Raw genomic sequence first — 288358 nt, 5'->3', positions numbered from 1 at the left:
TTCAGCTGATATTGGTGTACTGAAGGAAGGCTTCACCTTAGCACCATCTTTGTCAGTCATGGTGTGAATCAGTAGGTGCTAGACAGAGTGAAATCTGATTGGGATAGGTAAGATTTTTATTGATGACCAAGTACGAAGCTGTTATTTTCCTGAAGTAATCAGGAAGTTATGTTTCTCTTACAAGGTGATGGTATGCATAAATCAAAATTTCCATAGATGTGCATGTTTTATTCGCATGTATGCCAAATACTGACAGTATATTTGTGGAAATCTATTTGCACAATCTATATGCAATTGAATTGAGCTATGGGAACATGTCTTGAAGTAAGATTTATGTCACTCTGTAGCTTCCTGCAAATTTAATGTATTTTACAAGGAAATGTCACCTAAGCCATAAATATTGAAACTTAGTGCCCTAGGGATCTGTCCATAAAATATTTTGGCTGTATAATTTTAAAAAATGAATCTACACAAATTAAAAAAAGAAGAATTTTACCTGTGTTTGAGGACATAGTCTTCAAATATTAGAACTGAAGAGATCAATTTTCTTACTAGAAATCTGTGGTTATCATTTTGTTTGGCTTTAAAAACAAAAATTATAGTGTGAAATTCATACTTCCATGTACAGGTTCCATGCAGGAAGGCATGAACTACAGGAAAACTATAACGACCTCCTGGCATAAGGAAATAGCTTCATGATAGTTGTCACCTGATCGGAATAGAAATCATGCAGGAGATGGAGTGTCATTGGTTTCACGTGGAAATTACTTGGTAGATTTTACTATTCTTGATGGCAGCTCCCATGGTTTTTTACTCATTGGTGTTCCTATAGGTCTGGCTGTGGGTACCTGACCTTGCAGATGGTACCAGTTATTGCCTTCAATAGAAATTCTTTGACTGGAAAAAAACCAGATTTCCTGTGAAATAGTAAAAAAATTTGCCCTGTCTATGCTAACAAATGCAGCTATCCCAATAACAACCTTACAAGACCTAGGTAAAGACACTGTGTGTTCTGAGTCTGATTTGCAGTGAATTTTGGATCATAAGTTGTTTGGAAACTGGGGCTATACTTAGAACTGCATTTGGCAGTAGCTGAGTGGTACACAGATTCCATATTTGATCTGGGAGAGGGAGACTGAGTAATTTCAGGTAATGAATATGTTTGAGAAAGTCGGGGTGTGAATGCAAACATTTGTCAACACATTAAGACAGTTTGAAAGGATACATTTGCTTAGCTTTAGCAGGTCATGACTTTGAGCACCAGAAAGCAGACTGAAGCCCTGGCTTCAGTACAGGGCGTAAAAACCAACATTACGCAGAGGAAAGGATGATTGGTAATAACATAATCAGACTATCACAGGATAATTCAAAGTGATAATACAGTTACTATGTAAGAAAAAGTTTACTTAATTACTTCCTTAGCTATCTTAACTGCAGAAGGAGGAGAGGATTTTGTTCTTCCAAGGAAGCATTTAACTGCCTTTGCTGCTACGTATTTTTCCATTCCTGCAGTGTCCTGCATATCTTATTCACTGCATACCTTCCAGCTTATGCAACAAATTATGTAATACTGGTACAAATGCTCTCTTCTTGTGTTTGCGCATTCCCCAGTTCAGTACATCTTGACTTGGTCCATTCTATAAAAAAAGAGTAATCACCACTTAAGTTGACATAATGTCAGAATCTATCTTCCTTGTGAGGGTACCTGAAAAGTCGATAATTGGCTAGGGATGATTAAGGAGATGCAATTTCTGCTGTTGAAACTGAATGTCTAGATTGCAGATGAGAGAGGTAGGCAGTGATTCAGAGCATTTAAGAGACATGCCTCTTGTCCTGTAGATCATATGTGAATCATAGCAGTGTCCTTGTGAGTCTATATCTCACAAGAACAAGTGTGGGATTGAGCTAATTCTGAAAGAGGAAGAGAGTACATCTAAACAGATGATTGGAGGTCTTCAGAGTTGTTTGCTTGGCATCCTAACCTTTGTTTAGTTGGCATCAGAAAGCTGAATTTCCTTTTCAAAGACCAAGTGAAGACTGTGCTCTGAAACAAAAGATGTAATTGAATGTAAGCATGATGTATATGCATGATACTTGAAGACAGATTGTTTCAGTTGTTCTGGGAGGTTTGCCTGAGCTGAGAGGATGCAGTTGAGTGGTCAGAACCTGACCCAGTGTCTGTGTCAACACACAGTATGACTGAATTGAGACTGTACACACAACTTGCACAAACTGGAGCATAAGCAGGCCCACTGCACTAAAGCATTGTTTTCTGAAAATATGCAGAGACAGCTTAATTACGTTAAAATTTGCATTGGTCTGTTGTAGCATGTCACAGTGACTGGATGTTATTTGTACATTTAATAGCAGCATTCTCAGTCCCTAGCACTGTAGCCAGAGAAGACAATGACTTATCAGTGGAGATAGCTGGGATGCTAAACAAGTATCACCTAGCCTCAGAGTGAATCTGTTTTTTCTTCAACAGAACTGTTTGTACTAGAGGGGTTTTATCCCCTTTGTTTGTATTGAGTTCTTTCCGTCATGTGAATGTTCATGTAAACGTGATCTACTGTATCATCCTGAAAATCATTCTGTGCTATGCTACTTACTTTAGAAACAAATAGTATATGTCTATTTATATTGTTTGAGGTAAGTGCATGCAACTGTCATCAGCACTTGCCTCTCCATGATTCAGACTATGATGGAACTTCTGTGACAGTTTCTGCTTGTTCTGGTTGATAATTCTGCAGCAAGGAAAACATTCATACTGTGGTCTGATTGGAAATGTAATTTAATTGCCTTTGAGAAAGCTGGTTCCTTAAAACATCTCTTGTGCTTTTGTCTCTTCACCTCCACAGCAGACTCAGAGATTGGTCCCTCAATATATATATACAGTAATAGCATAACTAGAGGCATTTATGCTCATCTTGCCTCTCTGCCCTCACTGTTTTGTAGTTGTGGTTATATATATGGCTGTAATTACAATACGCTAATTCTAATTTAAGAGTTTCATACTTGGAGTATTGAGGAATATCTCCTAGCAAAATATTGAGGTCCTGTTCTGCTTCAGATGCATCACTCTGCACTATTTAGAAAAAACAGAACCTGTGTTCCTTGTAACAGACATTTCCTATACATTACAATGTGCTCTAATCATTAGTTAGATAATATATATTTAATATATATGCACTTACTTATGTACTGTCTTTATATTATATACTATACATACCTATGTATATATAAATTAGAATTATACAATATAATCAGCTTCTAGCATACAAGAAATTATGATTATGAAATAAGTATTTTATGCCTGAGGCAAAAGAAATATTAGGTATTTTATCTTAATATTTGACATACTGCTGTTTGAACCTTGGGAACATAGAAAAATTTTGTGGTTTAGAATTTTGTGGTTCTATCAAATTGTAACTGGGTAATTTGCCATCTGATAGTCTTCTATGTCAAACCTTTAGACTGATGAGAAACAAATAAGTGGTAACATCAGAAATACCTGAATTCAGTGCCATTCATCTCTCTGATTCTTTGTAAACTGCACAGAAGAGAATGTGCAGTTTCTTACTTTGTACTTGGACTGTGCAGTCTACTTTTAGGTTGGACTAAACTGTGGTATTCTCTTGAAACATTTCTGGATAAATTAAGGAATTATCTTTGTAAATTCCATTTCACTAAAATAAATAGAAGCAGTAGGAAGCCACTTAAAAGTAACAGTTGGACTTTCTATTGCTTATGTAATGAAAAAGTTGAAATAAGATTTTAATGTTTATTAATTAAATAATCCTCTTTAATAATGAGAAAAGCTGTTTATAGTGGTGGGAGTTTTTTAAATGTTTTCATTTACCCTTTGGTTCAAGCATTCTATGCATTAAGGTTCATGAATGCCAGTGAAAGGAATAACCTGACTAGTGACTGAAAAAGCCAAAGACATGGAACTTGTTTGCATCCGGAGACCCTGATGTCCAGTGTCAAAACTGCCACCCCTACCCTAAGAAAGGTAACGGTTTAGGCCTTTTTGCAGAGTTCACTCTACATGGTTAGGTATTTAGGCTGTGATGATAGATTGAGCGTGGTTACAGTTTTTCATCTCATACATGAAGTCTTTGCTTCTAACCATGAGAAGAGACATTTGTAACCTGGTAGTCTGGTAGGTAGTAGGATGATGTCTCTGAAAATAAAAAATCCTGGTAAGAAAACAATTTATGAAATTCTACGGGAATTTAAAAAATAGATCAAGACACTTTTATTTTACTTACCTCACCATCAAAATCTCAACATCTTAGAAGATAGTGTGTTTAAGACCCAGATAAGCAATAAAACCCTCTGTAACTGAGTTGCTATGCTTTAAGCATGTCACTTTTTAAGCAAAAGTTTATGTTTTGTTGTTTTATTCCTTCAGGAATGAGAAGTGGATATTCAAAACCTCTGGGAAGCCTCAGTGAATCTGGTCTTCTTGGCAGCAGAGAACTTTCATTTTTAACCTTGCAGGATTACAGCATAACAGATTGGAAGTCTGTGATCTGTGTCTGGCTTTGTCTTTTGGTTTTCAGTTGGTGAACTGGGAACTAACTAGAAGAGATTATAACTACCCAGCAGCTTGGTTGGGATGCACTGAGATGGTAGCCCACAGTGCAGCTGTGCTTCACAGCTGCAGAGGCTGCTGCTGATCTGTGGTGCAAGCTGGGATTTCTTCATCTTTGGCTTTGTGCTTAGACAGAGGGGAAAAACTGTAAATCTTAAGAGAAAGAGATAAAATGATCTCTTTAGAAATGTGGTGATCTGCAGAGAGGGAGGGTGATGTCTCTGTGAAAGTTAGTATTGCTAAGCATACAGTAGAAGACTAGACAGGATGCATGGGCAGTTGTAATGCTGTCATTTTCTAGCTTCTGAGTGTTTTTATAACTTTGTAATTTCTTGCACAGTTCTGAAAAGGTGATTTTTGAAAACTTTCAAACAAAACCGTAAAGAGAAGGATATTCCTTTACTCAGAAGTGATTGATTCCTGTGTGAATCATTATGAAAATTTGGAATCACAATTCCAATTACTTGACCAATTGGAGTTGCTGATAGCACTGAATTACAGTCTCTTTTGTAGACTAGCCAGTTAGGAGAGGAAAGGATGTAGTTGTTAGTAGATGTCACAGAAACTGGTTGAAAACAAAAGAGTGCAGGCATCTGTGAAATCTTGGTTCTATTCTACAGTCTGGAGACAGTGTTTGTATATTTAACACAGTGGGTCATTATGCCCTGCCTATGTTGCATCTGTCTCTTGAAGTCTGCTCTGCTTTCTATTTCTTTCTTGTTAGCCCAAGCTCTTCGGCTTGTTTCCAAGATAATGAGCTTCCTCAGTGTCCTGCATGGGCACCATCAATGAGTAATGATGGAACCACAGGCAGGATTTCTCAGCTCTCAGTTCTGGTGCCACAGCAGCTTCTGGGGGCCAGTACCATAAATTGCATGAAAAGACCCAAAATGCTCTATAAATCCTTTTGTAATGGTGGAGTCACTCAGTTCATCTGTGGGAAGGACATGCATTTAGTCTGGTGATGGAGGAAGTGTATGAGGCAAAGTAGTAATCTGTTTTAGTAGAGTATTCAGAAAATAATTTTGCTTCTCTCTAGGAGACTTGCATGAAACATGGGTAAACCATAGTGTTTAGAACCTGGCCAAAATTTGGCATGTTTTCAGAAGGCTATTACTGGGCATGATTACTTGCAGTGAGGTAACCCCTTTTGCCACCCACAGTATCTCTCCCCAAACATGCAAACAAAACAGATTCTCAGTGAAATGGCTGTAGAAAAAACATGAGGGAAAGTGAGATTGATCCCCTTTATTCCCTCTTCAGAACAGCTGTTTTAGTTGAAACTTAGGAGAAAAAATTTAGCCTGATGGAGACATGCAGCAGGAAGAATTTCAACTTGAGCACTTAGTTTGACAAAGTTATGAACAACTGAATTAGGGTCATCTAACAGAAAGTTATGCAAACTTCATTGGTGGAAGTATCACCAATGTGTATGATATGAATATAGATGTACGTTTGTTTGCATAAGCAGATAGTATCAATGGCTCAGTTGCTCAGTTGTGTGATGGTATTACTGATCAGGTACAAGGCAATAGAAGAGGCACAGGAGTCAGTCTATAAGCACCTTTGCTTGTCCTATTTAAGCTTTGCAGGGGCAGTTCAACAGTGGTGCTACAATTGTAATGCAGGAGAACTCCTTACCTGTTGAAGACAGCAAAGCTACTTCTTTGAGTCCAGCATAAAGGAAATATTTAAGAAGAGGAGCTGCTGAGCAGGAGTCTGCCTGCTGTCTCATTGTTTAAGTGTCTCATTGTTTAAGAAATCATTTGGTGTAAGGCTGTGAAGAATTAAGCTTAGGAGAGGGTATTGAAGCTATGGAGTAACAGCTGTGGAAGAGTTTGCCCTTTACCTTTTCTGTGTGTAGTTTGTTCCCAACAGCCATACAGTATAGTTCCTCTGCTTAGGAGAGGAAAGAGTGTGAGTTTTTAATATGTAATAAACTTATCTTCCTGGTTTACTTCTTTTTATAATTATAATGTAAAATAATATTTGAAGCACTCAGTGATTTTAGCTTAACTAAACAAGTAGTGACAGGACCAACACTAGTCTCTAGGAAAATTGTGGGAAGGACTTCTCATCTCCCTGTGCAGTAAAAATAGCTTTAATATGTTTGCATCAGCAGTTTCTCCTCTTGAAAGTATTTAGATGGCACAGGCTTTTTGCTATTTCTCTTTGGCATGGTATACACATACTTGTAGTAATCCATTTTTTTCATCAGTGTGTTACTAATAATGAGCCACCTAAGCTCTGAAAACCTCCCTCTGCTCTTAGCTGTAAAAGAATGCTTAAAGGATTTAGGGATGTCAGTCATCATCTGGTTTTTTAGCAGGGGTGTGTGTATGTGTGCACAGGGACGAGGGGAAGAGAGCCCAAGCCAGAGGTCGGAAATTACACTGTGTGTGTGGTCTGAGGTTATTTCTCATTTCATGAAATGCATGCTTCATTCCTGGCTCAGACAAACTTGCATGTCACTGAATAAGTCCCTTATCCAGTTTCCAAAACACTGAAGAGATTTGAAAGGGCTCCATGGGTGGACTGCTACTATCAGCAAAAGCAAATAAGCTAGCCTATTTAGTTAAGCATTTTTTAATACTTAAGCAGAATAACCGATAGCAACACTTGAACAGCTGTGGCCAGCCAAGGGAAGAGAAGGAAGAGAAAAAACCACAGAAGTTTAAGCAGTCATACATTAATTAACATTAAAGGCTGCATTATAGTTCCTGGTGGGTGAAGGTGCTGTCTGATCAGTCCAGGAAGAACACTAGGGAATGATTAAATGAACTGCCTGTGCTTCTAACAATCCCCGGTGGTCTGCTGGTCACAGTTTATTCAGCATTTCACCTTCCTTTAATCAAAAGTTGTGTAAAATTATTATTGTAAGCCCCAGAAAGATCAATCTAAAGAATCCTCGTATCAAGCTGGTTTGCTGTCCAAAATACATAAATGGCTCTACCCTGGAATACTACAAATGTCTAGCAACAAAGCATTATTGTAGCAAATTTTAGCTCTGTAATAAATCTCAGTATCCAAAATAAATCATGGTTCATTTAGTGGCAGAAAGAAAATACAACAAACAAACAAAATATTACTATTCATTAAATTTGAAATTGTTTGGCCAGAATGTGGTTGAGTACTCCAAATCCTATTTTCAATCCAGTATTCAATAATCAGAATATCTCTAATCTTGATACATTGACTCCAAACAAGCAGTGTAATTGCCAGATCCATGTATTTAAAGATTAACTCCATTATAGCTCTGAACTAAATCAAAACAAAAGAATCTCTTTTAAAGTGACTCTCAGACACAAGTCTTGTATCCTGAGAGATCAGGATCTGTGAAAACCTAGGCAGGGCAAAATGTGGTAACATAATTTGATGAAAACATCCTGTGACAGATATGCAACAATGGTCTCCTTACCTTGGGTGGCACAGTCTGGGTCCACACCTCTCAGAGGTCTAGCAGGGTGCATGGCTAGAGGCTTTTCCCCAAGGATTGAGGTTCCTGCTTCCTTGTGGCATGAGAGAGGAAATCATCAGGTTGTGGATAGGGGGTTTTGCTGAAACCTTTGCAACCCAGAATGCAACTTCAAATACTTCTCACCTCCCATTACCAATGTTAAATTAGGAACCAAGGGTCTCATGCTCTGAATAAACAGTTGAGAAATGAATGTTGCCAAGCACCTGTTGAATCGTAGGGAAGAGGCTAGAGGTATTTGATGGTTTTGTTTCTTTTGTGACATTAGCAACTCTTACTTGCCTAGTGTGGGCCAAAGACAGATGAATTGCCAAGCCATGTTGCGTGTTGTCTTTTCAGGATGCATGGATCCAGAAAGAACTGGTGACTGTGTAGCTCTTGTCTGTGTTCACAGGCTATTGCCACAGGTTGCCTCCATCACATCTCCCGTGTGGGAAATAAGGGGCAGGTTTACCCTTCCTTTGATGGCATATTTGCCTCTGTGCGTCGTTTCCCCCTCCCCACAGGGAAAGTGAAGCACAAGGCAAGCAAACTGCATGTGCAAAAACTCTGTGATGGACACCCGGGTTGACACAGACCTTACCTGTGAAACTGTTCTTCCTTTCTTAGATTGTGTAATGTGTGATCTGCCTGCAGGAGATTTCCTGCTGTGCTGCTTGACAGATCTGATGAACAGTAGGCACTGAAGAGAGTTGTGGCATGGGCCACATTCAAGGATGAATGGCATGAAAATCCCTAAAGCTTGTGCAGTTACTCTCTGGTTGGGTTGGAGACAATACAGACCATGAAAATAAATGTTTTAGGGCATCTGTAATGAAAGTTAAGGGTAAACAAATCTGGACAGTGAAACAAGTTAGCTGATGGGGAAAGGTGGCATTTGAAGAAATTTTTTAGGGTGTACTAGGGATCTATCACAAAAGATATCACAAAAGGTTCAGAGAGATTTGAATAATAAAATACTAATTTACTGCAAGCCATTTTATGTTTTCCCTGCCCTTGAATGACAGCAATTTCTGATGAATATTTTCACATTTTCACCAGCTCCAAAGCTGAAGATTGTTGTATTGTTGTTTATTTAGTCTGACTTATTCTGGACAAGGTGTTAGTCTTTCATTCCTTTGTGCTTAAAGCACACCAGTGTGTCCAGCTGCGGAATATAGGGCTTTTCTCAGCAGTTGTCTACATTAGTGTCTGGCTACTAAGACCAAGCTGTCCTGCCAGACTTCAACAACACTGTCCAGACAAGGCTTTCCCAGAGTTGGATGAGCCTAGGAAATAAACCCAACAAACCCAAAACCAGCTTAGAGAAATCTATGCCAGTTTCAAATACCATACTTTAAAGAGCTTCTGCTTCTGAAGCTAGCAATCAGAAAACCTCTCTCTGTCTGGAAAAGGTTTCTGAACCAACCCCTGTTATAGGACCTGACGCTGAGTTCTTGGTGGTAAATGACCACATTACTCTTTGGGGCCTGTGGGTGTCAAGGAAAAGATGCATGTGAGGAAAGTTGCCAGCTGAAAGCATGGATATGTTTTGAACACTGGAGGTAGTTTAGTAGCCTGAGCCTGTTTCTGATTAAAATAAGAGTCCTTCAGATGAATGGAATGTAAACCACATACCAATTATTGGAATCCCATAAAGGAAACTCCCTTTTCCGTCTGTCTATTCATCCATCTGCCCACCCACAAAAGTACAGTGTCTCAGAAATATCCCTCAGCAGAAATGATGGAAAAATTCAGTGCTTGTTTCCGTTTTCCTTACCTCCCAGGTGCTGGATGACAACTAAAGAGATGGAATTGCAGTGAAGCCACTTAAACAGTTATCAAAGAAATGAGCCTACTAATTTAAAGGATAGTATTTCCTGGCACAAGAGAAAACAAACTAAGTCAAATCTTGAGGCTTTCCTCAAGCAAACTTCTGTGGCAATGTGACTGTGAGGGCTGTAGGAACAGGTCTTAGAGTAAGACCCACTCTAAGTGAAAGCATTAGATCAGTGCACTCATTAGAGCAAAATACTAAGGCATGCATTTACCTGTTTCATTTGGCAAATCTCTCACTCCTTTGTGTTCCCATAGCACTTTTCATTGAGGCTTTTCCATGTAATTGATTGCAGTAATTAATGTTCCCATTGCTTACTTTTGTGAGGCGGAAGGCATTGCTCCCAGGTCAGCTTTGCATTTTATGTGTTACAGTGTCTGTTTTACAGATGGTAAAACTAAGACAGAAAGTTCAGAAAAAGCAAATCAGTACTGGAGTATGTTAGAGTCCCATTCCTGTCTCTGACCACAATAAACACTGCTTCTCCTAAGTATGCTCTAATCTCAAACACACTGCTTAAATGAGATCTTCCTTACATGAGTGAAGGCAATAGATCTGCTTTCATGAGCACTCTCTAACATCTGTGACACCACATTAAGGAATCTAGATCTGTGGAAGAGGCAATGCTATGAAATGCTTTTTCCATTGCTACTGTAATTGCAGGACAGTTCAGTCTCATTGCAAAAGGCAGCCCTTGGACAGCTGGAAGAACTTTTAAATGTTAATGGTTTGGGCAAGATTTGGGTCTACAGTAGTATTATGATCTAGTTCATGGTAATTGGTTTTTGATACTCTGCTGGCCTCTAGAGGGATAATTTATACAGGCTGAAGCAGTAACCACGGGATTTTAAGCAAGACTGCCTGCTCTTCAATCTTCTTGCCAGGTAGTTCTTTCCTGTTTGGCAAGGCCTTTAAGAAATGAGGCTTTGTAGCTCTTTGGAAACACTTTCTCTTTTAACCTCCATGATTTTCTTCTCTCTGGGCAATACATGTAAGGTATGTTTCTTCTGCTTGAATAAATAAGGGTAGAAGATCCTGGTAATAAACACTGCTCAACCACTGAAGAGAGAAGCTCTGAGGAAAATGTGCCAAAGGCAAGTGAGAGAGAAAAATGCAGAAAAGCCAAAACAGCATTTTGTGCATAAGATTCATCCATAATTTAAAATCTCTTAAATGCTAAGTATTCTTCCTATGAATCCTGTCATATTTACTGAAAGTAATGACTGCATTGTAAAAAAAATAAGATCATGACTTTGAAATTCCCAAAAACCAGTAGGACTTTCTTGGCTTTTTCTGCTTTCTTCTTTACACTCTGTAAGGATTTTTTGTATTCTCCAACTCATTCCCAGACTATATCTTCATGTTTTTCAGGATATGTGTATTAAATCTGAAAAACATTAAACAGAAAAGGTGACAATTTACTGCAGAGAGCAAATAATGATCTGTAAGCAGTAACTGCTTTCAGGAAATGTTGTTAACATTAGTTGATATATCCTTTATGCTTAAAGTGTACCTCTCTGTAACTTCAGAGGACAATAGGCATCTTGGTGCATCTATGTGAAGGCCTGAGTTACTGTTTCAAAGTCATTTATATGCTTTATCCAACAGCATACATCCCTCAGGTCCTCAGCTCTGTCCTGGCCCTTTGCCTCCAGTCGCTGTGGCCACTCTCACCCAGCTGAAGTGTTTCTTGTCTCTTCAGGATGTTCCCATTACCAGCTTATTGGCAGTTGTCCACTTGGAGTGAGGTTGGCTTGCTAAACCCCAATGCAAAGTAATTTTTTTAACTCATCTGTGCCTAGTGATACTACAATTGAAGGATATATTTCTGTTAACTTCTCCTTTTCTCTTTGAGGTGACAATCAGAAACTTTCAGTGTAGAACCTTGTCTAGAGATCATCCTGATGTCAAAAGCCATTTTAATGTTAGGCTAACATAGGCGTTGACCAGTTTCCCTGACAAAGTCCTTTGCACCATTTAAACATGTATGGCAAATATTACTGGCAGTAAAATGTTGAGTAACGCCTTTGTGGCCTTACTCTGGTAGGATACATATCTGTCATGGGATTTTCTGCTTGCCGTATTCTAATAATTTTCTTGTGTGGAAAAAGAAAAGATTGTACACTGGTGTACCTGTCCTCTCTAGCAAGATTTCTTCTAATTCCTTCCTGGAGTTGTTGCTCTGCAGCTATGTCATCAAAGTTCAACAAACTGAGTTAGTTATAAAAATTTACATATATTCTTCAATGTATACAGGAAGCTAAGACATCAGAAGACTGCAGTGTACTGGAGTGACAGGTAAATGTTTGGTGTAAACTTGTAAAATTATCTGAATAAGTACTGATGGTTGCTGTGTGCCACTTGAGAAGCCAGTTGAGACTAGTTAGTCATTATAAATCTGATCTTCATATGGCTTTGCATTAACTACTGTCACAGTTTATGGTGAATCTGAGTAGTTCATATGTGCTGTTAGTAAAAATGTGTTTCCAAATGGAGAACAAAAGAAACAAAGGAAATTCTGGCTGTTTGATCCAATTAAGAATGTCAAGAGCTGTGTAGAACTGCAGAGTTTCAATGTTTTGTACCCTTGGTTAATGTGTGGTATAGGAAAGAAGGCAACCATAAAACAGTGATTGGCTGACGTGGCCCTAAAATGTATACTAGAAATTACTGGATTAGTGGTGATGGTAACTACAGGCAGGGAGCTGCCACAATGACATTTCATCTCTGCAGCAAATAATGGGTCAAAGAGAATGCAAAAAGACCGCATTCAGGAACTCTGTCCTTTTGTTGTGGGAAACTGCCTCAAATGCAAATGCTTATTGGTTTGAACAGACCTTGAAAAAAATGCTGGAAATTTAAACATATTAAAAAAATACACTGGTTTGTGTGAGCCTTTCAGAAATAAAATGCCATGGTGTTCTGAATTCATGAGATTATAGATAACAATACAGAACTGGTTGAAAATGTTGCAATTCTGCAGCTGCTGTGTGACATAACAATAATCAACATGTTAAATGAGAGTTAAAACAGAGCTTGATATAACCTCCATGCTTCCTTCAGCTTCACAGCAAGACTCTGAAGGATGACCTAAAGGAGTGAATATGCAAAAAATCTAGATGCTATGAGCAACTTAAACAGAAGAAATCCCTCACTTTCTCTTGGGTGTTATTACAGTGAAGTTCTTTTAGTGTCAGCTTTTTAGTTGTAAAAAGCTGACACTAAAAGTCTGTCTTGTGAAGTACAGGAGTGTTGAGTTCTTTGGCAGAGAGCAGAAAAAGAATATTCATCTGATCTGCAGAAGTGCAGAATATCCAGGCAGCTTACAATGAAACCTGTATTATGTACCGAATCTTACCACCTTCCTTCACTCAAGCTTTGGTCTGAATGACTCATTATGCTCCTGAATTTGTAGGCTGTAGCAGGCATGTAGTGTTAGTGAATATGGCCAAAGTGCCTGAGGACACAGAAAGAAGGAGGGGGGAAAAATGATTCCTGCCTAAATAAAAATGGAGCTTCAGTTTTATTTGTGTCGGTGTTGGATCAAAACTTCTGGGAAGTCTGAGAAGCCCATTGTAGGTTTATCCACATGGATTCAATTCGTACCATGTGCAGGAAGGTCCTTCCACTCCTTTCATTTCAGTCTTCCACATCAGCAAAATGTCACAGTGCTTGACAGAGGAACTTAGCGGTTATTAATGGCTGCTGGGTAGGAAACTATTTTCTTGTATTGCAAATAACCAATTTCTAAACCTTACTGTAGGAGTACATGTGAAGGTCTTATGAGAATGACAGAAAAAAATATGGTAATTTATGGTACCAGCTATTAGGATAGTAATTTCAAGCTATCAGTCAAGTTACAAGTTGTTTTTTTGCCAGTGGAAGAAGGAAGTAGCAGTGGTGACAAGGAACCGGCAACAATTATTTTGTGTCATAGTCTGATATGATGGGGTAAGATCTAATATAGTCCCACAATGTCTAAACAGTTATGGCAAAAGGATTGACTCATATACTGGAACAACTACTTGTAGCATTCTTTAGTTGAAAGCAAGTTAGAGTAGTTAATTTGTTTTTTCAGGTGCTTGTTGCCATGAATTGTGGGTCTTGTATGCTTCAAGTAGCATCAGGTTCTTGGGAAGCTGCTGAATCAGAACTCTCTGAAAGATGAGAGCACAACCTTCATTGTGCTTTATACAGTGTATAAATATATAGTCTGTATGAAGGTCAGCCAGAACAATATGTGCATAAGTAGCCTTCAGATGTTCATTATTATCAGCAAATCTTAGTATTTGAAACCCAACCAATATTTCCACGTTATTTTGCTGAATCAAGAAGGTATGTGTAGAGCCGTCCCATCAGTCATTTTTATTCATCAGTCTGCGGTGTCAAAACAAAAAAAACCTGACTTCCAGTAAATCAGTAAATTTTTAGTTGTTTTGGTTTTGGGAAACAGGAGTAGAGGAATCCATGATGGGTTTGTATTTTCCAAACTCCATACCACTGCCTTGCTTGGGTTTGAAATTGCCAAATAGCATTTCCAATGGGAACTCTAACATGGAGTACACCTTTAATGACTGGATACTTTTTCCTCTGTGAGATTTTAGAAATTTTTCAAGAAAGTGAAGAAATTTGTTGGAATATTAGGGGAAAACTGCTACTTTCAGTTTGCATTGGAGACTTTTTCTGGCAACCATCTGAGTGGGCCAGTTCAGCACACTGAATGCAATGCACAAGGGGCTGGAGTCATTCACAGAATACTTTGTTGTCTGGAGGGGTTTTTTAGCCCTTTGGGGAAACTGGAAGAGGTTTACTGACTCAGGGAGAGTGAGATGATAAAATTCTGTCACTGACAACTGAATTCTCTCTCTCTTAACACCTTTTATGTGCATCATAAAAGACCATCATGTCAAGAATTTAGCAGCTTATTGCTTTCTGTAGAACTGCGGAGCGCTCACAAGAGCTGTGAAAGTCAATGGAAGGGTCATCTGGAAATTCCTGCTAATTCCAAAAAATTGAAAAAAAACAATCTGAGAACCTCACTTTAGACACCCACTTTAGATCCTGATCCTCTTGGACATTAATCTGCTGTGCTTCAGTTTCCATATTATAATAGTAGTTCCCCTCTTCATAGGTTTGGTATAAATGCAGTCTGTGAAGCACCCCAGTATTATAATGAGAAGGAAAACAGAGAGACATGCAAGAAACTCAGTGCTTATGTCTTCAAAGTTGTCTCTGAATTATGCAGAAGACACATGCTGAACATTGGGAATGGGACACAGTGATGAGTAGCAGCCCTTGCCATATCTTAAGGCACATACACAAGTGACCCCATGTTCTGGTATTCTTTATTTTAAAGAATTGAATCTGTAACTTCATTGTGGATTTTTAGCCCTACAAAATAATGCACACCTAATAACTTTTCTTTTCGTCATCTTTGTAATCCTAACTCTAATCTGAGATTTTTAAAATATTCCTTATATTTCTATACTTCTCTGTTACTAGAAAACTGCTTGTGTTTGGGTTTTTTTTTTTTTACATCATGACATCTTTTATGTCTAAATCAGAGGAACAAGTATTTGTTGACAACAACACACTTACCCTCCCTCCAGAATTGAAAAGAAAATCTAGGTCTTTGCATCCCATAGTATTATCCTGTCCTTACATGCTCTAGTTCTCACTTCTGTAAGCCTTTATGGAAAAGGGCTTTTCAACCTGGAAAAGGGTTGAAAACCTTGGGCACTGGAACAGGCTCCCCAGAGAAGTGAGGCCACCAGCCTGACAGAGCTCAAGAAGAGTTTGGACAATACTGTCATGCACATGGTGTGACCCTTGGGGATGGTGCTGTGCAGAGCCAGGGGTTGGACTCAGTGATCCTTGTGAGTCCCTTCCAATGCAGTTTATTCCACGATCCAGCTGACAGCTATTTGTCATCTGCTTTGGTTCCACTTCCGTACTCCCTGCACTATCCTTCTTTCTGAGGATGTCCTGTCTGGAGTTTCAGTGAAGATATTTCTCTGATAATATTAGTATTCACAAAAATTGCCTCATACAAAGTGCAGGACAGTACATTCGTTCCCTAATTCAGTGTGACTTGCATTCTCATTTTTTTCATGTATGTGGTACTTAAATTTGCCTTGTGTCTCACTTTAGGTCTATCAAATACTACAGGTCTTTGTCCTCTACCAGTAAAGGAAGCCTCATAAAATTTTAATGGCTATCTTTCAGTATATTTCTTGCTTCAAAGACATCATTATGACCTTATTGGAATTTCCCTTCTTGAAGATGTATCTGTTAAAATTTTTGTTACATATAACCACATGGCAAAAAATAAGAGGCTGTCTAGATACAGTATGCCTTTACAGTAACTGTAGGGATGTGGCTGAAAGATCACTCTTAACCATGTCAGGCTCAGGGTGTGAGATCCTCTTCCAAATGTCTCTCCATAAAACAAAGGAATTTTGCAATGTGCTGCTCTCACAGCCCAAGTCACTAGGACATTTCTCATTGACTACATAGAAAACAGATTAATTAAGCCAACAAATATCTTGCTCATGCATGTGCTGTATTTGACATTCTAAAATTTGTTTTGTACCTGTTCTTTATCTAGTTAATAGAAACCAAATATGGTGTCTTTGGGTGAAACATTAGACCAGGGCGCTGCTGGGCTCTTCAGGATTTGCAGCTTCCAGATGTTTTTACACAACTGTTCAAAACTGAGTTTTTGAGTGTATGGCTTTCATTTTGTTTTTCTACAGTACGCTCTATTGCTCCTTTGTCTCCCTTCCTTTGTGTGGTATTTGAGATGGTTTAAGGTAACGGTGTATATTGGCAATCCATTTTTATTGGGGCTCTGGATCCAATCAGTGCTGCTAGTCATTGAATGAACTTCTCCATCTACTAGTTTTTTATAAGCTTCTTTACATTGTCTGAGTAGTTGTGTCTTTTTTTGGCAGAAATATATGACAGTCGCTAGATTGAATGAAACAGAAATTTTCAAATTAATTTGTGAACTCTGCTAATGAAAAGAAGTAATGTGAAAAAATAAATCACTGCTTTGAAAAGACCTCTATGTCGTGTCTCATAAAAAAGCCTTCAGATGTTCTTTAGTACAAACGTATTTATTTTTATTTGTCTTCCTAATATCTAATAATGAAGCCTTTTATTTATGTGCCCCATCTTCAAAGTGGTTTGAAAACATGTTATCTGAACATCTGCACGATGGGATGTCCATCTGCTACACAAAGTAATCTTAAATTAATGCAGCACAACTACCATATGCCAGATTTTGAGAGGATGATTTTGCTTCAGCCTTATCTACCATTTGCCCAAAGGTTTACAGCATATTTTAGATGTTCTTGGCTGTAGATTCAAACATGCTATAGCAAAATAATACATCTCTCTATGACACAAAAATTGAATTTGTTTCTTTTGTGTCTGGATTTTTCTAATATGTGCTACTTGGTTGCCTTAATCTCAGAATCCTGTGAAATTCTAATGCAACACAAATATATTCCATCTGAGTTTATTTACCATGTTCTTCCTTCACTATGTTAAATTTGCATTTTTACTGTTGTTTTAATTTTTCCATCACACTCCAGTTACAATAATTTAAGGTGTTTTCTGTTGTGTGACCTGGTGAAATTCATGTCTTCTACAAGAGTCAGACTTTGCCCATATTGTTTTGAAGGGGAATTTCAAAGAAGATAAGTGAGCACAACTTGTTGACGTTGTTTAAAATGCTCCCTCCCTGGACCAAGACTGGACTGGTGCCTACAGCTGCGGTGGAAATGTTTATTATCTAACAGGGCTACTCCCTGCTGCCGTTGTGATTAGCCTGTGATTATCACCTCCCAGCCCCAGAGACAGAATGGTAACAGAGTTCTCCTGTTGGCAGAAGCTATTGATGTGAGGAGCTGGCTGTAACCTAGCGGTGAATTCGGGTGATTTTCTGTAATTTGCAGCTAATAGGAGAGTCTTGTTAGGAAGCAAAGCAGCTCAAGAAGTCTATAGCCTTCTCCACAGCATCTCCCATAGATCTCTGCACAGCAGTGGAGCTCAGGAGTAGCCTTCTGTATCGATGAGATCACACTGCTAAAAAAAAGAATTAATTGAACTGGTAAGCAAGTGAACGCTTGCTCTTGGACTTAGTATTCATTGGAATCTCACGTTAATCTTATATGGGTGTGAGTCTAGTTTGTTCAGTGAAACTAACAAAGAAAAAACCCCTCCAAAACCTCAATTTTACACAGACTTTTTAAAAAAGAATATAATAATTCATCAAACTGAAATTTGGAGCTGAACTTTCATCTTCTGTCACTAAACAGTCATTTAGAGCCTGTTTGCCTGGCTTGAACCTATTTCATTTTTCTTCTTTCACTTCAATAGTTTGGTAGTTGAGATTGAGAAATGGCAGATGAATGTGTTTTATGGGAAAGTTTAAAGGAAGGAGTTCATGTGCAGCATGTTATCAATCATGTCCTGTAAATATGATTACAGCATTTACACTGCTTCACATCAAAAGCCAAATGTTTGGTGATGTCTCCACCGTTGTAAACTTGAAGGAAACTTTTTTAAATTGTAGTGATCCCTCTCTGAAACTGGATGCCTGCTGTCAGCAGTGAAAGCAGTAGCACTCTGATCTGAGAAAACTGGTAGCAGAGGGTGCAAATGCCAAGCTGCTGGTCAGTGCTGTGGCTGCCTAGGGAAGAACCAGAGATTTTCCATCATCTGCTCCAGCTGCAGTGAGGAAGTTGGCATTTTTCCACCTGTGCTTGTAATGGAATCAATATGGGTGTCTTGCTACAGCATCTGTAGAGCCATCTGTCTTTAACCACTGACCTCCATTATCCTAGTGGGGCTAACTTTGATTAATCTCCTTGGGTGTTTTGTTTACAGAACCTGATTTCATTTTACTCAAATACAATTTACTCAAATACAGCTATTGCTTTTTTTCTTTTTTGTATTTGTATCAGAACAGAGCAAAAGTAAGTTTTTCACATTGTGCCTGGGGACATGGATGTGAGCAGAAAGACTCACATCTGGGTCTGAATTTTTCACTTGTTATTGAGATGAATTTAAGTGCAACTATTTCTGGTTTACATTTTTATCTAGTGTCATTAACACCCATTGTGTGTACCTGGCCAGTAGTTTTTTATGCAAGAAAAAGATCCTGAGGAACACAGGAACTGAGCATGATTTATTTTTCCCTCATTAACCTACTCATCAACTCCCCTGTCTCAGATTGTGCGTAATGTAGTTCACAGGGACTCTCCTTGGGATAAACGGTTCTAGATGTTTAATGTTTGTGCTGCAAGAGATTATTTGAAAAAAGCCCTAGGCAGAAGAACCTAACACAATAAAATTGCTTTCCAAAGAGTGAGTCGTGGGCCCGTGCTGTCTGCAGAGGCTGTTTCTCAAAAAGAGAGCCTGTGAGACCCTACATAGCAGGACTTGTGATCATGGGGAGGTGGAACAAGGACATATACTGGAAAAGAAGTTTAGCCTCTGGGTGCTGGGATCTGGGATGCAGGAACAATGGGAACAAAAATGGTTGGTAACTAGGATTTCTCTCTAAAGGAAATTCCAATGGTTTCAGACAAAGCTTATTCCAAAACAGAATAAAATGCTAGCATGTTCCCATTAAACAAAAGCCTGACAGAGTTTGATTACTGTGGTAGTATTTTAAAATTGTTTCAATATTAGTGTTGTAGTTTTGTGGAACTTTGAAAATTAAATTCACCTATATTATACATAATGTTCATAGTATGTAACTATTTAGCATTTTCTCTATGTAGATTACATACTTTGTCACAGTCTGAGCAACTAAATCTTAACCAAAGTGGAGAAAAGCTGTGTATTTCAAACGCTTCCTGATGAATTTGTGGAAGCCAACCTATTCCTGTAAACTTTTTCATACTGACAAACTGGATATTTTTAACTCATCTAAGTGGGCACATCAGCAGTTATGCTGCAGTTGTGACCTAATGGAATCAGTTCCTTTGCTCCCATCTGTAGGCGGTCAAGAGCTGTTCCAACTGCCTCATCCATCACTGCTGTGCTAAGTCCAGATATTCAAATCTATAGATTAGGATTTAGAATATTAGCAGGTTTTGTATTAATTTCTTTCTTCAGTCTGCAAAACCCAAGTCATGAGTTATAGGCAGTTTCTGTGGTATTGCTGGCTGATCAGACATCTGCTTCAGCCCTTCATCACTTCAGGGAGCAGGGGTCTTTTCTATTCTTCCTGTTCCCCTGTACAACCAGTATTAGACTTGTTGTAGGTAGGACCAACATTGTCACAGGTAAAACAAAGCTATTGTAGCTGTTAAATTTTGAAAATTTTCTGGAATAGCAAATTTTGTTGTACAATTCATGATGAGAATTTCCTGTAAAGCATAGTTCTTTCTTGATTTGCTATGCGGCACCTTGTTGCATCAGTTTGGGAACCAGCACCTGGATTCAGCAATTAGAAGACTGTGCAAACTCTTATTTGTGGGGCCATGATGCTTTGGCCTACTGAATTTTAGCAAATCATATATTTTGCACTCCTACAGGCAGTAGTGAGAGATCAATGCATCTGTCCTAACTTTTGGTTAGAACTAAACAGAAAGGGCAGAGATGGGGATGAACAATTGAAATGGCTTTTAGCTTGGTCTCTGTTACAAATTAAGATAGTAAATCAGGACTAAAGTGATTTTATCAACCACATGTGATGAAGAAAAGGGAAGATAGCCTGGATCTGCAATCAAAGTTCATATTTGTGGTGGTAATTGCAAACTTGATGTCTTTTTTAAATGAGGTTGTTGAAGATTGCAATGCAAGGTGTTTTCCATTACCATCTGTATGGCAGATTACCTTTGTCAAGTGGGCAGTTTGCTTTATCTCTCTCTCTGAGTGACCGCATTCACATCTCCCTGGGGAGGGGACATTGCTGATAACAGATTAGTGTATGTCACTGCATGGCTGATAAGAACTATAACATCCCATTGTGAGATGCTCTGCCCAGAGGGAGGAGCCAAGCATTGCTGCCCAGATATAATCCAGAAGATTTTGAGACACCAGCCTGGCTTTCTCTATGGGATTCCCCAGAGGAACAGCAGCTGTCTCTTCTTCCAGAGGAAGAATACATCCTTCTCTACAGATCCCCCTCGCTCCAATAGAACCACATCTGATACTTCAGGAGGACTGCAGCCACATTTCCAATTGGACTGCCATCAACACCCTGACCCACAGGGTGTCAGGTTGGGTTCTGACTCTGTCAGTATTGTTCTAGTGTACTGCATTGTTTATTTTATCTTTTTTTTTTTTTCCATATTAAAGAACTGTTATTTCCCACATTTTTGCCTGAGAGCCCCTTAATTTAAAATTTATAGCAATTCGGAGGGGTGGGGAGGGTTTACATTCTCCATTTCAGGGGAGGCTCCTGCCTTCCTTAGCAGACTCCTGTCTTTCCAAACCGAGACAGGGGTATATGCTAAAAGTGGCTGTGATCTCACACAAAAGGTATCATTGAAATCTGTGCATCTGAAAAAATTGTCCAATGTGTCTTCCTCCATAGAAGTAAACTGTTTGCATTTGTATGTATACACCAACAAGCATAGAACTCTTTACATGCATATTTCAACCTGGGACATTTTATCAGGTCAGCAGGAGCAAAGGCTGTGCCTTGCCATCAGGAAGGGCAAGTGTCTTCCCTACTACAAGCACACCTGACCCCAGCATACGTACTGACAGCAGTGAACAGCTGTCCTCCTGGGAAGAGGAAGCCATGCTGGTGAACTTTGACCTAGCTGGCAGCCTATGAAATGCAGTCCAACAGAAGAGGCAAAGATTTCTCCATTAACAAAATGTATCAATTGCCAGAGTGCTTTACACCATGTCTGATCATGTCCCCTGCTCCATGTCTGTCCAGCAACTTTGAGACACATCAGACCACCAAGGGTCAGACTTTCTATCTCTCTCATCACTCAACTACTCAATATATAGCCAATGACCAACAAAATGAGGCTAAAGCTGAGGTCGGGATAATGGCACAAGAGACCTTTTCAAGAGGTTCAGCATCTTTAGCTGCTAGAAGATACACAGGGCATTTTGCAGCTTGCGAATTCCTCTAGATTTGTCACTGCTTCATTGTGGTCAGGAACAATGGCTGAAGTATAGTATCATTCCAGTTCCTTGGGTTATAGTGGTTTTTTTTGTTTAAACCCTCTTTTTGCTTTTGTTTGACTGTATGAGAAATTCAGCTGCTCAAATATGGATGTCTAGAGTAATTTCATGTGGTATGGTGAACCATGCCTAACCATCAGCTGTGGTCTTCAAGGGCTACAGAGCTCCCACAAGCACTGCATGAGGGTTTCAGGAGTCCACAGTAGCCTCCTGCCTCGATGCAGCTGCAGTTGGTGCTGCAGTTGGTCGATGTCTCCCATAAGGTACCTTGATAAAACACTGCTACTGTGCTATGGATAGTTCTGACTTTTTACCAGTTCCAAGCTACTAAGAGGAAATTGCACAGGGTGAAAAGACCAACAAAGACAAGTCATATAATTCCTTGTGCTTTTAGCTGATATTTTGGGAAGAAATTACTTCAAAACATTTCACATGAAGTTTGTTCAGCTTTGAGCTCCAAGTATTTATTGTTCACCTTTCTGAGGTCCAGAGTGCTTAATCCCACTGTAAACTTTATCTGCTGCCTCACTAAAAGCCCCCTCTACTCTTTGGTGGAGAAGGGGCCCATGGAAGTGGCAGCCCTCTGCAGATCCATTGAGGTCTGCAGGGCTAGGACCCAGCCTACAGCACACCCACACTGCCCAGTGCTATCAGCTCTGATTTTCTGCTAGCCAGAAATTGCCATGAATCAGGTCTGGGAGGCTGCCACCAGCCAGCTTCCTGTGTAGCCAGATTTGTACTGCTGTTGACTCTCCCCATACTTCCTGTGAAATCAGCTCGGCACTGTGGTCACGACTCCTCTCAGTGCTTGGCATGGGCTCTCCCTGTTGAGAAGCGAAGCCAAACAAAGCAAAGCCCTCTGCCACCCCTGGCTGAGCTTTTTAACTTTGTTACTGTACCAAAAGCTGTCACTTGTAAATTCAGTGTCCTTTTGTAAGTCTACTTAGAAGAATAATCTATTAACCATCAAAACATAAGTTTTAATCAAACTTCCAAAACTCTGCGAGAGAGCTTATCAGTGAGCATGTAAATGAAGACTTCCAGAGAAGTATTTTGCCCTTCACAGGGAATTAAAACTCTCCTGCACCTGAAAGGAGACCTTTACTTCATGTTCTCTCTCTAGTCCCTTTATACCCATTGCTTCAGACAATATTTACCCTTTTCTCACCACATCTGTCTTGGAAAGTTGTCCTCTGCCATGCCTTCTGTTTGTCATGCCTGATTTAGACCTGAATTTTTTGGGACAGGGAAAATATCTGTATTTGTAAAATGCCCAGTAAATTTATGGTGCTCTATAATTTATGATTGCAAATGCAGGACGTATTTCAGTTTGACATTCCAACTTATATTTTCAAAGCCATAAATAAAGTATTTATGAGCCAGATCTTGAACATTTAATTTTTAACATGTCATATTTAAATGTTTAATTCAAGGATGGATAAATATTGGAGTTATGTGGACAGGACATAGTCCTTACTTTCTCCTTCTTCAGGCAATATTGAGGGGCCAATATCCCTTTTCTGACCTTCATTGCCAGAAAAGGGATACTATACTCTGTTTATGAGGATCCAGTGTACTATGTGTCACCAGGAAGAGTCAGCAATGATGGCTCCAGCTAAAAATGGCTCTGGAAAGGACAAACAATGATCCCCTTTCAAAAGCACTTGTGAACTAAGCTGATATACAGAAATGTTATTTTGATATGGCACAGAGTGAGTATGAATGTCCATTTCTTAAGAAAATGTTTGAGTCCTGCTGTTGCTCTCTCATCCCATATGGTTGTGCTTTTCAGCATGGTTTGAACTGGAAGCATTTTCAATTTATAAAAAATAATCCCTTAAAAAGATCTTTTTTCAAAAAAGTATTCAATTCCTTTTGCAATTCACATGTGAGTCTCTGCTTCTGGTATTTTTCTAATCAGTTAATCTCTTGTTCTCAGTTCCCTTGCCCCCTTCCTCTGTTCTATGTGCATTTTATACCCATTGCTCTGAAATCTTCTTAACTGGTTTGAGAGTGTGGAAAGGTTAGACTGCCTTGCTGTTGCTCCAGAGGATCTTGAGTTACCTGCTATGACAGTGTGTGAAGTCTCACAGACCAGAGTTAATGTGCTCAGCTCACTGACAGTTTCCTGCTGCTTTTGCCTCTGTGAGACTGTCCTACGTGCAGTCCTGGGCTGAGGATGGACATTGAGGCTATGTATAACATCATTTTGAGAAAGAAAGGTCCGTTTAAGCATTGGAATGTGTTCATGCAAGGTTCTCTGGGCCACCATCCAGCTGAGGTTGGATGCTGGGAGCTCGGCTCACTCCTGCACCAGCACTGGAAGCACAGCTGTAGACAGATCATCTTCTTCTGGAGTTCCTGCAGGGCAGGTTAAAAAGACACCCTTTCCAGCAGCCTGCAGATGGAGGCAAAAGTGTGCTGAGCCTTCTGGAAAGACAGGTAGACTTAAAGTCTCACTGTCACAGCCGTAGACAAGGGTGCTAGTTTATTAAATGTCTTTTTTGAACATCACATTATTTTAATCATAGTAATGAAAATATAAGCAGTTTGTCTTTCCACATATGTAACCTATTACTGGCTGAACCATAAAGAGACATTCTCATTCTACATCTACTTCTCTGGTGAATTTTTGTAAGGGAGATGAGAACATAACAATCTATTAATCTGTTTCCTGTTACTGAGAAAATTATGTGGCTGTGATACATAGCTGATAAATGAATATATATTGGACAATTTCTGCTGTGCAAGCAGCACATCCATGCTGTAATTAGGTACTAGATTCTGTTGTCCCCTGAACATCCTGTATGGATTATCTGTGGTGGTTTAATAAACCAAATTAGTAGATCTGTAGCCTGTCACCATCCACTCTTAACCTTTGCATTCCATGTATGACCTTGAGAGATAGTGGCACTTGGAGTGTCATGATAACATTTCTCCTTTACAGCACTTCAGCATAAAATCGCTGGCTAATGCAAATTACTGGGGGGTTTTGTTTGGAGTTTTTGTTTTGGCTTAGGTTTTGTTGTTGTTGTTTGTTTAAGGAGGTTTTTTTTTGTTTTGTTTTGTTTGAGGTTTTGGTTGTTTTGTTGTTTTTTTTTCCTTTTACAAATGCTCACTACATTGTTTAACACTGGTTAATTCACCTATGCATGTGCATTAAGACACCACCTTTTCCCCTATAGCTTCTATTGCTCGCTTGACAGAGGTAGGAGGTGGCATTCAGTACCCAGCTTGAAAGCTACCTGGAGAACAAATGCTTAATATCAGCAAAAAGTCTCTATTTGATGTTTTTTAGAATGATTAGTTAGGGACTACTTAAGACTAATATTTCTGAGGACTAGACAACAGCAGTGTAAGGAACAAATGATGGGTTTTGACAGTTCCAAAAATCAAATTATAATGGATTGTGCCTTGTAAGTTTTTGAAACTGCCATGAATCAACAGTTTGAAATTATATGAAAATGAAAGTCACATTATTTTTCTTTTTCTTTCTTTAAGATTTGTGGCTGCACCTCAATTTTCAAAGTCTTATTTAAGTAGTCCAGGCACAAGTCATATCAGTTGATTAAGCAACTTAGATTCTCAAGGCTTTAAGAAAGAGATTCCATATATGCTGAGGATCTGGATAAAATATTGCAACAATCAATAATGCAATCAACAACTCTAGAAAGATAAAAAAGCAAGCCTTAAAATGAAAAACCTGAAAATACATCAGTAATCTAATTCATTTGATAAAAGTCATGCAGTCTTCACATAATTATCTTAAAAAAAGAACAAAGTTTCTGTTCTTACCAGTCTTTATGTGTGTTCCAGCACCTTCTGGAATCGTTGGAACAACAGGACATGGATTTCCCTCAGCCTCAGAACAGCTTTCAATAAAGTCTTAAACAAGGAAGATGAGAAGGCTAGAGCACAGCCAGGGAAGTTACAGAACCTGAGGGAAATACAGGGTGCTTAGGGTAATTTCTGTGTATGTTTTTCCTATTCTTAGCCATCCTACAACTGATTAACAGGTGATGTTGAGCTAGAGAAGTGAGCTCTTGTTTCAAATCTGGCACCATTTAGAAGAAAGCATTTCACCATGCTTTATTCAAAGGGAGAGTAAATGTTTGAAGGATTTAGTATTAATTTGCCTTCAAACACTAAGTGCAAAATAAAGGCATGTGAAATACATCTCCAACTGAAAAACTACATCATTGAAGGCTGAAAATAAGTGTCAGCTAGATTTATAACAATGAAGATTCAGAAACATACATGACTGAAAAATAAAATAATGCAAAGTAGATATGAATGTGAACCTCCAGCATTCAGTTCTGCATGATAAAGGTCCAGTGACAGGGTTTTATCCTAGAAATTCCACTCTCACTGATTAATGGCAGAGTTCTGTGCGCACCTTAACCTCCCAAATGGTTCCTTCAGCTTCCTTGGGACTAAGCAGGTGTTAAAGCTTCTTCATATGCTTGAGGACTTTATTGAGTTTACACCAAGACAGGCTGTTCTCTACCACTGTCAGATGGACTAAGACCCCACTGACTTATCTAAGCACTGCTCAGTTTGTAGATTACCAATATCTGCTTCTTGCCTCTGCACAAGATTTTTTTGCTTGACTAGCTGGCAGGACAAATATTGGCCAGAGTGTCCAGGCTGTTTCAGATGTAGCTACCCACACATATTCCAGTCTCATCTAAGTGTACCATTTTCTTCCCACCAGTTGTCATGAGAAGGAAGCTCATGAAACTGATGTTTAACTCCTGGTCTTGAAAATTCTAAATTTCTGAACTCCAAATCACAGCAGACCTGTGATAAAATCCAGTGGATATGATCAAAGTTTCTGTAAGAGCTAGGAATATTTAATCATGGTCTAGAGACCACCAGAAGTTTCTTTAGCTTTCCAAACCCCATGGTCTGATATTACACCAGTATAGCTTCCTGCTAATCCTAATTTTGATTAGTGTTGGGAACAGTGATTACATATAACTTCAAATCTGTTTAAAAAGTCTCAGAGTTGCTTCATAGTCAACAGAAGTCAAAGGTATTCAGTGCCTTGATGTTGAGCATAGAAAGGTGTGTGAGTGAAGACCTGCCCAATATTGCCATCCCCTCGCTCCCTGTAAATGCCTGTACAGAGACACCAGGGCTGGGTGAGCCCAGACCACAGCTCTGTCCACAAAGGCTTTACACTGAGTTCTGGAAGAACCAAGAAACATAGGCAAAGTCATCAGGGATTCCCTCAACCCCACTTCCCTCCTCTCTTTGTGATTCCTTCCAGGCCTTCCAGGTATAACAGCAACCATAAAAAATTAGGCTTCTTAAATGAGAGGAAAGGTCACAGACTTGGATTCTTCTGTGTGTTTGCCCAACAACAGACATCGTCTGGCTAAACATCACCATGCAATAACTCAGATCAAAAAGAGAGTTTTATTTACTGTTGTCTCACATAAATGCAGACTAAGAAAGAACTATTTATGTACCACCAAAGCTGAAGCAGTACAAAGATAATTTAATCTAACATCAGAAAAAAATTTCCACTCTCGGGAAAGGCTTATTATAATTCTCCCCAGTTCAAAGTCCAGGAATCCTAATTCAGCAGCTAATAAAATTACTCTTTGGGATTTTTAAAATTTTCAATTCATTGTGTTTATATATTCCAGGGATTAAAAGGACAAATGCATCAATGCTCTGAAAAAAATCCTGTCTAAAATAGCATCATTCCTCCTGAAAACAAATTGACTGTAATATTACCAATACCTAGCTGTGATACAGTAGACCCTGAAGTGGTTCACAAAGAAGTCATTGTACAGGTGTGGCAATTGCAGCACAGTCTTGGTGAATGTCACTGAGCACAAACCTACTTTCAGAGCAGCAAGGAAGTGTGCCCAGCAATGCACACAGTTACCAGGCTGTTTTATGTGTTCAAGTCTGTTTTGTTGCACAAAGAGATGAACAGGAAGCAATACCTTAGCATCTGGGTGTTGCTTTGTGTTCGGGTTTCTAAGACTGGCAGTGATAGGCTAATGAAAAATACAAGATTAAATCCAAGTGTCCTGAGCCTATCATGTCCATCAGCATATAATCTGCACCCCTCTTCTCAGTGAATCCACTGATCATGTAGTGGAAAAGAGCACACATTATTTACTTTGCAAGAAAAATGTGATTGAACTTCTGAGATAACACATGATCTTCTGGTGTGGAATTCTTGCTAAAATGGTAAATAAACTTCGCAGGCTAGGGATAGAAGAGGAAGAGGCATACTGAAACAGGAAGGCAGGACACTAAGGTACACTTTCTGGAATAGTGACCTAAAAACACCAGTGGTTCTAGAGCATGCCTGTGTTTGCTAAGCTGCTTGCTAAGCTGCCCAAAGTAGGCAGGTGACAATTTGTGGGATGCCGCTTGGATCAGAGGAAGGCAGGAAGTCTTTTATTTCTTGTTTATTTTTTGTGCACCTTGTTTGAGATTTCCAGATGGCATGGCTCAGGGATCTCAGTAGCTGCTGTCCTAGCAGACCAGGAGTATGGAAGTGATGGGGAGTCTCCAATTTCTTTTTAACTGATGTCTTGGTAGCGTGGCCTCCTTTCTGTACCTAACTCCTGTTTGCCCCTGTTTTTTACTCCTACATTCATTCATGTTGACCCAGTGTAGGATATCTAGAGATAGGGACTCACCTCTCAGGAGTTCTGTTTCACCTTGACACATAACTATTGCTCCTGCAGTTGTCATCACCTCCCCCTTCTGCTGTACTGAACAACAAATAACAAGCACTAGGGAGAAGAAAGGACCCTCTTACAGCTACATATTTTGGCCACACTGTAATGAGATGAACAGGAGAAATGTCTGACTACTGACCACCCTGCAGGTGTTATGCTGGAGGGTGGATGCTGTTGTTTCTCTTAGTGTTGCTACAGCTGCTGTTCCCCAACAGGGCTATGTTGATAATTTTTTGACTCCATCTGTTACACAGGTCTTACTTCCTCTGTAAAATATACATTAGTGTATATACACACATAATTATATCATTCCCACAGTTTATCTTTCTTCGTGCCCCTCCTCAAATCCTGTGGTACTTTACCTGGCTAAAGCTTGTTTTGTTGGTCCCCAGCTTAGCAATAGCATTTGCAGTGGCCAGATTTCTGGTTGGCCTGGGGAGAAGCTGCCATTCTCACGCTGGATAAACTGGTTGTGCTGCCCTCCTCCTGTGCCCACTCACTAGACTTGAGCTCCAGTTCCTCTGCAAAGGGGAGATGGAAACTGCTTAGGGGAAAGAGGACAATGAGCAGCACAGCTTTCATGTCTAGTTAACTTGTGAAATACAGCTGTGTGCAATGAACACTAAGGAAACACTGAGAACCAAAATTCAGCAGCGGCAATGCGAATGTAGCACAACTTCCAACAAATCAAGAGGAAAATACACCACCAAAACACCCCAAATATTTTTTGTTGTTGTTGCTTAATTACATTGTGGTTTACAATTTTTTGCAGAGACCTTTAATATGGAGTCTCTACATGGATTATTGTTAGTGTGAGAATAACAGCACTTTGTTAATTACTAAGATTGGTACAGTAATGCTTCTTTTGCTTGCTATTTTTTAAGACTTTTAGAGTTTTGCTACCTATTATGTTTTGGGGGCTTTTTTTGTATGAATAGCACCACATAAATACACGACAACCAGCCTGGCAAGAGCTGCAATTTGCTAATTGAATGTAAAATCATATTCAAATTGATAGCAGTCTCCCTCCCTTTAGCTTGCCTCTGCATGCTCACTGGAATTTTGCTTTGACTGTGAACCAGAGTTTGATGAAAAAATCTTCACTTCTCATGTTTGTGTCCTGCAAATGTTATGTCTTAAATCCCTCTTTTTTTCCACATGACTTCATGTGCTAGCAATTTGACTTAATGAGCAGCTACAATAAATGTACAGTATGGAAATATTGTTGTAAGTCTGCTAGAACATTCCCATACTTAAACAAAGTGTTGCGTTGAAAGATATGTAAAATATATAATTACACTGAAGCCTTGAACAAAATCCTTCTTCTTATTTCGTTCTTACTCTTTTTTGGACAATGTCAGTAGTCCTCTTTTATGCCTTCTTTTTGAACAATATTGCTGAGCTTTCAAGCATCAGAGCTTTTCTCTGCCTATCATCATCTGTAGATGCTACTAAAATAACTAGGTTTCCTTGTGTATTGTTTGTTTTATTTGAAGGTCTGCCAGGTTCCTTATGTACTGAAGTTATTTTAAAAAGTCTCAGATATGCCCATTGGTAATTTTATCTGGGAATTTAATTTACTAGAGGCAACAAACAAGCAAAGTCTAGAATTAAATCAATGAGATTTCCTCTCTGGTATATTTACAAATATTAAACAAGTTAAACCTGCCTTCTCCTCTGCTTCAGTACCATCCTGCTCTGTTTTTCTTGCCTACAAATGCATGTCATGAATGCAAATGTACATTCCATGTTTAAGGATTGATATTTGTATTTTAATGTGTTTTAGTACCTTTGCAAGCCACATCTTTCAAAGATTAAAGAAATAAGTTGGTGCTGACTTATAAACTAAAGAGATTCTGGTTCCCAGCCTCCAGGCTTTGGAGCGTGTTTGCTGCATTTCAAGGAGTACCTGAGTGTCATTTGCAGGTCTCTACCTGAGGTTTAGTGACCTGCCATGCTTATGCTCTGCATTTTCCACTGATCTGCTAATGCTAGCAAGGATTTCTTTCCTGACCATGGGCTCTCTCTGTGAGCTGTGTTTTCTCTCCTGCATCCCAGCCTTCTCTTCCAAAACACAGTGTAAGCCCTAAAAATCTCCCTGGTGGTGGTGTGTCACAGGGGACTGAACATGGCATGATCCTGCCTCATGAGCCATGACACAACTGCCATTCAGAGTTCATGCTGTCAACAGCATTACCAAAATGGGAATACTTCCTGTTGACCCACATGTTTTGGTTTGTCAGGCAGACATTTCCATTATTTCCAATGGAAATTTAACATTTTCTGCCTCAAGCAGACATTTTTTTGGTTGAGACTTCATTTTTCCTCCAAGAAGGCTTTGATTAGAAGTCCTCTGAGCTATCATTGCTCTAGTCCCCCACCTAGTTAGTTTTAGATGTTTCTCTTGAGGTTTATGCTCAACTACCTTTTTTATCTCTGGGCTAGGGAGCTTATGTTTGCTTTTATCATTGTTTGCATCTTACTGTGCTTCAGGAAAATGTTTCCTTTCAGCATTAATGTTGCAGGGAGGCCTGGGCAGCCTACAAAAGGCAAGATGGGACATTTTGCATCAGTAATCAAAAACAGTTAAAAGGTCCTTACTCTTGACACCCTAGTTCATTTTTTAAAAAATTGAGATAACAATTATTCTTGTAAAATGTCTGTTATGCCAAGGGATGAGAAAGGATTGAAAATCCCACAGGAAATGCCGGCAAGCCCCATCCTGAACCTGGTCAGGCCTTCAACGAGGAAGGCAGCATTGCACTGGGTCCTGGCTCATGAATACCTTTCCTGAGCAGACACACATGCTCTGAGGTTTCCTGCTTGCTTTACATGACTTGGCATCACAGAGTCTCTCCTGAGCAGCTCCTGAGAATATTTTGAAAAACTTCTTCAAAACACTATTTTAAGCAGTTTGTAACACTTGCAAAATAATAGCACTATCACACTGTTTTACAAGGCCATAATTTGGTTCCCTCCCTGGCATAAACCAGGAGAACTTTATTCTGGTAGTTCCTCCACTTGGTGACTGGCTTACTGCCTTGTAAAACAGCACGATGGGACTATTACTGCTGGAGGAAGGGACCGGCATCAGGAGAGCCGATTGGTTGACACCTCTTTTTCATTTAGCATAATATTTTTCTTCTTGGAAGTAACATATAAACCAAAATGTTTGCAACTGTAACACCTCATAACTTATTTTACCCCCACAATCCAAAATCAATTTTAATGTAACTTGCTTAATTTATAACCAACCCACCTATACTATTATTCATTGTTTATACACCACTGTAAACAAGGAGGACGTGGCCACCACACACAGCAGGGGAGGACAAGGTGGCCATGCCACCTGACTGGGAGCAGGAGCATTTGCATCAGATGGAGCAGTGGCTCCAGGAGGGCTTGCAGCCCCCTGGCTTCCTGCAAGTCTGCTCTGGCTAGAAAGGCACGTGACATTTCATAACACTGGCAGTGTTTTTCTAATACCCTCATGGGTCCTTCTGAAAAATTTGTTCACTTACACCTGCAAGACTTCTACATGATAGGGAAATACTACTGTCCCTGTTTGACAGTCATTTTGGGCAGAGAGGGGCAAAGGCTAGCATTTGGCCACCAGCAACAGTAAAGATTCTGTGTACCAGCCCTTTCCTGTGAATTCTGCTTTGTCCCCATCCCAGACAGCATAAGCGTTCCTCTCCTAGTGATGTTCTACATGCCAGAGGGAACCCAGGATGCTGCAAACAGCTCTGAGCATTAAAAGAGTTCAGCTGTAATGCCTAGGCAAGGCTGTGCTGCCACTGCATCACAAATACTTTCACAACACCTTTACTTCCTTTTAAACTAGATATATTTTGTGATAAAATGCCTCTTAAAAAAAAAAAAGAAAAAAGAAATTGCTTTCAGGAACTCCGTACCAGTGCTTCTGTGTGTGTAAAATTTCTCATTATTCTCTTCCTTTCACTGTTTAACACATTTAGCTTAGACCAATGAATTGTCAACCCAAAGCTGTGTGTAGGAAAAAGAACTCTTACCCAGAATAATTGCCACCTAGGCTTAGTTCCTGGCTAATATGATCCTGATTAGCTTTGTCTCCTCATAACAAATCAGACCCAGTCTCTGTTGAGGACATAAGAACAGCACCATTGCCAAGAACAAATTTTGATAAACTACTACTTGACAACTCTTTCTTTTCTTTTCTTTTCTTTTCTTTTCTTTTCTTTTCTTTTCTTTTCTTTTCTTTTCTTTTCTTTTCTTTTCTTTTCTTTTCTTTTCTTTTCTTTTCTTTTCTTTTCTTTTCTTTTCTTTTCTTTTCTTTTCTTTGCTTTTCTTTGCTTTGCTTTGCTTTGCTTTGCTTTGCTTTGCTTTGCTTTGCTTTGCTTTGCTTTGCTTTGCCTTCCCTTCCCTTCCCTTCCCTTCCCTTCCCTTCCCTTCCCTTCCCTTCCCTTCCCTTCCCTTCCCTTCCCTTCCCTTCCCTTCCCTTCCTATCTTTCCTTTTCCTTTTCCTTTTCCTTTTCCTTTTCCTTTTCCTTTTCCTTTTCCTTTTCCTTTTCCTTTTCCTTTTCCTTTTCCTTTTCCTTTTCCTTTTCCTTTTTCCTTTCCATCCCAGTTGAGTTTTCTTCAATCCAAATTCTGAGAGCATCTGCCCAGCACAAAGTCAGGGTACTGCTTCCACTGCTCAGATAGTGGCAGTCTTTGTCAAGAGCTTTCCCAGGAATCTAGATGGTGTGGAAATCCCCTGCAGATGTGAAGGTTGTTTTAAGTTTCATTTTCTTCTTTCATGCATCCTCTGACACAAGGGACCTTTAGGGGATGGGTCAATATTACTGTAACACAAGGCATACTCCAGCAGTACCTGGCTGGTGTGGGACCCAGAAGGCTACAGGGAACAGTAACAAAACAGAAGGTCTGCAGCCTGATACAAGCCTTGCTAGGACTAAGCCAAAACAGGTAATTAGGTTCTTTCTTTTCCCACCCTTAAAATGGCCTTGTACAGTTAATAAACAATACTTCTAAACGTCATACATCCTGATGAACAGCATTTGCTCTTCTACTGTGCACATCTCCTTGCAAATTTGCCAAATTTCTTGCTAGCTGCACTTGCCCCCTAAACTACTCTCAAATGATTCCTTTCAACTCCACTGAGCTGCCTAAAAGTTGCCTCGAAGGCACATTCAATCACACATGTGAAGGCCTGTCACGAGAGTGGGATTGATCTTGTCAGTTCTCTTTTTAGCATTGACATTTCTGGTTTGAGCTGCTCATAAGTGTTATTGCACTGATCAGCAACTGCCTTTGAGACAGCCCTGCCGATCCCTGCTGTGCCCTGGTGACAGTCCCTTGCCTGATTTTGCAGTGGCAGGACGTGTCTCACCTGCCTGCTGCAGTACCTGCTGTAGCAGAGCAGAGTGAGCTGTGTGAGCCACTGTGGTTCACATCCCACTGTGTCCCTGCAAACCCATTTAAAGAGGTTATTGCAGTGAGCACGAACAGCTGGACTGCGAATGGTGGTGCCTGAGAAGCAGGTCAGATCATCCCGACCATCTCAGCTGCAGGGGTAATAACCTGAAGAGTCGAGCATTAACCAGAGCTAATTCCCATATAGGTTTGAGGCAGATGCCTTTAAGGGACAGTGTGCCAATGTGCTTCCTGCAGACCAAGACAAGTGTATCAGAAAAAACACGTGTGCATTCAATCTTGAAAATGGCCTGGTAGCTGTACAGCAGTAATTTAAATCCTTTCCAAATCCCACCAGTCAGTTTCCCGGTTAAATCTGACCCTCTCGTCATCTCTGCGCTGTGACCCTGCTGAAGACATGCAAAATGCGATCCACTCTGTGGGCCTTGGGGTGGCAAGGCAGGGCTCCAGGCTGTGCTGTTCCCATCCCGTGGCAGCAGACCGGGAGTCTGGGGTGCCTCCGTGCAGCCAGTGTCCCACTGCCCCCGGGGTGCTGCCAGGCTCTGGCCGCAGCAATGCCACTCCCACAGGGCAGCCAGAGGGGGCTTGTGGGAGGATTCTGGGTTGTGTTGTCAATGTCAATATTTTTACAAGAAAATGGAACGTTTTTATTCAAATTGTGGAATTCTTCTCTCTAAGGAAAGCATGGAAAAAATTACATGAGCTCACAGATTAAAATCTAAGAAGTTTATTCAAATTTCAGATCACTTCTTTTACTACTTTTTTTTCTTTTCAGTTGAAGAAAACATTTTGTACTGAAGGGACAGTCTAGTTCCCACTTGTTAATGTTCCCAGTGCACTGCATGCATCTTGGCTGTATCTCAGAGAGACTCTTCAGAGTGCTGCTGACAGGAGTTAAAGCTCACCAGTGCTGCTGGGCTGAGTTTAAAGCTCGGGCTTTAAAGCCAGAAGCCGTGGGGGCTGTCTGTGTTTGCATGCATAGTTAATCAGACATCGATTAACATCCCTAGCACAACAAATCCCTGTGGATCACAATTTAATGGATCCGTTCTGGGTCACAGGCATAGTGCAGTCCACTCGAGCTCACAGAAAACTGGCTTCTGACAGTGAAGTGGGGTTGTTTCTTGTCATATCATCAGCACTTCATACAAGTTTCCTGATTTTGTAAACACATTTGAGAGAGGGACTTTTTATGTATCAACCACTTTCTCTGCCATTCCCCCTCTATGATGCAAATGTTATTAACAACTTTTTTCCTTCTCTTCAGAGCTTTCAGTTAAATCCATAACTGATTATTTCGTTGGCCCAGTGTTCCTACTCTGCAAGATTGCACACCTGGAGATTTTTACAGGAGTTTCGTTTTAGTCTAATTCCCACGGGGTTTTGTACCCCTCTCTTAACAAAAATCAGAATAGCTTACATTCCTGCACCATGCTTTTCCTCCCAAAGGACCCTAAAACCATTTACAAACTATAAAAGCTGCTTTTTCTCTAAACAAAAATCACTTTACCCATCAGTAAAGTGCAGCCACCTGGAGGGGAGGGAGAGTGGAGAGCAGCAGCTGCTTAAAAACCCCCAATATTGTTGCATTTTAAGCTGAAAAGTGGTAAGTACTAATATCCAGCTGAATGTATGGCTGGCATTTCAGAAAGTAGGATGTAATTTTTCAAACTGTAATTTGACCTAGAGAGCATACCCAGCTCTTGCCCCAAGTACAAAGAGACATTTAATTTTAGCACACAGTCAAACAAGCAGCTTATGACTTATTATAAAGAAAACCAGGACCTCTGGCAGGAAATTATCCTAAAGTTATGCAGAAAGAAAGAAAAGAATGAAGTGGATAATCACCTCCCAAGCACAACTGTGTAGTATTATTTCGTGAAGGACTATGTGCTGAGCAATCTCAGGCTGTTTGTTTTTTAAGTCTCAGATAATTGCAGCCCAAGGGGATAGGCTGCAACAATGATCTAGATGGCACGCAGAAAAATCGTCTGTCTCATCATTGTCTGAATATACAAAAAATTACTGTAATAATGATGATGACGACGACAATGATGATGATAATGGCAGCAACAATAACAACAATAATAATAAAACCCCAACAACAACCATTGATGATACAAATTAAACCAAGTTCATGTGAACATGCTTGAGGCTGGTTTTCTTTGTTTTCAGAGATTACTTTTTGATGACTCAGAAGTGCTGAGCTCGACTATGGCAGGTTGTGTACTTGGGAACATGTACATGAAACATACAGAAAAAACAGTGTGTCTGGAGTTATCATGTGCACGTTACCCAGTTGCAGGTGATGTGCCAAGGGAGAAATCTATATGCATTTTAAAATGCTGTGACAAGAGTAAAGGTTTTCAATGAGCACCCTACTGAGAAGGAGTTTCACAGAAGACATTTACCACTATGGAGGCCACAGAGATGTATGGCTGTCATAGCAAGAGTTTATTTTTTATTTAGCTATCCTCATCTGGGCATTCCCAGGGATCCTGAGGGACTACAAGAGAGACATATGTCTCTTACACCCATTAAAGTGATAAAAAGGCACCATTCCTCTTTTAATGGAAAACCTCAGATTTTTTAAAATCATAAGACACTGGACAGGCTGTCACGGACCAGGCAATTCCCAAAAGTTGCTCCCTTTGCTGAGGCTGGTGCTTGGACTGGCTCTAAAAGAAACATTACTTTCTGAGACTGTAGGAAATAAAGGACATTACACCTCTTAATAATATTTTCTTTATTTTACTAAAACGCAAAGGTGTTAAAGCACTGTCATCTAGTGAATGACAAAATAAACTGAAAGCATGAGGGAGGAAATGAAGTAGGACTGAGATGGCATATGGGCAAAAGGAAGTGATCTGACCCCAAAATAACAGAATGAACCTGGGTTGTTCCCTCTGCTTTTGTCCCAGAAATATCTGGACTCCATATATGATTACTGTGTCCTGCCACAAATCAAACCAGCATCTTCATCTACTGTCTTCTGTACTATCCATTTGAAATGCCAGTGTTAATACACTTTGACTAGAGTGCTCACTGCTGTTCTGGAGTGCTCTTGTTAGGGTTTGAAGAAAATTACATTCTTTTAACAGATAGAAGAGTTTCATGGGTGAAATAAAGCAGAATATATTCATTTTGAATATCTAAATATATAATATATTGCAGAAGTGAAAAGAATTTTAAAAATAGTAAGTTTGCCTTGTAGCTAATTTTTCTTTTTCTCGTGCTGATGAAATCCACACTGAGGTCTGAGTAGTACCATCATAACAGAACACCATTACCCAAACAGGTTTTCTGAAGTTTCATTCTTCTTGATCTAGATTTTGTTGCTTAATTAATATCTTCTCTATAAATTTATACTTTTGTTCAAAGGTAAACTATGTTTTTTCTAACTACTATGACTTCTTCAAAAGAAGGCATGCTAGATTGATAAAGTTACACTTAAGGCAGGTTGACTAAAGTGATTGGAGTATTTTTCTTTTATTAGCATTAATTGAAGATAAATCTTTTTATTCAGTTTGCTTCCCATATGCTGTTTCCATGTTAGAAGGTCATTCACAAAGTAGAAGCCATAATCAGGTTCACTTAATGGAAAGACAGAGCATGTAATTCCTGCAAGTAGATCAACTGATATTTCATCCCTCAGAGATAAGGGTCCACCACAGAATGAAGATAACATCACAGTCATTGAGGGAATGAGTAACTGTACCTGAAAAATACATGATGATCAAACCTGGAAAATATGTCTCTAAGAAACCTTAGAAGGTCTTGATGTTTTTATCAACTCTATCTTTTTAAGTACTGATGTGACATAAAAGCAGGGGGAAATGATTATAGAATTTCAATTCCTTTACAGTATTTATTTCAAAGGCCATGGGTCAAGTAAAAATACAACAGAAATAACCCTGGTCAAATTTATTTGAAAAGCTACCAAAGCTTGGGAAGCTTTGGAGACCCATTATTTTAAGTATGAAGTGTAAGTTTCTAATCCAACAAACATTTATACACCATCTGATTTTGGGAGTCTCCCATCAAGTTCAACAAGCCTAATAGATTTTATAATTTTAAACATTGTTCAGTATTTAAAGATATTTTTTATCTCTATTCAGCTCTATTCAGTAGATCATACTTTTTGTATACACAGAGAAGCTCATGCTTTGAGAAACCTACCTAAAAGTTTTGTTAATTTCTATAATGGAGAATAATGAATTTGTACCTTGGACGCCTGAGTGAAATGTGTGTATAAGGTGTACTCTATTATGAGGAGAATCACATTCTTGTATGCCAGGAATTAAAGTCTCATGATGAATTTATTGTTAGCCTGCAGATTTTGTGAACTAGGTAGAGGAAACACTTGGGCAGTTAATGTTCGTATTATCAAAGCTGTTTTCTGAATGTATTTGAAAAATTACCTTTTGGCAACCATATAACCCTGATTAAATTACGGTATTAGCATAGATAATTCTGGCATGGATAAAGTATGGCAATGGACAGAGTTTGTAAATGTGCATCTAATTCTATAGCTTGGGGGTAAAAACAGCCAAGGTGAGTTGTTTTCCTAGGAAGAGATCTCTGGCATCTGCCACTAACTTTTTTCTGCTAAATACGAAAGAAGATTTGTGGATATGATAAAAAGCTTTGGCTTTGTTGGAAATCTTGCTCAAAGAATAATGATAACAAGTATTTAACTTAAAATTTTGGTAAGTACCATTTTTTCTCCAAGCATATAATGTCTCTGTAATAATTTTAATATGTCTCTGTGATTGTTCAGTGGGATGTACCAAATGAAAGGGATATTTAACAGGTCTGTTTTTATCATTGTATCTGCCTAATGATCTACGACATGTGCATATCATGTGGATATGGGCACATGGGCAGAAAATAGACAGACTTGGAGTTGGTACAGGACTATATTTTAGGCAAAATTGGAGCTTTAATTTGGAGGGAGTCTGAAGGTCAGCCTGAAATCACCTTTTCTGCTCTTGTAAGATTTCACATTGGCGTGATAGGCAAAAGGCATTAGAGGACTGGTTTTGCCACTAATAATAAAATTTCACTTGCTAGCTGTTGTGCTTGTGTCTGTTTGCTGCTTGTCTTCAAAATTTCAGAAGTAAAGGTATCTTCAGGAAATTTTCCTTGCATTTTTGCTCTATTCAGAAGAAGAAGCACTTCTAGGTTTCACATGTTCTCCAAACCTGTGGAGGAGTTCCTGCTCTGAGAAATCACCCAACTCTTTCACCTAATCCTCATGACAGAAATGATTTGTTGTGCTGAGTGTGACCTTGGTTCTGTAGTAATGTGATATGATTGCAAGGAAAGCAATAATAGCCTTCAAAGACTCCTGCCTCTTCCTATTTTGTAACAAGAATATTATTCCCTATTACTGCAGGTTAATCCAGAAAAGCCTCTGTTGCATTTTGTGGGACTTTTTGATGAAGATGTGTTTTCTTTCCTCTTTTCCCTGACAGAAATGCAGTGTGATTTCAAATTGAGTCCATCCCTCAAACCATTAAAAATGAACTGGATGAACTACATGACATGCATGCTATATGGTACCTTTTTTAAAAACTGGAGGAAATATCCAGCCTTTCCCAAAATGAAAGCTTTTCTCATAGTCGTCACAGGGCTTTAAAAAGGTTTAAATCCTCATCAGAGATGACTAGTGCCATTTACAGCAACAGATGAATCCCTTTTTCATTTGGGTAAATGGCAGCTCTTGGGAAAGTGTAAGGCTTGAACACTACTTCTAGTACTGTTGCTTTCATGTTAAATTCCAGGTAGTCACACTAATAAAGGAATCGCCAGTATTCATGCTGTATTCTACACAACAGGCCAGCTCCCACACCTATTTATAAGTTTTATCCATCCGTGAACCACTTCCAGGCACATGAAAAAGAAGTTTTCTTTTTATTTTTCTGATCTCTAACACATAAGCTGTGATTTAAATTTGATGATGTAGAGGCAATACAGTTACTGAATTTCCCTACCTCTTTTTATGGAACAAAATTGCTATTTTCCAGGGGAAATTGTTGCTGTTTATTCTTCTTCTTAGGAACCCAAGTGTGTATTTTTCATGCTTTATTTGTCCTTTGCATAATTTTAAGTAGATCTGAGTTTACAGAACTCTGTGAAGTCTACATCAGATTTTCCAATGATTAGAGGAAAGGTATCAGGGCAAATTTGACTGTGATCATTGTCAACCAAACCCAGACCTCAGAATTGAATATGCAGACCTACAAAGATTGCTTAAATGCCAACATGGTTTTTGGGTGGTATTGAGTTGGCTTGGAGGCTCTTCTCAGATTCTACTTCTCTGCTGTTTGCAGCAGGAAAAAAGGGCTAGGCAGGATCTGTCCTTTACCAGTTTGTGGGTATGGTTTTAATTCCTCAGGGCTGAGAACTGTGGCTGGCATTAGGTTTCTCTGAGTACAAGAACTCAGAATGTATCTGAAAGAGGAAAGGGATTAGAAGGATGGAAAAAAGGGAAGGGAGAGAACCACAACTCTAAAACAGTTCCTACTGCGCGCAATTCAACCCATGCCTATTGTGTTTAGCTGCCTTTTCCCATGCACTTGTTTTTGATCTACAACATACGCGACAGTGGTAACTACTAAAACCTAGGGAACATTTGCAAGCTATCAAAGGAGGTGGAGTCACTCAGGCAACTGGAAAGGGAAACTCTGCTATTTCTCAGGATATTTATAGAAGGGTACCCCCACTGCCATTTGTGCTTCAGGGAGGTCCTTCCCTTGATTACTGATAGTGTGTACTTTAGCCATGTGTGGTGTAGCAGATTGGGCTCAGCACTGTGAGCCACAGTTCCCCTTTCCCAGAGATTCCTTTGAACTTTGCAGCCCTATGCAATAAACTTATGTGTGGTGTTAGGCTGGCCCACCCAGAAGTGAGATATTTCTTGGAAGCTGTCTTGCACTTCCCTATGGCAAGCTACTGTGAAAATGCTATGGTAAGAGCTCTGTGTCAACACTGCTTCTCCCTCCCGTCCTTGCTCCAGCCTGCCCACTGGAGGCAGACCAGGACTATCCCAGCCCACTGTAGGCAGACCAGGACTATCCCAGCAGGAGCAGTACCTTTTGCTCAGCACTGTTTCTGATTTGAGATCTTTCATTACTGTCCCACTCCATGTGGACTGCTGGAAAAGCAGGATGTTCACTGACAACATCACATTTGCCCAAAGCTATTGTTTCAGCTTTTGTTTTTAATTGCAGCATTCTCAATAGCTGGCTTCTTTTCTGCTTTTTTGATTATGAAACAGGGCTATGTTCCATGTGTTTTGTTATTGATGGTGCTGTTCCAATCTCTAACCCATTCTCAAAACAACAGTTAGAAAATACTTTTCAGGTCTCTCTCCCCAGTAACAGCTGGTGCATTTTCAAAGACTTTGGTTTAAGATGAGAGAAGGGAAGGGAGTACCAGAAGGGCTAAGCGAGCCTGACAGCTCTCTTATCCAAACACACTGTCATTCCCATGATTGATGGAGTCCTTGGCCAAACTCTGGAAGGCTTTCAAACACACTGTTCTGGGTTGGTGTGAGTTTCAGAGGGTCATTCTGGCAGGTGTGACTAAACGCAAATTAAGTGTTAGCTCCCCAAATAAATGCTAACTCCAGGAAGACAACTAGTACAATTTTCACAACTCACTACCTTTTAGCAAAGCATATTGTCTCAGAACTTAGAGATATTAATGAAAAATGCTGAGAATCCTACAGTTGATTAGGCACTGAGCATTATGTTAAAAAAGTTAATACTTCTGCCAACAAATGCATATTTCAAAACCAAAACTGCGAATATATGTTTTTAGTCAGTGGCTTTAAAAAATTACAAAAACAATTAAAAATACAAAGAACTAACCAACCAACCAACCAAAAAAAAAAAAAAGGGGAAGTGCAACAACAACAAACCAATAAAAATAAAAACCCCAAACTAACAAACCAAACAGAAAAAAACCCAAAACCCACCACCAACCACCCCATTCTCCTCAAACTTCCCAACCCTCACCATATATTTAAAGTAAAATTTTATTCTAGCATCCAGAAAAGTGTCCCGTTCACTCAAAACATGTTCACGGACTAGCTTATCAGCATGAAGAGGCCTGTGATAGAGCTGTCTTTTCTCTGAGAAGTAAAAAACCCTACATTCAAATGCCTCTAAAGAATCCCAGTCTGGAAGGGAAGCAGTTTTATATCCTTATATGTATTGTTCATATCCTTGTGATATGATAGGTTGATATATATGTAACATATTGTTGATACAAGAAAAGTATTTAATACACTACAAAGCTATATACAAATGTGACTCAACTTGACAATTTCAAATGCACTGTCTAAACAGGAAGGTCAAATAAATATGCACATCATTTGAGTGGAACTCAGTTTTAATGTCCCTATACTAGAAAATTTTTCTAGTGTTTTCTTCTACTGTGAGTTATGACTAAGAATGTCTATCAGCCTATAAATGCCTTGCCCCGACAATGTTTCAATGTCATAAAAAAGGACTTTGGCTTGCAGTAAATGAATCACCACATTTTTTCTTTTATAAATATTACTTTGCACATAGAACACCTTCCACTAAATTTCCAGGAGTTGGAAAAGTCTCCCTATGCCTTTGGGAGACTGGAATGTGTGAAGTGAGGATGAGAGAATGTGTTAGGTTCCCAGTGATGTAAAAGCCGAAGCAGATGTAAGGAATCAATTCCAGTTCATCCCTCTGCTAATGGGTTGCTGTAACTATTAAACCTTACCCTCATTATATTTATAACAGTAAGTCAGTGGAGTTACCTGCCAGCACATGGATCTACTTTCCTGTGTTTTCTCAGGGTTCTCCAGAGAACCAGAGATTCAGTTTTTCTTTGGGTTGGCATACACAGGTTAAAAGATGACACCCTTGAAACTGTGTAATATTCATGTGTCTATACAGTTGGTGAGGCTCTTAGTTTTCCCAGCAAATGGGTAGAAAGCAAAGACTCTATTCCATCACAGTATGAGCTTTGTGGCTGCTTCTGGATGAAATAATCCTGGAATTTGACTTTAAACTGGAAAATGCTGGAATTAATTTTGCTTTTACAATTGCACTAACTATGGTCAGTGTTTCATCCTCTGTCACTGAAGGACAAGAGAAGCTTTCTGCCATGGATGCATCAGATTCGTTCATGTGCAAAAATTTTCCTCTTGGCGGGTATCCACAATCATTGATGCTGCTGTGCTGTTTTCTCTCTTTGCCAACTGCCTCAGATCCCTGTGCCTTTGTAAGTCCCAGCTAACCGGTCTCTAGGGCTCAAACTCCTGTACATGTCAAACACTGCATTTAAGCACTTTGCATCCCACTCAGATTGGGTCAGTTTGCATGTGCCTTCCAGTGTGCCCTGGCGTATGAGTCTCCCCTTAAAGGAGAAATCTTATTTACCATTACACCACTTAAATAGTGTAATGGCAACTAGACATTTCATTTACAACTGGGTTCTGAATACTGGCCTAGAGGATTTCATTCTGGTTTTAATTTCTTGGATGCTTTTGTTTTGAATATATTGTCAGTGATTGAAAGCTTATACAGGGTGGGAAGGGGAAAGAGAGCAGATGAGTCACATTACATAGCTTATGAAAGGCTGGAACAGAATGGCTGCTGCAGAACAATGCACATTTAGAAAGACACAGAGGCTATGCTGGCAACTTTAGGCAGCTTTAAAGTAATGTGGATATAATACATCCCCAGCATGAGGCTGCATAACTCTGCCAGAGTACTGCAATGAGAAGTACTGCCGAACAGTAAGTGCAGAGAAGTTCCCAGTATCTCACAGAATAGAGAAGCTGTGGAAAGACATCATAGAAGATGCTTTGTTATTGCAAGTACAGGTGGGGTAGGGTTCCCCCATATATGTCAAAATTGTCTCTTCAGTCCTTTTTCAGATAAGGGAGGTAAATCAGCCCTCTGCAGGTAATATTAGGCTACCGACTTGATGGCAATTGGCTATAAAGAGACTGGAGTGACTGGATCCTAGAGTTATTATAAGCTTTACCTGACTGTAGTTGGACAGACACAATCCCACACAAAACAACTTAGTGCTTCAAGGACATCTTCCAGTATTGCTTCACATACCGCTTAATCTTCCCGAGTCTTTTTGTGGAGAGAGCCTTAGGTGACAGCATAGCAAGTAGTATTTGTATTGCTTGATTGCTTGAGATCTTTGAGCTGGCCTTCCCATAGGTCTTCATGAACAGATACTCCAGTACCAGATATTGAATGAGAGAAATATTTTATAGAACACACACACACTCACAAACACATACACACACATGCATCTACAGATATGTAGACAAAAATTCAGAGTTTTGTTCTGAGTTTGGAAACAAGAATGTAAATGTGTAGGCACGTGGTTTATAAGGACTCATTTAACTCTTACTAGTCCTTTTTGCTGTCATTACCTGGGGTAGGTAGCACAGTGATAGCGCTGCATGATGTCACGTGGACCCCGTGTGAGTCAAGGGTCACAAAAGGCAAGAAGAGCAGACTCACACTGTGTGTCATACATGCAAAATTGATAAAACTGAAGAGCTGTTTCTTCTCACTTTACATACATGACTACTGATTTCCTGCTAAACTATTTCCTCATGTGAAACATAATGCTGTCTGGCACTGGAAATTGTTTGATCATGAGTTACCATTCTAGAGTTCATCATGCTGTATTTTACGTGCTTGTTAATTCACCTTAAAGCTCTAATTATGTTATACTCCTAGTTTATTAAAAAAAAAAAAAACCACAAACAAAAAGAACCACCAACCAAACAAAAACATCAATTTAAAACAAAACAGAAAAAATCATCCCCTGCCCCCCAAAAAACCCCAAGCAGGAATGTGCAAATTCAATTGATTAGTTATAAAAAAAATTTTAAAAATCAATTCAGTGACAGCAGTGCTATGGATATTATTTTCTTAGGTGTTGATAATTTAACTGCCAGATTGGACTGCTCTGAAGGTTGTTTCCAAATATTGGTTTTGATCTGTTGCAGAAAAACAAACTGAACTTACATGTGTTTCTAGTAATGTATTACTACAGTGATTACTTAAATTAGGGAGATATGGTACCTAAACTTGCTATGCAATCCAAAGCTAAGATGAAGTCTACAGAAGATAATAGCAGTCAAGCCTCCATTAATTTCCTTCCACACTCCATTTAATTTTCTTCATCAGAGTAGACTCTCAACGTAGTAGAAGTAGAGTGGTTATTTTTCATAAAATGGGGTATTATTTTAGATATTTTATTCACCAAAGTGCACAAGGAAAGGTGACAAAGCAAACAACAGTTTCTGAGGAGAAAATCCTACAGAGAATTGACCTTAGAATTAATGAAGTTAGGTGGAGAAACATTTGCCAACATTCCCATAGTAGACCAAAATATCTGAGCCTCAAGGAGAGGTGTGAGAAGCAAAGGGGACACAGAGGAAGGAAAACACTTAAGCAGGAGAAACAGGCTGTTTGGGAGGTTGTTATTTTTAAATGGCCTCAATACTATGCTTTAAAGAACAATTTGATCTTCACACAGAATGAGAAATTACAGTGAGAATACTTTCTTCTTTCTCTTCTTACTCATTTTCTTCAGTGAAAACACCTACCTTCTGCTCTATTTAGAAATGAATGTCTGGCCTGAGAAGCATGTAACAATGAATTTGTTCTTAAGCCTAGGCAGGGATTTTAATAGATGTTAATAATTTTTATGGCTTTAGTGAAAACTCTTACTGTTTAGATCCCATACAAATAAAAGCCTTTCTATCACCTGTCATAATACCCTATATTGTTGTAGTTTAAGATAAAAGTCCATTAGAGTGATTGGCTGACTCACTGCAAAGATTCAAAGGCTGTTTATCTCGATTAATTAAAGACCTGTAATTACACCGGTTTGACCTCGAGGACAGGAATTACTCCACAAAAGCTCTCTACAGGAAACCAGACATTAGCCTTGGCTAATTAGCTTGACATTCACAAGCTGCCTGTATCAGAATGCAGATGGTTTGGCAACACCAGCATGCAAACAGCACCTACAAATGCTGCATGAACTGCCCCCAGAAAAGCAACTGCCTGTCAGTGATGGCTAAGAGTAAAATTATTTTCTTGATTGCTTTTACAATTTGTGTTTAGAAAAATCCTTTTTCCCTGAGACAATTTCCCATGGAGACAAATGGAAGAAGGGCATGGCAGCCTAGGAGATTGACTCAATTTATTATGGGAAAAAGTAGAGGAGTCTGGTTCTGTAGCTTTTCCTGGTCCTCCTGACAGTGATTAGTCTTCTCATGCCTCTTGGCACATTCCTTCCCCTTGTCAAACCCTTGTCTATAAGGTTTATATTTAGAATGCGGTAGGATCCCTACATATGGTCCGAATACAGCAGCATATGAAGTAAAAAAATTGTCATTCAATTTATGCTAAAACTTGCATCATTTGCGCACAAACTAAAGTGGAGTTTTGGGTTGGATTTACAGTTCCAACTTCCATAGACGTTTAAATAAAGATTCTATTAGTCCTATAAAGATATTTTAACATATGCTTAGTATGTAGCTCAAAATAAGCTGTGAGTTCACACTTTTTGAGAAAAGAGAATTTAGAATTATTTCTTTTCTTATGTCCTTCCCAAGTGACAGTCAGATTCTAACTTATGTTTCAATCTTTTTCTTCAACATAGCTTTCTACTGTGTGTTTTCAACATTATAGGTTTGGAGTCATAGTACAATGAAAGAAAAGATTTGATATTTGTCAGCATGACAATATATGGTGGGCCTAGACACTGAAATGCCAAACTTCTTTGTATTTTTTTTAGAAACTACAGTATGAGGGGTTTATCTGTTATGAATCAGTGTTTCAGCAAATGATCAAGCTGTGAATTTGGATTGTGGCCCAATAATACACATCAGACCAGATGCCTTGGCCCTTCTCTGAAGGCCTGATTATGAGAGATTCACTTGCTTCTCTCCATATTCAGTGTGCCTACCACAATTTTGGGGTGTCCACCTGGGGTGGCAACAGATCCTGCCAAACAGAGATCACAGCAGCACAAGGGCTGGCACAGAACAGACATATTCTTACATCGTGTCTCAAAATTACACCATGGCAGGTATCCTGGTGAGAAGCAAGATAATAGCTACATATAAATAAGAGAGATACGGCTGCTTTTTCTTTTTAATTGTTCATACCAAGAATGTTTTAAGTAAAGTCAGAATATTTTACTATCTCAAATGCAAATTCAAATAAAAATGTTAAGATGTCATTTTGTTCTTTCTGTCACAGACATTTTTTTATAAGAACATCCTTTGCAAATAAAGAAAAGAACCAAAAGGAGGATGAATCAGAAAAATTGAGTTGTTGAAGTGCTGGTAAATGAATATTCATGGTTGCTGCCAGCAAACATTTCCACCCGCTCTGAAAATTACAGTGATCAGCTTTCAATCAGCTAAACCACTTCTGCTATGCCTTCTGGAATTTTCTGTAAACTTAATAGAAGAAAGGACTAGATTATGAGACTTTTATGAGATGCTTACGAAATGGAGAACACGGAAGAAGAAACCCCCTCTGTGGACTTAAGTATGTTTGTAGTCCTTTCTTGTAACTAGCTTTTTGCCCTCTGGAAGATGTGAGATGGATAGGGAATGTTGGAATTTATATTAACAATTATGCTTCTCATAAGTTTGTCATTTTTTTATTTTCCAGTCTAAGCGGCATAAGCAGTGTTTCATTGCTCAACTGAGTAACATCTATATTTGTCAAGTGATGTTTGATTCTTCTTGAAAGTAAAAAAAATGGGAAAAAACCATATACAAAAGACATTTTTATTACAGTGAAAAATATCAACTAGCCCCATGGAACCATGTGCTAATCAAAGATTTGTCGATATGTAGGGAATCATTTTACAGTTAGAATGAATGTTCTTCCTTTCACTATTTCCAACATCTACTCTTGCCCTCTGTGACATCGAGGAACCTTTAGAAATGTCATTAAATTGTCCATTATTTTTACAGACATTCACGGCATATCTGAAATTTAATGCTTTTGCAGACCCGGTATCTGCAGAAGCACATTTACATTGTTTCATGTCAAGCTATGGAAATGCAGTCAAGAATCTGGTCCTTGTCTCAGGCCCTATCAGTTTTCTGCTGAAATAATTCATCATCACTGGACGTGGTTCTGATGGTGTTGCACTGTCAGCACTATCAGAGCTAGCTGGTGTAAACCTGCTTCAGGTTTGTGTCATGATGTTCAAACTAATTTTCTGGTATAGCACATATCAATCTCAAAGAAAGAGTAATAATTGTAAAATGGTTAAATTTTGATGAAAACCTGACTTGTTCACAATTCCTCTCAATCTCTCCTTTTGGGGGGATAGGAGAGGAAAGATGGAGTAGGCCTTCAAACGCCAAGTGGTGCATTCTTCCTAGCATGAAGCACTTCAGGAAAGTGAAGATGCAACAGAATCTATGGAGCCTCAAGGCTACAAAGGACAATCTTGTATGGATTCCTGATTGTATAGGTAGGACTGCCACCTCTCATACTTCTTTCAGTTGGCCTTCAAATCACATGGTTCATGACATATCCAGAATCACAAGTGACACCATTGCAAACAGGCAGATGCCAATCTAGTGCATGGCATTGAAAATTTACAGCTCAGAATTTGTGAGTTACAGTGTGTGCCAACACTGAAAATGAACATACTCATGAAGGTACCTTTTCCAGTTTCTGTGTTTTGTTCCATACCATGACATTTCACAGGGCTGAGCACAACTCAAACTGCCTCTAAGACCTTAGGGACTGTACTACAACAAAGTGAGAAAAAGATACACATCTACTTTCCCTATCTGTGCAGGCATGTCTGTTTTCTAGATGTGTCAGCCCATGAAAAGGAGGAGGAAAAAGAAGCTGATTTTTGCAAACCCCTTCAGCCCTTATTCCCAAGAATCTTTGCCAAAAAGGCTATCAAATACAGTGGTGGGGTATGGGGGGCTTAGGAATGGGAGAGAAAAGTTGTATATACCTATTTTTCCCTCATGAAATATATTAAATCTCAACAAAGAGACACTGAAGCCAAACCAGTGACCCTGAATGTGCCTCCCAAGTCAGCCTTTGGAAAGGTAGCTTGTTATGCATATGGGATAAAAAACTATATCCTGGAAAAACACAGAATGTAAATATTTAAAGAAAAAGAAACAAAATGAAACAAATGCCTTGTGTTCATATTTCCATGGACCAGTGCCATGTATCTCTCAGCCTGTTACCCAGCTAATGTTTACTGTACCAAATGTTTTATAAACCAGTGGATTACTCTCCTCCATGGTTGTGAAAAACATTGATGTATTTGTCCTGGACTTCCTTTTCCTGCCTTTGTCATTAATTTATGAGTTTCTCACATCCCTCTGACAATTTTTGTCTGTCTGTTTACATGTTTTAGATTTCTAATGGAATGTATACATTGCTCTTACAACCACTCAGGATCTGTTGCCCATTATCCCCCGGAACAAAAAATGTCTTTCAGCCATTTTTAGTGGACATTTGAGAACACAGGCCAGGAGTATCTCAGGTGTCTTTATGTTCCTATCATGTTCCTTGAAACCTGCTCGAAGCACCACCTCTCTGCAAGGAGAAAAGACTGTCAGGTCTCAACCTCTGTGCAAATCTCTCGAAAGGTCTTAATCCAAATTATTTGAATTTTGGAGAATGAAAACCACAGACTCCTAGTTCTAACTTATCCTCTCTCACAGCTATGTTATACTTCACTTTGTGACATTTGATGGTGAATCATGAGGTCAGAAACCAGCTAGGGAGCTGTATTTTTGCACATTGTGATTTTGCACATCTCTGTGTAGCAGACACACCTCTAGTCAGCATGAGAAGCTCAGCCCTGGAAGACATAACCAGCAATTCCACCGATTTTCCCTCATTGCAGGTCTCTGATCAAGGCCTAGAGAACTTGGTATGAAGCAAAAGCCTTCTTCTTTATGGTTTCATCTTTCCTGGGAAAGTTATCAGAAAATAGCAAGCAGAGACAGAAATAAATATAAAATAAATATGAAAAGAACATCAGGCTCATCAAACACCACAAATTTTCAGCTCTGGGAACATGCATGGAAGGGATCTGGTCAAGAGCAGTGACTTCCATCCCCAGGCGAGCACCCTTGCCCACACATTTCTTATGCAGTTGCATGTGTACAGCACTCAGATGGATGTTTGATCACTTTCACTCACAGATGTGGCTGGACACCTCATGATGGAGCAGAGTCCCTGTTAGCCCAAGGGGTGCCAGGAACGCATTCCTTAACCCTGGGAAAAACAACAAAGCTGTTGCTTTAAGCCACAGCAGCAATCTTGTTCAGTGTTAGACCATGGGCAAGAGCTCACTTCATATGTGAGGACAAGCAGGGAGTTATGTCTAAATATTCTGAAAATGTATTAATTTACTTGAAAATAAAAGCTCTGGCTCAGTTTATGCAACGTGATAAATGGTTGGTTGTCATTTTACCTAGGCTGAAAAAATCTGCATCTCTTTCTGGGAAAGCAATGGGAAAAATGTCAAAAATTTAATGTTTCAAGTACAAAAACAAGTCAAAACCTTCTCACAGATTGTGGTTGGGAAGCATGTTAACTGGTGGTCCTCAGTTGTAAGTGCTTTACTTGTAAGTTCTTAGTGCCAAACTTCCATTAACTTCAATGATATGACTGTTTCCTGTGGGAATTGGACTTCTGGTTTTTGTTTTTCGGGGTTTTTTTTGAGGGGTTGGCCTATATTTCTTGTAGTTTTTGGTCTGGGTGTTATTGCTGCTGCCTACCAGAAGTAGCTGGGAGTATTTCTCCAACTTTAGTAAAAATCAAAAGTTGAAAATGACTGAGAAGTCTCAGTGATATGTCAGGGCCTAGTTCCCATTGCTTTCCAGAGGAAACAGCAGGTCACATGCCTTTGTTGATTTTTTATGCTTAGCCTATGCTGTTGCTTTTTATTAGATAGATGAGAATCATGGAGGAAACCATCCTGCTCAGAAAACATCAAGTTCAAAGGCCAGTATCAGCTGATTTAAGCTTTCTTTTCTTATATTTTTTTTTATCCCATTTGCGTGCCTTCTGTCATTGAAAATTACAGCAGCACAGATCCTTTTTTGGAGAAGAGTCTGAAGGTAAGGCCAACCCTTACTCTGCACTCCAAAGTGGTGAAAAACATCTTGGTGATCACTGAATGCAGCAGTTTTAGAGCAGATTCATCATCATAGCATTTAGTAGGACAAGGTTTCCATTCAGTGTGACATCATTCTTCTAAATAATCTGCTTTTTTGTCCATCACAGATGGGACACAAGTGGGTACAAATCATTGCAAGAGAGATTTGTACCTGATTTTAAGAAAACATTTGCAATGGTGTAGTTGGTGATGCACTGGCATGGATTGTTGGGCGGGGTGGTGGTGGAAATTCCCAGCCCTGAAGGGTTTTAAAAATGAGTTTGTCTAAGGCCAGTGAGGAATAATATAATTTTGTGAGTTATGTGAGTCTTACCAGCCATCTCCTCTTATTAGTGAGCTTTTCAGAAATAAGCCAAGTGGTCTGTGCAACTATGCAAGGAAGGATCCAGGAACTTTGAGGGAGGATGAGCAATCTCTAATCACCAGACAACAAATCCTGCCAGCCTCAAACCCTTCCAGCATCTTCCAGCATCTTCAGAGCCCAGCTCCCAGTGCTGCAGGAGCAGGCACAGAAGCCAGACTGCTGTAGTTTGTGCAGAGTGCCCAGGGATCTGCCCCCTGCACCCCACGTGTGTTCACAGCACCCTGCTGGAGTTCTCACTGGGTCCAGACCCACCAATGTCCCTGTCTTAACAGTAATGCATGTATTTTGTGCACTTAAGGAACAAAAACGGACTTTCAGTCTAGACAGTGCCCACAGCTTCCTAACATCCTCCTCTCACGTTGGGTCTGGACTCACTCCTAAGAGGAAGAGTCTGGAGACTACAACTTCCTATCTCAGTCCAAGCACGTGTACACAAACATGCTCAAAGGAAGTTTGCAGCTGGACTATTGGACTAACCCTGACTTCAAGCCTATGGCATTGGGTCCCTAGGCAGGAAAATTGCTGAGAGGTTGCAAGTGGAGTGTGTTTATGTGGTAGGAAGGGACTCATTGTGTGCTCCTGCAGAGAAATACAGGATATGTCCTGAGAACACAAGTGTTGCCATCTTCTTTACAAAACAGCCCCAGGAATGTAAAAGTTGTTCAAAAAGTAGATAGGCAATGTCTGGTCATAGTGCTGTCTAGAGGAATGGCAGGTGTTTGTTCTTATGGGACCTCTTCATGTCTCAGGGCATCTGAATATTTAAAGGGATCATTTGTATGTGAGGGGGTAAAGAAGGGTCAGGCCACATTGTTCTTTGCTCTCTTTGTTTGTTAGAACAAAGCAAGGAGTCAAATTTGAATTCACAGTGGAGGAACAGCCAAACTTCGTGCTTGGAAACCTGTTTGCATTTGTAACTAGCATAGTGTTAATTAAGTTAAAATGGATTCACAAGCATATTTTCAGTGCTGGTTTGTTTTTCTCTAAAACTTTGTTTCAAGGACAGGAGGGAAAGACAGTCCTTTTGTTGTGCATGTGTCAATTTAAGCACAGTTACTTAACACTCCAGTCTTCCCTGTGTGCGTGGTGCAAATCACAGAAAGACAATTTGCTGAGTATTGCTATAGTTCTCATAGTAACCATACTTTGGCCTTGATTTTTCACAAGAAATTGTAGAAGGGGGAAAATAGGATAGTTACAATGTCAGTTCAATCTGGGGTTTAGCTAATTTAAAATGTGTGATTCCTATGAACAATAGCTCCAAATGGCAACTGAGCCTAAATTACGTGTTATCTCATTTGTATTCAGCATCACCACTACAGCTCTCAATTGCAGCTTCTCATATAAACTCCCATGTGAACAAAGCATTTTACAGTCTCTGTATTTCTGGGTCAATCTGTATCAAGTCAGTTCAGTGATACACACACAGAACAGATTTTCTGCCTTGTTCTTTGCTAGCAGTCTGTTGCTTGCAAGGCCAAGAGATACACGAAGCACGTTTGAATTCAATCTGGGAGAAGCACAATAAGTTCATTTCCATTGTAAAGTCATTTTCCAAAGCAGAGCTGAACCTGATAAAAAGACCCCCAAACATATAGTTACTGAAAAAGAAGGAGGAGGAGGGCTATGTATCATCACAGGACTTGTACTGCTCTGAAGTGTTTGCAACAAAAGCCAAGGCTCACACAGCAGGTCAGAGAGGGGAGGTCTGGAGACATTGTCCTGTTTGTCACTAAAGCTGCAGGACCTGGACTGAGGGAAGGGACAGCGGCTTCTGCCCCTTGCCGAGTCTCCAAATCAGGTGAAGAAGGGATGTCCCCATGCTTGATCAGGAGAGAAAGTCCCCTGTGCCACGAATGCAAGGGCCAAGAGCAGGGATTGTGAGCATTTGCCATTTCTACAGTAAGGACCTGGCTTCTGGGAGCAGCAGTGTCTTCCTGCTCTGAAGGGGCTGAGGAATGGGTGGCAACCACCAGCTGTACCCTGCTACTCCCAGGCTCACTGTCTGCTGAAGTAAAAAAAGATGTCTGGAAAATATATTGAATCCAGTTATCTGTAATCATAGTTGTGGAAGCGTGACTCCTGTAGCCATTATGATTTTGAAAGCTTTCAATTGTTTTAGGACATATTATTTGGTATGTTTCATTATTTACTCTCTTTTAATTATGCCAGTGGCTTAATCTATCACCTGGTGATGTTTTCTTGCATGACAGAATCTGACCATTAAGATTTTCTTTGTGCCTATTATTACAGCTTTGAAGTTCTGAATTAAATGACCTTTTTGTTTTCCTAGAGGATCTCTTTTGGTTGTTTTCTGTTTGGTTGGTTTTGTTTTGTTTGCTTCTTTCAGTCCAAGTGAATGTAACTGAAAAATTAAACTTTGACTTGGAGAAAAGAAGGCAGGAGAAATGAGATCTCATGTAACCCATTTATTTCTCTGTGAAAGCAAGGCAATATTTCTTCCTATGATTTTGAAGCTTGCCTAAAAATTTGAAGAAATCTTTGTCAAATAAAGGATGTTCTTTGGTCTCCAAATAGAATATGCAGCTATGATTTTCCAAAGTTGGAGGCAGGCCCCCACAAACTGCAAAATGTGATGGTATCAAGTACTATGACTCTGCTGTCACTTTCTGTGTTTACTCACAGTGTGCCCTAAATTTGGCATTAGACCAGTTTTCTTTTGTATTGCCTATTTGTAGAAGTGAAAACCACCTCATGGTGACAAGACCCCCTGTTGAGGACTGTGTGAAAATAAAGAGGTTGAATGGAAGACTAGAAATGAATCTTGCTTCTAAGGGCTGGGGTTTGGGGATTAAATTTTTTTGAATTTTGTATGAGTTTCAGATGCAAACTGATGGAGTTCATGTGGTGGCAAACACTGCTGAATCAGGAGAAATTTAGATATAGAAATATCCCTTTAAGTTTTGGATCTTTGTCCTTATGGGAACAGGAGACACAAGTAGTACGATGAGACACAAGTAGTATGGTGAAGCACAGTGTGATTTGCTGTGGGTTCAGAGATCTTTCCAGTAACCTGTCTGTGCTCAGTGGTGCCTCTCCTGAGAAGTTTCAGAGGCTATGGGCGTGGCTCTGTTGCCCCACCTGTCTAATGGAGAGGGGCTAATAACTGTGAAAAATGTCTTTTAAAATTATTTATGAAGAAGTGTACTGAGAGACTAGGGAAATCAAGGATGATCACCACATGACTCACTGTCTGTGACATTTTCACTGAACGAAACACTTCTGAAAGCCAGTTTTACTAGGCACCCTACAAAAACGTTCAGTTTGGCCATTCTGCATTTGCAGGGTGCTTCTAGTGCTGAGGTTCTTCTATGCCTTAACTCTTAATGTGGTTGATATAATCAATCCAGTCTGAAAATAGGTGAAGGTGTTTGTAGAGGAAAGCAGAACCATTAGAGAAAATTCTTAGGATCTGTCACCATTCTGTATGTCTCTCTTAATTAACCTTTTTTTGCAAGCAGTTTTTCCAGAAGCAATATTTCAGTGACAACTCTGTTCCCAGGAAGCATATAGGCACAATTACCAAAGTGTGAAGAAATTATTTCATTTATTCAATTGCTTGCATTTGGTAGAGTAGCACCAGAGAGGCAGTGCAGAAGAGGAAGACAGAAGAAAATCATGCAAAGGTTGATTTCAAAGAGAAGTTACTAGAATTATTCTGATTTGACCTGGGCTTTTTTCTCATTGACTGCCTATGGAATTAAGGGTGGAAGCCCAGATTATTTAATGAAGTTTCTGCATTTGGCTAATGTGAATACCCAGCAGGAGAAGAATATGAAAAACTGCATGCTGCTTCAGCCAATATGGAAAGTTCCTATTAACCCTAAAGACAATCTGTATTGTAACAGACATCTCTTTTCCCTATTGTAGCTTAACATCAAGATTGAAAAAAGGGGCAGTGGAGATGCAGTAAAACACAAATTAAGCCTGTTTGCAATCATGCTTGAGCATCTTTGACAAAACAGAGGCAGATTCATGATCTTGCATCTCCCTTCTACATCACATACATTCTATAGCCAAGGAAGGAGGCAAGCTGACAATGGGGCTTCAAAAATTATTATTTTAGTTTTGCAGGAGGTGACCACTGACTTGGAAGTTGAAATGTGTATTTGAAAGAAACAATGAAAACTAAAGTTTCCTTTGATAGCCATTTCCCTGAAATTTTTCTGAAAGAGAAAGGAAACATGGTTTTGAAATCACCTCCATCATGGATTTCCATTGAAAGGCTAAGTGCTGACAGGATGTTGGGGCCTCTAATGACACCATTTGGTCACTGATTATTTGTAGGTTGGGGCTTAGTGGGTGGCATCGAGCTCTCTGTGAACTTTTTCATCTTCTTGTTGCTTTTGGCTGTTTTCTTCTTTTTTTCTTTTCTTCTTTCTTTTTTTTTTCTCCTGTCCCCTGGAGTGGCCGGGAAAGGGTGGTGGTGGGAGGACACAGCATTCACAGCTAGCCTGAGACACAAGCCAGTTTATTTACTTAAACAACAAACATCCAGCATGCCAGGAGAGCAGTGACAGAGGGCAGTTCCTGAATGGGATGAGACAGTATGTCTTCTAAAGCGCCCACCCACGTTGCCTGAAAGGGTTTAGCAGTGCTGTCTCCTTGTGAGGAAATAACAGCTTGTGTGTTCAGAAACGTCACAGGCAACCCAGCAATGTGTGTGATGTGAGGATCTCACAAGCTGTCTGAAAATGACCAGAGGCAAAACTCTGCTCATTTTCCCTTTATTTCCTTCACAGCTCTGCATACCCCTCCCCTGGCCCTCTTTTTGGGGCTGTCATTCTTCTCATCATCCTGCATGCAGCTGGCATTTAGCAGCAGAGCACATTCTCCATCAGATGGACAGAGAAGGGGGTTATATAAACAAACAGAACAACAAGAACATTTCTAGGAGCAACATCAAACCTGACCTTTTGTTTTATGGCAAAAAGTAACGAAGATGTTCTTGGGAAAACAGCTTAGCTGAGAGAGAAAAAACACGAACCCTTGAACTGTTGTGCGTGTGAGGACCTGACCAAGCAGTGATTTGCTTTCTTACCAGGGCTCTGAACTCTGCTGGACTATAAAAATGTACATGGTTGCTGTCATTCTATAAAGCTTGGTAACCTCAGAACTCAGCTGAAATGAAGCAAAACAAACCTTTTGCTATCTGTTGTTTTTTCTAGCAGTCCTGGAGTTGGATTTTTGCTGACAACTCCTCAGCATGGCAATATGTGACACCAGTGCTCTGTGATCACTGCTGCTCTCCTGCTGCTTTTCCAGATTGAGGCAAAGGTGTTGACTTTGACCTACAAAGCCCTTGATGGCTTTGGACTTTCCTACTAGATTTTCTCTCTCTGAAAGCTTTGACCAACAGAGGGGCCCCAGATGCTGTATTTAAAAGAGAGCTATGAGACAGGTTTCTCTTTAAGGATGCCTTGTGGATGGCATAAACTCTTCCATATGCACTCCAAAATATTCTCATGTGAAAGGTTTGCATCAGAGCAAGTAATTTCCTCTGGCTTTTGTCAAAATTCTAATGTACCCTTGAAAGACTACCAGGGAATCCCAAGATTTCAACCTTGATCTTCTAAATCCCAGCTCAGAAACTCTGTTATAGGGTTTTTAAAATACTTGGACACTGGTACTGCACTACTTTCCTTCAGTTTTGATGCCATTTGAGAAGTTCCTTACTTCAGTTAAAGGGAATAAAATTAATTTCATTTTAATTCAGGTGCTTAAAATTTTATTTCAATATTTATTATCTAATTAATGAGCACTTACCACTTAATACTCCTGCACCTAGGCTTCAGTTAACATGAACTATTAGACTGGACTTCTTTAGCAGTCAGTGGTGAAGATTTTTTTAGCTCTCTAGACACTGCCATGGGATTAAAGGACCCATGTTTTAGAACTTCCCTTCCTCTTCACTGATTAGAGAAAGTCAGTGAATACTCATATGCAACTGAAACTCAGTTACCTAAACACACTTAAATAGGTAAATGTCAGATGGTGGTCACATCAAAACTGGGGTTTTTTCATTCCCTTTAACTAAAATTACAATTCTGTAATGCATATTCCTTCCCAAACTGTTTATGACTTCTTACTAGCACTGAGTTCTTTTCATCCACAACTCTTAGGCTGGGATCAACAACAGTGGTTAGCTCTACCCACATGGCATCTAGATAGCTTTCTGGATTTGGACTTTACTATCCTAAATTACAGTTTATCTCATCCACTCTTGCCTGGCTACCATTAGCATTATACAAAATCATATGCAGACATCCCCTTCTAAAAAACTAAAGCTCATCCTCAAAATATACACAGAAGCAGCACGCATTTGCACTCCACCTTTTTAGGTGATTTGTGAAATCATGTTCTAAAGTAGTCTAAGAGTACACCTCACTAACTTCTCTGAGAAGGGCAGTTCTCTCCCTGCTTTTCCCGCAAAACACTGTAGCAAGCTTGTAAATACTTGGCATATCTGCAACAAACTTCACAGATAATTCATGCAACACTCACAGTTTATTGGCGGAAGAATGATGCATTTGGCCAGATTTCTGTGCCTATGCACACCTGCAGTTGTGGACCTGTGTCCTTACATGTGAGAAGGACAACTCTGAACAAATTAGATTAGATTATTTAAATAAATAGGAAAGCTAATCTCTGGAACTAGGCACAGACAGAGGTGATTTTCAGCACTCTGATAAGGCCATCAAATCACATAAGCATATGATAATTTGCGAAACCACATGGTGCCTTATCACATCCACAGAAGCCTCTGGCTGAATGAAACTGGTCAAAAAACTATTCTGCTTCTTCCATCTAGCTCTTCCAGAAGACAACTCAAAATTGTCCTTCTTTTCCATGTGAGCCATAAAAGGTCTCTTCTGGTAAAACTGAGGTTTATCAGCAGACAGAATCTCACTTGGCCATGTCACTAAACACCATTTCATAGATTGTTACCTGTGCTAGAGCTCATAGCTCATGCCTGGTTTTACCATTAATCAACTTTCCTGTTAGCAGTCTCCATGCTGATCATACGCATAACAAAACTATCTGCCTAAGAGGTGTAACCCTGCCTTCCTCCCTACACATACCCCTATGTATTGAGAGGTGCAACCTCAACTAATTTTTAATTTGTGCTTCCTCTGTTGCTGTTTGCTGTGTGTGGATACAGTCTCACACAGCACCACTGACGCACCAAGTTATTGCTAAATGCAGTTTGAATAAAAGGGCAAGAGGATTTATAAACATTGCTACATTGTTTGGGGTCTCTCAAAACATTTGCCCTGCCATTACACCATGCAGGCAGTCATATGCTTAATGGTCATGCTTGAATGCTCGATGGCTATGCTTGAACTTGGACTACAGTAAATACGTGCTTCAGTGTTTTGTTAATAAACTGTAGCACAGCCAATCCCTGGTGTAATTTTAATTGGAGAATCACACTGTCCCTGAAAAAGGAAGAAGGAGAGGCTAGTCCAGGTTTTTAAACAGACCTTTCTACTGTACTGTACTGCACCCAAGGGAGAAGAAACAGTCCCATAATGACCAAAACTGAACAATTACCTTTGGGCATATGTTTTAATTAGCAAACTATGGCTCATTTTGAAGTGACCAGTAGGAATCACTTTTTCTTACAAGCTTCAAGTGAACAGCAAACCTCTAAGCTCGTGCCAGCAGTGGCACAAGCTTTTGTTGTGCCAAGAGTGCTGACCCTTCATCAACACCTGTCCTCCAGGAGGAAAGAGGTAGGAAGCCTGTGTGAGTTAGTGGGCATGGGTGTTTTGTCAAAGGCTGATCTTGGAGGTTTTTTCCAACCATGGAAAAGACTCTATAGTTCTGACACTCAAAATTTGTTTACAGTTCATTAAACATCTGCCTCCTGCCCACACTGAGACAGAGCTTTATGGAAAATGTTTTGTGAACTAGCATTTGTCTCCAAAGTTTCTCTGAGTGTTTTTTGGTACAGGTCCACAGTGGACCTCTGTGTTTCATCGCAGTTTGTGAGATAATATTTTACCTAAATATTATTATTATCAGCCCAAATTACCTAAACCAGATGATGTGTTTTGGAGCTAGCAGGGAAAATCTTGACTTCAAAACAGTAGAGTAGATACAGACATAAATGATGAACAGCTCCCCCACATAGTAAGGATACTCCTAATACCTTAATCCTAAAATATATAGAAGAAAATGAAGAAACATGATAATAATATATACAAACTGTCACTCAAGCATGCAAATATATGAATGTAATTATGACCCACCAGCTCTCGTTCTGAATATTTTAGTGTGGTGGGAAGTCTGCTGAAATCTTTGTGGAATGCAGATACATTCCAGTCATCCAAGTAGCTCCAGGACAGTCCAAGAGTTGTGATTTCAAATAAATTCATGTAGTCCCTGAGTTTTAGAACTGAAGGATGTGTCTGACATGTGGATAATCTGAAATTTGTTTGTGCAAAAGCTGACTCATCTGAGATTACCAGAATCCTGTGTTTGGACTACCTCTATTATGGATTTCCAGTGTTATCAAATCAGACTCTCCAAGTCAGAGATGCAATCCACTCATACCAACTATTTGCCAGAAGAGAAAGAGACAGTTTTCTGCTGAGAAATGTACCACTTGTATTGATTTTGCATCTGGATTGCAAGTTTTGGGCAGACATTGGCTATCATTGGCTTCACTGCAATTCTCAGAGCAATTATTACAAATATGAAAATTCTCCAAACAGGGGACCACAGAATTGTAAGTGATGCAGGATTTTTTTTTTCCCCCCAGGGAATTATTACATAAAAGAAATAAATCAATTGTAAGAATATATTCACATAGCCTAAAAAGCATTAAATCTAAATAATCTAGAAACAAGTGCAGTTAGAGAGAGAGGAACTGTGCTTTATTAGTTTGGACTTAGTTTTGATAATATTTCCTTTGTAAAAGTGAGCTGGAATTCATGTTGAACACATTGATTTGTTTTAGTCATACAGAGAAAAGCAAAAGTTTTATTTGGCATCCTAAATAAAAAATTGAGAACTTTGGTCTCTCATTTTGAAGTGACATGCTGTTTAGACCTGTATCCATCTTTATTTTACAAGACAGAAAAATCTCAGAATGAAACTCTGCATTGCAGGTTAAACAAAATGCCTCATACATTCTCTCCAACAACTGTTTTACAACTTCCTGGTTTGTCCGTGGTTGAAAATGCAACTTATCCTCCCTGCAAAGTTTAGGGAGACGCAGTTTTTTAATGGAATCTGAAATTTGTTCTCAGGGACACATCCTTTCACAGCGCTGCAGCAGTGATGAATGCAAAGCACAGCAGGATGGCAATGAACCTCCAACAGCACTCTTGGCAAGACACTAGAGCCTGTGGTACCCAATCCAGGGCAGATGCCCTTTCAATTGGAGAAAGCAAGGCAACTGATGAACTTGAGCTACATGAAGAGTAAATGTGTTCAGTCTCCACTGTATTTCTAATTTATTGACCTGTAGATAAAGAGAACAGAATTGGGACTAAAAGAATTTATATTGTTTTTATTTTCTGGTGAAACAAGCACAAGAAATTCAATAGGCTGTGTTTTAATTTGTCATAGTGTTCATGAGATAAATAAATGTCACTGACATTAATCAACACCTGAAAAACACTTGTCAAGCTCAGATAGTCCTCTTTTATATTGCTAATTTACTGCAAAACCATTTACAGGTTTAATAAGTTGGACTTCTGTCTACATCTCAATTAAAAAATACTGTAAAAGGCAATGCCTCCCCCCACAAACTGCTTTAAAAAAATTATCTCTTATGTGTCCTGTCTAATAGACACAATAGCAGAAATTGTGGCAAAACTGTACACCAGAACAGAACATATTGAACAGCTGCTAAACCTATAGAAGTCACACTCTTTCCTGCGCTGGCTGTTTGAGCATCTGATCTTATTGGAGCCAAGAAGATTTGGAACAGCTTAGAGAGGAACTATTGACTGAAGAGACCTTTATATGGAAAACCATTGTTCAGTTAAATTTTATGACTTCACAGCTATTAAACTAGAGAAATTTAATAGAGAAAATTTCCTTCGAGGTTTCTTTATGAAGTGAGTATGCTGAGTTCCCCATTTCTTCACAGATTAGGCTCTGTTCTCAGAAGCTCTCTCATCTTTCATCTACTGGAAAAAACAAAAAGCATGGCCTGGGTTTAGCGGTAGAAGCCCCTCATTATGAATGAACTTCACCCACCTGGAAGGAGGAGCAAGAATTGTCAACAATTCTACTGTTAATGTTGTGATGGATTTTAGAGAAGCCTGCTGGAGGTGACCAGAGTTTCTCCTTTGGCTAGTAATTATTATCAGGAATGCCCTCCCTATTGTCTGCAACATTTGCCATCAAGAAGTTTCCCTTTACCTAAGTGTCATTCCAATGGCAACACGGAAGGAGCAGCTAATGACTACCATGCCACCTAAAGTCTTGTCCTGCATGGCACTCAGTTGTTCAGAGGTGAAGGATCTTTCACCAGGAGCAAAAAAGGGGAGAAGATATGGCCTATCAAAACACATTGTCACACATGTGCATGTGTTCTTGTGACTCACCCCTCTGCTGAAGAAAGGTTACAATCTGTGGCAGGGCTTTCTTCAGTGGCTCGCTCCCAGGGGACAATCCAGCAGTTAAATCTGCACAATACCACGTGCATAATAGCACTCATTCAGTTTTTCTGATGCAGCCATGCTAGACCTGGAGTACATGGAGGGAGAAGCAGATACCAAAATATGTAGACTTCAAAAGAACCCTTACATGACATTCCAAAGTCATATTAAAATCCACTGTAATCCTCCTTGCCAGGACTTTTCTGCCAGACCATCACTCATGGTCTTTATTACCCATTCTTGTAAACCTGGAGAATTATGATTCATTTCTTGCTAGATGTTAAATGTCATTTCTAAAATGCTGATGTATGTCAGGACCCACCCAGGACACCATCTCATAAGAAACTGCAGTGTAACATTTTATTATACCTTCAAAATATATCTGAATTGAGAACAAAGCTATTATGCTTCTACGAGCATAAGTGTATTCTGAACTACCATGTTCCAGTGTCACTGATTGTTCTTAGTCCTTTCCTGATACCACAGGCTTTGGCCTGATTATATGTCCTTTATGCTTCACTCTGTTCCTTTGGTTTTTTCTTTGACTCAAGGAAACACCATATTAATTAGAGCAAGTCAAGTTCAATGCAGAGGACATGAGTGAACCCAACAAAGTGAAGACCATTTTCATAACATTTTAATATCCTAAAGCTTCACACTTTGTAAATTGTGTCATTGGAGGATTTATTCTTCCCATCTTTTCCAGTGTTTGGACTTGATAGCAAAAGCTATCAAAAGAAAAAAGCTGCATCTTGAAAGGCAGCTATTGCTCTGTATGGGGCAGTGCACTCTCACAAGTACAAATTTATGTCAGTGCACCACACAGACTGCTGGGGATAGGGGGAGCACAGCTAGAAACACACCTTGGGATAAATGCCATTTAGCTGTTTTGAAGATAAATGCCATTATTCTGTTTTGAAGCACCATGCAGAGTCTTGTCTTGACAAGATTGCAGAGAAATGGCAGGTCCATTAGCTTTTATTTTTGCTTTTTTTTTTTTTTTTTAAGATCATACATGTATTTAGAGTAACACCATAGGAAATATAAGAAAAAGCCATGAGCTGTTTTCCTTTTCCTGGCATTTGAAGTTCTGTTTCTCTACCAGCAAAGTGGAAATCTCAGAGCAATCCACCTGCAAAGCCCTGGCATTGTGCTGCGTGGGGAAACTCCCTAACACTGCTGAGTGGGGAGCAGTGGCAGCTAGAGAATCTTTCCTGCACACTTGCACTAGATCTGCAGTTGCAGCTCATGTCAGTTTGAATCTTGATTGTGAAAGTGTGATAGGTACTGCCACAGTTATTGTGCTTGGTGTGTCTAAAAAGAAAAAGGCATTTCCTTGGGGGACAGCAGCACTGTGCCACGTGCTTCAAGCAGACAACTTGGGGCTGCTGCAGTGTCATCTCACTTTTGTAAACAGAGGAAAGCTCTTTATTTTGATCATTTATTACTTCATTCTTCCCATTTAAAGACTTTGTTTCTCTTGTGACTGCCTTTAAAAGAGAGTATGAGTTTTACAACTTAACAGAGTGCTGGAAACATTAATGGTGCCACAGACATAAGAGAGGTATATTGGCCCTGCAGCTTGTATGAAATCAAAAGTATTATTACAGCAGCAGTGAATAGATGACTTCCAAAGATTAGCAGTCCAGCTTGCCCTTCAGTGTTGTTGTCTAAGGGCTCAACACATATTTGATGAGCATGTATTTTACCCAGCAATATTTCTTTAATCAGACTAAAATAATTGTCACAATTCTAAAGCTGTACGGACCAATACTGAACTTTTAAAATAAGTGATGGGAGAAAGGGAAATGTGTAAGAATTGCAGCACCACTATGTCCAGGTGCATGAGAATATTTATTACTTTAAAACAGCTGAAAAGAATAGTGAATATGCAAGTTGTGTACATGAAAAATACTGTGTCTACTTGGTAATAAAAACAAAAGAGCATTATAAATGACCCGATAGCCTCAGAGCATTTGTGTCATGCATGTGTGTCTGTGTGGAGAGATACAACGTATGTTTCACACATACTTTATTTACATGAATGTTGAAATGTCCAGTGCCTCCAGAAGAGGAAAAGGACTAATATGGCCCAGAGAGTGCTTGGGGTTATCCCAGTGTAACTCTGACCTCCAAGCTTAGGTGTAGCTTTCCCTACATGGATGCTCCACGGGGTGCTGCTGGAACATTAGGAAGTCACCCCAGCAGGGTGAAGGCAGCTTACCAGCACCTAGAGGAACTCTGCTTGCCTCCTGAATTATATTGCCACATTCAACATGGAAAGTAGCTTCTGAAGGTGAAATTAGCTGAATTCCACTTTTGTGTACACAGGCTATGCTTCTCTGGCCAGGTAGCTGGCTAAATAACTTGATGATTGGTGGAACTAGAGGCAACACCTCATCCCTAGAGGAGCTGACCTGATGTGTCACCTCACATCAAATTACGTGGCACACTTTCACATCGCTCAAGGCCAGGTTCAGCAGCACAGCTGTTGAGTACCAGAGGCAAAGAGCAATCCTGTAAGAAAGAGGATGAGTGATGCTCCACACAGTTGCTGTTCCCAGAGAGCGGCAGGCAGCCATGCTCAGATCAGAAGGGAAGAATCTCTAATCCTTTAAGAGGCTGTGCTCTGCACTGCTTCGCTGGGGAGGTAATAAACATCCTACAACAGAAATTAAGATTTCATGAGAAGATGGTTGATGGAGAAAAATGAGAAAGCCAAATGCATGTGGAGGAACAGCTTTAAAGCAGGAAATTGCCATCTCCAGCATAGATATGGATGCACTAGCTGGATGTGCTACAGCATCAAATAGCATATGAAAATGCACTGAAAAGGCAATTGTCACTTTCTTGCTGTGTTTGTGAGCACTTCCAACATATCAGATGTATCAGACAGTGCTGGGTGGCCCTTCTCTTGTGGAAAAGGTAGAAAATTACTCCACATTTAAGTGGGATTTAGAATATGCCCACTGCTGGAATTACATGGCACCTGGGGAGCCAAAGGCTGTCTCTATAGAGTTGTTAAGCAGCTGTTAAGAAAAGAGAACCTGTTGCTGACATTAAGCAGAAGTTTGCAACTAGATTAGAGAATATATAAAAGTATTATATCTAAAAATTAAAACAAAATTTTAAAAATACATTGATTTTCATTTTTACTGTGAAGTCTGTTACATTACAGAATGTAAAAAAAAGTGAGATGGCTGTGAATGTGTCCTCAAAAACTCCAAAAGCAACATCTGAAATTTTCAAATAAGAACCAAGTATCTGTGATTGTTGCTCACAAGGATATGAATGTTGTGTTGACGTAGCTGTGATACAAGGTACAAGGATAAAAGTAGACGGTGTTTTTGAGGAGAGGCAATATTTTTTGTTACATTAGAACCTGAAGGAGGGCATATGTGTCTGTAAGATTTCCTGGTTTATCCAAGTATGAAACTCAATCTAACAAAGGACTATCTTTCCTGACAAATCTTGATTTACTCTTATTAAATCATGAAGTTTACTTTCTTTTTGCCAGACTTGCTTATACTTAGGAAAAAGAAAATTAAAAAGTTGTTTGTGTGCAACATCAATACTCTCTCAACAGGCAGGGGGGAGGGAAGGCATCAAGGAAAGAGGATATTCTTCTGCTGTGACATATTTTTCTCCTAACAAACCATCACAAGTAATTTACTAGCAATGGATTTTTCTGGGCTGAAACTGCTAGAAACAAACTAAAACAATAGGTTCAGAGTATAGCATGTTGTTCATGTGCTTGCCATATGCCTATGTTGCAAGCACAGCCAGACCCACACAGTTATTCAATATTGAAAGAATATTATTCAACTTTTACTGAAATTCTCTGTGATTTCATCAGTAAAATTGGTTTCTGTAATCCAGACAGGATCAGTGACACAGTTTAGTAATAGAGGCAACTCTGAAAATTAAGGTGATTATCAATGCATGGGCCACCCACTCTGTGCCATTCATTGGAATCCAATCCATTGGAAGCCAAACAGAACAGGAAGAGAAACTGGCATCTACTGTGTATCAGCAGCAGAGATATTTTGTTACTTTATTTATTGATCTATTTATTGATTTATGACGTGGGTGGAGCTTTGGGAGAAGAAAGCTGCCTTTTAAAGCCTGGATCTATAAAATCAGCATGTGTGGATAGTTAGACAATGTTCTGCAAGCATCTGCAAGAGCTTCTGCTGGTTTGGTTTTTCTTTTGGTAGGGAATTAATCCTTAAACATTCTTGTTTTCAAAACTATTCCTGCACTGAAGAAAAGGGCAGAGTGTGCTTTGCTTATCCATTCTGAGCAATTCATTGGGTGCAAGTGGTTCAGTGTGATATACATACAACCTCATATAATATACATATAATCCTCAGAAGCTTTTAGTCATTGCAGTCTGGAGGACTTCCTTACAAAAAATTCTCAGGCTTTAATTAAAACTGTGGGCTGTGGGCTGTACTACATTATCTTGCTGGAAAATAGCCCCAGAAGATAAACTGAAATAAATAAATTTAAAATTGAAGCACAGCAGGGGCCACATAACCCCCAGCTCATTCCCATTATGTGACTGAAGTCATATTCACTTCACACTCCAATATTATAGAGAAGGAGGGAGAAAAAATGGGATTGGTGTTGGTTTTGCCCCCTGATGGGCACACATTTCAAGCCAGGTAGCAGCAAGGAGTTTTAGGACCCTTAGGAATAAGAGTGAGCTGCTAGAACGACTCCACAAGCCTGCAGACTTGTGGAGAAGCAATGGGACAGGCAGAATCAGACATATTGGGAAGGTTTATAGATTTTCATTGCTTTTATAGCACAGAAGGCAAAACGAAATTACTTACCTGTTGCTGCTTTCTCAATTTCCCCTCTACAGAAACTCCTTCCACTTGGCTTTGGGCATTAGACATTTGCGTCACAAGCTGATTTCCATCTTCATGGACATCTTTTGCTCTCCTAGGTCTTTGTTCTAGTACCTCAGCTGTGACACATTCCTAGTCTTTCAGTCTGCAGCTGTCCTCCTTTGGTTGTCTCACTCGAGGTTATGTCTAGAACCTACACCTTGCAGACATTTCTCCAAGCTTCTTTTGCCACCAGGGCCATTTCTCCTGTAAATCTCACATCCCTTTCCCTAAACAGCTCATCTCTAGGTTTCTTTCTTCTCCACTTCCCAGCATGCACATCTTTATTCATCAAAAGGTTTTCTTTCCAGGTGACCCAGACATTCTGCCTCTGTAAAATACAGTAGAGAAGAGAGAAACAAGGTAAAGAATGGCCCTTGATTAAAGTCACAAAGTATTCAACTCTTGCTAGCAAAACTGGTTTCATTAATTTTCATCTTAAAGAGGCTTTAGTTTTCACAGATATTGGTCCCATCTAAGGAAGAAAACAAATTAAAGTCAAGAAACAAATTCACTGCATGACCTATCTAGGTACCAGAGATCAGTGAAAGAATCAGACACAGGCCAAGCTGCAACAAGCCCTGGAGGAGCCCACTGAGATGAGCTGCTTTATTTGTTTAAGCTGAGTTGTGGTCTCCACTTTAAAATATCAGGGAATCAATATTTATTTGTTTAAAACTATGCATTCAGATGAATTGAAAAAGCTGAAGTTACAAGTTATACTTGTCTCATAACTTTCACATAGGCTCAGAACTTCATTTACATTTTTAGAAAGTCAGCTCTGAACTCTACAATTCAAGGTGATTTAGATTTAAGAATGCTTTAAAATGGTGCTGTGAAGTCTGTGTGACTGTCTGGCTGTGCTGTTGAGGGTGTCATGAAGCCTGGCTCCACAGCCTCTGTGGTTCCTGACCATGCCCAAAAAGCCTCCAGGCAACTTGCAGCTGCCAGTCTGCCAGAGAACACCACTGTCTGGCTGCCAATGCTTAAATTCAGTTCCTTTTACAGCCTTCTTCTTTTTCTCCCACTCTTGCATGCACACTCAAGTCCCTCTGTCACTGTGTGTGAGGGAGAATACCATTCTGATGATATCTGAAATATTTCCATCCTGTTTACTATAATCTTAAATCATCAGTGCTGCTCAGCACAGGCTGGAAAGTAGGGGGTGGAATGGATTAGAAAGAAGATGCAGGTGAAAACCTAAGCTGGAATAAAAAGGGGGCATAAATAAGTTATACTTTCTCACTAAGCCTTATTGTTCAAAGCTGAGACAAAACCAAAGGCAGACAAACTATGAAATCTGAGTGACAGATTAAAGCAGCCTTACATGCTGTAAACATTAGACAAATACAACAATCTGTGTGTTTAACAAAAAGGGCAATATAAAACCTTTGATCAGCAAGAAGATATATAACATTCTTTTGTGTTCTTCAAAGGCAAAAAGATGTTTTATTTACCTAATGTCACTTATATAATTGTTTACTCTACCAGAGCAAGATCCAGAAGTATTTCTGCTTGTGTGCAGCACAGTGAAAGATAAGAGCCCATAAAGCAGTTTGATGATCTGACTCCCAGCCATATGTTAGCCTGTGGGTAGGAACGGAACAACACAGGGGATTTAGACCAAACTCTGCAAGCAGAGCAGACATAAACCAGAACCAGGTGTGCCCCATGGGCTGATCTCCTGTAGTGTTGATCCTTCTTCAATGCTGTGTTGACATCAGTGGGCTTTTGGTGTGAGCATGCCCAGTCAGGTGTTTCGGAAGTTATTAATGTGGATGGCATGCTGTTGAGAGGTGTACAGAAGGCAGGACTTTCTGCTGGATTGTCAGACCTTCCAGCTAAGAGTGGAGCTGAAACATGCTGTGGTCTGTGTATGGCTGAGGCAGAACAGAGATCACTGATGCCTTTATCTGGGTTTCACTGTGCTCTGTCTCAAGAAAAACTCCCTCAAAATCAGCATTTCATTTTTCTTTCATTTCTCCTTTAAAAAACCCCATGCAAACAAAAACCCCTCAGTATATATCTTGGAGAGTGCAGCTGAATGAATGTACGAAGCCTGCAATGCCATTAGAAGAAAAAAAACAGGGGAATAAAATTGCAGCCAAATTTTCCAGGGTTTCATTTTGTGGTCATAGTGCCCCCCAGAGGTACCTGCTCAGATAGCTGCGTGGCTCCCTCTAACTTTACTGCTTTATTTAAACAGCAGTGTACATAAACCCTAAAGGTCTAATTTGTTCTCTCAGGCCTGAGTTGTTCTGCTTTTCGTACAATTTGGAGTGCTCCTAACAACGCACCATTGCCGTTCTCCATGCACAAGCTGGGGTTGCACTGCTGACTGTGTTTTGGTTACACACTCTCACAGCATGTCTCAGGGGTGAGGTCAACTCTTGGTTTGCTACTTCCCAGGAGACAGTTTCAGGTGCCAGGTAGTGCTTCCGTTTTCCAGTATGACATAAGAAGGATAGTTCCTTATGTCAGCAGTACAAAGGCATCTCCCTCAACCTGCTCGCTTCCCTGCAGAGCACATCCTTGCTGTGCCTGTTCCAGGAGTGAGGCCAAGCTACGCCTCCTTCCCAGGCACTAGCTCGGCCATCCTACATAAGCATTTAAAATCTGGTATTTTGCTCTCATAGTTTCAATAATAGCACTTCAATATTCAGTAAGAATTGTCAGTTGATCTGATTAACTCAGTGGGGTCACTTCCCTGCAAGAAATTTGTGCTTTGTAAAAAAACCCTATTAGAACTGAATGTAGACAGATTAAAATACTATAGTTTTCCTTGAAACACAATATCTGCTTTCAGCAGAAGATGTCTTGCTTCCTGCAGGTTCATTCTTTCTCAATAGGGATTGAGCCAAAGCCCACTGAGGTCACTGGAAGCCTTTCTCCTGCTTACTTTCCGCGCAGACAGATCAGTACTGTCTGAAGCATACTTAGAAGTTAACCTACCCTGGACAGGAAGCAGCTATAATCCTAATATAGGCTGCATCTATTTTCTTGCAGAAGCCACTTAGGCTGTCCAATCTGTAGGGAAAGAACTACGTTTCCCAATACTCACAGTATTATCATATTCTAAGCCATTAAACAGCAGTAATACTAACTAGCCTCCCTATGTCTGCAATAAGTCTTCCAAAAAGGTGGCTTCACATCTTAGTATCTTTGATGTGGGACAAATGTTCTTGTCTTCATGGAGAGACACTTTGATCCAGAGGTCTTAATAATCACAGACCCCCTCCTGAGCCCTGTATCTGCATCAGTCCTCAGCCTAGATCACCCCTTTTCTATTGATCCAAGTCAGGCACTGGGGCCAGACACCTCCTCCTCTCTCCTGCACCCAAAATAGGCTTTAATCTACATCAAAATGGCTGCTTTTGACTTCTTCCTTTCCTTTGCCAAATATTTCTGCTCAAATACGTTTTTGTCATTGTTTCTTCCCACTATTTATTTCTACAGCAAATTTTAGGTGAATGTCTCTTTGAACACGGTGAAAAGAACTTTGATCTCAATTTAATTTTCATTGACCTCTTCAGTGAAGGTATTTCCCCAGCACAGACTCACACTGTGCTCACAACACAGCAAAGCCTGGTGGCAGGAGGACATCTCCTCCCAGGTCACAGTTTCAACAAAGTCTCTTGTTGTATTGAAACCGGCCTTTAGCATTTTGAACAGTAGCAACAATTGTTTTGCCCCACAGATTTTCCAAAAAGTTCCCTGGGAATACCCTATATATTCTTAATTTGTTCCTAGGGAGTAAAAATCCTAGCTGCCTGGACAATTCAAGGCGATGCAAAATGCAACAGATCATCCTCCAGTAGATTTTATACTCTTCCCTTGAGCTAGCAAAGCTATCATGATGTGATTTCATTGTGTAAAGCTGTGTTTGACCTTGCTCCCCACCCACTCACTCCTGAACCATTCAACTCAGAAGTTTGTAGAGTAGCGGAGGAAAGAGAAGGGGAGAGAAGAATGTAATAATAACCCTCTTGGGCCAGCTTCCTTTTTTGTGTATTTCTTCACCAAACAAGTTGCCAGGAACACTAACCAGCCTTTTGTTTTTTCATGTATCCTTCTTTTTGGCAGCAACAACAACAACAACAAAAACTCACAACCAGTCAACCCCCTAAAAACACTCAAAGCCAAACCAAACAGGAAAAAAACCCAAACCAAAGCAAAAAAAAAAAAAAAAAAAACAAAAAAACCAAACCAAAAAACCCAACCAAACCCACTAAAATCAAAACCCCAAAACACTGTGGAGAGGAGAGAACCGTTTTACAGGTGGTCTCCTTTTCAGTGTGTCTGCCTCAGTTTTTCATGACAAATGCCCAGATTCAGCTAGATTTGAAACATTGAAAAAGTTTAGATAGCTTTAGTTCAAAATATGCTTTATGTAACATTTCAGTCACTCTTGATTTTAATAATTTCTGAAAGGTTAAAATACACTAAAATCAATGTAGGGGACTTAAGTTAAAAGTGTATTTTGCTATCTCTCTCTCAATTCTCTCAGTAAGCTGGACAGCAATTTCAATGTAGATCACACAGACTGTTCTAAAATGTGTAAGTGTGGATGCTGGTATTCAGCTTTAATATCCAAGACTGAAAATGGGATTTAGAAAGCTCTCATTGTCCTACAGTTGTCTCAGGAGATGCTAGGGGCTGTCAAGGGGCAGTTTATACCAGATGTCTGCCATGCTCCTGCTGCAGCTGCCGACAGTGACTGATGGTGTGTCTCACTTTGGAAAACTCTGGGTTGTAATGTTGAGCTCTCCCTCCACCTCCAGAAACCCAAATGCACCAGGATATGTGCTACTGTGGCTTAAAGACCATGCAGAAGGTCTGCAAGTAGGCTCTTAATCAAGAAGGCTCTTTAAAAGGAAAGGGGGCAGGAGGAAAGACAACTGTCCCTTTACACATGTTATGATTAATTTGGGATTCTTGAAATGCCATAATACTGGAAAGACCAAAGGACAGAGTAGAATAGTCAAGGGGCTGTTTGAAGACTCCCTGTCTTTATTCTGTGTTTTAGGAGGACTGACATTTCTGAAGTGCATGCTGCAGTCACTGTCAAGGCCAATCCCATCAGCTGCTCCCTCAGCAAAGCACTCCCCACTCGTACAGCTCTTTCATGCAGCTACCACATACTGGGATATCATAAATAAATTTTTCAGGCAAGTTGCCATATCAAATTCTTTCTCTTGTGGGTGGTCCTTGAAAAAAGTAGAGCTCTGTCTGTACTACCAGTCTTGATAACAGACTGTTTACAACATTAGGATTCAGTGGTTTAGATTTTTCCCCTTGCTGTAAATTACTTGTCTAGACAGACTTGAAGCTCCAATCTTCATGCAAGTAAGGCTTTGACTCAACTGCTGATGTAATTCCCTGATTGAATACAACGTATTTTTAAAAGCAATCCTGCACTGCATAGTTCCTCTCTTCCTTAATCTAGTAGTCTTGAGCTAACTGGAGAGATTTTTTTCCTAGAGTGATTTTCTGCTTTGCCTGAGCATGTGACTAATGTAATAACTAAAATCTGTGTGAATCAAAGATTTGAAGTTTGCATCCCACAGCTGTAAATTGTTTTATCTTTACTCCAAAAAGAGGGATTTTGGGGGAAATAAACACAATGAAACCAACAGAAAAATAGCCAAAAGTAAAAAACAAAAAAACCAACAAAACAACAACAAAACCAAACCAAGCCAAACCAAAAAAACAAAAACAACCCCTCAAAACCCCCAAACTGAAACAACAATAAAACCACAAACAAACAAAAAACACCAAAAAACAAAACACAAAAGTAAGCAAATAAACAAACAAAAAACCAAACCAACCAAACAAACAAAAAACCAAACCAAACAAAAAAAACCTCTACAGCCCCAGAAGACCGAAAAACCAACCAAACAAAAAACCCAACAAATCAGCAAAACCCTCACTCAACTCTAGATTGGCCTGTACACAATGCATTCATAAAAGTGCAAGTGTTCATTCGGGGATTGGCCTGCACACAATGCATTCAAAACCCCGAATGAACACTTGCACTTTTATACCTGAAAGGAGCCTCAAGGACAAAGAGGTCTGACTTTCTCCAATTTTTTTTATTTTTTTCTGGCCCTTATTGAAGACCAACTTCAAGGTAACTCAGGCCACCAACACTATGGCATCACACATATGTGACTATGCACATGCATGCTCACAGGGAAAAGCTGGGGAATGGAACCAGTGTGAGTGTGTGAAAGAAGGAGAGAGCCTTTAAATATTTTGCTTTGTGCACTACCCAGTATTTCTGACCCAATTTCTTTTTTCCACAGATCCAGTGCTCTTCTATCTCTTTTCTATTCTGTCACCACTCAGAAAAATAGGCTGGGTTTCCTGAAGGTGCCTCTGCCTGTGGCAGAGATTTTGTAGTAGATGATCTTTGAAGTTTTTTCCCAACGTAAACCATTCTGTAATTCCCTGATCCAGGGACCCTGGGAAAAGGAGGCATAACTACCCATTAAGGCATGGATGGCAACTTTTCACCAAACTCCCAGGTACGGTGGGGTCAGGATATAAGCACATAAGCCCAGCAGGGTTTGGCTCTAGGTGGATAGCCATTATTTTTTTTTTCTTAATTTTAAGGCATTTGACTTTCTGAGTTGTGAGTCTCCTTAGAAGTCAAAGGCTCCTTGGAGAATGAAGCCGAGAAGAGGTGAACAATGTTTGTCTTGAGGGAATCCTCCTTCCTCCAGGTGGCTTGGGCAGGGGCTTCAGCTCTCCACACTTCTTTCCACTCCATAAAAAGGGATAATACTGAATCCTTCCATGATGAGCCACTGCTCCAGTGTGCAGTTTTGTGGTTATTAGCAATGTTTTATCACAAAAGAGGAAATTCCATGCTATGGGTTCTGTGGGAGAAGCAGAAGGTCTGACTTGCTGGTCTGTTCCTTCACGTTCTCCCTAGGTAGGGAGTACTGGGAAGAATTGGCATTCTCCCTTCTGTTTCCATTTCCCCATGAACCATGTCGGAGTGCAAGGGCAGATAATGTAACTTAGAGCAAGAGCAGATACTTTAACTTTTGTGTTGTTTGTTCAGCACTCAGAGAGAACACGTGGTGTACAAAATGAAGAGGAAGGTATGATTGCTTCTCCTCCAAGCTTACACATTGGTGGCTGATCCACTCACTAACCTCTCTGAGATGTCAAAGGAAGAGAAACCTCTTTTTTATGTTAATTTATCATTAGAGAGAGTATTTCTAATTTATCATCAGAAGATTGGAAGTCAGCAAGATCCGGACTAACATTGTGCAAATAGAAAAACAAAATTATAGATTCCTAGAGTATGCTGAGTTGGACAGGACTGATGAGGATTATCCAGTCCAACTCCTGGCCCTGCTCAGGACACCCCATGAATCACACCATCTGCCTGAGCTGAAAGGTCAAACAAGGATGCTCCACAGTCTGACCATGCAAGAGCAGCAAGTAACAGTATCCTTATGTTCATCAAGAGAAACAAATCAACACTGAGCTGGTTACTCAGCTCTCTACTCAACAGGCTGCAAGACTCACACAGAATGCACAGCCATAAACCGGTGTGAGACAAGAAACATGGAATTGTCATCTGTCACAGATGACAGGACTTGCGAACCTTGGAAACCAAGTCTCTTGCTCACTAACCCATGCCTGTACCAATGGTACTTCTGTGTTACTAGGGTCCTTGTACGTTGGATAAACATTTGTTTCCAGTGACAAAACATTGTCATTGTAGGAACAGTGAAAATGTATCTTCTAACATGAGTTAGGTAAATGGTGTGAAAGTCAGAAGGAAAATAAAGGAGTTTGTAGCTGTATTGTTGGGATTATGACAAGCAGCAGGCATGGGAGTGCTCAGGTTTGCTGCTGCTGTGACTGAATCCCTGAGTGACTGCCACTGACTCAGCCAGAGCAGGAGCAGTGCCTGCTCCTTGTGAGCTGCTTCACCCTGCAGGACCTACCAATACATGCAAATCAAACCTGCAGAGAGCGGCCTGGGGACAAGGCCTCTGGATGTGCTCAGAGTGGATGAACTGGGAAAGACGCACATACTGCATCCATGCAGTATCTGAGGATGTATTGACTGAGCACATACATATGTACAGAAATAGGCACTTCTACAAACACAAACCCTACATTCCACACTTGGGCCTCCTATTCAATGCACACTTCCCCCAGGAACTTCAACAGCTTTTGGTGTACATGCAATATGTAACATATCTTGTATTCTGTACTTATTTGCTGCACAGCTGCACAAATATAACACTTCGAAGAATACAGTTTAATCACTTGAGAACATAGTCTTTATGGAGTGATGAACAAACAGTTTCTATTCCTTGCTTTTCAAACCAGCAATGCTGAAATATCCAGCATAGATGTCTCATATCCAGATGTTTTCTACATCGGGTGATAATATTCAAGTAATAGTTTTATTTCCACTTCTGACATGAAAGAACATAAGTGTATCAGCACTTTCACTGAATTCAGTGGCAGAACCAACTGATAGGAGCCCATGTGAGTAAAGTGATTTTTTTACAACTGTTTGCAGATCTGGGCTAAATCTGATTATACTGCAGGAAAGATACATATCATTTTGTGTATTGCAATTTTCATTATTTCAGTTCAGATATCTCAGCTCAGTCCTTTGTTGTTTTTGGGTTTTTTTGAGATTTATAACAACAAATTTAGGAGACTTGCAGAAAGCTGGGACCTAAATGGTGCTATAATATATGTCTATGGTGTGTTGTCTATAGGTGTCATTAAATTCAGTGCAGCAGATAGGTATTTCTGGAGCCAGCAGGATACATTTTGTGATTTCTCTTCCATCTACATGGCAAAAATTACAGAGACTGTCCCTCACATTTGGCAAAAAATCTCATTTATTAATAGAGTCCTTGCTATCTTCATACAAGTGTTTTACAAATACTTTTTGATATGCAGAAGTTAAATAAACATGCAAAATTAAAAGACACATGAAAATTACTGATTTTTAATTAACAGAGATATATCTGATTAAATAGCAGAAACAAACCTAGCCCAGGATAAAGTAGTTGGAAAGGACTTAAAGAGATTGTGTAGTTTAGCTGCCTGACCACTTCAGGGCCGACGAGCAGTTAAAGCCCAATGTGAATGGCACTGTCCAGGTGCACTGACAGGCACAGGACATCCACCACCTTTCTGGGAAGACTGTGACAGTGTTTCACCATTTTCTCAGTAGGGAGGTGCTTCCTAATGCCCAGAGCAGGGAGAAGAGATCAGTGCCTCCCTCTCTAGGTCCCCTGCCCAGGGAGCTGTACAGAGCAATGAGGTCACCCCTGAGCCTCCTTCTCTCCAACCCAGACAGACCCAGAGCCCTCAGCCCCTCCTCACAGGATGTGCCTTCCAGCCCTGCCACCAGCTCTGTTGTCCTCCTCTGGACCATTCCAGGACCTTCTTCCCACCCTTCTCAGAGTGTGGGGCCCAGCACTGCACACAGGACTCGGGGTGAGGCGCAGCAGGGCTGGATCCAGCGGGATGATCCCAATCCCAGCTGGTGATGCTGTGTCTGCTGCACCCCGGGATGGGGTTTGCCCTCCTGGCTGCCCGGGCACACACTGCTGGCTCACCCTGAGCTGCTGCCCACCAGCACCCCCAGATCCCTTTTGCAGGGCTGCTCTACACACACTCCTCTCCCAGCTTATACTGGTGCCCAGCTTTACTGCATCCCAGGGGCAGAATCTGGATTTGTTCTTGTTTAATTTCTTGCCACTGATAATTACCCAGCGCTCCAATCTATTTCAGATCCCTCTGCAAGGCTCTTGTGCCTTGCAGAGGGATCTGAGAGAGTCAGCAGCACCTCTCAGTTTGGTATCATTGGCACACTTGCTAATGGTGCATTCAAGTCCTGCATCCAGATCATTGATAAGGTTGTTGACCAGAACTGGTCCTACAGTGAATTCCTGAGGAATACCACTGGTGATTGCTCACCAGGCAGATGCAGCCCCACACACTAAAACCCCTGAAGCTCTGACATTCAGCCGGTTTTTCATCCAGTACACTGTGAACCTGATCATCACAACAGCTTGTCCAGAAGAACACTTTGAGAGACAGCATCAAAAATCTTACCAAAATCATAATAAATATTACTAAATTCAAGAAAAGCCTTACCCACCACATTCCTTTCATCCACTAGGCAAGTAACCCTATTCTAGATGGGTATCAAATTAATTAGGCAGGACTTTCCTTTTATGATCCCACAATGACTATGCCTGGTGATTTCATTGTCCTTGAAATACCTTTTAATAGCACCCAGTTTGATTTGACAGCCATCCAGTCAAAACACTTGTCCTCTGGATTAATTCAGCAGTGTAGAATTACTGTGCATCCCTGTTGCTGCCTCTTACATCCCATATTGGATATTGCAGAGCTGCTCACAGGCTCTGGAAAGAAGTAATTTTTTTTATCATTGCGGGCTTCCCAAAGCCCAGCGTGTACTTTACATTCTGAGATTTCTTTTTATCTTCTTGCAAATTCCCAAAGAAACCAAAGACACAAAACACTCACTGAAAGCATGAAAATACACTGTGAACAAGATGGAAATAAAGCAAATTATCATTTTATTCATAAATATCAAATGAGTATAATTATTGGTGACCTTTAAGATTATGTTAAAATGGTAATATAAATTTCTTAGAGCCTATATAAGGCCCACAAAAGCTTTTACTTCAGGCTTTCAGTAACCACATTTCTCTTAGAGGAAAATGTTAATTCCTCTGCTTTCAGCAAATCTGTTGCCTTTCTTATACTTTCATTTAATGCTCATCATTAACAGCTGTTGTGTATAAATATTTGCTCTATTTTGTTAGCATGGTATCCAAGAAAATGATGTCTTTGTGATAGTACATTCAGGTTTTATGTCTTTCCTCTCCCCCACTAAAAACTTTTGAAATTGCTGGCCAATTTTTCTGAAGGAGTAGATGTCTTGGAAAATTCCTTAGCAAGGTCATGAAAACAGGCAGCTGGAGAGAGGATAAAGACTAACCAGACATGAAACTGAGCTCACTCAAGGCTCATAAGCAGAGAAAATCATACTATGCTGTAACCACTATGCTTTGCTTGTGTATTCCTCTCTTCATATTTTACTGGTGCCATATTAGCTGCAGCAACCCATTGCCACTTTCTCATTTGATATCTGAGGTCTACGAAAAAGTGAAAAGAGCAGGCTGAGCCCAGACGGACTCGGCTGGAGTCTTTGGAAGACATTTACACACAACAAAATTCAATCAAAATTTCACGGGTGAAACATCCAAAAATCTCATCTCCAAAGGTGACATACTCCAGTGATTCACTAAGAAACTCTTCTGCTGTCTTTGTAATAACACCGGGGTTTTGGTACATTGTCATTGGAGCAGAAACACCATAAGGAATCACTATCTAAAATAAAAAAAAAAAAATTATGACAACAGTGTAATACCATATAATACTTACATAAGGCACTCTGCAGATTCCCATAGCATCTGACATATTTTGACCGATGTTTGCAATGGATTAGGGCACTATATGGAATCAGTGACAGCACTATGGTGAAATAAGGAAAAAAGCTGCCTATAGAGGGAGACAGAAATTTTGCAGAGTCACCCAGCAGTTCACTGAGGACAGCTACACAACACAGATTTAGACATCTCAAATATTCTTGAAGAATTTGCTAAAATGAAGGCTAATATGGCAAGATGCAGCAACGCCTGTATGCTATTTACCTTTGCCTTATACTCTGCTTGCAGTGGTTGTAGAATAATAAAAGCCTAGATAGAATATAACCAAACCAATAAAAGCCTAGATAGAATATAACTAAACCAAACAAAACAAACCATTAGTATAGGAAGCTCAGTGCTTTCACTATCCTCAGAAGTGTAAACATGTCCTTAACACAAATGGCCTAACATTGTACAATCTAAGGCCCAGGGCATTGGTGGAAAACACAAAAATGAAGTTTCCAAGATACAGTTTCTGCTGGTGCACCTGGGCGAGGCTGACTCTTTCTCTGCACCAGAAAAGATGGAGCCTGGCACTGTCCTGAGCTGGACATCCAACAGGTGTTACTGCAGACTGCACTGGAAGCTTTGACACTTTTATGAGAAAGTAGAGTCCCACTTATTCTAGCTATTGTTTTATGTGGCTCTGTCCTCTGGATGATCCCTACTGTGCCAGTCAGACACTTGCACTTGTTGTTTCTTTTGCAATGAAAAGTGGAACAAAATGAAACTCGTGCCTTCAGTATTTACCTAGTAGCATAACCTGCAGGTAAATGTTTCAAAGTCAAGTGTTTCTGAATTTGAAGAAAAGTTTTAACTTCAATATTTTAGATTTATTTAAGTTTTTCTCCACAGCATGAAGAGTATGCACATACTAACTGTGCAAATTTGAGTTTCTTTCAAGCGAGATTTTAGGAGTTAGATCTTTGAGAAATAATCAGACACTTGATGAGGTTGAATTGCTCCTCTGTAATGAAAAATATAAAAGTCCTAGTAAAGAAAAAAAAAAAAAGACTGTTTTCCAAACCCATCATTCGATAGTCTTAAAATTGTAACACCAACACTGTCATGATATTGCATGATATAATGCTGACAAGTAAAATAATTTCCCTCCAGAGGACTAAAAAAAAATGTTACAAATGAGCTAACGAAAACAAACACCAAGCCAAAACAAAAGAAACCCCAAAGTTAAAAGATACTTGAGAATGAAAAAAGACAAGTCGACAACATAACATTACTAATGTACCATATCATTTGGAAATCATGTTAAGTAAACATTTTTAAGGATCTAAAATTATCTGGTTTGAATGAAGTTCAAATTTTGAGCAATGAGGGATTTATATAAAAGGAGAAAAAGGAAATAGAAAACTATATTTTCTTACCAAGAATAGCTCTTTTTTTTTGGCCAATCTAAACTTTAGCTACATTTAAGAAAATATCATTAGAATTTTTCATTTGAAGGAAATCTGAGTTGATCAAGTTACTTTTGGAGTTTTACTCAAAATCATTCATTCCTCACTTCTGTGAGTTCATGAATTCAAATTCAGAGCAAATATTTAGGTGAAATCTATGAAGTTAGGCAACTCACCAGTCACCTACCAGAAATTTTATTCTTGGTTCCATAAGCAAAACCTAGCACTTTTGTGTATCTACAATTTAAAATAAACTAGATAAATGAGCGTAGTAAAATTCATCACTTTCCAGAATGAAGACAAATTGTGAGCACTGGTTTAATACTATTTAATCAAAGGCAAAATCATTCCAAGGATCAGACATACTCTGAGCTGACTTCATTTACAGTGTTTCACTCATTTTTGGTTGTCAGGTATTGCTAATTTACATTACTTCATTATTTCAATGGAGCAATGCTATTTATATTCTGATCATTTTTTATACTGATATAATGCTTTGATAAACACTTAATGGGGATTTCTTCATAAAGCAATGTGAAAGATTTACCTTAGTAGCTGAGTACATTGTATATAATGGACAAGGGAAAGTACTCGAACCAGAGGACAGATTCAAAATTAGAACTTTCTGACTGAAATTTAATTTAAACAGTTACATTCTGTTTACAGGATTATAGTAAAAGTATAGTAGTATATTTCTGCATGAGCAGAAAACATTTTTTCCCCAGAAGGCATAGGTCTCCTATTATACTGTCAAATGTGCCTTCAAAAGACCCCCTTTTTACAGTTTAGTTTGGTTTAAACCAGACAGGAGTAATGTCATAAGTGAAAATTGAATGCCTGCCACAATCAGGAACATGGGAACATTGTACATGCACTTGTACATCTAACAGAGAGAAAAGTCTGTCATCAGAGGAAAGATTTCATTCTCCTAAGTAATTGGCAGATCCCCTTTGCTCTTTAGCCAGCACATTCTTTTTCCTGCTGCATGGATCTGTTGGTTTAGCTTCCCCATTCACAACTCCCTGTACACATCACTAAAACCGAATGCATTCAGCAACAACAAGGAAAAACAAAACAAAACAAAATGAAAATTAAACAAGAATTTTATTTTTTTTTTGCCAAAACTAAAAGCATGTACTGGCCTCTAAAGTGCAGTATTTAACAATATTTTCTAGAAAATCCACCCAAAAAGCCAAACTTCTAGTTTAAGGACCCCAAGTCTAAAATACACATAGTACAAAAAGAGGACAGAGATCCTTAATCGCAGAGCTGAATTGATGTCTCTGATTAGTAATATGGGTATTTCCAGAGCTTGAAAAGCATTATTCCAACCCAAACTACCATTCTTAGAAGAATAGATAATATATTCAAATGCTGTTTCTTGCTTTATTAGGCCCATCACATCCTATTCTATTTCTGCCACACATTTTTAACTGGGGACAGATACATATTTGGTTTTCTGCTCTGTTCTACAATTGACTGACAATTTGTGGGAGTTCCTATACATATAATCATAGAGCAATAACAGAAGTAGAAGATATCTTACTGATTGATTGACTGTGAAGTTCAGAAGTTAATGAAAAAGCCTAACTACCACTAAAGGCATTGAAGGTAGAAGCTTAACACAGTTCAAAGTTATAGAAAAAATACCTTGCTTGCATTTGTTTCAAAACAATTCTTGTCAACTATATGACAAGTATTTTAAGAATTCTTTCCATTCCCCATCTTCCTGACAGCATTTTTGAACTGATTTTATTTTAATAACAAGTTTTTTCACTTGATCAAGCTATATATGTACAGCTCAAATAGCTAAAATATGGCACATTCAACATTTTGGAAAATATTTTAGAAATGCTTGTGGCCTGAAAATCATCTGAGTTGTCAAAAAATTCCAAAAGTTAGCCTTCTAAGCAGTGAGAGTCTTATGTTTGTCCAAAGCTTTTTAACAGTTTCTGAATTTCATAATTCTTCAACATGGAATCATAACTGCAAGGAGAAAGTCAGCTCCATGTTCTTTTTGCATTTTCAGTTCTGCCTCTAGCTGGATCAGAAATTGCAGAAAATCAGGAAAATATATAATTTTCTTCCTGGAACCAGAAAGAGCTTTAGGATCTTTTTTAGTGCTAATTATTTTATTATTTTTTCATTCTTATTTTAGCAATAGACTTAATCATGAATCTGATTTTTAAAGTGAAATTAGATGCATTTTTCAGATAAGAAATCAGCTTTTCTTTGTGCTTTTGAAGGGTATTATTGATAGGAAACCTAAGTACCAGGAAGAAGTCATACTTACATTATGAATTGTGTCAGGACAGCAGTGTGACCTAACTTGTAAAGGGTTGTAGTGAAAAGTAGTGCAAGTTAATGGCGCAGTTTAATTGAATATTTGTTATTTCCTGATATTTTGTTCAATAGGGTCATTGTGCTCAAGAGGATAGTAGGAGCAGTGTGGGGTTGACAAAGTCTGAAAATACAGTCAGTCACATCAGCTTGGATGAAGAGGAATTTCCAAATAAATATGGGAAAATGTCCTTCCTTTGCAGTGCTGAAAATCCCACTGACATCTGTGGGAGCCAGGATACATGGACCTCAGGCATTACACTGCAAGAAATGGTGAACGGGATCTAGCAGGAATCCAGACAGGGAGGAGAAAGGAAATCCAAAAAGATTTAAAGATTATTTGGACCTAACCATGAGGAATGTTAGTTAGGAGAATACTTTCTTCCCTGTAATTTGGAGGAAAGTGAATATTCATGGAACACTGAAAAGGATGTGGTTGCAGCAGTGGGGTAAGCAATGCCCAGGCACTGCAAAAACAAAAGAGGTTGATTCTGAGATATAGGTAACGTGGGAAATGACAAAAAGAAAAACCTCCTGTATCCAGATCAAGAGGGCACAGAATGGCACATATATATAGCATTCAGATATTGCAGATATTTCTGTTCTTTTGACACAGAAATAGAATATATCCTATATCCTGGGAGCAGAAATGTCACAAAGCTACTTATAGAATTTGCTCCCACTGACTGGTATTACATGATTTATTATCTTAAGTCATTAGGCAGCAGTACAAATTTGGGATGTAAATTTTGAAAGCCAGAGAGGGACAAACATCTGCTGTTAATTTTCATGTCATTTTTAGAAAGACATGAAAGGCATGAAAGTCAAGGTTGAGATCTTCTGCTCATGTTCATGTTAACATGCTGCTTGCAAACAGCAGAGCAATACAAATCTTAATCAGAGTTGAAAAGCATGAAATACTAAATGTTCTTGGAGGGGAAGGAGCCAACCAAAATTAGCACTAAGGGATAACAATACAGAATCAGGAGACAGTTTCTGGAGTTTCTGTCCTGCATTGATACAAAAACATGTTGGCAAAAGATAATTGTGACCAAAAAAATGTACAGTGCTAAAATTCAAACTACAGATTTACCTGCCTTGAAGATTTTAATTCTGATGGAAATCTCCCTGCATACCAAAACAAAAATGATTTGTGAAATGTTTTAGCTGTTTCAGCTGTAGTGCAAGGATGTGTTTCAACTGAGAAATTGTGTTAAGAATTTTCCAGTCAGTTCTGATCAATATATTTCACAGGTAATAGAAACAGGTGCGTTCCTTAAATTAACACTGACTGTCCTGCTGAAAATCACTGATGAATTAAATTATAATACATAGAAAAGCTACGAATGTACTTTTTAATGAAATACATTACAGCCCCAGAACAGATAGGAAGGAGTCATATATCTACCTGGAACAGAAATAATATTGCAGTTGACAAGGTCCAGCAGGAAGAAACAAAACAGTAAACTCCTTAAGCAAGAGTTTGACGGAAGCAGCCTGCCTGAAATTCTCTGATTTGGAAGAGAAGATGACACAAAAACTGAATGAATCCTGAGAGAGGTGCTAGGAAGATACACACTTAGAAATTCTGGCCTTTTCACTGCAAGTGATATAGAGGCAAATAACAATAAGGCAATGGAATACTTGATCACATCCTTAATCCTGTCACTCAATTCAACCGCCGTAAATTAATTCCCCCACAAAGTAAACAGCATTTAAATGAGGTTTCTTTTTTCTTTCTTTTTTTTTCTTTCTTTTCTTTTTTTAATTTTGTTTGTTTGTTTGTCTATTTCCACATACTTAAGCAATGTGTCTCAAAGAAACTAAGTTTTAATAACGCTAACAAGAACCCAATATTTTCAGCTGTGGCTGTGAATGGACTGGACCCCATTACACTACAAGCCAGCAGGGAGTCAGGGGGTTTGCTAATCCCTGTTCCAACCAGGTCAGCTGCACTCTCCCCTCTATCACTGTATGCTTCCTGCAGTTTAGCTGAAAACTACCATTCTTCTTCTCTTTCAAGCTCTTCCAAGCATTAAACCCAAATCAAAATATGCTTCTTCAGGCCCAGCTCATTTCCAACCCAACTGAACAGTTAATACTTGCTTGTAGCAGGGGCAAATCTGTGCCTTGTTCAATGAATTGCCATTCCTCATTGTTACATTTGAAGATGAAATCTACAGAATAATCCTAATTCTTCTATGTTTGGCCCAGTAAGAAAATGGCATGGAAGAGGATTGTGAAGCATTCCAACATTGCTAATTAGTCAGGGAAAATACAATGTTAAGAATCAAATCTAGACAAATTGCATAGTTAATCTAATTAAACAAAGTGCTTCTCTTCAAGACCCAGAAGATTGTCAACTACATGTGAGGAGAAACACTGTTTAGTGTTAAGTCCTGTTTTCACTGAGGTCACTGATACTGAGGAATGCTGTCTCTGGGAAACAGAAAAACAGACTGTTGCTAAAGCTGTTTGTGTATTGTTGCTGTTGTTTCATTTCTTTCACTATTAAAAGGTTGACTTTCTTTAAAATATAAAAATACCTACCAAAACCCCATCTTTTCACTGTTGCTTCATGAGTCATACCAGATAATGAGCCACAGACTCATTATGTATATTTGATTTTAATCATTGGCTAACAAGTTGTTACAACACATCATTTATACAATGGTCTGTTAAATACACCACAGCCATAAAATACTTGTCAATTAACAGACCTTAATGACTGATCCAGAACAGCAGTATCCAAGTCCTTCAGATCTTTTCAATGTTCTTGTACACTGAATTTTTAGTGAAATCAGCTTGTATAACCTTCACCTTTTGATCTGTGGCCAGTTCTTTAACTAAAGAAAAACCCAAAACCAAAGACCAACCAGACAAGAAAACCTCAGTTCTCATCTATGGAGAAAGAGAGGGGAGCTGTAATAAGTAATGAGAGAAACAACCAGATGTCTTGCTAAGTAATGTCCATCATACATCAAGCAATTGTTTCAACATTCTTACTCTAAGAAATAATACAACACAAGCATAACACTCTCACTCTACCCAGCTGTTTTCAGGAAAATGGCCTGGCAAATATAGGAAGGATTCAATCAATGGAGCTTTTCTTACATGACCTAAACAACATTAGGTCTTCTAAGAAGATCTTTAGTCCTTCAGTAAGGTAAAACAAAACAAATTCAGAAATAAGACACACAGGACTTCTTCCCCTTGTTATCATAATATTTATAGATGAACACTGTCAGCATACGTTAAACAAATGAATGTGGATGCCAGATCCCCTACACAAGCACAGCTTTGCAGAACAGTTTGAAATAATTTTGATGGATAAGATAAGCATTTTAACAAGTGGAACTTATCTTTTTACACAAGAGGAGGGGTAAACAAGGATGGATGGGATGCAGGATTTTCTGTATTATTTTTTTTTAATTCCTTGACTATTTTAACATTTGCCCTCTCATAGTCTGAACCTTTCTTGGGATTTTGCAGCACTGAAAGGCATTTTAGGGAGGCTATAGCTTAAATTTTACAAGGTCAATTAGAAGGGAAAGGGAAATGTGTGTGATTTTTCCGATGTAATTTCTATGCAGGAGGGGAGCCCAGCTCTACATTGCCATTTTTTTCAGCAGTTGATTTATTGCTGTTCATATTTTCAATGTAGTTTCATGAGGAAAAGAAGTAGAAACTCTTTATTTACTCATTTTTAAAGGCAAGGCTCTCCTTTAAAAGGGCTCAATAAGGTCTCCTCTAACTAGATGTTCACATTGTAAATTTTTGCTACTAAACCTGCTTTCAAGTTTTACGGGCAACCTGAAATCCAGATGAAGTTTGCTGAAAAAGTGACAGGCAAAGCTTGGAAATGTCAATAGAGTATCAGATTGCAGGCTCTCTGCAAGTGGCAGGAATTCAGGTGCACACTCATGGCAAAAATTGTGCATGGTTTTTGGCAAAATGTCTCTTGCTGGCCTGTATTCTGATTTTATCATACAGAAGACAGAGAGCATTGCCTTGAATAGGAATCAGATTTGCTGAATTATTACCCAGAAATTTTGTCTCATCCATTGGTGCTCATTCACTAAGAAGAGGCCTTGCGCCAGCGCCTGTGGGAGAGCAAGGATGCAGAAAGCTGGCTTTGGGTCCAGCAGATCAATTTGCAACAAATCAGAACACCTGTTTGAGTGGAGGATGAGATAAACTTGCTCCCTTCCAGTTGTTCCTCTTTGCCCCTCAAAGCTCTTTGCAAACTCCAAGTTTTGACCACCTTACACTACTCAAGTAATGAAGTCTGAGGAAACAGTAAGCACACTGACAGCAGACCTGAAATGTGTGCTGCATCTTGTGTGCAGTTTTAGAGGACATCTGTCTCCATGACAGAAGAAAGGAGGAAGGACTGCCCTTTTTCTTGCCCTCTTTCTAAGCTGCAGTTCTGTGTATGAAAGGGACAAAACATCCTTTGAACCTTCAACCTATAAAAGCAACTCTAGTGGCAAATGACCCCGTCATGGTCCCAGGCTGGGAGAATGGTGAAACTATAAATAAAAGGATATTGTGAGTGTAAATGCAGTGAGTGGGAAAGAACAGAGCAACAGCTGGAGCAGACACCTACAGTGACCTTCTGTTTGAAGAGCTCTATAAACAAAACGAGATGGTCTTAAAAAGTATAGTGATGTTGTGGCCATCCTTCTCGTGGGCAATCAGAAGGGCAGCCAAAACTAGAGCAACATAAAAATGAGGATCAAACAAGCCATTTGGACTTTCTCTGCAACTCCTTGTCTGTACAGAACTGTATGGCTGCAACCAGCACTGTCAGCCAACAAACAAGTACTCCAGATGGCTTTCCTCCATCTCTTATAAGAATAAACCAATATATTAAAAAACAATAAAACTCTCATGCTGACAAATGAATTACCCAGGGATAGCTCTTCAGAAAATTATAGCAATTCTGCAAAGGAGAGAGCCAAAAAACAATTTCCAATGTTTCTTATGTCTCTCCCTCCCTGTGACAGATTTATTATAGTCTTTGAAGATTCAAGGCATTACATCTCTGTTTAAAAGTCCTAAGTGTCCTAGAGTAAAAAGCCTAGCTTTTCAAACACCAGGACAGTTTATTGTCTTTTTTCTTTTTTCTTTTTTTTTTTTTTTAAATAATGGAGTAAAAGCTAATTCAAGGAAAATTAAAAGTGGAACCAAGTTGGCCAGTTCAATATGTTATAAGATGTATTTTTAAGACTTTTACATCTAACTTCTTCTGGCCTAGACCACTTGGGAATCTGCTGTTAGATAGGATAATGTGCTGCTTTTTGAAATTTACCGAAAAGATAATAAATCAGAATGAAGTATGAAGTTGTTTAGGATATACAATATTCCAGAATTACTCCCCTCCTATTTAGATAGTTTAGAGAGTTACAAAGATGTTCTGAAAATCAGTGTAGCAAAATGAATGCCCAAGTGGCACAAGAACTGATCTTGAAAGGCCTTCTTGAAGTACTACAGCAACATTTGAATATAAAGAGAGAAGCACTAAATCTTAGGTGGGTGTTCATATTCAGTGGAAATTTACAGATAGGAGAGTAAATTGAAGAGTTTACCTTAAGGGACCAGCAAGACACAACAGACAGTTTTAAATGTCCTTTTAGTATGCAGAAAGGCTTGGGAGATGAGTTGTTTTATGCTAGTCGGTGAACTCACTAGGTTACCTGCTTATTTCTTGGAGCAGGCAGAGGACACAGCAGAGCAGATTGGAAACTCAGCCTATGGCAGGGAGGACAGCTGAATGAATTAGCATCTTAACAGGTCTTTGTGGGAGTAAGGTATATTTTGTCCTGGGCTGTGTGGGTTCCTTTTTTATTCACTACTTAATTCTATATTAGCAGACATAATTTCTGTATAGTTTCCTGCATCACCAAATCCAAATTCATTAACCGTGTTCTCTGCTAATCTAAAGTGCTACCAGCTGTATTTTTATTGTATCTGAGGACAACATACCTTATTTTTCATTTAAAAAATACTTGTTTCTACTAAAAAAACCACAAAAGCAAACAAACAAAAAACCAACAACAACAGCAAAAAAACCCACAAACCAACCCCAAAACAACCAATCAGAACAAATAAAAAAATAAAATCCCTACCAAACTCGACAAACCCCAACCACGCTTGTGCTGAGGAATTTTCTATCTTGCAGAAGTGGATTTTTTTTGTTTGTTTGTTTATTTGGCTTTAACAATAGTATGATACAGATCCTGAACATATGAATGGATCCTAAGGGAGTATTTTGCAAACAGGACCTAGCTCTGCCTGTACAGCTTGCTCAGGAAATACAAGCAGAAGAAATGAAACAGGACTGCAGTTAGTAGCATTCCATAATTTCTAATCCCCTGGTATTGTGGCTTGATCAATGTTTCACAACCACAGTACTGAACGTGTTAAATGAGCAGTATACCTGTGCTACGATTCTGTCTGCCCTCTATAACACCTCCTTTGGTATTTTTTTATCTCATTTTAAAAGAGCTTTCCAGTCTGAATGAGTGGAAATCTGGTTTTCAATTCCAGTGTGTCTTTGGAGAAATGTTTTTCTTACTGTGGATTTCTGCCGGCTCCAGCTCTGAGTGCTGAGGCACACCTGTGGCCCACAGAACTTGGAAAGCCAAACATTGAGATGTCTGTAATTACCCACAGTTTAGACTCCTTTAATTTATAGCACTCAGTATCCAAACAGAAGTGGCAGTATAATTAGGCAAATAATACAATCAGTTTGAAAATGGAGCAAGTCTTTTCAACATAATGTCCAATGGACTGCAAAAAGGTATTGTGTAGATATTTAAAAAAAAGGAAACAAGAGTAATGTGTCCAGAGTTCCCTGCTGGTTTTAGTGCCTCCACATCAGATACTCTATACTTTTCATTGCTGTATTTTTCTCTCTTTCCTTTATTTGTGCCATCTATCTGTTATTAAGATACTAATTTCCAACCTGACACAATAAATAACAGATGACTCACTTTGGACTTCAGCTAAAACCTTCTGAAAACAATTGAAATACTTCACTGGGATTTGTCACCTATTTCAGCAAGTTGTGGGAAAGGCTATGACCACAACTAGGTGGAACAGTGCGTAAACCTCATCAGTGTAGCCTGACTTCTGGGGTCACACAACACACCTTCCCACACCTTGGATTACATGGATAACACTGCTGCTGTCAGTGAAGCTTGGAGCTGTCACTGAGCAATTGAAAAGCCATGGATGTGTGCAGAAGGTGTAGGAGTGTTTGCAGAACAGGCAAGTCCTTCATTGCATGCTGCTACACAATGCAGTGCAGTATGGCCTCAGTCAGGAAGGTGTCCAGTGGGTGGCCTTGTACTCAGTCAAAGTGTCAAAGTGTGGAAGAATTTACAGCTTTCCTCGTCAGATACCCCTTGCTTTCCAAGGGAAAACAAGCCTATCCCGCCCCACAAAAAAAAAAAAAAAAAAAAAAAAAAAAAAAAAAAAAGAAAAAAAAAGAAAAAAAAAAGAGAGAGAGAGAGAGGCATGTTGAATAGAAAATTTCTGGGTCCATTCCTTGATTTTGGTAGCTGCAGGAGTCTGCCACATCCCTGACAGATGTGCTGCTCTCTTAGTTAAGTACCTGGACCTGATGATACTCTGCTGGACTCAGCTGCTAAGCCTTCTTAAGGGAAAGTCTTTCCAACTTGTATGGATATAGTCTTGGGTTGACACATACTTTTAAACATGTAAATCAAGGAATCTGCTGGATAGAAGCCATGTATAGAAAAAGAGACAGTGGAAAGAATGATTTTCATTCTAGCAATCTGTAAAGTTAATGGAGAATAAAAACTCATTTGACTCCTAAATAAATTCTAACTGTCAATCTTAAAGTATTTATACAAGACATTCACCAGGATTAATGGTTAATTTCCTTTGAAGAAAAGAAAGGGAACATTAATTCTAAAGGCACTCTATTTAACTGTTTTATCAAGAGCCAAATGTAATTTGAAAGCCTCAAAAAACCAACCAACCAACACACCAACCAACTTAAAAACAAACCTGGTACTTTGATTTTGTTTTTAGTCCTCCTCTGCACTGTTCCAAGAACTACTTTAAAGGTAACCTATTTATCTGTATTTACAGATTTTTGAGGGCAGATAAAGGCAGTAAAGAACACACATTCACTTTTTTTTAGCCCATTACACTCTTTGAAAGAAAGCATATATTTTTAGAGTGACCCATGTCTAGAAGAGCTCAAGGGACAGAGTAATATAAAAATGCTCTTAGTATTGGAGAAATACTTGGAGGTACAGCTGTAGCAATATCCAGCACCCTGCTGTGCTAGATAACAAAGGAAAAGACTTGCAGATCCCTGTAAAGCCAGCCTGGTAAATGGGAGGATAATTTTGAGACAAATGCTTACCATTCAGTTTTTCAAAAGTTCTCCTTATCATCACTATAGTTAATCCACTTCTTGCCAGGTACAAGAGAGGAATATAAAATTGTTAAGAAATAGCAAGGCGACAAGGATCTTTCCATTTTTTACAGTTTTGCAAAAACAGTAATAATGAATTTTGAAATTGTTTTCATTCACCTGTCACTTGCCTAATGGATAAACAAGAGAAGTTAAAACCAGGCCAAAAAATAATCAGTCTTCTAGAGACTTCCAGAATATTTCCTTCACTGCATAATTTTGGACCTTTACAAGAAAATTATACTGGACAACAATCAAATCCCAATAACATGAAAAAATAAAAATAATGTGAGTCAACTTCAAATAAATGAAAGTCTACAGGGAGTGAAAATCATATGGAATTTCTCAGAAATATATTTTTATTTTTATTTTTATTTTTATTTTTATTTTTATTTTTATTTTTATTTTTATTTTTATTTTTATTTTTATTTTTATTTTGGAGCCTAGTCATGTTGCTGGCTTTCCAGTCATTTCATAGCATCACCTTCCATCATTATATTTTTTTCCTGAGGAACTACATTAAGCCTATTGAATTGAAGGCCCAACAGCTAGAAAAGATTTGGACTTTAATAATTTTCACTGAATATAAATAAGATCTGATCCAGGTTTGATGGATAAATTTTAACTGTTTTTTTTCTTATTTTTTAATTAGATGCAAATTTAAAAGAACTAAATATTCAAAAATCAAAGGAAAAAAGGTGAATTATAGACATAAATACTCAAAATAGAGTCACAAAAATGTACATCCACAAAGACGTTTGCAATAGCTGTAATTCTATAGCTGCAAACACTACTTAATGTAACGATCCATTTATGATCAGTTTCATGTAACCATGTGCAGAACAAACACAGAATGGTTTTCTCCTGATTTTCTGAGGCCCCCCATTCCCATCAGATTTTTAGGCAAAGTCAGAGAAAGGGCCATGGCCTCATTTTTGGAAATTAAGTTATTAACAATTGTCAGCTGAGCTGAGTGTATAAAGAAAGATAAAACTAAAACTAGAAAAATGCCTGTGAGAGAAAGGAGAAAGAGAGCTAAATTAGCCATCACAAAACATAAAGCTTGTATTATCTGAAAGAACCTTCTGATTTGCTTAGAAGAAGAAATGATTGCCAAGGACCATCCACTGGAGATCAGTTCATTTCTATAGCTGACTCACTGCAACACTTTCTTCTTAAACTATTTGAGGAAACAGTTTGTCCCGTTGGGTTATGATGAGACAATGCAGAGAATGTTAAGAAATAAGGACCTTTGCTCAAAAATTTTCTCCATCAAGAGTACAAGGGGATATTGCCCTGCTAAAGGCATCAGCCACAACCATTTGCATTTTCAGCCTTTCTCACAATTCTGTATTGTGTAGATCCTCTAACATAATTGATCAGGGCTCCAAAAGCACCTGCACCTTGGGTGTTTGGGTTTTCAGAAGTCTGCTTTAAGTACTCCACTTGAAGCTCTCAAGTAGAGAACTATAATTGCCTACATATTGGTAGATTTTCCATTGTCTGTAAGGAATTTGACTCAAGGCATTTTCAGTCAGAGATATGGTCTCTGTTTCCAGTGTCCCTCCAGTTGCTCCTTTCTGTCATTTGGGGGTGTTTGCACAGGGATTGTTTAGACTTTTGCATCTTCAGACCCAAGACAAATTGCCAGTCATGTAATACACAAAATAAAAAAAGTTCTGCTTCACTGGGCTTCTCAGTATCACACATTTTTCACTGTATGTCATTTGACAGAAAATCCCCTCCTAAAATCTAACTATAAAATGATTCTTACTGCTAAGGTTGCATTGTATTTCACCTAAAAGCTCATATTTAGAGCAACCTTATGAAAGTGTTACCTATCAGGTGAGAGGAACCTCTCTTGTTGCTGGGCACCATTCTAACCAGAAGTCAAGGCAAAGGAGTCTCTAGTCTCTTTTGATTAGTCTCTGACTAGTCTCTTTTGCTTCCTCATCCACATAGAAAATGTGTATCCTTTCCAGAAACAGGTTTTGTAGGACACTGTAATTACCATGAGATACAAACAGACCCTCGAGCAAACAAAACTAATTGTGGTTAGAATTCCCTGGCCATCTGCAGGAAAGGTTAATCCTGGCTTAATATTTCAAATGATGGTAACTTTTAGTGTTGATGTCTTTAGCACAAAGAATTTTCTTAATATACAAAGGCTTTGACGTTAAAGAATGGTGTTTCCCTTCACAGTAAAGAATTAGCACTGGCTCCCAGCCAGTGTGTAATGGGAAGCTACATATGTTAGGAAATCCTGACTCCCAGTGGCAAAGGACTAAAATGATTCTGAGACTCGGTCTGCCTAAATGTAAGAACATTATTAACAACACCAGCCATAAAGAATTATGACAACTAAGCATTTAGAAATAGGGCTAATGATAAAGAAAATTCAAGCACACTGGGATCTCAAAAATGCATGATTAAAAGTTCAAATCTACATTAAACAATTATTACATCCCTCTGCATTTTCTAGCATGTGTTTACAGCTCAGTCTGAATTGATTTTTTAAACAATAAAGCTCTGTGAAAGGCGAGATAGGTTTTAAATTCAAACCATGACTGCTTCTGCATGTGACTGCTACATTTACCTTGACAAATTCCTTATATTCTACATGAGTTATTAGATATAATAATTTAAAATCCTTATTAATGCTTTGTGGAATCTGTAGTTGCCTACAGTAATCTTCAACTTCCTAGAGAAGAGGCTCTTCTCTAGGACGGTACTGATATGATCCATGTTTCACCTTTTGTCTTTCTTTAACTGGGATTCAGAACTGTAGGGTCCCTACGAATCAAAAAGTCATTCATTCTGATTCAAAAATTTCAACCCTGGTTTTGTTCCAGCAGACCAGAACTGAGATGACAGAGTAGGATGATCTAGCAATTCTTCTGCTAGCTCTGCATGATCTGTGTAATGCAAGGACAATAGCAGTACTTCCAGGAATAAATCCAAGATCTAGTGGAGAAAATAGAATACTTTGCAACCAGGACAGGAAAACTCAGATCATATTTAAGAGGTATTATACTGCTGGTAATACTACACAGAATTTCAGGACAAGAAACAAATATTTAAGATTTAAGGAGCTGTTAAATCAGGAAATGAATGAATTTTAAATGAATATGGTCTGTCTCAAAATGGTCTTCTGAAACACCAGTTGAACACAAGCACTGGCCTAACTTATAAGAGAATGATGAACTATTAACAGTAGCAAGAATGGTGACCACATGAGCCAAAACACACCCTGCTTATGCCCTGACATCACATGAGAAGTGTAAAGAGGTCAAGCCATAAATCTCAGAATATGCCATGGCCTTGTCCATAAACCCAGTATGTCTGAGGTGCTACGTCAGTAACAGGTGATAAAGCACATCTGTAGTTACTACACCACAAAAGCAGAACAAACAATACTACATCAGTACCTGAAATGCTAATCCTTGAGTAGAGATGTGACAGACTAGCAGCAGACTCACAGATGACTTACTTTTGTTTCTTCTTGGAAATCTGGAGAGTTTAAACCTTACTAGCCCAAGAACTCATGGACCAAGTGTAACAGAAGCCTGGCTTTTCAAGTACATACAGCAAACTAGATCCAAAATTACAGTATTCTGACATCACAGCAGTCTGTTAAAAGGTTGGGATCTTCATCTTCAAGAAGATCAGTCATTCAAAACAACTGATCTACTCAAAATACATGTAGAGCCTTCAGGGAAGCCTGGATATTCATTCTTAAGAGGATAAACTTGAGTTTCACATCTGCTTGCCTCTCAAACAAGCTTGTGAAACAAAAGATCTGTGTCCTGGCATCAACAATGTAGTGTTCTGAGACCTCACGGCTGCCAGGTTCTTCATACAGCCCCAGGCAGCTTTTGAGCTTAAGAGACTTTGTAGAGTCCTGTATCTAGGCATAAATCCTGGAAAGAGGAGTATGGAACCTGTAGATACTGTAATCTCTCTCTGGACGTCTGCCTGCTGAGTTTTATCCAATGAACCACCCACTGGGATCTCTCTACATAAAACTAAACACAGGAAACCACATTCCACTAGCCTTCCAAAACACAAAGCCAGCTCTCCTAAGAATCCTGTAGCATATGCTACCAAGTCCTTAAATTAGTTGTGACCCATGCCTGAGCTGAGGGCATCAGAAAGAAATTCATCACTTGACATCAGAACTCAAACTCTATAAGACTGTGCCTTCACATCAGCAACAAGGCTTGCCTTCACATCAGCACACAATGCCAGAGGAACCTACACCAGAATAATATCAGAGAATTTTGTATCCTGACATCAGAGCAGCAAGGCAGCAGCGCTGAGCCAGAGCCTCTGAAGACGCACAAATATTAAAACAGCAGGATCAGATTTATTTATCTACAAGCCACACACAAGTGTGTGCTTCCACTTCAGCCAGCAAGATGATGTGCCAAACTATGAGTTCATGTGGTGTGGGCTTGGGATCTATCCCACAGAGCAGTAGCTGAGCACAGCTTCAATCAAAGGGACCACCTGGAGAGGATGGTACATCTCAGCATGGAGAAAGATGACTTTCAGTCATCCCACAAATGCCAAAAATAATGAACAAATGTTCCACAGAATCTATCCAGCTCTAGCCAAGTTTAAAAAAAGGACAGCGGTGGGTTTACTTTTTCTTATGGCATAATGCAGCCATTCACATGTTATAGCTGGCCATTTAATGGGATTTATTCTTGCATAACCCATACGGCCCAAACAAAGCAGAACAGTGACAAGCTCCAATCTAGACATTCACAGGTTCTTGCAGCCTTCACATGGATAAAATATCACACAGAAAATTAGTTCAGCTGCATAAACAGAGGACTTAACCCAGAGACATGATAAAAATGTTTAGGCATTTTTGATATCTGCTCTCCCTGTATTGATCCCATCCCATTCCCCTTGACCTATGTATTCATCAGACCCATCCCATTTACTAATTAATACTGCAACTTAGTGAGTAGACAGGAAATAGCATTTTCCCTTCTCTCATATGGGTTTTTTCACAACTATGCCAAATGTTAAACTCTAATACCTGCTATTTGTCTCTAATATCTGGTATTTGTCTTTGAGTGTTCTACATTCAATGCTCTTTCAAAAGTAGTTATTGTATTGCCACTCCCAGCAATGGCAGTCATAAGGTATCTAGGTGTTTAAACAATGCATAATGAAAAGACTAGCACAGAAATCTTCTAAATCAATTCAAATTTTTTCTTTTCCTGTGAAATACATTTTATAATCTATGAGCAGAAGGCATCACATCTAAGCTCTTGCATGTTACAGGATGTTCTTTGCCACCCAGTCACCTCAGCCCTGAAGACAGCAACTCTTGATTCGTTGCTGTTTAGCTTCTAGAAAGGGAGACACTTTAGAAAGAAGACACCAAGGAGAAAATGTACTGCTCAGTCACAATCAATAATAGCAGGGCTGGTACAACACAATACAAGGCCAGCCTGCCCTCAGTGCTGACCACCATGGGTGGTACTGCTGCAGTGACTCTGCACAGCAGCAGCTACAGGGACAGCACAAAGACCGTCTTCCTCCTGCAGCCTCCTAGAGCTCCTGATTCTGAATTAAACCATTAGGATTACTTATATTTTCCAGAACTTGTAGTTTATATTAATTTATACAAGTTTCTCCCTTATTGGATATTTCAGATAAAACTTTCAATATGTGTTTGCAAGTGTAAAGGCTACAAAATTACATTTTGTGTGTTAAGACTGGACCAGCTCATTGCAGATTAGCTGTGAAACTGGGAGAAAAGGGACAATTTAGGAGACATCCTTTTCTGGACAGACAATAGGCCCTCTTTTGAATCACTCATTTTAGTTCCCTGGTTTGATGAGACCACTGAGGCGCAAATGACCTTCCTCTGAAATGCACCACTGGTTTCCTTTCAGAATCTGATTAAAGCTATTCTGGTTATACATGAGAGAAAGATTAGGACCATGTTTGTCACAGTAGCTTTGAATTCTAGAATAATTTTACTATTTTGAAGACACTGATGGAGGGATAGCAATTGTAATTTTGTTAAGGTAAAATGAAAGGTAGGTAATCTATTTTACCCAAAGGAATATGCTTTTCCAATCCCATCTCTTGCTCCTGTGACCACTGGAGAAAGCAAAAATGATACAGATTACATTTGGATCTCTGAATTTGTGAATTCTTCAATCTTCATCATCTGCATTTCCTGAATGATACAACCTAAATGTCTCAACTGAAGAATAGAACCAGTCTTCTAGTATTTTTTCCTTGTGACCAATGCATCTCTTAGTTTATTTAGCACTTTCTGTCATTAAAGCAAATCTCTCCCCAAGGTAGTCCATGTGGTACAGGAGGTAGCTATTACTCTCATTTTCAGTGATGTCCATAAGCAACAAGTCAGTTGTTGAAGAGCTGGCAGAATTTTCTTCCATGTATGTATTTTCACAAGTTCTGTTTTGCAAGCTTTGAATTTATATGCTGGTGGCAGAATAGTAGGAGATAAAGACCACCTGAAACTGATACAACAATTTCTCACACAAGATTTCTGTCTGTAAGGAAAGATCACATCAAACTTGCCACCACCTATAAAATGCTCTTCCTTCAGAGCTGTACTACTCAGTTTACTTTTGGATTTAGTCTTAGTATGAAAATAAACAAATCCTGGCATTTGTAAAGTACCCTGAACTTTAAACACTATGCATATAAATAAAAAGAGGAACTATAAACATAGAGAAGAAATAACCAAAGCAGTTCCAAGGTAAACCTGGTAAGTTTTAGAGCAAATGAAAAACTAGTCAATATAAAAAAATGTGGATTAAGGACTTTTGTGTTGACAGAGACACAGAAAGCAAAGTGGTTTTGAATGGTTAGGTATTGCCAACAGAAGAACAATTACTCTCTGATTTCGCAGGGAAATGAGATCCCAGTAAAGAAGCGGTGGGTATTAAGTTTCCTAACAGACCTGTAGATGAAAAGTGAAGAGTCTGTTGAGAAACAAGCTTCCACATGCCAACTTTAATTTTCATGATTATCAGAATCTCAGGTGCCACATGACAACACTAATTATCTGAGCCTTATGAATTTTACTGGGGCCAGAAGACTTTGTTTATAGAAACACAGCATAAAGGTTCATTGAAAGAAACAAGTCTTCCAACCCTAAGTGAAAAGAAAGATTCTACACAGCAAATTCCACATGCTGTTCCTCATCTCATACACAGAAGGGAGGTCTTTGCCTCACTTAAGTCAAAATGAGACCTATGCACTGCCATAGAAGTGTGTGGTATTCAGGCAGGTCTTCTACAGGAATGGATTTATTTTATTAATCCACTAGAAGATGTGGTAGTTAAACATATATTTAATAGTTAATTATATATTTAATTGATGTATTTTATATATTTAATAATTTTGTATATTTTGTCCCATCAATTCTAATGCAGGAAAAAGGAATCAAACACAAGTCTACTGTTCAGGTAATTTTTTAACAACAAGCTGCCATCAGCAACATTGGCAGCCAAGGAACTCAGGAGCTGTTCATCCCTGCTTTATACTGATCGTCTAACGAGCTTAAGAAACACATGAATAATCAATAGGAAGAAGCAGATGCTTGTTAAACTCTGTGTTATTCTACAAGAAAGCATACTATCTTAGAAAACACTGCCAACATGCAGCTTTGGAAGATTTTAGACTAAAGTAAATTTAGTTCATTAATGGTATCATTAAGGATAGGTCAGCAATTTGGAAAAGAATACACTGGAACAACAGGAACAAGGAACAAAAGGAACAACATCAGCAGGAACAAGAAAAGTTGCTTTGAAAACTGGAGCACATATGCTAGACATAAACTAGCATCTTCACATACCAGAAAACTGAGGATCTGGGCAATGCCACTAAAATAAAAGCATTTGCAGCAGAGAGAAAACAGCAGAAGTAGCAACAGGGAAAGAATTCACATTTACACACCAGGATGTGAGCTGTTACCAGTTTGACCAGTTTTCTATTCTCCCCAAGTACACAAAACCTTCAAGTTCATAAACCCAAAGCAAACCATACATATCAGAAACTGTATTTCATTCTGAAGGAACAGGGTAACGAAATACAAGGAAAACCATTCCTGATTAGCGATGTAACAATCCACCACCCAATTACAAGCGGAAAGTGAAGCAATTTCCTTTACCTGCCCATTCTCCCATTGACTGAAAGAAAATCTAAGGCAAAGAACTTCAGACATATGGAAAAAGGTCTCACATGAATCTGATGCATTTTATCAGAGTACAGAAACAGATCAGAGCCCCAACAAGACTGAGTAGCTGATGCTGGAACACTTCCATGGTGAGAGAAGGTAGTGAGCTTGTATGAATCAGACATTCTCTGCATGGAAAATGCCTCCTTCCAGCCCATTGTTAGTCTCTGAGCCTTGGAAGAGAATTTAGAGGACGAATCAAGTCACATGATTTCATTTTCCAGGAAATGTCCAGGATTTAGATTAGCATAACATCACTACATTACACCCACATTTGTAAACTATTGAGAAAATCCAAAGTAAACAATGATTTCTGATGTTGGCCTCAGGAGAAAGGTTTCACTTCTTTTCTGGAAACTACATAAACCCAAAAAATTAATTTTATTGTCATTGTTTACCATTCATAGAGACCAGAGATGTATCTAAACCAAACCCTTAAAAAAGAATACCCCAAACAGAGATCAACACTACTTCTTACACTGAAGAGTTAAATTGCGGTCCAGACATTTCCAGGACAAATTCACACTAGAACCAGAAAAAAAGATTTACCATGTTACATTACTGACACCTTCAGATAGAAACACACAATTGTGCAGATGCTTTACAAGACAATGTCTGAATCACAAGGAAGGTAATACTAGCTTATCTGTAACAAGATAAAAAATCATTACTGTCTTAGCTTAACAACAACCCAGTTTCCTCACACTAAAGCAGTCTTAATTTTCCTCTCAGGGCTCACCTCATAAGTAAGCCAGACCAAACAAATAAAAAAGGTTTGAATATAACATTTACAAAAGTATTTACAATCAATCACAAATAACCCAAAAAATTACTCTGTGTGTAATTTTCAAGTAATTTTCAACTGTTCAAGGAATACTTTAAATTTGAAGAGGTATCACTATTTTCTACATGTAAAAAATAATGCTGAATACCTCTTTTAAATTAATGCCCCCAAAATTTAAAAGAATTCCTTCTGTTTAATGATGGAATCAAAACACAATCTTCCACAGCTGTCACTCTTCTGTTCTGGACTTCCATGTTTCCATTTTCTTTTCCTGTGGTTGGTAATGAGTCTCAGATAGGTCTACAAGTCATGGGCCCAATATAAGTAAATTAGGGCAAGATAATGAGAAGAAAATTAATAAATTCTTAAGTATGTGAAGAATTGCTCGGTCTAAGTGTTTTTTTCCTGAGGTAAGGTCCTTTTTTCCTCTCTGACTTCCACAGGAATCACTGCAAAAAATTTACACAGTGAATAGGTAGGAAGTCGCTTGGGTGATCACATTTCTTCACTGCTAAAAAAGCCCCACAAAATTTAGAGCATGAACAGATTAATGCACAGGACAACATTTTTTTGGTCCAGTAATGATTTTTCTTTTTATGTTTCCTTGTAAATATACCCTGGCACCTATAATGGTATGAATGTCATATTTAAAACCTTAAGTTCATTAATATGAAATCTGTAGAAAAGTAAGCAGCTGTAATCTAAAAAATCAGTTTTAAGTTTCTATCTTAGTAACTGAAAGACACAATTATTGATGATCTGGGTGAAACACCCATACAATTTCCTAAATTCTAACATGATAGTTGTCTCTGGTTGAGCCCCTATTGCCAGAATTTTAATCAGCAAATTTACTGAAATCAACAGTATCTCAGACACAGAGGAAAAAAGAAAGTGACTGAAGCTGAATTTCTTTGTGAAAGTATACAAGCAATTGCAAGTACTTCTAGATAGTACCTATTTCTTGTTATTCCTAGATTTATTTTTTAAATTATTCTGAGTAACACTGTCATAAAGACTATAACTATCAGGTCTGTATTTCAGGTGAAAAATCTAAGTCTGAAGCACTTCAAAAACATTCTATGAACAAGAAATTAAAATCACTTCACTATGGTACAGAATGACCTAAAGAAACTACTTGAAGTACACTAGAGGAGTTAATCATATAAAAAGCAAATAGTAGTGTTGTTCATGTGCTTGGTACAATTGAATATGTCCATCCACAAAAAAAAAAAAAGTAACCCAAACAAAACACCTGTGAAAACTGTAATCTGTATCGTTTTATTTATAAAAGGTAGAGCAAAATATTAATTAATTATATGCAAATGTTAAGTGTTCTTTTGTGGGAATTACATCTTATTTAGCAGATGCCTTTGTGTGTTCTTCAGTATTGCAATCAAATGGCACTCATACTAATTTCACAAGAAATGAAAACTTTCCAATACCTTGTCTCATGGAAGAGAGTTAAGGTTCAGTAATTGAAATTGTGGAGGTAGAGATGTTCTGAAGAAAGAGGAGACTTATAAAAGAATACACTCAAAAATATTGAAGGTTTTTAAGCATATAGGAAATTTTTAAAAACAGATGATGATGGAAAAATATTTCCAGCAATGCTTTCCCTCCACAGGTCTTCAACAGATAGAAAATGAAAGTCACATTCTTCGCCAGCTGTGAGAAAATTGATAGCTCAGATTTCTCTTTTCACTTTGACCATATCTTTAAATGCCACTTCTAGTACCTGCAGTCACTGGTCCTCTTGCCATTCAAATCCATGCAGGCAGTCACTCCCTGAATCTTCTGGTGTTACCCATATGTTTCTTAGATCTAATTCAGACTGGTCATTGATGTGCTACACACAGAGTAACATTTTCTGATTTTCTGTATTTTCAGATTAGCTGTATTTTAATTGAAGTGATCAAACAAGTCATTAGACCACCCTGGTTCCATGTCAAAGTCTTTCCAAATCTTCTTTTGATTTGATTATTTTCAAAAATTTTGGCTCATGCTCACAGGGAATTGAGAACTTCAACAAGATTAATTTCTCTGCTGTCTTCCAGCACTTCAGTGTGCCTATCACATTTTCAAAGGTTAACAGTTTCTCCTCAGAGAAACAGGTAAGCATTGTCAAATATTTTCAAAGAAGGAATACAGATACAGGTGTTATTGAAATATAGATATAGGTCTTATTGTCCCAGATGATCACTAAGACCGTCAGTCTGGGCCTCTTAACCACTGTACCAGCTGAGCCTACTGTAGTTATCCCCAGGCTCATTCCTTGCTTAGAACTGAAAGCATAAATGAGTACCAGATAAGCTTTTACTGTATATATAAGACACAACAGGACACTAGCATTTCTCCTTGTTTAAAGACAAGTCAGTCTTCCACATATCTATGTTTCTCTTTCCTACTATGTTTGTACATAGTAGCACACTTCTCTGCAGCAAGGTGGTGGCAGATAAAAGGTGAGAGGAGAGGAATGTGATATAAAAAGAAAAATGTACCTTAACAAAAATAGATTTGTCAGTACTGGCTCACAGACACATACACACAAAAAATCTTCAAATATTAAAATATCCCCTGTCATTTCCCTACTCTCCTTGATCTGCTGCAAAGTTATGAGGGTTCATTTATAACAACAGTGACAATTTATGCAGAACACCATAGTGTGATTGAGGATGAGAAAAACACAGAGAGAGAATGCCTACACAATGTACATACATGGACATAGGCTGAATTTTTTAGTTGACACTTACACAGGGAACAATCTGGGGGCAAATACCCTCTTTGCTCCATACTTTCTATATCACTTACCCAAGAGCACATGCATGCGTGAAATCAATCTGAAACACTAGGATCTTTCATCTCCCCAGTGATATCTAGGTTTGCATATGGCATAAGGCAATGGTGAATCAAGCCTCATGATCTTTACAGGGAATTTTGCCTCAAGAGACTACAGGCAGTCACTGAAACAAAGCTCAAAGATCTTGTTGAAATAGCACCAAGTACAGTATGGTAAATGCAGAAATCTACAACTTAAGATTGGCTCATAGCATTCCTCCCTACAAAATGGCTTTCAGATTAAGAAGAAAAAGCTAAAATCAAACTAGCTTGCATGTAAAAAAAAATGGTGAGCAAGAATATTTCTGAGCCAGTGAATTGTGTGCATCTGTGACAACTGAGGTAGATTTTTTTGTTGTTGTTCCAAATATGTTCCAGCATACACTTATTTAACGTCTTGGCAATGCTAAACAAACTTGTATCTTCAGTCTCTTTCAAGGCAGGCATTTTGTCTAAGTCTTTGACACTGTAAGTGCATTCTCTTCATCCCCAGGTTGTGCAGGCTTGCTGTTTCCTCTTAATGTTAAAAATGAGTATCTCAGGCCTCCTGCCATGCTAAACAAAAGAGAATGAACAGTGGTGTCAAAGATGTCTGATGTTACAGATGTCATTTCATAGGTACATAACTTTCCTTCTGAAGAGCTAAAGAACACCAGCTATCATAAACTAGGAGCACCTAAGAGCTATGTAACCCATCTGAGAAAGCAGCCCCAAGCAGACAAAGATCAATTACCAGTTGCTCACACAGATTCACATACACAGGGCATCATCTAAGCACAGAAAGTAACCACTCACAAGTTAGAGCTTATATAATGGGCACAACTCATTCAGTCAGTTTTCTCACTTCCCAGCTGACTTGTACTTGGAAGCCTCACAGCTCAGAACTGCTGCTCATAAAAAATAAATAATTCCACACAGTAAAACTGCAGGCATATTTCCACAATTAGGCCTTACCACAGCAATATTTAATGTCTGAAAACAGACATGAAAAGACATAACTAACTGTAATGACATGCTGAGGCAGTGCTTTGTCAGGCCAGTAGTTTCAAAACTGCATCACCGAATGAGTCCAATCAAACAAAATATAAAACTAGAACTCACTAAGAAATTTTCAGCTTTAATAAATAAAGGCTATTCAAGTTTCACTTACCAAATATTTAGCCCTACAAAGTTTAACATGGAGAATATGTAATCTCCACCAATCAACATTCCGATGTAAGCAATGGATATATTCTGAAAGGAAACAAAATTAATGCATTTATTTAAGTCAGATTTCATCTCCATGAATACAAACAATATCAACTAATTCACTTTTCTAAGGAAATAGTCATACTGTGTTGCTGACCACTCTAAAATCAGCCTTTAAACTAATTTCATGGATGTCAGCCTTATGGATAATGTAGCAATGAAAAGAATAATAAAATCAATATGTTTTCTAAATGTATACAATGCACAGTAACTTTCTAGGGAAAAAAAAGGCTATTTGATATTAGGTAAAATGGACCTAAGGTCACCTTTTGATATTTATTTCTTTATTATCTTTGGAATTCAAATCTCATTTCTTAAAAGTGGGTTTTGGGTTCTCCAGCATAAAAAGGATGCCTTAAAGCCACAGTAAAAGTTCTTCATTATTACCTTAAGAGGGTTATCTGCTTACTTTTCCAACTAAATGTGCTCTGAAATCACTTGGTACAGGTTCAAGACAGGCACAGCTTAAAGTTAAAAATTCTACCTCTCACCCACCTGCTTCAAGTTTTGGAAAAATAGACCCCTAAAGACACAAGGAAAAATGTAAAAGTGTGTGATCATTTTACCAACACTTTGTTGCTTTCAATTGTTTTAGCAGCTAGTCTGCATAATGACATCTGTCTCTACAAGTCTCTAATGGAGACTGCTGCATCATAACCTGCTTCTCAACTTTAAGGCTGTTCAAAGAGTGTCAAACACTATTACAGCTAAGAAAACAGAAATAGTCTTGCCCTGACTTAATGGTTTGATGCAGACATAGAAAATTTAGAAGAATGTTTTCAGGGCCACAGAATGAAAACTACTAGATTAATCTTGCAGCTTTCAAAAAGGAAAAGGATGTAGAAAGAGAAGTACTGCCCTCCTTTTGCAGATTTTGTTATGGTGAATTTATTGTTTTCCTTAGTCATGGAAGGGAGCACTTTCAGTACTGTTATTCCTGTTAAGGTAAGTTGAATTCTGAAAATCTTTTGCCCACAGCTGCATAAGTTTTGTCTTTTCTCTTTCAGCTTTATAATTCTATGTTTCTCTCCAAACTGGCCTACCTAAAAGTGCAGAGGCAGTCAGGGATGTTCCTAGACATGTTGTCCTCATCAATACAAAGCAAGATGCACAGTTTTAAGTTAAACTGAGTTAAAGAAAACAGACTCTAAGGACACCAGGTTCAATTTTTAAGATATGCATGTTTTGGTGTTGGTTAAATTGACCAGAATTTGTACGAACCAAAATTAATTAGTCTGTTCAGCTAGAACACAGGTTCTCACACAGAGGCTGAGGCACTTAACCATAAAGCACACTCTGTACTTCAGCTTAGTCATTATTCTGTATCTATAAAAGCCTTACATATCAGCTGCTAAGGAAATTAGTTTAATCCAAAGTAAAAGTTCACCTGGATTTGCATCAGGGCATCTTGACTAACACACAATAACCTAACAAACAACAGAGGCACAGGATACTCCCTGATGAAATGTGGCTAAATGTACACCTTTTAATTAAAATTGTTCCAGTTTCTCTTGTAGAAGAAATAAAAACAGATCAATACTAACAATGTTTTCTGGAGCATACCTGACTTTGAAGGCAAGAGAATAGGGTCACTTTGTGGTGTGACCTTGCTTGGCACAAGCAGTGTCTCAGTATTAGCCCTCATTTTGAGTTTCCATCTCAAAGCAGAATAAAGATCACTGCTGAGCCAATGCTCTTTCCTGTCTATTTGAGCATTTCTATTTCCCTCTTCTGGTCCATAACTCACCTTGATTGCACCAACTACTGTTGTTGTGAGTGCAGAATTGTAATGACTGCACAGAACAGTAGAATACATCAAGAGAAACCTAAACAAAGGAGAAAATTTTATAAATTCCTCCCAGGGAGCTAAGTTTAACATTACTTCAAGATATTAAACATTATCTGGAATAGTAATTTTCTGGAATCTATAATCCCACCTGTTTCAAACCCTTGTAAAAGAATTTCTGTGAATCTCTAATTTAAGTTAATGATGTGCACTTACAGAATATTCAAAATACATGTTAAAATATGCTACTTGAGCTCTAGCAGAGTCAACTCTTTTCTCTGTGCTTTTTAAATGTCAGTGCTTGAAGTTAGTTTGACCCCTTGGATATGACATGGAAGAGAAGAACAGGATGCAATTCCTTCTTCCTTTGACTCTGCAGTTTCAACAGGAACAAAGCATTGTTTCATTACTTTTAAGTCTCCCACACTTTTCCAGCTGCTTTGAAGAACAAACACACTGAAACAGTTCTTATACTCTTATACATGCTATTAACTGCAAAGTTAGATTATTGGAAAAGACAGATCGTACAGAAAATACAAAGCTAAATGTCATGTTGCTCAGCACTGTACTGTGAGGTCAAAAATCCAGATAGCACTGAACAGTTATTTACACCATCAGAAATAGTTAAAAGTCAAGACATAACCCTGGGGGAAAACCCATTTTCTCTGAACTTTAATGTAACTTATTAGTGAGTCTTACGTTTGAGATTTTCAATTTGAAACACTGACATGAAAAAAACCTGCTTTATTCCCCCATATCCTTACCCCAACAAACAGGAAAGAATAAATTGAAAGACAAATAAAAAATTTGTCCAGTGCTGGAAATGTGTTGCCTATTAAAAAGAGAGAGAGAATTATGTGCTATATAATCAACTGTAAACACATATAAAATGTACTTAATATGAAAATATGTAAATTCACAAAATACATTTAATTCATACCAAAATTATGAACCACTTATATTACTTCTGGAAACAATTTAATACATCTAACTTGACAGACAGCAGGATGACAGCATCCCTGATACGTAGACAAGTACTTGTAACATGTAGAGCAGTGCAAATACACAAGTGCACACTGTAAGCAGTGAACATGAACACAATACCGAAAATTGTGTTTTGCTATTTACTGACAGATACTAACACTGTGAATAATAACACATAATAAATAGTGTTGATGTGAGATGGACAGAAACAGCAAATACATAAGTAATTTCCTCTAAATCTCTTCCACACCACAGATTCATTCATGAACAACTTTCAGGGTCCAGGCCTGTGTTTTTGAGCATTACTAAGGTCTCTCAATAACGAATATCAATGAAAAGGCTCAATTGCTTTGAAGTATCCTCCCTAGTGAAGTGCAGCTAACAAACACACAGTGCCAACCAGCCACTAAGAAACATGTCAGAGATTCTTTTCCATCTCTAGCCACTCCTGGATATGCCTCATTTTAATCTGGTTAGTTTACACTTGCTACATAAACAACAAATTCAGCTAAGGCTGAACACATCCCTGAGAAACAGAATAAAGGCCGTTAGTTCATGCTAACGGCCAGCTGAGTCTCCACCATGTGAGGTAATAGGTAAAAAGGATCTTGAGCAGCTCTGCCCTACTAGAATTTTGCTGGTGTGCAACAACAAGCTGCCAAGTATAACCATTCTGGGGCTTCCTTCCTCTTACATTGCATCATGTTTTCCTGTCCTTACAGTGAGCCATCTGGGGGAGGAGAAATTAGTAACTTAGACATTCATTTACAAACTGCAATCTCTCCAAGATTACAGAACTAGCTAGAGGAGTAGAAGCATGTCCCTATCACATGGGGGTAGGGACAGACATGGTACTGTTGCTTTGACTTCACAGCAGAAGACGTATGCTGTGATGGGTCAAGGCAAGAAGTTCTGCCAGGGTAAAAACTGGTCTGAAAATCTGCTCAGTAAAATGGTTATCTACAATCATTTGCTGACTTATCATCAGTATCTTTCCATTTTCTCTGTTTTCTCTGTAATTTGATTTCTGTGTGTCACAGTGACACTAGTTATCTGCAACATTTAACAGTACTTCTATTTTTAAGTGACCAAACCAATGAGATGCACAGCAACCAAAATGTATTTCCTTAATAGATATTTATTCTCTTCAGGTAACTGAGCATTAAGATGTTTACAGCAAATCAGCCAGTGGGCACAACACACTCCTTATTTTCCCCTGAAGTAAACATAGCAACAAGGTAAACTCCTCTGACCAGGTCTACCAAAATATTTCAAACCCTTTGTTCTGGAAAAGTAATTGAAATCTTACAGCTATAAAAACTTGGGCTCCTTTTCCAGGATAGGCAGCGGCTGCATTGTCCTAACCTGGCACAAGGTCATGCTGGACTGATGACATAAAGAAATTTCACATTCACTGCAGACCTAATTCTAGCACTTTCAGGGAATCATAATTTTTCTGCTTAAAGCAGAATTCTAAAAACACAGTGACAAAATTGTATGAGTTCAGGGCACAACAACATACAACAAAGAACATTACAATGATTTATTACATCCTCCAAAGAATTTTCTGTGGCAAATGTAAAACATTTCTAGAAAGGAATATGAATGACTAGACTCATTTAACTATTACCAAAAAGGCAACTCAGCAAGTCTGAGGGAGCCAGGAAAGCCTTCTGGTCTGATATTTTATGTTTAAGGACATACTGCCTATAGATACTGTATTAGGATTATCTGGGGAGACTCTTGCTCTCATTCTATGACAAACCACAATGTAGGTTACTAAACTAGACTGAGACTAAACAGAAATCTGCCCTGGACATCAGAATGACAGAAAGATTCAAAGAGAAAGATTGAAAATTGTTTGTATAGTTGCAATCTTGTTTTAGAGCATGTGGCAAATCACACAGTGCAGGTGGATTCTCAACCTTTTGTTCAAGCTGGGTGTACCTGAACATACCTTAGTTCCTAGAGAAAGACTCAAATAAGGACTATCACACAAATTAGCTTCTCCTTAAGCGAATACTCACAAGTTCTTACATGTGAAGGACAAGTCTAACTCACACTTTTCAAACTAATAAAACAAATCAATTGAGGGAGAATTACTTCTTCAGAAAAAACCAAAAAGCCCCTCTCACTCCCCAAATGAAATATGAACAAAATAATATTATCAGTCTGAGATATGCAATATTGCTACTTACCTGCTGAAAATCTCCAGTAGAAAAGCTAATAATAACTGTTGGAATCACCATGAAACAAGCATTATAAAACAGGACACCATATTTTCCCAACTCCTGTGAAAAACAAACATGGCATTTGGCATTAAAAGCCACTTGGGAGCAAAATACTACATATTTCTCTGGTAATTCTTCTGACATTATTGTCAGCGAGTAAACAGATAGAATACATCTCAAATTAAAATACAAACTTAACTTGCAATCCTTTTATTCAGTGTTTCATACTAAGCTGAAATTCCACTTCACTCACTCTGTCTGTGCACTCAGCAGAGTGTTACTGCTCTGTTATACCTTGGACACTTCCTATACAACTTTAGGAACTTTCAAAAGCCCTGGTCCAGAAGGGCTTTGTGTTGACTTCACAAAAGTCTCTCCCTGGGCAAGCAATCACCTAGTCATTCTACTACAAATCAACCACAAAAACATATAACAGGAAAATTAATGAAGTTTGACTCATAGATAGAGCTCTGTAATCACTGGTAATTGATGTAACTTTATGCAACTTAAGGGTTGCCATATAACCTGTGGGTTAACTTGCTTGGCACAAAGGCAGGAAATTAGGATAATGAAAAAATAACCTTCCCTTCCTACAGATTCAGCCATGCTGCTTAGAAAATCTCTGCAGCCTATCTCTTCTCCTGTATTTTGCAGAAAATTGTGAGGCTGTTAAGCGCTGCTTATAAATAAAAATGCAATCTGGAATCGACAAAGATTTCTAAGATTTTTAAAAGACATATATTTCTGCTATACAGAGTGAACCACAGAAGTCAGAAACCAAACCTCTATCCAAGACTGCTCTTTGCTATGGCTTAGTATGTTTCATGGCACTGCATTTGAAGAGCAGCCTGCCCAACATTTACATGAGTAATGTATATCAAGACATCAACTAATACCTTGTCACACCTGCTTTTGCTGAAGACTTGCTTTTAGATAACTGAGAAAGTCTACAGTTACTGTGGTTATGACTTAGGCTGGACAGTTCTCTGTTTATTCTACATAAACCTCACATAACATGTGTTTCTAGTCAAAAAAAGTCATCCCTATATATATACATATCAAATTTAGAGGTAAACTGTTTGCTTTATGGTTTGATTTTTTTTTATAACTACAAACTCTGCTTAAAAGCCTTGGGAGAAAAGAAAATATAGTTTGCTTACCAAAGCCTAGCCAGAGATAGAAATAACAACTTTTTCTAGGCTGTTCTCTATTAAGAATGCATGTATCAACTGGAATGTGAAAGTAAATAAAGTTATTTATGAGTTCATAATGGTAAGTACATAAAAGCCATATAATAAGTTGGTGTCCTAGGGTGACTAATGGGGTGACTTTATGATGCTGAATTTTATCCCCATTTGTCTGTTTAGCCTATAAATAAGTTTTGTGCCTTTAAAACTAGATCCAAGAGTGAAGAGGGGGAAAAGGAGAAGCGGTGGAATGTCTGAGGCAGCTGTATTCAAGAACCTAGAGATAAGAGCTTCACCTCTCTCTCTCGGTGTGTGTTGTCTGCAGCAAGGACAGTGGGAGAGAGCTCTCCTTTGCTTTTAGTTAGTTTTCAGCTAGCTGAGGCAGAGAAGTTCCCTGGACTGTAGTTATTCTTTTTCTTGGAACTATTCAAACCTGCTCTGGACTGAAAACCCAGGAAAACATCAGGTGCTCATGCCTGTGCCCCACCAGGGTCCAGGACACAGCATTTTCTAGCACCAGAGGGATTGATAAGAGACTGAGCAAGCCAAGCTACACTCCATGACAAGGACTCTCTCTCTGAATTTGCCATCTCTTCAGAACAGTGTGAGGTTCCAATGCTTAATATTATTCTTTTTTTTTTCATGTTTGTGACTACCTTGCTTGTTAAATAAATATTTTTTTCCACTTTTCTCCAAGGAAGTTTATCTCCTGATCAGGTAGGGAGAAGGGCCACTTGAATTTGCTTTCTAGAGGGACCCCTCCCTAAATTTGCCCTAAAACAAGACAGTAGCTCACTGCTAAATTCAAATCAATCACCCCAAGTTACCTTTGGATCAATTTTCTGCTTTGTATAAACTCCATTTGCTGCTGTGAAGATATCATTTAGCAACACAAAGATATAGCCCTCCAGATTGAAAGACAGATCAGACCTGGGAAAGAAAGAAAGAAATACTATATTGTAAATAAGCAAAAAATATGCAATCCATTGCATTACCTTGTTTACCAAGACAAATATTGTGAATGAGGATATGCAAATCCCATGAACTCCAGCCAGTCACAGGTTAGGCTTCAAGCCTTCTTTGTAAGTCAAAGTACTTTACATTTCTCCAGTCACAGGACCATCACAAATGAAACATCAGAGTTCCTAATGCTCAGTGTGAAAGTGGCAGGAAATGTTCAGTTTTCATTCAGAGAAAAATTCCACCCATCTCAACCCTGACAACCAGTCCAATTATAATTGAATTTACTTACCTATTTCTTTTACTACAGAGAGAAAGCAGCTAGGGAATAAAATCCAGCTGGTTTGTATGTTTTTCAGACATATTGTCATCCTTTTTGTTTTGACTAGTTATCTCATCAATACAGGGTAATTCATTTGATAGGACATGGCTCTATCTCTGTCACATCACATGGAAATTATTTACCCTTGTTCATAGCAAAGCCAGGAAACAAACAAGCAAAACATTAACTTTCCAGGTAGGTAAAGGAATGTTCAAACATAAAACAGAGGACAACAGCATACGGGTGCATTGTAGCAATTATCTCACAATAGAAGTTAAAAAAAAAAAAAAAAGGGGGGGGGTTATGATTAAAAAAATATATAATGTGTAACTCCATATTTCACTACCAAAATATCATTATATCATTCTTTCTATCCAGAACAAGAATATACTTTTCCAAGATTATTAAAATACACTGATACCATGATATAAAAACATGATTCCTCACACAGTTTTAACTTGCTTCACTTATGATCCTGCAAACATGGAAAACCTAGAGGTGGAAAAAGACACACCCAAAGACTGTCAGCAGGAATTAGATTTTTTCCTTTGTATAACTGCACCTCCTAGAGATGTCACTAGAGAGATTTTCCAAATCAAAACTTTATCCAAAATAACTTATCTCTACTTAGGTTTACTCAGAATTAAACAAGGAAAAAGTCCTCCTGCTGTCCCTCCCCTCATAATATGGCTTTGTATGAGAAATTAAAACCTTACCCAGCGGCTATGAAAGCCCCAAGAATGATGGCAAATATGCTGACTATAATATTCAGTGGGTACCGTTTCCTGCAGGCAAAAATTGAAACAGTTCACATTTTCATTATTTGAAGCAGAGATTAAATGGCTGTCTGCCTGAAAAGTTTCAAAGCAATTAACAATCACAGAACATTTAATATGAGAGCAAAGTCTTGACAACCTTACAGAAAAAATGTGATTGCTCATGTGCCATGCTGTCAGACCTTGGCCCTGAGAACAGATATTGAAAAAGCACTCTGAGCACTCTCTTACTAGACAATTATAAAAGTAAAGGTTAAAGGTTCAAAGTAACAGCACTGAACCAAACAAATTTAATGTGTATTGATATTCATAATAGACATATTTCAGAGTCGTCCAGCAGTCCAGTACATCTCTCATGCAGTTTTTCATACCACCCCTGTTGAGGAAGATGCTATACAGCACACTGTCTGGATTATTTTCAAATAGATACTTATTTTGAACTCAAACTGAAACTTTTTACTTGAAAGGGAAAACATGGAGCTTATAACATTCTTCACCACCACATCAGTGCTGCCACAGAGTAGTAAAAGGCATACTGTAAACCTGTTAAAAGGTTTTTATATCTACACCACTTTATTTGAAAATATCTTAAGCACTCATTTTTGCATCATACTCTAACATGCCTTACAGATATTCCCCTAGTCCTTATTCTGTCAAGATAAGACTGAGAGAGAAGATCCTCAAAACAGAATGTACAATTCTCTTTGAAGAAATACTCTTGGAGAAATCCTGTGTGTAAAGGACTACACCTGTGGACCACTGTCCCAAGAATAATGTGCTGAGCAGACTCTAGTTAAATTAGGCTTTGATCATAATGACTCTCAAGAGTAACAAGCCAAATCTTGATTGTTTCAAAAATCCTGACATAAGCCTGCACAGACTCTCTAGAGTCCTTTCATTTTCAGCCCTGACGAAATCCACTGTGTCAGTCTGCACCTACACAGCATTCTCCTCCCAAGCTTTCCACTGGTTAGGATGTTGCTTGCACTCACAGGCCACATTGCTGTTCTCCAGCTGAGCATTTATGTGCATCTCACTGACTCATATTTTTTTTTCACTTGCTTGTGGGAGTCTTCAGGCCAACAGAAGACAGCAAGTTTTGCTTTCCCTGGGAGAAGTTAAAACTAGAAAAGAATTCCAGAGCATCTCCAAATATGAATCACATTGATCAATTAACTGCTGCTTCAGCCAAAAGCAGATGACGGTTTAGTTGGGGGCTTTTTGCAGTTTTAGCTTTCCCCTGATCATCACTCTCACGCTGCCTGGGTTCAGATTCAGCAAGCTGGTTTTCTCCTTGTGAGTTCATCTTGTGAGCTCAGCATCAGTCATGTGGATAGAACTGTGAAGTTCTGGACAAAGTATGATTTATTTCTACTCCTGTTCCTCCAACTCAGTACTACTGAAATTAGAGATCCTAAGCAGCTAGCATATCCTTCTTAATTTCTCATGAAAAATAACATAGGTGTCTGTAAGTAAGGAATTCTCTGATCTAAGAACTGGTAAATACCATTTTGCTTCATTAACCTGGTATGTTTTCAGACTTGACCCAGACAGTTACTCTACATAAGCAGACTGCCATGCTATCAGCACTCTTTGGAGACATAAGGATCTGTCTGTTTGAAGCAGTTCACAGTTTAGAAGACAAGACACAAACATAAACACTGAAAGTACTGAGTTGTGTCTGCTGACCTGAAACCCAAGTAACAGTCTAGAGAATGAGATATGAAAATGGAGGCAAGTTGATTTTTTCCCTCTCTTCACTAAAATGTCTATATCTATGCCTTCAAAAAAGCTACATAAATCACTTTCTTTGCTTTTCTCTATTTGTAAGTAAAAATCACTCATTCAAGTTTCTGATGAGATGACACAAGTAATCCATTTGATGTGATCTAAAGTAAAGGAATCTTAAATGGAAAAAAAAAAAAAAAAAACAACAAAAACACAACCCCAAAAACAAACAAAAAGGATCACCCAAGTATGATGATTTCCAGCAGTAAAGTAAGTGGAATGGTAAACTTCCTGAGCACTGTAAACATCGGCAAACTGTCAAAAAAAACAAAATAAAAATCCAAGCATAGTATCAGATTAATAGCATTCTTATATTCTAACTCTTATTTTACTAACCCAGGAGATGGAACAATTAGTCCAGGAATAAGAAACCAAACCAAATAGCAATTTGTACATATATTTAGTATTTAGTACATATATATGAATGTCAGTCTGAAATGCACATTAGACAACCAAATAATTGAAAGATAGCAAGCTTTGCCAGCTAGTAAATTTGTGCAACTGGCTATGTTTGAAGGTCACTCTGCATTACTGAAATGGAATATAGTAGGTATTTTTTACCTAGCATAACCCTTATAAAATAATTCTTTCTCCAAAATTCATAGGCATAGTTAAATAAAAACTATTTCTATTGAAACTTAAGAGGAGAGACACTAAACTTTTCTCTGAAAACATGTAACAGAAATAAAATACAAAGAAAACATGCTTAGTAAACAAGTTGTACTTTGAAAAAGTAAAATAAATCCATGACCAAAAAATTAGAGGAAATACAAGAAACATAAAAGGTGGGGCCACAGCTGCAACTACGAAACAAACTTCTATTTTTAGCAAGATATTGTTGATCTGCATGAAGTAATGCAGTTGGAAACCTTTCTGGGTGAGAAAACACTTGCATCTGACACTGTAAATGTGACAGCATGGCCATATGGACCAATTAATCCCCTGCTAAAGATAATAATTAACAATTGCATTAGTAAATGATACAATTCCTAACACAATGTTTAAAAACTTTACAACAGATATTTTGAATTTATGCATGGGATCATCTGCACCTTCCAGACAACCTAAACAAGGCGGAGAATTCAGTGATGTAAATAAGTATCATACATTGTACCAAAATGTAATGTAACAAAATGTTAATGGTAGGAACACTGCAGGCATTTTAAAGTTTCTGTTATAAAAATTAGTTAAAACTGGTAAATCTAAAATAGGTATACCAGCCACAGGAGAGGGAGAAGGTGCACTTACATACCCTACTAAGCATTTAAATTTACTACAGGGAATCAGGGAAAAGGGAAAGTAAAACCCAATTTTTACAGTTTTGAAACTTCTTTCATATTCACAATGGCTGAAGTGCTACCAGGCACAGTACTGCCTGTCTTAATGTCTGTTTCAGTGGAACAGCTCGTGAATACATTCAACAAGGAGTTGCAGAACCAGGCATCTAGTGTTCATAGCTGGAGAACATTAATTCTATAAATAAAAAGAAATGTATCACGGACATATTTTATGAAAAATCCTTTTGCTAGGATTTTTTGTCCTGAGAAGCTGAGAGGCCTCAGAAATGAAATGTAAACCATAATTATTTGCTGCTGTAGAATGCAACAGGTGCATCTTTGATTGGTCTCATGCAGTTGTTTTTAATGAATGGCCAATCACAGTCCAGCTGTCTTGGACTCTCTGGTCAATCACAAGATTTTATTATCATTCCTTTCCTGGCTAGCCTTCTGATGAAATCCTTTCTTCTATTATTTTAGTATAGTTTCAATATATAATTTTCTTTTAATATAATATATATAATAAAATAATTAATCAGCCTTCCGAAACATAGAATCAAAATTCTTGTCTCTTCCCTCATCCTGAGACCCCTGCGAACACCACCACAGAAATGCAAACAAATTAAAAGTAATACACTGGGGGACCTCATCACTCTCTACAACTCCCTGCAAGAAGGGTGCAGTGAAGTGAGGGTAGGTCTCTTCTACTGTGCCTACAGTGAGAGCACCAGAACATATGGCCTTCAGATGAGGCAGGGGAGATTCAGACTAGATATTAGAAAAAAATTGTCACTGTTAGGGTGATCAAGCATTAGAATGGGTTGCCCAGGGAGGTGATGGAGTCACCATCCCTGAGGGCGCTTGGATCTGGCATTGGGTGATAAGATTACTAGTTCAGGGTTACAGTGGTAGTAGTGCTGTGTTTACAGTTGCACTGGATGATCTTACAGGTCTTTTCCAACCTTGATGATTCTATGATTCTGTGGTTCTACTTTCTTTCCTAGCATCTGTCTAATAGTTATGAATTGCACAGAAACCTGCAAAATTCTGTTTTGGTTTAGCTTAGTACCAAACCTTCAGAAGCCTGCAACAACATAAAAAAACCACCACAATGTTAGTGGTGTATCCTGCTGTATCCTCTAGCTGTATCCTCCAGTCCTGGTGCAGCCATCATGCTTCTATGCTTGTCTTCCACAGAAAATACAGTCATTCATTCTATCTGCATTGCTTACACCTCTTTAGCACTAGCATGGAAGCAACTCTCATGAGTCTAAGCTTACAGGCACATGGGAGTCAAGGCACTCTTCAGCAGCGCTCCCTGACAACCGCCACCTCCCCAAGCATCACCACCACCCCACTACACAGTAGTTTTTCATCTCTTGGTGATTCCTAAATATCTGCCATGACACCATGATACAAACATTTTCCTTATGCTTCTTCCTTCTAGAAACACAGTTTTCCAACTCTCTGGTTAAGACACCCAGGAAAAGCTAGATGCTTGGGTGTGAGGCAGAAGTGTAAGCACTTTCATGGTTACATAGCAGTATTGTGATTTTATGTCAGTACAGGACTGGCTAAGCTCCCCTTAAAGGAAGTAGACAACTTGTAAACTGGTCAAATGTTTGTGTAAAAATTTAATAACAGGACCAGGGGTTTAGACAGACAGGCAGACAGACAGATAGCACATGGATTTAAGACTCCAGACAATGCTCTTCTTTAGTGTTTCTTTTTTACCCCACAAGAGAAAAGGGTAAAATCCAAAGAGTCTACTTATAACTTCTACTTACTGTACCTGAGTTTGCTGGTACTTGATAATCCACTTAAGTGGTTTCCAACATAAATCAGAGGCAGAGGAAATAACTGTGATAAAATTAAAAGCATAACTCAGATTATTTTGTTTAGAAGTACTGTTGAGGAACTTTACTTGATAGAATTTAATACCTGTCATATCAGATGTACTTTTACGAAGAAAGAGGGGTTTTTCAACAGGAAAAAAGGTAACTAAGCTGCAAGCTCATCTGCAGCTCCTATTTATGTGACTGGTCATGACCACAGCTTCATTTATGTCATTAGAAGAGTTGCAATTTACCACTAATGAGACTTAGAATCCATTTAGAGTAAATGTTAATCACTCTTATTCTAATTACTATAATCCTCAGATAAATATCCATTTTAACATTTAATTTTAGATATAAAGGTAATAATAACAACAGTATCTAAATAATCAACTGAAGAGGTAGAATAAAAAAGTTAATAAACTATAAGTATGCTGTGCTCTTCTACATATTCCACACATATTAATACAGCTGGAAGTTGCAACATTTTAGATTAACCCAAAAAATTTGCTTTGTAAGATACTAGAAAGGAAAGTTAAGTAATTATGAGTAAATTAAACTTTGAGTAATTATGAGTAAATTTAACTATGAGTAAATTAAACCAGCAAAGAGACTGACTTGCACAGAAATCTATAGTCCATAACACAATATAGAGAAAAAATAATGGAACTTATGAGCCTTAAGAAAATGTACAAGAATACATTAATCCCTACAATTATCAGCTGCAATTCAAAGTCATTAATTTTCCTTTTACAGAAAAAATTACATTATCACAGAATGGATAAGGTTGGAATTTGCAGAAGATTTAAGCCAGCCAAGGTAATCAATGGGGACAAAGGCAGTGTGTACATTTGGTCCCATTCACTATCAGTCAAGAGGGGCTGAGATGGCAGAAAGACATAACAGATCCTCTATCCTAATGTGTAATAGTTGCTCTTGTTTCTAAACAGGGACACTTTGGAGGACACTAAAGTCAAAGGCTATTCATTTTTAAACCCTGCTGGAAAAGCATACAGAGGAGTAGGGTGTATTTAATCTATGTTAAAAATGCTGTGTTTCTTTCACAGCAAGAGAGAAAAAAGTGAAGTAAAAGTTAATTGATAGTCAACGGAAGTTAACTTTTAAGTGAAAGTCACAGTAAAAGTAAACAGGAGTATAAAGAAAGCAGGAGTATGAGTAACAATAAATATTCAGCCTGTTGGCCTAAGTTTGCAAAAATTTTGTAAAGCACAGTCTCATCTGCAGACTTTTATTTAGAACATTTTGGTTCATTTAATTTATAGGCTGAAAACAGAGCAGACATTATATTATCTTTCCTCTGAAATTCATTCCATTGTAAAGACAAAGTTACAACATCCAGCATAACAGCAGAGATCAGTGAATCATTTATTTAAAAGGGGTCAGGAACTTCAAAGTTTCATCAGTAAAATAAGCATTTCACTACTTTAAAACTCTAGCTGAATGCACTGAAGACATTTACCAGTTGAGGAGTGAAAAGTAATGGTTATCTTAGTGCCATAGCAAAAGTTGACAAAAGGATAAGGAGTTGGACTAAGGGTTCCTTAAAAAGTAGAGAAATCAACAATGGGCAATCCTGATTCAAAAAAAAAAGCTGATTCACTATGACTAGTCAAATCCAACACCACAAACAGTGTACATGTCCTAGAAGCTAAAATGCTGACTCCTCCCAGCCTATCCAGCAAAATCTTCCAAACAACAGATATTATTAGGATAAAGAAAATACATGCTGTATTTTTTAATGCCTTTGTATATAAGTTAAAGCGAAGACAACAGCAGAGAGGGAGCACAGCAGGACTTGTGGGGATGGAGGGAAAAAACTTCTCAAGGTCTCAATAAGTTGTTTATACATGGAACTCAAAGCTACCCACGGGGAAACTTTCTTTCTTATTCTGGAATAATAAGCAAGGATTGTCCATTTTATGAATAATACCATGGATTCTCCTCCAAGACTTGTACATGTAGAAATGCCAATGATTTCAACATGCATTAAGAATAAACATATCTGTGAGACATCCATTGTAAACCTCACACTGACAGGAAGACAAGACATTCTGCAGTAAAGATGTGGGCTTGAAAAACTATGCTATCTGATCCCTGTAGCAGGGCTGGGAACATTCCTTGTGTCCTGGAGCAAACACAACTGATAACCTGCAACAAGACATAAACACACAGGCTAATGCATCGAAGAAACATTCCAACAACATTGCATAGATGCAAAAATCTTTGAGGATTGTTGCTGTACTAATTTCACATTCTAGTTCCCAAACTGAGGTAAGAGGAGGTCCTGTCACATTTGTTCTATCCTGCCTCTTTAGACCATATACATTTAAGGTCTGTATAATGCAGCTAGTCGCCACCATCAGTATTTTCAGTGGGCATTATTTTAGCCCCTCCTATGGAACGTAAATGTTGTACTGGGAGTCAGCTATTGTTCTGGTTTCTCATCTACCACATTACTTTTCTACTATTTTTTCTACTATCACATGCTTCATTCATATTTCCAAGCAGCCTTCCTCTTTTTATGCTGTGTTCAAAAGTCTTTCACAAACACCTATCTCCCATTGATCCCACAGAGAGCTATATCCAGAAAAACCTTTCAGAAATGTGGAAGATTTCATCCTGCTATATAAAGGTAAAGCAACCTTCCCATGTGCTGCATAACTAAATTGCAATGATTTCTCTGCAAACAGAGTTTATATCTATTGCCCAAACTAGAATATTACAGAGAAATTAAAATTATCAAATCAATTTTTAAATGAAACAATGATGCAAAGAATCCCATTTGAAAAAGAAATGCAAATGTTTTTCTTGTCTCCATAAGAAAGAATGCTACTATAAGAAGTAACTCTTTCCTATTAATACTATGACATATGTGATCCTTACCTTCACAGGTATACTTTTGTCAAAATCAGGGAAGTGAACAATCTTATTTAGTTTTGACACATACAAGATAAGTATAGTGGCGGCCATCTAAACAAAAAGAAAAAATGAGAAGTCATGCAAGAGCAAAATTGTAATGTATGAATGAAAAAACTGCTTCAAAGACAAAATCTTTATATGAATTTGACAAATGCTAGGTTTTATGTATTTCTTTAAAAGAACAGCACAGAATGAAATTAACAAATTGAAATAATTTTGCTCTTATTGAAACAATTTTGCCAGCTATTTATTTAAAAGTAAAATACACAAATATACTTTACTATCCTGAAGAAAATTAGTGGCATTCTGTGAAACAATGCATGCTGAGAAGGAGTTGAGAAAATAAAATAGGACACAATCCCAGATAAACCATGAAATTTTTACTCAGAAAATAGTTTAGTCTGCAGAACCACTCCCAAAACTTTTTTTTGGTAATGCAACATGGAAGTTGGGCATTGATCAATCTGTTGTCAACATGAGGAAGAAATAGTAAAGATGCAGACAGAATGAAGAAGAGTATCTGAGCAATCATATATCACAGGTGTTAATGCTGCCCCAAGGAGTCAAAACAAAAGGTCAAATTTTCCTAATATGAAAATACAGCAATCAAGTATCTAGAGGATGAGGTGGAGTCATGTTCTGCAGACTAAAGCATTATACCGTATCATATGTACTTTATATAGTGTTCAGAAAAATCTTGGAAGGATCTGTCAACAAAAAAATGGAAATGTCATTAAGTCTTTGATTCTGCAAAGACTCTTTTTCTTTTTTTTTACAAAGAAAAAAGCCACATCAAGACATGAAGTATTGCCACATTTTCAAGCCTTTCACTGAAACATGTTCTATGGTTCTTTGAGCAGTCTGGGTATGTAAAACTCTCTATCACATCACAAAGTCTTTACAAGACATTTCACTCTCTCTAGCACCTAACAGCAGAGATGTCAGACTTACGGTACCCTGTTTTCAATACTTCCTCACTACCCCCTGCTGTGCAGCCTTGGCAGAAAGCAAATTCCCTATAAAATGTATTTGCCTAAATAACACTTGCTTCAAGGCTCAGTCTTTATTAGTGATCCCTCTGCAGTGACACATTCTTCTTTATGGACCCAGTCCACAAGCATTTGAACTTTGGTTTTATTACAATGTCGCCCAACAACAAACATTTCTGCTGCCATACTCCAACTTACCCATGGGCAAATAAAGCAAGAAAGAATCAAAATTTTGCACTGGTCCTACTGGAAAACTGCTGGGAAATGGGGAGAAATTTATGAGGAAATTAATGGTTTGGCTACAAACAGGGGCAATATCTCTGCATGCAGTCCACAAAGGCTCAAGGACCCTCACAGAATGTATGCATGCAGAATGTATGCATTTGCTAGAACAAAGCTGGACAGTTTTGAAGGCCAGATTCCTTAATTACTGAACTTTACAAGGAGAATTAAATAGCATTCCAGTCTTTCCAGGCAATAATTTTTACTCAAGCTCAAAGTTGCCTGTTTTCAATGAAACAAATTACAGTTCCTTAAAGTGTATCTAATCCAGAAGACAAGCAGTTCACTGTAACTGTGATTTTGCCCCCTAAAATCTACCTCTATTATCATTAGTTTAACTTAAAAATAATGAATACTTTTAGTATGCTTTACTTGTGAACATACCTGTCCAATTCCAAGAAACATTGGTGACGGGAAGCTGAAAAGCATGAACAGATATTTAGTACTGAGGAATGGAAATAAGTAATTAGGAAAAATAAAAAAGTTACATTTTAAAACCAAATTCAACAATTGAACATGAGGATGACTGCCCTGTGTTTAAGAAGAGTTCAAGACTACACTTAATGTAATAGAAATATTTTATTTCTGAAGCCCAAATGATACAGCCCATGCATGTACAGTTGATCAATTCTGAACTGCTAGCTGTTTGGGGACTACTCGTAACTGAAGGTAACACACTTAGAGAACTCTTAATGCATCATTTCTTGAGTAGCTTCACATATACATTTTAAATCCTGAGATGGGATAGTAACTAAAACATCTTGCATTTGCTCTAACATGGAAGCTTATCTCTACAATCCAAACGTACTAGCAATATGCTTTTGTCAAAATCAAGTTCTTAGGTAAATGTTGTAGAAACATCTATTGTCTACTAAACTAGCTACATTCCTACTATAACCCTTCAGTTGGCTTTACCTGAAAGCGTAGATAGAGTCACAGAAAGGTTTAGGTTGGAAGGGACCTTAAAGATCATCTAGCTCCAAACCTTCTGCCATGAGCAGGGACACTTTCCACTACTCCATGTTGCTCAAAGCCCCATCCAGACTGCTCTTGATGATTGGTCATCTCTAGGGATGAGGAGCCCACAGCCTCTCTGGACAACTTCCTCCAGTGCCTCACCCCTCTCACAGTAAAGAATTTCTTCCTAGTGTCAATCTAGACCTCCCCTCTTTCAGCTTATGTCCACTTCCCTTTGCATTATCACTACATGGCCTTCTCAAAAGTCCTTCTTGAGCTCTTCCCTTTAGGTACTGGAAAGCCACAATAAGGTCTTCCTGGAACCTTCTCCAGGCTGAACAACCCTGTCTCTCTCAGCCTGTCTTCACAGGAGAGGTGCTGCCATCCTGCGATCAGAGCCACTGTGATTAGTGGCCTCCTCTGGACTAGTTCCAACAGGTCCATGTCTTCTTTGAGTTGGGGGGTCCAAGACCTGGATGCATTATTACAGGTAGGGTCTCACCGGAGCAGGGGCACAGAATCCCCTTCCTTCCCCTGCTGGCCTCACCTCTTCTGATGCAGCCCAGGTGGTTGAGTTTCTGAGCTGCAAACACACGGTGCTGGTTCATATTCAGCTTTTTACCACAAGCACCCCCAAGTCCTTCTCCCCAGGGCTAGTCTTGACCCATTCTCCATGCACACTATATTTGTGCCTAGGATTGCCTCAATCCAGGTGCAGGACCTTGTACTTGGCCTTGTTGAACTTCATGACATTTGCAGAAGCTGCAGTTCTCCTACTTAGTGTGGCGAGAAATGTACATCTAATATTAACATAATTGAAATGGGAACAAAGCATTGACAAAAGAAACAAACACGCTGACTCACAGCAAAAAGGCCATAAGAGCCCTACAGTCCTAAAACAGAGTTAGGAGCAATTGATAGCAAAAGAGATCAGGGAAACAGAAATATTGGGGGCAGGAAAAACATAAAAAATAGCAGGACTTCCATTTATAATCATGTGACACTTAAACTGCCTTTTGTTTAGTATTTACAGCTCCCCCATATAAAGATGGAGAGTTTGCCCATCTGTACTACAGATTTCTGCAGACATTTGTGATTTGCAGAGGTCTAAATACTTCCAGCAATGCTGTAAGGTCTTAATACAAAACTTAGGCTTACTGATGGACACACTGTACTCGATTATCTCATGCAGATGTGCTAGATGTATGCTAGGGACTTTCAGGGAGCTGCAGTCCATAGGATAAAAAGCACTATAAAATAAAATCTCAACTTGCACCATGTACAATTTATGAGACATATTAAATACAGCTGCTATATGTTCAAATAGCACTGAATGTTAGAAAATGACATTTGGCTTTTAACTTTCTTCTTATTTTGGTTTTTCTTTTTCTTATTTTGATTCAAGATGAGCTAAACCATAGCAAAAACAGAGCAAAGATTTCAAGTAAAATACGTTACTGGTGACAAAAATGACAGTCACAGGACAATATAGAATCATAGAATATCCTGAGTCAGAAGGGACCCACAAGGATGATTGAAGTCCAACAAGTATATACATCTAGATGGGAAAAGTATGACTTGGAGATGAATGCCCAAGTTCCTATTTCCGTCAGCTGCAAGACTAAGAGTAAAGTGCAGTGTAAGAGGGGTGCAGTTAATGCTGTTGCTTTACAGTGGTAGAAGGTTCTAATTATCACCAGGATTCCATATGGGAATTAGCACCATCAAGTCAAGGACGGAATCTCTCAGTGTTTTTACGATCAAGCCATTTTACGAGGTTCACTTTTCGTTTTTGGCTGCCTCAGAAAGGAAAGATGCTGGAAGAAAGATACTGTTCAGCAGGAACAGTTAGAGGATACGCTGTTTCCCTCACGGGTGTCTCAGGTAGTGCGATCCTCTGGGAATAGTGAAAAGACCCGCAGGAAAAGACGGGTGTAGTCGGGCGGTGCTGCAGAACTGGTACATACTGGGCACGGGTAGGGTCCCAGATTGGAGAAACCAGCCCTGCTTCCAGCACATTACCCACCAGCTGGCTCGGGATCCCGAGCTGCACGGACGCCCAAGGGTCACGCCACCGGGAAGGGGAACAGGAACGGGAAGGCTTCTCCGCCGGGCAGGGACAGAGCCCGGCATCGCCCGGCACCGGCCGTACAGGCACCCGCGGCTGGGGGCCGCCCGCTCCGCCCCGGCGCTCACCTGTAGGCGCTGAGGAGCGCCTTGTTGACCAGCACGGTGAGGAAAGAGCACGTCCCGTAGAAGAGCGCCGAGAGCACCCTGGGAAGTGTCGGGGAAGCGGCGACGGCGTCCGCCTCCTCCCCCGCGGCCTGCCCGGCGCTCATGGCGGCGACGAGCGGCGGCGAGCAGGGCCGCACCGCGGGTTTGCACCAGGGTGGCCGTGGGGACGCCGCTCCTCCTCCTGCTCCCCGGCCCGTCCCCAGACGGCGGCGGCGGCCCCGGGTCCGGGCGCGGCGGCCCCGCGGGCGGGTCTGGAGCGGCGCCGCACCTCGCCTCGCCTGCCGGGGGCGCTGCCGCCGCCACGGCCGGGGAGCCCCGCCAGAGCGGCCCACGGGACTCGGCGGCGGCGGGGCGGGCACCGCGCGGGGCCTCCGGCGGGCCGGGGCCGCGGCAGCCCGGCCCCCAGAGCGCCCGGCCGTGCTGTTAAACCAGGCCGGCGGCAAAGCGGGGCCTCTGGAGCCCGCCCGCGGAAGGGAGACGGCCGAACCCCGCGGGGACCCTGCTGCAGCCAGCCCTCAGCACCCCCAGAGCTCGGCCTGGGCTCCGCGCGGAGGGACGGATTCTCACAAGTTCCTGAAACTAAAAAACAATTTGCCTCGGGTGGTTTAACTTGTGTCAGATTTCAAGGGACAGGGAAAATAAACACCTTAAACCTTCTCTGCAACAAGCCGGGCTGTCAGAAACAAGGAAGAGGCTGAGTATTTAATAATTACCAAACAGCACACATTAAACCTGAAAATTAAATCAAGTTTTTATTCAAAGCATCTATTAGAATGACAGCACATCAACTCTTCTGCTTTTAACTCACGCGAAACTACAACTTAAATCTTTCAAAGAACCAAACAATTTCTTGTATGTAATCACTTAATAAAACAAAAAGCAGTCTTCCACAACCCATCTTTCTTTTTTAACTTGGTATTTTACCCTAAACTTGTCATGATCGAAAACTGCTTCAGCTGTCTGAATTTCGTCTATGGCAAAGTACAATCCAGTGTACTTGTCATACTTCAAAGACCTGAGGAAATATTCTGGCTGACTGAAAAAAGAAATTTGAAGAACTCAAACCCAGCAACAACAACAACAAAAAAACCCCACCAAAAAATCCACAACCAAACCTGATGAAGTAATATTCCAGTCTGCAAGTGGCTGGTAATTACAGTCTTCTGCCCTGTGAAATACTGCTCGGGAGCAATTCTGAGTTATGATTCAGAATTACAACAGATGTATGTTCAGGGCTCATTTTGGGATCAGACTATTCACATGAAGCCAGATGAACAGTCAGAAGCACTTAATATTTTTTAGAAACCCAAAACCTACATACACGAATGAATTACCAGTTTTACATAGGCAAAGAAGCCTTGTATGACTAGTGTTTCCTATTCTTTTCAGAAGCTGAAACAAAAGTTAAACCGTATCACTGGTGCAAAATTATTTACAATCAATGAAAGACACTTTCTTTTTTTAAATTATTCAATTACTTTTTAGTTAAGTGCATCGACACAGGATTTAAACAAACTGGATTAATGAGATTTTCAACCACAAAAGGTTATCAGAGAACATACTTCAACAGCTGCAGTTTCAGATATGAAACCACTCTACTTTTCTGGAACAGCTGTATGCATCTGGTCAGCCTACATCAAGTGATTGACAAAATGTTTTCTTCCTTTTCAGTTCAAGCGAGAGGGAAAGAGACTTCCCTTCTCATCTGAATTTCCTGACTTCCAACGAGGGGAAGAAGTTAAAGCAAGCAGGTCAGTAAATACACATTATTAATATCCCCATAAGCAGTAGCTTAACAACAACAACAACTGACAACAAAACCACACACAAAAAATCCCATCTGAAAACAAAGTTTTGTTAGTATATTAGGAATCTCTGGCTGCCTTCAAAGCAAAATATGGTAAAAGATCACCATGAGACAATGCTACTGAAAGTACATAACATTCACAAAGTGACAAGATACCCTGTTAAACATTTTATATCAGCATCTGAGTACTAGGCAGCATTCTGCAACTTCATTTATTTGGGAAATATATGAAATCACACTGTTAACACACTTGTAACTACCTTTGGAAGCCTATTTTCTATTTGTATAGTGAATACTTTTCTGCAGTGTTTACTTTATAGCTGTGCTATGGTTAGTGAACAAAAAATTGGCATGTTATGCTGGACTAAAGCAGTAAGGTGGCTTTATGCACAGTAAGTATTGAGGCTTCTATTTGCTAATCATTATAAAAGCAATGCTTTAAAACTTAGTGTTTGCTAATAGAAGACCTAGAATAGTTTACTACAAATTCATACCACCCTGTAAATAACCCCTTTATTAACAAAATCAAGTGCCAAATCACTAAAGGGCCCAAATACCTGAAAAAAATATTACCAGTTCTTTACCTTTTTCTAGACTTTGCAAGACTAATCATTTTCAGAAAAAACAATGTGCAAAACTTCCCAACTACACATGTTAGGAATAACAAGTGCTACCAAGAGATTCTGCTGAAATCAAATCAAAAAAATGTGAAGCAGCAAAGTCAAGCCTCATACCTTGGGCAGTCACAGTGAAGATATTCCCTGCATGAAGCATTTTCTTTCCCTGTACAAGCTGAGATAACTAAACTCTGCCCTTCGCCTTGGAGATGCTAGGTATAGATATACTGACATTAGAAAAACATGGTTTCATTGCTGTTTTGACAATATCCCCAGACTCATCACTTTGCTAGATAGTCAGATAAATACTTTTTTGTCAGCCATCTTTGGCCACATGTACCATCCTGCTAATTGTGAACACTTTATTCAGAAAGTGTTTCCTGTGAAATCTGCTTCAGATAAATGAGTTAACCTTGCAAAAATCTAGCTTTCCATGACACATAAATTTATCAACCCTGCCTTATGCAGTCCCATATTTACAAAATACTTAGAAATTTTACATCTGTCTTCTACCCTATCAAAAGTGCAATTCTCTCACCCCATGTTATGGGGCAACAACATTCTTCATAAATTCTACAGAATAGCAGCCTATTATAAGCAAATAAGGTGCTTAGCTTATGCTTGGGATCTAACTGGTTAAGTAACACCAGAAAGTACATTTTTTATGGGCAGAGACTGCTCCTCCTATCTACTGTCGCAGGGGTGCCACAGCTAAGTTTGCCAGCTCAATGAGCGCCAGCGCGCCATGCATGCGTTCACGCTGCTCCTGGAGGCGACGGTGGCGGGCAGCTGAATGAGCACTGTTTTTCTCTTCATCGTCCTCTTCATCAGACTGAAGATACTCCATTGGGTCCTGCTGTTCCTGATCTGTTTTCTGGATTGCTTTGGTCTTCAAAGCAGGAGCACGCTGCTCTCTAGTCTCCCAGTATCTATAACATCAAACATGAGGAATACTTGTAAAATACACACAACAATTGACTCGCACACCACCAATTCAAAATGGGCAAAAACCTCCCAAGTACTAGCTTGCATTGAACTGGGCATTGCACTTGGCTTTACCTTTCAGCCCTTATATGGTAGTATTTAAGCTGTCAGAAAGCTTCTTTACTCAGTATTTTCAATGTGAAGTGCCCAAGTGAACATCTGTGACAGATTTCTTGTCTCCATGGTATTCTCAGCAGGCATTTCTTCCTAGACATACAGTACCCCTCATACAAATGCAAATTCAGCAAAACTGTAGCACTAGCTAATAAAGTATTAGCAGGTGTTGATCAAGCAAAAAAAAAGGTATTTAAGCAAACACAAAACAAAACTGTAAGAAAAAAGTCTCAAGAACTTGGTCTTGACCAGGAGTTCATAATTCTTTAAGCAGAGGCAAGGCTGTGCTGATGTGTACTAGAAGAACATCTAGTTTTGCTTTCTTGGGGTTTAACTATCCCAAAGAATGAATGCTGTGTTAGACCACTCTTTTAAGTATTTTGAGAAAGATGAGGAAACTTACTTCGCTAGCCACTCGGCCACAGCTTTATTGTCAGCTGTCTCCTTCTTACTCAGCCTGTCTGTGAGTTCTTCCCTCTTCAGTCGGGCATAGGGATGTTTGGGACAATGACGGTTTGCATGTGTGAATCTGCTTAAGCAGCCTTAAAAAAACACAGAGTGACAATGAAGAACGTGTTACAGAAAGCAGCCAACCAAAGAAAGAGTAGCATCTGTGGGATGGAAATGCCACTGAATCCACCCTTCCTCATTCACAAAAACCCCTAGGTTTTGTTGAAAACCAAAGGCTCTAGGTTCGTAACATGGCCCGGTCATTATTTTATACATTAGTATCCACTGACAGAGAATGTATGCAATCCGTAGATACATACTTGCAGAATTAGGCAGATTCTGCAGGGCTCTTCCCTTCCCTAAAAGTTCCACCAAATTTAAACTCCAAAGCTTTTGCCATGTTAACACGCATACATTCCCAATATTAGTCTGACCCCAGAAAGCTGCAAATCGTTCTCTGATGACTTACCATTCTCTGAGCAGACAAAAGGCTTCTCTCCTGTGTGGAGACGCTGGTGAGTTTTGAGCTGCCCACTCTGTACAAAGGCTTTCCCACAATCTGGGTAATCACATAAATAAGGCCTTTCACCTAAAAGTAGTAACAGAAGAGATTTATGAAAGATGACTAGAAGTGTCATAGTACCCAGCAGTGGTCCCTGGCTTCAGAAACTTGCATCTACTTAAAAAATCCTAGAAGTGCATGCTCTATGCTACTGAACAATACACTTATTTCTGAAGAGAAAAAAAAATTGTACTTTTCCTTGTCATATTTCCTGATTTAAGACTGCTAGATAGCACTACATAAGTTTTGTGAAACTGTGCAGATATAAAGCAAGAAATATGGACAAGTAATTGGATTCAGTAATACAAGGATTGTATTGGATTAAGGTTGTAACCAGAAACATTTTATCCTTACCATAGCCTGAACAAGGGTAAAATAACCTGAGGTCAACATCACTACAAGGTTATAGAATTATCTCATTAGGAGAAATAGCTCATGTTTAAGAAAAGTTATAATGATGAAGGCTGCATGAGAAACTTATTCCAGATTTAAGTTTTCTTAAATCAGTGATCAAGGAAGAGTTCTCCATGCAAACTGCAACCAGGAGAACAAAGGTAGCAGGTGTCTCCTTCCTCAAGTGGACCTGACTGCACACACTACACAAAGATATGCCATGCCACCGCCCTCAGGAAGGCAACAAAATGAGGGTGAGTATGGCTCACTAATTCAGAGGAATGACAGGGTAAGCTCTACTCAGTTAAGAAGTTCTTACAAGTTCAACACATTGCAGGATCGAGTGAAATAGTTTATTTTGACCAAAAAATGAGGAATGATGCTGTTTAATATCATTATTTAGATTAGTCATAGTGACCTGAGTCAGAAGGAGATGGTGACAGCCAGGACTTTTGTGGGATTTTGTTTGGTTGGTTTGAGGAGAGTGCTGGTGGTTGTGTCTGTATTGTGAGCTACATTTTTTCATGTTCTATGGCAAACAGTGTTCTGTTGAAGAAATAAAATGTATTTGCTTGGTTTAAAAAAAAAACCCAAACATCATCTTCAGTTTAAGCTCAGTTGAGTATTGAGTGAGTTCATCATACATTTAAACTTAAATGCAAATCACCTTCTAAATACTGTTCAGTAAATTAGCCTGATCTCCTCCACCCCAGAAAATTAATTTTAGGTGGTGGGAAAAAACGACTGGGTGGTGATTTTAAGCATGTAGACTCTTCTCTCAATATTTAAGCCCACTTCCTGGGACAATCCTGAAGTTGCCACTTTTTAAGTTACTCTAACCTCTTACAGCAAAACTTCAATTGTGATGTGAAAAATACATCAGCAAGGAGGAAACAAATCACAAAGAGGCAATCAGGATAGAAAGTGCTACGAGGCTCAAGTACAGAGTACCAAGCCCAAGACTACAGTCTTTCTTAAAAAGTGAGTCTGTGACAGATAAAATGTTTACACAATTTGGCTATACTATTATAGCCCAAATTGCTGCTACACTTCCCCACTACAAATATGGTTACAAAGACTTTGATTGACTAACAAGCACTGGGAGCAAAATATGTTAATTTAGCAGTTACAATAAAATCATAACGGGTTAAGTTCTTTGGGGTTCCTTTATGTTTGTTTGGGGGGGATTTAATTCCTTCATTTGTGCTTCCTAAGTGGCTCTCCCCAGCTATTCACACTTTCCTTTTACTCACCGGTGTGAGTTCGTTTATGGGCTTGCAGTGACTTCTCTCGTGGAAAGACCCTGTTGCAAATATTGCAGCGTATCCTGCTGGAAGAGTGCTCTCCTTCACTGATCAGGTCTCGGACGGTGTCTGCTCTTGGACGGCCGCGTCTTATTCCATCCTGGGTGTAAATAACGAGGCAACTAAACTCAGGCACTTCCTCCCCCCTGCAGTTTGGCCAACTGGTACAGCATGCCCTGGAGCGAAGGCATGACCAAGGATGGTGTTGTGACAGCACAGAGCCACACCAGACTGTGCCCAGCCCATTCCTAAGGGCCCGGTGCAGGAGGGGAGATGACAGGCACCACCATGAGCTCAGGAGCACGGGGGAAACCGACAATAGGACCACAGAATGGGTCAGGCTGAAAGGGACCACAGCGGGTCATCTGCTCCAACCTCCCTGCTCAAACAGTCATTCTAGAGCACATGGCACAGGATTGTGTCTAGGCAGTTCTTGAGTATCTCCAGGGACAGAGACTCCAAAACCTCTCTGGGCAACCTGTGCTATGCTTGGCCACCAACACATAAAAAAATTCCTCCTCATATTGAGGTGGAACTTCCTGTGTATCACTTTTTGCCTACTGCCTTTTTTTCCTCCAGCTTGTTACAAGCAAATCCTAGCTCCATCCTCTTGGCACCGTGGTAAGATACTCATATCCGTTATTAAAATCATCTCAGTCATCTCTTCTTGAGGCTGAACAGGTACAGCTCCCCCAGCCTTTCCTCACAGAATAAATGCTCCGGTCCCTAAATAATCTTTGTTGTCCTACACTGGACTCACTCCTGGAGCGCCATGCCTCTCTTGTACCGAGGAGCCCAGAACGGGACAAACCGCTCCAGACACGAGGAGAGAAGACAAGAGTTTTTTTCGGCGGCGAGGTTGGTTTTTTTATGGTCATTTTTTTACTTTTTAAAGGAGGGAGGACGGGCAGCCGCTCCATCCCCCGCTCTTCCCCGCGGCGCGCGCGCCGTTGCCGGAAGTGACTTCACTTTAAATGCCCGGGCGGAAGCGCAGGAGGGGCGCGCGCCGCGGAGTCACCCCGCAGGCGCGCGGCCCGCCCGCCCCCGCCCGCCGCGCACTCACCTTCAGGTGCCGGTGCCGCCCGCTGCTCCCCGGGCTCCCCGCCTTCTCCTCGTCTCCGCCAGGGACTCTGCCCGCTCCCCCGCGGGGCGGCGGCAGGGCTGACGGGCCGGCGGTGCTGTCGCTGCCGCCGGGGCTGAGGGTCACGTTGTGCGCGTTCTCGCCCCAGCGCCAGGGGTAGACCATGAAGTCGCTGAAGCCGGGGCTGGTGGGGACGGGCGGGACGGGCATCGGCTCCTCGGCCCCACTCCCCGCCGAGGAGGGCTTGATCGGGGTGGTTTTGATAACGGAGACCAGGACGCGCTTCGGGGAGTCCTGGCAAAAAATCACCGGGGGGGGGCCCGGCGGGAGCCGCTCCGCCATCGCCGAACCCTCGCGGGCAGCGGCGAAGGGAGGGAAAGAAAGCGAAAGGAGGGCGCTCCGCGGCGGCAGGGCCCCGCAGTCCGCACCCGTGTCCCGGAATGGGCCGTGCAGCTGCACGGAGGTCCCGCGGCCGTCGGCACCTGTCGCCGCTCAGGCTCGCCTCAGCCGCTCATCACTGAGGACGGCGGCTCCCTGTGGTCTCGGCGGCTTGCCCTCCGCACCCCTCCGCCTCCGCGGCCACCCCCGAGCGGGTCCGCCAAGTCAGCGGCGGCCCCCGGCCATGGCAGCGCCCGGAGCGAAGCAGTCACAGCGTCCCCGCACCTTTCTGAAGCGAAGCCGGCCCCGCTGGCAGCCCCGGTCCCGGCGATGCCCGAGGAGGAGCCGCCGCCGCCGCCGCGATACCTCCGCGCTCGCAGCCCGGGCCGAGCCCCAGGTTTTCCCGCGTTACGTTTCGCGCCCGAGCGCAGCCAATCACCCGGCCTAGCGCGGGTGTCACGGGGAGTCTGTTCCCGCCGGCCAACCGCTGGGCGGGAAAGTCGGCGGCCGCACCCCTGGGGGCGGGGCCTGAGGGCGAGGCCGTGCGGCTGCTGCCATTCTATTGGGCAGAAGCCGGGCCCACGGCCCCGCCGGAGGCGCTGATTGGCCTGCCGAGGCGGGGGCGGGGGGAGGCAGGGGCGGTGCGCCCGGGCAGGTTTGGCGCGCTGCGGCTGTGGGCGGGCTGCGCGGGCCAATCCCGTGGCGCCGCAGCGGAGTTGGCGCGCCCGGCGGCTTAAAGGGGTCGCCTGGCGTTGGGACAGCGGGTCGTGGCTTCCCTTCCCTGGGGAAGGGGGAAACTCTTTCCTTTTGCCTGCTGGAGCTCTGCCCTCAGCGGCGGACAGAGCTGGGAGCGATCTTACAGGCTGGGAGGGTACCGCAGTGAGCTGCCCCCGCGGGGATCGCAGGGCGGGTGGGGTCGGGCCGGTGCGGCCGTTATGGCGCTGGCGGGGCCGCCGGGGGAGACGCCCCGTCTAGCAACGGTGCCTGTGGCAATAGGGCACTCGTAGCTGTACAGCTACGTGCACCGGTCCCGGGGCTGTGAGAAGTGTGCAGAAGACGTTGTCATGACACTCGACTCGGGAATTTTAGGAGGTTCTTAAGGCAGGTGTTATTTTAAGAGGATGGTGCCAGACTTTATTCAGTGGTTCCCAGCGACAGGACGAGGGCCAGTGGCTCTAAACTGAGACATAAGAAGCTTCACTTCAACATAAGTGTCAGCTTCTTTACGGTGAGTGTGGTAGAGAACTAAAACATAAGAAGTTTCCCTTCAGCACGAGGCTGCTCCAGTCTGAGAACATAGCTTACATTTATTACATTAGTAGCTAAATTTTGAGGCCAGTATCAGGAGCATAGAGATGCCACGAAGCTCCAAAAATTGTGAGGTTTTTTCCCCCAGATCTATTTTGTTCGCAGTTTGTATGCTGCTGACTGCTGCCTTGTAAGAGTGTTGGCAAACTTCATGACTGACAGGAACAGGAAAGTGCAGGGAAGAGCAGGTTTGCAGTGTATGACTACTAAGTAACTCCCTTTTGGATAATGGGAAAAGCCTACCAATTCTTCCAACACAGAGGCTGTAATACGGGGCTTCAGCATTCCTTATCCATCCTGAGATCAGCAGCCCTTTCATTCTGAATTATAGTTGAGTTTGCTTCAACTGCTCTTTTAAACTAACTGAAAATCCTCAAATGTTTGCTTAGGCAAATTCTTGTCCATTGCTATGCTATCCCAGCTTCTCAAAGTCAGTGTAACATGTCAAAGTCCTACCATTACTATGCCAGGTTAGGCCTTCCTTACCAGGCCAGAAAGAAAATGCTGCAGCTTGTAACATTTGTTTCCAAAATGAGCAAATAGGTTTCCACATGCTTGGATCTGACCCCCTTAAAACCTTTGGCCCTGAAAATAGCCCATGGTAAATACTTCTGGTAATGTAATGATGTTGTAGAGGAATAGTAATACAAAAAATATGTTAAAATCTACTTTAAAATTAAAAAAAAAAGGAAAATAATATTCATGTTAAAATAATTGCACCCCAAAACCAAGCTGCAAATATTCTTCATAACTTTCCAAAACTACATGCCTAATGCTTCAGGTAGTACATGTAGCTGCTAAAGAACTCCAGTGATGGATGGAATTAACATAGTGACCTGGTGTACAGCACTGTAGATTCTGGGAATGGTGCAGTGCATTGTGAGCAACAGAGTATCTCCATATTTAACCTATGCTGCCCCAATGTACACGTTATGTTTTGTGATGGATTTCAAGGGCCTGACAGCAGATTAACTTTTATATGTGGGTCTTGTAAATTTTTCTAATGCCAACTAATAGAATTTTGTTAATAGAGGCAACGCAAGAGAAGGGAGAAGTTAGTTGATGCCACATCTGATATTTTAACTGTTCTGAACAATGGTGTTTTATGTTGTAATAGCCATAACCAAAGAGAACTGAACTTTTTCTCCAGATCCTGCCACTGGAAGAGAAAATGGGCATATAGAATGTACCTGGCCTAGAGGGCTTAAAACACACTGCTTTTCAGTACACAGTCATAGGTATTATGATGTGTTATTAAAATAGTTCATGTTACATGTAAAACCTGTTCTAAAGTAATCATCTGAACTGAAGTGTCTTAGCAATATTAAATATTTCCTTTTCATAGTATTTTGATGCTATGCTACTAGCTTAATATGTGTTTTGGTTTGACTGTGGCTAGATTCCAAAGTCTCTATAACTTCTCTCTGCAGCTGGACAGAGGAAAGAAATTTTAACAAAAGGTTAATGGGCTTAGATAAGGACTGGGAGACATCACTCACCAAATACCATCATGAGCAAAACAGGCTCAACTTAGAGATATGAAGTGAATTTATTACTGACAAAATCAGAGGAGGATAATGAGAAGTAAAATAACCCTTAAAAACAGCTTCCTGCCACCCCTCCTTCCTTCCAGCTCTGCTCCTACCACAGCAGCACAGGGAGACAGGGAATGGGGTTATGGCCCGTTCATCACCCAAGGCTTTTCCCACTGCTCAGGAAGAGGAGTCACTCCCCTGCTGCACCATGGGGTCCATCCCATAGGAGACAGTTCTCCATGAACTTCTCCAACATGGATCCATCTCATGAGCAGCAGCTCTCAGTGACCTGCTGCAATGAGAGTCCCTCCCATGGACACACAGTCCTCCCAAAACTGCTGCAGTGTGTGTCACTCTTTTACAGGGTACAAGTCCTTCAAGGACAAGCTGCTCCAGCATGGGGCCTCCCTTGGATTCACAGACTCCTTTGCGCATCCACCTGCTCCGTTGTATTGCACTAAATAGTGTATTTAGTTGTTGTTTTGGACTGGGTGATGGGAAATACTTACTGAATATGTTAGGTCATGTGGATGGGTTTTTCCCCTCCCCCATCACATGGTCTGTCCCTCACACACCCCCCCTGTTATACACACCTGGTGGTCTGTCCCATGGGTACCCCTCCCCTCGCCCCTCCCCACTGGTATCCCATTGGCCGCGGTCCTCTTTCCCTACCCCCATTCCCTCGGGTATAAAATTCCACTGCAGGAGTTCTTTCTTATGGACTCTTTTCTACTTGGCTGGTTGCTGCGACCAGCAGTGTCCTGTCCCAAGCCAATAAACAGGATACTCGTCCCCACGTGGAGAAGAGCGCTTCTCATATTTTATTTCTGTCTATGCAAGTCCGTGTGGGCCAGAGTCTGAGCTAGCTGGGTCGGACTAATAGAATAGCCCAGAGAGCCACGGATTATTGCCCTGCTCCAGTGTGAGTCTCCTCCACCAGCTGCAGGTGGATCTCTGCATCCCCATGGACCTCCATGGGCTGCAGGGCACAGCTGCCTCGCCATGGTTTGCACCAGGGGCTGCAGCAGAACCTCAGCTCTGGTGCCTGGAGCACCTCCCCCTCCGCCTCCTCCTCCTCCTTCTCCACTGACCCTGGTGTCTGCAGAGTTGTTCCTCTCATGTGTTCTCACCCTACTCTTCTCTGGTCGCAATTACATCTGCATAATAACTTTTTTCCCTTTCATCTTAAATCTGTTATCACAGCTGTGTTATCACCATTTCTGACTGGCCCAGCCTAGGCCAGTGACACATCTGCATTGGAGCCACCAGGGATTGGCTCTGCTGGACATGGAGGAAACTTCCAGCAGCTTCTCACAGAAACCAGTCCTGTAGCTCTCCCCCCTCCAAAGCTTGCCCTTGCAAACTCAATTCAATGCATTAAAGCATTAATATTTCAGTGTAGAAACAAGAAAAAGTTCTCTATGTGAGTTAAAGGACGAAAATAATGAAACATGATACAGTCAGATCAAATCCTGCTTATTACAACAAAGCACACCTTTTATCACACATGACATAAGACTGGAATTGTAAAAGGATACGGAGCAAGGATTCAAGAGAAAGCCGGAAAATCTAGCTTGTTAGACTCAAGATGGAAATGACAATTATGGAGTTTGAAGATAGTGAACTTTCAGAGATAAAAACAACTAACTCTGAAACAGAACAAAACATGACAAATAAAGATGAAAAGATGTATTCTACCTCTTTAAAGCATGTACTTTATATTATGGCCTTTAGGCAGATAATAGCAAACGATCACACTGCATGTAACTTTATTGTTATTATGTTATAATATGGATTTATGTAAAACCTTAGCAATGGTAATAATATCTTTTATCCAAGTCTTTGTTATTATATTTTTAAAGTTTCCAGATTTCCTGTCTGAGCATTCAGATTCCACTCTGGGAATCACATTCCCAACCTGTGAGACTTTCACTGCTGGGACTGAGACCCCTTTGCAGTGGGTGGCTCCAGTCACCTTACAGGTGCCCCATTTGAATCCCTACACTCACCATACTCACACTGCCAGACAAGCTTCCTTTGCCATCTTGACCCCACGTTTCCCATAGCAGTGTCCCAGATGCTGGGTTCCTGGAAGTATTTTGATCCTGATGTGGCAACTCAGTAGCAGCATGTGCTGTTTCTAAGGAATTCCTGGGCTTTTACACCCTTACAACCTATGTGCCCACCCTTCATGCCCCTTGCACTTGCCTCTTGGTCCAATGGTGATATTTTGGCTGAGGTCCTCTCCTTGTTCACTGGGTCCTGCAGAGTCTCTACGTAACTGGCCACCCCCACCCCCACCAGCTAGCACCAAGGTCCCTGTGCCCTTTGTTAGCAGAAGGTCAGTGCCTGTTCCTGGCCCATTTGATGGGGCTCCAACCATTTGCTGCCAGCCAGGGCACAACGTCCAGCTTGTGCACAAAGCTCTCAGCATTAGGGTACTCCTCTATAAGCATGTCCGTCTTCGGTGATGGAGCTCTCTTTTTGGCTTAAGACTTCATGTAGTCAATTTTGCTTAGTAGAATTGTGTTGCTGGAAAATGTATGAGATAGCTAGATTCTCTAAGTGACACAGTGTTACCCTCTCTACCTGTTTCCCTCTCTACCCTGCCCCAGAATGGCACCTTGAGCCATGTGATGTGTTCAGGATGTGTCTCCCTCAGGCAGGAGAGATGTGGGCATAGAAAATGAAATGTCCAGGGATGAGAAAGTGTCTGTACAAAAGGTCAAGGACAGGATGACCCTTGCTGCTGATTAGATACTTAGCTGCAAACATCAGAGAAACACCAGTCAGCATTCTCAATTCTGTCTTTTGTAATTAGGCACTTTTGCATCTTAAAAAAAAAAAAAAGAAGAAAAAAAAAGTGAGGGCTGTTTTGGTAAAGATGCCATATTCTATATCTACACCTGCTAGGTAACCTTGCATAGGGTGCTGTTCTGTGCATGTGAAAAATCCACTTGTGGAGGGAATGTGGACGGGACAGCCACTTAGGCAGGCAGCCCTCATCTTCACTTAACAAGAGTTACCTGTTGTCAGAAAGATTAGGCACCTGTGCCTTGTATTACAACTAGGAGATTCAGGCTTTGCATGCAAATACGTAATCATGCCAAAGCCATCGCTATTACTTTTTGGTATAAAATTCCAGACAGAGCATTTGGTTAAAATGTAAAATTCAAGTTTTCCTTGTCTGTCTCCATTGTTTGTGTAAGTATATAACTCGACAATCACACACTGATTGCACATAGTGAAAAGCTGTGAAAGGAATGAGAGGAAGGTGTTTTTACCAACAAACTGTGGGCCTGCTGGTAGATAGAGCCAGATACTGATAGGAGAAAGAAGCAATGGTAGGAACCATAAATTCCAGAGGAATTCCACTAATTGACACAGACTGTTACTCACTCAAGGCTGCACTAAATTCCTGGAGTTAGAAAGAAATAACAAGAGACACAAAGAAAAGGGAAGGGGGGGAGGATGCACATTGGAAGAGGGTCTGTATTAGGCGATTTGGGAAGTCTGTACCTCTCAAGTACCTAAAACAATGGGAAAAGAGAGAAGGAAATGGGGCTTAGAAATTAGGATAAAAAGGAGGATGCATCCCCCAGCAATTTGAGAGATCCTGTGGGAAATTGTCCCATGACCTCTCCTTTTATTCATGAATAAAGCTATGGGACTCCACTCCACTCCACTCTTTTTATGGGACTCCATTCTGTTTCTTTTTTGGACATAAAAACCTCTGGTATTTTGGATTAATTTTCCTGACAGCTGCAAGCAAAAAAGAGATTCCAAATTAATTTCATTTGTCATGCAAGACTTTTAATCAGTTTGGAGGTTGGAATCTCTTACAGAAATTTTGTTTTGATTGACAGCGCAGAGCATCAGAAAACTAAGGATTTTTCTAAATCTTTGCATTAATTTTAGGAAACAGAATTGTACAGATAAAGATAAGATATATTTATAGCCAACACTGGTTTTGGCTGTCATTGTGGAATCTCTCTGAGCAATTAGATTTTTTTTTTCTTTTGAGGCTTCACGAAAAAAAAAGCAAATCCCATGGAACACCAAATCTCTAATCTTACTGCTGAAATATATCTGAATTCCTCATATTCATCCCTCTCCAAAGATACTGTGACCTTCAAAGTACCTATTAAAGCTGTAAGGACATTACAGTCAGTGATGGCACTGACCAATGATAGTCGTCTGTCATCTTTCATACACAGCATAACCTAGATTCAAACTTATAGAATATTTAAATAAAAATATTTCTAAAATTTCTAAAAGAATTTTTGGATACAATGTGTGCTGAGTAAATCTAGTGTAGATGCTGCAATTGATACCAAAAGGCTCCAAAAAGATCTGCAAATATTTGGCGAGATTTTTGATATGCTGTAGTAATGTGATGTTGTTAATGTCTTTCTCCAGATTAGTACAGGACAATGTACCTTTCCAGTTTCTTCTTTGCACTGAAAACACACGAGGTTTCATCTTTCTACAAAATAAACCAACAATTCAGAGGAAAGGACAGTTGATCTAAGTGAACATTTCTTATAAAGTATTTTTTTCATATATAAAATGTATATATTATATCATATATATTTTTTTCATATTATAATATATATATTATATCATAAATTGAAAATTTCATCAGGAATTTTTGTTAATTATGGCTAGCTACGTTTTACAACATAAGAACTGTGCAGAAATAATGATATTTTTCTTTTGTTGACTTATATTTTTCTGCTTTTAATTTGAAGTATAGATCCTGAGAGATTTGACTCAACAACCAGGATTTTGTAAAGCTGTTTTGCAAGCAGATAATTGCCTGAAGTTTCTGTCATTAATTCCATGCAAAACAGTTCGTGTTCTCTTAAATGAAATTGAAACTTGAAAGGGCACTAAGTCCAATTAAATTAGTTTTTTAATTCTGCATGCCCTAAGCATGCAAAAGTGGGTCTAGATGACAGCCAGGAGAGATGCAATGACTATGTTCAAGGCTTGGAATAATCTGTAGAGGATAAACCTCATTTTGCTTTACAGTGGTGTCTACAGACTTATCAGAATCCCAAAATTAAGATAGAAAAGGGCTGTCTTTAATCCTGCCTTTTGAAACACAGCATGATTTCTGATACTGTTTCAAGTTACTGAAATAAGGATAAAATTAATTTCAAAAGCAGGTGGTATATGCAGTTAAATTATCATGACAGAGGAAGCGTTAGTTTCATGGAGTAAAGACAGCCTCACCACAGAAATCAAGACTGCAATCACCATTCTTTGGGCAATTGTGGCTGAAGGGCTAAGATTTTGTTGTTACTGTGGCTGATGAAAGAGGCACTGATATTTTGCCCGCCCAGGTGCCTGTCCCCTGCGGAAAAAAGCCTTGATGAGTTTCCTGGCATGTCACTGTTGGTCATATTTGTTGAGACAGCAAAAGTACTCGCAGCTGGGTCCAGCTAAGGCCTCTACAGGCGTGCTGCACCAAAATCTGTCACCGTGGCGGCTCGGTGGCGGCCGGGGAGCCCCGTCCTGGCTTTGGCTGCCCGGAGCAGCTCTCCGAGCCGCGCTGCGAGCGGGTGGCGGTGCCGCGGCGGAGCTCGCTGCCCCGCTCGGGCACCCCGCGCCAACACCACGCTACCTTATCCAAGAGTGCCGGCAGCAGAGCTACCCTGCGGAACGCCCAGTGTAAGGGGGCGCCTCTTTCCTTGGCGTTGCGGAAAATGCGTGTTTTATGATTGGCTTTTCGCAAATATCGAAATGGATATTATATGTGTTGTGTTAGAAAGTTACGCTGTATTAATTCTCTTAAGTAGTGTGCTAAATATAGCTTTAGGTTATAACAAAATGTTGAAATAGAAACTATGCTAAGTAAGATACTTTTTTTAAAGAAAGGACTCTAAGCGAGATAGCAGCCACAGGACACCTAAATCTTTCAGAGAAAAAGAATTTATTGCCCTCTTATGAGAAGAAACTAACTTCTTCCCGCCTTGCTCAGGCTTGAAGGCACCGTCAAGATTCAGAGGAAGAAGTTGACGATGACCAGAGAGAATCCTGTGTTTGAATGGAATTTATGCATTATGTATGAGGTGTATGACTATGCAACAGGCTATTGTTTTTAAATGTTGATCCTCTGTTAACGGGTGTCCTTTTCCGGGTTTATGCTGCCCAGAAAAAGGTACCCGGACGTCCGTAGCTCCTTGTTTCTATTGTCTCATATTGTCCTAATTCAAATTGTCCAAATTATTATTACTCTAATTGTATTACTACTTTCATAACCATTTTAATAGTAATAAACTTCTAAAATTTAAAAAAAATAAGTTATTGGCGTTTTTCACAATGTCACTTGTTGGAAGATGTAGGTTGTACCCAAAGACCCGCGGCGACACCGTTGTGTGACAGCGCCACCTTCGAAGCGCTGTCGCCAAACACCGTCCCCAGACGGGGCGGGGCTGTAGCGCTGCCGGGCTGGCGGGGCCCACACCTGATGAATAATAGAGCAGCGCACCGCATTGGTTAGCGGGCGTGATTGACAGTTCCGGTCCTGCACAGTAATTGGCCGCAGCTGGGCACCGGGGGCGGGGCGGAGCCTGGCGCCGGGATTGGCTGCTCTGTTACTCACCAGTCGCGCGTGCAGGCGGTGGGCGGGCTCGGCCGCGCTGAAAGGCGGCGGGGATGGCGGTGGGGGGTGTGCTGTGGGGCTCCATTGGCTGCTGTGGCCGGGGCGGGGCTGCGGAAGGTGCGGCGGACCGCGGGCGGTGGGGCGGCGCGTAGGCCGGGCCGCTGCTGCTCTCACCCGGCGTGTGCCTTGCTTCGGCCCCGCGCAGCGGCGGCAGCCTCCTGCGGGGGCCCGGCGGCCGCCGGGGTGCACGCAGGGGGCGGTCGGGGAGGCGAGGTGGCCGCGCGGATGATGACGGGGCTGGTGGGCAGCCCGGTGGGTGCCGTCATGCAGGAGAACTTCGGGTGCTCCGTCGCCAATCGCTTCTGCCAGCTCCTGGACGACGAGTCAGACCCGTTCGATGTCCTGCGCGAGGCCGAGCGCCGCCAGCAGCAGAGGAAGAAGCGAGATGAGGCGGCGGCCGTCGCTAGGAGAGCCGTGCCCGGCGGCCGGGCAGGCGGCGGCAAGAGGGAGAACCAGAAGGAGCGCCGGCAGCCGGAGAGCTCCCCTGCACCCTCCCTTGCGGCGCCGCCGCAGCCAGGTACGCGGGCAGCACCCCGGCGGGTCGGGGGCGGGCCGGACCGGAGGCCGGTTTTGGGAAGGAGGGAAGGCGGTGCCCGGCGCTGCGGTGCCTGGTGCGGGCCCCGCGGCGCGGCGTGGGTGGCTGCGGGCTCCGCGCTCCGCCGACTTCTCGGCAGCTGTGGCGTGGCGGGGGTAGCGCTGTCATAGCGAGGCTGAAAAATCCTGGTTCCCGGTGGGGTCGTCGTGGTGAACACACCTGAAAGTCCCCTCAGAGAAAGCAGTGACGCTTGGGCACGGTTCCAACACGATGTTGCCGAGCACTCTCAGCCGAGGAGGCCTTGGAATATGTAAATGAAAACTTCAGCAATATCCCCAAGAGACAAGTGCAAGAGCATAAACTCCTACGCTGCGGCATCTACAGCTTTCATGGTGGTTTAGCAGCCCTGTTGCTGCGTTTCATTGCTTGTCACCCTGGACAGTATCCTTCAGTGTCTGAAGTTTCCAGGCTTGATTTCTCGATATCTGTGAGTTTTTCTGGCCTTTCAGTGTCTTCAGAGTTCTGTCGTCTCCAGGGTTCTGTGCTTATTTTCCTTGAGCTTGCATTGGTGAGCCAGCCTTTGAATAAAACCTTATTTCCTGGGGCAACTCTTCAGCCGATGTTCAGGAGTGGTCATCTTCTAGCTAGGCTTTGATGCGTAGTACTGCTTGGGGAAAGAGGGAGTCAGTTGGCTTTTGTACTAAAATGTCCGTCACAGTCCTCTTGGCAGCTGGAGGCTTTGTGGGCTATAGCTTCCTGCATTTGGAGCTGATTGCTAGTCTTAGTGAGTCTGATTGATTGTTACTACTTACCCAGTATTGAGCTTCAGGTTGTTGGATTCAGTATCCAAAGTATCTGAGCAAACTGGTGGATGGTTTCCAAATATTGAGAATCTTTGCACAGAAGATTCTGGTTTCACACTTTCACTCTGGTTTCAGGTTTTACACTCTGTTGTAAGTTCCCATTCTCCTGCAGGAAGCAACGAAGCCTAACATATAATCTTCTATTAAGATATTTTCTTCCTGTAGTAAAAGCTCCTGTTAAACTCACAGTAATGGTACTATGTGTTTTAATGCCCTAGGAAAAGGCTTTTGAATTAGGTTGTTGCTCCATCAAGTTGTTGCCAGTGCTACCAATTCTATTGCTTAGGCTTACACTCTTACATTCTTCCCAACAGCAGTTAGTAGATGCATTTTTAGCAGTTTGTGGAGCAGAGAATCTTCGATGCTAAATATGCACTGGATAATGAGCACCTTTGTAAAGGAAGATAAGTTTTCACTGTCTTCATGGGCAGTTATATGAAACTAGTCTGAGATTTCTCTGCTATTATGTGACTTAGTCTCCTAAGACCAGTACTCAGACTATAACAGCTTATTTTATTTAAAAGTTACTTTACTGGAATTGTAGTTGTCAACTAGAAGTTGAAGGAGTCTGCTCAGTGAACATCAGAGTCTCAAGTTTTGATGAAAAAGTTCTTGAACAAGATCTGGTGGTTATCAGTAACTTACCATATTAGTATGTGAAGACCATCCTTTACCTCCCGCTTGCCCATAGGTGTCACCGTTCTTGGCAATACACAGTGGCTCTGTGGCTTGGTTGCAGAAATTTCTTGTTAATGCAGAGATTTCTTGTTAAGAAATCTCTTTTCTCATACAGAGACAACAGGCATGTGCACCTTGTTTCAATTTCCTGCTGATTTAAAATGGAGAAAAGACTGCTGACTATAGTACCCTTAGCGAAAGGGCATTAAGATCTATTTTAGGAGAGTTATTTCTCTTCTATATTTAAAACACACACTTTCTTCTTTTAGCATAGCATCTGTTTGGGAATTTGTGTGTTTGTCTTGGGCTTATTAGGAAGTAAGGACTATAAAAGTACAGTGCTTAAGATGCTAAACCAGTGTGGATAGTCACGACTTGGTCTTGACTGTGTTCCTCCTTTGAATGTGCTGTGTTAGTGAGTCTGCTTTGAATGGCAGAGAACCCTCTGAGTTAGGGTAAATACACAAATGATGATGTAGCTGACAAATGTTATGCAAGTGTCATGTTGAGAGAAAAATCTTGAGGTTTTTTGGAAGGGAGTAGGTCAGCTCTTTATTGGTGCCATACAAAGTTGGTTTGTTACGTAGGGTTCAAAACTTCTATATTTTATATAAGATTCAGGGGGCTATCAACTTGACAGTTGAGAATGACCAACCTCCTTTTACTCCCACAGTTTGGCATAAAGCTTCTAATAACAGATGGATTGTCAGAAGAGTGCACCTCTGTTTGGGGAAATAAATAATATTGATTAAAATTACTAAATTGTTAAACTAATTGCTAAACTTTAATTTAAAAAAAAAAGAAAAACATAACAGTCTTAAGACTTTATTTCTAGACTTTCTTAGTAATTTTTTTTTCCTCTGATTTTGGGCATAACTACCCCTAACTTCATTCTACTTATTAGTAATTAAAACACCAAAACAATAGCATCTAGACCCATCTGAACAGCAAAATCAGAGTCTAGTGGTATTACAGTTGAAATGATGGAATTCAGTGTCTTGTACTAGTGTTTTTGGAATCATCACAGAATAGGGTTGAGAGGCTATGTTGGAAGGATGGTCTGGTCCAAGCTTTCCTAAGAAAGATAGCCTTGAAGACCTCATCTGCTACCTTGTCGAGTTGCATTTTGAAAGCCTTCTTTGATGGGAGTTTAACTCTGAAAAAGTTGTTTCAACATAAGGTAGCACCAGAAAGAAATTCTTAACACAGATGAAATATCTTCTTGTGCAGCTTGTCCCCACTATAGCCACTCACTTACATGGGGCTCCTTGTGAAAAGAGCCTTCATCATTGTAGCCTTTCTAATACCTGGGTACTGTGATGTGGCTTATATGAAGCCTTGTCCTGGGAAGAAGACAGTCTTTTCTCAGAAGGCAGACTCACCAACCTTTTCATAACCTTCACAGCCTTCTTTTGGATATTCTGCAGCCTGATCGTCTTCATAACCCTATTTTGGACCCCTCCAGACTGTTTTATCTAATTGCTAGGGTATTTGCTTGTTTGGACTACAAAAAGTCTTGCTAAGTTTCATGATTTTTGTTTTATTCTAGTATTATTTCTTAAGCATATTGAATCTGTGAAAAAGGGTCTTTCTAAAGACTCAAAGCACATCTAGTCTTCTATCTTGCAATATAAGAAGTTTTACAGTACTCAGAGATTTTTTGTGGTATTATGTTTTAGTGTTTGAGTGGAAGGTTTAGTCACAAAGTTCTGTAAGGTAGGTTTGTGGGGTTTTTTTTATGTAATTCTTCACTGAGTTTTTCAAAGCAGGTTTTACTAAATTTCTGGAGATATTTTCAATTTGAAGCAAACGTCCTGAGAGGACTTTGCCAGAGAATGCAATACTTTGAACTCTAGAATCCAGTATTTATTATGAAATGGCACAACTCTAAGGAGACAACTTTTTAAGCTTTGTTTTTTATGGAGAAAATGGACTTCTATTTTACTGTCTACCAAAACCTATACTTTTGACCTTAAAGGTGCATTTTTTCTCTTCTCTGGACTGTTGTTTTGTGATTTTTAGACTGTATTAGCTGAGGATTTGGGTAAAGGCTGGTTGTAAGTATTGCAGCTCTTGTAATTGCACCACTTGATGTTAACTCAGTTCATTCTTACCACAGTGACCAAACTGCATTTGCCAGCTCTTTATGCAAAAGGCCGAGTTGCAGAGCTTGCATTCTTTACCAGTCCAGGAAAATTAAATTTGTTGATCATGCAGTAATACTCTCTGTTCTTTTGAAATCTCTAAACCGTTGGGCTAATACTTCTAAAAGGTTTTCTTCTTTCCTATACATATGATGACTCTGGTAACATTTATATATAGTTCCTAAATACTGTGCTTTTGAGTTTTTAGCTGTGGTTTTAAAATGGCGTGGAATTTTCTATGGAGTTTTATCTTAGACTGACTGTGATTTTCTTATTTTTTAATAGTTTATCCTGGTAGCATTCTTTCAACTACAGTGCCATAAGGATTGTCTAAAGGAAAGCTATGGTAGGCAGTTCTGTAATTCAGCAAGTACTGGCACACATGTAAACAAAGTGGCCCAGGATAGAGTCTAACTCTCTGTGTCTCTTTGGTGTGTTGCTTGCAATAGCTGAAGCTATTGTTTGAAGTTTGGTATGAGAATCACACACATTTAAAGGGGAGAAAGTGAAATTGTTTTCGGAGTCTTAATTCTTTTACTCTCTAAAATATAGCAAAATAAGAGTTTGAATGAGAATAAATTTCCTTTTACTATTACCAGTTATGAAGTTTTGTTGTAAAGAAAGATTAGTTGCCTGTGTATAAGTTGTTAAACAAGTTTATTCACCCTAGGGTTCCCACAGCTGGCATCCAGTTTCAGGAGAAAAAACATTAATAATTTTGTGGTATTGCAACAGGTACAGCTCAAGCTAGGTGCCTCACCAGAGGGATTTAGGGTACAAAATCCCAGGTATTTCTTTGTTCTTACAACCAATGCTCCTATTCTTTGCATGCTTCACACACCTTGCATGCACATCTTGCTCCAAAGGTGATTTTTGTTTTGGAGTCTTCTTGTTCATATCACTTTTTTTTTTTTCTGTAGCTGTCCTTATCTGGATGGGTTGCAGCTTTTGATGATAGCCATGACTTCTTAATCTTTTAGTTTGCACTGGTCTCAGAGGCTCCTTTCACTGTAGCTGAACAATAGCACAAGACTCATTCAGCATTTCAAGGTAAAAGTTTGCAGCTTGTGGCCTAAAACTTCAGCACTTTGCTTGTGCTAAGCAAAACAACTTAGGTAAAAGAATTCAGCTAACTAAGCTCAGTATATAACAGTCCCCCCTTTGTTTTTATTAAGCTTTCCCACTATTATCAGAAAGAACTCATGAAGTTTTTCAAAGCATTTAACTGCTATTCATAATGTCACATGCGGTGTTATTACAAGTAACAGGCATAATATCCTAAAGCTTTAACAGCAAAGTAAGTACATAGTAGGGTGATATGTGACCACTTCCATTTAGATTCTAATTTGGATTTCTGTGAAAATACTTTAATTAATACTTCAGTGATACCATTGAGCATACTTTTTTTTTTCCTCAAAGCTTTTTTGCATTTATTTAGCATACTGAGTCAACCACTGATCTCCAAGAGGTTGATCCTAGGTGTAATTGTTTGCCAAACACTAATCCTGTTGATGTCAACCTTAGATATTGGGAAGGGCTGTTTCCCAACATTGCATAGTATCCCAAAGTATACTGCTCATAAGCTTCAGGCCATTATAAACCTATCTGACTACAAGTTTGAGTTTGTTTTGGTTTTTTTTTTTTCATTTTGTTGGAGCCTTTTGTATGAGCTCAGGAGTGTACTACAGGAATATTGTTGGCAGAAATATTATTTTCTGCTGAAGCAAGGGACTCTCATTTTTTCCCTAGCATACCTATTGCATGACACACTCCAAAAGCTTACTTAGACTCAATATAAATAGTGGCACTTGCTGATCATGTCACCACAAGGCTGCTTTTGCTAATACAATTAGTCTGGCCTCTTGGGTCATCAGCAAGGGTTGTAGAGGTTCAGTTTCAAGCGCCTCAAAGTTTCTCACTAATGCATAGCCTCTGTGTTGTTTTCCATTTACATAGTATGGAGATCCATTGGTCAACAGTATCAGATCTAAGGTTTGCAGAGGCTAATTTTACAGATCTGTCCATAAGTGGCTGGAGTGAAACACCTCATAGCAATCATGATACAGCTCACTGTTGGAAAGAACAAATAGTAGAGCTGCTGAATTCAGCATCCTTTTAAAGTAGTGATAATTAAATTAATGATTTAAAATTCATAACAGTTCATGTTTTAACTGCCGTAGCCCTGGTGGTTAAGTTCTTCAGTACCCTACTGTGCCTAAAAAATTCCTCACAATTGTTTTCTTTGCTACTTTGTTTGGTCAAGATATTTGTACCATAGCCTTGGACCTATTTTGGGTCTACTTTGTCCTTTTGAGGTATACTGGGAAGAAGGATAGTCTTCTTTCAAAGCTGGAAGGGGTTTCCTCCCTTTTTTTTTTTTTTTTTTTCAGGGCGTGGTGGGAATTGGTTTTTTGTGTTCTGATTTTTTTGGTTCGGGTGGGTTTTGCTACTTGTTTATTTGTTTTTTGTTTTATTTATAGATTAAGCCCAAGCATCAGTTCTGCATTAATGCTGATTTTTCTCCACAGCTGTGTGACTGTGGTTTTCAACAATTCTGGTATTTTTAGCTCCTTCTGTATGTTTTTGGTGATCACACTCCTTCCCATAATGATTAGATCTATCCATTCAGGTAACAAATGTAATTCTGTATCTCACGTCTGTAAGAGGTCTTTTTTTATGTGGGGAAATCTTCTGTCAATGTGACCCTTCCACAAACACTCTTTTTCCAATTTGTTCTTTGTAAGCAGTTACCTCTCTCAGCTTGTGAATTGCATGCCAGCTACCACTGTCACATCCTTACATTAGGAAGTGGGAGAAACAGCAGGGTTTCTGCTTTAGTTTATAGTCTCTGATAGCAGTTGCAAGCTGGGCTCCTTGAGGTGTTTGTCTGAAGTCAAGGCTTTCTAAAAAAAATGTTTAAAACGAAAAATTTAAAAAAGGTGAAAGCTCACTCTCTCAGTACAGGCCAGTGAAGAACCACAAAACCTAGGGATACCTCTTTCCAAGCAAAAGTCTCACTTTTTGAGGATGGATTATATAGATGGAGGAACTTGCTGAGAGCTAGACAGCAACACTGGAAAGGCAGCTAGATTTTGCTGCATTATTTTATATCCATCTGTTAATACATAGATATCCAGTGTCTGGGAAACCAAACTATGCAGATTATAAAAGTATAAGTTCTGCTTTTCCAGTAGCAAGTTCTGTATACATACTTATTAAAAACATTTCTCTAGAAAGTCTTTTTATCTAAGTGCTGCAGTGTTAGCAAAAGTAATACTAATAGTGAAGTATTATTGTGGGGAAAGTGAAAACTACTGAAGTATGTCTGCTCTGTATGATTTAGAGTTTTAACAATATCTCTCATACAACTGAGCTTTTTTTCTTTAGCACTGTCTAGTTCTAGTACCTGGTAATTTTAGTATTTACAGATTCTTTCCTGCTAATAATAGCTCAGCTGCTTCTTCTGGGGAAAAAAATGCTAGGTCTGTTGAAACACAGATCTCTGTTCTGATTCCTCAGTTTAGAAAGTAAAGTGATAGGCAGCTTAGCCAACAGACCGGGCTGATGCAGTAACAGTCCAGGAAAGCTGTGGTGAAGTGGGGAATGGTGGGACACGTATTCAGGTGAATACAGATGTAATTTTAAGACACAGAAAAACCACTTTAAAGAGAGGCTAAACTAAGTAACTAGGAAAGAGTGATCTTCAGTTTTCAGAATTGTGTTTGTAAGGCCTCAAGTAGATGATCCACAGAACTCCAAAGCTTTTTTTTTTGTGTGGTTTTGAAGAAAACCTGCATACCAGATTATATAGACAAGCAAGCAGACAAAATTGGGGTCTATTTGGAGAGGTAGTTATTAGGAAGCATTCAAAATCCTCCTCAACCCCAACAATGGCTGAACAAAACTCTAAAAAGCAACAGTTTTAATCCTCTGCTATCACTGCTGTCAAGCTCCAGTCTGGTTTTACTTACATGCAGAGCTGAAAGCTGGGCTGTCTTTTTGAACTGATTCACAAGCAGGTCACATGAACTTTTGCCCCAAGGGTGACTTGTCCTACTAGAGAGATACAGGTGTTGCATACTGCCTTAATCCACTACTTCATGTCTGTCAAACCAATTAAAGATGTTTTTGTGGCACTTACTTCCTGTAAGTGCTAGATGATGTATTTTTACAAAATATCTTTATAAAGATGTATTTTCTAGTGTTTAAAATACATCTGCAGTAAATGAAGCCACCTGTTAAAATCAAAGTGAAATAGCCTGACACTCAAATTGGAAGTAGAACAGACAACTCCATCCAGTACTCTCAGTGCTGCTGACATGTAATATACTGACATGTCTGGCAAGAAGACTCGTTTTGAAGTTGTTTTGAAGTGCTTATAAGCAGTACTGGGTAATAAAATGAGACACTATCTTTTTAAAATGACTTCTGCATCTTCTTTTTTTGTCATTGTTTTGCTAGTTTAAAGGAGCTCTTTGAATCTCAAGGTGAAATTGAGGTTAATACTAAATATGTAGGGATTGGTGCCTCTGACTACTGCATTCTTGCCAAAGGAATCTTTATAGAATAATTGATGCTTCAGATAGCCAATGAGAGAGGATCAAAAATAAATAACATCATAGTCTTCTATGCATTTTTGTGCATTCAGATCCAAACAAAATAACTAAAATGAGGCCAGAAATTAGTAGTAATTTTCCCAAGCAAGATTCCAATTTAGAATTAACCCTTGCGTAGCTGGTAGTATAGTTGAAATGTGTGTAGAGCAGATGTTTCCCAACAGCATGTACTGTTCTGTATCATCTGTAATTTTGCTTTGTGTTAAACTGTCCCGATTTGAAAAGCTTACTCAGAAACTGATTTCAAAAGTTGTCCTGTATGCAGAGATTACATCGTAATTTGAGTAATGCAAATATGCTCAGTGGTCTGAGGGTCGAGTAACTTCAAACCTGAGAAGAGAGAATTACTGGAATGTATTATGTCAAGTGGTTTGTAGTTTAAAGAAAAGCAGAGCTGGAGTTGCTTCTGTACCACATATAAAACTATCTTCTCTGTGCAAATATGACTGTTCTTACTGCATAACAAAAAGCTTTATTTACTACATTCACCAAGTGGATAGTTCTGGGAAGCCTTCTCTTTACAAATGGTATTAGATTTCATCCTTACCACCTAAGCTTTGATCAAAAATCTTCTGATGTGGGCATTTCTCTGGGGCTAAGAATTAATTTGCATATTAATATTGTGACATAAAATAGCCTTTTTTCTCTCTATGTTCTAGCAACAGAGGTAGCCAGGACTGTCACTTGTCTACTAACCTGAGTTCAGTAATCTGCTCAGCATTCTGCAGTAGTTCAGTACTTCTTGTGGAAACAGTAGCTTAGATTTGAGACCAATCTTCCTGTTCCTTACTTGATTGACCTACACTATTGGCTGAGAAAGGTGTTGGTTTAAATATAGAGGCCTAGCAGACAAAATGGCTTGCTTCTGGAGATCTTGCTCCCAGAGGGAGAACAGAATTTGGGAAAATGGTAAAGGAGGCACATAAAGAACCGTAATCATCTGCTAGATGTATACAGGTTGAGTGTAAAACTTCAGTTTTTTTCTATTATAATTCACAATTTCTTTTCATTCATTCTGCCCAACCCGATCCTCCTCAACCCCAACAATGGCTGAACAAAAATCTAAAAAGCTTAAGTATATTTTATCTTGGAATATGTTTATGTTCTAGAATCAGAGGTGTTGAGGTCTTTCTACTTACTGTTTGGGTCTCTGCCAGCTGAACTCAGTGACCTTTAGTGTCGTTGAAAGGTGCTTTCCTCCGCAGAACAGCAGTGTGAGAGGTGACCCTGTGCTGGTCGTTTGATACTGTGGCCATGAGCTTAGAGGACCCGGAGGCTTAGACTTCTAAACTGAGCTCATCTGGCAGGAGGTGTGTTGTTTCACAATCATCACCTATCTGTAAGGGGTCATTCTCTTTGCCTCGCCTTCATTGCTTCTGCTGCTGTCTTTCAATTAGTCTTTTCCATTGAAGCTTCTCCACCTCATCCTGTACTACACTTTCATGATTCTTGAAAACATGAGAGACACAGGTTTTTTTCTCCCTCTCTGTGACTTGTGAGCAAAATGAGATTTTTCTTTAGACTATCTTTTCTAGAAATCTCTGACTATCAAAACCCATAATATTTTGCAGGTTCATCAATACAGAAGGTAAAATAAGTACGTGTCTTTCAAGCAAACAGTGTCTGGCAACATTAGCTATAAGGACTTTTAATATTCTGGTGGACTTGGGTTTGGATGTGTAGCCAGCTCACTTCAGTGAGTAGTTTGGTAACTGCAATTGTGTTACTATTGAGCTGTCAGTAATCCCTGCGTGTGTTTGTGTAGGCCCAAAGCGAGTACCCAGGCAGGGAGAACAACAAGGGTTCAGTAACAGAGGCACAGAGGGGAAACAGGACAAAACTGAATGGAGACCATCTTTCAGGGAATACCGTCCCTATGGAGCACAAAGACAAGTGGAATTCTCAGTGGAACGGTATGTATCCTGCCGAGAGAACTAAGGTCCCTCACAGAGGATATTAGTGTGCAGGTTTTTTGCAAGACTACTTACTTCATGGCTGTAAGATCTGTAGTTTCAGCTTCCTCGGGGGTTGAATTGCTACATTTTTTGTTGAATGTTAGCAATATAAGGCAAAACTGAAAAATTTAAAGATCTGAAAATGTACCCCCTAGTCAGCAGCATATTTATAATGCTAGTTTCTGAGCTCACATACCAAGCCTTGCAGAACATGTAGGAGGTTGCAAACTGGAATTCACTGCTTGGACAGTGAATGCATATTGATTTTGCTGTCTTCATAAATATTAGAAGATTCCACCTAAACCCTTAATGCTTCAGAATGTGGCTGTTCTTACTTTATACCACAATAGTTGATATTTAACATGTTGTCTGAAATTTTAGCAGTTGTATATAAATATGGGTTTAGATGGTGGAGCTATTGCATATAAAGTTGTGAAGACTTGACCGTTTTATAATGTTTTCTTTAGTTTCTGTAATGTTTTCAGTGTTAATAACTGCTGATATTTCTGTTTGTGTGCTGTAATAATTCCTCTAGAGTTCAGTTTATGTCCATTTTCAATGAAAAAACCAAAACAGCTGTAGTGTGTACTGTATAAAGATGCACTCTACAAATTGTGCTGTAGCTGTTATATACTGATGTATCCCATAGCTGCACAAACATAACAATATGATTTTTTTTCTTCTTGTTAATTGTTCTATAAAAACAAAAGTCTGACTAATTACCTTCTTCTTAGACCAGTGGAAAGATTAGACTATGAAAGACCAATAAGAGGCCGTGGTGGGGGAAGAGGCAGAATGAGAGGTAGAGGAAGAGGTGGTGGATTAATTGGAAGTTTTGATGGGTTTGACCAAAGAAGAAAACGTGAACCTGAAAGACAAAGTGGGAATGATAAAACGTAAGTGTTCTGTGTGCTGTTTCTTACTTGGTATACAAGTAAATAATAGTCAGCACTGCAGTACTGTCTTTTAGGTATTCTGTTCCCTTCCATATCCAGGTTGGCTGGCAAAAAGTCAATACTGGTTTTAGTTTGAGGTCGTAAAAAAAGGCAAAAACCTCCTAAACTCATAGAATTGTTTTCCTCTCTAGAGGTGTGAAAGCAGATGACAAAAAGGATGGAGGTGGACCTCACAACTGCAGAACAATGAAAGATGGTATGAGGTATGTCATATACTTGTGCCCGTCATAGATCATAATTTTCTGTGGCCTATGTTAGATCATCAGTTTCATGTCTGTTTTGAGCTTTATAAACATCGCTTTCTATTATTGTTGTAATTAATGTAATTTTACATTTTTTTAACTTGGCTCCTTCATGATGGTAAGATTAAATTGAAGCAAAGGCATGATGATGTTTGTTCATTTAAGACAGCTGGAATCTTTTGACTGGAGCTGAGTTGTGTTTTAATGGAAGTAAGTTATTATTTTTCTCAATAGTCAAGTAAATGGTATTTAATGGAATTGCTCCAAAATGCTAATTTTAAAATTCAAACTCTGTTACTGGGTTTAAAGACCAGTCTCTTTTCTGGAGTTTTATAGATAATTTCTAAATTGCAAAATGGTAGTACATTTCAGTGTGGTTCTGAAGGTAATATTGAGTAGATTGTACCACAGAAGTACATTTTAAAGTGCTAGAAAAATCAGTAGCATAATGTGATTAATGGCCACTTTGAGGTAAAAAAAATTAGGACTTTTCCATTCAGTTCTGTATATCTCTTAGGGGTACTGATTTCTGTTCAGGTTTGTGAAACCTCACTGATTATGCTGGCTTATATCCATTCTTTGTACCTAGCAATACATGCTCTTTCCAGTAGCTTTTGTTCTCATATACATCTAGAACTCTTTAATTGAAGGCTGATAAAGGATGGAGAAAAAGTAGTGTCTTGAACTTGTAGCAAATATATTTTGCTACATACACATTGATTCACAAAATTGTTTTAAAAATAACATTTTATTTTAAAATCAAATCTAGTTTTAAAACTCAGTGGATTCAGACAATCATGCTGAAAGTTTGAAAAATATAGCCTTGATGTGTAATAATTTTTGGGTCTTGATACTCCAAATTCTTCTGAAAGTTGTATTAACTTCTCTCCCTCCTACAGAATTTCATAATAAGAGTAGGTAGTTTAGGTACCCTGGGTTTTCAAAGGATCAGTTAGATTAACATTTTTCTGAACTGATAGTGCAAAACAAGCTAGCAGAAAACTATCTTCTGCAGGATATCAGGGAAGGCTTCATAAACTTAAAAGATATTTATTGGCCCTTACATATTTTCTTCCTAGTTGAGGTGGTTTGTTTTGGGCTTTTTCAGTTCAATAGCATCAGAACTTCTACCAATGTTTTCCTGTGATGTGGTAGAGGTGACATAAAATTTAAGCTCTCTGAACAATTGTAAAAGCATGTCTGTGTCCTAATTGTGCTAATCATGCATTGAAGCTAAAAGGTGTTAATTTTAAATATGTATGCCTGCTACTGGAATGAAAATAAGTTCCTGCTATCATTTGACAGTGAATTAAAGTCTATTTTACAGAAAATACAAACTTGAATTCTTTAAAAGAAGCAAAAAGGCAACTCCAAATTTCAGTGTTATACTGACAATTAATACTAATCATGAATATTATTCATGATTGAATTATTTCATCTTCCTACATGCTTTTACTTTTTTTAGTGAAATAGGGTTTTTCCCCAGTATTCCCAAAATATACTTGTTAATTGCTCAACTAGTCGCTTAGTATATCTTTCTGCTTATGATCAAAGAGTTTTCCCCTTTTTTTTTTTTTTTTTTTTTTCCTTCTTACCAAGGAATTCTGGTAAAAGAAATAATGTATTGACTTGGCTTTTTTTCCGGTGTGACTCATGAAGACTATGGTTTTGTTTTGTTTTTTTTTTTTAATGTGTTTTGTTTTGGTTTGTTTGCTTACTGTTTTAGTGGGAAGGAGCAGACTGCATCTATGGAGGAGACTGTGGAAACTCCTGAACAGCCTAGGACATCTGAAGGAGAGCCTCTGAGCAAGTACAGTCAGACAAATATTTTCTGTCTAAATGCAAAGGAAACAATTAACTCTTACTGATGTACTTGTATTGAGGGGCACACTTGAAATGGGAACTGTGAAGTTTTGCTAGTGCATATATTTAAAAATAGAAGAGCTTTGTTTTGTATTTGTGAGTATGGAAAATATGTCCCTAATTCTGACTAAAGCTTGATTTATACAGTTGGAGGTTGCATTTAATTGCACAGTGATGCTTAACTTCCTAAGATTTGGTGATAATTTAAGGAGGAGCTACATACTACGTTTTGCCTTTTTCACTCATCTAATTTGTAGAAACAACCATGCTTTTTGTTCTCTGACAATAGATATTTGAGGTGCTCATGCAATTGTACAAACACATTTAAAATATGCTGAGTTACTCTAAGTTTGTATTCACCAATCACTAATATCATGCAGATATCATCAATTCTTGAGAGGCCATGGTAGAACTTGGAAAAAAATTCTGGAAATGCCATGAGCCTTAGAATAAGGAAACTGAGAAAGAAATGTGCCCATTGTCTTGTGGCTTTCTAATCAGTGTCATGGCAAATAAATGAACACTGGCATAAGAAAAATAACTGGACAGTCTTGTATAAGTAAAAGATTGAAGAATAATTAAAGAGCATGTGGTGCATATCTCCTAATGAGTGAAAGATGGTTAGTGCAGTATGTCAACCTCTTCTATTGCTGTGAAGCCTTTTTTACTTCATGGAGCAGCTCCAGATATTAGTGATATGGGTTAATTTATTAATTATAAAGCTAACTAGATGACAAAACCTGTTTTATATGTTCAGGTTGTTTAACCCTGTGAGATGTTCAGTTGATATAACTTAGATTCTTTTAATTTTAGAGTAGGTTTTAATATGTAGGTAAAGGTGTATACACATGTAAAAGTGTATGCACGTCTTTGAATGACTTATGACTGAAAAAATATTTCTAGGCTAACTTAAATCAGATGGGCAGTGTAGGTACAGTGGCATAAATACACTATATTAGCTAAATATGAAAACAGTTATTCACCTTTTTTAAAATTTCAGTTTTGTTGCTTGTACCTTTGTTTGTCTCCTGCTTGTACTTGTTTCTACTTGAATTCAAGCTCTTTGTAGATATGTCCCAATATCTGTTCATTGTAGAGCTTAAGGTGTGAGAAGTGTATGCAGTGGAAAAGGCCTCTGGCAGAATTTGCCAGTTATCTTTAACTTTTTCATCTTTCATTTAGAGATCACTAGATATTCAGTCAGACTGGGAGCCTTTCTGGAGATTTTACTTCTGTTTGTATTTTTTTTTTAAGATTAATTTAGGCATAGTCCACTGAAATTAAAATTATTCAAAAAAAGCAAGTAACCTACAAGCACAAAGTTCTGCACTGTGTACTCCTTTCAGGTCAATAAATACTGTCCTGAAGGCTTACAAATCTATATACAACACATGAGCTACATAAATCTCCCCGCACTTACTTTTTGGGGGGTGTCAGCTTGGTGACCCTATGTATTTTAAAACAGGAGATACTGTATGAATAGTGCCTTTATGGATGGTTGTATGGCATACACCTTAACAAGATGGAATTGTTGTTGTTTTAATGTTTAAAAGCAAAAGCTGGTAGGCAATGGTGTTCAGGCTTCAGGATATACTTAAAGGTCTTACATGCTTAGGTTGCCCCTGCTGTCCAGATAACACACATTAGGCTACCTTCTGCGTTTGCTACAGCCTCAGTATTATACAGGGTTGTGTGTTTGCTTGGGCTGCTGCTAGGGTCATTCTCATTTTGACACTAAAATGCAGTGACTGCAAGGTAACCATTTATTTTCTACAACTTTATTGCAGTTGTGTGCTTGCATTGAGAAAGTGATTGAAGACTTGAGGTTGTCTCATCTCTCATTCTCTTTCTAGTCTGAAGTGTTTCCATTTAAAATTACAAGTAAAAAAATGTACTCTTGGAATTTGGGAATAACCTGTCTGCATGAAGATGGTGTGGAGCTTTCTGATGTGGTACTGGCTAATTTCCATGCAGCTCTGGAAAAGAGGTTCTGTGGGCTTCTGTGACTTATGGGGTCTTGCCTTTAAGACTCTGTTTTGCCATTCCTGAGCTTCTATTTGCAGAGTATTGCTGGATAAGAGTTTCTTTTATACTTGTGTGATATAAGTCAAGGTGTTTCTTTCCATATCCTCAAATCTTGAGTGTATCAACAGTTTTTATTTCTAGTTATTATCATCCCAAACTGCATGCTAATATGGGGGTTTTTTGCTGCAAAAGCAAAACCTAATCTTGACCCTGTATAAAATACATAGGTAGTGCAGAAGTATAAACTTTCCTCACAACTGCTTTTGGTTGGACTTTTCTTCACAGTTCAAACAATGTTACACACTTGTGTTGACCAATTCAAATTAGATTTTTTGGTTTCATTCAGTACAACGCATGGGCTAATCAACTGCTGTTCCTAAAGGTATTTGCAGAGCTTATATTTAATCTTGTGGAGTTTTCTTACTTTTTTATTCACGTGATAGTTTTCCTTTTTGGTGGAGCTATGTATCTTATTGGTTATGTAATAGGAAGCTCTAACAATTTATCTTCAATGTTTTAGCTATTTCTCATTTGTTTATTTGTTTTGTTGTTTGTTTTTTTGTTGTTTAATGGTGGCATAAAGCTGTTCATAGATCAGGCCAGAGCTTGATAAGTATTTGATTCAGTGTTTTTCTTCCATAGTAAGTTTGTACAATTGTTTGGTCTTACCTTATTTAACTTTAAACTTTTCTATAGCTGGTGATAATGCTCTTGTAAATAATGTTTAGTGGGAAAGCTTCTTGTCATTGACTTCTTGATAAAAGCTGGCTAAGCATTTGCTTTGTGGAGCTGAATAATACAAAAACTGTTCTGAGAGAGACCTGCTGTCATTATTTTTAATATGAAAATAATAGGTGAATAGCTCAGCTAAATGGCGTTCTTTTCCATTTACCTTCATTCTGGTAAAAGCAAAGGTATTTTGTTTTACTGTATGCACAGCAATCAAGGCATAGTTAAGAGGTTATTGTCATCCACTGGAGACACTGAAGCAGTAGGAACTATTACTGAAGACTCTCATTTAGTGATTTGCTAGGACTTTCACTGTAAATTCAGTTTGTTCATGTCCAGAGGTTGTGCTTAGTTGTCTGGCAGTGTTTTGTAAGCATGACTGCTGGTGTGCCAAGACCTTATTAATTTGATTAATGAAAATGCACACTAAGCAGTTACTAAAAATGTATAACGTTAGAAGGTAGATAGTAATATACAGAATGTACTTCCATTCTGGCTTGGTGCCCAAAATAACTTGCTGCAATTAAGTGTCTGTCCAAAATGTGGTGTGCAGGTTTTTGTTGGTGTGCTTCACTCATACTTGAGAGTCTCGACATCTTCACTCACTTGAGAGTCTTGACATCCTAAAACAAATTTTTACTCCTAATAACCTAGCAATTAAAACCATCCTTTGGAGTAAAAACCAAAACCATACTTTGCAGTTGAAAAGACCAAATATTTGCAGTGTAAATCTGCAAGTATTTCCTTTGGAACTGGCAAGTGGATGTTTTTGTTGTATGTATACTTTTGAAAGGAAAACCTCTGTTTGCTTTTTGTGAGATCAAGTTGCCGTGTGGTCAAATGTCCTTGTGTTTTCTTATGATCATAGCAATTTAGACCTGAAAGGGGTCTTTTGGGCCCAAGGCATGACCAATTTTAATTGTTGCTTCTGATACATGTCCAGTTCATTTTAATGTACTCTGCTACTGGAGATTTCAATGTCCCCTGATGGTCTTTCTAATACTTAGAAAAATAGAAGCTGCTATGTTAGTTTTTTTTTTCCTCTTGGATGTCTTGCCTTAACGTAATGGATATGCAAAATTTTTTTAGCATTATGTATATTTCCTTTGTGTATCTTTAAAAGATTCCCCATTGTACATCATGTGTTTCAGACTTGCGTCTTGCAGTGCTACTTCTCATCTGTTCCCATGTAGAAGACATTATTCAGTTGAGATGTTGTTCCACCCTACCAGCAATAACAGCTGTTCCAAACAAAACCATTTATGTGGCTCCCTATCATACATACTGTGTTGTTGAAGAAGGAACAGATACTTGAGTGCAGTGCTCCTGCACAATCCAGGGAGTTGAGGTCCCTCCTTCAGAGCTTCTGCCTTGTTAGTGGTTCTTTATGTGTTTGGGTGGCTGATACATTTGCCTGAGTGTACATATTTCTAGTTGTTCTTGGGACTTTCTGGTGATTGTTGTTTTGGTTGCTTGTTTTCAAATCACTGGGTCACTTTAGCATCTTGTACCACTGAATCAGAAGCTGTTCAGTATTCTTGAATACTTGCACTATTGCCCTTCTTTTGGGCAATCTTTGTGCCACAGAAAATGCAGTAAATATTATTTTACACTGTTGAACTCCCATTCACATTCTTGGCTTGCTTTTGCAAATTGAAATATTGATAGCTAGTTCTCAAGTACTTTTTCCTGTCAGTTCTGCATCTTTCTGCATCACTTGCAAAGGACTGAAACATTGTCTCTGTAATGTAGTGAAAGGTTCATGGAAGAGGAGGAAAAAAGACTTCCAAAGTTCAGATATGCAATTTACTGAGATATGGCTTAGGAAAAAATTAAATCAGTCTAATAGAGACACTTTTATTAGTTATGATTCTCTTTAATTCCTCTGAGTATTTACCAGAAGTCTTGTTTTTCTAACACTTATTCCCAAAACTGAAGCTTCAGATAATTGATCAAAAGTTGTTTGGCCTCTTACTCTCGAGGACAACAAATTGAAATGGTTTTGGGGCTGTGTGTTCTTAGTGCTCTTACAGATGCAACAGTATCTGTTGGTATTTTTCCAGAAGTAGCTGCTTCTTTCACCAGTATCCTTTTTATGTAACTCAGTAAACTAATTTTTTTCCCTAATAGTCCTTCTAATACAGTTTCAGATGGTAATGAGAAGGGAACTACAGACTGCTTACCAGTCTTTTAACCTTGAATTTCTGGTTGATAAAGCTGGAATTTTCAAAACAACAGGGCATAAAGGCTTGTCAGAGGGGCAGGCATGTAGAGCAGGACTTCTTTATTTGTTATTCTTCTGTGAAGTGAATTTAGAACTAACTTGTGTTAATACTAGAACTAAAATTAAGGGCTGCTTTAGTGTTCAGTTCTGCTTTTCCCTTTCATATGCTGGGTGTTTAGAAAAATAATGTCTAATTTTGGCAAGAAATATGAATGCTTTGGTGCAGAATCTGGTAAGAAGGACTAAGCCTGTTCCCATATAGGCTAGTTCTATAAAGTACAGTCCCAAAAAATATGTGTATTCCATTGGGTTGCTTGTCCGACTTTAAAAACAAAATACACGCAGTCACTGATTGTCATTTGACTCTGCATCTTTCCATGATAAAAAAGTTCCAACTTGCACCTAATAAACTGTATATTTACATTGGGGAAATTATAATTTTTGGTAGGACTGTGGAATTATGCAGAAAACCAAATCCATCATTCTCCCACAAGACAGGTTCTAATGAAGGGGCTTTCTAGAAAAGTCATTGTTAGGGAAACATTTAGTCAACTCCAACTGCTATTGTAAAACATAAGTTTTCTATGTAAGGAGAAATGGTTTCTCAAGCATCTTGGAGTAATCAGTGTGGGCTTTCCTGTACAAGTCATGGTATTTGACTTGTTTATGCAGCAGACAGTTATGGTGGTGTAGGAAGTTGTGCTCTCCCTGTATGTGATGGTGGTTAGTAGGTAATAGCTATCTGTAGGTATCATTAAATGTATACCTGGAGTATTCTAAAAGCTGGTGTCCTGGCCAGGCCTGTCTTGATCAGCAGCAGAAAAGTGGCAGAAGAGTACTTAAGCATGATCAGTGGAAGGGAAGTTTTTTTGCTTATGTAATTTGTCTTATCTCTGTGTATTACAGACATAAAACCTTCTGTCTTTACAGTTCAAAAATATGCAAGGCAGCCTCTGATGTATTCCATATGTTTTTCTAGAACATATAATTATTGTACTTAGTGACAAATGATAATTTGACTAGGATTAATCTGATTTTGCCAAGTGATAGATACTGTCTGCTTATCTGTTGCTACATCTGACAAAAAATTCAAGGAAGCATCTTGTGAAATTAAAAAAGGAAATGTTAATAATTTATGTTAATAAATAAATAAATGTTAATAATGTAAGATCCCATGGTGTGATCATCATATGGTGAACAATTTTGATGACTGAAAGCTCCACTAAAAAATGAATTCACCTCATATTGTCATTGTGCAGTACAAGGCAATGCAACCATGCAATTGGTGTGTTTTAAAACTGCTCTGTGTGCTTTTTTTTTTTTCTTTACTGTGGCTATATTTACTATGGGTAGATCCACTATTAAACTGTAGGGTTAAGAATATGCCAGATCAAAAGGCAGAATGATTTTGTCTAGAATCTAAGTGCTTGAATTCAGGATGAGACTGGATGAGTACTAACACAGGAAGCTGCAGACAGCATTTGTTCATATGATTAATTTCAGAGTACATAAATATATACTCTAAGTTACATTAATGTGAAACTTATCACATAAAGTTACTGTGAGGAGTAAGTGAAATTGACAATAATTTGGTGAGAAACATTCCAAATGTTTTGTTTAGTATTCTTACTTTGGAGTTAAATAATGTAAGTGCTCTTGTTTATCTTGTTTTTATTAAAAAAAAAAAAGTTTTTTACTCTAAAACTGTAAACTTGTAGAGCTGCTGAAGGAGAGCCAATGGAAGAAGTGGTTCAAGAAATGACGTTAGATGAATGGAAAAATCTTCAGCAACGGAATCGACCAAAGCCTGAATTCAATATCCGGAAGCCAGAATCCACTGTTCCTTCCAAAGCAGTGGTGATTCACAAGTCAAAATATAGTGATGATGTAAGCACTGCCTCCGGAATTCTGTAAACCTTCCTTTATGCCCAGGGATAGGAAACTGTCTCTATTTTTTTTCTACTAGCTTTAGTATAATCTAAATGGGCAAGAAAACAGTATCTAAGCTTTATCACTGCAATGACATGTGCCCCAAAACTGGCTTTAAATTGTGTGTTCAATTTCTTTGTCTGACATCATTGCCCCTTTTTTCTGTGCAAACATGTAATATATCAAGTTGTTCTACCTTATGGCTCAGCTGCTGCCACCTGTATAGGTCTCTAGTAATGCTGCTAGGAAAACTTGGCTTATGAGTTTAATATACACTTCCTCAGTTTGAATCCCGCTTAGCTTACTTGCCAGTATGCACTTGTATGTATCTCATTGTGCACTTGAAAAGATGAATTTTGGATTTTTAGGATGTGGTTTTTTTGGGTCCTGCTTCTTAGAACTAATCTTGGAGATCTTGTGGTGCTGTAGTGTGCATCCCTCCCAATTTCCTCTAAATTTCACTCCTTAATGTTATTTAGATTGAAATTCCATGGAGAAGTTCTGAGGAGAGAGGGGAAGCTTCTTTCAGATTCTAGCTTACTTAGATTTCAGATTTTGGGGTCACAGATGTATGTGCATACCATCTAGCATGATGGAATTTTGATCCTTGAAGTCTACATGCATTTATGGATATGTACCTTTTCTCTAGTTATAATACTAACATCAAAACTTGCTTAATCGTTTTAGATTGTTGTGTCTGCCTTCTTTTTAGTGAGACTTTTTAGGTCAGAGTTGTCATTATCCCCTCTGTCTTTTCTGAGAGGTAGTGGTAGGGGTGGGGAGATACCTTCCACAAACTCTGAAGAGAACAGGTATGTGAAGAGTACATACAAGTTTCTGTTCCTTTTGCCTGTAAAGTTTCTCTTCTGGTAGTATCAAGAGACCTTGTTAAAGTGAACACAGAACAGGAGGTACAGGAACTGTATAACATAGGCAGGTGAAATCCCTGAATTGGACACTGAATAAGTGATTCATCATTGTAAGGGTTGAGTTAACATACACTTTATCATTACTACAGTCCTCATTAGTTATGCTGGGCAATAGTCTGACATGCACTAGCTATTAGGAACACACAGTTAAAACCACAGTGATCTCATAGCTGCAGGCATGTTGAGGAATACATTGATTAAGTAGCTTTGGTATGGCCTTTTATCTATTACTTGGACATAAATGTAGGAGTAAGTAGCTTAGGTCTGATGCTGTAGTCTCTTTGAAAACCTCCTAGATTTGTATTTCTGACAGACCTCTTCAGTATTATGGGGTTGGTACAGAAGCTTTTGTTACCAGGAATCTCTGAGCCAACAAAGAATGCATTTCCCAGGCATCTGGGAAGCTGCAATTACCTCATCTGTGTTAAAATCCTGTACAAGTTAAGGCCTGTCTTCTACTTCAGATGGTATCTTGGTTCATCTGCTGCTTAGTCAATAATATAAGTGTGAATGTGTATCTGGGAGGGGAGAAGTTCATACATGGAAAACTGTAGACTTTAACCAGATCTTCTCTTTAGTTGCAAAAAGAAGACTTTGAAGATAATTCTCATGTCTTTCGAAAACCAGTGAATGATATAACTTCTCAGCTGGATATTAATTTTGGGAGTCTGCCTCGCCCTGGCCGTGGATCAAGAGGAGCACGAGGTGGTCGTGGCAGAAGACCTGAAGAGACAGGACCTCGACCAGAAGTAATGGTAATGGATTTTGTGGTGGTGGTGGTGGTCATTTGGTGTTTTTTTATTTGTTTGGTTGGGGTTTTTTTTCTGTTGTTGATGGTGTTTGTGTGTGTCCTGCCCATTTTTGTGTGGAATTTTGATTTCTGTAGTGATAGACTTGTTTTTAATTCCTGTCTCATAGTATGTTGTCTTGCATATTGAGTTCCTGGCCCATATTATGTTACTTGCAATTAAATACTGATTCAGGCTCCCAACTTTTAACACATACATTTCAAAAGGTCCAATTACTGGATGCTCTAATGGTAACTAGAGGAAAGGATGCAATTAGTTTTGATATAAATTGGGAAGTAATTAAAATAACTACAGGCTTGTATCTCTTTGAAAAAATTCTGTGATACAGTGATACTTTGTTTACTAACAGTGAGATCAGTAAATCTGTGATCCTACAGGATAATTCATGTGTTCAATATAACCATTATTAAAAAACTTCACTTACCTTTTCCTTTGGAATAAAAAAAGCATTTGTACACTGGAAAATGGCATCTTTATTCTTCATACTAACAGAAACTTTACTGTGACTAAAATGCTTTAAGACCAGGAACTTTTGGAATAATATGGAAGTGGTGATGCATTTGTTTCATCTGTAAGAAAAAGGTTCTTTATGGTAACAGATCAGAGAGATTAAAATGACAACCCAATATGTTCAGTAGTTCTAGAATGTAAAAATATAGTAATGCTACTTCTAAAAATATGCTGTATTTTGCTTGAGATGGCTTAAATTTTCCTTCATTCAGTGCTGCAGAACTTGTGACCTGGTCCTCTCCAGGGAGCATTATAAAAACATTCACACTGAAAAGAAACTATAGCAGTCACAAGTTCTGAGATAAAAGCCTTGTGATAGTGATGGATACAATTTGAGTAGAAATAGCCTTTAGTAGTAGTAGCATTTGAGTAGAAGAATGAACCCTTTTGAGAGTAAAATACATATACATAGCTGTCTGATACTTTTGAAATGCATTCATTTTTATAAGACTTCTTTTCTTCCATTCTAGGTGCAGCTTGTTGCTCCAAATCCTGATGATCCTGAGGATTTTCCAGCGTTAGCTTGAGGACCCATCGTGAATGGTGGTATCTCAAAGTTCCTTTGTAACTGTGAAGAGACCGGTTCTATGCTGGTGTGGATTGAGGAAGCCAGTTTCCTTCTGGAAAGTTGTTTGGGTGTTTGGTGTGGAATGATTGCAGCTGTCTGCTAATAGAGTTGGGTTCTGGAGATATGGGTGGATTGGGATCCTGTCACAGGCTCCAATGTCTGCCTCCATTTATGAAACCTATGGGAAGGCTTATAGTACTTCCCTACTAGGCTTCAAGTGAAGTTAAAGGGAAGAGTGTTTAAAAATCTATATATAGAGATTATATCAAGTTCTCCATGACACCATGGTGAAATGTAAACTGTACAACACAATCCACAATTGGGACTCAATTTCACTGTATATTTGAAAGTTGTTTCCTTTGAGTGAAGTGTATATTTCAGACAGTCACAAGTTGCAGTCCTTCAGGGTTTCACAAATAAAGAAAAGTGCACATTGGTTTGGGTTTGAGGTATTATTTTAAGAAGTCAGAGTGGTAGGTGGAAGCTTTTGCTATTTGGATATAGTCTGGGGAAAAAAAGTGGGGGGAAAAAACCCAAACCCTAAACAGCAATCTGTACTCACCAAAAAAAAAAGTGAACATCTCTCTAAATGGAAGTGATCTTTTAAAATCAAGGCAGCATAGGTGCTTTGAATTGACACCTAACCCTAAGTCCTACTTAAGCAACAAGATATAGTCTGCAATTACTTTGAAGATTAAGTAAAATAAGAATTTTAATCTAAAGACAGAACTAAGTTATTAAAGAAGTTTTTTATTTTAGCAGGAGCAACTACAAACTAAAATGTTAAATGCCTTACCAAGAAATTTGTGATGTTGGGGATGAGGTGTAATGTTCTTTCATTGCAGCTTTAACATACTTGAGCCAGATTTTCTGTTCCCTGTCCAAGGGGACATTGAGAGCCATTCTGGGGGATATGAGAGAAACAAGAAAATGGTGCCAGAGGTGATGACAGAAAGAAATGAGCGGAAAAGCACACTGGGCATTTTGGAAGTAGCTGTCAGCCTCACAGGAGTCTTCAAATGCCTGCTCAACTTGAACACATTCTTTAAATTTACTGGGAAAGCCGATGACTATAAACCTTCCACGTTTTTTCCAGTTCTGTGCCTCACTTCTAAGCAAGTCTAAGCAGTCTCCTTTGAGAGTAAATAGTGGATAAAACTTAGAAGAAAAGTTTTTCTTTGGAGTAAGCTCTAAGAGTACTCACAATCTTCAAGACTTTGCTCACTGATAAGGCTTTACTTAAATAGGATGTAGTCATCCCACATAGACTCTTTTCTGTAAGCTCCCAACAGATGGTCTGCAGAGTAGGTAAGCCCAAAGGATTTGTTTTTGCATTGTTAAATTACTTATATGACAATGTGTTGTAATGTGAGTTTTTTACTCTGCAAGAAGTTCATTGTAGTGGCATAGAGATGCTCTGACTTGCAGTAGGAAGAATGTGCTAAAGCAAAGTTTTGGTGTTAGAGGAACCCATGCTGCTGCTATTTGAGTAACTGAACGGGATGAAACAATGCACACCTCCTTCACTTTGTAGTCATGAGGTGTTACTTGAAATCATTGCAGTTTAAGATTTACCTGATGCTGCCCTTTTTACAGGTGTTGTTTGTTTCTGCCAAAAATGTCAATTTAATCAATGTGGAATATAAGTGATTTTGTCGGTGGAGTTGTTGGAATATTTTGCTTGTTCTTCCCTTCTTGTTCCCATTTTCCCATTGGACAAGGAAGAATGTGTCTGAATTTTTATTTATATTTTTACTTGCTGGGGTGAGTGAATGCATAGAGATGAGGAGAGCTTCTTGGCAGGGTTTCCTTCTATTTCCTGTCATGTTTTGAATATAGTCTTCTCTTCCACTGACCTGTTTTTGCTAAGGAAAGTGTTCATATACTTAAAAGTAACACTCCCTTTTTCTACTAAAAATTAAATCTTTGCTATGCTGTGCTACTGGACTCAATCTGCTGTGATGCATTCAGTTTGGTTCTGACTGTTCTCTGAGAAAGCTGAGAGAATTGTTTATTTTTCAATCTCCTTCCTGCTGTTGCAGAGTTACTGTTTATTCTTCTAACTTTGATCTGCCTTTCAAAACAGAATGACAAATAGGTTCTTTGGGGAATGCTTTAAAGGACTTGTGAAAATGTATCTGTATAATCCACTTTTGGTTAGCAGATTGTAAACTCCTGGTTAAAAGGAGAAAAGGCTGATTACAAGACTGTTTAATTAAAAACAGAACAAACCAACCAATCAAAACTAAAAAAATGCAACCCATCCAAAATTTTGTGAGAATGAGATTTAGTGTAATTGATTACTGCTTCAACCAGTTAGAGCATGTATATGTGACAATTTTATTTTTCAGTTTGTCAGACTTGAATATGGCTTTAGAGTTTCTCTAGTTGATGGTATATCCAAGTATAGAAAAGAAATTATTAATTGTAAGTGATGACAGTGAATGCAATTTCTTTGCCTAGCTGTGATAACAGAACTGTAAATCTCAGTAATCTGTCATATTTAAGGTACCAAAATAGCTGTATCTGTTAAGCACAGATTTGCTGCTGTCACTCCTGGTGTAGCTTTACTCCTTCATGTAAGGCAGTTGGCAGCAGGTGTAAATATATATATAAACACTAGTAGAATATGGCATGCATATTAAGAAGGGATTAAATTGTGTTGCAGGTCTTAGTCATGTTATTCTTTAATGCACTGCTACCAGTTACTCTTTGTATTAATGTAGTGAGTGGCCTAGGAAAAACTGCTGTGTTTCAGGTTTAAGTTTTAGATTCATGTTAAGTTGCAGTAAGTTTGCAAAGAAAGGAATTTACCTCTCTTCATGATTGTCATTTACATATGATAATGTTGATATGATGTTGTTCAGTTGAATCATATGCAGTAGTAGAGTTTAGGATTGGCAAGTATATATTAATATAAAAGTGCCTTTAGAAGAAAGGGGAGAGAAATGTCTGTGCTTAAGATAAGAAAACCAAAGAATTAATTAAGAGACTAAGAAGTAAAAACCCTGAGTTTATGAATAGGAATATTGGGCATTTGAGCCCATAAGAAATGAGCTTTCAGCTGGTTGCATTTTTTTTTGGTATGAAAATGGGCCCTGGGGTAAAAGTGTGTATTGGGCCCAAATTCAGAATCTGTACCTCTAGTACACTTATGCCATTAAGATTATTCTTAATCTTTTGTTATACAATTTTCACATAATTTTTCCTTTTTTTCCCCAGAGCTGTCACAGGCACATACACACATTCATATGAAAAACTGAATATATGTGTGTATATACACACACACACAAACATATATATATATATATATATATATATATATACATGTACATGCAGTGTTGGAAGTAATGCAATGCTGACTCATTATCAGTGGATCAATAGTTGAATGTGAAAAATGATTCTTTGCATAAAAAATACATTTCAATCACTGAATATTTGGCATGAAATCAGAGCTTTTTCTCTTTGAGTAGCATATGCTGAGCAAGTACTGAACAGTTTGTGCTTGGAGGGAGGTAGCCTTCAGTCTTTGGAGGAAGCAACAACTGTTACACTTTGGCTGTGTGGCTTAGAATTTAACTTGAAATACATTTTATCTTGAGCTTTTTTTTTTTTTATTTCTCAGCAAATGCCTTTTTGAATTTGTGATACAAGTATTGCAGATAGCTGTATCTTCAGCGCAGCCTCAGATACTGCATCACGTTTAATGGCTGTTGGAGATGAACCAGTGCTAACTAAATTGAATAATGATCAGTGGGAAGAAGAGATGGAACTCCAAAAATCAATGTTAAATAGTAGTTCACTTTAAAATAGGTATGATGCTGGTGTAAAGAGATGGACAAAAAGCACCTAGAAGCATGAAAGCAGGACAAATGTAATGTGTTTTAAATACTGACTAGAGATTCAGTCCAGTGAGCATGCCATTTTGGTAAGAATGGTGAAAGATCAACCTAGTCATAGTAAACATGAACTCAGGAAGAAATACAAGGATGTCTAGAGAAAAGCTGTGTTCAAAGGAGGGATAATGAAGAGGTTGAGCCCTTCCACTGAGCAGAAAATAATGGAATTATTCTGCTATCTTCAAAGAATGGCATCAAAGGACTGACAGACGCAAAAGCAAGCTCACAAGGGTAAGAAGTGATGTTTCATTATTTACCCTCCTGCTATTGGGAATCACTCTCGCTTTGGATTTTCTTGCATTAGTAATAGCTGATGCCAGGAGTCTGTTCCCATTGTGCTGTCAGGGTACAAAGACTTTGGGGTTTACCACTTTAACCTGTTAGTGCTGTAACTGAGCTGCAGCAGCTGGCATGGCTGGAGGTGCTAGTGGCACAGAAGAGCTTTTCATCTGCTGCTATGCTCTTATGCAGCAGGGCCACCACATGCTGGGTTGAGGGATCAAAAACACCAGTGGCTGCTTGGCCTCTCTGGAATCTTTATCAGCCTTGAGAACTAGGACAGACTTTGATAGAGAGGACATGGACCAGGAATGGAGTTGTTTAAAGGACAGACTTTCTAGGTGCCTTCTTCCACCCCCATTGTGACAGTCCAGCACTTGACAAGGCTCTTGGAAATATCCCATGGACGGAGGGTGTCATGTTTAATACCAGATTTACTTACTTGAAGATGGTTCATGTCACATGGTATTTCTAGTTTGGAGTGATACAAAGTATACCGAAAACACAAAAACGTAATATTATAATTAATGTAACAATTGCAGAACACAGATCCTTCACAATAGCGGTATGACTCCCTTTATTGGTCCTTATGAAATACATCCTCACTGTCATCATGTGAGGTGTCCTCAGGTGTCAAGAAGGAATGGGGAGGGTTGATCAGTTAAAGCCCATTGTTCTCTTTGAAATTCTTATGGCAGTTGTCTGGCTTTTATTTCTATGTATTCATTCTCCCCATGCTGGCCTGGTCTTCATTCTTGCTAAAGAAGTACTGGTTGATCCACCTAAACTTTGATAGCCATTTATCCAAAACAAAGGCCACCCCATGTTCCTTCTGAGTTGAGATAAAGTCATCTTTGTAACTGCTCTGGTCCATCTTTTCCTGAGCTTCAAAAGCGCATCACCTTTTTCTGTGTTCTCTTGACCTTATTCCATATTTAGGACTTATTAGTCATATCCATATGAAACCAATCCCAGAACCAGAAGTGCAAGAAAAATACATTTCTTCCTCAACAAACCCTTGGTGAGGTAGGTTTAAAGCACAGCTTCTCTCTGAAACTAGGCTCAGATTTCATGTATAACAGGGCATCCTTTTTGCTATGTTTTTGTCTACTCCTACATAAGCAGTGTAGAAATTGCAGTGCAAAGGAGGCTAAATAGATCCAAATTGAAGTTACTAAGAACTACTGTGAACAGATTATTCTTGCATTGACTTCTCAATGGAATTGTCTTGGGCCACTGTTCAGTTTTTCTCTGTGGGATTCTTTCTGTGCTCTGCCCTCCCCTGCCCAGTGCCAGTACTCTCTTAAATTGCTAATGATGTGATAGGGCTTAACTGTGTTTTCCTGTGGGCATCACATGCATAAATTGGTGTTCTCCACCATTCACTCTTCATCAGGCAGCTTGTTTGTCAGGAAAAGGTGCTTTAAATTCTTGTAAATTTGGAAAGGATCACCTTACAACAAAAGAACACAGATTTTCCAACTATAAAACTCTACCTTTGAGGCAAGCAGAAGTTTACTTGCTTGTCAAATAGGCTCTGGTTGGTGTGTGCAAATTCTGCATTTTCTAATGTAGGTAAGGTAAAGGTGATAAGAAATATTTCAGTTGGTAGCTATTTTTTGCTGTTGGATATTCTTTAAAAAGACTAAGAAAGGCCATCACCCATCTCATGCAAAAATCAGTGTACCTAAAAATTTAATTCTTTTGGGAAGCCTTCACTGTTGTGGTAAGTATAAAAGTATAGAGTATTTAAGATAGTGCCTGTTTCTAAAAATTAATACTATATAATCATAGAGGAAGGAGAAATAACAACTAAAATCCCATTGATCTGTCTTACTGTGCTTTTTTCACTGTGTAACTGTATCACAGCAATTCAAATGCAGGTACTGTTTTCCAGTGTGAGTTCCTGGACATGTAGAGCCAAAATATCTCTATTTTTAAAATATGTGCTTAAAAATGTGTTTTAAGAATCTGTGCTTTAATTAAAGATTTTCAGGCAGCTGAGTGTGGTGTTTTTTCAGTGCACATATGAGTCAGTCTGGTACAGAAATGATGGCTTTGTAATCATACTGGAAATAAAACAGAAAAAAAAAACCTTCTCATTATTTTTAATTTTACACAGCTCACGTTTACACTTCTCACTATTCAGTATTTTGTATAAAATCAAATGCAATTTGCAGTATTTTCAAATGACACAGAAATGCATATTGAACTAATTAATATTACAAGATAATATGAAGCTTTATCTTAAAAATACCTTCAGCAAAATAAACTTTCATTCTGTCAATCCAAGTTAAAAAAATATGATTAGAAATATACAGTTTAAAAATAATCAGCATGAACAGTACTGATTAGTCAAGAAATTTTAGACCTTGATAGCCTGTATATGAGTTTACATATGACAGTCTGCAAACGATTAATATAAAAAATGCAGTGCAACAAACTGGTGAACATCACATTTATGTTTTGGTTTTTTCCTATAATCTCTTACTGTTTTAAATCAGCAGTGCTTCCTCTGCTGTGGCAAAAAGACAAGGTCTAGGTTAGTGTTTGAAATTTTTGATGCTGTAATGGAAACCAGCAATTTTACCCAAGATATTACAACTTTTGAGCATGTAGTATCTTTTGAGTTAAGAATTTGAGGAAGAATCCATATGTAACATATTTGAAAGAGGAAAGAATTTCTAAGAAGAATCTCCTAATTGATGATAGCAGAAGTAACTTCATTCAGCTGCTCTGTTGTACAGATATACAAAGGTGATGCAGCTGCCATAACACATTCCATTTTGGCACATAATACTTCACAATTCAGAAAAAATTTAGAAACCAGGAATTTCCTCATCCACTCTTCATTCTTGTACCTATGACACATTTGGTATGGTATATTAGAAATGTTAGACAAAGTAATAAAAATTTGTTACAAACTAAGCAATACAATTATATGTGGCACAATGAGGTAATGAGTTAATTTTCCATATAAGGCTATTTGGAAAGCTCAGATGTAAAATCCCTTTGACGTTTATGTGTTTTTCACTAAGATAGTGGGTGGTGGATGGGGTATCCTGAAAGACATTGATGCTAAACATGCAGTTTTGGTTTAGGTAGAGTTGCTATTGTTTGTGCATTTGCATTATGCAAATTTACTTCTGATGAACCTAGAAGTGCTAATTACTCTGCTGGTTACTTTAAATGAGGTAAATTATGATTTGGAATTTGGAAGGGGTGAGAAAGAGACCAATTATTTTTAGGTTAAAAAAAGATGCTAAAAGGAGCAGCTCAGCTGAGAGAAGGCCACAACCAAACATAGTAAATATTACTAAATCTTTATTCTGGTTTTCCCTTCACTATTTTCATTCCTTTTGCCTTCCAAGATGAGAATTTTGTTCAAAAAGAAGCATAGGCTCATATTTGCACAACAGACCTACTATTGTGGTTACCTATATGTAAACTTTTGCGCAAAATGGCTTACTAAAAAACCCACCCAACCAAAAAAAAACCAATCCAAACCATACAACCTCCAAACCCAAAACCCCCTAAACTGCAATAACCCCAGAAAAACCAAATAACCTCTGCCAAAACAAACAAAGCAGCCCCATTGAAAGCCCAAGAAATTTTAATTGCCTTATCCGGATGAGATCATTCCCTCTCTTTCAGATGCTTTTTGTCTAGAAGAAAAAGGTGTGAAAAGGGAAGTTCAAGAAGAAAACAAAATACTTTCAATCTGAGCCTTCAGTGATCCTTTATTTTGCATTAAACCTGTTCTTTTTAATTTATATTCATGTTTGCAAATTTTGACTATCTAAGCACATGGATGTTATTTGTAAGCTTACTTACAAATAACATTTGTAAGCTTACTTACTTCACATCCTGTTTCCTCTCCAATTCATGATTCTTTTGCTAGAAAATATTTTCAAACCACTGTGTGATATTCATATTGGCATTCAAAAATCATCAGCCTAACAGAAGGCTTAGTTTTCATTCAAAAGGATGTAGATTGAAACCAGTCACCGAACATTTACATTCACTGAAATTTCCCCCTCTCACCAAGGTAATCTGCATTTTTAAAAACTTCAGTTATTCCATTACTAACATTGTAGATTTCTCCATTTCTTCCACTTTGTACTGTAAGAGCAATTAAATCAACAGATAACTGATCCATAATTAAGGCTATGTGGTAACAGCCCTCATCTGAGGGATATGCAGCTATAACCATCAGCTAGCTGGTGCACAAGAGTACATCAGCTTTGAAATGTCATAATGTGAAAAGTAGTAGGAAAAAAACCACTGTAGTCCTGTAGGGGATAAAAATTTCAGTTTCAAGTAGATTCCTCTAAAAATTACACTGCTTTTTACCAGAGGTAAATTGTACTTCTTAAAGTGTTACGTGTCAAAATTTTTACCTGCTCCTGAATTCCACTACCTCAGTCGTATGGAACCCTTATTTTCCCTTTTTTGTGTGCTGCACTCATTAAGTGTCCCAAAGCACTGTCCATGTGTTATCAAGCGTACTGATGAAATCTGAGGGGGGGATTCCTACCTTTTATATATGGTAATTTAAAGTTTAAGGTAAAGAACTTGATAGGAAAAGAACAGTAATGTTTCAGTGATGAAACAGTAATGACAATTCAGTAAGACAGCACTGCTTTAAATGGTAGTGTTTTTCCTCCCCTTTAAAATCATACCAGATTTAAAGCAGTTCTAAGTAGTTCAAAGAGCAATTGGTTGTGAAGAACTAAAAAGCTGTCACTACTAAAAACAAGTTAATTACTAACAATTAGTTTTTCCTAAATAAACCACACGACCTTTGACAATAAAGCACTCTTTGGTGGACAACAGTTACATTGTGTACTCAATACTGCAACTTCATAAAAAACTTTATACAAAGTAAGAAAGAACAGCTGATAACACAGGAGAGTACCAATACTATTAGAAATAAAAGCTTTTGTGGTTGATTCTCAGACTCAAGTGAAGTCTTCGGCCCAGTCTGAACGCACAACACAGATTTATATACTTAAAAGCTCCCACCATCTGGTGATCAGCAGCTAAGTGATTGCCATCACAATTCGTACACATGCATCATACATACTAGCAAGCCCTCTTTATAATAGAGAGCCTAAATATTTACACCTGAGTCTGAATGTACGTAGATTATGTTGGTTTTGAGAAAGTACTAGCATGGTAGAAAAAAGTCTACCAAACATGTTGACAGTTCATTTTATTCTACAAATAAAAAAGAGATTGTTTTATTTCATTTTTTACTGAAAAATAGAGCCAAAGTGAACTTCCTTGAATTGCATCAAGTCCCCTCTATATCCCCCTTCACTCCTGAATATCCTCTTCAACACTGGTGGCTTATTCAAAATTCAACGCAATACTGTTCTATTCCTTGTGGCAGATTGGCTGTTGAAATAAAACATATTTGAGGGAAAAAGTTAAACATTACTCAGTATGTAATTCAAGCAAACATTTCTGGCAAGGTAAAATGAGCAAATGGTACTTCAAAGAAAGAAACAAAAAATCAATTTAGTAACACAGTAACAAAAAAAAAAAATCAAAAAAAAATCAACAAAAAATCAATTTAGTAACACATTTAGTAACACAGCAATACTGATTGTCAAGGATGCACAGACTGGTCTGATTACAGACAATATGAAGAAAATTCTGTTCCATACAGAAATGCAAAAGGGGATTCAGAGTACCATAATTTAATTAAGCACATTTGTGTAAAGCATTCCTTTTCTTTTTCTCCCTCTGAAGTATCAGACTGCAGGAAAAGTAGGAAGAACAGGACAGAAACATATTTTTTTAAAGCTAGGTTTAGATTACATATAGAAAAGTTCTGAAATGCTGCAGGTAGTTTTCAGTATTTTAACAAGGGTATAGAAGACTACTTTGTAATACCTGGCAAAGCAAAGGCATATGAGATTTTTAAAGTGTATTCTCTTCATTAGCTTTTGTGATATTCCTCTATGCAGCTTTCATACCTTTTCCCCATTATATTTTTTTGTAATAACTTTACCTGCATTCCCCTTAAGCACCTTTACCTATCAAAATGCCTTTACCACTTAGGATTTCATTTCTTATCAACTCCTTACTACAAATCAAATTTTAATTCTCTTCTGTGGGGTAACATGGAAAAGATCATTTAACTTGTGTCGTATGATTCGGTTTGGATGTGAAGTACGCGCCTTGTTAAAATACAGACATGAACTTCTCAGTAACTGGCAAATTTACAAGGAAGATGTCTTATCTGGAGAAATAAGGGCATCCACAGAGAAACACTGGGTTATGGGCTAGAAATGTGATTTCCTGCAGCTCAAAACACAGATATGTGTTATGTCCATCAGTACTTTCTTTCATAGAAGGCAGCTGACATCTAAAGATGCTCCACAAAGGAAAAGCAGTGAGTGTTATAGATAGGACTGAAATTCCCTATGTTCTCTTTAAAAAGCCAGAATAATGTTTTAGATGTAAATAGCTCTTATCGCTGAAAAATCATTCTGGAGACAATCCATGGTAGGGTCTCCAACAGTCTGAAGGATGAAATGACAAATGAATTCCCTAGCTGTGCAGATTATACTGCATGAGGATGGGTCACAAGTGTGATTCACATACAGAAAGAATTGACTAAAGTGACATAATGCAGTAAATGAGATTGATGTAAAAATGTTGCAAGATGTTTCCACTGGAATGTATCAGAAAGAAAAAGAATAAGGATATACAGTAATGTCAGTGAAGGTCAGTGACATAAAGTCTTGACAAAGACAGATGCTGGTTAGGGCAGGATGTCAATATTGTAGAAATAAATAATTATTCTCTACTCTGCAATCCACTTGATCTGGATTAAGTTCAGTGAATCTGAGTACTGTGAGGTAATGCAAACTGCTCATACTTCAAGAAATCAAACTTAAATGAAAAGGCATGCTTAAAAGAAGACTGATACTTTTTCAAATGGTACAGGAAAATAAAAGGAGACTTACAAGACTAACAACAAGGCACTGCATTCTAATTCCATTAAATTATATGGCCATACCCCAAGACCCTTCAAAGGGACCAGCACCCAATTAGCCCTCTCAGATTATAAAACAATTAAGACATCTAGAATAAGGACAAATTTGATTACTGGATGGAAATATGAAACTAACTGAAACTTATTTGACCTCCAAAGTTAGAAGAAAAGAAACAGTATATGGTGAGGTGTTTAGGGTAGAAGTTTTAGAAAATCCATTAAAATATGAAGGAAGTAATTTATGAAGTTTGAGATTGACCTGGTCCTTGGCCTTCAGAGTCATACATCTGGCAATGCACTTAAAGGGCTTCTTATGAAATTAATGAAATCTTCTGTGAGCTCTATTTTAGGGATGCTGTTTTTTCCTAAGGATAGGTATTCACATCTCACACAATACAAATGTTAGCTTGGAGAAGTGCTTTCCAGGAACTGAAAATCTCTCTTCAGATTACACTCATGCATGAATGTTGATACAAAATGATGCAAGCAGGCTAGGTTAAAACTGGGAGAGGCATGAAGAATAAAAACAGCAGGCAGAATCCCATCAATTCTATTTGGATCAAAACTGACATGGTAAAAATTGGGTAAAACGGAGAAAAAATCCAACCAACCAAAAGGAAAACCTGGAAAAATACCACTGATTTTTAGTAAAATACCTGTTTCCTAAAAAAGGTCTTATTTTTTTAATATGTTATTCAATAAATCAAAACAAGTCACAACTAAAATGTCTCTGAATAGGATTTACTCCACTCTACTGACTATTTCCACTGACTAACAGAGCAAATTTTTCCTAACTTCATTATCTTCAAGGGAACAGGATGAAGAAAGAGAAAGAAGAACTCTGTGAGGAAAAAGCTGCAAAACAACTTAAATTTTCAGAGATATTTATAAATCAAGCTACATAACATAGGAAGTAGTTATGTGCCATCTTTTACTCTTTCCAGTCAAAATCTCTTCAGCACCTGACAGACCCATTTTTCACTAAGAGTTTAAAACAAATTCCAGTAAATTGTAAGCAATAGATATTGTTTTAAACTATGCTCTCAGAGTCATCTTTTATAATGACCTGGAGACTTGCCACTGAGGGGTGTGATCACAGGCATACACAAAGATAAATAATAGGAGTAGTCTGGCCATATGCTTCTGGGCCAAAAGGCACTTTCAGTCTTCCATAAATCCATTAGAATTTAGAATTTCATTAAGCTTTACCAAACAGGTTTACTTCAGATTATCTGCCATGCTATCAGTAAAAAAATCTCATACCAGTATACACATACATTTTATACACTTCACCTTTCCATAACCACTGCATTTCAGTTGTCTATTGAATCCTTCCATGAAGTTTTGACTTCATGCACTGACTAGTATATGACTTAATGCTGTGAAGAATTTTTCCATCTCTCACTCCAGACAAAGGGGTTTTCATGTTATCAAAACCCCTTGTCTTCAGTAATTCACACTCACATTAAGAATTACTATTTAAAATTCTTGAACTTGGAAGACTGAGCAAGACAAATAAGTTACTTAAGATGTAAGGTTCCAGATGTTCTCAGTACATGACACAAACCATTTAATTGTTTCTCACTTTCCATTGCTAGGAGAAGGAACTGAACTATGGCAAAGCTCCTGCCAGCAGTGGATAGAACAGCTCAAAGTATTTGCCAAGAAAACAGTTACAGGATCTGTAAAGAGGATAACTCTCACCTTTTTAAACTTTTTTTTCTTGCAGCAGACCTGGTAGTTCTTTTAGTAATGTCTGTACTGTCAGAAATGCTAGGTTCAGAGGTTTTATTTTTCTGAACACTGGACTGCAGAGTTACTCTGTAAAGAGTAGGAAAAAAGAAAGATTATATAATTGGAAAGTTCCTAAAAACACTGAAAAGAGGGTGTTACAATAGAGCTAACAAGTATCAGCTTTATATCTATTTTCAATTCCATCTGTGCAAGCTTCCAGCTGTGAAAGTATGCACTGTTTTAGAGATTCTGACCTAGGAGTAACTTAGCTATTACTCTTTATTCTCCTGCTATCATTAGACTCTAATTTTCAGTGGCTTCAGTGAGTCCAGTCGTACGCGTAGATTACGTTAGACTGGAAATCAAAACCTTCATTAAATAGTGCAAGTTACAGTTTGGTCAGTTAATACTCTGAAGAAACTACTTTCACAGAATCCTAGATATGAATACTGAATCCTAACTTTTGGAGCAAAAGTGAACAGGAATATATAGGGAGAATATACATTTCTATATTCATGTAACATACCAAAAACAGAAATGGAAAAACCTCCAATGTTTTCATTGTTTTATATGGGCTTCAGAATTAGAACATGTATTTGAGATAACACAATTTCATCTAAAATATATTCTTTATGCAGTAAAACTGATCAGCAACATTATTTTTACTGCATATACACTTCTTGATTAGCAAACAAATGCCTACATACCCACAAATTTCAAGTACTTTAAACTTCTACTTGAAAAAATCTCTCTTAATAGTTCAGCCTTGCAAAATATTATTACTTGATTTGCAAATGTTCAAACAAAACAGCCAGTTGCTCAGGTAAGATACAAGGTTTCAATGACAAGTACTACGAAAATGCAATGCAAATTCTCCTGTAAACACAGGACATTAAAAGTTGAAGGAATTGCTTTTACAGGAAGCAGAAAAAACCACCCCCAGATGCCTTCAACTTCATATCATACTTTAGACAAAACAAATTCTTCTAATGAAAATGTTTTCCTTGCATGCCCAAGGTGAAAACATTTAAAACCTGAAAGCTTATGTTTTAGTTTCTACTGTGATTGTAAAACAGTTTTAGCAAGTTCTAATATTGAAATTCTTTTTTCAGTGCCACAGTTGTCATACAGAATGAACAAATTCAGTCCTACCACACTTTAACCAAGCACTAAAAATTACAGCAGTGGTGAGATAAGACTTGCATTATACCATTCATCTGTGCTGATAGAAACTCCTAGGAATGAACAGAAAAGCACGAGGTTATGCTTAACCTCGTAACATTCGGTGACTGAAATATAAACACGAACAGATCATGGCACATTCTGTTTTACTAGAGCTCATGCAGCCAGAAATATGGAAAAATCATGTTTTCTCCTTAAATACACATTTGGTGTCTCTCTGCATAAAATGCATGCAATGTACATATAAAAGAAAGCAAAAGTTATTGGAATACAATTTTTGTAATCTTTCTCTCATAAACACCCGTTTTTCTAGATGCCAGAAGTTCAGAAAACTGGTCAATGTACGTGGCTTATGCCCATGTACGTATCTAATATGAACTGAAATGTGAGCCAGCAGTGTGCCCTTGTTGCCAAGAAGGCCACTAGTGTTCTGGGGACCATCAGGAAGAGCACTGCCAGCAGGTCAGAAGAGGTGATCCTGACCCTTTACTCAGCCCAGGTGAGGCACATCGGGAGTGCTGTGTCTAGTTCTGGGCTCCTCAGCACAAGAGAGACATGGAGGTCCTGGGGAGAGTCCAGTGGAAGGATATGAAGATGATGAAGGGACTGGACATCTCTCTCATGAGGAAAGGCTGAGGGAGCTGGGTCTGTTCAGCCTCCAGAAGAGATGACAGAGGGGACTTCATCAATGTCTGTCAGTATCTGAAGGCAGGGTGTCAAGAGCCAGGCTCTGCTTGGTGGTGCTGAGCAATAGGAGGCATTGGGCACAAACGGGTGTACAGGAAGTTCCACCTGAATGTGAAGAACCTCTGAACTTCTGAACCTAACACCCGAACTTCTTTACTGTGCAGGTGACTGAGCTCTGGAAGATTTGTCCAGAGAGATTGTCAAGTCTCCTGCACTGGAGATTTAAGAACCATTTGGATGCAATCCTGCGCCATGTAGTCTGGGATGACTCTGCATGAGCAGGGAGGTTGGACCAGATGACCCACTGTGGTCTATTTCAACATTTATCCATTCTGTAATTCTGTGAAGCATTATGAATTCTCAAGATAGCATTTTGAACAAACATTTAAATATTCATCTTTTCAATATCATAAGGTAGCCCTTACTTCCCAAAAAATTTCATCTTATCTGTTGAAAACAAAGAAAGAAAATAATAGAAGCTCTAAGTGGAAATGTGACTTATAATAAAAATAGCCACTGGGAAACCAAAACAACCACAAAAACATCCTTGTAAGTTTGCTGCATTTGCCAAAGGGAGATAACAAGATGCCTTATGGGATCAGCTCAGAGCCAGCTGTGAGCAAAGTAGAATCTTTAACATCATCTGCTCTTCAGTTGATATGTCATTTTTACATCTAAGATACACGCAACTTCACTGGGCTACTCTACTCTAGTAAAGAATAATTGAAATCACTGTGAACAAAACATTTGCTAAATTATCACACAGACATTTTAAAATCAGACTAGAATTCTAGACTTCCACGGCTGATAGCACCTCAAGGAAAAGAGACAAGGTTTCATTTACACCACTGTCTGACAGGTTGTTGCAATTAAACACCCAGAGCTGTCTTTGAGCCTCACAGCTGTCAGCTGAGGAGCAGCAACAGTGCTATCACAGCTTTTATTAGAATGCTACTGCATATATGTTAAAGGTGAGAGAAGAAACTAACACATGGAATTTTGGTTTAGCACAATTAGACTAACAGCCTCACTTGATAGCAGGAGGTTCAATAGATAGGTTTTATAATGGATGTGAGATGAAGAGGTAGAGGTACAGGAAAATTGTGTCAAAATGTCAGCCTGAAAAACATATCCCAAACTATATTAGAGAAGTGTAAGATCTCAGGACACCTACCTTACTTCTTCGGAGCTGTTCACATAAAATAGTATGTCACACAACTTCCAGAAACACCAGCAAACCCATCTGATGTACACAAAGGTTTTCTAACTCATTTGATATGATAAAAAAATGAAAAAAACCAACCAACCATCACCACCACCAAAACCCCACAAAAGAGAAACAAACAAAAAAACAACCAAAAAACCCCCAAAACCCTGCAGACTATAGGATGTTGTAATGGTCACACTATTAAACATACATTTACATTGTAAGAATTTTTCATCTCCAATTCATCTGTAATAGAAACATCACTTGGTAGTTCTGATCCTAAATACACACCACAAATAGCAGACTAGTTTATATACTGCTTTCTTATTCAAGTGAATACTTTGGCCTTTAAACAAATAAAGACCTGTTTGAATGGAACAGTGCTTGTGTAAGGAGCAGCAACTTTTAAATAACTCACAACTCTTATTCACCATTTAACTCAGTGCAAGGGCAGAACACAGGCACACCACCAGCACACAAAAACCCAAACTCCACAACCCGAGACAAAATCCACAAAACTTGAATTGCAAGCAGTGTAATACACATTGGACAGAAATCAGTCCACACAACAAGCTTTTTTACAATAAGTGATTGCAGAATCCTAAGCAGGGATGAAGAAAAAAGAGGTTACACAGGTGCGTGTCTTCTCTGTCTGCAAAAGGCATTTTAGTCTTGCCAACCAATCTGGGCAACCTGTCTTACAAGGTCTGTCAAGTGCAATACTGCTTTCTCCTTCATCACCTCATGATTTTTAAGAAAATAGACCTGAGACCTCTGCTACTCTTCCAAGTCATTGACAGGCAACAAGTGACCAATAACTCCTCAGCATACAGGGCTCCAGCCAACACAACTGCCAGGCTAACCCAGATTGATCCATGATCCTTACCGATAATTTGATCTCTTAAAACATGAGATACTTGCTGCAGAAAGAAGAGAAAGTTAGGCAAGCTTTTAAGAAAAGCCTAAGTGTTTTCTCTCCCTATATTTAAACCCACATTGTTAATCTTGAAAATCAAGCAGCAGCACCAGAAATTGGAAATTCACAGCAAATGGGAATAACAAAATTGCTTGCATCACATATACCAACATCAAACAGCCTTTTTTCATTTAGCAAGGAATAAGTGTTTCTAGTTTTTAGACAGAACACAGACACAGTAAGAGAAAGAAAGGATGATAGTTGACTGAAATTGATCTTATAGCACAGTACAGCAAAACAAAGCACAGATTGTTTCACCTCTTTAACCTGTGTTTTAAGTTTAGCTTTTTAGTAAGTGTTCAGAAATCTGAGGTCTGACTTCCAGAGACCACTGAGAAAAGAAAGAGTGCTCCATTCACTGTAAAACTTTGAAAACACACCTCTCATGTTATTTGGAATAATGCCTCTCAAGTAAGTTATTTGACAAGGTTAGGGGGAAAATTAAGCTGAAATGATCTTTATTTCTTTATAATTTCTTTCTCAAAAAGAACAGATTAAGATGACCTCAGTGAAGGCTAACTGAATAACTAACCTGTCCAAAGTCTCCCAGTTCTCATTCTATAGTTATCCAGTCACTTAGGTCAGCAGAAAGAGTTTCATGCTTTTTAAAAAGTGCAGACAAAAAGTTGCAAGGCCAAAGGTATGGATGACAGAAAATCTCAGCCCTTCATGCCTGTCAGGAGAGAATGCCTATTCTTAATTAGTAAAAGACTTTCTGACCATTTTTTTAATCTGACAGCACCAAGATTTCAAGTATTCACCCACAGTAATCATTCTGCTTTGAGGGTGGTGATGACAGAGAAGCTCCAGGGAGGCTCAGAAACAAGCAAAAAGTTCATTTGCACTTCCTCACAGTTCTGTGTGCTGTTGGAATTTTATTTCACCAAAATATGTAAGTTGTCATTTAATGAAAACATTGCACCTTTTAAGTAGAAGCAAGGCACAGAAGTCACAGCAGCTACTCTGATGAAAGTGGAGTGAAGAAAGAGTGAAAACTGTACTCAAGGAACTGATATGCTATTAATGTTTTCTCAGCTGCTGAATCCAAGTAACAGAATAAGGAATGTAAGTAGTCTCCTTAAGCTCTAGAAAACATAACCGTGAACAAAAGATGATGGAACCAGACTGGCTGGGTAAACAAGTGAGCCTGGACCTAACACTGCAACTTGCCCCATCTTCTTTAATGTCAAAAAGGTATAAGAAGTAATGTTTTATGACATGGCATATAAAATTTGATCTCTTCGTAGAAACAAAGACCTACTGACATTTCTAACAAATTCTAATTCTTGGCATTTCATGGGAATAAAATAATGTCTTGGGAAACTAGCCTACTTTGCAAGTTCATGACCTTCGAAGTAAAACTGAAGCTAACATTTGCATCGGCAATATGCAAAGGATAGGATCATATTTTAAAGCAGCACTTTTTTATTTCTTACAGATAATTTTGCTTATGTAGTTTTAAGAGCTCTTTGCCTTTGTATATTGTAAGCTAGCCATAAAAATCACTCAATTATTCCAAATAATATACACAAGAATATAACAAAGCCAGAGCAGAGAAATTCACTCTTGCAACAAAGCCAGTAAGAAAAATGACATGAAAACATGCATTTAAGAGACATACTAGACAGAAAGTGTGAGCTATTGTAGAGAAATGGAATGGGACACTTACACAGTGGCTCTCTCTCAGGGGGTCCTGATGGTTACTATGTTCTTAAACCATCTAGACAGAATAGCAGGCTGGGCAGAAGGGAGCCACATACAATCCACCAGATGACAATGCTAAACAGTGTAGACACCAGCATAGCTAGGAGCCATCTAAAAAGGGATTGGAGGGGGAGGTAGAGATGAAAAAAAATTCAAAGCAAAAGCTATTGGTGCATTTTAGCTTGTTTCAAGTTCTTCAAAAGGATACCACTCTATAAACTTTGCCAAGCATTTCTTACTTTCTATGACTAACAATCCATACAGCCATAAATTGCCAATATGGTACCCCTATGCTGCTGGAATCAAAGCAAATCTTCTGAAACCCACACCAAAGTCACCTATTTCACACAGTCTGTATCACTCTTGGAAAGAATTGTGTGCAGGAGCAGTACATCTCTGACCACTTGCTGCCATCTCTTATGCAGTTTGATCAGCCTGTATTCACACATTTTACTTCACAATCATACATTCTGATACTAAAACATTACATCACAGACAGGTATGTTTGCAGAAACAAGCAACTTATATAAACAGGGGGTGTATTACCTTTCCGTGTAAGAAGCAAAAGCCAATTCATAATCCTTTGCCACAGGTGCAGAATATTGCTTATTAGAACATACATAAAATATCCAGTCATCAACACATAAAGAATTTATACAGCCAACCTCAATAAACACTCTATACAAGTCCCTTGTGACTTAAAAGTAAATAATGCCTCTATTTTTCAAAGACTAACTGTCCAAGCTTCTGGTGCTCTTACTTTGCCCCCCCCCACCACCCCCCTTATTTTTACTTCTGAAATAGAACTACTTGGAAGATTTAGAAGCTTCTGTTTGTTTGTTTGTTTAGATAAAAGTAATCAATTTCACTGCCAGAATAATTATTTTAACAGACTAAACTAAAAAGGAAAGAGACAGTCATCTCTTGTAGTAGAAAAAACTTCTGACTCATGTAAGGCAGCTAAATATTCCTTGCAATAAAACAACAGTAACGCAAAGGAATGTATGAGTTTACACATTCATTTTTCACTGAATTATTTCAGTACAAGTCACAACCATAAAAATAACTCAGAGGAACAGAAAGAGGTAAATTGAAGCTCCTTGAGTAACAATGCACAATGTAAAGATGAGCTATAAGCTCCAGGTCAGTTTGTTTAATTCTACACAAGTACAAGCTAATTAGAGGAGATGTTGCAGAACGTTTCATGAGCCAAATAATATTTTAATAGTAGATAGGTTTTGTATTAGGAAGGTATTAGGACAATGGCTCTGAATAGGTTATCACACAGTCTACATTCATCATATGGAACATACAGTGAGCGTATGGCAATTAAATACTTGACAATTAAGGCACTTCTGTGCCTCGGAAACTAATCTGCAAGGTAATTGTTTTTTTAGTGTGCTATTTGAAATAACTGAGGTGATGCATTTTGGTATTTTTTAAGTCAGCTGGGCACAGTTTTTGTTCTGAGTATGTTGTTTCTTATATGGCTGCCTGTGTAAATGATAAGCATGAAGAGAAGACAGTAATTTAAAACAAAAGCGGAAATCAGACATAGCAATGTGTGAAGGTTTCCAGAGATATATTCCTTAACCTTCAGCACATTTTTACTACATACTTCTCACTTTTTCTAAAAGTCTGCTAACAGTGGTGATCTTAAAAAAGAAGAAAAAGAAAATAAAAATTCCAGCAAGGTAGCAGCATCATGTCCTACAGAAGGACAACACAATAAAAGTCATGTTGACTGTGGCCTGTGACTTTGGTCACGTGTGATTCACAAAAGTCTGACAGCCAGGGGTCACCATTGCTTTCCTAGCAATCAAACGCGATCCTGCAAAGTTTTCCAAGTGTTGCATTCACTTGCAGTTTGTTTAAGGGCAGGCAGATATATTTTGCACCTAGTTCTTACAAGCTACAAAAGATGCAAACTTTCTTTTACAGGTGATGTTTCAGGACTTGTCTAAAATAAAGAGACTACCAGCTTCACTGACAGAAATGCAGTTCTTTGAATTTGTTTACTGAAACAGTGGCTACTCTGCCTTCCAGATCCACCAGACATTATCACAAAGCCCACAGGATTTAGGGAGAGTTCTCTTCCAAGGAAGAGAAAACGAAAGAAAGCTAAAAATCCTTCTTTCAACGCTGACTTTACCGACTTTACTTCAAACACCAGGACATATCTTATTTGAGCCAATCAAACAAAACCACACATAGTCATATTCTTTTGTTTTTATACTACCACAGGACAGACAAGGGAATGTTTGTGATTAAACTAAAAGTAAAGCATTCAGAAGTGCTATAGGAGCTTGTAAAGTGCAGAATATCAGCTTCAAAAACTATGCAGAAAACTAGAAATTCAGTAATACAGTTCTTTAACCAAATTGTCCTGCCTCCTCAGCATTCACCAAGCCTTCAGAGAAATGGTGAACCTCATGTTTGTTTTAAGGGAATAAAAACAGCATTGATAACAAAAATTTGTGGGCAATGGGAAGTATGCATGAAGAAAAGGATAAAAGTGTTTCTGGCATTTTATATATTCAGAAACTGACTTACGCTAGTGGAGATGCAGTTGGAGCTTTTGCTTGCCTTTTGCTTTTCAGAGCACGAAGCTTATCCCCTTGTGTTAAACAGTTTGTTTCGTCATCATCACTGTACTGAATAAGTGGAGGGGGGAAAGGGATAAATCAAGATTAAATATAGGCACTTTGATATATAAGAATTAACTTTATCTTAAAGCTTAAAATTAGAATTATCTCAACAGGATAAAGTCAAAGGAAATTCACTTGCATAAATATAGTTCTGTTTCTTCCAGTTTCCTGTTTGCTGCCTTAGAAGCTGTAAACCATTAAGTGGTGTCATGACTTACATGCATTGGAATATTGTCTCCTTTTAAAGCATTGGAAGCAATATATTATAAAATCTTTGCTTAAGTACAGTATGATCTTCACTAAATACAGCATTTCCCTCCTTCAGTTGCCTTTTTAAAACAGCAGAACTGTCTTTTTCAAAAAGCACCATCAAAAGGTATTACAGAAGTTGCAATTACTTAGAAACTAAAATGAGTAAAAATGATAAGCATAACCCACCCTTTCATCCCCTCCCTTTAAATACACACAGTGAAGCAACAAACAATCCAAAATTAAATCAGTGTTTTTGATTGCAGAATGTATGTTTTTTCTATTGTTGACCTAATTACAGAAGACTAAAACATGATGATGCTCCTACTTCACCTGTGTTCTAAACTCCATTTTTCATAATTGCCATCCCTAGTTTCCTCCCCCTCCCCCATATCCTTTTATACAAAAAGGGTGAACAGAAAAAAATTTGATTAACAAAGTTTTAGTGCACCCACAGGTTTTTTCAAAACCTGAGAGATTCTCAACAGTTTCAACTTTTACAAGAGCACAATATTTGGATGGTTACCAGTTCAATGTCCTTTTGGATGCTTCTCCTGTTTCTTGTGTTATTAATTGAAATATCATCTACTCCTGACAGAATTCTTGTTACAGCAATTTTATGGTTTCGTTTCAACTTTGCACGGAAAATATCCCCTTCTGTCCAAAGTTCTGCCTGTTTGCTATCATAACATGGAAAAAAAGGCCCAAAACACAACAAATTAACACTGAAGATTGTTAAGTGTACAATAGAAGAAGAAGAAAAATACATCTAGATTTATTTTTGGCAATAATTTACACTCAATCTACTTACTCCATCAGGAAATGCTGTTGTGGTCCAATCACAGAACCAGGTCTATTTATTCTGATCCAGGCAATAGATTCAGCAGCTGTCATCCGATAATGCTTCATGATGTAACAGGCAATAAGTGTGCCAGTTCGTCCGAGACCAGCTGTGTAATATAAAAGAATGGCTTCTTTTATATATCCATCTCCATCTGGAATCTGTTGTAACTACAGACACTGTTACTTGGGCAAGTAGTTACCTGCCTAATTTATCAAAACAAACCTCTACTTATCAAATGTGGTAAGGGAAACTTAGTCTTTAATCTGTTTCATCATATACAAGGTTACTAACACACTCTCCATATTTTCTTTGAGTGAGGTAACCCTCCAAAGCCAGCAAATTTACAAATATTTGTAAGTTTAGCTACCTTTATTTACCTATCTATCTATGAATATGTATGAAGGTATGAGAATGTTTATAACGATGGGATAAAACAGTTGGTCTTTTTTTTCTTTTCAGAATTCTCCCAGAACCTTCTTGCAAACTAATCATACATTGCACTGAAATTAGATGTTCTCCCAGCCCCCCCCTCTAATTAATCTCTTTAACTCCCAAGAAAAAAACAAATTTTGCAATAAGCAAGTCTGGGCACTAGCTAGCACAGAAAAGAAGTATTCCAGAGTGAGAAACCTTATTTAAAATGGCCCTCAAAACAGTTCTATTTACCTTGGGAAAACATTAGAAGCAAGAGAGGACTGCTCCAGCTAAGTGGCATCTCTCCTTAATCACTTGCTGCACATGCAAACCACACACCACCTTAGCTCATTTAACAATTAACTGATCAACACCACTGTAAAATCTTCTGTATAACACATTAGCCAAGACAACCACACAGTAGCTTCCATGACTTGCTTTAGGAACTTGCTTTAGCTTTCCATGACTTCCATGACAGCTTTAGGAACAGGCTACAGCATTCTACACTTCCTCAAGAGTAAGCGCAGTCTAGACACCATTAGTCTGACATCTACCAAAGAACACCTTAATTTAAATGAAAACAAAGCACTTGTATCACTGATACTCAATATTCTGGCATAACCAATTAAGCAATATGCCTGAATTTATCACCTCAGTGAAGAATAAGAGTATGGACTTGTTTTCCCAGAATCAAGATGCTGGTTTCAACAATTCTTTCACTTTATAAAATATAATTCTGTTAAATGCAGCAAACAGATGGCAGATACAGGAACAAAACTGCAGTCTTTGCAGGTCCAAAGAAACAGGTTAAGAAAAGGCCCTTCTCCTTCAATCACAGCATTATCAGATACACTAGTAATGCAAAGCTGTGGAGAAAAAATGTCTGATAGACTATTAAAGATGGTGTGGGAAGGGAAACATACTGCCTCTAGAACAACTGAAAACATATATAACAGCTATACTAGCTGCATTGGCCAGGCTCTTACAATCTTCGCAGTCTAACTCTGGAGGAATGGATATTCAGAGCATGCCCAAATTAGTATAGTTTCTGAGGGATGAAGATTTTGGTAGCTATACCAAAAGAAGAGCACTCATACACTTTGAGAAATCTCCCCAAAATACAGCACTGTTTCCAAAACTTTACCACTTGGTATATTTAAACATGTATTTTCAGAGAGAACTTGACAGGACTTCAAATGCCTGCCCAAAGCATCCTTTGAAAGTACTAACACTTTCTAGCAGAAACAGCTATTAATATCGGAAATCTCACTTTCCCCAGTCTCATTTTGGGAATGGCTTGGAAGATTTTTCTGGTACTTAACAAAATTAGAAGTTGAAGCGCTGAACAGAATCATAGAAATAATTTTAATGGAACAGTTGCAGTTTGGCAGACATGTTAATAACTAGATATAGTAGAATTATACTGCAAAATAGCTCAGGAACTGTAATTATAAACATCACTAGCAATATAAACTGGTTTTTGCATCATACCTTTGCAATGAACGGCTATTACACCTTCAGCATTTTCACAAATATTTAGAAATGTTTTAACTATAGTATCACTAGGTGTGCTTCCATCAGCAAAGAAGAGATCAAAATGCTCAAATCCAGCATCTGTAAATCGTTTGGCATCATACAGTTTTTTGTTGAGGCGTATTATAGTGGTGACCTTCTTTTGCTTGAAGTATGGGAAATAAGCCTCTGGAGCATGGTGGGGATAGCCTATTTGAGAACAGAAGATAAAAAAAAGAGTAAGGCTTAAAGTGAAGAAATAAAAAATATTAAAAAAAAAGATATGAAAACACTCCCAAAACAGAGAGAAGATAAAGAAATAGACTAACTGAAAATGGAATTTTAATACAATCACCTAGGTCAGATACAATTAAACCAAGCATTAAAATTTTACTGCCAGAGTTCTTATAAAAGGAAAAGAGCCAAGGAAAAAACACACTGTTTGAGGAACAATTTTTAAAGCTTGTTCTTACTGATAACAATCAACTAAGAAAGTAGTGGGCTTGTGTTCCCCACCTCCTTTTTTAAGCATACCATTTTCAATTTTACTTCTTGAATGAGGTCCACTGAAGGCAATGAATTTGTTTGGTATTATCCAGTTAAAATCTCCATTTTCTGCTCTCTGTCAAGAGAAAATGCTTGGTTTATCATTATCCCTGTATTTTCAGGCTTTTCCTTATTGTTTCAAAATACATGCTAGATAGAATTGATGTATAATTTTTGTCAAAGGAAGGTGTGTTAGTTGGCTGCTTTCTTTTTCATCATGAGGATGACAGATGCTCTCAACCTCACATTTCTCCCCTGTGTCCCTGTCTTTCTAAATCAGAGTTTTAGAACAACACAACTGATGCCCTTCAGATGAAGAGCAACTTTCAAATTTTTATTTTTTATAGGATTCTAAATTGATCTTACCAATTGGTCTTACCACCATTCACAAAATATATAATGAGTTTTTCAGCTCTAGGACCATTTAATTTTCTCTTTACAGACATCTGGCAGCTTTGCATTTCTGAGACTGCATACAATCAGGAGTTGCAGTCCTTCATTGTGACAATAATTTCCTACGACTCAAAGTGAATTTTATGCACTTGGAGATTCCCAGCCCTGTTTTCTTCTTTACCTCAAAGAGTGTTATTACATTTTTGCCATGTGTCCTCAAATACATACTTTGATTGTTCTCTAGCATTCAGTTAGACTTGGGCTTGTATGCCCTTTAGTTTTTCATCAAGGCTGCTCAAGAATATCCAGGGTTTTACTAATAAAGGAGACTCTCATTTATTTCCATTTTGGTTTCTGCTTTTCCCCATGTTTGAACATAATTATGCTTAAATCTGGATTTTACTATTATCTCTCTGACCACTAACCTTTATTTAACTTAACCTTTATTTAACTTATCATAACTTAAAGAGACAAAACAAAAATGGAACTTAATGCTACAAAAGAATAGCAGAAATTATAACCAATTGCTTTAGCATTAGTAACAGCAAACAAATCAAGAAATTGATACTGAACACTTACTTCATAATGCTCATATTCATCTACATCAAACGTACTAAAATCCAGGAAACCATACTGCAAAGCCTAAAATTCAGAACACAGCTCTTAACAAAGATGCTTCTTCAATGAGGACAGTTTATTACTCTTTTCAGTTACATAAAGTCCTTTAGTACACACTCTCCTTCTTTCTTCACAAAACTTAAGAATACAGAAAAACTCAGTCTTGCTTCAAACTAGGTTTGTAAATTTCAATATAAGTGAAGTTAGATGAATAAATCAACTTTTTTGTTTTCATGAAATCACTATAAAAACCCCAGATTACTGAAGCATTTAGTCTTTTCATTATTGCTAGCTGCACAAAATAAAAAGAAAAATAACCAGCAAAAAATATCTATTGAAGCTATGAGTAGATTCTAAAGACTGCATTCAAGGACTGGAGATACTTTTTGTGCACAAATTCTATTTGCTAATGTCTTCACTGATTTCAAATTGTTTGCAGTCACAAAGTCCTAAGTAGATACTACTGTGAGTCCGTATGTCCCATAATTAGCCACAGCCATAATACTTAACACTGTATAAAAAATGTAAACATTTGGGTAACTAATAGTTTATCCACTTGTTAAACAGGAAGACAAATACAGATAAACCTCCTACCTCCAGATATTAAAAATACTACATTCCAATTTTCTTTTTTACTACCTAATCTTCTGCAGCTTTCCTTGTTGCTCACCTGCAAGAACATCAATGCACCAGTCTTGGCATACAAATAACCAATTTCAAAATACCCAGAAAAGCTGAAAAATCACCAATCTTCAAGAAGATGACTTAACCAGTAAAAATGTCACTATTTGGTAGAGATACCCATAATACAAAACAATAATACGGTGGAGAGCTGCAGAATTCCATTTCACTATTCATACAGACTAAAAATAATGTGGTTTGATTCCCTTTATCCTTTAATGCTGCATTACTTCACTGCTATATTGCTATAAAACCTAGATTTTATAATTTTATAGTTAAAAAAGAAGCACCTACCTCCTAACATTTGTTCTATTTCTATTACTAAAGCAAAATCTGAAATCATTACCATGTGCTGCAAATGCCAGAAGTATATAGCAAACCCATTCAAAACCCTTTGAATGGGTATGTTCAGCCTAATACATAACACCAGGGAGCATACAATAAACCTAATACAAAGCTCTTAGGATTAGAGGTGAATTACTGTCCCAATAGATTACACAAGTAAAACTCAGAATTCCCTCTATATCTTCACTTGATTACGTAAAGTACTGGTAGACTTCTAAGAATGCTTTATCTATTTTGTGACAATGCGTAATGCATAGTAAACTAGGCAACAATCAGCAGATCTGCTAGTTCACAGCTTTAATTGGATCCTAGTTTCCTAAGCCTTCTTCTTCTGATGGGCAACATTTAGCTACTTTTTTGAAATGTGTAAAATATTCATTTACTGACCTTGTTTATTGCATGAAAACAGTCCAGTAACGTTAGATGAAAACTGCAAGTACCAAAGGAAGCATCCCTATAAGATACAATGACCAAAACATAATTATTGTATTTTAATCCAAGTGAAAGCAATTGAAGATACTTCTCTAAAACACCTTTTAAAATTACTTCAAGGTAATGATTATTAAACTGAAATAATTATATCAAATGATTACTTCATTTCCCATACATTGAATCTTACAAGAATAACAACATAAAATAACTTCTATTAACAGATACAACAGTAAGATTACTCCAGCTACAGTTTTTGTAAAGCAGAAATGTTCAATTTCTGACATGGACTGTTAGTAAAAATGTTCAATTTCTGACATGCACTGTTATACTAAAATATTTAGTAAATATAGTAAATATATAAATCTAATAGTAATTATACAATAAATTATAGTAAATATAATAAAATAGAATAAAATATTTTCCTTAAGAAGCATAAATAGTTAATGCTTACACAAGAGGAGAAACTAGTTTCATTAAAACAGCTCCTTTCAATGACAAGTTTTTTAATTCTGTTGATACAGGAATTGCATGTTCTTAGTATGTGACCATTATAAAATTTCATAAGCACTGCAGATTACGAATTCTACAGGAATACTATAGTGAAGTAAATAAATTAATTAAACTGAATCTAAACCAGAGAACCATCAGAAAACATTTCATGTTCAAATTTCAGCTGAGATGAAGAAGAATTTTGAAGAACCTGGATAGCTGTCTCTAGTAATTTTTTCTATCCTTTCCTTCCTTATGAATCAGTGAGAAAAAGGGCAGAAATAAGGAGGAGACAGAAATAATAGAATGTTACTCAAGTCAAAGAAAGGACACATAAAGGTGACATCATAGTAGCACGTGTATCAGACCACCCGATGAGAAGGAACAAATGGATAAAGCCTTCTATAGTCAGATGGAAGCAGCCTCACATTCTTAGGCCATGGTCCTCACAGGGAACTGCAACCACTCTGATATGTTTTGGAGGCATAGCACAGGTAGGGCACAGGCAACAGAGATGGCTCCTGGAATACACTGATGACAACTTCCCACTTGCCAAATATGTGCAGCAATCTGCAAATACTGCCTTGTGATAAAGAATGCTATTAAGTATTGCAAGCCCTCTGTGGTGAATGACAGATATTTTGATATGTTTAACTATCAGCTACTGGCACAAAATCAGACTGCCAAGTGAGAAGCAATAAGGAAGATTAAAAAGCTCAATGAGTTGACAAAACAAAACAAAATAAAATAAAACCCCAGAAAACCAACACAGCAGAAATTAGTACTGAAAAATGTTACATTCTTCTTCAAAATACCAAGGTACAGAAAGTTCTATCAACTTGTTATTTACCTGAAAGGAAGATATGAAACACTTCCTGACAATATAAGCCTGTACACATCTTCTGGGGATTCTCTCAGGTATATTATCTATTTTTGGAAAACAACAGAAAAGGAAAAAGATTATTTTATGACAGCCTTCAATAATTTCAAGTAATTTGTTTACTACAGAAGGCATAATTAATTATCACAGAGTGCAGAAGTGCTGGAAAAGAGTGGAATCAAGAACAAATGTTTCAAGTGTGCAACAATAAAACTAACATAAACAACAAAAAATCTTGTCAATCTAAAGAAATATATATTTTAAAACAATCTTTATAGATTTGTGCAGGAGTTGTTCAGCTATAGACTACAGTGAAAAGGCTCCTGTTCAACTGAATTCTTACATTTCTACTATGACTTGGCTTCACCAGTTTGTAAATTTGTTTAAATTAAGCTTTTAAGATGTAAATCAAAACATAAAAACCTGCAGAGATATCAGTAAAGCTATCATCTAGTACACAAATTGTGGATACACACAGCAGACAAGACTAAAACAGTTATTTATGTTTGATCTTCCTACAGAACATTTACATTAATCCAAATTCTGTACTTCCTCTTTTGCACCTCTGGGGCAATATCCAGTAAAACTAAATCCAGATGTCATAAACTAAGAGAAAACAAAAAGAAAAAACAAACAAACAAAAAAAAATCAAAACCAAATAACAACCGCCAAAAAAAAAAACCCCAAAAAAATCAACAACAAAAAAAAGAAATCTGTAGGTTCAGAAACAAAATACTATGAACAGAATGAATCGAACTTTCTACTGTCAAAAACACTCAGAGAAGAATTCACAAAGGACCAACTTACGAGAAATATCCGTATGGTCTTCCATCACAACATGTCTGATCCCTCTTGGATAGCCTTTAACACTAAGGTCTCCTTAAAGAATACCTAAAACTCCTCTTTTTTGCATATCTCGTCTTCAAATACCATTAAACACCATCCCCAGCATGGCCAGGAGGTAACAACTGTTAATAACAAGCTGTCATTAACAGGTTAATATTGAGTAATTTCAAGTTAATACTTTTTCTTTGAAATTGCTTTAATACTCTACAGAAAATTGTGGGTTTTTTCACTAATTTTCAGTGAAATTATTTATTTCTTTTATACTAATGACATTTTCCCTTAGAGATATTTGAAAGGAAAAATCCTCATGAATATTAATTAAATATCTTCCAAAAATCAAGGCATGGTGTATTTACTTTCTGTTGCTCTGGACATTTTTTCTTTAAAATGTTGGCATTGCCTTTCAAATTTCTTTGATTCTGCTGCAAGGCCAGTTTGAACAAATGGCTTAACATACCTTAAACATCCTCTGTCCACATACACACACAGAAAACAAGAGTTAGAACAGATGTTGCTAAAAAAACCTAACAAACAAACCCAGCCTGAAAAACAATCTAAAGAGGCAGCTAAAGCAGACATGGCCATCAGGTGACCCCTTTGATTTTCCTGATTCAATTAGTGCGTTAAGTATTTTCAGAGCATTCTTCCCTTGAAATTGGCAGAAGAAAACAGAAAAATAAATCTTTCTTGAGACATAGCTAAGTAATGAAAACTGCATGTTTTGTGTGTGTGTGCTTTCACTGGGGAGAGATAAGCGACTTCTGCATTTATATTTGCAAGTATACACTCAAAATAGAAAAGATACTTCAAAAGCCTCCCCAAGTATAATGAATAGCTTAGCCTCTGACAGCAAAATTCACTTTTTATTCTACAAACATTCATTGCCTGATTTGGATGTAAAGGTTATCTTCCAAGAAATTTCAAATTGTGTGCTTTGCTACAGTCCTAATTTGCATCTTGCAGGACAGTGAACACATATTGCTAGCAACCATACACATCAAGCCCTTCTTGTTTATCAGGAAGAGAGCCCTGTTCCTGAAAAACTTACAAACCCAAGACATGAAATGGAATTAAAAAAACAGACAGCAATTAGACAGGGTTTGTAGCCAGAAATGAGTCACCTGGAAAAAACTGGATTAAAGAATCACAGAATCAATTAGGCCGGAAAAGATCTCTGAGATCATTCTACTCCAACCTTTGCCCAAACATGATCATGTTAACTAGACCATGGCACTGTGTGCCATGTCCAGTCTTCCCTTAAACAGCTTGTCCACCATCTCCCTGGGCAGGCCATTACAATGTTTAATCAATCCTTCACCCTTCCTGTGAAGAAATTCCTCCTAATGTCCAACTGGACTTAAGTGCTATCACTGTGTAGTATACAGAGTACTAATCGTACCACAGGCAGAAATAAAAAGGCAACTAATACTACGTGATTTTGTAAGCTTATATAAAAGCTCAGCTGAGGTATGAGAGAAATCCTTGGCCTTTCTGAGCTACCAGCTTCTTAAAGGAAACAAGACAGAATGCAGAAGCATTTGTTTACAAGCGTAACAGCTGCAAGAGAGAATTTTTTCTCATTTCACTGTGTTGTATTAAAATAAGTTAGTTAGTTCTATTATGTTAGCTCTCAAGCACAGATCCTGCTTCTGAAATTACATTACCAGTGAAACTGCTAGAAATACCTTTTTAACATACATAACATACATGCATAACAACAACACCCATCCATCCGTCCATCCATATGTGTATGGACTTTTCTTAACACAGCTATGTAAGAACACTTCCTCCATACAAGGACATTTAAAAAACCCAATCTGATTTTGCAAAGCAAAAATACAACTTGTATTGTTCAACTGAAGCAAAATACAGCATATTTACTGAAGAAGAAAACTTATTCTGAAACAAAGAGAAATCCTGCTACACTCAGCTATGACACTACCACACACACAAAAGACACAACAAGGGAACAGCTGCAGAGACAGCATTTGATGAAATGGTCAGATAGTGTACTCAGTTGAAAGTGCTTGCAAAAAAATTAGGTTAGTATGAGAATAGCTGGATGAGTGCAATGGTATAGAGTGCTTCAAAAGGGAAGAATGACACTCACACATAATGGGAAAGACCATAAACAGATAATTACTTCACAAGGAAAGTATCTTGGCAGTAACACAACACAAGAAGCTGTGATAGTCAAAGTGGAGACATAATCAGTTTCTGTCACAGGTTAAAGGAGTACACAGCTAGAAATCCTGGATGTAACCAAGGCTGGATGAAGGCTAAGCATGGGTGGGGCCTGCTTTTAGGTTGGGGTTAACCAAATTCCATGTATGGTAACAGGTAAGACTGAAATAGCAAAGCTCAGAGAAGCAACAGATGTCAAGGCAGCAGAGGCCACACATCTGCATTAGGAAATGGTCTGCACCAAAAGAATTCCATCAGTAGACAGAGAGACAGAAAGCCAGCATTGCAGATCTGACATCTTTACTATATAAAACTTCCAGCAGCTTTTAAGCTTAACAGCTGAGTTTAGTCTGTTCCTGCAGACTGAATGCCCATTATCTGTTGGGATTGCTCCTACACTGCTCCATGAAGTGAACCAAAATGCAGTATTAGCATTTAAGGAAAGATTTGGTTAAAAAATATTTTTGACACATCTATATCTATGTAAAACTGAATATAACACTGTTTCTGACCTGGAGGAGGCCAGGGAAGCCTTAAAGATGAACAATTTCATTGGAATGATGTGAGTGAACAAAGTACTAAAGAAAGCAAATAAACAGGAAAGAGAAAGTAGTAGTGATCAAACACCTGTAGCAGACAGAAGTGTTGCAAGAGAGAAGGACGTTCTAAGGCAGCAAGCAGAACTGAAGTTTTAGAAAACTGAAAGTCTTAGAAAAACTGAAAACTGAAGTTTTAGAAAAGAATGGAAATGTTGATTTGATGAATAACAAAACAAAGATATATTTGCAAATTAATGAGGTATGTACTGGGGGAAGGAGAGGAAATGAGAGAAGACAAACTCCAGAAATCAAAATATACAACAACTGAAACTAATTTGTCCAGATGCTGATTACAATTTATGTTTCTGCTGTGCTTTCTAAGATGATGAAAACTTTCACAAATAAAGTTGTTTTCTTAGGTTAATGCTAATAAAGCAACCAACAAAAATGACAACTAAAAAGATAAAATTTTTAAACTAAATTTAAAGCAATGATATTAGCAGTTATTTAGCAGAACCATTCACTCTCTGGGATAATTTTTATCCTTCTGTGTATATACAAATAAAGAAAAGACTATTAGAATTTTAAAATTATTTCCCAAGAGGATTCTTTCCTGCAGTTAGGGAAATATTTGGAAAAAAAAAAAAGGCCTTCTTTCAAAAAAGCTTAGTCAATGCAGCATGCATCTACAGGTTCAGCTTTTAGAATTTTCCTACAGTCATATTCAAGTGCAGATAGGAGAATACATACACATCTATATGGACACAAATACAAACAGAAAAACCCTTAAAATATTTTAGAAATCTTCTACTTAAGTACCTTTCAGGAAAATTGTTACTATAAGGAATTGATATCTTTCAAGTCAAACATATAATTTTATCACAATCTGCAATCATTTGTATACAGACAATTTAGAAATTTTTATGCATACAAAAATATATCCTACTGAACTTCAACATATAGCCAGGAATTTGCTATTAGCAGTTGAACTACTAACAATGCTCTAATAATCCTTTCCATTTAGGACATCTGTTTCTAATTAAGGAACTACAGGCCCCTCTGTGAATGGTCAAGAACCATCCAAGCACTGAACACTGGGAAAGGTGCACTCAAGCACTCCTCCTGCTAACAGTGCTGTGCAGTCAAACAGCTGCCGTCAAGTTCACTCAATGAAATACAAGGGTTTGTATGATTAGGTGACCCAGTCTTTATTTAGGAGCATTTAAAATCAACCAGAGAATGAGAGCTTTTAGCAAGCCATGTTTTCATCTGATTCATTAGTGTTTTCAATCCAGCCTTATTTTTCAAGCAACCATTTCAGAGATTGGAGTTATAATCATTGGAATGATATTCACAATAGGATGCAAAGTATTCCTGGTAGAAAGGGAAATGATGCTCTGGTTAAAAAAGGCATCTTAACTTTCAATACATGGCACTGCCAAGTAAAATAATAATGCTGCATATAAAACAAGACATGTTTAGTAATAATAATCTATGACATGACTTGCTGCTTTTTCAGAAAAATTAAATAGGCTATTGAAAGAAGCTTTATTGTTAGAAACTATATCAACTCAAGTCTGTAAACAGCACTTTAAATTCATATCTATGATGTGCTCAATACAATCATGTTTATCCACCTGTTCACCCTCAAATGAAAAATCTGCTTAAGGCTGCTACCTAAATCATATATTTTACCAACCATGCTCACTGAGAAGACAGAAAATAATGAGATAAATAATTTTAAACTGCTTTCAAGTGAATTTTATGTGATACAACTTTGTTCCAAAAATGTCACTCTTCCAAGATGGCCTGAACTGCTGTAAGCAGCAAACAATTAAACCCATTCTGAACAAATGCAAGTAACTGCTGTGTGTGACCAGACTCAAACACAAGCTCATACAGGTTTTATAACTTTAAAGTGTTAAATATTTTATTTCATTAAAACCTCAATTGGATATACTACTCAGTTAGTAGAATTAAATTTCTAGCAATTTCCTTAGGAGAAAATGTTAGATGTTGCAAAATTAAAATAGAAGTTTATTAGAACAAAAAGCTTCCTGTATGGATTTGTACTGTAGTGAAGAAATGCATGCGGCCAACAGTTTCATCACTAGCAGAAACACAGTCATTAAGTGGATAAAAGAGACAGAGAGTGAATAACTGCCTGTCTCTGGCAACTCTCTTTGTTCATCATAAACAAAAGCAAGAAACCTCCAATTACCTTTTAAACAGCAGAGGAAAGTATAAAAAACCCTGAACTGATTGGATTGGGCACATCACTATTTTATGCCAGATAAGGAAGCAACCTAAGGCTATAGAGTGAGGGACCTCCAAAAGAACAACCTTTCTTCTCCTATGGAGACAAGCAGTTTTGTAGGAGCATACTGGAATAGAACCTAGTACCAACAGCAGGAAAAGCTGCTGCTGTGAAGATTAATCACGATTTCCCAAATACAACTCAGAGAAGGTAGCATTTTAGAGGACACAAGCAGAGACAGCCAAGACTACAGGTAACTTCTGCTTAAATAAAAGGTCAGTATTTTGTCCATCTTGTCTCTGCCACTTGCTCATCAAGCACCTCTCACCAAAACATAGCTGAGGGTAAACATGGTTTACCCACTCTAAATTTGAGCACTGCCACAGTTATCCATTCACCACCACCCAGCCTGGATCACTAGAAGGTTTATCTCAGGCTTAGCCAGAGATAATTCTGCAAGTGTCATACTAAGAACAGAACAGTTCAACATCACAGCAGTGGGTGCCAATTGATTCTCCAACCTCCAGCTTCTACCCAGCATTAGGCCCACAACTAGGAAGGATACTAACAAATTGAAAAGGCAAAAAACCAATACTATGGATTAGAACGGATGAAGGAAACGCTGCTTACCCTGAAGAAAGAAGATGAGAAAATAGACAAAGTACAGAGATGAGTCCTGGAGAAGGTGACCTGAATTACAGCAGTTCATGGGGCGGTACCCTGGAAGGGTCACCCTCCAAGTACATAATTAGTGCCAGGCCTGAGAAAAAAAACACTGTTACTAAGTTAATGTAGCCAAGGGGAGAGGGGGGAGCTTGGGAATTGGGTGGACAGGGCACAGAGGGTACATTTTCTTTCGTAATATAGAAGGAGCAATGATGGAAGAAGCAGACTTTCCTCACCCACAGCCAAGTCCTGGTGAAAATCAAGAGAAGCCACTGTAGATATCAACTCAGAAGACCACTGCTGCTTTGGTAGTGTGGTAAGGCCTGAACAGTGCAGATAGCTTTCAAGGAAAAGATTTTTCTTTAAAAGGTGAAGAACAAAGCCTCCCCCCACCCCCCTTCTTTCCCTTTTCCCCCTCCACCCAAATAAAGTGTAAACATTCAACCCCAACACACTGAATTCTGGCTACCCTTTGTGTGGCTGAATGTGCCAAATTTTTGCTAACCTGCATAGAAGAATATTATTCCCATGATGTCTGCAAACATTTAGAAACGAAATACAGAATTAAAATAGATGAAAGATGAACAATAAAGGGATTAAGGTCTAAATTGTTAAGATTTACTCTAAAAAATTAGTATTTTATTCTAAAACTACATATACAATAATGTATTTGTAAACTTAATTCTTCAATCTTAAGGCCATGTTATACTGAAGAGCTTGAGTTAGGCTGTGCTGTCACATCAAAGTACACCTGGAAGGAAGCAGGAGATGCAGGAGGGGGGAGAAAGAAGTATGTAGTCTGGAGAGTTCATAAACTATATCTCCACTGAAGAGGAAAGAAAGACAAGTTAGGTGAATGGGAATGGGGGAAACATTAAAACACATCAACTGTGAAGAAAAGACTGAGAACAGACTTTGCTTGAAAACAAGAACACTAACAGCCCCCCTTACCACACCACAGTTAATGAAGACTTTCATAATTGCCTTAGTGGTAGGAGCATATCCCCACATGATATATATACACACACATATACATTTGAACAAAAGATGACAAATGATAAATCATGCTAATGTATTGCAATTCCTTTAAGCAGAAGTTATAATATTTGTTTAAGAATACAAGTTTGCGGTCAACAAGCCTTTGAAAAGACATGCCCAGAAGTCGAACATTTATGAGGACATAGAAGTCCCAGAGGAGAGCTAGTCATATACAGTTCATTACAGTTTTATAGCTTAACTGTAACTGTGTTTCAAAAAAAACCAAAAGATAACAAAACCAGAAATTGCACAGACTCACTGTGCCTTGCTATTCTTGAAAACCTTGCTGTTATTCCTTGTTATTCCTAGCAAGTAACTTATAGCACCTGCACCTACAGAGCACCCCAAAACTGTGCTTTTCAAACAACTTTCAACCAAAGTAGACAAGCACTATTTTTGTGCTTGTCTGCACAAATCTGCAAAGACCACATTCCCTTTCTACTTCCTTGCTCTTCCTTGAATGAACCAGAACTCCCTCAACATAAGGCATTGCTTACCCACAGAGCTCCTCAACTCTGTTGAAATGGGAACCTACCATGAAGCTAAATAAATAGAATCAAGTAAGAAAACATATTCAATCCACAGAAAACAAAATACAGTCAACCTACAACTTACACTGTAAGATCAGAAAATAAATTATGACAATCAGCTCAAGCAACAAAGAGTATTACTAACATGACACAGTCTGATTAACTAAAATTATAGAAAAATTCCTTAAAAGATTTGACCAGTATCTGGATGGATCTTCAACAAAAAGCAAAGTATTCTGAAACTAAAGAAGGTAGACACTTAAGCCTACATATGTTTTAAATAAAGAAGTCATCGATATTTCCTTTCAATCATGAAATATGCTTATACACATGTTTATCAGGCATTCTGAACAGAACCCATATCATTGCTTGCTCCACAGACAACAATCCAATTCTCCCTACCGAAAGCAAAAATATGGGACAAATATGTGTGAACACTTGAGCAATGAGCTCTGTAATTAAGCTTGCCTCTTCATGAAAGATCATCAAAGAATGCCATGGGAAAAAAAAGTCCTCAGGGGCATAGTTTTTCTTCTGTGATCTTTCTTCAGTGGAATCCCTCCTACACAAAACTGGGAAGAAATTCTACCCTACTGTAAAGAAAAAGCAGTATCAAAGCCAAAACATATTGCACTGGAAAGAAAATCAGCATCTAGCTAGAGCTAGCTCACAATCTTAGACTTGCAAATTTGCAAGATAGACATGCCTACATATGACTGATACTAGTACTGTGTTTCACTTTCCCATAGGCCTTTCAGGGAAACTGCCAAATACTCAATGTGTACAATACAGTAACATAAGCACCTCTCCAGACTCTGAGAACAATGGTGGTTTTGCCATATTTTTTTGCCATATGCCACGTGTCTGCAACTAGCCCTACCACATGCCTTGACTAGGCAGTCATCATCTCTCTGTGAACAAGCATCCTTTCTTTACTCTCAACTCCCGCTTCCTTCACTGCAGCTCTCTAAAGCAGAAACTGCCTATTTATCTGTACAACAACCTCCATTTCTAATTACTGTGCTTTGGATTGTCATAAACCATACATATTAATCTTTTATTCAAGACTGTTGAAGAACTTACCTTCACTTGCATGTTATTATTGTGACATGGTAGGGCTATCAGGTGATCAAAAATAAGATTTATTTCAGGTTTTCTGTATACTTTTGCATAGTCAACCACAGTTTTTTCCTATTAGATTGTTTTGCCATTAGTTAACCTTCTGTACCAAAATTCTGCTCAGAATGTCAGCTGCCGTGCCACACAATGTTACTACTACACATATTTAGAAGAGTGTAGGAAAAAACAAAACCCATTTTTTTCCAAATAATGGCTGATAACTGAAGCCAGGCCCCTCTCGCTCTCTGGACGTCAATTATGATCAAGTAATTACGAAGAAGTAGTTTTCCTAAAAGCTGCAGCTGTTTTGTCAACATAATTCCTTAATGGCAAACAAGCTAATTCCTCATATTTCCAGTCTCCATGCAGTTTAAGATTGCACAGGACTACAACAACACTCCAAATTCAAATACCAAGAGTGACATGTTTTGAAATTTAGTTCTCAATTTGTAAAAAGTACTATAGAATATAGACAACAGAGAAACCCCAGGGAACAGAAAACGGACATCCTGCATGATGCAGAGAGGCAGCAAGGAGACTGCCTGCATCACAGAAAGTACTGTGTAGCCTTTGCAGCCAATAAATAGGAATAACATAAGGCTACATGAACCAATCTCTCAAATCTCCAACATCAAAAAGTGCATAGCTTTTATTTCATTTTATTCCTCAGTAAACAAGAGAAATGGTTACAACCAAGATGTGTTAAAAGTCAAAATAGAACCTGAATATGGTGCATCACAGCTTATAGCCTGAAGAATTCAACATTTTATTTCTTGACTACCTTTCCATGTACCAAACACATGCAGTTGTGGTAGAAAGCCAGTCCTCTACTCTGCAGCCACAGGCTTGGCTTAGTACCTTCTCAGCCACATTGTATCTTCCCAGGTTTTAGACAGGCTCTAAACTCATCACACATTCTCACTGCTTCTCCCAGATAAATGGAAGAGATTACTTTGTACTAGAGAGGAAGCAGCTGGGGAAGGAGAGGTTCATGTAAACGTGCACTGGGCAAATGATACATTATACTTCAAGCAAAATACTATGTTTCTATTATAAAAAAAGAAAAGAGGTTGTGTGGTTGGGGAAATGCAAAACTTCAAGAAGCAATGATTTTTTCTAAATGAAAATTTTAAAATTTTCTTTTCAGCAATGTTCTTATTTCTTAAGAACAAAATTGGCAGTAGGAAGGAAAAAGCCTGAAATCATATAACTTCACTAACATATATTCTGGACCTTAGAAACTCTCCTATTATGTGCCTCATTACTATAATTACATTAGTAGGATGATTATTCAAGAGAAAAGAATTGTTTTTATCTTGCTGTTCTAAAAATTGAGTATAAAAAATGAACACAATCAGCAGCTGTTGTAAAAATTTAAATACTTACTGCGTAGGAGCCTATGAGGAATGCAGCATTTGCTTGCTTTTTCTGATCAAAGCCAGTATAATGAATTATTTTCTTCCTTATCAATGAAAATGACTGTATCAAGAAATGAACAAGATTATGATTTTGCATTTTAGACCTTTTATACCTTCTTTTATAAAATCAGAGAAATGCAAGAGTTTGTTTACCTCCTTTCATCCAGCTGTAGTCAGAGAACCAAAAATACTGTGGAGTAGTCCCTCAGAAGCTTTGGAAAACTGTATTGTATCCCTAACTAAATTTTTCCAGTATTTTTCCCAGTATCCAGCCGAAATAATTTTTGATAGAAATTACTGAAATACTTTGTTTTTCTTCTTAAATACATTTGTATTTTTAGTTTGCGTTTTTTACTTCAAGCCTTATGTAACAGATAGCCATTTATGAGAACAGAAAGAGGCATTCTCAGAAGCAACACAAGTATATTAAAGTTGCAAAAATTTTAAAATCAGAGTTTTTACCTTTTTGTTCATTTTTCAAACTCAAATGTAGATAAATCCACTAGTATTTGTTTCTAAGGATCAGAAGCATGCTTAGATTAAAATATATTGAAATTATTTCTAAACTTTATCATAAATACTTTTTTTAAGTGTCTTCTTGGCTTGGCATACAGTTTCTCCATGTATCTTAGAATGTGGGTGGAATGGTATTTTCAATAGAAAGGACACACATGTGTGGTGGCTGTTATCCCCTAACTAGCCCTTGAAATAAATTCTGATGTGCTTGAAACTGCCCACTTTTATCAACTGCTAAGCTATCATAAAATGTTATTTTATGAATTTAAATAGCAATGTTACCTCTTCAAGATACCAGATTCAATGCATTCAAGACAAAACCTCAGATCAGTAGCAGAAATATGTTCTCAGAAAGCCTAACATGTCAGACACAAGACATGGAAAGGGACTATAACGTAGAAGCAATTATTTTGTTGTTTCAGAGCATCCAATATACAAAAATCAGAGAATCTCATCTCTAATGAACACAATTACCCATGTGGGAGTTTACCACCTCCCAGCCTGGACCACTAAACAGGTTTATCTCAGGCTTAGCCAGAGACAATTCTGCTAGTGCCCCTGTAAGAACTGAGCAGCAACATCACACCCATGGGTGTCAATTGCTTCTACAACCTGAAGAATAATAAAGCAAGTCTGAATTCTGCAAACTATCATCTGTGACAGACATCAAGGAATTAAAACAAAAAAATACCCTCTTATTCTATTATGTGCTGTATATTTCCTACTTCTCACAGTTCAGTGGCAGTTTAAAGATCTAAGTAGTTTTGAAGAGGCAAACCATGATTGACATTAACAAAAATGTGCTTTTTTATCTGCCAAACAGGTTTTATACTCCAACATCTACTAAAGGTGAACTAACTTGTAGTAAGTTGTGTTAATTAATTTAAGAAATCTGTTTTAAACACACTATGCTTTATCAAAAGCCCAATCCCAAAAATTACTCAGCTCCTGTAAGAGAAAATAATCTGCAGTACAAGCAGAGCAGCCTCCTTCAGGTCAATGCTATCAATGCTACTAAATATCAAATGTTGTTCATTATTGAAGAATGTCAGCATCAGAAGAGAAGACCAAGTCAAACAAAAATAATTTCAAATAAAAACATAGCACTACACCTTCAAGCTCACTCAATACTGGCTGATTGCCAATATGACAGAATTCCAGGAAAAAAGCTTTTCCTATATAAGGGGCTGTATTAATTCAGCAACTGATCTTCTAGAAGCTTAGCGATAGTTGCGTATCTTCTGTAAGTGAGTGAGTGAATGAATAAGTGAGTTTTCCACCCTGATCCTCCTCCTCCCTAAATTCACCTCACTAAAATATAGCATTCATATTCAGAATTCAGCTGGGTTAGGAAAACAGGAAAGCACCTGAACAATAGCAATAAAAGAAATGTTGGCCTACTCGTTTTTGCTTTTTAAAAAGCCAGTAATAACTGGCTTTTGAATCAAAACCCCAAGAATTACCTTTAATTTCCTATTTAGCTTGCAGCAGTATCTGTAGACCATTGCCAGATTGAGTGGTCCAAAGTCTGCATAGAAACTGTTAGAAGAAAGGAGAAAAATTGTACATGACCCCAGTAAATACCTTTTTTTAAAACAAGATGCACAAAGCAAGGAGTAAAAATATACATGTGATATACATACATCATTCTAAAAACAAGCATACTCTCTTACTTAAATACATACTGTTTTGTTGGAGGAAATGTTTTGTCATCTTAAACGTGGACTACATTTTTTTATTTTACACACAGCACCATTTGAAACCAATACCCCAGAATTTAAGAACTATTTCTCACTACTGTATCCCTCTGTGACAAAAGTTTTTAAACTCTATTTAAAGAGGACCTCATAAGCTTTACTTTAAAAGAAGGCAACTTGTGCTAGAGAAAAGTGAACACAGAGAATAAAGATTTATTAGTGTACTAAAAACCAGCAAGCATGCCCTTGATCAAAACTATTTGAAGAATTAGCAACATTCCACATCATGTAAAAGACAAACACTGTTCACTACAGGGGAAATAATATATCCATTGTCAGCTCATAAAGGCTTGAATTGACTTTGCCATTTTCTTCTCTGATTCTAGGAAGTTCAGACATTCCACTTAATACATGAGGAACCAAAGACACCCCTTTTACTCTGGCAGTACAATGTGCTCTTCTAAATTTATATGGCTGTATCATGTTTCTGTGTCTTCGAACAAGAATGGGTACAATGAAAGTTTCTGCTTTGAAGATGTTTTTAAGAAATCCTGATGGGAAAGCAAGAAACTCTTCAAAAGCCTATAAATCAGCATGGCACGAAGTCTTAGAAGAACAAACTCATGGAATTAATTCTCCAATAAGACTAATTCCTCACTGCTATTGTTCTGACTAATTTATTTCTGTCAAAAAAGGAAAAAAAAACTAACTTGGTACTTACTTCTCATACACAAGTTCATCATCTATGCAGAAATAATGCGTATTTGCAGCTCCACTCTTTGGTTTTTGGTAGAGAATTGCAAAATAAAGGCGATCTGAAATGCAAGAAAATTGGAAGCTTTTATAAACATAATGATTTTCTGCTGAAACGCTGAAGTATTACTTGTCAATGGGACAACATTAAATGGTTTAGAGTGAATAAAATCTTCTTTTAAGTATTAAATTAGGTATTATTATTTCTCCAGTGTTAAACAAACAAGGCATACAAAGATTGAGGCTTTTTGCTCAGCAGCATTCCCATAATCCACAGCTCTTTAGTGTTCTTTCCCAAAGTGTTCCTTGTTTGATGATTTTGCAAAATAGCAGGAGCCTGACTTGCACCCACACACACAGCAGACACATCCTTTATCAGGTTTGGTTCCACTCCAAATACCAATGCACACACACCACCCCCCAGACTAAAGCACAAATCCCTCTGCACCTCTGATTCCCTACATTAAACTAAATGATGAAGCACACTCACACCAAACACAGGCACTCCTTTCTGTAAAGCCATGATTTTGACAGTAGTGCCATACAAATTAAAGCCTGCAGGTAACAGACTCAGGAGGTATCCAACATGTTGCCCATGGGAGCACCAGCCAAGCCCCACCTGGACATCTCCAACTGAATTCTCATCCCCATCCCAGCTGCCCCTTCAAAGCCTGTGTGTCTGCAGGGAGGAGATATCTTGTACTTGCCCTGGCTTCCTTTGTTAAGCTGAGGGGAAAAAAATACCAGTGGTATTCACATAGATATAAATTACTTTTATGGCTGGGGAAGCTGAAGCCCCAGTGAACTTTAAACACTGACTGTGCTCCTGCTATAAATTGCTGTGCTTGGGGTAATTGGTCAATAAAAATTGAGGCTTGCAGCACCACCGCAATACTTGTCTTCCTCCTGCTGAGAAAATATCATCATTAAGTATTTGAATTAAAATTCAGACCTAAAAGGAAAGCTTTTCTTTTTCAAATTAATTTCCTAGAACAGATATTATATAAGTATCAAAACAGATCACGTGTATTATTTCAAAACATGATCTGTGGTGAGGAAAAACTGTATGTCAGTTTTTATACAGCAGAGGGGGGAAAAAAATTGCTTCAAAAAAACATCATCCATGACCACCACTTAGAAATCATCACCTGTATCTTGAAAATATATATCCAGGTATGCCCTGAAGGGAGTTACCATATCTATAATTCAACAGTCACATGCTCAGTGCTCACCTACATACACTAGTATCTCAAGGGTGAAGGCAGAAAAGTCCACCAAAAAGAGTACAATTTCTTAATGCTTTTTTCAGTAGAACAGCAGCCCGATGTGAGTGGTTTGGCTTAAACATGTACAGGTCAGGAGCAACAGTGGGATGTATAGTACCTCCTAAGCAACTCAGGCACCAACCTCCTTACTTTCTAGCAGAAGCAAGGCACCCAGCTTGCTTATTTAATTTCTAACAGACCCATTCAGTAAGCAGAGCACCTTCAAGTACTACATGTGCTGCTTCTGTGCTTCCCAGCACTTACCAAATAATTCCCTAAAAACAAGACAAAGGATAAATGTGTGAATTTTTAAGAAGTGACTAAACTGGCCCACAAAGTGAATTATGTGTGGAGAAGCAAGTGCACTGATACTTCAGCTGAGTGCAAAATATGCTATGACAAAAACAGCTTCATAGAGAGGCAGTCCTGGGGTGGACTTTTGGGGGTAGTTCCCCACCATGGTGTTAATCATTGAGCTCTGTCAAGGTGGATTTGAATTAATTAGAAACTGTAACAGGGATCCCTGGGCAATACTAAAAAAAAAGAATAAAAGAAGAAAATAACAGGGGAAAAAAAGGAAAAAGAAAAAAAAGGGAGAAAAAAGAAAAAAAAAAAGGAAAAAGAAGGCAAGAAAAAAGAAAAAAAAAGAAAAAGGAAAGGATAAAAAAGAAAAGTGAAAAACAAGGTAAAAAGCTGCTTTTCTGACTTCCCTCTGCTCTGAGAATGAGAGCTAATGTATGCAGGAGAACTGAGGTCAAGGGAGGAAGCAGAAAGGAGAACTGAGAAGACGTGATATCTAGGGATTGTATTTAAACTGGCATTGCTAGATTAAACACATGTCACTGCAGCCCCAAGCTATAATTTCACACCACTTCTAAACTGATTTAATGGCTAGTTGCCACCAGGTTCCTTAGAAGGAAAAATCTACTGAGTTAGCTTACTGAAGCAGCCTGCTGAGGGTTAAGAGCAGGAATATGCAGCCAAAATTTTTCCCTCCATGGCATCTGTCCTTAAGTGCCAGTCTAATTATTGACTAGACTGAGCTCTCCCTCTTCACTGTACACAAATAATAACCACATCAAAGTCTGGGAAGAATGGCAGTAGTACTCAAACTGAATTCCTTGGGTACTCAAACACTACCTTTTTACCTTTTTCCACTTCAGCTTCTTCAAAGAAACTTTACATCACTTTTGAAAATATAAAAGTACTTTGCAAAGAGCAATCCAAAATCTTCAAATACAAAAGGCGGACAAAAATGAAAATATATATAGTTTGCACAGGTCAAAGACCTAAAATAATTTAGCATTTTGCTCCAAAACCAGATTTGGAATAAAAGAATCACGTGCATCCTCAGTGCTCATACTGTTACTGAAGTGCTTCTGCAGCTTGCAAAAATGTCCAGCAAAAACAAAAATTCCTATCTTGAGCAAGCAGTGTGTATGTGGCCTTCAGAATTGCTATTGGCAATGGTTCTGCTCTGGTATCTCTGAACTGTGTTCATTGTTGCTATTCTTAAAACACCTGAAAGAAACTTGAGTTTAATGAGTTTACAGAAGTACCTCACAATAAGAGCAGTGTGAGTCAAATGCCAATATCCTGACAAGCTGTCCATTCCCGTGCATTGCTAACAATTACTCCCTATTATGTAAACGGCAGGCTCCATCTTTTTAACATGTTTCCTATGGGGAGATTTTGGAATGAAGAAATTTCCTGTAAGTGTATTTACCCTTCTACTGATTTACCAGTCCAGCATCTGACAAATGCTGTATTACTCACCAGGTCTGTTTTTCCCTGTTTTTTTTTCCAAACACATTCCAAGTCCTATTTAATCAAGGACTAGCGTGTTATGGTTTTTTTAACAGAAATTAAGAGAAAGGAGAATTCCTTCATTAAGGATCTGATTGCAGGATTGAAAGTTTATACATAAAATACACTCAAGCACTGATGATTTGATTTCACTTGGATTTCACAAAGGTTTGGGACTGCCAGGAGCAAGGCTTCCCTCTCATTATCTTCGTATTTACTTTGCTAATTTTAGCTCTTTAGTATTTCGTTTACATATAGTGCACTTGAGCACTTCCTAATTCCTGCAAATTTCTGATAAAAAATCATCCTAAAACTATCAAACTAGAGCAGACCTTTCTAATCATCTCTCAGAAGAACGACAGAGTAGGGCTCACTGCCTTACAGGCTGCATCTGCTCTGCAATTAAGAGATATGGCTGCAGCATTTTAGATATACTTCAAATACACTTAATTTTGTCAGCCTTATATAACAGAACAGTTAAAATACATAATCATTAATGTCACTGCAGGCATTTAATTTGAGTAAGCATCCAGTGTAACCAAAATGAGCCTACATACCCCTCACTGAGGCATAGGTTACCACAGCTGAGTTACTGCTGGTAACTCAGCTAGTGAGACTAAAGTGAGCACAAGCATGACTGTCCAAGCTGACTGCAGAGTCTTACAGAAGGAAAAGCACTCTGCTTGTTTATCAGAGCCAGAGTGTTCTGTGGAAATAGATGTGTAGAAAATTGAGAGCTACCATTTCAAAATCACATTAATGTGAATTTAGAGATGAAAAAAATAATCTCCTTCCTTTAATCTCAACAAGCCTGATGCTTCTCAGGTTGTGCTGCACAGGCCTTCAAGAAAGAAACTTCATTAATTCAAGAATTACAGTTGGACTTGATCATCTTAGAGGCTTCTTCCAACCTAAGTGATTCTATGACTTTAAGTAACAACTAAATATTAAATAGGCATTAGTGGCAGGACTAGTTTGCATATGATCAGCAAACATTACTTAATGCAAACAGAAATTCTACAGTTCTATTGTAAAATAGATGCCCTAGATGAGAAACTCAGTGACTGACAGTACAACAAAACCCAGTGTTAGTCTGTTTTGAATCACCAGGAATGTAACCAAAGAGAAGTGTATTTCTGAATTCAGAGTTGGTATACAGAATTTTGTTGTGTTTGACTTAAAGAACTTCAACATATTTGCTTAAGATTTTTAGTCTTCCTATCCTTGAAAAATTTCATTAAGTCATCATCACTATGATATTTCAAATTCAGCTAATGATAGACTTGCCAATTGGAACAACAGCCTGGAATCTGGAAAGGAAAATAAAAGTACACTGAAAAGATAGAGGAACTTTTTTATAAACAAAAAACTATGAAAGCCTTATTTTCAGTGCCATGTCATGACTGATCAATACTATTATTTCGCTTACATAGAGCGCTTCCACTCTGCTGCTCTTGACTGACACACAAGACTGCATATGTTTATGCACTTTCAGTGCTGGATTAGACACTAAAAGCCTTAAACATGTATTTAAAATCTTAGCTTTGGAGAAAAATCACAAGTAAGTGAGGTCATATTGATAAAAGAGTAAACACAGTTTTTGTACTGAGACAGCTGCATAATAAAAACGAATTGAAAATGTTGAGAGTCAAAATATTGGAAGCTTAATGATACTTATTAGAAGTGTCATTAGCATTCTAGAAAAATAGTTTTTTATTGGGTACACCAAGTTTATAATGACAAACCAGCACTCCTGGAAAAAGACAACTTAATGGTTTGAAAAAAATAACAAACTGCAATACAAAACCAAATAAAACAACCCATATATCAATGAATACATTAAAATGAATATTTAATTATCAACTCCTAATGACAATATAAGCAAAATTATTCTCAATGAAGAAAAACAAAATAGGTATGTACACTGTAGCTCGGAGCATCCTTTAAGATTTTCAATTCTGTAAACAAACTGGATATACATTCAACAGGAAGAACAAACATCAAGAAATTATCCATGACACTATATCACTTAAAATTTAATTCCATATCTAGTTATTGTAGTTATTTCATTTTAGAATTTACTACACAAAAAAGGTGAGAGAGAAACCCACACCTTTTGCCTGAAGTTTATGCATTATAATTCCACCTCTTCTTTAAAATGTTCTTTATAAAATAAGAGCAATGAGAAAGAAAAGGAGCTGAGGAAAGGAAATGAACAGCTTCCAAGCATCTCACAGAGCATTGCTACATTTTATTTAGATCATATAAATTACTTCTCTCAGAGATCAGAAGGATATGGGAATATGCTTCTAATAAACAGACTAAATGCATTCAGTTCCAGCAAATTGGATTCATACCAGCAAGCCTCATGCACACGTTGACAAAGAGAAAATGATAAAGCTTACCATGCAGCTTAACAGACTAAAATGAACAACTTTTTAAAAGGAAAGCTTTCCTGAACTAGTCTTACTAGTAACCAAGAATATTTAGACAGTTCTAAATAATAGTTATTCTGACATATGGCTGATGCATACAACTAATTACAAAATAAGGAAATGCAATGATTACTGTAAGTATTGTGGGTATAAAATTCCTAGAATGGATTTGAAACTTCGCCATCTGTGAGTGTAACATCACACAACAAAAGATTCATGAATCTTTACAGCAATTTCGGTTTATGTTCTGCTTCTATGTTTTGCAAAGATGAAAATAAGGGTAGCCTGTGGTGTTTTTAATACGTTTGGCACTGTTTCTCTAAGCAGATAAGCTAACACAGACCTCTCAGCCTTTAAGATGGTTCAAATATTTACCAGTATGTCCATTTTTAAGAATAAGACCTTATGCTTTGTCTCCAGTACACAGCTATTAATTAACTTCTCAAAACTGCATTATGAGAAGGCAAAACTGACATTTCAAACCTTGACAGAACTTTAAAACAGCTGAACAAAAAGGTAAGCCTGTTAGCTTATTCTTTTAAGATTTCTCTTTAAATAAACAAGTATGACAAAGCAGCAAACTAAACATTAGACTATAATTTGAATCAGAGCTAAAAATTGGACAATAAACAGCAGCCACTGCACACAGCAAGATAAAGACAAAATGAAGTATTCTTAAAAATAATAATGAAATTTACTTTAATCAAAGTAAAGTTAATTAAAGTGCACTTTAATCGAATTTACTACACTAGGTACTGCTGCACATGGTGAAATCCCACTGAAAAACCACAGGTCAAATCCTAGGTGCTCTACTGAATGTAAAAAGGTGAACACTTTCTTGAAGGAAAAAATACAGTAATTTAATGGGCTTGTTGATGCCAGACACATGTTACCAGGTCAAAGCAACTGCTTCATGAGAATGGTTAGACAGATCTGCTTGCTGGAGATGTGAGCTGGACAGGGCTGCGTGGTAATACTAGCAGTAAAATCACTTTGATAGCAAAAAGTCATTATCTGTTACAAGAGGGGTTTCCACAACTGACCTTAAAATCATACTATCATCATGTCCTATATGAACAGTTGCTGCAATAGAAACAAAACACATATGGAGTTGCTGGAGCTTTAGAGTTCTGTAGATAAGTACACCATTATGTTTCTCAGTGAAGATTAGGCCTAAAATGCTGAATTTTTGGCTGGAATATTTAGGATTTTACTCGCTGACAGTATTAAAGCTTTTTAAAAAGAAGAATCTGCTAAGCTTTGGCAGTTTACATTCTTTCTACGTTGCTATGACAAATTTTCAAAACAAAATCTTACAGTTTTCTATACATACTGTTACGTAGGAGACACACTAGTTAATCCAAGGAACCATGTTTTTACCGCAGAAATAAAAGGTACATTGGTGCCTTTTCTGCATGTTTGCTCTTTATATTTTTGCTTGCTCTGTCCACAGATATTTTCCACGCCCTTCACAGAGATGTGCCGGGAGGTATAGTTCTTGCTTTTTATGAGAAGTTGTAAATACACTAAAATTCTGAGATTGTGACGTATGACTTAAAAAGTAATTTTTGCTGTTGTTTTTGCCTTTAGGCAAACTAAACTCAAGCCCATCTTTCAGATGGGGAGCTCAAACCTAAACACAGAATTTTCTGGCTGTGATCCAGCAGGCTTCTTAAAAGAGGCAGACTCGTGCCAAAACAAAGCGCGGCTCGGAGCCTGGAGCACGAAAAAGAGAGACGACACTGAGCAATCCTGCCTGCACAAGCTGTTGGCACTTGCATGTCAAGGGGAGGTGCGACGTTTGCCCACTATTTTACTCATTAGCCAGCAAGCCCAATATAACGGCATCAGGAGAAAAAACTATCTGCATCTATCTATACATGTATCTACCTATATATATAGATACAGATAGATTAGATATAGATGTATTTGTGCGTGCGTATACGCACATTCCCCCAACACATGGAGAAATATGCCACTTTTTTCCACCCCACAACGTGTTGAACGGATAAAAAGGTGTTTAACGTTGTTTTCCGTTCACTCTCTCTGGCAGGCAGAAAATGCCAGCGAGAGGCAATCGGGGCTGGGTACTGCTCGGGCTACCGGGACACGGCAGGACGAGTTATCCCGCTGGACGAGCGGCGCAGTTCCCAACAACACTTGGCGGAGTGACGCGCCAGAGCTCCGGGCTCGGGGACTGACCGGCCCACCGCCCGGACAGCAGTGCCTGCCGAGCGCCCCGGGCTCCCGCCGGGAATCGCACCGACGGCAAGTTTTCCTGCCCACCCGGAGCCGGCGCGGCGCCCACCTCCGGCGGGACGGGACAACGCGGCGGGACACCCCCGCCCCCCGCGCCCCCGGCACACCCCCCTCACCCGCGATCCTCAGGCAGGTCTCCAGACCGGCGGGGGGCGGCTGCCGCCGCCGCTCCGCCTCGCCCCCCGCCGCCCGCGACGCCGCGCCCCGCGTCCTCTTCAGCGCGGGCGGCGGCGGGGCTGCGCGGCGCCGCGCCTCGGCCCAGCTCTTCCGCTTCATGGCGGAGGCGGCCGCGGCGCTACGATCCCCTCATGCCTCGGGGACCCGGCGGCCGGAGGGAGGGGAGGGGAGGGGAGGGACCCCGCGGCGGCGAGGGCGGCGGCGGCTGACGCGTCCCCGCGGACACCGCCCCCTCCCGCCGCACCTTCGCCCCGCAGCCCGGCGGAGCGCCCGCCGCACCCCCAACGGCCGCCCCTGATTGGGGCGCGCGGTGTGGCGTCACCGGCGCGGAGCGGCGGGGGGAGTGACGTCATGGCGGCCGCGGTAACAGGTGGGCCGGGGCACGCGCCCCCCCGCCCCCGCTGCCGCGGCGCCGCCTGTCTGGGCGCGCGGCCGGCCCGCGCTGCTGACGTGGCGCTGGCTGCCCCCGGTGGGGAGCGCGGCCCGGGGGCTCCGCTCCGGGGGCTCCTCTCGGGCGCTCCGCTCCGCGCGCTCCGCCCCTGCCCTGCCTTCTCTGGGGCCTCGCTGCCCTCCAGGTGCCCCTCCTGACATGTACCAAGGGAGGAGCCCGAGGACTTGGTACTTTGTAAAGCCAGCTCAAAACAGTCCAGTGCATGTAGGCTTCTGGTCTGAACGTTAAATGGGCTGATCCGGAAAGTTTAAATAACTGTGTTTGAATCTGCCTCTTAGATACAGCGATACTTTAAAATACATAGTTATTTTAAATGGCCGTAGCACTAAACCAAGCCGGTAGGTAAAACAGCTTCTGAGAACCACTCCCTTCCCACCTCCGTCTAATGGCCATTATGAAAGCCCTGGAGGGAGTATTCTACCATCTGCTGAGTGTGCGTAGTTATGGACGAACACTTGCTGGAAACATTCTAGTAGCCACTATTCACTGCACGACTTTTTTAAAAATATCCTTTCTAAGTAACACCAGTCACCTAAAATTCTTCTGACACTTTGGAAACAAATTCTCCCAAGGTGACTGTGGGAGTCATTGTCTCGCAGGGGTCAAGCAAACTCTCTCAAGCTGTGGCCAGATGCAAAAGGCAGGGCCAATGCCCTGATTAGGACACCTCAGCTCTTCTGCTGAATCTTCCTCTCTCTTCCTCTCTCCTGTTTTTTTTTGTCTGCAGTTTGTGAGTCTTTCTGAAGAAGTGATTTTGCTGGGATAACACAGAGGTTGTGGTATGGTTCCTGTCAGTATTGAAATAGTAAGGGTAGATTACTTCTACCTAAAAAGCTGTAAACTACAGTTTAATTAACTCCAATATCTTTTAATCGTCCATAATCCTTTTAGCTGTAGTTAATTTTTTAAAATGTGCTTATTAGGACCAACAGAACAATTACCATTGTATATTCTTTTAATTCTACTAAAAGCAAAAAAAGCAGGAAAGCAGCTAGAATGTTTCCTTTAAAATCAAAAGCACCAAGAACAACTGCAAAATAGAAGTGGAACAAGAATCAGTGCCCTTAACTGTGATTATCAGATTAAGGAAGCAGAGTGGAAGCACTACATATCAACTGACTATTCATCATACATTGTCTTTGAAAATAATTTTTATTTGTTTATTGTCTTTGTTTTACAAACATAAGTTTTCCAGCCTGCTTTTGGCTGTTTAAGTAACATGAGGCAAAGAGGCAGATGCATTCCAGAGTTCTTGGCATGCTGAAAAATATTGTTGAGCTGGGGGACTGCTGGAGGGAGGAGGCAGCTCCTTATTTGAGACTGTAGGAACAGTGGTTCATGAAAAGCAGACTTCACTCCCCCGCGAGCCTGAGCTGCCTGTCCCAGTCTGTTATGCCGAGTTTGAGGAAGCCTCTGGCCAGCCCTGAAATCACAGGGGTTGAGAGTCTGCATGTGACTACCTTTAGCCCTGTGCCGAGTGCTGTTCAAAGCAGGGAACTGACAACTGTATTTTTACATTCATAAAATCCTTCTTCTAAACATGTAATATCAAAATAGAGGTGTAATGAATAAGTTGCTGAGGCATAGTATCTTTAATAGAATTACATTGTTCAGTATTGTTATGTTTCTTACGCAAGCCTTTTATTTTTTATCAAGGAACAGTGCACTTAATTTCACGTGCTCTTAATGGTGTAAAGCTTTCCAGACCTTGCTCTGGGCCTGCCAGTGACCTTAATGAATGCAGGAACAAACATCTTCACAAAATGCCATTTCACAATTGCATTAAAGCTTAAAAGGGGTGAAAATTTGCAGTTGAGACATGTATGTATGGTAACATTTTACAGTGAGGGTCAAAGATCAAAGGTTGCAGAGAAGGATCTGCTCCTCCATAAATCTTGGACATTTTTTTTTTCAAATTGCTAAAAAGTGTATCCTAGATGAAAGAGGGCACATCTACTTTAATGAAACCAATAGATGTTGAACATAAACATCTGTAGATAAATGAATAATATGAAATATGCCAGAACTGCAAACCAGAAAGAATGCTGTTATGCTTACTTCAGTTGTCTAAGACAGAAATAACTAAGAACAATTTATTCTGAGACCTCTTGCTCAGAGAAAATATGTACATACAAAGGAAGAACATCTTGCTGCAAATCTTCATAGGAACACAAATAATTTGGGTTACTCCAAAACCAATAATCTGATCAGATACAAATTTAAGACCCACCCCTCTCTGGTCTTACAGACCCATATTTTTGTATCACACAAAAGAATTGCAGACAATACAGGATGATGTATTTAAAATATTTATTTCAATTTGTGAAATGTGTTTCATAACTTCTGCCACTGCCAGATGCAAATGAAGTCCAGGTGTTCAAAACTGTGGCTTTTCAAGGTGTATTTCAATACAAAATACAGTCATACAGTGCTGGAAGCTTTAAAACAGTGCTGAAAAGTCTTGGATTGAAAGCCAGTGTTGATCTGCTGAAGGCAAGAATCCCAAGTTCTTCCTGAGCAAAATCTGATTTCTTACCTTAGTGCACCTTGAACAACGATGCTTAAAAAAAAAACTAGCAAGTTTGTCTGATGAGACAATAATAAGCTCTAGGATTTTTTGCAATCAGTCTCAGTTGTGTTTTAGTTTTTATTATCTTGTACTCAATGGAAATAGAACTTTTATATCCATCTCTAGTGTCAGGTAGTTTATTCTATGCTTTGATTTTCTACATAAGGTTTCAGATGTCCCACAAAGAAGGAACAGAACCAATGCTTGTTGTAATTCACCAGAGAGCTGTTCTTGTAGAGCACAAATTTACAAAAAAGTATACATTGCTTCAGTGTCATATGTCAATAATCTGGGGTTTGTTTGAGAAATTCACTGTTTTAACTCCTGCCAGCTCCAAGATTGTATTAATGGGAACATGATCCAGCCTGTTTTTATCAAGGTGCAAAAAATGAACTTCGTTGCCTGGAATGAGAATAACATGTAAATTATTGAATAACGTATTTATTTATTCAAAGATATAAGTGTATTGAAGCAGCATTCTGACTACCTACCAGTTACTGTACAAATGTGTATTAGTTCTGTAGAGTGCACATATTCTGTATTTTAAACAGTGACAAAATGTTTTTTAATTATATTAAAGAAGCAAGGAACATTGACACATTTAACTACTTTAAATCTGCTGTAGCAGGATATTTCCTAATAATGTGGTGACTGTCATGTTGCAATTCCCCCTTCATGCTTTACCCCTCTAATAAAACCACATTAAATGCCTCAAATCACATGTGAAAGCAGAATGTAGGTAAATACCACAATGCCAAGAAAACCCTCCATACGTTGAGGCAGTTGTTCCATCAGCGATCCAACCAATTTCTGCAGTACTGTGATCAGGTTTATGCCACCTCTGTGGGAGATGGGACTACGCAACGACACTCTGCAGATTTCTTCATGCGACAGAAATCACACAGTTCAACACCAGACTGTCTCCTTGGGACCCACAGGGACAGAAGGCGAAATGGCAGCAAACAGCTAAAGGAGACAGTGGTGACTTTCACACAAAACAAAGCAGCTCACCTGGGCCTAAAATCAAAGCTCCTCCCTGCTGAGCAGGGTCTCCTTGAAAATCAAAAGCTGGGCCAGTCATTGCTCTCCATATACTCCTAATACTTCCCAGAAGAGTGTTTGATTTCACATGAGGGCTCCGAACTAAACAAAACCACAAAACACTTGTTATGTGGAAATATGAAAGTATATAAGAGCAACAACAATTAACAGCTGCTATGAATACTTTAGAGATTCCTGATTACCAGTGTTTTCACAAAATATAGCCTACAAGACACAGTCTGGTGGGCAACTCATTTTCTCTTTACATTGTGATCATATTATTTTATCAGAGCATTTGTTTTGTTTGTGAAAGTCTAAATAAGGTGAGAAAATCATTCTTACCTGATGCTTTATTACCTTCACCTCTTTTCATCCCAAGTATTTTATAAATTTCTCTTTGTGGATCTACATATATTTCATGTGTATATCCAGTTAAACTGCAAAAAGGCTGCAAAATATAGGCATAGACACAGACAGACACAGAAAAATAAAGTAATATTTGTAAGGTTAAGGCAGTAACAAGCTAGGTTTTACTGACAACAGCAAAAATACCAACACCCTGCCAGCTTCGTGCTCCCCCCTCTTATTTGAAAGCTGTGTATTTGTTAGTTATGTTAAAGTACAAAATTTTTAGCCTCAAAGCTTCTATTAAAACAAAGCTTTCAGTGAAATCAAGAAAGGATGTTTCCTTAGCAACACCTGGTGGCTTTTAAACTGCAAGTTTTAATTATTTGCTTTAGTCGTGTATTACTATTAGAATTGCCTCATGAACGCTATCCTTTTTTACTGTTGCAAAAGACTACCTTTTCATGCAAACCAAATCCCTCAGTACAGACCAAGAGGACATAAGAGAGGATTCATTGTATTTAATGACCACTTTATTTACCTTGATGTGATGATATGATGACTGTCCAATAACTATAAGCCTCACATTTGATTCCTAGAACAGAAGATGGGTATTGAAGCTGTGAAGAGGAAGTGGGTGTCCTACATGACTTCAAAACATTGCCAGAATCTGGTGTGCCGAGTTAGTGATTGCAGTGCACTGACTTAAAATTGTTTCACATTAACATAACTTCCATGTTTGGAGACTGTACTTTTGTATATCACCCACAGTTAGCAGCAATATTAATTTTTTAAGTGAAAAAATATTTTTAAATACAACTTTTAAATTACAGTTGTGTAATCTTTAAGTTTCCTGTAGCATTGACAGGATTGTCTTTTCAATTAATTGCAACATGATATGATTTTGGAAACTCAAAATTTCCACTCAATTGCACCTACATCTAAAGAAGAAGCACACAAAGGATGGTGCCCAAACATTTGGGATTTACATATATGGACCCATTGATAGATATAACTTGCATTTATATGCACTGCTGTTTTTTGCAGGTGCAGCCTTAAGCCTGACTCTGTAAAACAGAGCCCAAAATTGAAGTTCATTTAGATATCACTAAAACCAGTTCCTAAATATAAGGTTGTTTTATTATATATTTGCCTCTCCCATATAAAATAATTTCCCATATAAAATAATTTTGCTTGTTATGAAAAGAAGCCCTCCTAAAATCAGAATCTTTTCATTAAGAAAAGCGCATTCTTAAATGACATTTTTGACTCTAGATACATTTATCTGAGGAGCCAAATTAACAAAATGTCCTTTTGAGTAACACTGATCAAACAGTTTAGAAATATCTGTCCTGAGAAGGGAACCTGACAAAGAAATTGCCCATTTTTGTCCTCATAATTCCTAATCCATCTCAGATGGACCTAGATGGAGTTGCCATCAGCAATGACCTGAGTCTCCGTCATTGGCTATGCTGCTGTTGGGAATAAAGTAGGGCAGAATTTCAATCAGCAGTCTAGAAGAGACAGATTGACCTTCCACATTTAGCAGGAGATCATTGTCTTCTCTGGCATCTCCTACCACCCAAAAAACTCATATTGATAGCAACCCCTGCCCACTCTACTTCTCTTTTCTGTCACTGTCATTCCTGTTTGTGCAGCTGCTCTGGAGAGCAGGACTTTACAAATCACCATAGAAAAAGATCTTATTTTTAATCCAGATCAATTTTCTGATCTTGTTCTGTGCACATCAGCCGGCCCTACTAGCATAATGGAAAGGGCAGTAGTTAGCAGTCAGAAGACAGCTGTCCAGGGCACTACTAATACTGAAAGAAATGCCTGTCAGATGTTGTCTAACTGCTCTGAGCACAACAGTAAAAAGAGCACCAAGCTAATAGGGCAGGGAGAAATAATGCTGTTCCAACAGAGCGTGCAATGCCATAAAATCCTTTCCTGTGTCTCCTAGGCAGATTCATTATTGCTATTGTAGCAAACAATGAAAGTGCTTCTTCTGAGCCTTTTTTTTTTTATTCCTCGAAGCTTTATGTAAGTGCTTAGCTGGACATAACAGATCTGCTTGATTGCGGCCACAAACACATTAAGAGCAGAGTACTTACTTGTAAAAATGCCTTGGGAACTTTTGCCAGATCTTCTACGTACTCCTTACAGGTGTAACACAAAAAGTTCTGCAACGTACCCAATTGAACGTGTGAGAAACAGATACAACTGCATAAATAAGAAGCAGCAGACTTTGGACACACACCACTTTGGAGGTGATCAGGAACAAGGAATGGGAAAGATTCCAACCACAAAATTTGGATTCGGATAATGGTTTAACCCAAGCCTGAACAAGGACACTGGGCCTGCAGCCTTGCAAATATTTTTATCTCTAGGTATTTTAGGAATGTGATAGCTGGCTCGACAGCCGGGAAATCAAGGAACACGATACTTGTTTCCCTAAACACCCGGCTGAAGAAGTATTTCCTTTCTGGTAAATAGTGTTTCACTTTACCAAAGAACAGGGGTCTCAGGAGAAGCACGGCTCTCCTTTGTGTTCCTGCCCAGCCCGCGCTAAGCCCCCGCACCGCCGCCCTCCCACAGCCCCGCCAGGAGCCGGGCTAGGCCCCGCGACGGCCCCTCCTCACCCGCACGAACAGCACGATCGCTTTCTGCTCCGCGTACAGGGCCTGGAAGGGGACGCTCCTGCCGTCCGCGTCCAGCACCGGGCAGCGGGCGGCCTCTCGCAGCTGCTCCTGCTCCGGCCGCCGCCCGCAGCCCCGCGCCCGCCCGACCTGCTGCGTGACCGGGGGCGCCGGCGACCCGGCCATGGGAGCGCGGAAGGGAAAGGCGGAGCTGGAGCGGAAAGGCGCGGGCCGTTGTGCGACGGCGAGGAAGCGACGGGCCCGGGATGGAGCGGAGCCGTTCGCTCCCGGCCGGGGGAGCGACCTCGGGCAGCCGCGCCGAGGCCCAGGAGGAGGCGGGGGATTCCGATGGAGAGAGCGAGCAACCTGCGGCCGAACCCGCTGCACGTCCGTCAGCCAGAGACGGGGTGCAGTTTGTGCCCGGGAAACACAGGAGAGTCACCCGGAGCTTCCAGGAATGGTGTGCAAGCAGGAGCAGTGACATGGCTGCACGGCCCTCGAGGTCGGCGTTATTTTTGCGGGAGGCCGCAGACCTGCAGAGGGCCGTAAGCGAGATGGAAAACTTGTCGAGGAGTTGTCGAGCTGCTCGGTTTTTGTATCAGACAAAAACCGCACCAAACCCAGTGTCCCGGTTCATGCAAAAGCAGAGCTTCACCGTGTCTTGACAGCTGAATAGCAGATGCTCGAGTGCACGCAGAAATGAATGAACAGTTCTTACAAAAAGAAAAACACTATGTCGTTGAAGAGTACTGTAGTATTTTACATTGTTGTGTCAGCTGAAAGCTTATGAGAATGAGGGTACTTTTCTTAGTGGGCAAAGGACAAAGAAATATCAGAGAGAATAGGACTGGGGGGAATCTCCAGAATTTTTTCTGCTTTGTGAAACTGTCTGATTTTATTAATTCCAAAGTTTCTCTTGGCAGACTGTCCTGGGGTCTGTATGTTAGTGTGATCCAAACTTACATCCCCTGTACTTTGGATTAAACCACTGCTTTTATATTACCAGGACTGAGCACATAAAACAGGTTAAGTTTTGCATTTCAATATGTCCTCACAAGGGCTTTGATTTGAAAGGTGATGAATTCAAATTAGTAAAGATTAGTAAAGAACTTCAGGAAATTGTGAAACTTATGATTCTCCAATGCAGTTGGACCCAATGATTTTAAAGATCTTTTCCAACATAAGTAATTCTATGATTCTGGAAGAATATGGTCAGTTGTTTTCATCAGGCTTCCTTGTTCAGTTATTAGTGTGTTAGAAGTATGCAGCACACTTCTTTCCCTAGCAGTTCATAAACCAAACCATGTGCTGTGTGCTGTGTGCAGCAGCCTTGTAGCTCCCTCAGCAGTACTGATGGGAATGTGCTGCCTAACCTTGACTACTGCAAGACAGCAAGGCAGACAACTGACAGCTTTTGACAAGCTTTGGTCTTCATCTTGAAGCTGAAGGGGATGGGTAATCTTGTTGTGTTATGCCTGTGGTAAAACCAGGAAGCATTGGGCAGGACTCAGGGGCACAGCTCAGGACTCGATCATCAGGAGAGCTTAAACCAGAGCCTTTGCTACTGCAGCTGGAAATCAGAAGAAGCAGTCATATCACTGTAGGGGATCTACTGATGAAAAGAATTGGGCATTGTGGTGTCACAAGCTCAGAAGACACTGCCCCGGGTCAGTCTGCACATAGCTGACCTTGTGCATCCAGAGAGCTTGTTCTTTCTTGATTTGATATGAAATCTAAGCAGCCCAAGAGAGACACTCTGCCTGTCTGGGAGAGGTGGTAATCATTCCTACTAGGCCAATGAAGACTGCCTGCAGACTTTGCTTTATGTAATTTGGCCTCCTTAAACAAGCTGAAGAAGCACATCCTTAACAACTGGTTTCAGTTGTATACAAGTGAGGAACAGCAACTTTCTTCTGAGGGTATTTGCCAAAGCATTCTCTAAAACCCCTCAAGCACCATGTTTCTAACTTTTGGTGGAGAATCTTAAGTGTTGTAAGAATACAAATACAAATTGCTGTCACCCCCACTTTTATAGAGAAAGGGCAGAAGCGAAGACAGTTGTACTCTAACATGTTCTCTGAAAGAAGAAAAACTCAAAATTAGCAGTCATGTTTTGAAAGCTGAAGCTTAAAGCCTTTCATTAATACATGCTTAACAGAAATGCAGATGTAAGTTTTTCTTAGATGGGAAGAAAGAATCCATATCTGCTGGACAGTACTAACTACCTAAGTGTGCAGTCTACTAAAACGATATAATTCTTCTATGTGTGCTGTGAATAGGGAAATTTCCTTTTCTTTCCCTTCCCCTCTTTTCTTTATAGCTCACAAATATAGAAATGTGGATAACTTAAAAAAACACTTTTGTCAGAGTGATGTATTTTTCATTGTCCTAAGGAGAATCAATCAGTGCATTTATATTATAAATTTCAATTCAGGATGCAAGTCACTCTCTTCATTGAAGTGCAATTTACAGGTGTAGAGAGAAATTTAGCTAATATTTAATTAATCAAGTGTTGGGTTACTTTGTACTGTAGATAAGAAATTCAAATTCCTGCAATTTCAAGAGGGAAGATAGTAATTACACAAATATGGTGGTTAATTTATTTGTTCTGTATTGACTAGTGAAACAAAATACCAGCTGTAATTATGCAGCCTTAATTCCTTTGTATACTGCAGCTACACAAAATATTTGACAAGAGAGGTGTGGCCTGTATCAATACCATAAATGTACTGCCTAAAGTATTTGGTGTTTATTTGTAAAGCAACACGTTATTATCAATTTACTGCACAATGTACTGTTTAATTAACACAAGGATATTTGTTCTTGTTAATCTGATATTGTTTAGCTAGAGATAACAAGGTTATTACTTATCAGCAAAAATAAATTAGTATTTACAGTGCCAGGGAAAAACATCATGCTAAACACCAGCTAAGAATTAGTTGTTTTTAAATTGTTGTTGTAATAACAAAGGAGTAAAAGTGTATACTGTCCTGTAGATAAGACAGATTCTTCTCTATAAGGATGGTGAGAGAAGTACCCCAGAGAAGTTGTGGACTCCCTGTCCCAGACAGTGTTCAAAGCCAGGCTGAATGGAGCTTGGAGCAGCCTTGTGCAGAGGAAGGTTCCCTACCCATGGCAGGGGGCAGAACTGGATGATCTTTCAAAGACCCTTCCAACTCAAACTATTTTATGATTCTATAATAAGAGGCTTTTTCCTTCATGTCTGTCTTTCATTGTTCCCTTAGTCTCACAATATCCTGGAGGTATGATTGAATAGCATCATGGAGTGATTCTTCCAACCAGCAAAGACAATACCCTTTTCCTGACCCAGAGATGGGGCAACTGAGAGGCATTTTAAAAACTTGTATTCCATTTACTGTCCAGCAAGGACAGTAATTTGCACTTTGAAGTAATTTTGCAAGAGGTGAGTTAATCTCCAGTTTCACTACCTGCTGTGTGTACTCATCCTGATGTTATTTCTCATTAGTTTTGCTTCCTGTTTTGCAATCTGTGGTTGTTTTTTTATTGTTTGTTGGTTTTGTGTGTATGGTTTTTTGTTTGGTTTGGTTTGTGCTTCTCTATTTTTGTTTATTGAGGGAAGATTGGCTGTTTGTTTTTTTCCTTGAAGGAAAAAACCAGACTTACTACTGTTTCAAAGCTTGCCTAAATTTTGCTTTTTGGCTCCATTTAAAAGTTCAAGATTGTTTACCAATCTTTGTAAAGGGCTTTGTAAGTCTGGCTGCAGTATCAGAGTATCAGTGCGTATTTCATACTGACTGTTGTTTCAGAACACAGATAATAGAAATGTAATTTAAAATCTACTCAGATAGTTCAGGGATTATAATGGCGTATGGAGAGAAAATATTTTTCCTGTTAAATCTGATATATTTAGTTTTGTAAAGCAAACCCTACAGAGAGAGCAGTAATACAAACTTTACTATGCAACAAAATAACAATATTAAGAGAAACATGCACATCTTATTTAATATAGCCTCAAGGCACAAAGAGAACTTTTAATGCATTTCATAAGAAATCTGAATTGAATCTATTCTGCTTTGCAGCTACCTACTCTGTGCTGCAAATGAGAAACAGACATGACCATCTATGTGTCAAGCACAGTAAATTATGTGTGAAGATGCTGTTTATTTACTCTAAGTAAATATTGAATATTTTTTTAAATAACTAAGAAGTAGCAAAATACTACTGAAATAGATGAGACATGGTCAAAAAACAAATAAAAGATATGCTACAGACAGGCCAAACAGAATTGTCTTGTATCTTGTTAGCAATAAGGCTCTTAGAAAGTGAGCTAATTATCATTAGTGTAAACCAGATGAGAGGATTAAGAAATAAAAAATGTGAAAAAAAGCAGGTATGATTTCATGGAGTGTCCAGGGAAGACTGGTATCTTGCAAAGTAAACAAAAACTTATTGAAAACTTTAGATACTGTTCCTTTTTTAACGTCTCCTCCCCACCCCACCCCCCCCTACTTCATTTTTTGCTTATATGGAAAAGTGTGTTGTGAGAAGGTTGTAGTTCCCAGCTACTATTTTCCATATTTTCTATGTTCTTAGAGAGTTGGATGGGTACTTAGCAGTAGATTCAGTTCAAATGGCTCTTTTATTTATGACAACATTGATATTTAGCTACAGTTAGGAATTTCCTTCTTGAGGCCAGTAGATGGTATAATATTTTCGCTGGAGGCTAATAGCTTTTGCTAATTATAGTGCACACTTGAAACAGATCTCATTTATTTCTTGGTATATAATTAAGAGTAGCATCACTTTAGCATCAGACATATCTCTTGACCCTCTTTGCTAGAGGGATTAATTAGAAACCCAGGCCAGTTCTCATGAAGAGGTGGATTTGATTTTTTCACAACCTTGCCTGACTGTATCCTAAGGACTACAAATCCATGACCCATGTCCACTCTTCTGCCTTTCAAATGTGGCTAAAACCTGTTGACTCTCTTAATATTGACTGACTGAGATGATGTACGTGCCAAACTCTGATGAAGTAAGCCACAGTTTTCATTTAGTGCGTACTTTCTTAAGAAATTATTTAAATAAGAAAAGGAGTCCAAAGATAAAGTGTCTAATGCCCATGTGAACCCTTAATCAGAAGCTTTAGACATTACAGCTTTCCAGCTAGCTCTCCTAGGAGGGCCTTTAAAATCCTCTCCAGTGGAAATAATGTGTTGGGTTTGTTAACAATGAAACCTTCTACTACAGCCGGTAAAATTCATGCTGAAGCTGAGGTGGAGGGCCTAGGCCTGAAAGCCTTTTCGGTCTGGAGTTCATGTGGATGCTGGCATGGATCCTGCACTTGGTGCTTTGAGAGATAATTGTTGGCTTATGGCTCAAAAATATGGCCCCTTCTGTGTCTTCAATGTTTAAACAAGAAAGCTGTTTTTCCTCATGTTGTTTGCACTGTAATTTTGTTACTTACTTCAACAAAGATGTCAATCTGCTCCAGATTTTTCTTTCTTAATGGAGCTATTTATTTTTCGCTATTTTCAATTCGTATTTTCAATTATCTTTTTAATATATTTCTAATGCAGTCATTAGTTTATGCACAAAGCTAGCAGTTAAAGTGAAGATCAGAATTAAAAGGCAAATATAGATACATGGAATATACTTTAGTTGGAGACAACCATAAATTAACATATATTAACATATCAGCTAAACCACAAATTCTTTAACTAAAATGTCTGTAAATGTAAAACAAGTGTTACCTTTCTTTGCATATTGGTGAAAGGCCATTCAAATTAATTCAAATTTATGTACTGTTGTTTCGTTACATCATCATCTTTCATGTTGTAAGATAGAATGTGCAACGTCCTTCTGTCTGCAACCTAAGATTTCACATGTAAAAGCTAAAGAATACAGTGCACAAAACCAAAATCTGTTAAAAAAGAAGAAAATAATGGCAAAGGAATGAAAATTCCCTTTAAGCTCTATTTCTTCCTTTTTTTTTATTTTCTTCGTTGTTCCTCAATAAAATGTTTGCAACAATTTTAACTTTGTTTTCTTCATGCTAATGTTTATGCATCAATCATTTGTTAAATGCAGCTACTGCCATTTCTGCATAGTACACGAGTCATGTTTTTTTTCAAACTGAATTGACTTGTGTTCTCTCCAGAGAATGATCAACAGCCCCTGTTTAAAAATTCTCATTAGGCACTGTAGCATTCAACCAGTGGTCCCGCCATGGTTTCCAATGTCTTGGAAATAGAAACCTGGGGATTTCAGTATCAGTTTGATCATACAAATATATCAGCTAGGTGTCATAACAATCAATCTGCAAAACATATGTATTTCTGTGGTGCTGCTATCATTAATTCTACAAAAGGAAATCCTTTAAAGAAGTACTAGTTGTTTGAAAATATCAGAAGAGAGAAAATATCTGGTTTATCCCAGTCCAAGTGGGATCAACACAACTGTGTCTGGAATTGCTGTACCAGCAGGAATCTCTTCTTGCTAATGTAATTTGTGTGACCCTTTCTGAGTAGTAATTGCTGTGTTGCTTTTCTTAAATGAAAAGCCCGTACGACAGAAAAGAATGAATCAGAATTGAAGAATTCTTATTCCTTTCTACTGCTTTGCGGATTGCTAATTGCTAAAGCAGGCGAGTCTAGACAGGGATTGTTTGTATGTATTTATTTATTTAAACAAATTTGTAAAATAAATTTTGATTGTCTTAGTCTATGGAAATATTTATCTTACTCTAAAAATGACTTCAGGAGGTATGATCCACTTGGAAATACACATATATGTATTCTTTTTCTCCATTATACATTTTTCACGTCTATCTGCTTTGGAATGCTGCTTCTGTGGCCTGTCCTCTGCCTATGTCTTGTGGCAGTGACTTTTGCATAAAAGCTTTGATAAGTGCTATTGAAAATCATACTTTTTAGTTATTTTTCCTTGTATATCTGTGTAGCTGTATTCTAAACAGGTCATTGTAATTCAGCCTCTGCTTCAGAAAATGTAATAAGGAGATTATTCACACTTGAAAGTTAATTCTGACTAAAGTAGATGTAAATTTAATTTCTGTAGCTATTGCTGAGTAAGTCTACTTGTGGTTGTGCTTATTTGAACTGTGTTTATCTGAAACAACTTTCAAATAATGAGACTAAATCAGAATAAGGCATGATTTTCTAGGAAAAGACATGTAAAAACATGAGGGTGTTCAGAATACCTGTAGCTCACATTGTGGACAAGCTTTGAGAAGTCTTCAGTGGGACATGCTTGTAGCTTTGTTTGGGAATTTCAGGGGATAAAATGTCTTGAAATATCTTTGTTGTTATCTCTGATGTCACTTAGATAAAAGAATTTTTATCTAATTTGAAATTTACCTAAGAATTCTGCTTTCTTTGAAGGACACTGATGACAATCTTCTACAGCAAATTATTTACTAGATTCCAATTCCAGTGAAAAAGAGCATTAAAAGCAGGGAGTCAACAGCTGGCTTGCTGAATGGTGGATAGACTAGTCTTTACACAAAGAAGATGATACACTAGTCTACAGTTTTCCACACAAATTTAAATTCTTTATGTAATCCACGAAAGATTTTATGCCTTTCTCAAGTTCTTAGAAAGAGGTGTCATACATAAAGTGGAAGAGCTATCTGCTGTGGGTATGAAAATTCCATTTTCCTGGATGTACTATCTGCTTCTGCACATTTTTGAGACACTTGTGGGGTCAGAACAGTGGTTTGCTTTTAAGCACAGTGTGCCACAGTACTTGTGCTGGAAAGCTTGTAGAAGATGAAGGCGGTGGGAAAATAGTGTGTCATGAGTGCAGAAATCTCTGTTACTAGTTCTCTTGACTACTTTAGCAACATGTCAACCTGGAATCACAAGCTTTCCCTAGAAAGTTGTTGGTTCTGCTTCTGTAACAAACAGAATCTTGAAAATAATGACCATGAATGTAAAAATCCAAATTCTACTTGGAAAAAATCACCAGTGTGACCTTTGCAGAATCACCTTTGAAAAAATTCTGCATCAAAAGCAACCTTTACTTGAAACTGGCAATACTGAAGTTACCACTGGCTACAGCTTCTTAATGCTTTCTGTAAATGCTTCAATGTCTAGCCTGTCCCACTTCAAATTAACAGTGCATGACTTATACTTCTAGGGGGAAATGTAGTTGTACCACTCTTCTCAATTCTGAGTGAAATAAAAGCTCTTTTCTCATTGAAACCATGGCATGACCTTGTCGAACACTTCTTGACGTGTGGGGTTCTAAAACTGTGCACAACTACATCACAGCAGCTGAAGACAAGAGGCAAAGGAGTGTATAGTATCTAAACAAAAATGCAGTGGAAAATTTGGTTTGACAGAATGCAATTGCAAAAATGTGGTTTAGTCAGAACTCCAGGGAAAACCTTGTTCACGGTGCAGAGGAGTTCTCTGAGGACCATAAATACTTCAGATATAGGTTTAATACTGCTTCTAAAAGACAGTGAAGCCAATAATTCAGCCTGACACCATGCTGGCATATTATTTAGTACTACATCATAGAGGTAAGGATACTACCTATGAAGTCATTAGTGTTAATGCCTGTTATCTGACTTAGTAACCGGTACTATTTAACAGTTACTTGTTATCTTAAAAAGAGGAAATCACGCAACATCTATTTCATGTGATTTACACATAATAATTTTTCAGATTTAATAGTCTTTCAGAAGATTGGGGTATATAGTAGCACTTGGAGGAAACAAGTATTTGTGAAACTCTTAATTCTAGGCCTGGAACAAACCCATTATCTCTGAGTGTGCTGAAAGAGTCAGTGGGGGATCGGCTTTTCATATATCTCTCACATCATCTCTTCTAAGATTATCTTGAGCTGGTGGGATTCATAAGCAAAACAGTCACAATCTGGGGAGCTGGAGTTGGGGCTTTACACCTAGTGCTTTATTTCTGCCAATATTTTCTTCTTGTTTTCCTCTGCCCCAGTGTGGTTTATGCATGGGTAGCCATCTCTTTAGGAAGTTTCTGCCCTGGCATATGCTCTCTGTGAGTCATAGTCCCTTTGGAAATGTCTTGCTACTGGTAGTGACCATCTATGGCCTGTAGCTCTTCAGGAGTGTCTCTACTCTAGTGTGTGTCACTAGTGGACTGTCCCTACTCTAGTGTGTGTCACTAGTGGACCACAGTCCCTTCAGGGCATCCATACTGTGGGCTGCAGTCCCTTCAGAGCAGCTCCTCTGCATATGGAGAACCTCTGAAGAGCACATATCCATCTGTGTCATCAAGAACATCCCCATCATATTTTCTCTGTTCATGCTTTACTGGCACCTGTCACATTTTATAAACATGTCTGAACAGAAGCACCGTGTGGTTGGTTGAAATTTTGGTGTGGGACATGGGGTGCACAGTGGTTGCAGAGCCAGCTAGAAACAGCTGTAACTACACAGCACAGATGTTGAATTCCTCCCTGCAGGGTACCCTTGCAGCCCCTGGGTACAGAAACCCCCACATTTAAGCCCAAAATCAGCTGGGTAAACTCTCCCAGCATAGCATGCTGTGCCCCTGCAAGACAAACTTTTACTGAGGGGATTCTGAAGACATGCCATGGTGGTTCAGGTTCTACCTAAACAGTAAATTGCGTTTTGTTTTATTTATTCTGTAGTTGCATCTTGCTACTTGATATCAATGAAATACTTAATACTGTAATAGAAATCAGTTTAATTTCTTGGTTTTTTGTTTGTAGAAATGTCTCATTGAGAATGGCTCCCCCTTGAAGATGTTAAGAGTGTCCACTGGACATAAGGGTTGAAAACAGAGGACAAAAATTAAAATAAATGGAATTGGAAGTGAGTCTATTCAGAAATTATATATGATAATGATATGTTCACAACATTGACTTTCTTTGAAGAAAGAAAGTGCCTTCAGTTACCAAAGATGAGTCTTGCAAAGCAGTGGGTTAATATGAAGACTCAGGAAATGCTGATCATCACTGAAGTAAAGCTGCTGTAATGATTTATATCTGAAACTGATGATAGGTGCCATCTTTATCGGTGTAAATGCTGCAGTTAATTCCCTTTTCATAAAAAAATACACTACCAGAAGTTGCTATGTTTTCTATGATTCTACATAGTCTCTTATTTGACTTCTAGTAACCATTCAAGAGAATTTAATTTTTTTTACATTTACATCTTGATGCAGAAGATCAAGATGTAAATGCTGTGGTTAAAAAGCTCTGGGCAGATAAGAAAGGTTCTTCAATGAAGTCACCTGACTGTGAAGTAAGCTAATGGAGGAAATAAAAATGAATGTAAGCTGCAATTTGCAATTCTTACCTGTGAGGAAAATCTTCTTTGTGTGTATGTTACTGCTGACAGAATCATATTAATTGAAAGGTTAAAAATCAAGGAAATCAGCCAGAAAATGAGAATTTGAACATGCTTGGTTTAAATGTCCACTGGAGATGCAAGGAGTTCAGGGTCCATTGTGAAGCATTCATCAAATGACCTAAAGATTTGAAGATGCATAGGAGCTGTGGTGATGGCTGCTTTACATGAAGCAGAAATAAACATAATTGTACTCATTTTAATTGTTAATAAGACATAAACATTTAAAAGGAAAGTGGATTTTTTTTTCCTGAATGCTGATCACAGTTAATAAGAGCAGATTTTTTTACATCTAAGAGAGTCTAAAGACATCTGGGTCTCAGTAATCATTAAATTTGGGGCACAAATCATCTCAAAATGACAATCATGCTGGCAATTTGTTTTGCAGTTCTTCTTGGCTAATATGTTTTGTTTTCTGGTGTGCCTCTCTAATAGCAGTGCAGGAGGGGTCAAGTCTTGGGTTTAACTTGTGTTGGGGCTCTTTTTGCTGCTGTGCATTAGTTTTTAAATTGTAGGTGTTTTATTTCACAGAATGTGCATATGGTTCCTCTTAGGATCTTTTAAAATGCTTAATCTGACTTCTGAATTTAAGTATATATACTTCAAGTATATATACTCTGAATTTTGAGTATAAATGAAAGGAAATTAATTTGAAATATAAAGGGCTGGAGTGAAATGAAAATAAAGTTTAGGTGGCATAATGTGGCTCTCTTATGAAAGACCATCCTAGGACTTGTAATACAGCTGAGAGTGGGCTGAGGACCATTGGGTTTAAAACCATAAAATTTTCCTATTTTCATTGGGCCCATCCTGCTTGGTTGTAACACTTATTTCAAAGAAGGTATATAAGGAAAAAACCCCCTTTGAGGGCTGTTCAGGTGACCAACAGAATGCACCTCTACAGACGAACCACATGGTGTCAGGAAAGCACAGCCCAGCACTGCTCAGGTGTTGAAATTTCAGTCAGACTGGAGGCTAACGTTGTGTAATCTTATTTTTGTTATGTGGCTTCAGTAAAACACTGGCCCTTCTGCTTCTTTATTTTTACATGTCTTTCTTTCTTGTTTTTCAATATTTAGATTTTCTTGACCCCCTCCCCCCACGCTCCTACAGCCTTTATCTTGCCCTTTAGCTGCATAATTTTTTTGCTAAAATGCTTGTATAATGAAGTCCCGCTGGTAAAATAAAATCCTGTTGGAATACATTTGGCAGGAGCTGTGTGCAGGCAACACAAGCCTTTCCTGTTTTTTTTTCTGTGCTCAGAATTTTTTCCCAGAATTGCAGCTTGAAAGAAGAATGAGTCTTTAAAATAAGCTGCCTGGCTTTAAAATTACTTGTACAGAGTAGTAAAAAAGTAAGTTATGTGTCTGCTCAAATATGAACAAAAATTCCCAATATTGTAATTAGGGAAGAAGATGCTATAAATTGAGTAAACATTAAGGAGAGCTAGGTAACAACCTGATTTTTTTAAAGGATTTAGATTAGTTGTCTCTCCCTTCCCTCCCTTCCCCAATACTTTGTTTCTAACCTTTGCATATGCATTCAACAAGGTACTGATCAGTTCTCTCCATCCCTCCCACTTAATGAACATTTTGAAAAGCCAAAGCGGCAATGGTATTAGAATCTCTGTGCTGGAAAAAGCACAGTTCTTGTTGCAGCCAGTTTGCCTGCCACTGTGCTGCTTTGAGCATGTAAAGATGAAAAAGAAAGTAATGAATGGGTCTGATAAGTTGAGAATGTAATAGAGAAATGTGGACATATTTCTAGCCAAGCTCTTCCTCTCTAGAAATATAGTGTGCTGTATATAATGTATCTCAAATTAAAACATAGAGCCATATCTAATACCAGGGTATGAAAGTTGTTTTAGAGTATCTAAAATCTAGCTTTGTCCCTAGGTTTAACATCTTGTGTTCGTGTTTGTGTTGGAAAAGTACATCTTTTTAGAAGCCCTTGCTTCTCCTTCAGACAGAGCAGAGCTTTCTCTAACACCAAGTAGGTTCTTCTGGATACTCTGTAGTTGCCAGGTGCACACGTTTTTTTGCCAATACACTTCGTAAAGAATTCACAATTCAGTTTTGTGCAAGTGCCTGCTGTGACGAAAAGAGAAATTTAGGTTGTGACTGCCTTTTCAAGGCAGCATTTATCAGAAGATATATTTGTCCAATTATGAGTTAATTTTAGGCTGGGGTTTACTGGAGTGGTGATTTGGGGAAGGCACCCACTGAGAGAATAGAGGCACAAAGCCAGGATAGGGTAGATCCTATTAACTCTAGTTTGCTACAGCCTAAAATGAAGGCTGTCTGAATGTTGGTTCTTTCAAGCCACAAGAAACCCTGTCAGAAAAAAACCCTCTAAAAACTAAAAAGGACAATAATGCATTTTTGAGTTAATAAATGGAAGCTGTATTGAACTCCAGAAAATGAAGTCCTCAGACTCTACTTCTGATTGATGTATTAGCTGGGGTATTTCAGAATATGGAAGGAAAAAGTGATATATGCTAATGCAGATTGTACATCATGAATGTGCTCTTTCTAGTTATGTAAGCAATTGGATATTTACATCACTTTAGTTCCCATATCCTAGCTAAAGCTTCCTGATATTTTGGTGCCGTAATTCTTTGAATTCTGATGCAAATATATTTAGAACACAAATATGAGGTTACAAAACATTGTGGCTTACATGGAATTTCCATATTTCCACACACTTTTAATGAAGCTTCCTATCCCTTCCCTTTATGATTCAATTGATCTCCCCAGCCTTTGACATGCTATTCTAGTACATGGCAGCTTTTCCTTTTTCCTAAATCAAAATTGGCCTATGGGTATCTCTTAACCATTTTGATGTGGAAACCTCATTTTCTGTCCCCCAAGGCAATAAAAAATGTCCTTTCTTTCAAATTTGGAAAGAAAAAGTCCTCATGAAATAAAGAAGAAGGGAAATGAATATGTAATGCTGCAGTACAATTTGCACTTATAATATGCTGTATCCCTGTCACTGCCCTGATTCTTTACACACCCACTATGAATTAGTTTAAATAGTTATTAACATTACACAAAGTGCAGTGTATAATAGGGATTCTGATGGTGAATCTGGAGAGTGGCAGTGTGAACTTCAGGGGATTGTTTAATATTCATTGTACACACTTTGTAAAAAGTCAGAACACGTTTTTCAACTTCACTGCACATCTGTGCATTGCTGTGTGTGTACTGCAAGCCCTAGTGGCCTCTGAACAAGCTGGGCTAAATCTGCCATTGCTAATAATGTTAAAAATCTGGATAAATTATAATCTTTTAAAAACAGAGATAATCTCCTTACACCACTGTTGTGGCAGGCAGATCAGAGGCCCACTACTTGATTTTGGCTGCTGTGATTGGTTGATGGACTGTGTTTAATGATATTACTGGCCTACAGTCTCAATTAAATTTGCTGGTTTTAAAGCAAAAAAATCTGATATTCTCCTTAGGAAGAAATTAAAAAAAAATTAAAAACAGGAAAAAAAAAAGAATGCCAGCCTCTTCTGTTTTCAAAAAGAATCTTTTGGCAGAGCGTTCTGATCTCTATCTTCTACAAGCACCTACTCCCTCCAGGTCAAAGCCTTAGATACTCTCAGATTTTCTTGGCTGTAATGTTGGGTTGTAGGTAGAGGTTTTGTATGGTTGTGTATCAATGTACCTTGTCTTAGAAACTACAGATTATGTGCAGAAAGATCCCCTCTTTCTGTGTATATTCTGCTGTATATCCTTGCAGAGTGCTAGAAATCAAACCTTGTCCTCAGGTAACAGGACATACTACCTCATACAGATGTGTGACAGGTAGTCTGATATACTGATTCTGGTTTTTATTTACCCTGAGTCATGTAGTTCTGCTTGTTTTTTTCTAATTTGCTTAGTCTATGTTGCAGAGCAACAATATGATTGTTCTTGTAGCTATGGAAGTTTCAGGGTTAACTTTATACTGAGCTATATTCAAAGGAAACTGAGATGCACAAGAGTGTTAGTAGGATAAATGTTTTTTTTTGTTTGTTCCTCTATGTCCACTGTCAGCAGAAATTATGCTAGTAAAGCATTTATGAGGTAAGATTCTCTACTTCATGTTCCATAGTATTTGGAATCAGAGCATTTCTGAACTAGCCGTAATTCGGGAGAAAACTTTAGTGCCAGCTGTCATTGTTAACTAGTTCACTGTATGAGTATAATGTATGGTGGTTGCAAGTGGTGCATTGTGAATGTGCCAAAGATGTATTCTTTATAGTTACAACTTTTGGAATTAAAGGAATATAATGAATCACCTTTATACAGTGACTGGGAAAATAACCTAAGAGATTTTTTTAACATTTGCCACCATAGTTTGTAAAAATTGACATTTATAACACTTCATTCTGAATCACTGACATTATGTGACAGTATATTTATTCTTTTGATTAATCTGGTAACAAAATTGCTCAGTTCAAAATGTAGGTTGTTGATTGATCCTATTTGCCAACCCCATCTGTGAATGGAATTCTGAACATTTTTTCCTAATTTCATTGAGCCCATCCTGCTTGGTAGTAACAATTATTTTAAAGAAGGTATATAAGGAAAAAACAATTATATTATTTCCTTCTTTGGGCAAAAATTGAAAAAACCACTACAATAAAAATTGGAGCGTAAAACACTAAATTCATAGAAGTATATGTAATGCAAGATGCAGTTGATCTATACAGAACTGCAATCAGTGGGTACAGTTTTGCCTAGAAGTTTGTTGAAATTTAAATATGCTTGATATATCAAGTACAGGTAACTACTAGCATGTTCTTCTGGCATCTCTATTTATGCTTCCTCTCCTTTCTACTTATATGAAAGCAACTGAATAAACACTCAGTAAGAACTTATTGATTATAGGTGGTATTAAATGTAGCCTGCAAACTTCTTCACAGCCATACTCAAGTACAACTTCATGTCAGTCTAAATCTATTTTCCTTCTGCTTAGTGAACAGTGATACTGTTGTTGTTTTTACCAGTATATGCTGTACACACCTGTAACAACCCTTCTTGATAATATCACCTCTGATGATATCACCTTGCAGCAAAGGACTGTTTTTATCCTTTTCACTGGTGGTAGTCTACAAAAAAAGACCACAGCTACTAATTAATCTATTTAATCTGTAGGCTGAACAGTGCATACTCTGTGTTGCACTGATTAAAAGTGGGTGACTTCATCTTTGCCTAATCTTGAAGGTATCACTGAGTCACTCCAAAGCTATCTTTTGAGGTGTGGTGGATTTATCTTTGCTCTTTTCTTTTCACACTGCAGCCACATCTTCTTGCTCAGCCAAACCATGTTGTCTGCCTAGAAATCCATTTGTCTCATTTCCATGTGGGGATGATTTTCATCCTACCACACATCTCAGTCATGTTGACCACAGAGTGGCTGTCCATTATTGTTATTGTTTTTGGGCTTCAGCTTTCATCAGCTTTTCAGCAAATTGTTGATTTAAGTACTATGAAACCTCTGTGAGGATAGCCTTTGTCAAAAACAAAGTGCAGAAGAACACGCCATGTTCCTGTCTCTCACACTGTTCCTGTCTCTCACACTGTTCCTGTCTTTGGCACAGCTGTAGTCTGCCGGCTGTCCCAATTTATACATTTAATAGTAATAGTACTAGGGGGTGTACTGGGCTTTGTTACTTCACAGTTAAAAGGCTTTAGAGCTAACACTAGTTGACTCAGGAGAAAAGAAATTGGGAGTTTGCAGTTTGGAGGTTGTTTAATATTGTATCAGGAGGACAAGAACATTTCTTCATCTCTGAGTTGACTGTATAGGAAAAAACCCAAAGAAACTAAAATTGAATGCAATAGCTGGAAATTACTCTTAATGACAAGAATAAACAGAGACCAAGCAAATAAAAGGCAACCAAAGGAGTAAGAGGCAGAAGGGCTAGATTTTTTATTTCCTCTGTATTATGGTGATATGACTCATATTTCTGTGGATTGCTTTATTTGGTATTGATTGATCACTCCACAAAGAACTCCCTGACTCATCTGAGCTTGTTGCTAAATATCTCATTTTTTGAAAGAAATGTCATGTTTGGAAACTCATCAAGCTGACAAAATTGCATGTCTGTGTCTACAAATTGCTAGTTCTTAAGTAGGAGAGCTTTAGATATTTTCCCATTGTCCCACTGTTCTTCAAACCTGCCCTAAAGGATACACCACTCTGAGCACAATAAATGTTCAGTCCCCTTGCTTGTTGCGTGTGGTCTTAAATGTGAAACAGAGCACTTTAGCAGTTATATACTTCTTGTAAAATGGAAGAGACAAGTGTATTTATTTGTTTTACTTCTGATTTGAAGCAGTGCTTTAAGAGTGAAAGGTTTTTTGTCTTACTTCCCAAAAGAGATTCAGCAGGCCTGAACCACAACATTCTATCTGGCAACACACTCTGCGTATAAGACTATCTGCTGCTTATGCATCTTAGAAAACTCTTTTGTGTTAAACATCCATTCCAGCTCCAAACGGAGTGGTTCTTGAGTAAAGCAAACCTTCAGGTTTCTGCAGCATGCTCTGTCAGGGAGGGCTCCACAAGATGGCAATGTGTATCCAGGATCTGTTTCCATCTGCTTTAGGTACAGAGATCTTCCACATGCCTCAGCAGATTTTGCTGGGGGAATAAAATATTTGAAAGTTCCATATGACAAAACCTCGATTTAATTAAATAGTTTTGATTATTTTTCTTAAATTAAAATCATTGTGCATTGTTTTAATGTTGCTGGATTAATGTGCAAAAATAGAATTGCTTTGTAAAATATATGTTTTCTTTCCCTGAGACATTCCATATCATAGAATTTGTCTTTGATCAGACAGTATTATTTTATTGAGATAGATTACTCTATATACAAAATAGAAGTAATTATGTCCATCCATAATTCAAATAATACCCTTTTTTAGAGATGAAATCATTGCAAATTAATTGTTCCTGTCTTTATATTACTTTCTCCGCTCAACTTAGTTCAAGATTGCTTTTGGGAGCATCCTGACACATATGCAAAAATTGTAAATGACCAGTCAGTCCCTTACAGATTAGGAATGTCTTTGTGGGGCAAACAAGTGAGCAGGGAGGAAGTTCTCTCGTCAGAGGAGGTAGGCAGAGAATACTTTCCTAGTGATGAAAGACAGGGAAAACTCCTTTTCAGCCAGCACAGAAGGTAATCCTTGCCCCTTTATTACTGCTGGGCTCTAGTGCCTTCCTTCTTTGCATGAAGTAATGGATAAGCAGAGGCCGTTGGTCCCAGGGGCTGGGTGCAGAAATGTATGGGGAACAGAAGGGCTCAGAGGCTGCATTTCACCACAGAAGCAAAGTGGAATCAGGGTGACAGCCATGGAGGCTCTTTTAGCACACTTTTAACAGTTCATCACAGATGCACGAAAAATGAAGCTCATTTTTGAGACAATGAAAAAAAAAAAAGGAGCATGACTGTCAGAGAGAGGGGGAGAGAAAAACAGCTCATCCAGAAACTACAATGCTATTAAGATCTGGTTCCCAGTGGATGACTGTGCCTTATGGGGTCTAATAGGTATGAGCTCCAATCTAATCTTGGCTGGCAGTTGGAATATTCAGAGACTGCTAGGGAACACCAAGTTTCTCTTTCTGGGGGTATCTCAGGTGATTAATAATGTCAGAATACATGCCTTAGCCTCTCCATCTTTGGGTTGCTAATGCAGCCTCTCTCTTTTCCTTGCCTGCCTATTTCCAAGAAACTTCCTTTGAGACTCCTTTGTCTTATTTCGCTGAAATTGAACATAAAGTCCAAATATTGCTAAAGGGAAAGAGACTGGCAGAAACAGACAGAGATATGGGCACATAGCAAAAGTATGTAAAAGCAAGTTTTTGTCCTTCATAGTGGTGGTGATAAAAACAGAGTGAAAAACTTCAATTTCTTTTCCTCAATTTTAACTTTTGAGGGAAGCACAAGGTCAGTACTGAGGAAATGAAGCCACACATGAACTGATATGATTTTAACAATGATGCAGCTCTTTTGGGAGATGCTTGTTTACCCAGGTTCCTCAGGATATATGAAAATGCACTTTCAATGCTGGTGGGCTGCTTGTCTCTTCTTTTACCCTCCTAGTCTCCTAAATTGACAAAAGTCTACTCATTTTCTCCACTAGAGTATCTGAGCAGTTCTTACTGTTCATACTTTAGTCAAGTAAGAAACTCTTCAAACAACTTGGCTGGCCTGCCTCATTATAGTCTGTCTTTAGAAAATACCCAGGAATTTTTTAGTATATTAAAACACAATTATTTTCAATTTGCTGAAAACACTCAGCACTTTCTCAAAAACACTTCAAAAATGCATCTTTTGTTACCATAAATGTTTGAGGTAACACATGGTCTTGTGGAGTTATCTGAGCCACCAAAGTAAAATGCCTATTTATCCATGCTTCTATCTGACTGGTCGCACAAGTGATTTGCATATTGCTATGAGACTGGCAATATGATTCTCATTTCCTGACATTCTTTGGGTCATGCAAACCTAAAGTGACACTTCTGATTCTTGCTGTATAAACAGAAGTTGAAGTTTTGACTTCAGTGAAGTTAAAACAATATTCTTACATACCTCAATAGAAACCCAGTAGGGTTTCAGCCCTACTGTCTGAAAAACTTGTTCTGAAGGACTTAAACCTAACTAGGCAAAACTGGGTTGATTTTTTTTTTTTTTGTTCATTTCTTTGTGGTTTTTTGTGGTATTTTGTTTGGGTTTTTTTTTTCAGTCTGAGGGTGGGTAACAGAAGTACAAGGCATCTAAGTGGGGTTTTTTAAAAAGTGCACAGCTGACAAGCAGTAGAACATGGGAACTATAAGAGATGTTTGTGTATGACACCTGTTTACCATCTTTGTCAGTATGTGGATGGTGGGATGGAGTGCAGCTCCAGCAATTTTGCTGAAGAGACCAATCTGTGCAATGCAGTCTCCTGATGCTGGAGGGAAGGGATGCCTTCCTGAGGGATCTTCACAGCCTTGAAAGGTGGGTCTGTGCAAATCTCATGAAGTTCAACAAGGACAAGTGTTGGGAGAGCCCTGGGAGAAGGAGCTGGGGGTGTTGGTCGTTGAGAAACTCTGCACAAACCATCATTGTGAGCCTGCAGCCCAGAAAGCCAAACGTGTCCTGGGCTGCATCCAGAGCAGCGTGGGCAGCAGGGGAGGGAGGGGATTCTGCCCCTCTGCTCTGCTCTGCTGAGAGCCCACCTGGAACCCTGCATCCAGCTCTGGGGTCCCAGCACAGGGAGGACATGGAACTGCTGGTGTAGGTCCAGAGGAGGGCCATGAAGATCATCCAAGGACTGATCACCTCTCCTTTGCATAAATATCCATCCAAAACTGTAAGGTTGATTTAAAATTGGAGATGTGGTAGATGACTGCATCAGCAACATATGTTGCACAGCATATGAATAAATCAAGTTCCCTCGATGGCTAATGAAAGGCTTTTCAATACACTTAGCACTAAATTACTTTTGATTAAAAAGCTTACTAGAGACACAAATGTAAACTATAGCTAGGTGCACTCATGTTAGACAGTTATGTGCTGAATCTAATTTGAAATGGATAAGTCCTAACACATTTAATTTCCTGCATACTCAGTGAGACAATGTTCACTTTTTTTTTTAAACAGTAATTTCAAGTGTGCCTTTCAAAGTTCTTGAGTCAGCACCACAGCAAGAGTGTTTGGAAAGATGATCATGCAAATGGAACTTCAAGTGATTTAATATACTCACCATCACAGGTAGATAGCTTGATCTATGGCATACTTAGAATGATGGAACAAGCTGTATACATCAGTGGTGTATTTCAAGCTGTTAGCATTCACAGCAAATAATGTTTAATATGGGTTTATCTTTAGTCTGGAAAACTTACCAGAAAGTGTGATGAATAACAAAATTATGGAAGCAACAAAATAAATGAGAGTGGATATCTGGATGTAATAGCAGAGAGGAGAGAGAAAATAAACTGTCTGGGTTGCACTGTAGCTAGTTTTGAGCTCTTTATGCTAAATCATGTCAGAACTGTGATTTCTTTTGATTATTCCTCAGGCTGGAAACTTGAAATCTAAAAGAAATAGCATATGTGGTTCTCGTACTCACAGGAGAAAAATTATATAGCTATGTGGAAAAGGATGCAACACTGAGTTCAGGGTCAGTCAAAGAGAAGAAGCAAGTACCACACTAATAGGTGAGGTAATGGAAGTACTGTAAATAGGTAACTTTATACTAGAAAAGGGTGTTGCTTAATGGCAACAGCCTTGAGGTGAAGGCAAGAAATGCTGTTCACTGATTAAAGCTTTTTGAAAAGGTAGAGTCTGTAATAATTTTCAAAAATGTAGCCAATTCTCTTTGTGATTGTTTTTGCTCAAGGGTTGCAATCTAAACAGATATTGCATTCTAAACAAATTAATAGGCATGTATCCTCTTCTAGCATCCTTTTCAAACTCCCAGAAGGCAATGAGTATGCTCACTCTTTACTCAGTGGCACTCCCATAATAGATTTTCTCCTTTCTAGCAATCAGTATAAAAAGTACATTTCAAAAATGAAATGGATGCCTATTTAAAAAGGGTTGTAGTTCTTAGAGCTCTGAAAGGCTAAACAGGTAGATACTATTTTTTTTTTTTTTTTTTTACTTTTGGAGGCACTTAAAGTGATTTTGAAATATACTGATATTGCTAAATTTTTCAATGCAAATTTATAGTTTGAAACATAATTGATTTTCTTATTTCTGTTCTGACCAGATTTCAGCCACAGTCTCTGTGATGGCAGCAATCTGCTATGTGGTTTGGTGCCTGGCCCATAGCAGGAAAAGAAGCCTCTGGACTATTGCGAGGCAGGGTAGCAGCTGCACAGACACAGGTCTATGCTGAACTGAGTAATAGATCTGAACAGTTCCAAACCCACTGGTTTATTATGCTTTTTGCCCCTGAAATTTTTGCTTCAGATAACTATTTTTTTTATAATAGTTTTTCTTTTGTTCTAATCTGGTTGCAAGGAAATTAAAAATATAAGCAAATAGATACATTGTATTCCATGTTATGGAAATTACATAAAAGTTTACATTGAAAGGAATCCTTGGAAATCACCTTGTCCAATTTTCTATTGGACAATTTCTATTGAAAATGAGACTCTGGATTAGATTATGTAGGGCGGTGTCAAGATGAGTTTTCAGTGTCTCCAGCAAGGAAGATTCCACCACTTCCATGATTTAGTGAATCAAAGAATGGTTGGGGCAAGATGGGACTTCTTGAGGTCATCTGGCCCAGCTCCCTTGCTAAAACAGGTTGCCCAGGACTGTGTCCTCATATGAAGTATTGTTTTTGCTATATCCAGATGGAATTTCTCCTGAAGCAACTTGTGTATCTTGGGTCTTCTGGCACCTGTGCATTCCTGTGCAGAGAGTAATTTCATCTTCTTTGCATCTGCCTGTCAGTTACTGGAACACTATCATAAAGTCTCTGCTCAGCTCTCCCTCGTCTAGTCTGAGGACATAACATTTCTTCAAAATTTTTTTGTGTATCATATTAATCAGTCCTCTAAATCAACTTCGTGCATCTTTGTTGGGCTCTCCCCAGTTCTTCAGAGCTCTTCTTGAGCTGAAAAACAGGATGAAGTATTCCAGTTGTGGCTTAACAAGCACCAAGAGAAAGAATGTCAGCCCTCAAGCTGTTGAGTTACCTCTGGCTTACACAGCCTAGGACTGTCCTGGCCTCGTTACTGTCAGGGCACTCTGCTCACTCAAGCTTGCTGTCCCACAGGGACGTTCCTAGCAAGGTATTAGTGTCCCCAGCCAAGCAGTTAGGTAACTCATCAGGCTCATCCATCTGTCTGATCTTTACCCAGGATATCTTCCCAGGTTCTCTTCCACCACTCTTTACTGCCTGTGTGTGGGTCTCATGTGAGAAAGATTTAAAATGTGAGTTAAATTGTTGGATTTTTCTAGTCCAAGGGAAATAAAAAACCAGTGCTCCTGCTAAAGGTTCAGGAAAAGGGACAGCTATGTTATGTCATGGTATAGTAAGACTCCTGTCAGAGAAAAGATACCTCAAGCACAATTTGTGCTTGAGCCTGACCAATTATGAGGACTCGACCTGAATACTTAACTATCCCATCTTTGAGGAAGGGATGACATGCTATTCTTTTTCAGTTCTGTGAATTATTTAATTAAAGCTAGATATGTGCATTTTATCTACCATTTACCTAACTGCTGGGATTTTTTTTAATTTTAAAGTAGGAAAGAAAAACCAACTCTCCAACACAAGTGTCAGCCTCTATGTTGATTATATTTTACTTCATGTAGCTGAAAAATCCCAGTCCTTCATGCCAAAATTGATCACATCACACATCTTCTGTTTCTGATGCTCATATAGGCTCTTTAGCCTACTGAGACAAATGTCTGTTTTTCATGTTTCATCACCATTACTGTACCTGTGGAAAAATGTGTACTCTTATTGTGCTCAACCCAACTTAGTGTTAAAAGGTATTGTTTTGCTTAAATTCCATATTGTGGAACATACCATTATTAATCTTCTTTTAGTAAGTCTTAGATTAATCCATGCACATATGCTTTAAACTGCCCTTTATATTTTCCGTAAGTAATAGGAGAACACCTTGTTATCAGGATAATGCAAATAGAAGTGGAAGAAACTATAGTTCATACTCCATTTGCAAAAACCTTTAAAAATCTGAACTCCATATTTAATGGAAATACAAGACAAAAGTTAACATTTGAAAAGGAAGAAGTAAATGTAATACATATTACATGAACATAATATAGTTGTATAAGTAATCTGAAATCAAATACTTCGGAAGAAAACATGCCTAGAATTTGTATCAACAGCTTGTGATTATCAGATCAACCTCTATCTGTAGCTGGATATTAATTCTTAGATAGCTGGATAGTGCTTGACATAATAGGTGCCTTTTCTGAAATAATATAATTTGCAAAAGCAAAAAAAAAAAAACCTGTAAATTGTGTATGCTGCTTTCTGTCATATGCATATTTATTTAACAAAGCTGCAATGGTAAAAAACACCAACAGATCTGGTACCAGAAAAAAGAAAAAAAGCCCATGTAAATAGGTATACATGAGCTGTTCTATCAATGAACTAAGTATATATAACACTAATACTTTCATGTAAACTCTTTTGTTACCTGGCAATAAATGGAATAGAATCTGATCATAAATAATCAGAATCTGATCAGATCTGTTCTTAAAATCACCTCCCAGTTTCTGTTTTATTTGTAAACACCTACAGCCCCCTTTGTGATACAGATCCCACAGAGTGCATAAAGAACTGCATCATCAATTAATTTGCCTGGCTTAATTTCCCAACTGTACATCAGTGTCATGCTATGCATTAAAATGTCTGCCTTCATAGATTTTCCAGTAGGAACTAAAACCAAAGTTATAGTTTTGGAAGCCTAACTGAGAACTGGTAATATGGATGTACAGTATTTTCAGTACTGCAAAGAGAAAACATACATTTCATATTGATAAAAATCCCTTCTGTTGAAAATTATGAACGTGCTCCCTGGTAATATTTTCTGAGGAGGCTTAAACTTTCTGTTTCTCAGTCCCTCAGTATTCTCTACTGCAATGCATGTGTTTACATTATTATTTAATTATTTTATAGTATTGGATGCATTTAGTATTGGATGCATTTCAAAGAAAGCTGTTTGTTACCATATGGTATTTTTCCTCATTAAAATTATTTAATTTCATAAAATTATTCCATGTTTGAACCTCTCATCATCATGACACTGTTTAATTCTGCATTCTCCTTTTCAAAAGCTTTCTCATGGATGTGAATCCTGAGTTAGGACAGCAGAGTATTAAGGATCTACCATCAATGTGTGGAACTTTAATGCAGGTGTTAAAAGCTGATCTACCTAATGGGTTAAATCTGGAGGGAGGAAGAGCTTGGAGTGGGGGTTGCAACACTAACTCAGAGGAGCAGGAGATGGCTGGCTGAGGAAAGGTCCTTCTCCAAGGCAGTGCCCTGCATGTCCACTCTCAATTTCCTGGCTTGGGAGACTGATTTCTGCCGAGTGAATGCTCATGTATGTACAATGCTCATTTAATCTTTGGCTGACTTGCTGATAGCACTGACAGAAGGGCAAGTTTGAGCCATCTGCAGTGGTCACGTTCTGGTGGACAACTTTGCTGTAGGGTCTGATCTGAGATGGCCAACTCATTTCACACAGATTACCCAACAGTCTCCAGACAGAGCAGTGCTGGTTGTTATGGACCTGGGCTGGATTCAAGCTGGCAGTTAAAGCATGAAGGGCTCCATATGCCAGCATGTCCCCTGAGCCATCAGGTGACATATGGTTTCATTCTCAGAAAAATGATGCTAAGCTGATCTGAAATTATGTATGCAAAGGTTAAAGGCGTCTTTTGCCATACCTCACGGGAGCTTTTTACAGATATTTATATCACAAGGGAGAGATCCATTGTGTGGAAATTATAAATCCCATCATTCATTTAGTATGCCTATTCAGGTTACAATGAATGAGCATTGGTATCCTCAAACAAGTGAAGAAACCTTTAGGCCTTACAGTAGGTTTTTTTTAGCTTAAGTTTTTTTGTGTTGGTTTTTTGTTTTGGCGTGTGGTTGTGTGGGTTGTTTGTTTTTTGTGGTTTGAGACTCTTTTGTTTTTTGTTTTCTTTTTTTTTTTGTTTGGTTTCGGGTTTTTTTGTGGCTGGTGAGAATAAAGATGTTTGCTTTTTTTTTTAATTCAGCTATGTAAATTGCTTATGAAAAATATGTCTATTAATTTAGGTTCTATCTACAGCTGCCATGTTACCTGTAGAGAATACTTGTATAATCTAGCTACCAACTCCTAAATTCACCTTTCCTGCTTTTAGCTGATAGGCATAGCTGAATTCCTGTTTTTGTACTAGTCCAAAACACATTCAGAAAATCTTCTGAGCAATTTGTCAGAGGTGGTTGGAATATGCTATCTACAATTGAAGATCATGTTGACATTGCAATTTCTTCCAGACTATGAATAAAATTTAAAATATTCAATTCTCTTTTCCCATTTGTGTGAGTCCTAGTATCTAAACAACACAGAGATTATCTTCACTTAACTTACATTTCACACAGTCCAGCAGAAAGAAAATCAGCAGACTCTTTTCCCTTCCCTCACCAAACATTTTAGTAATCTACTGAAATTGGGCTTTAAGTATATATATCTTTAGAATAATGTGATTTCATGGCTAGGTCTTCACTGCCAGTCTGAAAGACACCAAATGGGGAACAAACCCAGGTTCATCTACATCTATGGCTAGATTTGCAAGGAAAAAATTCTGTTGGAAGAAAATAGAAGATTAGGAGAAGCCTAGGATCTGTACTCACAAAAATCTGGTCGCAGACCAGATTTCCAAGCCTTTTGTTAGCACCAGACAGTTGTTGCTGTGCTTACCCTTACTAGTTCTCACCTAAAATGCTTATGGAATAGTCATTTAAGTCAGAAATATGGCACAAAACCTGAAGCAGGCCTGGTGAATTCACTGAGAGTTTTGTGGTGTTTTTATTCTCCTCACATTTCCTTCTTCTTAGTAAGCAACGTAAGTGCAGATACTACAGTGGGCATAGGAGACATGTCATTACTATCAGATGTGGGTCTACTGCTGTTGCACCAAAGAAATGTTACTTCTGATGCCCCTAAACTTTTGTTGTAAATATGTCCCCAGAAGAATAAAATAAGATTGTTAAAGGAGGGAAGCTACATGTGAGGGCATGCCTCAAGAGGAAGCAGAGAATGATTGAAGTTTCAAGAGAAAGCTATAGGAGAAAAAGTCTTTTATAAACCACAGAGCAGCCTGGAGCATACTCTGTGGGATCTGGAGGAAGAGATAAAACCAAGGAATAAAAACGTGTTCACTCAAAGAATGATGTAAGCTACCAGGAAAAGAATAAGTGGTAGTAAAGAAAGAAATTATGTATCAGACATCTACTAGAAATCAAGGTGAGACAGACTAGGAACTGATTTTTGAAAGTGATCCTGTCCATTTATATACTCAGTATATGTATGTGTATATACATACATCTATATATATATACACACATTCATAAGCAGCATAAACAGAAAAGGTGTTTTTAGCCTTTATTGCAAGTAAAGAGCATGTGTTTTAGTAATTCATTTCCATATGCCATTTTTGTAAACACATTATGAAATACTACTAAGTCCAAAATTTAAAATTTTATGCCACCATGGACAACTAAGCAAACTGAAAATCTGGCTGCTGGAATAATTCCGAGGATTAAGTGTATGAAATAGCCAATACCCAGTGCCTTTTGCTTTACTTTTTTTTTTTGTACCATGTCACTCTTTTATTCCTTTTTCTACTCTATGTTAACATGTATAATTAACTGCAATTTTTTCTGTTTTGTTTTTTTCCTGGAGCAATCTACAAAAGCTACCATTCTGTGTTTGTGTAGCTCTCTTAATCATAACCATGAAAAGAGCTGCTACAGAAGCTGTCATGAGCTGGTCAGGGGTCAGTGCTAATTAACAGAAGAATTTGTAAGAGGAATAGTGTGACTCTGAGATTAAGGCTGGGATGTTTGGACAGAAAAGAGCTGGGCAACACTTTACTTCTTTTAGTGTGAAAGCTCATAAAGCCACAGAGGAGGAAGCTGCAGTAGTAAAGATGAGGAAATGAAACGGATGTGTTAGGATTTCAGTAGTGATGCTCTTCAGGCAATGGCCCTCCCAGTCTGCTGCTTGCTTGGTGATAAGGGAGGAGTGAGGGCAGACAGCTCAAGGATCAAGTTCAAGGTTCTAAGCTAGACCAAATTTTTCAGTTGCTTTCTGTATTTGAGTAATTTCTTTTAATTTTAAGTGTAAATCAGCATTCTTTCCCTTAATAGAAATGCTGAAGATATTGCACAGAAAATAGTGAGGATAAACCCATAAATTTATCTGTTCATGGGAGACAGAGAGAATTCACTTATGTCATTGCCTGAGTGTCTTCTGAACAGAAATGACAGCTGAAGATCATTTTATTAAAACTGCTTGTACTGTCCCAGCCTGACTTGTACGTTCTCCATGGGAGGTCAGGGCTGTTTTATCTCAAGGTGACCGTTTTCCATAGGGAAAATCAATAATTTATATTCAGAGTCTAAAACACAGCTGAACTGTGTGAGCCTAAAGATTACATATATTTCTGCAGAGTGAAAACCAGGATCTGATGTGAAACTATTTACACTAGCCATGGATATACAACTTAATAAAATGAGTCAGGTTTTAGGCAGGTGATTATTCTTGCAATTCTGCTCTGGTATTTGCTATTTTATGGTCCAGGGATATAAATCTTTGCCACTTTCTAGTGTTTTGCGTTTTAGAGAGGTTGATTTTTTAATTTTTTTTTTACATTACAAGCTGATCTAAATTTAACCATAATTACAAATGGAGCATGATTTATAAGCATTTAAAAGCCTCTTAACTTGATCTAGTTAAACCAACATTTGGGTAATAAATAAGGCTAAATAAATAATTATTTTATTCAGTTAACCGAGGTCCTTTACATTTGTACATCTATTTCCAATAGGTGGCACTCCAACAATTTCTGTAATGTTATGCTGTTTGAGTCTGAACTCTTGCAAAAGCCAAGGAGTCTGTGCAAATAATGAAAAATTGATTTGTAATTATTTTTTTTTAGATGTCATACTAAAATTTTCTGTGTCTACAAATTATATGTTTAAGGGTGTAAACTAGGAAACATTAGAGGGAGAAGAGAGAGAAATTTCTAAAATTGTTTGTTTATAAAATTCTGTGAAATGTGTTGTGACAATTTTATTTTGTATTCTCCAGTTATCTCCCGAAATTACTACAGTGCTTGCCCAGGATGTCTGGAGTTCCTGGCATGGAGACAGCTTTACTGCCTGTAATACTCTGGAGTTTGATTCCACAAAGCAACAATTCTTCTGTTCCTTAAAAGAGCTTCTGCCAGTGAGAGAAAAAGGGAAAGAATAGAGTTGAAAGAGATCAGCTTACAGGGAAGTACAATTAGTGATTATGAGTCTGGATTTACCTAAATGCAAAATAATGGTAAAATATTCTGAGCCCAGTGATGTGGTTGCTCCTAAAGCTGAGCTGACTCCAATTCCCTGAGATTCTCTGGCTGCTGAATAAAGCTGGGGAGAAATTCTGGCAACACTGAACACAAAGGCAAAGCTCCATTAAATTGATAGAAGCTGAGATTTTACTTTGTAGTACTTATCTTCCATCCATTGTCATCTCTTGTGATACAGGGAATAGCAGAGCTTTGGGAAAAACCATAACTGGTTCTGAATGCTCTCTAAATCTAGTTTAGCCAAGAAAACAAGTGCATTTTTTTCACTTTACATGAGGTAAATTTGGTGACTCACTCACTCACTGAATAGAGTCACTCACAGTAGAAAAGACTGGGGCATCTCATTCCTGAAAACTTGATCTGCCAAGCAGCAGTAGTGTTATGACTGAAAGCTTGCTGTGCTGCTGGTACTTATACATGTTTCACGTGGATCTTTATTTTTGTTCAGGATTGTCAATCTTGCACAGCACAGCTTTGGTAAAGTAAAGAAAAAGTCTTGATGATTTCTCAATTAATGGGTGGTAGGTATTTTGGACATTCTGCCTGTCATTCTGGGCAACAGCTCATCCTTCATTCTCCCCAAAAGTTGTCAATTTGAAGGTAAAATGCAATTTTAGTTAACTTATAGTGTAGTAACAAACATCTAATTCATTTTCCTGAGGGAGTTTGGCATGGTTAATGGAGGTCTCAACCAAAATTCCTGAAGGGTAAATTCCTGGGGTTTTTTTAGCTAAACTTGCTGAAATCTGGCAAGACAAAACAAGATGTAGTATTAATTTAAAAGTAATTATTGTGTAGAGTTAGTTTCATATTTGCAGTAAATGGCACTTGCCTTCACTGAAAATTTACCTGGAACACAGAGATGTTCGCTCTATATTCATTGAATATTTTTTGTTTTGACGGGACATGGGAACATAAGTATGCAAACCAAATGCAAAACTACACATTTTCTTATTGTGAAGAACTGTTCATAAGCACATACTAAAGAACTTTTCTGAACATTAACTGCAGTATAGAAAGACTTCCCTCAGCTGCTCCTTTACCATGCCCTTCAAATCATGTTTGGCCAGAAAACCTCACTGCCTTTCTCTGCTGTCTGTATTTGTTTTGATCAATCTGTCAAAACAAGTGGCAACAATATTAGAGTTGGACTGTGCAATAATCTTTCATTTTCGGTTTCTGTAAAAAGTATATGTCCTATGTAAGGGCACCATTAAGGAGGAATCCTAGTTGTAAACTGAACCACGTAATTTTCTCCACCCCAAATTAGCAATATAAGGTAAGACAGATTGGATTTCAAGAGCTGTGACACTCTTCCCTCTGTTCTAGTTGACTTGTTTCATCTGGAGAGAAAACAAGCATGTTAAAAAGCAGTATAAAGCAGATAACTTTCATGAACAAACTTTCAGCATCAGGAAGGTTTAAAAAATCCAGCTATTTATCATGTTACATATTTGTTCATTGCCTGATTTCAGATATCAAAGCAATATGATCATACTTGTCAGGCAGAGAAGTGAATTTCTAGTTGTGTCTTCCTGAAGGTAAAATACAATTTAGTTAATTTATAGTGTAGTAACAAACATCTAACTCAATTTCCTGAGGGAGTTTGCATGGCATGGCATGAATGGTTCAAAGTTTTAGCTCCTCTTTTGCATCCTTTTCTAATCCTTTTGCCATCCTAAAAGGATTAAGATTTGGCTCCTCGGATAATCTGTGTCCCTTAATAAACCTGAAAAGTGGCTGACTGGACTGCATAGACTAAGCCTGACATTTCCTTGTTTCTGACCAGAGTGGTTTGCACAGAGGCTGGCTTTCTGTGACAGCTTCAGCTGAGGATTTAGGACTCCAGCATATTAGCTATGTCATATTTAGCTGCAGGAGTTTTGGACGTTTCCACCCCCACCTGCCCATTTCTCCTTACCAGCTGCAGTTTAGTGTGTTTCCTAGCCAGGATGACAGAATGGAAATTACATCTGTACTTCAGTTCTCTCAGGTCAAGGACTCACATTTCAGTGTAAAAACTTCACTTTTGGCTTAGGCTGGTTCACCAAATTGTACCTGTATGCTTAGATGGGCTGGGAGCCTGGGAGCCAGGAAACTGGTACCAACAATTTGATGTTGCAGTACTAAATCTGCCAAAACCTCTATGAAGGAGCCCTAGAAAACATCAAAATTGAAACTTCTACCTTCTGTTGCATCAATATAGCAGTTTTTAAACCACAGAGCATTTACTTTTAACTTCTTGGAAAAAAAAAGTCATATTTATGCAGAAATTCTGACTCTTTACTTTCCTTTTGCTTTGAACTCATCAAAATTCATGTGTATTTAGCTTTTAATATGGCTATGAAGAAATGTGTGAAGTCTTAAGTGGGCTAAATCTATATGTATAATTGTAAAATATTTTTGCTTATCATAAGCTGTCTTTAATATTGATGTTTCGTATATTATTTTAATATACTGAATATACAGATAATATTTTCACTAACTATTGCTCAGCATTTTACTTTGTTTCCATGTATTTATATTTTTTATGACATCTAAGAAAAGCTAATTTTTAACAGAAAGCATATCTTGCATTTACCTGTATTGAAGATCTATGATATACAAATAATGGAAAGAAAGGTTGGGTGTTTTTTCAGATATGGAGTTTTCACAAATACAGTTTAACACGAAACTTTAGGATCTCTTTTGGATTTCCTCAAAAAAAACAATATCATGCATGCTCTGGGAATTCTGTATTATGATATAACAAATTCTTTCTTAAGGGAGTAGGTAATGTCATGCTATTTCCTGGCAATTGAGTCAAGATGCCAATAAAGCATAAATTTGGTTACCTGTGCTTATTAGCCTATCACTAACTAATGAGGCAACAAGCTCTTGAGTTTTGGGAACTGAACTATATTGTGTTTAACTCTTTTACCCTTTGAGAATTGCAGAGCTGAACCTTTGGAGACAAATAAATGTTAAATGTTGTCAGTACCCTCCTTCACAGTTTCTCTTTTAGCTTTGTCTGAATAGCTTTCTGCTTTTTCTTATTCTCTTGATGCAAATTTTATTGAAATCTCAGTTCCTTGTAAATTGGATCTCAAACTACCTTTAGAATTTTATCTAGAGGAAACACAAAGGTACTGAGAATGACTATTCCTCTTTCTCTTTTCACACGTTCTCAGTAACTGCATAGACAATGAATTATTATTTTACTCACTTGTATGGCATCTTCGCTCTTCTAGCTGACAGAGATATTTCTGTCTTATAGTATGACTTGGAGAATCTGGAGCTGCACTCTGAGAATCTGACAAAGACGAAGAACAGAGAAGTTTTTGAAGTTAAAGGCTTTTAAAAGTCAAAGGCTTCTTGCTTATTTGTTGGACAACTTAATCAGTGGAGATTCATTATGAATTTTCTGTATTTCCTTTGCTGCTAGAGGCAGACAGAGCAAGACTCAGAGTTTTGAATCCCTGAAAATCAAGGTCTTCCCAGTCAACCTTCAAAGCCTTGCCAGAATTACAGGGAGAGAAGGTTAGCTTCAAGGCAGCTGTTCATCCTCAAGTCACATAACTCATTGAATGAAAGATGCATGGTGGCAACATGCCATGGTTGCATGTTCACACTTAGGAGCATAAAGCTGGAATTAGGGAGCTATATGTTTTGTGTGTGAATTTTTGAGTGCGGGGAAATTGCTTGGTGTGGGTGCAGCAAATTGCCCTTTGTGAGGGGTGGCATTAGCCAATCTGAATGTGAAGGTCAGCACCTACCTCTTCTCTGCTGCAATTCCACTCCCAGTTTGACTCATGTGATGTTTCACTGTGTTCAGCCAAGGGTGCTTGTCCTGAGTAGGCCAGGTATCCCTGACCCAGCAGAAGTCTCACCCAGGAAATGTCTGGCTGGAGTTCTCTGGTATCAGAGGGTTGCATTATTGTCATATTTGTGGTTAAAAATTTGGCAATTTTACTTAAAATTAGCACTGAAAGATCTTGCCTTGAATTCAGCTTCCATCTTCTATTTCTTAGACATTCCTTCTCCTGTCATGGAGCTGCTAGGGAGCACTGAAGAGAAACATTGACTCATGTGCACTGACCAGGGTTTGTCCTGTGACTGTCGTGCTGGTGCAGATGGCTGAATTTGGAACTGACATGAGAGCAGCCAGCAGTTCTCAAGCAGCTTCAGTCAAGTGCCATTTCAGGGTGACAGAGAAGAGAAAATCAAAGAGCCTCTAAATTCCTGTCCTCAGGGCCTTTTCCCAGGCTGCCAGTCACAGACCTAGTGGGCTGCTGCTGCTGCTGCTGCTGCTGCTGCTTCCAGTAACAGAAGGGCAGCTTCAAGTAGCTCAGGAAGGCTGTGGAAAGTGGGGCCAGGAGGTCACTTTGTACCAGCCCTGCTAGCCGAGCGCAGTCTGTGAAAGCAGCTGTATGGGTGGTCTTCCCTCTCGCATGGCCTTCTTCCAGAGATATTTTGCATTTGGAGAAGACGATGGACCACACCCTGCCCTACTCCCCACTGAGTCGCCCTCAGTGATACAGAATAGAGGTGTAAAACAGGTCCTGTAGGAAAATGCAGAACCTATTTCCAGACTGAGGGAGAAGAAACTCAGCTTGCCACCGCCAGGGACTTAAATGTCGCTTCTTTGCCCCTACTTCTCCAACAGACCCCCATACCCTGCACAAATATCGCCCATAAATAAAGGAAAAACAAACCAAAAGAATATTTTAAAATATTTTGCTCTGTAAGCAGCTTTATTTTGTGTTTAGAGTTTCCTAGAACCTGTGTGCCTGAGGTTGCTGGGGATGTGCTCAATCAGTGTTTTGCATTCCCAAGTATGGTGTTGCTCTCTGACATATTCCTCCTATAGCAGGGAAGCACCCAGGTGAAATTGTTCAGAACACCAAATATTAAGAGACCAGGGGACAGAGTATGCTCACCATGTTGACATGGCGTGTTAGAAATCGACATTTTCCTGAAATTGAGATTAGAATTGCTGAAGCATTTAAGATAGTATGCCTGCGTGTATTTCTCTTTGGAACCTTATCTTTAACTGTAATTCCAGTCCCCTGTGAAGAAGGCTCTCATTGTTTCATTTATAACTGATTTAATGCTGCTACTGTGAAAACTGTGCTTCCTGCAGGCAAAATTCGCATGTGTTTTATTTGGTTTACATTTTAATCAACATGTTAATCTGGATTAATTTGGAGCATCAAAAAGCATTATTGATTACTTTTATTTCTCTTTGTTTTCAGTTCTATTAAGAAATAATTTTCTGACTCAAGTCGTCCAATTAGTATTTTCTTGTTAGGATATATATACATGTGCAAGTCAGGAATTGCTCTGCAGCCTAGGAGATACAGCTTGGAAAACAGAGACAGGTAGAAATTATATGCCGGACCAGAACAAAGCTCCTGACACCTGCCTAGAATTCAATAGAGTTGACTAGAATTTATGCTAGAACGCCATATTTTTCCCAAATCAAATTTTGATTTTGTTTCTTGACAGCATAAAAAACCCCAAAGTCCTCTCTTCATAAGTCCTGCAGCCTACCTGTGCACTCTTGTTGCCTACTTGCCAGCAGAAATACCAGATTTTCTTAAGGCTAGTTGAGGACTGTCAGCCAGAGGAATTTGCACTTGGATTGTAGCCTTTAAAAATGAAGTATCAGCGATTCCAAACAAGAAAATGCCTCAAAGAAAAGATAGCACAGATGGAACTAGGCAGTGTAGCTGCTCAAATTTACTGTTTTTTGTTGAAAATATTAGCTCAAATCTAGCAGTATTTAGGCTACACAGTATTGTATTTTTTAAAACTAGCTTGCTAGAATAAGTGTTAGTCTTATTGTTAGAACTAGCTGTGTTCTCTGGTGATTCCAGAGTATGTAAAAGCAGCACTCAAGTTAAACTATAAATATAGCAGCTAAAGTAGTTCAAGGTATACTTATTTTCTGCATCCTTAATCTTTGTAGTGATACATAAACAGAGTGCTGTCAAAATCTCTGCAGTAAAGCTGTAAGATATGTTTGAACCTACTTTGAGATGTTCTTCAAAGGTGCCCTGCAATAAAAATAAAGCCCTCTTGGTTTTGAGATAAAGGGATACTTTTAACTGCATCCACCAATTAAAGCAATAAAATATCCCATGGGACAATAGTATTTTGTCTGAACATAGTGGAGAGGTAAATATTAATTACTTCTAGATATTGCTCCTCATTAACTGTAGCGGCCAAAGGTAACCAAAATTAAAATAAACAAAGCATATGCAGAAATTGTTTTCACCAAACTCATGCTACAGAAGTTTGAAATGGCTTCAAAGGGGCTTTTTATAGGTTTGCAGCACTGAAATTTGCCTGTGATTTAGGAAAAAAATTTTTCAAAGGTGTGCACTCTGTTAGTTTGTTGATAGACTCATTCCACAGTCCTCTAGTACATATAATAGAGTGGTCATTAGTTCTGAGAAAATTGAGTATTTTTCATCACTGTAGTAGAAGTGTGTACATATCATAAACAGAACCTGAAGGGATTTAGTTCCAGGTTATTAAGTGTTCATTTGAGATGGTGGAAAATAGCTGCTGTTTCTGATATTGTAGATTAGATGGCTCTTATTGCTTGTAGGGTTTATTTTCATTGACTGTTAGTCTTATTATTAAAAATATATATTTAATGACTGAGGCAGTATCAACAAAATCGGTAAACCCAGGTGCTATCCAAAAGCTGAAAAGTATTGATTCATTAGTTAGGACTTTATCATTAACTGAACTCTAGTAGAAAGTCTGCTGCAATGATATCCAGCAATTAATGAGACAGAATTGTTATTTGAAACTTTTTACATGTAAAAATGAACAATTGTGTCAATTTGTTCACTTACTAGGATACATAAAGTCACTAATAAAAATCTTAAAGAAAAATTTTCCCCAAGAGAAGCTGCAGTGGAATCACCATCCTGCTTGGGAAAAAAAAATTAAGACATCAGGGCAAACATAGGTAATTTTTCAAAAGGTTTTTCAGAAATAACACTGATGACCACCCCAGTATGTTGTGTTTTCCTTGCCTAATTAGATTCATAGCCTGTACTGCAACCTCAAACCCCTAACAATAATGATGCAGTTGTTAAATGGAATAGCACATCAGAGCGAGAAAAATAGCATAACTATAGCAAACTCTATTCAAAAACATAATTTTCTTCTGCCTGTTTGTGAAGAGACAATACAGACAAAGCTTTTTGTATCAGCATTTTGCAGATACGATTCCTTTTATTTAGGTACTAAATCTAATAGAATCAAGAACTTTTCAGTATTAATTCAATTTTTTTAACTGTTCCTTATGACTGAATCATCAATGTACATTGTGAACTCACAGTTCTGATTAAATGGCATCAATATTTATGTTGGGCATGTAGTACAGTCATACTGGAAACCTAACACAAAAGGACTATTTCTTTAAGGATTGGCCAAATAGCTAAACCAAATATATTACCATTCACATTTGCTGCTGCATTTTTTTCTGCCTTTTGATTCTTGTCAGATTATTTTTTTTTATTAGTACCATAGCTCTCCTTGATGCTGCTGCTGTTTGCTATGGAAAAAAAACAGTGACCCTGATTATGAACCACTGAAGCCATATAATTGAGTCTGAATATTGATGCTGCCTACTAGTAGTCTCTCACCTTCCATTAGATGCTAGTAGGATATTAGCTCTTTTAAGGGGTGGTGTTTGAGACAACTACAGCTAATTATGAAGGTAGCACATGATGACCCACTGTTAAGTTTGGCTTCCCTGACAGCATAATCCTTTTTCAATCTGTTTGTCAGCCTGTCATTTTTGGAGCTTGAATTTTCCCTGCTTTCTGTCCATTGTAGCTTGAAATATGTTTAAAACACTGGCCACTAAATAACACACAGATAAATACTGACAGCTGAAAGAACTGGGAATAGTAAATAGAATTTTGAATTGTCTGTCCTGCCTATTGATTTTTTTTATTCCAGTTTGTCTTAAATATGTAACATTATGGATAGATCCTGTTCTTGGTACGAAATAAATAATATAGTAATATAGTAATACTTAATTAATGAATGGAAGCATTCTCAGGATGTATAAGACTTTCTAGAGCTACTCTGTGGTTCATTCTTATTTATCTACAGATGCCTTTTTCAATCCAGAAGTATTTTATGTGATTTACTATTCCTTGTTCACACTCTGGTGCAGTTAAGTGCTGTTTATTAGGAGGGTAGAGCAACATCCCTCAGGACACAGGCAGTTTGTAATTAGTGGGAATATTTGGTCCACAAAGTTGGTAATTATCCTCATATTCCTATCATTTAACTCTAGAAATGAACCATACATGCTGTTTAGTGGTTTCAGAAGCCAGATCTATTCTGAGTTTTGTGTAGGGAGGCTCTGTTCCATTACATGCAGATCCAGTGGGTGAGTTGACTAAACTGTCCTTAGTTGTGCGTGCTAGCATATCTACATGGCTAATTAAATTATCATTCCTGAGCTCAGCTGAGGTACACTTTTAGATCTATATGAAACGTATTATTGTGCTTTGACTTATATTTTTTTTTGTTTGGGTTATACTCATTTACATTAGCAGGTGACTGAGTGCATTAACAAACAGCTCAATAGATCAAAGTGGCTGCTGCTGATGTCCCCGCATTAGACTGTGCATGGTTCAGGGGCTACATCAGACTCAATTTAATTTGGTTAGTTGGACCGAATATCCCCTTTATGCAGGTGTCTCAAAACTATCTGAAAAGCTAGTGCTTGTCTCAGATCCTTAGAGGCCAGGGTTCTTCCATATGCAGTTGGAACACAGCTTCTGGTCTGGTTTTGGTTCCTCAGAAAGAAATCTGGTTTGTATGCGTTAAATTGGCTCCAAACAGGTATGTGATACATGCAGACAGTCAACGGTTTAGCTTCAAAAATATCTCTCCTGCTCTGAATTTAAGTGCAAATTCAAGCGGAGCAGCTGACAGGTGTTGAGTTGCTGCATCCTCCCTAGAACTGATTGTGTGAGTGCTTTACCATGGTGTCCAAAAGAAGTCAGACTGCAGATCAACATGGTGGTTACAGTCACCCTTTAGACTACCTTGATTTAAGTAAGCCAGACTTCAACAACTGGCCACAGCTCAGAGTTACTTAAAGAAAGCAAACTGCTGTTTCTCAGACATTAGTCACTGGTTCCTGGATCAGACAGCACTTAAAGACCAACAATGTGAATGGATATAGATTGTGTACTCCATGTCTGTCATGCACATAAATCTGGGCATGTGAAGTGGGTGCTCTACAGCTGACATCAGTGCGCCAGCTTGAGTGCATGATCCACACCTATTGCATCCTATATCATAAAGTTAAACTCCCACAACCAAAATACTGGCTACTGACCTATCCTGTACAAAATTAGTTGTTTACTGACTTAGACAAGTGTGAGGGCTGGTTTATGTGCTGATGTGAGACATGGTAATGTCTTGCTAGTGCAGGGTCAGGGTGGTGCTGATTATACAGATTATTATTCAATTAATCTCATTATATTCAATATGCATTCGGTTCATTTTCTATTAGACAAATAAATAATAAAAATAAAAAGCAGGGCAATTAGTTTCTAAAATATCTAGCCCAACTTTCTTAATATGGTTACTGTAATATAAATTTTCCTTCTTTTCCCATTGGAAAAATGGGGGAAAAATGGAAAAATGGAAAAAACTAGAGACACAGGAGTTAAAAAATTCAGCTATATTCAGTTGAAGTGGCCTACTCTCCTAACGGATTATGCTCACTGAATATCCTATTTTGTAAATGGCTGCCATGTATATGAATGAGACAGTTCAAGCTGAATTTTTATATTTTAAAAAACTGACTTTTGTTTGTTTGGTTTTTTATTGACAGCCAGTTATGTATGAAATGTCTAAGTTCAGGCTTGAATGACACCAATTCAGTGAATAAAGGAAAATGACAAAATATTATCTGCCACCTTCCTGTCTGCCTTCAGCCTTGCAGTTTGCAAGCAGCAGATCTGACTACATTGAACTGCTAGACTTTGTTATTTCTAGTACCTGATACCTGTCTCAGTCTGGTTGTATGTGCAAGTAGCAGTGAAAATTGGATGAACACCTGCATTTGGGAATAGGAACACCTGATGGTCAATACCATGGAGGTGTTAGGTTACTACTGTCATGTGAAATGTGTGCCAGAATAGGTAACCATGAATAATGCACGTGCACTTAAAGCAATGCAAAGGAAATGGTTTTTGTTAGGTGTGCGAACATTTTGGTTTTTCACACTCATGATATGTACACTCTTTTCTGCATCACAACTGAAATAGGTTCTATGCACTTGTGAAGGTAAACAATGCCTGCAACATTCCATTAGTGTATAGCTAATATGATACCAACTGCTTGTAGTGAAAGTCATTTGACATATCCCTGGATGCTTTCAGAGCTCCTTACAGAAAAACTACTCCTCAGAGAGCTAAGGTTGGTTTCAGAGGAGTGCTGACATTTGCTTTGTGTGAATTATGTTTATTTTTGTTGTCTTTTTCAAATCTTACATAACTTCATAAAAAACCATAAAGAGTATAATAAAAGTGTTCCTGATAAATAAAAAACTAAAAATAAAATCTACATTCAGTGTAAAAGAACAATAAATGCTTATTGAGCGTGTTTTTCATGGATCTTCTCTTGTCACATTGACATGGAGTAGGGATAAGCTGCACTGATGTGGGTGGCATTACAGCACCATAAATCAGTGGTTAAGCTAACAAATCTAATAGATCTGGTTTTCAGAAGTGGAGAATCTGGCATTTCTCCATTTTAAAAGCCCATGTCTGTTTCCTTTAGTGATGGCTACAGTAAAGTAAACCAGTCCAGGCTTTTGGTAAGTGGCAGCTAGTTCAGATTGTGTTTGATCTACTTCACCAAAGAAGCAGTTTAGCTTAGGTGTCATATTTTAGGAATGATATTCCTCAATTTAGTACTCCCACTAAAGAGAAAACCACTAACCTCTGGTGGCAGATGAAACACAGAGGTTACACCTTGAGATAAGAACAACTTACTGGAAGCTGTAATGAGGTAGGAAAACAATACTAATAAGAAAAGTACTCAAAGAGAAAGTGATGCACATGCAAAAATTACTGACCCAATGTGCCCTACCCCAAGGCAATGAACAGTGGCCAATGAGTTCTCCACCCAGACTGTTCCCACATCCCAACCACTCCCACCTTCTTCCCCAAAGCATCCCGGACTTCCTACCCGCAGAGATGGCAAGCGGCGCTAGAGAATAACACCCAGACATGGCCATGGAGCTCTAGCTTCCAATCCCTCACTGCTACTGTGAAAAGTTAACTCAGTCCTGGCCCAAACGATGTTACAGGGTTACAGAAATAACTTTTTAGAGAATAATGGGAAATAAGTGGATGCAGAAAAGAAACACCAGTCTTGCTGGGTAAAAGCAGTTACAACTTTATTATTTTTTCAGCATTGCTTTTCTAATGGAAAATAGCCACTGAAAGAAACAGTTGCAGGCTTTTTGGGTCAGTGTTTATGAATAAAACCTGATACTAAAATCCCTTAATTTTTCAATAACAGGAAAACATTTTTAAAGTTTTTTATTGTTTTAATCATTCATGGAATAGCAACATTTTTATGACAGCTTTTTTTTTTCCCTGTGGCAAAATTTCACTTTGTAAGAGTGAGAACATTCAGTAAAATTTTGTGTTTAATGAAATATTATTTTAAAAGGATTAAAAAAGCATTTCTGTGAGGTCAAAATGATTTAATTTTTGTTGTTTTGAAATATCAAATGTATTTCTACCTACTGCTTTGGTATCAATATAGATTCAAAGTAAATTTTTGTCTGGCACAATACTCTTAGACAAAAATAGCTGTTTAGACTTATGAGTCTTCTCTTGTGTTCCAAAGTTTATTTGCAGAGAAAACAAACAAATGTTTTAGTACAGAAGTCTAGTATTTAGATACACAGACATATAGGTAAACAGGGCACACTGTTACTACCCTGTGTTTTGTTATTCCTACCTTTGTTTCACCTAACCCAGAAGAAGATGCAGAAGTTGTTTGGATTAGTGCATGTCAGGTATGGCAAGTGATACCTTGTGCAGCATTTCCTTGCTGTTATGATTCGCTGCCTTCTATTTCAAGCTATCACACTGACTTGCTCTTACTATTCTAACATTTGTCTGACTGGCTCACTATAAAGACTACTGGCTCAGTAGACTTTTCCTGACATTCCCCAAGAAAGTTAAAGTAATTTTTTGTATTTATTTAATTATTAAGATCTGTAAATGTTCTTAAATGTTGATCAGGAAAGTTGGTTTTTTTCCCCCCCTCATTAAAGAGTATGTTTCTCATCCTGGTCAGCTGATCAGGCTAATCCTTAACTCCTTCTGCTGTGGCTCATCAAGACAGAACCTCTTATGTGTGCATTAAGCCAGACTCTCTGAACTGTGTAAATGGAAATGTGCAATTTTGCATGCAGCTGTCTGAATGTATTATTCCTATTAAACAAGCCACCCTCTTTCCTAGGAGTGTCTTGTTGTCACTTGGAAATGCAGTTACATAAGAGAATCCTGATACATCACAGAAACAGTATATCATGGAAAAATTAGAGTTGTCTGCTTCTCATCTATTCCTTTGTGCTTTTACTCCCCTGTGGCATTATTCTTACACTGAATTTCAATAGGACCTTAATAGTAGCTCTAGTAAATAGCTTGGAAAAAGGGCAGAATCTGACCTTTTGGTTGCTCAGCAGCGTAACTGCTGGTTTCTAGATGCAGGTCAGAATCAGTCCCAGTGCTTGCTGTGTTTGCACAGCAACAGTTTAAGCAACAGTTTTATCTGGTGAGGGAAGAGCCTCGATAGACAGTGGTGTCATTTTTTCTTGCTGTGTTTTCATGTGCGCCTGGACCTGCCTTATTCGACCTTCCAGTCGCAGAGTCCATTCCTGGCGAAGTCTGCAAAGAGAGTACAAGTGCTTAGCAGTTATTGAGCCAAATCCTTCAAATGTATCCAGGGCTTTTCAACAGGGTCGAAGCTTTCCTCTCTTTCATCACCAGAGCACTTGTCCTGTATTTATTACCAATTACACATCCCTCTAGCTTGCTAGATTGGGAATGCAGGGGAGAAAAGGATAGTGCTGATACTATCAGGGGTTGACATTGCTGGATTCCGAATGAGTCAAACAACTGCTGAAATACTGTCACTGTGAAGAACTCTGTTTTTCCCTCTGGGGTATTCTCAAAGCCACACAGATGTACTGCCTATGCAGTAAGGTCATTCAATGTGTAAATTAAAAAATACAGTTTTTTCTCCAACCCCTCAAGTTCTGCTGTAAAATGTTGTGGAGAAGAGGAGGCTGAACTTAAAATATGTCCTTTTGGATAAAAAAGAAAACAACGTCAACTCTGTAGACCCTGTACATGTTAAATGAAAGGGATCGATATCACATGCAAGAGGAACCACATAGCTTCAAGACATTCGCATAGTAAAAACAGAAGAGAAAATCTCTAGGGACCACTGCAAGATATTGTTGGCTGGGTTGTTTTCTGAAGGAAATGTTATGAAACATCTGACCCAGCAATGTTATAAGATTAGATTTTATATGGTGATGCCAAATGCATCACAGAATATATGAGGTTTTAAATTACCTTTGGTGTGGTGAAAAGAACAGCAGCCAATGATTTCATCTGAGAATAACTCAGCAGTAGCTCTTTCACTACTTGGGTGCTTGTATTATCTGATTCTGAGTTTGGTTTAAAACATTGTGTTTTAAACTACCCACTCTTCAATATCCTTTTGTGCATAAGCCTCAAAAGAGAGATGTAGTGAGTTAGGAAAAATCTACCATTGAGAATACTGGTGTTTCTCCTCAGGGTCCTACTGTCAAAAAGGGAGCACTCACCTTTATGTAAAACCACACCATTCTCCCGAGTGCCTCTTACATGAGGTAGTGGATATGTATGTTTTGTATTGATAGTGTCTATTACCTCCTGAAAGCATCACTTTTTTTCAAATTATAGAATAGTTTGTGAACACTGGGTTTTGACTGGGCAAGTGACTTTGAAGGAACTTGCTTGGGTCTATTTCAGTTGTGATGGGTCAGTTATGACATATTGAATATGTAAGTTAAAACATATTCAAGGTCCTTTCACAACATCTCTACTCTTCAGAGTAGAACTTTTACACTTTCAACTTTGTGAAGTCAAAAATGTTATCTAAACCACAAATTGCATTTCATTTGCACTGTCTTCTCCTGGTAGTCTTTTGTGATCTAGGGTGATAAATGTTTCCAGTGAAGCTGAGCACTTTCCCGGATTTTATCATACATGCTTTTTCTCCAGCAATTTTGTGATTGGGATTTGAGAATACTACTGAACCGTTGGAGTAGGATACTGGAAGAAGGATTGTCCACATGTGACTTTTTTTGAGATACAAGGCCTGCCCAGATCTTGATTTCCAAGTATCTAAATGATGACAGTACTTCCTTCTTGGGCACTGGGGTCAAAGTACCTAGAATTTTTTCCAAGAAGTAGTCCTTTAGCAGGACCTTCCAATTTGTTGAAGTCAAATTATTTTATGTGAATGTCCCAGTTTTGAGAAAAGTTTATGCAGAAAACCTTTGTTAGCTTCAGGAGAAAAGCACAAAAGGAAGCCACATGAGACATGGTATTTCTTGTCCTCTGTTTCTGCCCATTAGTAGTCAGGGGATTCACTTAGTGTGCAAGTGACCCTAGTTCAAAGTTCTGAGTTTTCACAAGTTGAACAAATATTTGAAGCAGTCCACCACACATGTGCCGAGTTATCTGTACCACAGTATAGCTATATAGCTCTCTCTGTAGGCAATTCCTGTTGTTTTATACTGCTTTGTAAAGCTCCCCCCCCCTCCCCAAACTAAAACAAACAATAAACCCCCAAAACAACAAAATGCCCACAGCATTTTCCATTGAATGGGAAAATCTCATTGTGTCATTTTTACCTTTGGGTTTATATGATGTGGAGGGCTGTTAAACATGACAAAGGTGCCACAGGTTTTTTATTCTACAGATTAGGTGGGTGGTTGTCCCTTTAATGTAATACTGTTTTGTTTATTTGTGTAGCTCTATCAGTTCCAGGTAAAATTCCTGCTATTTTCTGGCTGTCACAAGCCATAATTCCAAAGTGCTTTATTTTTTCATGGCTGTGCTCCAAGGCCTTTGAAGAATGCTCATGAGGTTTAGGGGTGAGGGGTGTCTGAGTTTCCATGCAGAAGAGCCATGGTAATATGAGACAAGCAGCTGTGAGAGGAAAAGTGCCAAAGATCCAGAACACAATCTGTGCTATGAATAAAGCAGTACAATAACAGGTTACCTTATTTTAAAACACGTGATGACATGCCTTGCTGTCTTGTGGAAAAGAAAAAATACCACTTACTTGTTCAGGGCACTTTTGCTTAGCCTAGACTCTTCAGCTTCTTGTTGCTTAGCTTGCTCTTGGATGACCTTTTCCCAGAAGTTCTTCAGCTCTTCCGCATCATGACCACCCATCCTGTGGCGTCTAGAGTTCGTATGCTTGCTCATTTTCTGAAAAGCAATTTGGAGGTCAGAGCAGTCAAAAGCCTGACCTGAGGCAGATACTCTCTTACTTAGCCCCTTGAAATTTCATTCTCAGGAAGTGCTATTAAAATAAATTATGTCACCCGAAAAGAATAGGTAACTGGTGTGCAGTCTGCCTTGAACCAAAATATAAGGCATTGAAACAGGCCTTAGGTGACAGTTGAATGGCATAACGATATTTCTGCTGCTGAGCAATGACTGTGCATGGAACAGTTCACTGAAATATTGTGGATGCCTCAATATGTGTGATATTTTAAGTAATTTTAGAAGAACTTGTGAAAAATGCTTTCAAATATAGTGCTATTGTCACTGGAGTTCAGATTAGATGTGAAGGACTTTCCTATTTTCTATCTTCCATATTCTTAAAACAGATCATAGATGCTTTATCTCAGGGAAATGCACGGTGCCTAAAAGATTCCTTTTGCTACTCCAAATGATGTCATGCACAAAATATACAAGGGAATTATGAATCTGAATTGAAACACACAGGATGCAAAGCCCTGCAGAGCTTGTTATGGTCTTGTTCTATTTTTCAACAAAATTCAGTCTTAAATGCTTTTAAAAGTATAGCTCATTGAAATACAGGGATCAATTCCAATAAATAATTACAGAAAATAGGTGACTTTGTCCTTGCTAAATGCATGCTATTGAAACATTAAAATTCTCATCGTGTCTGATGTCCTTGCTGATATTACCGTATTGTGTTGATTATCAGATGGTAATGGTACTTTGAAAAGTTAGGTTCTGTAGCCTATTTCCTGAACCAGCCTCCTCCATTAAGTCCCACCAGGAAGCAGGAGGATACAAGAAAGAAAAACCCCAAAAACCTAAACTCCAGAGTTTTCTATGACTAGATCAGCACTTAATATGAGGGTTGCTATGAAATAAATCCCTTGCTTCCTTGTGTTTACCTGCATTCTACTATCATTAGATACTTTTGCCAACACTCCACTCTAATGGCGATGATTTAATGCCTCATAGACCCTGATATGGACTTGTGAATCTTCTTTCTTGATGATTTCATACTTTAGGAGCTATTCTTGATAAGTACAACAAAGGCTATGCTAATGTAGGCCAATCTGAAGAAACTTTTGCTTTGTACAGTGCTGTAAAGTAGAAGATCAGAGTAAACATAAAGGACAGTCAGATGTAATACAATTAATGCAGATTTCTGAAAGGTTACTATCAAATGCAGTATTTGAAACTCCTGGCATCTTAAAACTAAGTTTTAAGCTAAGTTCTGGGCATCTTCCTAAACTGAATATTTTAGATTTGTCATAATTTTCCTGTATCAATTTTTTAGAAAAAGATCGGTAATAACAAATAATTTTGCCAAACTTGGCACAAAGTCTGGCTGGAATGGAAAAACTATTTAACAAAAAGAAAAATCTCTTTGAGATACATTCTTTTTCCATTGAAAAGTCCAGTTGCTTAAAGACCAGAGCAGCCCAACTGGAGTGATAAGCATGATCATGTAATATAATCTGTGTGATGGAGTGCCTTGAGTGGTTAGAACACTGGTTGTCTTCACAGCAAGGTCAGCAAGAGCTGCACTATCACGAAAACAACCAGATATTTTTCTCTGAGGCAAACAGTATTTTTCTAGTATTTCCCTTGATGTGGACTGGGGGTGCTGTAGATGTAGCAGTGTGATACAGCTGCAATTGTTGCATTGGTGTGGGTAGAGCAGTTCTACTAACACCTTTTGCTAAATGTGTTGTGTTTGGCAATGAATATGGTCTAAATCGGAATATGGGTAATGTTAATAAAGCTTTGTCTCACTCTGAGGTCCCAAAATAATAGTATTATTTAAGGCTTCATCTTGCAAAAAAATATGCCTGTCATGGATGCACTGGAACATGCTCTATCTGTGTCCTAATTCCACAGGCCTTGAGCAGTGTTAAAATAAATGCTCTGGTAATAGCTTGTTACAGCGAGTGATGGAATCTGATTATTTCATCATTCCTGGATCAGCAGGTCACATGGGTCTTCGCACCATTTAGAGGCTCTTCTATCACTAGCAGCTGCCCACTTGACACTCTACAGATAATTATCCCATTGCCTCAGAAGCCAAGTGCAAGTTGCTGACAAACTGAATCAGTGTGCCCTCCAAACCCTATTATACTTTGCCTCATATAAGAATCTGCCATAACACATTAACCTTTAATTAGAGATTAAATTTTTATGATTATTAAATTTCTAGTTGATGTTCTCCAAATGGTACAAAGAGGATCTCCAGTCTTTATCTGAGATTTAAATTAGTTAGATTTTGAGGGGGTACATGAGGGTTTTAGCTGCCTTAAGCTTTGTCTGCTCCACTAAAAGAGCACACTGTGATCAGAGAGGTGCCCAAAAGATGGAGGTAGTTCTGCAAGTTTCAGTCTGCTAGCTTTGTGGGTCTTTTTTGCAAGTCAAGAACATTTGCTACTAGTTCCTAGGAATGCCAGTGACAGTTAATATTTCACATGGTATTGCTGTGGTCCTTGCTAAGACAGATTCTTGATGTAGAACTTTTGAAGACGATACTGTCTGCATTGATGGCTGGCTTCTTTCATGGTATGATGTGTGAAAGCATTATATTTTTCAGCCTGGCATTACAACATCTAGGTGTAGAGACTAGGGTTCATGTGTACTGTAATACCTGCTTTTCTTTATGCTGATTGAAAGATTCTTCTTAGGAGCTTGGCTTGAATTTCTGAGTAACCCTTTGTATAAAAAAAATCTTTATTATTGCTCTATTGATAACATTTTTGTTGATGTGTGATCTTTTATTTTTTAGATATCTCAATAACATAAATTAAATTTACACTGACAACTGGACTTAATACTGTCAAAGTTCTTCTTGATTCCTTTACTCAGATAGCTCAGGGCTCAGTAACAAGTAGAACAATTAGATTTTCCCTGTAAATAAAAAGCACACTTTCTTACAGTCAGTTGGCCAGTTTTGTCTGGGTGGACAGAGGGCAAAGAAAATAGGTCCATCATTCCAGAGATATTACAGTAAAGTCAGGGAGGTGTCTTTCTGACTCCTGATGGCAGGTTGTTTTAACATGTTTATCTACTGATATGAATGTAAAATAACCAAGAGCAAGCTCTTCTATTCATTTAAAATTATTCATTCAGAAGACTTGAAATATTGTAAGTATCATTTATGAACTGAAAATTTATGCTATAAAACTTTCTGCAATATATTTTCTATGAAGGGTTACTAAATTGTGTGTAACACTGGTGCAAGACAGTCTCTTATTAAATATTCAACTAAGATAGTTAAGGAAGAACTATGATTATATAGGTTTTGCTGTCCTACCTGCCCATATGAAGTATAGTTTACTGCTTTTTTAGAGAGCCAAGCTGATAAAACAACATTTAAATTAGAATGAAATTAGATCTTGGTTAAAGTGGTTTATGTATTTGGTAGCTCTGAACCTCAACTGTCAAAAACATGTAAGTATGTACAAAAGAGTTTTTACAGCATTCATCATTTACAGAAATTAATTTATATGCAAACATATTATTAATTTATGGAGAATGCCCACAAGAAGTAATTGTAAAAACAAAATTAATGGCACTGTAAAAGAAAAAACCCCTACATTTATAATCAAACCATAAATCAGAGGGCCATGCAGCAATCTGTAAGACAGCAAATCACTCATGAAACACAGCACCTACATATAATACATTGTTTTAAACTCATAAAATCATGGAGACACCGAAAATGCTGAATTGAAAGTGCCCCACAAAGATTGCAGAGTCCAGCTCCTGGCCCTGCACAGCACCATCCCCAGGAGTCACACCATGTGCCTGGGAACATTGTCCAAATGCTTCTTGAACTCTGTCAGGCTGTGACCACTTCTCTGGGGATCCTGTTCCAGTGTCCAACCACCCTCTGGATGAAGAGTCTTTTCCTGATAATCCAGCCTAAACCTCCCCTGATCCAGCCATTTCCTTGAGTCCTCTCACTGGTCACAAGAGTGAGGAGGTTGATACAAGCCCCTCTGCTTCTCCTTGTGAGGTCACATCTGAGAGACAGTTCAGAGGAGGTTTGAATTGTGAATGATGAACAGCTTTCCCTCTACATACTTATCCCATACAAGGGGGAGGAAATTTTGCTTCTAGCTGTAAGTCATATGCACAACTTTTGTTCACTGACAAAAAACTAGTATAGAAAAAGCCAGTGGTACAACCTTCTCTCATTTAATCTGATCTGCATCTGAGTGTGCTTTGGTAAGGTGTTAAATTAGTAGGTTCCCACATGCTTCGGTCTTAGCCCCTGCCTGGTCTGTGTGTATTGACCTAATACAATCTCAGTCTACCTCTGCTGAGGTACAAAAAGGAGCTCTAAAAACTATCCAATGCAAGTAATTTCTTTTCTGCACACTTTGTAATTTCTGGTTTGGACTCTTTCTGGAGAAATTTTAAGAGCCAGAAATGGCTCTTGATGTTTTGAACAAAATTGCTATTTTGAGTTACCTTTATGTGAAATAAACAAGCAGGAGAAGAAAATACTTTCTAAAGTCTCTGGAGCCATTATTTTACCTTTTTTAATCTTTCTATTTAACATGTGTCTTAAGATATCTATAGTCTTAAAAATTCAGTGTTTTATACAGACAGACTTGTAGGCAAAATATTTGTTCTTTTGCTTTTTAGTGAGAAGTATTAAAATATATTCAGTAAAACTGTTAGTTGAACATATTTGGAGAAAAATATCAATGTGATTTTTAGTCTGAATTATGCATAATTTAAAGAATGATTGGTTTGGCTAACAAAAAGAAAACCATTTTATGCTTTTTCCTTACTGGAAAATATTTTAACCAGTAATGTAAAACAATATTTTAATATTTCCAAAGTTTATTTAGAAAATTTTTGCTGAAAGACAGTCTTTAACAAGAATTATATTTTCTATATGTATATATACATATCTTAAAAATATTTTCTTTCTAAAAGATGGAGATAAGTCTAATATTAACTCTTTCCATGAATCTGATGATTCAGCCAATTTTAATATGGAACATAAGCATATTCCTGGAAGAATTTCTACAGTCACTTCAGAGATTTTTTGGTGACCATTGTAAACAATGGAAAGATTATCTTTGACTTTAACTAGACTCAGTCCCTTGGGTCATATCATGACCATGAGCTGGTTTATCTTTGTCAGGACACTAATTAATATCCTATTCCTTTTGCCCTTCACCAGGGTTTGTTTGCCTAAGCATGGAATGTTTTCCATCATTTTATATCTACTACAGTACAGTTCAAAGCCCGTTTATAGTGCTCCTTAAAAAAATTTTTAAAAAAAGCTCAAAGCTCTGAGAAGTATTACTTTACACATAAAGAATGCATAATTTTGATGAGTATCCCCTGACATGTTCCTTTTATGGTGGTTTTCCTTTCAGTTGAAGTGTGTGTTATACAGAAGTTCTAGTAATACCAAAAAAGATAGTAACAAATAATAGCTTAATAACTGAAGTTATGACTAGAGTAAAATTAAACAGTGGAAGGATACCTCTTATATTTTATAAATCACATAGGATCAGAATAATTTTCATAAAGGTATACCGAAATATACAGAATTCCAGAATTCCCTCCAAGTCATGGAAGGAACAAGAAGAAAACATTGTTCAAATTTGCATGATTTAACAAAAGATAAAATTAATGTATATCCATGTATATCTAGGCAGGTTTAATAATCAAGACAGGAAGGAAAAATCTTATTTTGGCCAAAATACAAGAATATAAATGCTTACTTTGATTGTATAGTAGCTTCCTCTTCTGTCAAAGTATGGTTTTCTTGAGTGATTACTGAATCATGTCAGTTTTACCCCTGGGTTCCCCTTTTCAAGAGAACTCCAACTGCCAGGAATAACTGATGAAATCTATTCATCCGTCACTCATTTTTATTTGGGAGTGATGACATCTGCTATTATGAATTAGCTTAATGGCAGCGGGGGAAAAAACCCCAAACCCACAGTCTCATTTTGTGAAGCCTGCAACACACCACGAGTTATGACCAGACAGTTACAGGGCACAAACTCTGAATGCCACGTTTGATCTGTGCTATAAATTTTGACAGGTGCCACTGATGTCATAACTTGGCTCTGGAGAAACAGTTACTCAAGTAAGATCCCACAAGTGTGGATCACTGTAGCATAACCTCCATATGACTTGCAAGAATTCAGCACCATCCCCTCCAAGAAAAAGGATAGATCTGAAAAGATCATGTTGAATAACACATCTTGTCTCACGTTTGTGCTTCTGAGTGACTGACAGATAAATAGGTTTCTTTTCCACTTCTTTTGAAGTGTTGGTCTGTTAAAGCACCTGGTAGACTACATGACAGGATTCCAGCTAAGCTGTTAATACACTCAATAGTGCAGGAATCTGACCAGCTGCAAGCTGAATCATAGAGTATATAATTTGTTACAGAACTTAGCAATTCCACTTCTTGGACATATTCTTCCTCCTTCCACTGGTACTCCTGGGTAAACAGAAGAACACAAGTGAGTAAGGTGCTACTTTGACAAAGGGAGAGCAGATAGGGACAGACTTTCTGCTCTCAGCTTTTTTTGGCAACCTGAATGCATAACCTTTTAGTAGTTTGGCAAGTTCCACCTTGAATGTAATTATATTTCTTACTCCAGGTATTTTTAGTGAAAGCTTGCTCCAGACTTTTCTGTGCCAACTACTGTAAGTTTTCTTTTAATCTAAAATCTGAATATATTCAAGAGACAAGTTACCCTTCTCATGTCTTCAAGCTATGTAGGGCAGAAATCTCTTCCCCTCTCCTTCCTTGTTTTGATATTATAACATTTAAGGACTTCGGAGTCTTCTCATACTCATTCTCTGGATAGAGAGATAGGTATCATGACTCTTTTCTGTGGTCTCATTAAACACAAGCATTGAGAGCAGTATGTCACATTCCAGCTAAGTATTAGTCCCTTGTATGCCTCCTGATTTTGTTTGGATAGCACAATTGGAATCTAGAATAACTTTCATCTTTTCCAGAGAAGTACAATGCTCATTACAACTTTCTAATTGATTCATGCACTCATCTAGTTCTCCTCTTATTTTTTGCAACTTACAAGGTTCAACTTATGGCAGAAATTTCAATTAGATCTCAAGTTCACAAACTGCCTCTTGTGCCATTTTCTCTATTCCGATCCTTCCAGTAATATCTTTCTTTTGTTTCTGAAATTCATGCTTATGACAACCTTTCTGTTCTTCAGATAATTTATTTAACTCACTGCTTCATTTTGTGCCAAATGCTGTTTCTCAAAACGTTGTTTCTAAGACAGCTCTGGGTAAATTCCTTTTTTAAACTTCTCACAATTAGGGAGCTTTCACTAGAAGATGTTAGCTCATTTTAACAACTTCTAAGTTTAAATAGATACACCCTGGTGAGATCATAAGAAATAAAAGCTGGTTCCTCCATAGGGAAGAGAAGAAGGGTAAAGAAGAGACATGTAGTCCGCCTTATCTCCTAACATAAAGAGTAACACATTATTTATTGTCTGCTGGATGTGTTTAGTAGACAGTGAGAAAGGGAGAGGGAGAATGCAACGTATCATTAAGTATCCTTATAGAATCCATAATTAGTTCTGATGAACAGCTAAATTAATTTTTCCAGTAATCAATCAGTAAAACCTCAGCATTGCTACTGTTAGTGTAGGTGAGCCATGAAATGTAACATGAAGCTGGTAAATCACCGTTCCAGGACAGACTGCTCTGACTGATGGCTGATCCTGAACCCTAGACAAATGCCCAAATTGCTGATGATGGTGTCAGACTCTTACAGTTTCTCATCTTGGAGCTACTCCTCTTCATATAAATAATGCAGAACTCTGGGCTTGAGAGGCAGTACCAAGAGCATTGCTTGTTTGATCTCCTGTATGTCTCAGAGGTGCATTTTGCACTTTCTCAGACTATCAAATATATTGCTCAGATTTTCTCTATTAGGTATCCTAAGGCATACTTTTTCATGGCAAGCAAGTTATGGAATTTGTTTTGAAAAATCTGAATTTCACTAGAGCCCAGACATAAAACAGATCTTGAAACATAAAACAGATCTTGAAATCCCACTTATATTCTTGTGCTGAAACTGCCCCAATTCAACATCTCAGAGAACTCACACACAGTTCCACTGTGCAATGTCAGTGGTGCCTAGTGGTAAGAAAGCATAAAAAACACTAGGGAGAGGATGAGGCTGCAACAAGACACACAGAAATAATCAGAGATTTTTGATCATTGTAAATAAAGTTATTGAGAAATGGGAAGCAAGACTGATTGATCACTGTAGTATCAGTCTGATACCATGTAGAGATCAGCAATATAGTCTACTCCAGCCTTCTTGTTGTTCAGAGTAATTTGAAACAATGTTATGTGACTTTAGAAGTAGCATAGATTTTCTCTATAGACTTGTCAGACAAATCAATATTTTGAGTAAATTATTTCAAGTTTATAAAGCACATAGACACCACTATATGTTCAAAATTTTACAGCCTAACTTGACAGTTTCACCTAAGAATTTGACAAGTCTGCAGTGTAGCTCTCACAGTAAGGCTCTGACAGTTGCTTCTGCTCATTTGTAATGATTTAAATCTATAGGTATCAGATAATATTGTCTTGCGCTGACATAGCCTTTGTTAAAAATGACTGTGTTTTGGATGTTGTATTACAGTAATTCACTTTGTTACCCTCTCACCACCTTGTATTTTTTTGCCAGTTGGAGCTGATATAGTCATTTATATTTCTTTTGCTTTATGTGAGATATTGATGCTGTCAATAAAATGCTTGTTTGCATTAGGTAGCTAAAAGTTATCCTTCATTAAAAGGAAGATAATTAATTTGTTAAAGTCCATTGAAGATTTCAGTGGGCACTTAACTACAGTGACGTCCATATAGTCTAACACTCTACAAAACATATATTTCTTTCTCACTGTTTTGCTTGGTCATATACACTTAACTCCCAGAAAAGGAGGTAGCCTAGTGTCAGATTTTTTTACTTCCATTTCCTTATCAGGACTGTTTGTATTTTGTCTATTGCACATTATTTTCAAGCATGAGGGGAAGACAGCAAAAGAAATGAAGGCTAAGTTGAGCTACAGCAGCTGATTCCTGATTTTCACCGATATAAAGCTACTGCCAGCTTGCAGAGCCTGTAGCACATGATGTAGGCTCCCTCATGGGAGGGCTCCGTAACCGATTCAAGGTGCATGAAGCAGGTCAATGTGGGAGGTCATGAAGAAGTGTAGATGGTACTGCAGGTTCTGTAAGCTCTGAAAAGAGTTCTTCCTGTGTTATGAACTGGTTTAACACAAAAGGTTTAAGACAGAAGACCAAAGAAAGCTAAGCCTCTGTGAACGAAATGGATCAGACCCAGAAAAGCTTGAAATATACTTGAAAAATGTGGTTAAAACCAAACAAGGTTAGATGTTGCTGCCAAAAAATTGAAAAGTTTCATTTAATAGTAAAAGTGGCAAAGAGAAAGAAAGAAAAAAAGGAAAGAGAGAAACAGAGAAAGAAGAGAGTGTGGGGCGATGGCAGGACAGGGAAAGGGTGATGGGGTTAGGTAGAAACCCTTCTGAAGGACCCAATGACATCTCATTGCTCCCCTTCATCTGGTCTTCTTGAGGCTCCCCTGTGGCTGCTGTGCCCCCACAGCACACGGAATGTACGGGATCCCGTGGATGGATGTGCCTGTGGGCAGTGGGGATGCCCAGGTGCCTCCCTTGCAGGCCCCAGTTTGAGGCCGTCCCTTGCAGTGCTGCGGCTCTGTCGTACCACGCTGCCGTGCCCCGGAGCGGGGTCTGGGAGCCCTCGGGGCATCCTGTGGCAGCCCACGGCAGCCCCGGGTCCTTCGTGTGGCTGCGGCTTCTCCGGGGCGAAGGGGCCCCTCGGCCGAGCCCTCTGCACAGCCGGGATGGGCGGCCACTGCCTCTCAGCAGAGGCCTTTAGCCCACAGCCCAAAGCCTCTCCCCCAGCTCAGTGTGAGCCCTGTGCAGGCCTGGCAGCTGAAAGCCCTGGGGCTGCGCTCTCCTCTCCCAAGGTGCTGAGCTTGTGCACTGTGAATTGGTTCTCCTGCCCCAGCCCTGGTTGTTACGTTTTTTTTCTTCATCAGTGAGCAGTGTAGGGCTTTAGTCAGGGCCCTCTTCAGGGCGTGGTGGTCTTCTCTGCAGCTTTTGTAATACAGTTTTGGCATAACAGGCAAAAGTCCTTCATGAAGATGTTTAAGTCATAAATTATAATATTTTAGTATTCAATGTACTGTCTCAACATTTTTCTTCTATCTTTACTACTCAGCAAATGCAGCCACCAATTACACATTCAGGAAATTTCTGTGGTGATCCCTTGCTGAATCTTGTCTTCCACACTTTCACCTATGCTGTGCTAATTGTCTTTAGATGTCTGACTTTAACTTGAAAGGTCAAGCTTCTTTAAGCTTGAAAATCAGGATGATCTTTAACTAGACAGAAAAACAATCCACAAGGGTTTAAGGGTTCTTATTAGATATTGTCTGGGGACAACGCTGCTAATGGTAGGGTTTATTTGAATGCTCTCTGTTTGCACCAGATAGGGAGACATAGTGGGAATAATCTGTGAGATAACATGCCAGAAACACTGAAAAGGTAGGGGGGGTCAAGGTAGAAGCACTGCATCTGGCCCTGTGAATGATATCGCTAAGCTCATGTAAACAGACACCATGCTAGAAGACGTGATATTATATCATCTGTATAAGCTGGAAAGTATTTATCTCTAATGAAGTCAGGTGTACTATGTCACAAATTCTATATTATGTCACATTTCCCGAAGAAATGTAAAATGATTGTACAAGATAAGCAATTGGAGAAGCCTGATATCTTGAACACTAGGGCTGTATGCTGTAATACTACTTGATCTACAGCTTAAAGAAAGGCTTGTCTGTGAAATGTGCAGCAAAAGTTTAGGAACAGAAAAAGACCAGAATGGAAGACAACACAGTGGTCCTATGTGAGGGAGGTTGGAGGGTCCACAGGGGAGCGAAAATGATGTAATACCATAAAATCAATATTTGTGACAAAGCTAATTGAAATTTGGCGTGAACAAACATGAGGGGACCAATATAAAATCTACTTGGGGTAGGAAATTACCCTGTCAAATTCCTTTGAATTAGTCTGATTTTGCAATCTGAGTTTACAGCTGGTCAGTGCTATGCACTATGGAATTGTATTACTGTAACTGAAAAGCTGACTTTACTATCCTAAGGAAAAGGAGTTTGGAAATGCTTTCCCCAAGAGGTTGCATCAGTCTACCCAGTTTGTTCAAGATTCACTCTTATTAACTCTCCAAAGTAAAGAAGCAGGTTATTATACCCATAAAGTCTGGAAAAAGAGCTGGTGTATTTCAGCTGACAGTGAGAAAGGATTTGTATAAGAACAAGTTGATGTTTTATTCATATTAACATGTTCAGATCTACTAGGTACATTGTGACTTGCTAAAGAAGTAGTGCAGTGTTATCCTTGTATTTTTAATTAATTAGTTGATAAAAAAATCTGTTGGTATATTATGGAATTTTAACACAACTTTGCTTCATGGTATTTGCAATCTTTTAATGTTCTGATAGCACGATAGTCACTTCATGGACTTGAACATTCAAATTTTAAATAATTTCTGATAAATAACTGAGGTATTCCCAACTCCATATGACTTATTGCACTGAGCTGTTACTTTGATTTGTTCCTCTAATGATTTATCACATCCTACCTATGTTATTAAGGCACTAAGTTGTTCAGGACTATCTTTTAAATCAGAGAATGTAGCAAAATCCGTCCTTAGTCCTAATAGGCTGCTTGGTGCTTGATAGTGTAATAATATTTCTGTTTAAAAACTTTATTTCCTTTAAATCGTACTTAAATGTTAACCTACCTAAATCACTGACTGTTGTCGAAAAATATCTTAGAGTTTAAACACACAGACAAATCACTCATGATCTCCAGTAATTTTTTCTACTTGTTATTTTAATCTATTGCAAGAATGAAGAGCCACAATGTTGCTTTAATGAGGCAAAGGCAGTCTAAGTAAATTTCTACTGTAACAAGGAATGGACAGCATTAAGGGAAAGCAATTGGTGGTGAGGCCCTGAAGTTCAGTCTGTGCATTTCAGGGTCTTTAGCAGGTTTGTATCTCTATGACAGACTACTTCTATTCTGGTCTGAAATTCTCTCAATATTTGTTTGATGTGTGCCGGATGGCTTCTTAGAGCATGTTATTTACTCTTACCTGAGGGTAAGCTCTTCATAAGTGCCCTTTCATTTCAAGCACCAGAGCTGAAGTATAAGCAACCTGAGTGTATTTGAATTATTGTTTGTTGTGGGCTAAGAAAGTGGGCTCACACAACATGAATGAGAAGATGTATAGTAAATTGCAACCCATAGCAGCATGTTTATGTATCCAAGGTGTTGAAACATTTTCTTCCTTTTTTTCAATAGTAAACTGGGTTAATGAAAATATATAAGAACACAAATTATGCAAGACTATAGTTTTCTGACTTACAATTAATGTTTAATTTTCCTGGGAATTATTTTTTTTCTTATGGGAACCTAGGATCAAAACCTCATTGCCTCAGACATTTTAAGTAAGACTGAACAAAGCACCACCAATTGTACTGAGGAATCAGAGTAAAATGGCAGAAAAATGTACTAAATTACCCAATTAGTCTTTTCCATTTATCATTTTTATGCTTCTGTACCCCTATATATGCTTCCTTTTACCTTTTATTTAATGACAGATAGACTCATGTGAAAGAGCCAAAAGCCATTCCATGAGGCCCAAAACTCAATAATGGAAGGATCAGCAGCTGAGGCATTTTACCAGATACAGTATTTCACAACTGGGCAGATGAAAAATACATTTTTTAGTTGTTTTTAAATCTTGGCGCAAGATTTGATGAAGGAAATCTCTGACCTTAAATAATGGCAACAGTAAGACTGAAAACAAACTAATCAAGACTCTGAAATTGTGGGGAAAATGTGCTACTTTCAAAAAGCAGGCCTCCTAAGTGAAGCTGCTGTACTTTCTATAACCATATTGCACAGCTGTTCAGTTATTCTGCCAGTTGCCATAACTTGCATTCGCTCATTTTTGAGGCCTAATGAATGCTTCTTGCAAATAAGACCCATTTTACTGAACATTGTCTGGGTACCTAGGTCCTAATTATTTTAAAAACAGATACTGACAATGTTGAAATTTCTGGTGGGAACAAAGCTCATTTTCTCACCTTTTATCAGAGACCAGGACTCCTTCTTCCTCTGTGGCAACACCATAAAGAGAGGCATGACACAGTAGGGACTCTTGTTTTTGGCTGCCATGCGAGTATCAAAATATACCAGAATAGCTTTCTATCTCTCTCTAAATAAGCATTAGGTATCTCAAGTTAGAAGGCATTTTGCTGCCAGCAGAGGATTAAATTTTCTGCCATGCCTTTGTTTTGGCTCACTTTAAAATAGAATGTTTCGTTCTAGAGCTTCCTACTACCTTATTAATAGCTCCTGAGCTTCATTTTTACTGTATTGCTCCTTTCTGATTTGATTTAATGTTATCCATCAATGTCAGAGGTCCTTCTGACACCCCGTTATGGACATTCACCATTTCCATACCCTGGATGCAGCTGCACAGGCTGAGGCAGTGGCCAGCACCTCTTGCCTCAGCTAATTATCACCTCTGCCATGCTAGCAGCTACCTGCTGCTCCTCTGCTCTGCCAGATGCAATGCTGAAGGAATTTCCTGAGCTCTGCATCCAATGCACCCCAGAGGTTTAAAGAGTCAGAAGAGTAGGTCCCTGCTCGTACACGTTTTGGTGGAAATGGTTTGGAGACAGATCGCCTGAGAAACTTAGGTGGCAGGTTTGACAAGAGGAATGCTGAGGACTCTCACAGCTCATTGTAGCCAAAACATACCAGTTTTATCCTGTGTTATCTCAGACATGAAAGAATGCCTAGCTTTCATTAATGCTCTCATTTGCTGTTTCTGGTTACACTGATGAACTACATGCTGTGTTTCTCTATTCAAATATTTGTCTTTTGTCCCAGTTAAAATTTATTTTAGAAAATACTTAACTCCAAGGAACTGGACAAAATGGTAAAAGTGGCAAATAGTTTTAAAATGAGAAAAATAACATCTGAAGGAGGCAGAAATAAAACTATTCACAAACATTTAGAAACAACAAATGTCCATCATGGTGGTGGACATTTCTAGGAGGGAAAAAGGCTATGGGTGAGAGCATTTACTTCACTGGGGTTTGTGCACATGTCAAAAGATGGTGACCATCCTGTTGCCAAGCTATCTTTAGTTTAAAAGGAGTGATAGACTAAAGGCTGATAATAAAGATGAAATTACACAATTGAGTGGGCTTTCCAAAAGCAGATGCTGCCTGAAAACATATTTAAGTGTTACCATCCATTCATTCTCTTTCAAGGCACAAATTGCTAGTAAGAAATTATGTCTTCACGAGTATAGGAGAGATTATTTGAAAAAGTAAGGGTTTTTTTGAGAAATAAAAATATTTTAGTAATTACAGAAATAAAAATCAATTTTGACCTTAGACTTGGGAAACTCCGGGGTTCTGAACAGATAATTCAATGACCTGCCTTCAGTCTGCCAGCAGGTGAGAGAAAATTGATTCAACTTTACTAGTCTTATGAAATGGCCCCTGGGTTTTAAATCCAGTAATTTGTTTTGGGTACCCTACGGCTATTTTAAAGAATCTGTTTCCTTAAGTTTTTGTAGTGAGGAAAAAAAGTTGCCGCAAAAGAGGACAAATAATTGTTTAGAAAAGACTTTCTGGAAAATATGTTTTCCACAAAACAGATCATTTTAACTTTTGGTCTTTTCTTAATTCAGCTTACTTTTAATGCTTTCCTACATCTTTGGAATGTGGGTGCAAGGTTGCAAGCAGGGGTGTGGACTTTAGGAACTTCTGTTTTGCAGCAAAAGAGCTCATCAGGTGCCAATGACTGTCAGTTTTTCTAACTAATTTCCATATTAATTATGTAATTAGTAAACTGCTCTGGAAGAGAAAGGTTACAGGTATATTGGAAAGCACAGTGAGGAAAAAAAAAGTATTTAAAAATCAAAGGAAATTACATTTGTCCATATATGCTAGAAAAGAGGAAAATAAAATCTCACATTCTGATAATTAAGTACAATTTTAGTTGGGTAAGAAATATGTTTGTGCTGAGATGTTACAGGTTAATTTAAAATGAGGTCTGACTCTGGTTATGTTCTGCCCAGCCTACTTTAAATGCAATTATTGCCCTTTATAATCAAGCTATTAGAATAACATTAAAATGTAGTCCTCGGAAACAACATAGTAATTTATCAAATATTTCGTTAGTTTCCTTGACATTTTAATTTACAAGCTCTTTATTATTAGTTTGGTCTCTCAGTTATTAATTACTTGAGAAACATGTCATTTTTCATGTCTTATATAAACAAATACAAGAAAAGGGTCAAATTTTAATCTTCATGAAACCAGCATAAATCAAAGATAACTGCACTTAGCTGGTGAAAAGCGTATGACAGAGAGACATCTCCTCTCATATCTAAGCAGACACAAAGGAAAGTAGGGAAGTTTGTTTTAAGCATTATGTAGAATATACATAATTTGTTTACAGTAGAAGAGGTGTTTTTCCCCTTTCAGTTTTCAACTTCTTCAGTAATAAAATATAGAGTACCATTCAATTTCTAAACTGTTTTGTTTCTTTCAGTCAAGTTATATCTTGAAATGTTTTCTGTAACATCTTGGATGTCAGTAGCTGAAGCCTATAAATAAGGGATTCTCAAGCAAGAAGAAAAAAAGGAAAAAGGAAAAAAAATTAAAATCACCTTTTGCTTCTGTTGGAAAAGCAGTGAATCTGTGCTTGCTTATGAGCTCATATTTATGGCATGTATATTTATTTTATTGGAAACCAGTCATTTTGAGTTTTAGCTGAGAAAACCAGCATTGACATAACTCTTATTGTCATTTTATTCCATTGCTAAGGCTGTGATTACTAGACTACTTAATAATTGCAAGCTGAATGTGAACAAATTCACCAAGACCATCCTTTGAAATTATCAGTGTTGAAAGAATTTTGAGCATATATAACCAGATGATCTGGAAAACACAATACTGTACATCAAGTCAAAACTTGCCCTTTACATTCACAACTCAAGCAATAAAGCCAAGAAAAGAGATAAGCTAACACCACTGAGGTGATACCAGAAGAGATCTGGTTTTTTTTCAGAAATTTGCAGTCTGCAAGGCTGGGACATCAGTAGTGAAAGCATAAGTAATGCTTTTTACTTACAAATCTAGCAGCATTTTATGTGGAATGTAAGCGTTAATGTTTTCATTTTATAGATGGAAAGAACGAGACTTTGAGGAGTAAAGTAATTTGCTCAAAGCAGCTATTTATTACACAGCTGCAGTGAGCCTGCATTATGTTATGCTTAAACTGGAGATTGAGATAAACTTTTTCTGAGTTGCATCTTCTTTTTCATCTTAATGTGCTTTCTCTGAGCCACTGTTGGGCATGAATAAATACTGGGACAAAATATGTTGTTTGTGATGTTTCTAATGAAGGAGAAATCAGGAAACATCAGAGATCTTTAATATTCTGCTTTTGCCATAGAAGTTCAGTATCCCTGTAAAAAAAGGCTAATGTGGCTGTGTCACTAGTGAGTAACAATATTTTTCTCTATTTATTCTTTTATTTTTTAATCTTATTCAGTCTATTATTTTATGAATTGCCATAATTAGATGTTGATAATCTATTTTAGTGAGAACAAAACCACAAACCCTATCAACATAATATCTGGCTGCCTCCAATGACTATTGCCTTCACTTTTAATGCATATTTTAGAGAATGGTCATGTGTATTTTAAAGCAACCTTATTCTGCTCTACCAACAAAAGTCAGGACGTGGAAGAACCAAGATATTATTGTCACTCTATATCTTCTACAGACATAGCATGAGAAATTACTGGCTTCCTCTGTAGTTTTTTCTTAGTGTGCTCTTATGTTCTTACTCTACTTTTTTTCCTCTCCTTTATCTCTAGGCAGTCTTAATGGTCTTAATTGAAGTAACCCAGTGAAAGAAATTTATGTAACCTTTTAAATATTCCTGATGGCACCTGGCTTAATTCCAGATGGAATCTATACATTTTGTTTTTGTTTTGTGACAGATTTTTATCTGATTTTTGTCTGATGTCCATAAACCTGCAATTCTTGTCTACATTTTTTTTACTTGGTTTTCATTGTAAATAGATCTCCAGCAGACCTCTCCTAAGCAAACAAGGGCTTCTTAAAGACCCAGCCTTAAAACTCTGGAAGTAGGACAATCCAACAATATATTTTATTATAATTGAAATTCACTGTTCAATCCAGATTCAATACACAGTACTGTGTGAACATGGGAATGGATTTGGTCTGAATGTTTTAAAAATGGGAAACTATCTCTTATGGATTTCCTGGACCAGTCCAATTCCTGTATCACTTCCCACCATAGGCAGGAGATATTCATCCTCCTTTTCTTTCTTTAGAAGAGGAATTTCTAGGGTTTAGAAACAAGATTAGAAAGTCATACATGCTGGAAGGTATTTGAGCAGTGAGGATGGAAGAGAATGGGACACAGAGATGGAAGAAAACAAAACTATGAGAGTGGAAAAAGTGAAGAGAGTGTTTTATTTATATACCCTGAGTACCCCATGCAAGGCTTGGAAAGTGTATATTCCCAGCTCCTCTGTTTTGAGTTGGGTTTTCAGGCTTACTATAAATGACTGAACAGGCAGTTTTAATTATAGCAAACCATGACAACAGAAATGAATCCTCATGGTTAGCAGATCATAAGACTGCATTGCTGTCCTCAGGGACTGAGCCGGCAAGGACTCAAATGCTTGTAAATAGTGCAGGTGTTGAAAACCAATATGAGGTTATATAATTTCCTGACCAGAGAAATGCCAACACATGTCTTATAGCATCGTGGTTTGTGACAGTACATTTATGGTGGCAATTTACAGGCAGGGAAAGACATCTTTGATCTCACTACAGCTGGCAACGTTCACATTTCATAGTCACTCATCACCATCTCAGAATGTGCCAATTTTCAGGAAGAAATAATAACTATGAAAAAGTGGCCAGCTGTGTTGCCAATTTTTTAAGAAGAGATCCAAACCATTTCTGTGAATAATTCGCAGCCCTTTATATATGAAATATTACTGTTATTAGTTTTAATTTGTTAATTACTCTCATGTAATTAGGGATCTTATTCCCCAAACTCTTTATCTATTCCTTGATGAAATGACCAAAGCTTGACAGAGGAACAGAAAAAAGATGAATGACTTAAAGACTAACAGTCAAAGATAATTGGTATTAAAATAGTAACATTTCTGTGATTGAGAAATAATCCATTGTCCTATGTCCATGAAGACAAAGTGTCTTCATGGATGTCAAAAAACTGCATACCAGTAACGTAGGTTATTTCTCTTTCTCTGAAGAGACTTTTGTAGTATATTTTGTGGTTTCTGCCACTGTAATTTCTTGTCCTTGCTTAAAGCTGAGATAGTTTTCTCATCTAGTCCAACTTGATATATCATTTAAGGTGATCTTTGGGACTCAGTTCAACCATAAGAAACAGCAGACTTTATGAGGTGATTGAAAATACATGCAATACTTCCAGGGCAAGATTTTCAGGAAAATTGTTCTGGTTTTTAGTTTTAGTTTTCTGTAAGTACTTGTGTTTCTGTAGTGCTGCAGATATATTACTTTTATAATTGCTCACTCAAGCCTCCAAAATGTTACAATAATGTAATTTCAAGTCAAATGATAAGACATTTCATTTAAACCACATTGTTGCTGTAAGCTGTCCTCATGTTCCTCTGTAATCCAGATTTATTGCCCTCCTTACTCTCAGCAAGCATGAGCAAACATGAAATAGTTTTCTATAATTATATAAAAAAGAAATATAAGCAGTGTTACAAAACCTTCTATGAGATGACAAGGTCAGCCATATGCCACTGAATAATTTCCTGAGCATCTGTTCATTCTGGCTATCGCAGTGTCCAATAGTGCAGATATAGTATAAATAATAATGACAGTACCATTTATTGAGGTCTAAATCTACAACTGTATGTTTTGCAAAAGTCCTGCTGAAGGACATGAAAAGTCCTGCTGAAGGACATGGAGTTTTGAACAGGGAAATTTTGTGAAGCTAGGCTATGCATTTAGACCTATAATAAAATCAATAAACTGCTCGACCTTCACGGCAACAACATGCAAGTACAGCATGAAATCAGACATGCAGATATACAAAGAGAAACACAGAGAGTTAGTATATCCTGGTACAGGGAATTAGCTGTCCTCTTCAAAGATGGGCATTTCAAAAGACGGGGGTTTGAAATGCAATGTCTGCAACACTTGGCAGCTGTCAACTGCACAGTAAAAATCTGATAGGAGACCTCAGTCCTAAGGGTGGCTTCTCAAATAACTTTCACAGGTTGTTTTAAATGTTCATAAAGGACATCAAGAAACCCAAGTCCTGTTAGTTCATGACCCCATTTTGGAAGAAGTGTCCTGAATTTCTCCATGTGGTGACACTAATTTTTTTGTTGAAATTTCTGCTGTTCCTGATGTGTCAGGTAAGAGAGATGTTCTCTCAATAGCTTTTCTGATGAGACCTCCAATCAGTGTTCTCTTACAATCCATATTTTTACAAAAATTGAGAGAAGAGCATAAGTCAGACAGAAACACTGGGTCGCCATTCAGGATTTTGTAGTTGCCAGGCAGCCATTCCTGTGTCTGTCCAGGAGATGGACACTCTCCACACACATCAGCAGCACACAGATCTTGTGTACTGCTGCCTGCACTGCCTTCCTAACCACAGACTGTCTCTGATGCTGTCTCAGCAGACAACACTGAGCAGGGCTATTTGGTGTCTTCTAAATGCTGTAAAATTGCAGATTAATTTATTGATGTGTCTGTTCCAGGCTTGCTGAGCAAACCAGGAGCTTTGGGACACCTTTGTGGCCAAATATTATGGTAACATTCTCTGCTAGAGAATGCAGGAGCTGGCATAAGTCTGTGTGGTTGGCAAAACACACACAGATGTTTCTGTGGTCTAAACCCAGATCTGAGCCTGTTAGTTTTCTAACCTTGTGCAGGAGAATGATAAGCTGCACAGACAAAATGGGCTCTGTGCTTCTCTGAGAGAAAAGGAGGATGGATTTCCTGCTGAGGACATAAGGCTTTGATTGTGACTGTTGTAGTGAAATTTGCCTTTTCTCACAGTCCAGAGAGAAGTACAGAGAGAAAAAAACTAAGAATAATAGACATTGAAAAATGCCCATTATTTCAATATAGCTAATACTTAAAAAGTAAGATAATGAATAGAAAAATAGGTGTCTTTCAAAGGAATAAGAAAAATGGCCTTGGTAACAGAAATGCTAAGTGTAGTATATTATAGAGATAATTCATGCTATTTATGTATAAAATATTGTAAAATCCAAGCTATGTCTTTGACCACCCGGCTGGGAGCAGTCTTATATTTATTCAATTTTTTCCCCGGACAACTGGAACACATTAAGATAATATCAAGTCTCTTAACATATGAATGAAACCTTCCTGGGCCATGATTGCTGACTTCCCTAGAATGTCAGGGCCTGCACCTGGGAGATTGCAACTACCTCACTCAAGCACTGGCGCCACTCTGCTACATGTGAATGCGGACTCTTCCGAAGTGTTCAGACAACCATGTAGACATCTGGACTCACTTTTGTCTTTTCCTGCACATGTATGGCCCCGGTTCTACATGGGAAGGGACACAAAGGAACATTCGGTCATCTCTGCCTCAGGCAGAATAAACTGTATATAAGCTTGCTGCATGAAGCAGTCGGGGTGAACCACCGGGGAGACGCTGACACTTTGTCGGTTTGATCCAGGTTCACCCAGTGCCGACACCCGAGGTTGATGCTGCCTTGGCTGTGGTGTTTTTTCTCAAAATTCTATTTTGTTAATGATCTAATAAATCATTGCTAAATTTTCTTATAAATTTGGTTTCCGATTTGATAATTTATAACATTAAGGAATACCAGTTGAAATTAATAGATTTCTTGAGAAAAGTCAAAGTACATTATTTGCCATCTTTTGACTAACACTTTGCTAATCTTGTGAACCTCTGCCCCATCCCCTTCTGTTGTCTAATACAAACTAATGATCACTTCCATGATGGAATAGTGTATTGTGTACAATGTAGAAATGAATTTAATTGTGACTAAGTTAAAAACCATTTTGTCTCTCTGTTAACTCTGATTCTCTGTTTGTGATGAGAAAAAATAGCAGAGACTTCACTCCATTTAACTGCCCTTCCCACATTTACATCTAATGAACACTGAGTGGAGAAATAAGTGTTCTAGTTCCTTTCACATTTTGGCTTATTTATACAACTATAAGAAAAAATATACATAAAATATTACCCTTAAAGAACTTAAACCTTACTAGAAAGAACGGGGGAAAAAAGGTGGAAAAAGGGTTAACACAACTTGCTGTTATATTAAGTACATGTCAGTGGTT

At 38.6% G+C, this 288358-nt stretch overlaps 7 protein-coding genes across 10 annotated transcripts; 1 reads left to right on the top strand and 6 right to left on the bottom strand.

Annotated features, from left to right (window-relative positions):
- Nucleotides 1–78064: 78064 nt before the first annotated feature.
- Nucleotides 78065–101222, bottom strand: HSD17B3 (hydroxysteroid 17-beta dehydrogenase 3). Its single transcript, XM_066569355.1, is given in 12 exon segments — nucleotides 78065–78721; nucleotides 79030–79089; nucleotides 80779–80860; nucleotides 81882–81916; nucleotides 83987–84014; nucleotides 84767–84829; nucleotides 85301–85334; nucleotides 85337–85411; nucleotides 88859–88876; nucleotides 90976–91035; nucleotides 97108–97152; nucleotides 99200–101222. Coding segments are annotated over 12 exon segments (825 nt in total). The 5' UTR covers nucleotides 99354–101222; the 3' UTR covers nucleotides 78065–78550.
- An 84-nt stretch (nucleotides 101223–101306) lies between these two features.
- SLC35D2 (solute carrier family 35 member D2) lies at nucleotides 101307–124829 on the bottom strand. 2 transcript variants are annotated; one of them, XM_066568947.1, is made up of 12 exons: nucleotides 124643–124829; nucleotides 121874–121907; nucleotides 120183–120269; nucleotides 117236–117303; nucleotides 114350–114421; nucleotides 112319–112387; nucleotides 111148–111250; nucleotides 109101–109193; nucleotides 106683–106750; nucleotides 105880–105958; nucleotides 104035–104117; nucleotides 101307–103439 (listed from the first exon to the last, which is right to left on the bottom strand). In XM_066568947.1, the coding sequence occupies exons 1-12, from the start codon at nucleotides 124783–124785 to the stop codon at nucleotides 103337–103339; spliced, it is 1002 nt and encodes a 333-aa protein (XP_066425044.1). In that variant the 5' UTR covers nucleotides 124786–124829; the 3' UTR covers nucleotides 101307–103336. The 2 variants fall into 2 exon arrangements, with proteins under 2 accessions (XP_066425044.1, XP_066425043.1); XM_066568946.1 differs by lacking the exons at nucleotides 112319–112387; nucleotides 114350–114421.
- A 2165-nt stretch (nucleotides 124830–126994) lies between these two features.
- ZNF367 (zinc finger protein 367) lies at nucleotides 126995–132335 on the bottom strand. The gene is made up of 5 exons (XM_066569417.1): nucleotides 131976–132335; nucleotides 130862–131012; nucleotides 129123–129242; nucleotides 128607–128745; nucleotides 126995–128034 (listed from the first exon to the last, which is right to left on the bottom strand). Exons 1-5 carry the CDS (start codon nucleotides 132333–132335, stop codon nucleotides 127794–127796), a joined length of 1011 nt encoding a protein of 336 aa, XP_066425514.1. The 3' UTR covers nucleotides 126995–127793.
- A 9678-nt stretch (nucleotides 132336–142013) lies between these two features.
- HABP4 (hyaluronan binding protein 4) lies at nucleotides 142014–165895 on the top strand. Its single transcript, XM_066569622.1, has 8 exons — nucleotides 142014–142401; nucleotides 152486–152633; nucleotides 153410–153571; nucleotides 153763–153834; nucleotides 155600–155683; nucleotides 162433–162601; nucleotides 164151–164327; nucleotides 165362–165895. The coding sequence occupies exons 1-8, from the start codon at nucleotides 142110–142112 to the stop codon at nucleotides 165416–165418; spliced, it is 1161 nt and encodes a 386-aa protein (XP_066425719.1). The 5' UTR covers nucleotides 142014–142109; the 3' UTR covers nucleotides 165419–165895.
- A 5834-nt stretch (nucleotides 165896–171729) lies between these two features.
- On the bottom strand, nucleotides 171730–207808 carry CDC14B (cell division cycle 14B). 3 transcript variants are annotated; one of them, XM_066569625.1, is made up of 13 exons: nucleotides 207719–207808; nucleotides 206764–206839; nucleotides 204753–204845; nucleotides 194158–194234; nucleotides 192774–192840; nucleotides 191322–191384; nucleotides 190338–190425; nucleotides 189783–190013; nucleotides 187845–187983; nucleotides 187560–187713; nucleotides 186690–186790; nucleotides 184102–184247; nucleotides 178357–178467 (listed from the first exon to the last, which is right to left on the bottom strand). In XM_066569625.1, exons 2-12 carry the CDS (start codon nucleotides 206803–206805, stop codon nucleotides 184136–184138), a joined length of 1167 nt encoding a protein of 388 aa, XP_066425722.1. In that variant the 5' UTR covers nucleotides 206806–206839; nucleotides 207719–207808; the 3' UTR covers nucleotides 178357–178467; nucleotides 184102–184135. The 3 variants fall into 3 exon arrangements, with proteins under 3 accessions (XP_066425720.1, XP_066425722.1, XP_066425721.1); XM_066569623.1 differs by lacking the exons at nucleotides 184102–184247; nucleotides 190338–190425; nucleotides 191322–191384; ... (1 more) ...; nucleotides 206764–206839; nucleotides 207719–207808 and adding exons at nucleotides 171730–175037; nucleotides 200644–200773; nucleotides 200916–201042 and having other exon boundaries at nucleotides 178351–178467; XM_066569624.1 differs by lacking the exons at nucleotides 190338–190425; nucleotides 191322–191384; nucleotides 204753–204845; nucleotides 206764–206839; nucleotides 207719–207808 and adding exons at nucleotides 200644–200773; nucleotides 200916–201042.
- Nucleotides 207809–218436: 10628 nt separating this feature from the next.
- PRXL2C (peroxiredoxin like 2C) lies at nucleotides 218437–222923 on the bottom strand. Its single transcript, XM_066569337.1, has 6 exons — nucleotides 222741–222923; nucleotides 222213–222281; nucleotides 220640–220693; nucleotides 220096–220201; nucleotides 219724–219855; nucleotides 218437–219114 (listed from the first exon to the last, which is right to left on the bottom strand). Exons 1-6 carry the CDS (start codon nucleotides 222921–222923, stop codon nucleotides 218987–218989), a joined length of 672 nt encoding a protein of 223 aa, XP_066425434.1. The 3' UTR covers nucleotides 218437–218986.
- Nucleotides 222924–264011: 41088 nt separating this feature from the next.
- LOC136568613 (protein FAM240B-like) lies at nucleotides 264012–266745 on the bottom strand. The gene is made up of 2 exons (XM_066568695.1): nucleotides 266600–266745; nucleotides 264012–264144 (listed from the first exon to the last, which is right to left on the bottom strand). The coding sequence occupies exons 1-2, from the start codon at nucleotides 266743–266745 to the stop codon at nucleotides 264012–264014; spliced, it is 279 nt and encodes a 92-aa protein (XP_066424792.1).
- Nucleotides 266746–288358: the final 21613 nt, after the last annotated feature.

Source organism: Molothrus aeneus, chromosome Z (genome assembly GCF_037042795.1).
Source record: "Molothrus aeneus isolate 106 chromosome Z, BPBGC_Maene_1.0, whole genome shotgun sequence".
Classification (NCBI taxonomy): domain Eukaryota; kingdom Metazoa; phylum Chordata; class Aves; order Passeriformes; family Icteridae; genus Molothrus; species Molothrus aeneus.
This window is presented reverse-complemented; position numbering and strand designations above follow the sequence as displayed.

What these genes read in the sequence shown, in the direction of transcription:
- SLC35D2 (XM_066568947.1), bottom strand. Translation starts at nt 124,785, where the DNA reads ATGAGCGCCGGGCAGGCCGCGGGGGAGGAGGCGGACGCCGTCGCCGCT. An exon ending in TGTTTCTTGGAATTGGACAG is followed by an intron (nt 120,270 to 121,873) that starts GTATGTTCACAA and finishes CTTTTTGTTTAG; the next exon opens with ATGGCCGCCACTATACTTAT. An exon ending in CTACTGGAGATTTTCAGCAG is followed by an intron (nt 106,751 to 109,100) that starts GTAAGTAGCAAT and finishes TCTTTTTAATAG; the next exon opens with GCAACACATTTCCAGCACTG.
- ZNF367 (XM_066569417.1), bottom strand. Translation starts at nt 132,335, where the DNA reads ATGGCGGAGCGGCTCCCGCCGGGCCCCCCCCCGGTGATTTTTTGCCAG. An exon ending in GGCGGCACCGGCACCTGAAG is followed by an intron (nt 131,013 to 131,975) that starts GTGAGTGCGCGG and finishes ATTTACACCCAG; the next exon opens with GATGGAATAAGACGCGGCCG. An exon ending in CCATAAACGAACTCACACCG is followed by an intron (nt 129,243 to 130,861) that starts GTGAGTAAAAGG and finishes TACTACTTTTAG; the next exon opens with GTGAAAGGCCTTATTTATGT.
- HABP4 (XM_066569622.1), top strand. Translation starts at nt 142,110, where the DNA reads ATGATGACGGGGCTGGTGGGCAGCCCGGTGGGTGCCGTCATGCAGGAG. An exon ending in TGCGGCGCCGCCGCAGCCAG is followed by an intron (nt 142,402 to 152,485) that starts GTACGCGGGCAG and finishes GTGTTTGTGTAG; the next exon opens with GCCCAAAGCGAGTACCCAGG. An exon ending in GACCTCGACCAGAAGTAATG is followed by an intron (nt 164,328 to 165,361) that starts GTAATGGATTTT and finishes CTTCCATTCTAG; the next exon opens with GTGCAGCTTGTTGCTCCAAA.
- CDC14B (XM_066569625.1), bottom strand. Translation starts at nt 206,805, where the DNA reads ATGGTCTACAGATACTGCTGCAAGCTAAATAGGAAATTAAAG. An exon ending in TCCTCATAGGCTCCTACGCA is followed by an intron (nt 194,235 to 204,752) that starts GTAAGTATTTAA and finishes TTCCAAAAATAG; the next exon opens with ATAATATACCTGAGAGAATC. An exon ending in TCCAAAAGGACATTGAACTG is followed by an intron (nt 186,791 to 187,559) that starts GTAACCATCCAA and finishes CCACTTATTCAG; the next exon opens with TACAGTGATGATGACGAAAC.
- PRXL2C (XM_066569337.1), bottom strand. Translation starts at nt 222,923, where the DNA reads ATGGCCGGGTCGCCGGCGCCCCCGGTCACGCAGCAGGTCGGGCGGGCG. An exon ending in CGATCGTGCTGTTCGTGCGG is followed by an intron (nt 222,282 to 222,740) that starts GTGAGGAGGGGC and finishes GGTACGTTGCAG; the next exon opens with AACTTTTTGTGTTACACCTG. An exon ending in AGCTTTGATTTTAGGCCCAG is followed by an intron (nt 219,115 to 219,723) that starts GTGAGCTGCTTT and finishes TTCTCATTCCAG; the next exon opens with GCAACGAAGTTCATTTTTTG.
- LOC136568613 (XM_066568695.1), bottom strand. Translation starts at nt 266,745, where the DNA reads ATGAGCAAGCATACGAACTCTAGACGCCACAGGATGGGTGGTCATGAT. An exon ending in AGCAAAAGTGCCCTGAACAA is followed by an intron (nt 264,145 to 266,599) that starts GTAAGTGGTATT and finishes CTCTCTTTGCAG; the next exon opens with ACTTCGCCAGGAATGGACTC.